The 218,973-nt window shown below is 40.2% G+C and overlaps 2 protein-coding genes and 1 pseudogene across 4 annotated transcripts; 2 read left to right on the top strand and 1 right to left on the bottom strand.

Moving 5' to 3' along the window:
* The first annotated feature begins 15,461 nt into the window (after positions 1-15,461).
* Positions 15,462-141,081, top strand: LHFPL2 (LHFPL tetraspan subfamily member 2). Of its 2 annotated transcripts, XM_037374218.1 has the most exons (4): positions 15,462-15,637; positions 78,431-78,483; positions 121,582-122,365; positions 137,323-141,081. In XM_037374218.1, exons 3-4 carry the CDS (start codon positions 121,936-121,938, stop codon positions 137,577-137,579), a joined length of 687 nt encoding a protein of 228 aa, XP_037230115.1. In that variant the 5' UTR covers positions 15,462-15,637; positions 78,431-78,483; positions 121,582-121,935; the 3' UTR covers positions 137,580-141,081. The 2 variants fall into 2 exon arrangements, with proteins under 2 accessions (XP_037230115.1, XP_037230116.1); XM_037374219.1 differs by lacking the exons at positions 15,462-15,637; positions 78,431-78,483 and adding an exon at positions 121,305-121,379 and having other exon boundaries at positions 137,323-137,945.
* LOC119140981 lies at positions 137,631-141,081 on the top strand (annotated as a pseudogene).
* Positions 141,082-144,324: 3,243 nt separating this feature from the next.
* Positions 144,325-194,945, bottom strand: SCAMP1 (secretory carrier membrane protein 1). Of its 2 annotated transcripts, XM_037373339.1 has the most exons (9): positions 194,739-194,941; positions 180,923-181,000; positions 166,071-166,169; positions 165,687-165,798; positions 161,925-162,053; positions 153,444-153,603; positions 151,632-151,733; positions 149,467-149,584; positions 144,325-147,659 (listed from the first exon to the last, which is right to left on the bottom strand). In XM_037373339.1, the coding sequence occupies exons 1-9, from the start codon at positions 194,793-194,795 to the stop codon at positions 147,495-147,497; spliced, it is 1,020 nt and encodes a 339-aa protein (XP_037229236.1). In that variant the 5' UTR covers positions 194,796-194,941; the 3' UTR covers positions 144,325-147,494. The 2 variants fall into 2 exon arrangements, with proteins under 2 accessions (XP_037229236.1, XP_037229237.1); XM_037373340.1 differs by lacking the exon at positions 180,923-181,000 and having other exon boundaries at positions 194,739-194,945.
* Between the last annotated feature and the right edge of the window lie 24,028 nt (positions 194,946-218,973).

Raw genomic sequence — 218,973 nt, 5'->3', positions numbered from 1 at the left:
GGATATTAGGAAAAATGTCTTCGCTGAAAGGTTGGTCAAGCATTGGAAGAGGCTGCCCAGGAAGGGGGTGGAATCATCATCCCTGGAGGTGGCTAAAAAACACATGGATGTGGTGCTTCAGGACATGGTTTAGTGATGGACTTGACAGTTCTGGGTTAGTGGTTGGTCTTGATGATCTCAAAGCTCTTTTCCAACCTAAATGGTTTTATGATTCTATGATAAACTGGAATCGTGTTCTCAGTTCAGGGGAAACTCTTTGATTCTTGTTCACTGATAAAGTTTTATTTGTTGTGGAATTGTAGGCTTATTTTGAACAGTAATCTGAAGATGTGTGCAGACAACTGTTGTTCTATGTCACTGTTGAAAGAAGAGAAACTTAATGTCAGTTAATAACTGAGTTTTTAAATCTATCCATATTACACTCAATTGTTTAATGTTGTTTTAGTTTTTTCATTGTGTGTTTACCTTTAAAATAAATGTTAGCTTCAGTTTCAAAACAGACCCACTAATAGTAGGAACTATTACTTACTTGAAATTTACTTCCTAGAGAAATTTATAATACCCACTTCCTCCTTCTTCTGCTCAAAAACCTGGAAATGAAAGAATTTTCTTCATAAAGGTCAAATGATAGCTATAAACCCTAGAAAGAAAAAATATGTTTAAGATAGCATTTTCTTTTGGTAGACCTGTATTAAAGCCCATACAGACAGACAGCCCAGTAAATCTGGTAGATTTCTGTAGTTCTAAAATGGGCCCATATTTAGCTTTACATTGCTGCTTAGAAATCAAGCTACAAAAAGCTGTAACAGCGGCTACTGTTCCTTCCCTTAGGGTCCAAACAAGGCAATACAATGTGTTCTGGTCAGCAGTAGGAATTCTGCTTAGTAACCTGAGACTCTTCATTCCTCTCCTCTCAAAGGCAGTAAACCAAAAAATTAAAAGCAGAACAGCTTTTCAAATTGTGTAGCATTTGCAAATCCTCACACATCTTTAATGACTTGTTGGCACGTACAAACTGAAAGCTTCATGACCTGGCCCTTCTCTTGTCAGTTCCTGCTCTTATCACATCATCTAGTTATGCACGTTTCACTGAGAACTCATGCTTTCATGTTTCTCTGATTTCAGCTTTATTGTTCCAAACTCTTGAGGAATTAATAAGAATCATAGAAGAGCCAAGACCTGCATGTCAGGTGGCTGATATAGCTGTACTGTAGCCAGCTGAGCTATGCCAGTTTATACCAATAAGTACTATGCAGTTACTAGAAAGATATTAGTCCCTTTTTCCTATTTTTTTATTTCTGGTCTCCAGGAGGCATGTGGCAGTGGCATGCTTCTGCATATTTATGTAGTGGTAACAACTGGATCTTTTCATGCTCAGAGTAACTCACAGAATCACAAAATCATAGAACAGTTTGGGTTGGAAGGGACCCTTAAATATCAGCAAGTTCCAGTCCCCCTGCCATGGGCAGGGACACCTTTCACTAGACCAGGTTGCTCAAAGCCCCATCCAGCCTGGCCCTGCACACTTCAAGGGATGGGGCATCCACAGCTTTTCTGGGCAACCTGTTCCAGTGTCTCACCGTTCTCAACTCAGCCCAACTCCAATCAGTCTGTAATTTCTTTCTAGCAGGCTCATTATTTCTCTGCTGACGGTACAGTGATGGTTAAGCCCAGCTATACAATTTAAAAACAGACAATTTTTTGTGAACACAGGATGTCTATCCAAGCACACTTCTGTCCTGACAGTGCTTAAGCCTGCTCATCCAATGACCACTGGCTGTATCAGTTGTGGAACATGGTTGTAACACACTGGATAGAGCAAGTATGTTGCCATACAATTTTACTTGCTGGTATCATTCCTATTTATTCATCTTTCTGTGATGCTACAAATGATGGATATGTATTTTCACAATGACCATTGCAAAGTCTGTGTACTACGAAAGGTATCCCTTTGCTTTGGCTGCTTGTTCTCATTTAGGTTTTGTGCAAGTTCATGCTGGTGTCAGCATGCCCTCTGACTTCATTGGAAGACCTCAGTGCTGTTTGAAAAACATCAGATTATTTGCAATTAAAGACTTACCAAGCATGACATGAGCTGCAAACTCAGTTGGAACTGTGTAAACTTCCATAAGAATTGTTCGTAGTAGGAACAAATGTAATAAGGAGAGCAGAATTAGGAAATGTCTGGTTGATGTTCTCCGTGCTTTCAAAATGTGTGCTGTACTTTATCTGCATATATTGAATTTATGTATCCTTAGTCACTTCTACAAGTAGTCTGTTAGAGATGCTTTTTGAAGAGATACTGATTTTTGGAACATTTCTTAAACCTGTGATATTTGATGGACTTGAATAGGAAGTTCTGAGAAGTCCACTACTGGAACTAGTATCAATTTCTTGGGAAATCATAGCAAGGTTTTGGTGAACTCTTACACCTTGATTTTGAGCACACCCGTGTAGCTGACACCTTTGGCATATGACATTTAGCTTGGATCCATATCCAAACAGTGACAGAAACTATTAGTGTAAGTTAGCAAAATAAAACCCTGTACATTTCTATATGTTTATTATAAGGAGGCCGCAACAGTAAATTCCAGCACAGTGACTTTAAGCTTATAGGAAATGATGTGGGTATTGTTCATTGTTACTCTTATCAATGGATGTTATACAGCTGAAATGTATGCATTGCCTACAAAGCAGAGCAGGATTTAAAAGACAATGCATTGGCAGTTACTACACCCTGATCTCAATATCTCCACCACCTTAGAGTTTCTGCACTGCCTGCTGAAATCAGCTGCTGGGAGGAAGGAACATTGGCAATAACATGGGGAAGTGCGGTCTTGGGCTCTGCACTCTGTTAATTAGGAGCCTGAGACTCACAGTTAACAGTGATTAATGTTCCTTTGTATTTTGCTAGTTTCTTCTTTGTGAGAAAAGATCACATAAAGCCGAAGTACTTTCAAATAACTATTGGTATTAGTGAAAGAATTTTTTTTAAAAAAGGTATTTCTAAATTTGTCACCAACAAATCAGATTGTGTCATTTAACTAAACCAGATGAACATAACTGTATAACTGTTGTAACTGCTTCTTTTTCCTACACTGTTGTTTTATTTTTTAAAACTTCAAAGTCTCCAAATTCCTCCTGATTGGTGCACTGATATTTTAACAATGTCTTTGTTGCGTACTGCCACCAGACAAGTGCTAATCCCCTTGAGGAATCTGGCAGGGCTGTGGGAATCTTCCAGCCATAATTGTATCTCTATCACAAATGTGATGATATTGGCAACTTCAGCCGAGTTGACAGAATGTGCTGTTGTTGAGGGTGGATTATATCAACTTTCTCTATTGACTCACAAGTCTAAGGGTCACTCATTTATGCATTCTTTACTGTCTTTGGTTGGGGGATTTATTGGTACTGTTCTGGAAGATGTTAGAAATGTAAATGCCTGCTGTATTTAAACAAGGAAGACTGTAATCAGAAAAACTAAAATGAAAAGCCAACAGGAAATCCTATTTATACAGTTAAAACAAGATTACTAGAGAAAAAAAATGCATGGTGCATTATAATCAGTGAAACTGAATTTTAACGGCATATTATTAGTGTCAAAAAGACATTTTCATTTATTAGTTTGAACATTAAGAGAAAAATAAAGCAATATAAAGATGCTGAATGTAGTTCCACTTAATGGACAACCATTTTACTCCAGGTCTTTGATCTACTTACAAGTTATTTTACCTTTGTTTTACCTTTAATATGTTTTTCTTCAAGCGTTTGTAAGTGGAGAATAATTCCATTGTGAACTAATTTTTCAGGCAAAGGACGTTGCAGATGATTCATTATATGCCTAAATGTCCAGCTTCCTCATATTTATTCAGTTTTTGCATCTTTGCCTCAAGCCGTGATTGTAATTTGTTCAAATTCTGGCACAGGCTATCCATTTCTCCGGTAATAAACAGGGTTTTCCCAAGTACAGGGAAAAAATCTTGATTGTTGTGATTTACTTTTAAATTCTTCTTTCTCTTTATTTACATAAGAAAAAGGGAAGATACCTGTCATTCAAATGATCTAAGAGTTACAAAACAGTTATGCACTGGATTTTATTTTCTATGACCAGACTGTGAATGAATAAATCCTGCTCACTCTTTGATTGTTGGTTGTGTTGTTGGCTGGTTGCTGTTTTTAAAAGAGGGAGTGTCTAATTTATTCTGATTATAATAGCACAGATGGAGGTTCAAGGGCATTATAGTTCTTTAATTAATTTGAAAGAAGGGAGAAAAAAGGACCCTTATTTGTTTTTACTGCATATACTCTATCTGGGCTCCCTGAAGTCCACTTGGCCTGCGATCCATTTTGGAAAGACCATGCTTTGTCTCCGAGTCAAGTGTTTCAATTGAAATCAGATAGATAATTGACAAGAATCTAACTTGTTAGAAATGGAGACTGTTCCAAAAATGTGAATCTGCAAGACTGGCCTACACACAGTGAGTAGAAGACATACATAAAAGCTTCTGCTGTACCCTTAGCTTAGGATTTTTTGTTAATTTTGCTGCTGTTACATCATTGGGAAATTGTGTCCACTGTGTCATACAAGGCTGATTTTCTTTCTTTGCTGTTCCAAAGCCAGAATATATATTCTGTATATTAATAATGGCTGTAATCTTAATCTTCACTGTGTAGTACTTGGTCTGAAACTGGTGCATGGAACCATTTTGGAATGACCTTGTGCCATCTCTTGTCTTCCTGGCAGCGGTCAGAATGGCCCTGCATACTAAGCGTGTCCCTGCTGCACTGTGAATTCCCAGACAAAACATGATGCTTCCCTTTATCAGAGCAAAGAAGTCTAGTTCTTTTTATTTTACTAAATTATACTTAGAAATTTCTTCTTTAGGAATGTCTCCAAGTGCTGTGTAATGATTCATAACCATATGTGACTCCCAGGAAAGATCATCAACTGTGTCAGTTTTGACATTAAGAGACAACTTTCGCTTACTTGTCATTCAGTGACTTTGCAAATGTGCCTACCACTTTCTTGTGTAACTGTCCCCCAACTACCAAATAAGAAAAGGCTGGAGAAAAACTCTTAAGGGCAATAGTACTAGCTGAGATTTGTTGTTTTGTTAAAACTCACCTAGCAAACCCCATGTATTTTAAAGGTTTCAGTGGGATAGTTAGCCAGGTTTATTACTGTGTGGTGGCCAGCATGGTATTACTTTGTGAACTACCTCTGATTTAGTGTATAATTATTGAATTTGGCTATGGTGCCAAGCCCTAAGGTGTAAGTAATAGCAAACTAAGATCATTATACAATGAAGCTGCATTTTCTGTAGTTTGGCTTTGCATGTCAGAGTTTTCTTAATTCACTACAGCTCTTTATGGATGTTTTGGTACTGCAGGAAAAGCATTGCAGTAATGACTGTGCAACCTGCTCTTGGTCAATATGTTCCTTATTTTTCTCTGTAATTAGTTTCTTCCTTTCTCTTTCCTCTTGAGTTTATTAGCCCTTTAACTATCATCATTAATAACATCTACTTTAAATCATTTTTGTTATTTTAATTCTCATTTCTTATTTATTTTTTCTTACTTTTCTCAATAATTACAGTGTCCTTGCAATATCAATACCATCTGCAGCTAAATGGAAAACTGGTTTTCCAAGCTCTTGTTTTGATTCCATCTTACCTGTTCAAATAATGAAAACACAAGTTCCTAGGACTAATCACTGTAGTGTTTCATTAATGTTATCTCCAGATAAGCACATTCCTTTGCATTTTAATGTAGATCATTCATCACTTCTTGAAAAGCTAATCTAATTCTTATAGAGGTGAAAAACGTAAAAATGCTATTTAACACACAAAATAGTTAAAGATGCAGCATGACTTGCCAACACTCACTTAGCATGTGAGAGAATCTTTGAGAAATAAAAGGCTGGTTTAGTACTTTTAAGTGTGTGATCCAAGACATCATGAATTAACTGTCTTTGACAAGGAAAGCTGTTCCAGAAACAAGTTTTATGCTGCAGTCAGAACTGACATAAGACAGGAATGAGATGATTTGATTATTTCACAGAGACAAGGCAATTGAGTCATCAGACAACAGAGTTACCATTGAACATACACAAATTCAAACAAATGGCTTAGAAGAGAAATTTGCATCCCTTGTAGTGAGGTGGTGCAGTAGTATTTACAGTGTAGGTAATTTTAAGGGCTGTGAAATTTTTTTTTCCTTGAGAGCCATCTTTTAAGACAAGGATTCAAATACTGAGTTTTTATAATGTGATGAGGAGAAACCAGAGTTGAAGATCCCAACAGATATCCCGTGCTAACGTACAGAGATATACACCTAAAGGGTGAATAAGCAGTAAGGTGAAAGGAAGTCTTATGAAAATGCCATCTTTATTTTAAAAGATAGCCAAGGGTAGTGAGAAATATGTATTTTAGCACAGGGCTGGATCACTAAAAGGTTTTAGTGGCCTGTGGTCCAGAATCCTCAACTTCTGCATGAGCAAAAGCTCCTATATAGTTCTCATCTTTTATAATTAGGCTGATTTTCACATCCTTTTAAAGTTGATATAGATATACCATATCAAACGAAGTGATGAATTCAGCTTCCAGTGAGTAATTGGAGAATGACAATGCTCTCACAGGGAAATGCCATAAATCCTAATACCAGGATCGTTCAGCAGAGTTTTCTCAATCATTAAACTTGTTTTTGAAGTTTGTTTTAGTCAGCATTCTGGTCAGCACAACACTTTAATGCTTAAAACCAGTAAGCTCTATTACATGGAATTTAAAACCAGAACACTCAATGAACATTTTGTGACTTAATAATAAATACAAGCTATTATTAAGTTGAAATATAAAGAGTATTGCTTTACAGAAATGCCATTTTTTAATGAAAAGGCACAATGTTTTTTAAGATGCTTCATACAACACTATGCTCTTAAGTGAAGACAAACACTTTAATGCGTTATAGGGAAAAAAAGAGTTTATTGCATTCACTTGGCTTTACATTCTTATCCAAAAAATAGATTCAATTACTTTGTCATTAACAGCTTCGAGTACCAGAACAACTGGAAGTGTGCCGACATAAATTTTTTTCTAGACTCCTGTTTGAGCTCTCCGAACAACTTCTGAGGTTATATGTTTTCTTCAAAACAATATAAAATTAGCAAGTTTGTTCGCTAGTTTTAAGCAAACGGTTGCTCACTCCTCCAAGTTTATTCAGTATATGCTCCTTGAAAGCGTCTAATGTTCAGGCCAAGTGTCTTAAATTTAGTGTTGTATACTGCACAATGCAATCTCATTTCAAACGCTTTTGATTTTTTTAAAGTATCAAGCATAAACCCCTTTGTACATCTTACATTATTTTTTTCTGTCAAAATTCAGAACACATGACTGTCTCAAAGAAGCTAATATTGGAATACTCCAGGTGGCCCAGTTACAAGGAAATTGCTACTTTGTAACTCATAGTACTTAATTGTAATTAGTGATTGACAGAGAAGAGCCTCCTGGTGTAAGTCGGTGCTGGAGTCAGTAACAGGCCATGTCAGAGACACAGGATTCAAGTTTAAAAGGCATTTTCCCAATTCGTTCACCAAGCTTTTTCCTGCAGCAAGATCCAGATTCTTCCAAGGCATATAGGCTGTATTTGATCCTCCACATTAAAAGATTGGCCCCAAATTAATGTCAGTATGTACAGTGCATATCTTTCATTCTTTGCAAGAGGCACATTTTCGTGCCCCCCAGGCTGCCTAGGGCATCTGAATCTCCCTAATCTGACATGTCAGATTAGTGCTCCAGTGAGGCCATAGACATGAACATGATGTAACCCCACAGTATGTGAAGGATGCATTAATACTATTGCAGACTTTTTTTTTGAAAGAGTTGCTCTAACCTGTAATGTTATTACTTTCAATTCCTATTTGATGGATGTTGCATGTATTTTACAACTAAAACTGCCTCAAGGTTATTTTCTAAATTATATATTAAGTGCTAACTGCCTTCTGGAAAAATGAAATACATTCTTTTAATGAAGATGGCTTGTACACTATGTCCTTCTAAGATTAAGTTTTTTGAATCTTGAGTCTACTGGAACAGTTTGTGGCAGGGTCCAAGCAGATGGAAAAAAAGTTACTCCTCAGGAGGCCCAAATTTAAACACAGAACAACTGTTTTGGGTTGGTTTTTTTTGTTGTTGTTTGTTTATTGTCAGAGATCTGGTTTAACCAAAATACACAGTGTTGGCAAAAGCACTAGACTGCATGCTTTCCAGTTTGACTTTACACACAATAAGCTTCGAAACAGAAGGTAAATGCTTCCGAAGGAGAAACAAGGATCAAGGTGAAAGTGTGATTCCAGACATATAGCTAACCATATACATGTAAATGAGAATTCCATCCTTCTTTTACACAGTCCGGAAATAAAAAGCTGATAGATTGAGCCTGTTACATAATTTCATTTTGGAAATGTGTGTGATCATTTCATATTATTCATATTCAGAAGCAGGGAGGGTTCCAATACAGTTGTAATAAGAGCAGGAACGGAAAATAAAGTAAAACTAGAGCCACATGAGACAAGAAAGGAAAAGGATTTCAAAAACATCCTGAAGTACTGCATTACAGATGGCTGACAAGTAAAGAAGGTGAGGATAGATGACTAATTCAGACTTCTGAGCTGGAAGGAATCATTCTATCTTCTGTAAAAACAATTTTATTAGAGTGCAAGGTGTGGAAATGCAATAGTCTACAGGACAAACAAAGCAAAAAAGGGGAATCCAACAAAAAACAATCTGCATCATCATTTTTTCCTCCTAGCAATGCCATGGTCAGTGTGTACACTGAGTATATCTGAGCATCCAGATAAGCATAAAATAAGCTAGGAATCCACTTCCATTCTTGAATGTGGGGAACATGTGGAAATAGCTCAGAACCAGCACAAACTGCCAGTGGGAACAGTCAGTGTGTGTAACTGCTCTGATTTACGCTGCTCTGGGTCTCACTGATACTCCACATAGAGCTTAAGGAGCCTTAATGTAGTCACGGTTGAGTTATTCCCTAGGCAGGATTGCTAATTGGGATGCCCATTTTAATTCTGAAAAATATTTCAAGCACTTATTTAGAACTGGGGTTATGGAACAAGAAGCCTGTTTCACTGAATTTCTGTGGATAGTTTGGGTGAATCTTCCCAATTCTGGAACATTATCTTCAAGTTTTAAATTGTTTTGAAAAACTTGCCAGTGTTACAATCTTTGAGATTTTCCTATCTCTGATGATGTTATTACTGATGAATGGAAAATACTAAATAATTTTGAGATCTATAATTTCTAGAAATAGCACTGGACTATTTCCTTTTATAATTTGTAACACAGCCAGTAGAACTGTAGGATATTTTGGACAAAGTCCTAGAAAATGCCTGATTTGTGATAAATAAGATAGTACTTGAAGAACATATTGCAGTTGCTTTTTTCAGCTGGATATATGAATTGGTAGAGTAATATAAAATATTATATGTATAGTATCCTGCTCAATATCATTAAATCATTTGATTGTATATGTTTTCTCTTAGTACTCCTTAGGACATGAAAAGAGATTTTAAGACATTAGAAGAGAAATAGATTAGCATAGCTGGTATTAATGTGGGAATTTCAATGAACTAATGTCATATTGAAAACCCGGCCTCTTTAATTATTTATACCTAATGGTTGTCTTGGTTTGTTCAGTAGAAGGGATACTGCTAATATAAATTCCCATTAATTACCGCCTCAAAGTGCACTTAAAAATATTCTCTGTCCAAGAATCCCAAATTATGGGAAAGGAAATAAAACAGCTGTTATTGCTGTTCTGTCAGGCAACGTTTATTTGGCTAGACGGCTTTTTTTCATACTACTTACAATAGCATGTGCTTCAAAAATACAGATTAGACACAGTGATAAGTCTGAATCCTTTCAGTGAGCCTGAGTGTCTGCATTCAATTACAGCCTTCTTAAAATACAGTGGTGGGTTCCTGCTTGTACCACACTGGTTGAGTCCCAAATTAGTTTAAGAATTACTTTCTGCAAAACACCGAGCTTCATTCAGAGCTGGAATGTGAGACGTCTGAATACTCAACCAGGGTCAATAGGTACCTCTTGACACCCACCAAAGGCCTTCATCTCTTCTCATGTTGCCTTCTTTTTAAAGGTCTCAGTCTATGAAATAGCATTTTAACTGATCTTATTTCTTCAATTTGTTTTTATTTCAATGAATGCATGCTGCTGCCTTGCATTGGTCTGCATGTTGGAAGAGTATTTTTTTCATCACTTTCTCATGGAAACTCTAAGCAGCTCTGTTCTTTCTCTGCTTTACTTGTTCCTAGTATCAAAATAATCTGCACACTATTAAACTATCTTTCCTGAGTCACCCTAGACTTCTTTCTCCAGGAGAGATGAAAATCCCAAGATATCTCTCTGGGTGTTTTGGAATTAAACGATCAGTTCAGATTCAGTATGGTTAAAGACAGCTCCTAGACTTTTCTTCCAAACCTTCCTCCTACTTTCTTTTTCTCTGCAGACATCCTCTCCATGCTTTCTGCCACTTGGCACTGATCTGTCCATAGGTCCCCACATGCAGGGAGTCTAGATGTTGTACATTGATTCTGTACATAACAACTTCGGGATGGTATGTTTTCTGTCTATCCATGGCTAAAAGTCTCACATAAACTTTATTTTGGGTTTGAACTATACAATTACTTTTCTCTGAACTAGAGAGATTCAATATGATAGTGCTGTTACCCACTCAGGATGCAGTAGTCATTATTGTTCAATTCTCAGCGTCCCGCTGCTTGTCTGCACCTAGCCATTGGGGTTTTGTCTGATTTGCTTAGAGTGTAACATGCTTCTGGCCAGGATGCCCTCATTTTATTTTGTATTTATAGTGCACTGTGAGTATGATCCAAGGCCTTCATTTTACTCTGTTTTTAGGACAGTGTGAGTATGAACCGATGCCCTCATTGTACTCTGTATTTATAGTACAGTGTGAGTATGATCCATGACCAAGGTTCCTACCAGCTATGGTAAAACACGTTCTAACAGATGGGTTTCCCCATTCTTCAGATGTGCTGGGGTTTTTTTTGTTTGTGTGGTTTTGTGGTTTTTTTAGGGTTTTTTTGTTTTGTTTTTTGTCCCTGTAGTCACTGGCTGTAGAGTAGAGGGATCAGATTCTTTTCTGTAACACCATATGCTGGTTGACAGTAGAGGAATGAACTACTGAAAAATTAAATGTCATAGCTAAGTACTTACAGGAACTGAAATTTCTGAAGCTGTAAACAAAAAAGCATTACATGAGAAAGATACATTTTCTTGGAGATCTAGCTCAGCTGATGTTTTACATCTTACTTTTCTTTGGAGTAGAAGAAAAACAAACTGCAGTAAAATAACACTCATGCCTTCACTCAGTTCCCTCCGACTCTTTCAGAGTTGAGTCCTCTCTTTTCTGTATGTACTACCATTTCTCCTCTCCTTCCACTTTCACTGGAGTTCTTAGGACATGTTCCAATTTTAGCATTATTTTTCCAACATTATTTTTCTGCAATAAAATTCTTCCCTATGTGTTTCTATAGTCAGAACATTCATTTAAATAGAATATTGAAATTTATGCCGATCTTCCACAGTGAGGTTTTGGAACAGCAACCATTTAAGAAAAAACCCCAGACACCCACCCCCCCCCAAAAAAAAAAAAAATGACAGGAAAGTAAATACAATCAGGGAACAAATCTAATATAAATATATCTGAAGATTATAAAGTTGAGATTGATTTGCTGTTTAGTCTAACTACTTCTAATTGCAATATGCATACATGATATTCCCTTTGTTCATTTTTAGCTCTCTGTAGGCACCATAGAGACATTTTTGTATCTTCTCCAATACTCTTAATAGTTTCCAGTGACCATACACAGACTAAGCGAGAGCTTCATTTTGAGCCAAATAGTGTCTGTTCTGCTTTCCAACCTATATGTTATTTCCTAGTTATTTGGATGTTGTAGCCTCTTTGGTTGTACTTTCTGCTATCCTGTTTTGTCTGCCCTGTCTATATTCTATTCTTATAACCTTCAGAGAATGTTTTCTGGGCCACATCCAAGGCTGTATTCGTTCAGGTGAAGTTCAGGAAATTTCAGGGTAAAATAATCCTTCATTCTAACAGTCTGTGGAGAATTTAAATCAATCAATCAAAATGATGTCAGGTATTACTATCTGGGCTTATAAGTAAACCAATGTTTAGGGAGGAAAAATGTCTAAACAAATGAATGCCTACAAAGTTAATACTTGGGAAGATCTATGAGCAAGGGGATAAACCATTATATCATGTTTTCCATCTCAAATACTACTTAATCCAAAGTGTGCTTGTTTGACGTCTGGGTTTCCTGTTTGGATAATGCCTATGTGCTACGTTCTGGTGATGCGTTATTTGTGCTGCTTGGTTTCAGATAATCAAAATAAAAATGTTTAGAGCTGCACATCAAAGCCAATATTGTAATTAGTTAGCATTAAAACCTCACTACTTTTATAGAAGGAAATACCAAGTTTCTCACGCCAGTTCCAAATAAATAAGCATTTTCAAATTAAGAAAATCATATGCTATGCTTATATCTGTCTGGGTCTCAACGCTTGGCCTTCAGGGACAGATCAGGGAATTTCAGAGTGCTGCTTCCTACATCCTAGTCAAAACTAGCTGCTCATGACTGTTCTTCTAACTTGCAGGCTGATTCAGCCCCACAACCTGATGCACTTGTGTGGATCTTGCCACACAAGTTTCTGCATCCAGGGTACCATGGTAAAAAGTATCTGTAACAATCTGTGCTGAGGATCAGACAGTACCTGATGGGTTCAGAGTATCCGATAGCCCAAATTAAAATGTTCTAAGCCATTTTGTTGCCCTTTGCATTCTATGCAATGCTGTGAGTCTGTAATCAGTTTCTTAAAAACTTTGTCATGGTGTTCTGTGGGTTATCTTTTTATTATTATCTGATGTCATCATTCCCTGTAGTCATTACTTTCTCCAAGGGCTAAGTCTGCACATAATTGCTCACTGATAGCAGGACTGTGTAACTGTTCCTGCATTATTGTTCCTGCTACATATTTTTAAATAGCAAACAATTTTCAGACAATGGAGGAGGAAGAAGAGGCTGCTGCTGCAACTGGATCCACTACCACAGCAACCATCACATCACACTTTATCCCATCTGTTAACTGCAGTGAGACTTATATGTGATTTGGATGCACATGGGTGTTTATGTTTAGAAGCAAATTTCATAAATGCATATAGCAGAGATGCATTAATAATTATTTCCTTTCATTATAGGTAAGCTTTATTAGTTCAATAGGCACTTTATCTTTTTAGGAGTTAATAGATGAATCAGTGAGAAAACTGGTCTTTGCTACAAGAATATTTGCAGTGCAGGTTTTATACTTTTTGGTTTCATGTTATCGATGGACTATCATGATTCCAACACATCCTTTTGAAACAGCATATGGCATTTATTTATCTGTTTCAAAAAAACACTGATCCAAAAGTAGTAGAGCTATCTATTATGGAGACTAGCTCAAAGGGTACTCAACAACTGGAATGCAGAAGGTCTCATAGCTTTTTGAAAATTAATATGTCTGTTACATTAATTTTGTATTATCAAGTAACATTGTGACTGCTCTATTTGTGTGAAGTCTCTGGGGTTAAAATGTTCTTTAAAGAGATGTTTATTTTTGGACAGGCCTATTGAGTTGTCTCCTATTGTATGTTAAAGTAGCTACTCTCAGAGGTCACAGAGAGTTCAGTTTTACAAAGACAGCCTTATTTTGTAGAAAATTAATTTTCTGAGACTTTAATGGGAGCAAACAAAAATGTCTCTAACAAAACTTTTTTAGACTATTTCATTTGATGACTTGTGCAGAAAGAAAGGAGGAAGGTAACGTAAGGATGCAAGTTTGGACAATAACCAAACATGAAAGCATATACTTTCAGTAAGCATAGATAGCCAAGTATGATTTTAATGTTTCTGACACAGGAACATAATTCTTGGGGTTTTTATGCTTGTTTCTTCCCCTGAAACCAACATAATTAGGAAAACATTAACTGACTTTTGATTTTCTGAGCAGCAGACACTAATTGAAAAGGCACAGATCCAGCAACTAGACCCAGTTAGGTGGGGCGTGCCCTTGTGCTGTTAAAGGCTTTGCAGTCCCAAGCAGTCAGCAGGACCAGCCTGCATTGATCCTGCTGCATCATCAGAGTGAAAGAGTAATTAAGCCCCAAACCATAACTTCAAGTAAATGCAGTGTTTGTGAAAGATACCATTCTGATAGCTGTGAAAAGAGAACTTACTTTTTCCCATGGGGAGGACAGCTTTAGCCGCAGCAAGTCAAGTTTTGCACTGGTGTAGCACTTCATTTATGTCTCTGAAATACCCAGAGTGATTTATTTAATTGACTCAGTGGCTGGTTTTATCTGTTGCAACAGCCAGTTCCAATCTAGCATGTGACGTGGACATTGAGAAAAGCTGTATGAAGTTAGACACCTGTCATCCACTTGCAACGATCCGTGTATTACATGAGGGCACAACAGCAGGGAATGGCAAAGGCGTGTGGAGACATGTCGCAGCCTAAACCATAATTTTATCTGCAGATGCTTTAAATGAGTATCACTGCTAGGAGACATGTGTGTGGTTAGCATTAGATATCTTAAGATACTTTAAAAATTATAAAGTTCTTGGAAAGCCTGGGTTGTCAAGAGTGCCGCTTTGAAACTGGAAGTGTTCAAGTGGGATCTTAAAGGAAGGCTAGCGGAGAATGATCTGTTCTGGGGGGAAAAGGTTTGAAAACAGAAGCTTTGCAGGCGGTTTTTAAGACGTTTTCCTGCAAAGTAAGTTAAGTATTAACCGCATTTTTTTTCAGAAGGTTTAGACTAAAGAATGATTAGAAGCGGGGGAGCTGGCGTTTTACCATTCCCGCTGCCCATCCCGTGTGCCCGGCACGACTGGGCGCGCTGGGGCTGACAGGCTGCGGCGCGCGGTGGCTGGAGCTGGCCTGGCACCGCCGGGGCCGCGCCGTGCCAGCCCTTGGCCAGGTCCCTGGGGGCGGCACCTGACGGACCGCGGGTTATCCGAGCGCCAGGATGGGGGTCAGCCTTAGTGCGGCTGTTCCCAGAGACTCTCCCCTTCGGCCAGCCCGCTGGGACAGCCGTGACGCTGCCCTGGCACACCAGCCGGCCCGCGGCCGAGGTGCCCCGCACGCGGGCCCCGAGCGGGCCGGACGGGGCCTCCTCCGCCTCGCTCGGCTCCGGCCCGGCCCCGCTGGGGCGCACCCCGCCGCCCCGCCACGGGCACGGCGCGGGCACCCCGTGGCGGCGGGCGGTGTGAGAGCGGGGGACGTCAGTGTGAGGGGGCCGGTCCTGGGAGGGCAGGGCGGGCGCGTCCCGTCCCTCCCCGCCCCTCGCTGCGGCTCCCTCCCTCCCTCCGGCTGGGGGCGGCGGGGTCGGCGCTCGCCGGGATCCCATTCCTCCTCCCTCGGTGCATGGTCGCGACGGGAGCGGGGGAGGGCGAGCCCGGCGGGCGCGAGCCGGAGGCGGCGGCGAGAGCGGAGCGCCAGGGCGGAGGAGCCGCCGCTGCTGGGCGGAGGTGAGGCGGCGGCCCCGCTGAAGTTGTGGGAGGGCGGGAGGGAGGACGGGGGCCGCCGGCCGCGTGTCCATTCATTGCCCGTGCGCCTCCGGGCCGGTTTGCGGCCGCAAGGCGGGCCGGGCAGCCGCCGCGGGGTGACGGGGCACGGCGCAGCGGTAGCGGTAGCGGCGGGAACGGGGCTGTGGCGCCGGGGAAGCGGCGGGGCCAGAGGGCGTGCGCTCGCCCCTTTCCCGCGGGGCGGCGGGGAGCCAGGGCGCGACCCAGCGGGCGGCGGGACGCCCGGAGCCGACGGCTGCCTCCCTCCCGCCTCCCCTCGCTTGAGCGCGGAGGTGCCGCCGAAAAACCAGCCCCGGCGGGACGCGGCTCCTACCGCCCGGCACCGGGCGGGGTTCGGCGGCGCGGGGAGGGGGGGGGGGCAGCACGGAGCGGTCGCGGTTGCCATCGGTGTGTGGGTTGTCGCAGGGAGGGCGGCGGGGGTTGCCGCGCTTCCTCCTGCTAGGTTTCTGGGGGAAGCGCCGTAAGGAGCGGGGCGGAGCGGGGGAGCCCGAGACGGTCGAAGCGGCGGGGACGCGGCCCGCCGCGGGGTACCCTGGCAGCTTCACGCAGGACGGGTAGCGCGATGGGGAGAGGGGGCACCCCCCGGCCGCGCTGCACCCCCCGGCCGCGGCACCTGCTGCCCCCCCCGTGGGGGGGGACTGGCCGGGACTGCTCCCGTCCTCAGCCAGCTGCCTGGGGAGCCAGGGTTCAAAGCTCGCTTTGGCGCCTTCCCACCTCCGACGTGTCCATCCTTCCCCTCGCCTTTTTGCGCTAAATTCTTGAGGGTGTGCGAGGGTATTTTGTTTCTTGGAGCCCTTCGGGGAAGGCAAGAAGTAGATGGCACATGTTACCGGTGAAGGTTTGTTGGTAGTTTGGGCGCCACTCCAAAGGAACTCTGTAACACGCTGCTGAGATTGGATCCCATAATTCAGAACTTGCGGGTGCATTGGAGCAACGTCAAGTAAAACAACATGGGCTGGCAGCGCTGTGTCTGGACAAGTGTGCACGTTGCCAGTACCTGGTGGCAGAGCGGCAGGGTTGCTCCATCATACTAAGTTTACACCAAGCCAGAAGTAAGCAGATGAGATGCTGCGAGTGTGTGCGTCCTGATGAGAGATGTGTAATTAGGAATGACTGAAAACAATTAAAAAGCTCTGGCCTCATCTAGAAGAAAATGTTGTATCTGTTAATTAAAAGGTTTGGTTTTCTTAGGGAAACATTCTGAGGCACCATTACAGGTCCCTTAATGAAAATGTCGCTTGGTCCCAGGCCTGCAGTGGGTTCTGGGTGCAGAATCTCACACCTGCAGGGAGCCCTGTTGTTTTCAGGGGGTTTGCTTTGGTCGCAGAAACATTACAGACCTATAGTTCATGGAGGCCTAAATACATGCAGTGCACAAAGAGTGATTTGTTAGACGGTGTCAGTGACGGTAAAATCAGTGTTCCAGTTTATTTTTCTGAATAAAATATGCTACAAAAATATAATCCCAATTAATCTCTTTCTTGAGTATTTTCCATATCACTTTCTTGAGTATTTTCTTCGTGTCTACCCATTGTTAGATGCAGTATATAGACAGGCTGTTGGTCTGCTCTGTTAGGGCAGTTGTTAATGAGAGGGTTTTATCTCAGACAGTTTCTTGGCAGCATTCATTGATTTTCATTGCATATGCTATTTGCAGCCACTCCAACTTTAATAACATTGCTGCTTCTCAGGTTTTCTCTGGGTCATGGAGTGGGTTTAATCAGTATGTAGAACATGGCCTACTTCACCTTTCTTTAGTTAATCACCTATTTTTATTAAGTATTCTGGGAAATGCTTGCGTGGTGATGTGCCTGCATGTTGGGCAAGTAACAGTAGTGTGTCAGTTTCTTTTAGGAGTATTATCAGTGGGACTGGACACAGCATTGCTGCATAAGAATGTTCTTGTCCTTTTTTTTTTTTTACCTATTTAATCAAAGCATATTCCTCCACATCTTCTAAGTCACTCTTGATTGTGCTGGGCTGGTAAGTTTGGATCAGGAATACCGCCAGCAAAGACTGAAAGGAAGCCAGTAATTGACATGATCTTTTTTTCGTGTTCTAGCTTGTAGCTGTGAAAATTGCTTGTGGTGTGCTGTAATACAGGAGGACAATGACATATTAAGTGCTATATGCTGTTGCGTCAGCAGAATCTGATTGGGCTGCAGGTGATTGTATAGCTGGCACCAGGCAAGAAGGCCAAAGTTTTGTTTTGCTTATGGTGTAGACATGAAAAGGAGGATTCTTTATTTTTCTGAGTGATGTGAAGAACACAATTATTCATCAAAATTTGTATTTCCAGAAGCTTCTCATTTGTTAGACATTCAGTAGCAGTTGGAGGGCTCCCCAGTAAGAGAAGTGGTGGTTGCGATGAGGGGTTGGTTGAACACAGGATGGCAGCTCCTGGCAGATGATGCCTGTTTATCCACTGTAGGCAACAGCCAGTTTCTAGGAGTTTCACCCCCAGTGTCTTAAAGCTAGCTTGTTGTAAGAGGAAAAAGGAGTCATCTCTTCAGGTAGGAATGGCCCCCACTGAAGCAGCTGGGCTTCCCCCTCACCATGCAACAGTCCCAGAGCCGTCTGATAAAGCTCCGAGGGGATTGAGGGTGGCTGCTCCGCTGTCCCGAGCTGTCCTTGCTTCCTACACACACGTGTGTGCGTTCGTGCACAGGCACAAGCATAGAGGGCTCCTCTTGTTGGCTGACCTGTTGTCGCACCATGCAGCCTGTGGGGAGGAGAGCAAAGATCAACCTCTGAACTGCTGGTGGCTTTTGGCAATGAGAGAAGCCTGTTTTGTCCCCATTCCTTCCTTTGTCATGAACAGGGGCTTTTTGTGTGTTCTTATTTGCTGCTTTCGTCTCTGTTTTCAGTGCCTCCCTTCCCCCACAACAGTACCCATTTCTCTGCTTTCTGGCTAGACGATAAATCATTCGTGGTGTCAAAGTTTTGCACTCATTTGGGAGCAAGGGCAGAGTTGGTGAGCGGCTGGAAGGCGTTACTGGCTCTCAGAGCACTTTCTTTGATGCAGACAATTGCTGATGTGATCATAGCTGATAAGTCTGTTAAAATGATGCCAAAGACTTTTGCTTAGATTATTTTGCCCTTCCGGTTTTCTAGCTTTCACAGAAATTAACAGGATTCTCCCAGGTCATGGTGCCTAAAATCTGCCCTGGAAATGTGGAAATAACAGGGTGTGTTCCTCCAAAATCATAGTCCTATGTACAGATGAACTGGGATTAAGCTGGATGTATGGCCTTTGTAAACTCAGATAACAAACTAGTGCTGTTATCACTTGTCTTTTTTAAATTGCTGAGGACATATGGTCAGATACTCTGAAAGCTGTGTAAACAAAAGTTCTATTATTTTATTTTTAAACGGTCTTCTAAGTACAGCAAATAGTTTCAGTTGTTTTCATATTGTATTACTGAATGTAGTTAATGCATTTTGGAAAATACTTTACTGCTAATCTGAGATCTTAAATTTTTTTAATTGCATTTGTTTCTTCCTGTGTTTAGACTTTAGGAGGTCAGACATAAACCATGGATAGGCATTTCAACACCAGTTAATCAGAGAACAATCCGTTTTCCTAGAAGATAATTTTGTGGAACGTAATTCCAAAGAAAACAAAATCTGCAATGAAAAAAATTGCCACAAAAGTTAGCAAATGACTGTAAATGTGCCCATTCTATGTGAGTGGATCCATAATATATCTGAAATTCTGAACTGAGTACATGTAGCAATTGGGCAAATGCCTTTTCTATCACTGAGCATACATAAATCATAGCAGAAGATATTTAGGGACTGTTCTGCTGTTCACACAATCAACAGGATCCAGTTTCTGATGCAGTATATGTAATAAAAGAATAATATGTTGCTGAAGATTAATTTCTGCAGTTTTCCTTGTTTTCTGGTCCTCGTCATCATGATAACTTTGTCAGCATGGTGCCGTACAGTCAAGTTAGATGTGAGGTTTTCAAAGGAGATCTAGAATATTTAAGACATAGCTGCATCAGCAGAGTGCTGGCAGCAGTTTGTTCCTTAAAACATTTCTAATTTATGTTGGTTTAAATGTTGTTGGTTGGAATTTTCTTTAAGAGTTTCGTTGGGGCCCATGGTGAAAGCATGAAAACTAAGTGATAAAACATAAAAATGAAATACCATGAAAAGAGAGGAAAAAATGGGAGAAAGTGTCATACTGTGTTGCAGGCACTGAAAGGACTATAACAAATGAATCCAGACACTCAAGGAGGCCGTACTTTAAGCTGATTCTCAGATCCTTTAATTTTCACCTTTATAGAGCTTCTAGTGCTCAGAAAGGATTAACAAAGCAATATTGCCAAAGCAGCTGTACAGCCTCCTTTGTCATTGGTGTCAATGCTACATTTCAGATGACTTTGTCTTAATACTGTCTTATCTTAAAAATTGGAGGTCTAGGTTCATGTTTTATACATGATATCTAACATTTTACTGGTGAAAATGCTGTGGGTTTGTATTAGCTTTAGAGTTCACTAATTGATCTTCATGTTTGCTAACACCTGACATTGCATACTTTGTATGCATTCTCATGCATCGTTTATGACAATTCACCAGGTCAGTTTGTTCCAGATGAATAACAGTAAGTTTTATAGGTAAGATCATATAATAGGCTGTAATAGTACAATTGATATTTATTGTAAAGTTTGAGTGTAGGTTGTTGATCTTTTCATCTTGCAGGATTCTTTTTGATGCCATGTAGGTTCTTCTGTTATGGTGCTTTAGAAAAAAATCTTGTAAGTTTACTGCTAATAGGAATGGTCAACATGATAATTGTAGCAATTATAACCTGGGCCTAGTCCGAGCTGAATGTTTAATTAGTTCATTAAAAGCCATATGGTCTTTAAACCAGCTTTGTTCAAGCAGTGCGATTCCTGAGGGTGGCTGTGACAGAACTTTTTTGGTTCAGCTGCCAGACATAATCCCTTAAACCTGTTTGGAAAGAATCACCTGTGATGTGGAAGGATAGATTCAGTCTCTGTATTTGATATCCTGTTGAGATTGCAGATAGGGTGCCAGCTGGTGCCATCTGTGTTTATAGCTTTTGCAATAGTATTCACCAGGACATTATCTGAAAGCCAAATCAGTTTACATAGGTCAGTGAATTGCAGCTTGCAAGGCTTATGTCTGCAATCATTGTAAACAGGTTTTTCAGAGTTTTGATTGAACTTTCATTTGTCAAAACCTGACCTTATCACTATAGTTGTGTGGTGGTGCTAATGCACTGGTTTTATATGCTGGCATATGCGTTTGAGAGAAGCTTTGTTTTAATGGTTTACATGCGCTTGGTTTGTCTCTTAGTGTATGCGTATTGCTTTGTTATGTCCTGTAAAAACAGGAATTTTGTGGAGGGAAAGCTGTAACAAAAATATTTTTGTATATGGGGTGGTGGTTTTTTATTTTTTTTTAGTGTATGTACAGTGCTGCACTGGAAATATAGTTACTGTTCCTACAGTAAAGTACCTGTAAGAGAAGGTGCTGAAGATAAGAGTAGTTTGACAGATGTCTGGAGTTTACTAATGTCCTGGTTTTGGCTGCGATACAGTTAATTTTCTTCCTAGTAGCTGGTGTAGTACTGTGTTTGGGATTTAATATGAGAATAATGTTGATAACACTGATGTTTTAGCTGTTGCTGAGCAGTGCTTATGCAGAGTCAAGGGCTTTTCAGCTTCTCCCACCATCCCACCAGTAGGCTGGGGGTGCACAAGAAGGTGTGAAGATACACAGCTGGGACAGCTGACCTCAACTGGCCAAAGGGATGTACCGTAACATATGACACTATGGTCAGCAATGGAAGGGGAGCTACAGCATTTTGTCTTCCCAAGTAACTTATGTGTGATGGAGCCCTGCTTTCCTGGGGATGACTGAACACCTGTCAGCCAGTGGGAGGTGATGAATCAATTTCTTGTTTTGCTTTGCTTGCGTGGGCGGCTTTTGCTTTACCTATTAAATTGTCGTCATCTCAACCCAGGAGTTTTCTCACATTTACTCTTCCAGTTCTCTCCCACATCCCACTGGGTGGGAGTGAGCGAGTGGCTGTGTGGGGCTGAGTTGCCAGCAAGGGCTGACCGTGACAACTAAAGCAAGATTTGTACAGAATTTCTCAAGAGAGTTATTTGTGTGCAAAGAATGGCAGCATCTTTCTGCAGAGCTATTTGGTACTGATGAATAGTATGTATTGAATTGTGCTTGTAATATAAACCGTGGAGAGTATCTCATGCAAATACTATAGCTCTTTCAGCCTTCTGTAGAACTTACTTATTTTACGAAACAAGGCAGTAAGCATATGTGATCATCATTAGAATTTTAGCAATCGTAACTCTGCTTCAGAACAGACACCTGATAAAACCTGATCATTATCTTGCTCAGGCAATTCTGAATAGTGTAATGTTTACATGAAGATTTCAAATATAAGTTATGGTCTAAATATGGTAACAATTTTTTTATAGCTTTTACATGTTGAGGTTAGTTGCACATATATTAATTTTAAATCTAGTCATGTTTGTGGATTCATTTCTGTGCTTTTAGAAGATTTTTTTTAAGTTATGAGTTCACCATTAAGTGGAGGGCCAAGTTGGGCATGATAATAAAATTACAGTTTTATGCTCAATAGAGTTTTATGCAGTGTTATGTCTCCTGTCTCTCTCTGCATTGTTTTTTCTCAGAACAGTGTTCCTCTGGTATGGTTTACCTTTCAAGAGTTAACAAAGATCTCATTTTTCTCTCTGTTTTAGGTTTTCTTTAAGTTACTAATAGACATAGTACATGACAGCTGGAGTGCAGGATTTTCCACAGACTGCCCAACTGATTGCTCTGCTGAGATGCTAGATAATTTAGCAGAGGTATCCAGTTTGCAGAAATGTGCATGAAGTTTGTGTTGTGCATACATGTTTATTCAGCCATTAGTCATGATCATGACTGCATAAAATCAGTGTAATTACCTTCAACCAATCTTTATATCTAAGTGACCCAGACTGCATTCCATGACAGCCCTGACAGCTTGAATTAGAGTTTGCCTTTCATCGTAGCCAAGTTCGGAGTACAGAAATATCCAGCCTTTCTTGAGCTTGCTCAGTGCAAGAATGGGACATGTTAACATGAAAGAGTGAAAGTCTAGTCTAAAATAGAGCCTCAGAAATGTTCTAATAGGCACTTGACCAGCCCATATCAGCAGTTTACCTAGTTTTTCTGTTGAACATTGCATGCATTGCACAGTAGATGTGCAGTCTGTTGCTTTCAAGTGCGTCAAGGCTGTTGCCCATGCACACTGTGCTCTGCCTAGTATGCCTCTGCTTCCAAGCCATGTTTAAAGAATGCCTGAGGGAGGTTAGAGAATATAAGTCCTTGCAGCTCCAGGCTGCTAGTATTCCTTTCTTTCCACAGGCTTCTTGGAGCTGGGCAGGGGAAGGGTCTGACTGAATAGTTTGTGTGAGCCGAATGTTTGTAACCTCACTTGTTTTTCCAAGGCAGCCCTGTAAAACACTTGCCCCGCCCTCCTTTCTTTTTTTTTGTTGTGAAATCTCACTGAAAAGAAGAGATTCTGCCTCAGGTTTCAAGGAAGACATCGTAAAAAGACAGGATTGGAAGAGGCCTAATGAAGTCATCTAGTCCATTCATCTGCCTCAGGTTAGGATCATCCGTGTCTGTCACCTGTGACTTGTTTTAAGGAACTCAACATATTGTCTCCCTTACATCATCATGTAGTGTGAAAGAAAGTCTTTTTTTCATGTTATCCAGTTCACACCTTTCTTGCTGCAGTTTAGCACCATAACTGCTCATCCTGCATTTCAGACAAAGCAAATAGTTGTTTTTTTTTCTTAAAACTTTTTTTTATTATGCTGCTTCTTAACTATCATAGCCTGCTATTTCTTTAAGCTTAATTCTTTGACCTCACATGTGCTGTTTTCTGTACACCAGTTATTTTTGTTGCTTTTCATTGGGTTAACCTCCATTAATTCACATCTATTTTGCTCTGTCCAAGTTAAGACGATATTACACTTGAGGTTTTAATGATGTTGAATAAAATGAAATGGGATCCTCTTCATACTTCCTGACACAATACGTTCCCTCTTGCAGTGCTGTGACTCTTTCATGGTCAGGCAGTGATCAGCCATATCCTCATTCAAGGACATGTGGTCTAAGACATTGTTCTCACCTGTTGTTTTATGGCTGGTTATTTCTGCTAACTGTAGCTTCTTGCAGGTGTTTTTAGTAAAGATGGCATTGGTTTTTTCAGGTCATTCCTTCAGTTTGTAATTCTGACTTGTTTTCGTTTCCTCCAATAAACATGCTGCCTTTTCGATTGCTGATGTTAATCTGGAACAGTTTACTTTTTCACACCATACAGATTCTGAATATACCAAAACAAATATTCTTCAGAAATCTTACCTAAAAAGGAAGAAATTTTTAACCAAGTCTCTTTTTTTCTGCTTGTAATGATACTTTCCAGGGAAGGAAATGTAGAAAAGTGGGAAAATTTTAGGACAAAATGTTTTCCTTGTAGTGCCAGTGATTTAAATTAGCCATGTGCATTGAAGAAAATGCACATCTGTGGAAAGAATTCTCCAGAGTCCCAATAGTCCTGTGGACTGGGGAAAGCAATTCATGCCGATTGTAATGCTCAGAGGGAAACCTCTTTTCTCGTCAAAACTTTCCCTTAATTTACAGGTGATGGAGGTAAATATTTTCACAAGAAACTCTTGGCCTCCATCCTTGTCTATTTTTGTAATATTAATACTAGTTCCTTGTATAATTAGAACCTGTTGAAAAATGCACTTTCAGGGGCAGTAGCTGTAGTTAAAACCATACAAGTTGTGTGTGAAAGAGGGAAATCGAAAGACCAAACTGGCAGAATTAAATGTCCAGAAGAATGTAGGTTAGAAAAAAAATTGAGGAATAAGTCAAAGAACAGGAAGTCTGCTACGAAAGAATCTGTAGGGCCAGTAGATTATTTGGAATAAAAAGAACATTCAGGGAAGATAAGGCCATAGTAGAAATTCTAAGTGCATATTTTACTTTTTCTGTTTGCTGCAAGGATGATCAGATGTTTAACACCTTCCATACAACTGGTAATGCAATGATAATTTTATAAAAACATGAACAGCATAGTGAGTGTGATAAGGATCAGTTGTCTCTCCCAGTATGAGAACTAATGAGCATGGAAATGAAACTGGTAGGTGCTGGGTTTGGAACTGCAAAAAGAGGAGTTTTGTTTCATGCATGTATTATTAAGTTGTGTAACTCTACAGGATGTGGTGGATACTGAAAACTTACACTGATTCAAAGGGAGACTGGACAACATGAATGGAAGAAAAAGACTTATTACATACATAAGCATGACCTCTGGCTTTGAGATTCCCTGAGCTGCAAATTATTGGAGACTGTAGAGTGTTTGGGGAAACTATGACTAAACACTTACACTATTCTTATCCTTTTCCCCAGACATCTGCTTTTGGCTGCTCTTGGAGATGGGGAGTACTGGCTAGAAGGTTTGACTTGGCATAATTTTAGATTTGTCTTTTTAAATTGTGAAAACTCTAGACACATTTTTCTGTGAGTTAGCAACTCAGGGTAGCATCTGCAAATCTTTTACTTTGTAGACTGAAAGCCTCCTATTCATCTTCCTTATAAATTGTAGATATATAAATTATATATAAGGCAGAAGAACATTTTTAATAAAACACAAAAATCACCATGAACATTTGTCTGTCTCCAGCCGGTTGGCGACAGCTATAAATTATGTTTCATTTCAGTCATGTTAAACTGCCAGATGAGATAATACATATTTAGGCAATCTGAGTAGCTATGCCTGTAAACGTAACTTGGTTTTTCTGATGTATTTTCTCTTGACATGTGTGTGAAATTGTATTTAATATGGAAGTTTTTTGTCTGCCCTTCTCCCTTCTACTATTGATATGTTTTAACTGGTGATATGAACACAAAATATGTGAGATTCCCTGCAGAGTTGGAGAAAATACTGAAAGCTCTTAGATTTCTGATGAACACAGAGCAGTATAGAGGGAGGATGCTGCTGTGTTACTTATTTTTCTACAGACACTTGTTTACTGGACTGATTTAGAGTGTTGATTCAGTGGTATGTCTTTAGGGCACTCACCAGCAGATCAAAAACCCATAACCACATGATGCAGCCTTCTCATGTCAACATACATTGTCAGCCCCAATGCTAATGTTAATGTTGTACTTCTAAGTTTTCTGCTCTGCCAGATATTGTTCCTCTCTCTGCAGCCTGACAGTGCCAGACCAGATATTGTTTGTCCTCCTTCAGCTGTTGTGAAGTTGGCATGATTGCAGCATCCTGCACTCCGGCAAACTTGACAGAAATGTGATTGTGTCCACACCTGCTCGGGGTGAATTTGTATTGCATGGTGGTCGTACCAGATGGTAATGTACCAGATGGTAATCTGGCATTAATGAAGACACAGCCATGTGTTGCACATGCATTCTTTACTTTCCTGTCATGTATTAATATATTTAACACACTTTCGCTGGGTTTTCCAAAGTGGCTGTGGAGGTTAAATTAACAATGCCTTTCACTCCAGACTGTGTCTGCAGGCTTCTTCATGTCTTGCCACCTATATGTTTCCTCTATTCTTGTAATACCAAATAAACAATTGCATCTTCCTTTTCTGTGTGGTCTGAGGCATGAGGGAAAGTAACTTTGCCTGGAGGTGGAAAGCCTGTGCAGTGATTATGCTGCTGTACAGTGCTTTTTTGTACCAGATATTATGCTGTTCTGTGTTACTGGTGGTTGAGTTCCCAAGTTACCCTGTGCTGCTGCAGCAGAGCCTGGGTTAAAGAGGCAAGGATCATGGAAGTATTGGGAGGTTTTTTCCTGAGCCTTTGCAGTCTGTTCCCGTGTCTGCTGCAGAAGCAGATTGATCATGCTGAAACTCCATACAGTTGACTTCACACATGGAAGTGGACTTCATTAAAAGTATGTGGCTTTGGGGGTAAGGAAAGAAAGGCAACACTTGAGTTTGTGTAGGTGAGACTATTGAAGTTTGTTGCAAATAACTGTAAGTGCTCCCTTGTTATTGTTGGGATGTTTGTATATAGTAGCTACTTTGATCTCTGATCTCTGCACACTGAGTGAATGTTAATTTATGTTACTACAGCAATGTTGTTTTGTGACTACCTTAAGAGTAAACTGTAGGAAAACCCAGAAGTATTCTTATGTTCAAATACCATCATCTGATACCTGCAAGTATTTGAGCTGATCCTGTATTTGGATGTAGCAAATACAATTCTGTTCTCTGAAAGTTTATTAAAGCTGTGCCAAATACAATTAATCATAGTCAACAGCATCACAGCTGGGTATTTCAGAATTGATAAAGGCAAGTAAGTTTTCTGTTTAGACAGGGAAGTTGTCCAGCCCTTCTCTTGGACTAAAACACCTCTCTTGTATGGATAGGGGAAGGTTTGGCCATGTTATAACTGATTATACTGAGAAGTATGTCAGGTAACATGAAGCTGCTGTTTAGATACGTAACTGTGCTTTTTGAGCTGAAGAATCGTGCGAGGTTCTTTGCCAGAGAATCGTGCGAGGTTCTTTGCCAGAGAATCAGGGAATACATCCAAGGGGCTCATACTTTAGATACAATATGTGAAAACAGTCCAAAGAAAATCTGTACTGTTTTTTCTCCATATAGCTTTTTGCTATGGAGTTACACAGCTAAAGAAAGAGAAGAATGGCCTTGTATCTAGGTGTCAATCAATCAATCAACTGATCATTGACCTCAGACATAGTACATATGATAGTAATTCTTTTTCTAAGTTTTTATGTAGCCAGACCATATCTCTTAATGAGAAAACTGTTAAACACTCTCTCTTTGGAGATTAATGATGTCCCTTCCAGAATCTAAATGATAATCCAAAGAAGTCTTTACTGCTGTCCCTTCCTCCTGCAACAGACGTATTTGTCAAGAGTTGTCAGACGGTATTTTATTATTCACTCAATATTATACAATTCCTGAAGATGTCAGAAATTCTCACATGCACAAAAAGTTCTACTGATGTCATAACAAATAATTTAAAAAACAATTAACAAGTCTTCCATTTGAAATTTTTGTTCTGAATTCTTACCTATGGTCTCACAGTTCTCTGCCAAGGAACAGTCTACATTTGCAGGCTTTGATGTTTGTTCCTTCAGTTTCCATTCATGCTTGCTCTTGTGACTAAGTAGAATATATTATATTATTTTTTTTTTTCCCAGTGAGGATGAAGAGTTCAGATTTGCATCTAACAAGCCAAATAATTTGGAAAACATGTATGCTTCTTTCCAATGTACTTTTCTCTACTGCAAAGACTGAACAAAGATGAAAACTGATCAAAGTCAATGTTGTCATTACTCACTTGTGTTTTTCTGTATCTGATAACGTGAAAGATTAGGCAGTGGTTAATGAAAATCCAGTGCATCAGATCTGTGTCTGTCCATCTGGGCTGAGGAATCATTCATCAGCTGAGGGGAGCAGTATATGTGTAGCCATATTTGCAAATGTGTAATATAGTCCACATTATCTCTAAAATCCTCAGGCATTATGGCCCGTGTCAGGAAGATGTTGGTCTGAAAAATGATTGATAGCCAGCTACAGTCCCTTTGTATGCTGAAGCAGTTTGCAGGCTAAGGGGAATAAAAATTACCTGTTACTTACTTTTTGTGGACTGATGTAGACCATTATGTGCTCCTCCTCAGTCAAATTCTCATAAAAATTTAAAACTTATTTCCCATTTCTTTTTTAAAAAGCAGTGTTTTGTTTTTAACTTCGGTTTCCCTTGGTTTCCTGAAAAGCCTCAGAAGCTTAAAACATCATTATGTATCTCCTTATTTAGAGAGGAAGCAGCTACAGCTTTTGGTTTTTTTTTAAAGGAACTCTAAATGATAAAAATAGCTAAAATTTTACATTACCTGCAATAGTAACAAATAAGCACTGGCTTCTTATTTACAGATGTGTGGAAGGGCGCAGGACATTGTCCTCCTAAAGAGGGGAGCAGGCAGAAGGTGTAAGTGGTGGTGCAAGGGTGCACACAAGGGCTCAGCAGACAGACTCCGGCATCTGGACTGCCCCTAGGAAAACACACAGATCTCTCTTCACAACAGCTTCTGTGAGGTTTCTTGCTTGGAGCATGGAGTTCTGTTGTCCTTGGATCCCCACTGATACCGTGATTTTGCTTGTTAGAAGCAAACAGTGTACCTCTTAATCTGTGTTTATCTCATTAGCAGGTGATGGAAAAATAGCCTGTCTGCTGGTATTGCAGTGAAACTGGTGTCCTGTTCAAAAATAATAAATACATCCACTTACTGGTTCTGTCTGCTGTTTGCAGTTGGCAGCTTCATAAAATCTCTTCACTGTGCGCTACCATTCTGTTTTTGCATATTAAATTATTTCATCCTGGATGATTTATATGTCCTAGTAGCTCTGGATTTAACTAGTTCAAATTAAAGTGTTTCTTTGTTTTAACATGTGCATGCTGTTACTCTATTAATGGTTGAGTAATGTAGCGATAGTGTTTGGTTTTGAACCAAGAATGGACTGAAAATTGTTGCTTAGTATTGTCCTTAGTGAGTAATGTTGGTCCATATTTTAAGCTTTGAATCTTAATTTTTCCACTCATACTTTTTTTTTGTGTGTGTGTCTTCATTTAACTGAGATAAAGATTTAAAGGGGAAAATAACTATATATGGCTATATGTGGCTGCAGGCAACCTAGAGTCTATGCAGCAGGAACGTGATCTTTTTTCTTTTTTTTTTTTTCTCTTTTTTTTTCTCTGACGTTTGCATGATCTCACAGTGGAATAAATGATTCAGTAGTTGATCCCTTCCCCTGGATTATGGCTCTGCTGAGAGCCAGGTTTTTGAATGGCTTCTCTTTAATCTATCTTGTTTTGAAGATAGGGCACACTTGGTTTTTTAAAAGGGCAGACATTCTTTAACTGTCAGCTAGTTGGATCAGAAGCAACCATTGAATGATAAAGTTCATATTCCATCTCCTGTAATTTCACATGATCAGGAACTAGTTGGTTTTCCGTTTCCTTCTGTGTGGATGTTTGCATGTTTGTAACTTGAAGGCTGGCACAAGATGATCTGTACCCACTTCTGTGGTTGCTGACTGTGGCTCAGAGAGCTCTGCAGTTCTGAAAGCTTTTGCATCTTGAAGTTTAAATAAATGAAGTGGTCAGCAGAAGATTTTTTCTGAAAATGAATTTGTTTCTTCTGTCATGTTGGAATTATTTAGGAGTGCAAGCCTCTGCAGAGGCCTCTAGCTATTCCTGCATCCTCAAATTCCGCTGGGATAGCCAGTGTTCAGTCTGGCAATGGTAATAGTTCTTGAGGTGCCAGTAACTATTTGGTGAATGTCTCTCTCTGCTCTTCTAGCCATATGTAAGTGATCTGAGCCTTGGGCGGGTTAGTTGCTTCATGATTACTATGTGTGACTTTCTGGGGAGTGTGTGGTCCAAGAGACCTCACAGATTTCCTGGATGTGGCCCACACTGTAATTGTGTCTATTATTTATTATATCCTTTCAAAAACAGAAGATAAACTAGTTTCCCTAATGATTAGATTATTTTCATGTGCTTGAATGAGTTTCTGCTCTGAGAGGGAAGGTATTTTGGTTTCCTTTCATTTCACTTACTTGTCTGTGCACTGTTTTTGCTCAGCTCAGCTGGAAGATTCACCACCTGTGCATCGGTTTGTTCCAGCACAAGGTAGATAGTTATTATGTGAACAGTTAATTTTTTAATCACATGCACTGTCTAGAAAATATAAAAACAAGTGGCTGTGTTGAAGTTTTTATTTTGCTTATAATATATTTATACAATATGATACTTACAATAATGTGATTGCTTGTTACATAGTTAACTTTTGAGATGTATTTTGAGTCTTATATACATAGAGGTCTTAATTTTGTTTGATTGGACATGCGAAAATAGTACTATTTGCCCATAATGGACGTGATTTCATAAATAATTTTTCAGAATTCCCAGTTCACTCTTGTGCAGAACTAATATATAATTTCTCAGGACAGTGATCTTTTAAGAAAATATTAGCAGAGACAGACATCATAATATCACCCCTCATTCAGCATCAAGCCTCCCAAATTAAATACCAGTAGGAAAACCACTATATTGGGTTTTATGTTGAAAAATGTTACTTAATACTATGCAGTTAAAACTAAAAAGCGAATGGTATGAGAAACCAAAAAACTTAATATTTAAAGAAATAGGAAAATATGTTAAGATCTGAGTTTTAGGTAGTTATGAAAAAAGATCAGTTCCAGTTATCTGCAGAAATACTCTGTGCACCAGGAAAGGAGGGGAAAGAAAAAGTGTTTCTTCCCTGTTCTATAGCACACTTCTCTGTCCTGGAGTACATCTACGTTTTGAATTGCAGGCAGTTTAAGGTACCTGCTATGAAAAGATGTTGATTGAATCAAAGGAATTAAGAAGAAGGTGTTAAAGGATCAAAGGGTTGGTGGGATGATTTATGAGGAAAACAAAACTACTCTTAATGGCTTTGTTAAAAGGGTGAAATGAGGTCAAAGAAACAAGGTGTTAATAGGATGAAATGAAAAAAATGTGGCTGTGTGTCAGTGTTACTTTGAGTATTGAAATTTTTCTCTGGAACTGTTTTCTGTCAAATACCATGAATTGCATTGGTCAGATACGATAAAATTAAATCGGATGCTCTGTTCAGAAAGCAATGCTGTAATAAGTAGTCTTGCATTGACCTAGGCTGTCTGTTCCCTAATCTCCAGTTTCTAAGAACGATTTGTGAGGTTGGTTTTGTTTTCAAGTGAACTTTAGCTTCATTAGTGCTGAAGTTCACTAGTTCTTGAACTTGCGTTAGAAGTTATGATGGAAATATTTGTTGAACATTGATCTTAATATAGAGAACCTGGAGTGTCACCACAATACTTGGATGTGTACTTAACCCTTTCACTGTCCATCTCTGGGAAACTGCCATTTCACGCATTTAAACTGGCATGTTTTCCATGGTTTCCCCTTGTATGATTTTCTTTTTTGTTTTCTGTAATAATGTGCTTGTGCCTGTTACTCCCATCTCTTCTCTTTCTTGAGGCCCATCAGTCATAAGCAGAGAGAGCACACTGAGCCAGATGAATTGCAGACTGTATCCGGTCCTCATCTCCCTCACCTGTGAAGACTCCACAGTCCCATGAGGCAGCAGGACTGTGTACTTGTCCTCTGTGGATGCCTAGTTATGTGAGTGGAGGACACATGCTGATCATGAAGCCAGAGATCATGCTGTACCTGTTACGTTAACTGGGATTTACATGTTTTGATTGATTGAGTGTATATACATACAGTTATTTATGACTGAATATCGAAAAGCTCTGTCTTGTAGTAACCAAAAGGGTGGATGCTCCATCTCATAGAATGTCCACCAGACATAGCCATGCGATTCTTTTTTCTTAGACCAAGCTCATTTGAAATCATTGTTATCTTAAAAGCATGGACAAATACTGGGGACTTGTATATTTTGGATATGGATGGTACAGCTGGTAGAAAAGTCCCCAATCTTTCACATGTCATGATGTGAAGATGTGGTTCATAAAACCTGTCATTGGAAACTTCAAATGTAATCAACAGTGAACTACATCAAACAAAACAAGCAAGTATGACCTCTGCTCTAAGTAATGGGGAAGTGTTAATGCAGGGGTTTTTGAAAAGGAGGAACAGCTGAGCTATTTCCATTCCCTTTCCAAACCCCCTTAACTAAATCCCCTCCTATAAATTAGTAAGTACTGCTTACAATGTTTTTTCTAGATAACTTGTGGACCAACCACATTACAGTCATACATTCTTCTGGTGTTTCCTGAAGAGGTGGGTTGTGGCACACAGCCAGGAAGTGTGGTGTATTAAATTAATTGTCTATGGTGGGTGCAAGTTTTGAAGTTATGAGGCACTTGCATACTTCACAATTTTAGACAGCTTTCTGTGATTCTGTCTGCTTTTATTTTTAGTTTGTGCATTTACAGTTGATATTTTAAAAAGCTGAGTGTTCAAAAAATGAACAAAGTAAGTTCCTAAAGGCAAAGTTAGCTTATTCCATTTTGCAGTTATTTTTTCATCTTGTTGACTGACTTGGCTTTTTAAATGCCTGAATAGTTTGAGTTGGTTGACTTTTGAAGAAGCAACCAAATCCTCAACTAACTGTCCATGTTCTGGCATGGCTACTATTGAGAAAAAGTGCTTCTAAGAAACCTCAGTATCCTTAAACATAAGTCAGGGATGTTGTTCTGTGAGTAGTAAAACATGTATGGTGTCAGATGGTCTTTCATTTATAGCTGAGCATTTTTTCTTAACATGATCATTTAAAACAATTTCTGTAGCTTTTTAACACTTGATTTGGTTTTATTCTAAAACAGGCTCCATTAATAGTATCTTTGTTTTCCTCCTATAAACAGATGAAGATGGAAAATTAGATTAGAAATTGGAGTTTCCTTTGGTTTGACAGGAAGAGGGCAGCAGAAATTTGAGCTGTTTGGGCTGGATGGTGTCAATTTCTACATAAAATTTCAAATATTGATTTTTGTATTGAAAACATGCCTGTAAAGGGGAACCTGTCTGTCTTGTTTCAGCTGAAACGAAGATACTTGCTTCAAGAGAGTGCATGTTCACTTTAGTACTTTGACTTTTTTTATCTCCTGTGCCTGGCAGTTCCTCAGAGCCTGTATTTATTACTGCTTTGTCAATTAATAAAGCCTATGTTGAGCATATGAGAGAGAAATGAGTGCAGGTAGTAGTGAGAGGGAAGCTATTTACTTAAGAGATCTATTGCTGTTATGAAGGAAGCACACACTGACCTATGTGCTCTGTACGCTAATGTATTTTCCGTGGTATAAATCATGTACTCTGAGCATATGGTCCCATTTTGTGGCACTTTGGTTAGCTTTTGACATCCAGATCTTGTTAAATCTCCCATACCTGGTGGAGAACTCTTGACATTTTAGTCTTTTCCATCCTGAAATACAGCTTTGCCTTCAGACACATGATCAGTGAGGAAGAATTTGGCATGATTACCAGTACTTGTGGGTACATCACAGTGTTGTTATGCTTTTTTTTCTTTTTTTTTATGGTTGGTGTGACTGATAGAAAAAAAAGGTTCTGACACTTTATATCAGCAGCTTTGAAGACCTGTACGGGGAGGTGGTCATGCAGTACCAAATGAACAGGGCATGAAAGCTTCCAAACATTTAATAGCCACTTCTATGCTGAAGCTGGGAGTCATGTTGCGTATGTTGTATAACCTTTTAACCTTAGGACGGCCAAGGGAAAAGTTAATGCTCATCTTTTGTCTGTTGTTTTAAACCAGTTTTGCAGAGCCTTTCAGCTTCAGAGGGTTGTGGAGTAAACGCTAGACACAGCTTGGGAAATACTTGCTTTTTCTCAGAGGCGGCTGGAATTGATCATACTGACCTCATTGAGATCAGGCTTTCTGAGTTCTTAGCGAATATGAATTTTCCTCTGTAAAAACTGGGCTGGAAAATACATTTTAAATCACTTACAGAAGGCTAATTACAGTTGTTTATTTGTCTGTTTATTTAATAAATACAGCATTGAAGATGCAAATTCCAATTCTTAAAACCTGGCAAGGCTACTTAACAGTTACATCATTAATTGTCTATGATATACTTGCAGGTGCTTTCAGGAGAGCTGTAGTGGTTAGTGTGATAGGACACCGTTTCCATTTGGGAGTTTAAAAAACAAAAAAAGCAACCACATTATGTTAAATAATGCTGTGAGCATTGTATCTACTTCTCCTTGTTCTCAGGACTGATTGCAGTTGCCTGGAGCTTCTCTTTTTAGGGCCATGATGCAGTGTTGAGTTTACATTGATCAGAGTTTGGGGTCTTCTGAAAGTTGTCTCAGGAGCTGACTGGCATTCCATTCTGTTATAAAACTGTTTACTAACTTTATAGGGAAATATCAGCATCAATTATAACAGGAACTGGTGCTGGAAGTTTTAATAACTAGGAATCTCTATAGACAGTCTTTAACTAAAGATTTGTATTTTAAGTTTATGCAAATCTGTTGATCTAAAATGAAAGAAAATTACTTATAAGTCTTGAAAGACAGACTATCCCTTTGGCAGTGATAGTGTTGCAGTGCTAGGAGAGATCAGACTTCAGTTTCTAGAGGTATTATGCAGAGTAAGAGGGAATGAACTGAAATGTATCGTTTCCACCCATCACGATTATACACGATATATATACTTAAGATCACACAGATGAGGAGAAATCAGTTCTACATGTGCAGAAATGCAAAATGTCAGCTGGTAAAAACCCCAATCCAGCATAACTGATGTAGTCACTGTTAAAGCTCTTTTTCAGCCGCAACTGCCCCATGAGGGTTTTCAGTTGTCATAAAATTCTGGAGGAACATCCAGGCACTTTCTTTAATTATTTGAGGGCATAGAATTGCCAGAGGGCCTCTGGGTCCCAAAGTCTGGTCTCCAGCTGTTGAATGCAGCTATACAGTGTATTTCTAGTTTTAAGAGATTCACAAGGTATCTCTGCCCATCACAACACATAACTCAGACTGCCGCCCAGTGCCACCTATTAAACTCTACACATCTGTTCATTTCTGGGACACACAGTATATCTGTATTAGGTTCCAAGTATACAGAAATAACAGTTCTTTTACACTAATTCTTTGTATTTTGTTTAATTTATTAGGGTGGGATAATAATCAGTGTTCTCAGAACTTAGTCTCCTCCTGTTCCATCTCACAGGTGTCTTAAATCTTTGGATGCTGAAGAGAAGCCAGCTACATATTTTGTTTAAAAGAAGCCAAGACTCTGCCCCGTGATTTGAATGTCCTGATTACTGTGTTCAGGGCTGCTGAGTTTATTCTGTGAGGGACAAATCGAACTGCAGCATTACAGTTAGTTACTATAAATGAGATTGCAAAATAGCAAGGATTTTATTAGATTTTCAGTAGTTTTTCAGTAGTTAGAAGAGACCCTGTAGCTCTTTTAGCAGCAGGGTTTATAACAAAACGGATTCCAGTCCAGTAACACCAGCTGTTAAACAGCATCCTTTAAAATCGCCAGGGCCAAAGAAAGTGCATCCAGAAAATTTGGAAAAACTGAGCATTGAGTTCTCTGCTCTGTTAATGCTATTTACATCCCCATCCTCGCCACCTGTCCCCCCAGTTGTGGTTTTGGTTTTTTTTTTTTACTTCTGGAGAAGTTTCAGCGACTACAATATGACATAAGTGTTTTGTCTTTAGTTTATTAGATTACATGTGATGAATTAATGTTGTACAACACAGGCTTGTGGGCCTGATTTGGATTTTCTTATGGGCTGCTGGGAAGGAGAGGTTAGGAAGACAGCTGGATGTACAGATGTGCGGGTGGACTGTGCTGTCAGCCCTGAACAGCTGTTGCTGCCTGAGGAGGTAAGAGCAGGTTGGTGGTGGGCAGTGGTACACCAGATAATGGTCACTAGCTCCCATCGCCAGCAGCTTCAGCCTGACCATCTGCATCAGGTTGTGGTAGGCAGCAGTATTCTGCTCCTCAAGCAGCATGTGTTACCTGAAAACCACATTCTGTCTCCTCCAGGGAGAGGTGCTGGGGGGGCTGGGAAATGCTGGAAGATCCAGGCTTTAGGGTAGGACATTGTGCTTTCTATGGTGGGATTGAATTAATGGGTGCTGGAGGAAGTTTATAAAACAACTGGTATGAGTTTGTGGAAAATTATCTGATAAAGTTAATTTCATAATTTTTTTACATGAAGTGACAAGTTCAGTTGATGGATAAAAGTGTAATAGGCTTAGGTCAAGTATTTAACCTTTCAACACCCATTCATGTTCACAAAGTAGAATAAAGCAAAATCAAAGGATCAGTTTTTACCTCACTAAATGACAAGTGCCTGATGTAACTGTAAATATGAAGTTGTCATTGTCTAGCTGGGTTTGCAGATAAGCTGCTGGCTCTTCTGATCTTTTTATTGGTAACATAAACCAAAAATCACATTACTCTTGCCACCGTCTGAAGAGTCACAAAACCAGAGCTTGCAAGGCCTGAAAGAACCCCTGGGCAATGGAGGTATTAGGACACTTCTGAGTTAGTTATTTCATCTGTAACATAAAAAGAGCATTCTGTAAAAATGTAAAAATCACCAGTAATGGGAAAATCATCCCTTTCCATGCTGATTACATATATCAATTAGTGGGATGATAAATAACAGAAGGAGACAGTGATGTAGATAGGTTGGTAGGCTGAGTTTGGTTAATGGCAGTTCTGAAGTCAGAGTCATCCTGATAAGGAGACACGAGTAACTGCCATGAGCATGTCCTGTGTGAAATGTGGCAACTCTGAACAGAGGGTCCCAGAAGATAATCAGCTCAACATGAGTTCTTAATGTAGAAGTATGCCGAAAAGGGCTAGTGTGATTCCAGATCATGTATTTGGTGTTAGTACAACCGCTACTGGAATACCCTGCTAATGTCCATGGATCAAAGATGGTGTTGACTGTGAGCAGAGAAGAGCCACAGAAATCTATGTTGCACTGAGAACTATGCCATATATATGTATATACACACACACACAAAAATGTATTTATTTGGTTTAGGGCGTCAGTGAGAAAGTTACAGGCAATTCTAGAATCAAAGATTACACTCTTTTCCCCCTGGAAAAATAAACTGTAATTCAACACCAGATTATTTCAGGGAGGTCATATGGCTCGAGTTACATAGCAGTCCTTCCTTTCTAGCTCCATAAAATATGAATCTGTTTCATAGAATCATGTAATAGTTTGGGTTGGAAGGGACCTTTAAAGGTCATCTAGTTAACCCCCCACTGCCATGGGCAGGGATGTCTTCAAGTAGTCCAACCCCCATGGCATGGGCAGCGACATCTTCAACTAGACCAGGTTGCTCAGAGCCCCATCCAACCTGACCTTGAATGTTTCCAGGGATGGGGCATCTGCCATCTCTCTGTGCAGCCTGTTTCAGTGCCCCACCACACTCATCATAAAAAAATTTCTTCCTTATATCTAGTCTGAATCTACCCTCTTTTAGTTTAAAACCATTACCCCTTGTCCTATTGCTACAGGCCCTACTAAAAAGTCTGTGCACATCTTTCTTATAAGACCCCCTGAAGTATTGAAAGGCCACAATAAGGTATTCCCAGGGTCTTCTGTTCTCCAGACTGAATAACCCCAACTCTCTCAGCCTTTGCTTATAGCAGAGGTTTCCACCCCTCTGATGATTTTTGTGGCCCCCCTGTGGTCCCCTTCCAACAGGTCCATGTCTTTCCTGTACTGAGGACTCCAGAGCTGGATGCAGTGCTCCAGGTAGGGTCTCACCAGAGCAGAGCAGAGGGACAGAATCTCCTCCCTTTGCCTGCTGGCCATGCTTCTTTTGATGCAGCCCAGGATTTGGTTGGTTTTTCTGCTTGCAAGTGCACTTTGCTGGCTCATGTCCAGTTTTCCATCCACCAGTACCCCCAAGTCCTTCTCGTCAGGGCTGCTTTCAATCTCTTCATCCCCCAGCCTGTATTGGCTGGGGGTTGCTCAGGTACAGGTGCAGGACCCATTTCACTTGCTGGTCAGATTAGCTGTGTTTATAGCTGTGTGTATTTGCATAGAGGCTATCTGACAAAACCATGGCTTTCACGTGTCAAGATTCTGGGCTAATGTCTGCACCATACAGTACTCATGAACATTAAAGGTCCCTTAAGATGTTTGCACTTTAAGAACTCTAGAAAAAGTCCTGGGGGAAAAAAGAAAGTTAGCAGTGACTGAAGTTGGCTGAGCTGCAGCACTGCTTTCATGTTAGCACATCTCTGTCAGTGCCTTCTAGCCCAGTGAGCTTGTTTTGGTATAGTCACTGCTGCAGCACAGTCACCTACACAGATGGATCCCACTAGTGCTTACCTTGCCAGCAACCTGTGGCTTAGAGTTTTTGCCCCTCACAAGCTTGAACACCTTTTTGGAGAATTCCCTTGAATGAAATGATACATTCTTGAAGACCTGACTGTAATTGAGAAAGTCTGCAAGTCCAATAATTTCTCTAAATATTCTTCAATAATAAATGGTGGTGGCTGAGGGGCTGCTTTATTTATATCCGCCATGTCTTATTTCCAGGCTGAAATACCATGTATATTCAATTTACTTTAAAAAAAAGGTGTTTTCCCAACATTAATACACAACTCATTCACACCAGAAGGAAAGATACTTTTTTTTTTTTGAGCTTTTGTCATTGTCATTCGATTGTATGTCTATTATAGGTGCTGGTTTTGGCATGATCTCATTAGCTGAGCACTTGCTGTGTCACCAAGACTTTTTAAGTCTTTTCTTTCCAGCATGACTTTGGCTGTTTCACAAAGAAACCAAACTATACCAAACAACCCAACCTAAAAAAGCAATTAAAATTCTTGTCTTTTTTGCCCTTTCCTGCCAAATTAGCTTTGGTTGAGATCCCTTATGGTAGAGTAAAATAAACCCAAACCTTGATCTGATCTAGTGCTTTGACGAAAATCCTGTGTATTGAGTTATGCAGTGAAATAAAGCCTTTGTAATATATGAATTTAAATATAAACTTCTAGATGCACATCTGGAAACTTAGCTTAAAAAATAGATAGTACAATGGTTTATTAGCTGATGTAACCGATTTCAGATGTTAAAAAAGCAAATGAAAAACACATCTGAGCAATGTAGACTTACCATTATTATGCAAAAACAATAGTTTGAAAATAGAGTAAAAATACAAAATAGAATCAAAATGCTAGAAACATCAGGCAAGGTCTGGTTTTAGTTCATCTTACAATTGTTCAGTCTGAGTGTGCAATGACTTCAACCTGGTAAGAAAAGGAGTGAATAATCACTTGTTTCTAGCAATTAACTGATCTGCCTGCAGGATGATGATTAAAATGAGTCATGCATGTGAAAAGAAACTGAATCGTCCTCTCCCTAGACTCATTTTTCTTCTGTAAATTTGTTTTCACAACGGCTTGCTTTAAAATTCTGCCAGAAATTGATATACCAGTATATTAACTCATAAAAATGCTGGGTACAACTTCAAAGCAACTCCATGTACAAATCCCATGTAAAGCTGAAAAATTCTGCACCTGATTCATGTTACCTCAGCTTAGAGCCTCCAATTGTGGAGTCAGTAGGGAGAATCAGAGATCTTTGAGGGAACAGTGAGGCTTCTAAAATCGGCCCATGGAAAGCATTACTGCTTCTGTCCTGCATACCTTTGGAACAGAGGTACCTAGCTGGTGGGTGCAAGGTTGTCTCTACCAATATGGGATCTTCTGAGGATGTATAGGTAATAGATCTGTATCCTGTGCTGTAGTCCCAAAGCGTGTTGGTTAAAGAAGTAGTGTGCTGTCACCTCCCTTTGCCTGCCAGCTGGGGTGCTTGCACTGAAAATGTGTGACCTTTATTCACATATGTGCAGGCTGGGGACCCATATGTGATCACCATCTCTGAGTGGTGTGTCCTCACCACCAGGCTAGAATTGTCCAAGGGAGAGGAGTTGGAGGATTTTTCTCTTAAAACTGAAGCTGGCCCACTCATGTTGAGAGTAGGAGAGTGAGGAGTAAAGGGGAAATCATTGAGGGAACATGATTCTGTGTCTCATTTTAGGTGGTGCCTGCAGCTGGGAGTGGGGGTGTTACTGTTTCTGGTCCCTATGCTTAGGAGCGTGGCTGGTTTTAGGTGACTTCTTAAATACATGAACAGTACAAAATGTCCATCCATCTCACGATTTACTCAGAATTTTGGGTTGTTATCTGTGACTGGTGATGAAAACAGGTGTTGGGCTTCCAGTACAATTCTGCATGTGAAGAGCGCCCATGTTTTGGCAGTGAAAGAAGCTCTCCAGCCCAACAAAGAAGTGGCTGCTGAGCTGTCAGTGCTGAGGGGCGGGCAGGCAGGCCCATGTCGTGTTGTTAGACTTGTGTTTCAGAACATAACTTCCTCCCAATTCTAATTTTAGGTGCCAGCATAAGCAACTTGATTTTAACTTTACACACACAATTACCAGCTGTATTTAAAAATTTCACTCACAGTATGACCAGAACAAGGCAATTATATGATACTTGCTAGTATATTTTCAAAGTATGTGATATATCCTTTGTTTATCATAGTGAGAAATTCCACATATTTAAGGCTTTATTATTTCCAAGTACCTGAAAAGCAATGGCTCCAGTAAAAATCAATGGAAGCCATACTGCTTGCTATCCCTGACTGCAAAAGAAATTTATCATAGATGAAAGGGAAATAATCTCGGTTTTCTTAAATATGCTAGGATTAAAGGTAAAATTCAGCTGTTCTTCAGCATATCTTTTGCTTTTGGTACCTGCTTAAGAATGCTGACTTGGAGCTGTGCTAATATGTGTTAGTTTTCCCAAAGAGATTGTCAGAAACAAATTTTTAAAATGTTTTGTTTTCTAAAGTTGGTAATCTTCTGAAGAAATGTAGGAAAAGACTACTCTCTTTCAGATGAGAAAATGAAATTTATCCTGCAATTGACTTAAAATGTTTTACCAGGTAAATTTGTAAGAGGTTTCTTTTGGGTTTTTTTTTTTTTTTGGTTGGTTGGTTGGTATGGTTTGTGTGGGTTTTTTTGTTAGGTAAGGTTGTAAAGACTTTAATGGAGAAAATGTATTTAAATTTTGGTTTCTCAGTTTAAGTTTCTGGGATCATAAAGAATGAGAAATAGCATTTAGACCACCAAATTCCTAGTTACAATTAAAGTAAACCTTAAAAAAAGTTACTTCATGTGTAAATGTTGCCATTTGCTAGGGGCTATTGTATGTATTTTCACATCAAAGGAAATGGGCTGCAAATTTTTTTTCAGGCTAACTGGTTTATACTTTCAGCAGACTGAAAATGTTAATGTTTAAACACATGGAATCAAGGGGTTAACTTATGTTTAAGTGATTATTCAAACAGGTTAAGTATTTTGCCAGTTAAGAAGCTAACCCTCCATAGTGGAATGGGGATTGTTAGAGCTTGGTCACTTATAAGCTACACTTGATGTAAAGGGCTAATGTTTATTGACTGAACTCTTGGGTTTAAGAGAATTATTTCTGAAATACAGTGGGATCTAATTTTATTTCATGTTATTGTGAGAGAAGAGTTGTGGGGTTTTTGTTTTGTTTTGGGCTTTTTTCCCCAAAAACATTGAAAATTCTTTTAAATCACTGATGCAGTTAACTGAAGGTCCATGGAACTTTGCTTGGTAGATATGCAAACGACAGATGCGCAGGCATATACATACATATGTATTAGAAATGCATTAGTTTGATTTTAAACCAGCTCTTTGGTGGATGGCTTTAAAATCTGAAATATTTCTGAGACTGTTTTGGATTTAGCCTGCATTTACTGAGAACTGAGCTTCAGTGTGTTTAGTGTGTAAGTAGTATTCTGGGCACATGAGGATTAATTAAAACTGTGGCCTGGTCAGGTGTTCTCTGTAACACCTGTAATAGGAGTTTGACCTGAAGAGGAGAGCTAGAAAGAAAAGGATCAGATTAATTTGGCATCTGATCAGTAAAAGGAGTGTTGGGTTTTTTTGGTATGTTTGTTCATTGTTTTTTTTGTAAGGAGGCTGGTTGTATCAAGGAAAAAAAATATGTTTTCCTGGGAATGTAAGTCTTGCAGTGGTTGGGTAGGAGCAAAGATGTGGCACCTTGCTAAAGGCATACAAAACAACCTTTTCTTGAGTGTTTTTTCCTTTTTATTTGGGTTATTGATCATCTCAACTGAAGAATGCTTTCTGACCCAGTGAATTAAAACATCCCACCATTTCCAGCAGGATCCAGTGCAGCCAGGTTTTAGGAAGGTTGATCTAGTCGACAGAGTGCTGTTGAGCTGCATCTTAAGGAGTTGTGGCCAGTGGCTTGCTCATGGCACGCACATTGCTGGGCTGAATGCTTACTGCTACTTACACTGCTTTTGTTAATGTGCCTGTTTTTCTGTGCAGTATGACTTCATACATTTCTGTTACTCCCAGAATTATAGGAATCTTTGTGTCTTTATCTCATCAGTTACAAGAACTATTGTATTCATTTTACCAACTTGAAGTAAATTTGTGATAACTAGATGCTGTTCTTGAAACCTTGGAAATTGTTTATAAAAGGCTGGTGCATGTTTTTTGTTGATTCGTTTTTTGTTGTTCTTTTTTTGTAAAATCTCTGCTCTTTTAATATACAACCTTGCCAATCCTCTTGTTTACAAAGAAGGATGCAAATTATATCTTATCTGAAAAAAAAAGATTTCTTTAGATTGTGACAGGAGGTTCCTGCAGTGTCACAATTTACTTTGTTATCACTTAATAGGATAAAGGTCTGTTCTCCGTAACAGCCAGCTCTTGATGTTTCTTATCAGGGAGAATTCAGCTTCAGAGGATATCCACCCTTGCAGTAATGAAGCTTGGGTATCAAGTTTACCCTGACATCATTTTGGCACACTTCTTTAAGTAGGAGTATTCAGATGGTATGAGGCAAATAGTTTTTTTTTTTTTGCTTTTTGAGTCATTTGAGTCATAATTGATGCTCAAAACGGTGGTAAATGGGCAGGTATTTTATTACATGTTGTCTTAGATTTAAAAATTGCGCAGCAGGAGTGCTTTATCACTTGGGGCATATTGCAAGTGATCAGGTGTGTGTTCAGATATGGTCAGATGAATTCATTTGTTAACTGATGGATAAGTTTAAGCTATTTAAATACTTTAATTATGCTTGTAATTCTAAACTACTATTTAAAATACATGTGGTATTCTAGGAGATCCTGGATGATTGCGTAGGGTAAGCAAAAGGTGCAGGTTTGTGGGGTTTTTGTGACATTAAGTATCCTAAAAAAAGTAGGTCAGTAAATCATTATCAGTTATTATTGTACACTTTAAATTTAGTTTTCTTGAACATAGATAAGAAGATCTGTGTTTGAGTGGCAGGTACTAGGTATAAAATATTTTCTGACTAAACTGTGAAATATACGCTTGTCTCTCAAATGGGATAATTTCATGCACACATTTGTGAACTACACCCATTTGTTGGTTACTTCAAAAAATACTGTGAATATGTCTGTATTAAAATATTTAGGGCACATAATGCTGGCGTGCCCTGGTTACTTAATTTACAGATGTTCTATTTTAAAGAAATTGTGTGCTACGACTTTAACCACATTTATGTTACTCAATAAGAAAACGATTTTGCTTATGTTAAACTGTTGTACCCTACGGTCAGTCAAGCAAGCAAGCTAATAACATTTTTAGGTCAGTCTTTCCTAAATTTGAAAGGGTTTCTGTCTATCTTCTGCCATGACTGTAGAAAACCTTAGCATGAGCAATTACAGGGGCTGAATAATTTGTTCACTACTGCAGTCCCAACAGAAAGCAGAGATGTCTAGAGTCATCAGGAACAAATAATTTGTGGGCCTGACTCCTGTTGAAAGATAACAAGAAAAATATTACAGATAGGGCAAATTAGAAATGTTTTAAAATCCCATACGTGGAACAGCCTTTTCTGGTGGTACTTGAAGAGGGCACTCTTGAGAGAGGCCCAGTGTCTAGATTCCCCAGAACTGAGTGAGGGGCATACCCTGACTCTGCTACTGACCAGCCCTGCTCTTCCCCTCTCCCCAGCTAACTCAAGAGAAAAAATATCCAGGCTTTTAAATGCAGTGTCTTGTTAGGAGGGTCTGTCACATGCTGGTGTAAGGGAGGGAAGGAGATGGGACTGACTGGCCAGGCACAGGGCAGTGGGAAGGGTGGGCAGGAAGGGAAAGGCCTCTGTTGTGTTCCTCTTCAGGTGGCAAGAAACCTTCAAACTAGTTCGGCTGTCTTGAAACCACAGCCTTGGGGTTACAGGCAGGCTTCTTTCTTCTGCCAGATGCTTTCGTTTTGGGTGCAGAAGGGGCTACTCATAATTTTGATCAAAGGAGGTCAGTGGATATGTTAGACTATAAGATGTATGAGAATTTTAGGAACAGATCTCAGCCTTGGCTGCCTGTAAAGGCCATGACATGACTGATATCATGAAACCGGCTTTGCTCTGCTTCAGATCAAAGCTTTGCAGTCTGCTCCCATCTTATTTCTACTTCCAGATAATTGGGGACAAGCACAGCAGGACGCTGTCTGTCTGACACGTCTAAATGAATTCTTAATGTGGGGATTCCTCTTCAAAGCATTCCCCCTTTACTCTCCCCAGTGGTTATGTTTTGCAGATGGAAGGAAGCCATTTTGTTTTCACAACTTCTGTTGTTACTGTTTGATTCTCCCCTGGGTATCTCTTTTTTCCAGGATTACAGTAGCAGTAATGTTAGTTTTGGATAGACTAAAGTAAGCTGGTCTGTTTCTGGAAATCAAAGTAGTGCTTTATGCAACAAGGGAGAGCTGTGGTGCTGTGTGGCCCCTGTACGTAGTACTCTGGATTGAGGAGTGACTGGGAGACGTGGCACTGGCCACGCTAAAATGAGTGTTTCCAGGTACAGGACTATGCCCTAGAAAAACATTAATGGAAGATGCAGCTGTTGGCAGCAAAGTGTAAGTGATATTGCAGAAACAAAGCCTAGCTCCTCCTGAGACCTATCAAATATTTGCTATGTTGCAGAGACATGCTCAGTGGTTTGAGTTACCTATCCGGTCACTGTGGATGTCTTTTCCATGTCCTCATCTCCTGTGGTGGTCAAGAGCATGTTCTGTTTGAAGGGATCTTCCTGATTTGGTTCAGGCATAGGGGCATTCGAGGGTGTGCTCTATTTACATGCCACTCACAGAGTTGTTACTCCAGGTTGGGGTTCTTCACCTGGTGTGCAAGAGCTGATCCACACACACCTAGTCAAGGTATTTGTTTATTGCATGTCTTTCTTCACATATCCTGCTGGTGGTTTCTTTTGGATTTTAGGATTATTCATACACCCCATCTGGCACTTCTTAGAGTGATGTCCAGGAGGGTCTGCATTTTTGGTCCTGCTGCATAACTTTTGATACTGTCTACTAAGGCTTCCCTAATGGGTTTCACTGTGCCTATTCTGCATGAGTTTTTCCATCATTTGATGATCAGGTGTCACCCACCGTCCTTCAGAATTCTTGGAATATTTTAGTATTTCAGCAAATTTATCTTTTCTGTATATTTTGGTAACTCCAACTAATTTTTTTTTCAGGTATCAGTGCTTTTAGTGTTGATCCTTTTATTGCCACACTTCTTGCTGCTGCGTTTGCTCATTGATTTCCCAAGATTGTCCCTTCTGATGAGCTTTGTAATGCATTACTTCTGCCTCTTTAGGTTCTAAGACAGCTTGTTTCCTTGTTGAAGCAAAGTCCTTTCGGGCTGATGTATTAGGAGGTAATGGGTTAACTTTAGTACCTTCAGTCTGAGCCACCACTGCATATCCTGCCCCTCCATTATATACCATCTGCAAAGAATTCCATGTTGGGCTGTCTAGTGGTCCATCTTGCAAATCTGGTCTGCTAACAAAAACTCACCCAATAGTACTTAAACAATCATGTTATAAAGGTTCCTGTTCTGGCAGAGACAATAGGGTAGCAGGGTTCAGGGAGGTTACTGTTGTAAGATTGGTGTCATCTTGTTCCCCAGCAACACTGCTTGGTATCTCAGTCATCAGCTAGGAGAGATCCAGTGATGTCTTTCTGTTCTAGAATGGCTCTTACTGCATGGTGCACGACAACAGTTATTGGTTGTCCTAAGTTAACTTCCAGTTAGCAATGCTGTGGCAGCTACAGCTTGTTAGCGGGCAGGCAGGCCAGACTTTGCTTACTTAATCTAACTGTTTAGAAAACTAAGTGACTGCCCTCTTCCAATCACCAGGCAGCTGAGTTAATGCTCCCAATGCCACCTGCTGTCTTTCATGTACATAGAGCTAAAAAGGCTTATTCATGTTAGGTAAGCCTAAAGCGGGAGCTTCCGTCAATTTTCTTTTTATTTCATACTGAAGCAAAGTAATATTGGGGTATTTTCCTTGCCGTGGCTCCAGTTCCTTTGCCAGTACATTACCAAACAGAGTGGGGCTGTTCTTGAAACCTTGTGGGAGCACAGTCCCAGCATAACTGCATTTTTCTTCCAGCGGTCGGGTTCTGCCATTCAAAGGCAAAGAGGGTTTGACTCTGCTCAGCAACAGGCATGCAGAAGAAATCGTCTTTCAAATCCAGAACTGTAAAATAAACATTTGTCTCTGGTATGGTATTTAAAAGTTTATATGTATTTAGCACCACAGGATGAACATGTACTGTGATCCAATTTATTTCCCTTAAATCTTGGACCAACCATGCTCATGAGTGTTGGGTTTCTTTATAGGCAGTACAGGAGTATCATAACTCAGATTTGCATTCTTGCAACAGTTCCTGTTCTAGGAAGATGCTAACCACTGCTTCCAACTCTTTCCTAGCTCCTGTTTTGATACTGTCTTTTCCATACTGTATTTGTCTCAGGTTTCAACACCGTTTCAATAGTTCTTTGCTCTTTCTAGTTTCTTGGATGCCCAAACCAAGGGAATTACCACATTCAATACCACATCCAGGGTATTGTCTTCAGGCTCCTTTAAAGTTTTATATGTCAGCAAGCAAATTTGTGCTCTTCATGCCACATCAGGTGGGATGTGGACCTGTACAGAATTACCAGAGAAAGTTGTTTGAGCATTCAGTCTGCATAATAAATCTTGTCCTAGTAGAGGAAGGGGGCATTCTGGCATACACAGAAATTAATGAGTTAATGTTTCCAATTGTGCATTCTATAGGTTTTAAGAAAGGCTGTGTTGTTTGTTTTCCATTTGCCCCTACAATTGGAATTGTCATTTCACTTAAAGGTCCCTTTACAGCTAGTGATTGCCAAATGACTCGCTGCACTATCTATCAAAAAATCAATAACCTCATTCCCCAACTTCACTGCAACCTGGGGATCAGATGGGGAAACTTTTATTTTCTCCTTTGGTCCCCAGACTCACTCTTTTCCTTGCAGGGTAGGACACTCACTCTTCCAATGTCTTCCTTTTTGTGCATATAAGCGCGCTGATTTGGTCACAAGGGTTTGTACCTAGTGGATTTCTTCTCAACCCTTTTCCTGTTCTTTCTTTTCCTCTACCTATTCCTCTGTTACCTGTAACAGTCTCAATTATAGTTGCTGCCAGTAGAGATGGTTGCGATTTCATCATATTCTGTTCTTTTTGCTCCTTTTTCTCCTTTTGGTTGTTATACACTTTGTAAGCTGTCGCTCTCAACTGCAAAATAGACATTCCTACTGCCTTGTCAACCTTCTGCAACTTCTCTTATATCTTATGATGATTTTTCAATTAATAACATGTTAAACATTTTCTGATCAGCTTCCTCATCTGGATTTAAATTTGTCCACTTTGGCTACCTCACAACTTCTCATGAAAAGCTGATGGACTTTCTTTAGGACCCTGTTTTCCAAAAGCTGCTACATTCCGCCACAGCTTTCCCAATAAGAGCTGACAGATTGTTTCCATTTCAGTAAATCAGAGGTAGCAAACGGCAAGTGGACAAAAAAAACCCAGTAAGCCCTCTACCCCCACTGCTTGTCTCAGAGCAGTCCTACTAGAAATGGGACTAAAGTTTTCATCACCTATCTGGATTTTTTGATTTGGTTTGTTTTTTTCTCTCCTTTTTTTTGTTTTGTTGTTGTTGAAGTGTCCTGCATTTGTACCCTGTAGGGGTGGGGCTGTGGGCAGCAGCAATTGTACATCCTCCAGTTCCTCCCTCCAACAACATACAGTCCCATTCCTATTGCGGTTGTCTCCGCATACAGTCTTTTTGTGGTACATATGGCCTCAACGCATCTCCCCCGGTTTACACTTTGTCTGAATATCTGGTTTTCTACACAAAGTCATAAAGTCATCAGTGTAAGACACTTAATTCCACTTACCAGCTGGTGACAAAACAACATCAATTGTAATACAGTATTAAATTGTGAAGACCCATTTTCTAGTCACCGTTCACCATCATCCAATTTGTAATTTGGCCACTAGTGGTTACAATAGTGTTGTAATTTTTCTGTAGTTAAGGGATCCCCTCCAAATTTTTTCCAGTGTTTCAGAATGCATCCCAGAAGAGTGCATGGAGAAACTTCTTTGGAACTAGCCATAGCCATGTTACACTTAATACCACTTAACCACAAAGTTTCATACACTTAGCTCTCATCCTCTGTCAGCAAAGACAAGGGACATACCCCTTTCCTTGTCACACGTCTACTTGTTTAAATTCATAACCCTTAATTCCACTGCTGCGAACATTCTGAGTGTGACTTATGCAGAGGAATAATAGCGGCTACCTACCAATTCTGTGATCCCATCTCTGCCCTCCCACCCTGTACAAAAATCCCTAATGGTGTTTCACCTTTTTTTTCCTTACTGCCTGCCAAGAGAGATGGGCCAGAGGAGCATCCTGATCAACAGGTTGGTGTGCGCTGGAGTCCTGCTCAGTCTGTGTTCCCCTTGTCAGGGATGGCAAGTCCCACCTGCATTACCAGAACTGTTACCCCAGATGGGTTCTTGGCTCTGTGTGCAAGAGCTGATCCACACACTGAGTCAAGGTATTTGTTTATTGCATGTCTGCGCAGAGATGGGTGCTAGGTAGCAAATCCACAAAGCTGGCACATCTCTTAACACATAGTAAAACACCTTAGACACTTTGAACAGTTGTTTACAATGGTGTTTAGTCACACTTAATTTTGGTTGGTTCTTAAGAGCCTTGTCTCCGTTTAAAGATACAGCTTTTTTTTCACTGTGCCTGTTTTGTGGGGAGGGGGCTTAGTTAGTAGGGGGCTGTCTTTGTTGGAGGATGGATCTTTCATTATGCTGATCAGGATAGTTCACACATAATTGAAGTAATTTTCTGTTTGGTCTCATGAGCTGTTTGGTACTCTTTGAGCTTCTCTTGTTACCTGTTAGCTTGATGTGTTTATGGTGCCTATCCCTTGTCCCAGTTATTCCTGACCTGCAGAATGATTCCTCTGTTCCAGGGGGAATCAGAATTTCCTGTTGCTTTGTGAACTGTCCACACACTTCATATGTTTACATGGAGGAAGGTGGACTGGCACTTGGGTGATGGTGCTGACAGGCAGAACTTGGGTGGAAGCATGTAGTGCATCATGAGTCCTGCCAATGAGTTTGTGATCAGTCTCTTTGCATCTGGGAACTGCTAACGATAATTCCATTCTGCCAGCCAGCATGTGAGCACACTGGGAACTGGTCGTGGAGGGGGTTTGCAGTTTTGTTTTGCTTTGTTTTGTTTTTTTAAGGCTATATTTGGATAAGATCTTTTTTACTCATAATTTCAGTGGTCACTTGTAGTGGGACAAAAGAGGACCCTGAGAGTGTCCCTGACACTGATTTATAGATTTCTGGCTGAAGAACTTGTTGCCGTTTGGTTTGTTTAAAAAAACACAGAGGCTTTGGAAATGCACCTCGGCAGAGGGAATTTCCTGGTGAATAGCAGGCTTCCATCTGGATTTGTGTGGATTTAAAAGGAGTGTTTGGATGATGTGGTACATTGCTGAGCTAGGCTCCAGAAAGACGTCAACAAATGTACTGGTTTATGTAAAGTCCAGCAGTTAAATGCCATGTTAAACAAGTGAAGCGCAACTGTAATGACTTTTTATGAGAGTTTTGGGCAAAAGTATCATGATATGCTGATGATATTAACACATGCAAGAAGAGTATTCTTTGTAAGGATCCCAGCATTAAATGGTTCCTTAAGGCACAAATTTTATTCCAGCCCTTCAGTTTATAGATTGTGACTTCATTTCTCCCAACACTATATTAAAATGTCTTGCTGTATCTTGAGGTCTACTGCATTTCCAGTGGGAGATTTTATTTGAATTTGAGAACTTTCCTAGGAAAAGTGTTTCTGAATCATGAAACCGTTCCTTGTAATGGCCATGACCATTCACTCTCTTGTATTAATTACAAAACTGTTCCTCCTTCCTTTTAATACCAGTATTGAGTCCTTTAGGAACTTTCTTCCCTGAACAGTTGTGCAACTCAAGTGATGATCTTGTTATCTGTTAAGTGCTAGTTCAGTATTGTGCACTTTTCTTTATTAATCTTGGTCCCTATTTAGTGCAGATGTCAGCATATCTAATTTCTGAGGGAGCACGAGCACATGAGGAGAAAAGCAGAGGGGAGAAAAGCAGATGAAGGAGAGGGATGCTTGTTTACAGCAAGCTGTATGTCCACACTGGAAGACTATTTTTCTGCTCTGCTTCACATTCTAATGGATCTGTGGACCTTGATATAAGGAAAAAAGGAAAACTGTAATGGTTACTTGAAACTTTATTTTCAGGATAACTTTAAATCAACCAAGTCAGCTTAGTTAATACTACTAAAAAGTGGAAATTGACCTTTTAGAGTTTGAATTTGTTACTAGGTAGAACATAGCCTGTTTTGCAGGATGAGAAATTAATTGAAGTTTGCTTAAAATAATCTACTATTTAGGAAAGCACCTTTTACTGGAGAATACAGGGGTTGTATAGTTTGATATGGCTTCACCAAAAGTGGTGATTTTAAGGAAAGTGACCAACCGTATTACCAGCTTTTCGCTTGTATCCAAATCTGTTCAAATTTCATTTTCCTTTGTGGGGGAACTCTTGTTCCATTTCCATTGTTTAACTCTTGTTCCATTGCATAAGGGCGAGGAATTTGATTCACTGTTACCTTTTGACTTTTCCAGCTGCACTCTTAACTCCTGCTCAATCTGTGCTATCTGTGGCTTCAGGCTATTCCAGGCTTCAACACAGATGAGAAAGCAAACAACCGCTGCCATCCAAAACCAAACTAAAACAAAGCCCCTCTAAAAGAGCTTTCCTTGCCTTTTTTTTTCCCTGCTGTGATATACATACTTTGTTTTGGAATTTGAGATATACTTTATTCAAGTTTTATATACTGTTCCTATCCAGCAAACGTTAAAGGACCAAGAGTTAATGCATGTTTAATTGTCTTTGATAGTTAGGTGGGACTGAACTACATCTTTGTGGGAGGTGAAATGAAAATGAGTTTGCTTTATAGTTTCAAAAATGGGAATGATTTTGGTAAGGAGTACTTTACATCCAGTGCCTGGAAAGTTTCCAGAAATATTTGAGAGGGACAGATACATTTTAGAATCAAAACCTTTGAATTCAAATGTATAAAGCATACTTTATATCAGTAATATACATATACTTGCATTCCATCTTTGTCTTTTCAGCATTTGTTCTTGCTCCTTCCCAAGCTACTTTATTTTCTTTCGTTTCCTGGACTGTCAATATGCTTTGGCTTTGTGGTCCTTAAAAAGAGTCAATGCAGATGACAGCATTCTTAAACAAAAGCTGGTGAGGTTTTTACAGAGTAATGTGTCAGCCATCTTGCACAGTTATGTCGTATTGGAGATTCTTTTGCTTAATTTGGGGTTTGCTTTGTTTGAAATCCCAACATTGATTTCGGAAGGTACTCAAAGGCATACATGCTTTCAGTGTGCCCTCAGTTACTAGCAGTCAAACTTGTTTTAGAAACTTACTCTTAATGAAGCAAACTACAGTAGGGCACAGGACACCGGCACTATCCTGTGGTTTAAAAGGAGCTGTTTGTTTACCTCTGGAAAATGTGGAAACTGTGAAAGAGCCTGTGTTGCAAATTTGCTGTAATCAAAACCCAGTGAGACTCATTACGAAGAAAAAACTCCAAACAAACGTATACTACTGAAACAAAAGTTTTACAGATGGACCTAGTGAGATTATTTTTAGATGTGTAAATTAGGTGGGTGTTATCAGTACTGTTTTCTTTTACTTGTCTGCAACCAATTCTTTAGCAATTTTTTGTGCTTAGCCACTTAAAGATTAGACTAGGGTTTTTTACATATAATTCATTTTCTGTTTAGAACTTTTGTTTTGAAGATCTACAGGTATGAAATAATTAAAAAATCGAAGTTGACCTCTTTTCAACAGTAGAGAAGCAATGCAACATGCCATCTGTTAAACAGATTTATGGAGAAGATCCTTGGAGGCTGCTGAGCATAGCTGTATTATGCGAATACAAGCACAGTCTTTGTCTAGCTTTATGGATCACCTACTTTTCAAATAGGCCCAAGAGTAGGAAAATTGCAGATTAAAGAATAGTGTGCTCTGTGCTTCTGTATCTTGAGTTCTTTTGCTTCTGAAATCTGATTCTCCCAAAGCTCTGGAAAATACAGTCAGTAAACAATGTATTTTGCTTGCTATGAACAAATGAGGAATTTGAAAATAGAGAAACAAGAAACAGCAGTTGATCCTGGAACATCTGCCTAGATTAGACAGCTAGCTGTCAGCTAAGGCAGATTTTCTGTCCGGCTGTGTAAGGATAGTGTGAGATGCTTGTGTCTATTTGTTCTCCTGCTGTGAAATGAGAGATGGACAAGACTATCCTGAGAGATCTGTGACTTTTGGCTGACTTACACTTTCAGAATCCATGCATAATAGAGCTTGCTGTAGTCAGTCAAGAGGGAATATAAACAAAAACAGGAAAAAAAAACCCCAACACAAATTAAACATATGGTGCCAGGCTGTATTGTGAAATCATCAAAAGTATATCCCTTTCTTCTTTTTGAAGACAGATAGGTTATTTTTCTGAATGAGTGCTGTCAGCTGTTGGTTTATTTTTGTAAGGATGTAACATATCCACTGCATATGCATGTATATAGTTTTCTTTGCCTTAGATAAAAAAAAGTTGTGTTGCTCTTGTGAAGTACATACATAGATAACCAGTACTGAAACTTGGGATCCTGAAAAAAATAATCTTGAAGGAGGCTGAATTTGTTGGGAGGGACGGGTGTGTAATTCAGAAATACATGTTTCCTGATTACATGAAATAATATATAATTAGAAACATGTTAATTGGTTTTCAAATTACGTGAGTTTGCTTTCCTTCATATGTAGCATAAACGTGTGTTAATTGAGGTAACAAATATATTTCATGTATTTGAAAAAAGTTCTTTTCTGGCAAAATTTTATTAAAAACATTAATCTCATTCAGCTTGGATAAATGCATTTTTGTCTTGAACTAAATGATCCTAGCATTAAAAAAAGAGAAGGAATTAGCACTGGGTTTGGAACATCTGTAGGAAAAGTACTACTGAATTCGTTGGGATCACTGTTTCAAAGTAAACTAGATGCTGATTCTTACTCTTCAGTTTGACGTTGTTTAATTCAAACACTGGCATTTTTTTCTATGATGTGTCCTCTGCAAGTTTGTGAATTGTTATGGGCTGATAAGGCAATCCATTAGTCAGGTATGCACCAGTGTAATTGTTTAAACCGGGAGCTATAAACTATCCTTCTAGACTGACGGATCTGTTTAAACAAAGTGTTTATTTGTCCTGTACAAATACATAATGAACAGCTGTATATTGTAGAATGGAAAATACGGGGTGGGCTGTAGGTGAAAGCAACATTTTTCTTCGTGAGGATGTTTTGTTGTCCTGTGAATAGTAGGTGCCTATTTTAAAATTATTAGAAAGACAGCTGTTAATTTAATTAAATATTTGGCTTGCCTTTCCTCATGCTGTGCTTTAGGCAGGTGTGTTAAAGCTCATCCCTGTGTTACCTTTAGTTCTGTACAGCATAGCTGAAGGAACTGGATGAGCCAGTGTGATGTGTATCTATTACATGGGCACATGGTGATGTATTAGTGGAAGCATGTTGCTCCCCACCAAAGGAACAGGGTCAGCCAGTCAGCATGTGTTCCTTTTTTCTTAAACTAGTAAGAGGCTGTCCAATCTAGCTCCTTCAACTGCCATATTTTGTGAAAAGTGATTTCTTTCTGCTAATACAGACTTTATAAATCAAGAATAATTTGTTCAATTCAGTGCAGTGTATTTGAAGTCCAGTGTAGGTATTATAACCTTGATCCTATTCAGTAGAATTTTGATCCAGATCCCAGTGGAAGGATTCCTGCTTATCTAAATTGATGTTTGCCAGTGTGGATCAAGAATCTTTGCCAGCTGTGTTTCTGAATGGCTCTAAGATGTTATGGTAAAGGCATAGTTGATTTCAGCCAAGTCCTTATTAAACGATAAGGTATAAATAGTTACTGCTGGCAAAAACCATTTCAAATTCTGAATTTAATTAATGAAACATGGAAATTTCTCATAAGTAAGGGATAAGAATTGTCCTGATCAGTCCTCCTTCATCTATGTATGTTACTGTGGTTCTTTCTAGCTCTTCAGAGTCTTTGGGAGGGAGAGCGGGAGGAGATTGTTTCAAGGTCTGAGGAAGGGCAAATGGAAAAGTATCCTCCCTACTTGTTTCTTTCTTTCTTTCTTTCTCTCTAGATACATATATTTAAAGGTTCTGGGGAAAATGAAGGGAATTGTAATCCAGTCAATAAAATCTAAGAGAGGAAAGGAATTATAAATTGGTCAATGAAACCTTAATACCCACACATTTTTTTTAATCAAGTTATTAAACAGTTGCTTTATAAGCACCTCTGGGATAGGAAAATTGGTAAGCAACCAGTATAGATTCATCAAGATCAAAAACTATGTCAGGTTGGTTTGTTTGTTTTGTTTGTGTTTTTTTTTAAATTTATTTCCTTGGTAGTGTAGATAGTGTGTAGTAGATAAAAGATGAGCAGTAGATGGATGAGGTATCTTCTCTTTGTTACTTTTTTCATGCTGTGACTGCATATGGTATTCTTGACTGTGTCTCACATCATTCATGGAAGGTGGCTGGGGAACTGCACATGAAATTGTTGTGAACACACAAGTGCTTAAGAAAAGGCTTCCAACTGTTGCTTATGGCCTATTGACAACTGAGAGGGCGCTTCACGTAGGTCCATTTTGTTCTGTATTTTTATTAGGCACTTGTCCACAGATACAGAGAATGTATTTGTGGACAGCAGCAATCTGGGATGTTGCATTAGCATGTCGAAAATCAAGGTAAGTTCAGAGTAATGATGGTAAGTAACTGAAGCTGTGGTCTGCAGAGGGTGCAAATCCACTGGTTGCTTAAAAGGAGTCTTAAAGGGTAACTGACAAAAGCAAGCCTATTACCAGTGGATCTAAATTCACTACATGCATCCTATGCCTCAACTGGAATATTTAAAGGGGTTCCCATGTGGGAAGAAGGTTGCTTGAAGAGCAGTTGTTTTAACAATTTGGAGAGAGTCCAAACACAATGAGTTGAAATTCCAGAAGGTGAGCACATCTTGCTGTTTTGCAATACTCATTGAAAGAGGAATAAAAAGCTATAGTCTAGCCAATGAAAACCTGGGGTTCATAGTTGAAGGGCAAATATGGTATGAGATGTATGAACAAGAAATGTTACATGTAAGTGGACGTAGCTGTTACTCTCTGCTTAGCACTGATTAGGTCTCAGGTAGAGGAGTGTATACAGCAGCTTGATGGAAATTTAATAGCCAAAAGAGAAGTAACATTTAAGACATGAATGGAACAGAAGTCCTGGACTAAATGACTTCTCACTTCTTATACTGAGCAGGATCTATGTACTGTGCTGGGGCATTCCTCAGAAACAGGGTCTACCTCTCCAGTCTTGATTTCCTCTGAATTAGAAAAGTTTTCTAAAACTAGACCAATATTTAACCTCATTGTGGAATACAGCCTCAGCTTTTAAATTTGGTTGTACCTAATTTGAGGGCTGGCTGTGGATCATGGCTTGTTTCCCAGTAGCGAATGAATTCATACATATGAGAGAGGTAAAATAATTTGTCTCATTTGTAATTCTTGTTTCTCACAATAATTATACATGACTGTCCAAATCTGTTGTGCCTTACATTATATCTGCTGTTTGCAGAAATGGTCATCACTGTTCTGTGTGAACTGGGAGAGGAGTAAGAGTCTTAACATTTGGGTACATCTTGGGTCTGTTGGTTTGTCTGCCTTCATCTGGTATTTGGCATGTCTTCTAGTATTTCATGAGAACAGAGGAGTAGCCATGTTCTGGTAAGGCCAAATGTCCATTTATCTCCATACTGTTTCCAAAGGCAGCTAGTAAAATTGCTTGGGGAGAAAAAAAGTAAGTAATGAATAAAATATATATATAATTTTTTCCCACAGTTAGGTTTCTTAATTAGTGGTTTGGGGACCTCCTTAGCTAAAGGTTGCATCCAAGCACTTGTGTTTCAAAGAACCAGCAGTGGGTCTGTCATTCAAGAATTTAGTTCTTTTTTTGAGTCTGTTCGTTCTTCATGTGTGTCCGGTGTCTTGCTGTGATGATTCTGTAACTCAGGTGTACATTGTGAAGAAAATTCCTCACTTTTTACAGATCGACCATTTAGTGAGCTGCCCACTATTTTTTGTTGCAAGAAATGGTTTTTTGTTGACTTTTCCACACATCACTCATTCTGCCAGCCTCTGTGCTTTTCTTCTTGGTGACTTTTCTTTGCTGAAGACTTCGAGTCACTTTGATCTTGAAAGGTCTGACAGTGCTTTGATAGAAGAGTCCGTATCACAACACTGTGAAGGCACTGCCATCCACTTGGTGGCCAGTGCACTGATTTTTTTTTTACTTTGCTACCAGTAAAACTGAGTTAAAATATGTTTAATTAGCCAAGGTTTGGAAGACTGGTTAATGCATATGTTCATATATTATGGATTAGACTATATGTATAAATTAAGGATGAACCGTATTGTAGTTCTGAAAATGTTAACTTCCACAGGTAGTGTATTCCTGAAGTTCCTCCCTTTGTGTGCTGTACATAGTTAGTAATGGTGGCTACTGTTACTTGATGAAAGATATTTCCACAGGCATTTTAGTTGCTAAAAGCACTTGCAATAGCTGTATTTTTATGGCTTCTCCTTTTATTTTTATATAAAAGCTTGAGAATGAAGAAGGTAATTTTTTAATAGCATCTATGAGAAACGTGCTGTTGAACAGCTGGTGAGGCTGAGAAACAAGATATTGTGTAAAATTTCAGTTAAATGAGAACCAAATTGCTTTAGAATTTAGAATAACAAACACTTAGTTTTCATTCCAAAGAAAATCATCCATTTACCTGATTGTGAACTGGATCTGAACTGCGACCCCATCTGTTGAGCCTGTATGCGGATTCTCTCCAAGTGCCTAGCTGTGCTTCTGTCTTTGGCCATCAGCCAACTGTTTGTACCTGTCTATGGTATATGAAATGCTCTGTTACTCCCCTTTTGGCTATGCTGCACTTTTATGGCCTTGCACAAAGGAGTAACTGTATTTGGCATACAGTAGTGGATAGGACAGTATAGATATAGTGTTGTGGCAGGTTTGGGATGTATAGTAGAGCTATGTAGAATAGAGGGTGCGGGAGCAGTGACTAGTGGGAAGGGCTGGGCATTGCAGTGCTGCTAAACATGAGCCTGCTGAGCATGAGGTGGTGGCTAGTGTGGGAAGTTCAGCAGAGGGGCTGGTGGGTTTGTCCATCTGTCCTTGCAACGAAAGTGTCTTGAGTCCTGTTCAGCTGTTAACTCCTTTATTAGGAGGAAACTGCATCACTCTGTGGTCTGTGGGGGTAAGGAGTGTGCATAGCTCATAGCCCTTTCAGCCCTCAAGTGTCTTTTATGCAGCCTTGTTACAAGGCGTTGTCCTCCCCTATCCGTTAGGTTTCTTGTGCTTCTTTCTAATTTTTTAGTTGTGTTGATTGAACTCAGCCATCAACAGAAAGGCAGACTTCTCAAAGCTAATAGGATACCTCTATTTAAAAATATTTTAAATACTTAAAATATTTTTAAAAATAGATGGAGGAGGCACTGTAAAACATCCTGTCAGAAGTCTTGATCAACTGTGAAGTACAAATCTGACAAAAATTAAGCTTCATTAGTAGCAGAGCTCATGGAACTACTTGCTTCAATTAATTTTCCATAGCTTAAGGAATTCTTTACTATATAAGGGTTTATTTCAGATGCAAGTTTTCCATTAGCAAACAAACACTATAAATTTTAATTAAAATAAATCAGGCTTTACTCCTCCAAAAGTTGATGATTTCACATTTTGTATTTCTTCATATTCTGTATTAGGAGCCTTAGCGGTGAAAAGGATTAGATGGATGATTCGTCTGTCCTTACTGCTTGCTAGGTTGCATGGAGAATACCAGTGTGTGCAGTTTGCAACTCTGTGCTAGGAGTTGCAAGTTTGTGCTAGACCATGTCATTGTCTACTGCGTGTTACTTGGAGCTGCATACACAGCAGAACTCATTGAGCTGGGGAAAGGAAAGACTGCTCAAAATAAAGACCAGGTTGGTAGGTGAAAGATGGGGCCAGTATGTCGCCTGCTATGAAATACCAATCTTAAAATTAAGGGAAAATGTTTTATGGGTGTTTCCAGTGCACATTTGTCAATACTGTTTCAAGGTACAGAAATCAAAAACAAACCACAGGTTTTGGCAGGTAGGCTAATGCTTTCTAGCCCAGTGATCATAAATGACTACTTAAAACATGTTTTTTAAAATAAATTCCTTTTACTATTACCTAATAACACACACTATGTTTAAGTTAGATTATTACAATCCCCTGGTTCTTCTCTATTTTAAATTGTAAAATGTCCCTTTTATTTAGAAACAGAGAATTTTGACTGGCAGGGTTTATAAGCCCAATAGATCAAATCTAGTGTAGTATTAAAACTTTATTTAAGTATTTCTAGTGTTTAAAAATTAAGTTATTCTATACTAGCCAGTAACAGCTTGAAGTTATTCCTACTGACACAAGCAGGGGCAGTTGAATGACACCAGTGTTTAGCACTTTGAAAACAATTTCTTAGCATATATAATTTATTTGTTGTTGCTTTTGTGTTTTTCTTCTTTTGTAGCCAAATGATTTCATATTCAAATATGAAAATCATTTTATATTGCTTTGCTATTGATACAAACAGTCAAAGAGCAGGGGTTTGGGTGAGGGGCTCTTTGTAGCTTTGTTTCTAGGCATTGGTCTGAAATACACAGCTAAAATGCTTTATAGGTTTTGTTTAGAGTAGGACTTTTAATGCAAAGATCATCACTGAGTCTTTTTGATGCAATTTTGCAAATCCTTGATTCTTGTTCTTCGAACTCAACATTGCATTTTGGTTGTGGAGTGTGGCTGTTAAAAATACATGTGATTGTCCTGCATACTGTGCTTTAAAGAGGCTCAGTAAACTTCTCATTTTTTTCTGAACATCGTGATGCTTTTGGAGAAGTCTGGTAATGAGAGAAGAGGAGACAGCGCAAGAATTAAGGCGCAAGAGATCATCTCAATGCAATGAATGTGAAGCAGAGAGCTTCCTTTGGACTATTTAAGTAAGGTTATACCCTGATATGCTCCTCATTGCCCATGGCTGAAGTTTATGATGCATGGTAGATGCCTTTAGGCAGAGAATGAGCAGCCAGCTTTTCATTAATTTGTAACAGAGAAACTGGTGGGAACATTGTTCCATGCCATGGAGAGCTTGTAGTGAATTCCTTTAGCATTAAGCAAACTAAAAATAATACTCTAGAAAATGTACACTTTAGCCAAACCCTTTGTTTCCTGAACATCCACTTGAACAGGGGTTAAAACTATGGTATTAAAGTAAAAGAGCAAGAGATACTGTTCCTCTTTTTGTTGTAATCTTGAAACTATTAAGCTGTTGAATGCATTTAAGTAAAGATTTTAAATTGGTCAGTAATGCTTATATAGGAAAGATTTGGGGGGATTTATCGATGTGCAATTTAAAGATTATATTAGTAAACTCATATGGTTTTGTAAGCTCTTTGTATCCTTGTATCTATTTTTACATCCCCTTCCTGCATGTTGATTCTGTGAGGGGACTAGAATGGCTGAGCTAGCCCCCCACCTGTCTGGGAATAGACAAGTTCCTGTATCCAGCAGCTCCCAGTGGACAGAGCTAAGGAAGAATTGCACACCAGATAAAACCAGTTTCCTTAGCTACAGTTTAGAGGCATAAAGTTTCAACAAATTTTAATTTCCACAGGAAGAGAACAAAGAAAAGAGCCATTGGTACAGCCTTTTAAAAAGTGGATCTTGGAGGAAGAGTCGCCAGCATGGAGGGAGAGAGCAACTGTTGAGGGAGCAGAGTTGTTGTAACTGAGAGGTGAAACACAGCTGAAGGAAGCTGGTTGAAAGGCAAAATGAAAGCTTCCAAAAAGCAAGCAGTGACTTGCAAGCAGGGCATTTTGGCTGCACGTGGGTTGCTTGATCCAGTCCCCAGGTACACTCAAGTATGGGGGGAACCAGAGGCAACAAGCTGTCTGTATAGGTTTTGATATTGCTGTGAAAAAATAGAATGTGTTTATATTAATTTTAAAGTAAATTTTTAAAAGGTAGGTCTGTGTATCTTTGCTTTGCTTCAGACAGCAAGAATGTTAAAATGCTGGACAAAGCTGCATTGGTGTGTTTCAGCTACTGCACCTCCTCAAATGGTCCACGGCAAGGATGTTCAAGGGAAGAAACCTGCCACATGCACCCCCACCTCCCTGAAGGTTCCACTCTTTTCTTGCTCAGGAGGGAGGCCTGGGCTGGAGCCCTTTCCTGCTAAACTTTTAATTTTCCACAAAGGGAGAAAAAAAAAAGAGGAATTACTGGAGCATTAAGATGCAGTTCTGCTCCTGATCAGGTACCTACATCATTAGAGCACTTGGCTGTGAAGGTGCATTTCTGTCCTTGCTGCAAGGTGGTTCACATTGTCCCACCTCTACTGGCCAGAGGGGCTGGAGCTGGCAGGTCACCAGCATGGGGCCACCCTCTTTGGTCCCACTGAAGCTGTGTCACTGCACAGCTAGGAATGCACCCCTCTTTCTGCAGTAGGGACATGGAGATTGGCCCTGACTTCATTATGTAGCTCGTGGCTTTCAAGGAGAAGAGTGTGGAGATCTCGTCTCTGTTCCAGAGACTGTTCTTATGGCCTTGAACAGTGAACAGTTGCAAATCTTTCTGTGGATCTTTACTTGATCTAAACATTTGTTTTTTCTATTTGTATTGGGGAGGGATAGGGGACAGGAAATAGCTGCAAGCTGACCTAGTATCACTAATTTAACCTGGTATGTGTGTCCCTGAAAGGGTATTCATTAGCTGCAGGTATTCTGTTTTTAAACCAGTTTTACTTTGTTAGCCTGGTTCCTTAGGGCACAGAGTACTTTTGAAATTGCTGTGGTGGCTGGTTGTGGTTGGTTTTGGTGGCTGCCGTATAGTTTCTGTGTTTGTGAATTCATAAAGAAAGAAAATGAAAATACTAGGTGTGAGGTTTAACTGAATAACCAATAAAATGAACTGTATGCACATCAGAACATCTCAGACAGATGGATTTTTGTGGTGTGGAGGTCTGTGAGTAGAGCTGCTGTCACTCACATGGATGAGGGTCTGGCAAATGTAACTCCTTAGCTTTTTTTTGGGTAATACTCAGAAATAACAAAGATGCATTTATCAGAAATTCAAACAGGAAACAAATGGAAATCCCATTAACATTGTGTTGAACCAGGAAAATACTCTCAATTTACAGATATCCTTTTGACTGAATACAGGAATGCATTTGTCTTGTAAAAGGGGGGAGAATTATTGAACTGAAAAGCTGGTTGGGGTAATGTAAACATGTTGCTTACCAAAACCACATAAACAAAGAAAGTGTCCCCTTCATGCTTTCCTTTAGTAATCAATACTTTGCTTTAAGTGGTAGTAATTTACACAACCTGTAAATACAATAAGTAAGGTAAATTATAAGGTATTTTTTTCTTCCTCTTTTGAGGAGTGTCTTTCATCTCTACTGCTCCTAGCCTCATTGGAAAGGAGAGCTGTATTACACTGTATTCAAAAGCACTAATATGAATTTCATGTTTTCTTATGTTTAGGCAATAGCCTTAAATATCGGTTGCTACTGTTTATTGTTTGTTAATGGTGGCTTTAAAGTCACACTTGATTGCTGCATAAACGTGGCATAGAAATTTGCCATGAAGGCTTTGTTGTTTGTTTGTATTTTTTTTTTCTTTTGTAGGAGTATTAAAATTATATTCTGGCCTCACAGTTGGCCTCACAGCTTTCCTTCACAAATCTCAAAGTTTTTTTGTTTTTCTGCTGAAAGCATTAAGCATAAGGAATTCTGTTTTATAATCTAGACAAAAGCGTTCTTTTTTTTTTAAATAGACATTCAGAAAAGAGGAATTAAAGAAAAGGATTCTTGCTTCCCTTTATGAGTAATTAAAGCGTCTTCAACCTCCACTGTTTTTCCTTCACATTTTAGTTTTTTTAATAATTTGTATAAATACTAACTTAGGACATTTCCATTTAGATAGTGTGTGCCACAAATTGAAAAATATTAGTCCAAAGTTAACTTTTAAAAGACGTTTAGACAGGGTTGTCCTTCCATACAGGCAGAAAAATGAGAGTCACATCCCTATCAGGCTAAGACAAGATTCCCAAAGAAATGGAAGTGTTTCATAAAGCTGAAAGTTTTAAAAAAATAACTATTGTCTGTGACGAGACTGTTGGTGTGGAGGCGAGTTGTTTGGCCACTGGCTCTTTAGTACTGCAGCTTAGATTTTACCTGGCTGAAATGCACTTTTGTATGCACCTAGCCAGTTCATTGCTATTAAGAAGCTTTTTGGCTCAGCCATGTAGTTTGATTGCCGTCCAGGTGTGAAGATCCAGAACAGATTCCAGGTTAAATGTGTTCTGTGCTTACAGAGGACACACTTTTCCTTCATCTTCAAACAGTGCCTGTTGGGCTTTTCTTTTTTTTTTTTTTAACTCTTAAGCATTTTCTTGTCGTGGCATTCAGTTCTTTGAATCTGATCAGGCATTAAATGAAACTGTAGCTCTCAATAACCAGGACTTTGCCTTTCAACCAGTAAGATCCTGGTGCTGGAATAAAGTCTTTGACCAAAAAAGGCAGACCCAGAATAGCAGGGTTCTTGAATGTTAATCATTTAATTGTTCAGTGGTAGGTAGTCAAGAAGATTAGATAAGTTAAAGCCTTAAATAAACTAAAAGATAATCACTGCAAAGAATTTTGACTGCAATGCTATGATAAACCTGAAAGTCATAGATACTTATTTTAATGAAGAACCTACTTTTTGTAGCCCAGCATTCAACTTTGGTTTTAAATAAAAGCAGATTTTCGAAAAGCTCCACAGAGCTTCTGATTTTGAGGACACAGAAAGAGAAGGTTTCTATTTGCCTTGTTCGATAGCAGCAGCTGCCTCTGAATTTCATTCTTGCTAGCTGATAATCATAGACAACACATTTTAACAAGCCAAATGTGATAGCACCTTTAATATTATTCAATAAAAATGTGAAATAATAAAAAAAAAAGTATGACTAAAGGCTATGTGGAACTGAGTCCCTGGCCTCAGAGGTTTCTGATTGGTGATCCATGCAGTCCTTAATATTGTCAAAAGGAATAATTAAGGCAACCAAACTGGCCAGAAAAATCTTCCCTGATCAGGCTTTTAAAACCACATATAAATATTTTCTAAGCTTGGCTGTAATGCGATCATGGAAAACACTGTATGATGTTTAGGAAGAAAATAATGTTAATAATTGGAGAAAATGAAGTAGCATTTAGTTAATTGATCTTTGATTCTAGTCATTAAAAAAATACGTGTTTCAGGAGCAAGATGCTTTTGATTGACTCTGTGGAAAACCATTTATGTTAGGCATAAAGGTTTGAGAGACAATCATGATATATGCTGTCATCCAGACCAGTTTGTCTTTCATTAAAAGCAAACTGTTTAGGCTGTATGAATAAAAGAAAAAGAAATCTCGTTATAGACATACAGGCCTTTAGAAGTATTTTTAAACTTGAGAACGTGCTTTACAAATAACTATACATGTACCGTGACATGTGACCTGATAAAAGTACATGACATGTAACCTTATAAAAGAATGTTAATTCACAGTAATATCGGAGAGGAATGTTACAAATGCCTGGAATATACACCAAGAAATTAGCAGTATTTAATACTAGTTTCTGTGAGGGTTTTTTTAGTTCAGTTAGATTTTGAGTTAATCATTAGGAATCTTTAATCAGTGTGCACTCTTCCTAAAACCACCCATGTGAAATATTTTTAACAAGAATATACAGTATTCAGAAGACAAAGAAAGGACAGGTACTGTTAATTGACTGAATTTTTAGGAGTAGCATTACCTCTAGATGACCTGCCATATGTGGAAACTGGAACACTGTACCTGGATGCACAGTCCTGAACGACCTTTGCTGGATGAACTGTGTTTTCAGAAAATGGGAGAAAGCTGAAGAGACTTTAGTGTTTATTCTAGTATATTGCTGTCCTTGCTGGGCATTTGGTGATTGTGAAATAATCTATCCAGCCTATGACTTGTGAAGATACATAATTTCTGTTACTGGTAGTGAAAACTCTCTTCCTGTTATGTGCAGGTCATATTTATGATGTCCAATGGCCTTAACACTTGATTATATGTAAACCAAGGGGTTTGTTGTATGATCAGTTATTTTCTGCTGTGCTCCTGGATTACTCTCTATAACCTGTTTCTTGCTTACATTAAGTATTTCTGATGAATCAAAGTCTTGACATTTATAAATCCTGGCTCTCTGAGATACGTTGACCTTGATTCAGAATTTGGAAAATGAAGACAGATTTTAGGATATTAACAGTGGGTGCCCTGGGAATTAAAAGGATGTTTAAGATTATGTAAGACTTTATATTACCTAAAAGTCTATATATAAGAATAGTAGTTCTCTCTGATGTCTGGTGGCTAAAAAAAGCCCTAGAGAAATAGAAGAAATGCCTATCTTTATAATTTTCTTGTTTTTTACTCTTCTATTACTTCTTTTAGTCTTTGAGAGCTATCTTTTTGTATCACTTTGAACAGTTACATAACTGGAAGAAAACCCACTATAAACTTCTGGTCTGTTTCAGAAAGGCAAAGATAAACTTGGAATAACAAGCCTTGCTGATGCACATTTTACTGGATGTATAATAAAAGTGGAAGTGTTGTTTAGTGTTTGAGAAATTCATCATTGTATGTGGTAGAATGGGGTTTCCTTCTGTGTTGAGCACCTGTCTTCTTGTTCAATTATGAAAAGGGGGATCAGTTCAGCTTTGCACATGAATGCTCCTTTGATCTGAATCCTCCTCTTGATTTTTTTTTTCCCGGTTGCCACAGGTATTGGTATAGTTAAGATTAGGTTATAAGCCACTGTTCTGCCTCCTGCAAAGTAAAAAACCAATCTCTTCTTTTTTCTTGGTTCCGATTTTATTTCATTGCCTTTATTTGGTACCTGGTGCTTGGTGTTCATCCCTCCTTATTTAATAGGAGGCATTAAATAGCTGGTGTGATATTTTAAGAAGGTATGAAGGGACTCTAATAGGGATTTCTTTTCTGTCTCAGTATGTTAAAATCAATTTGGTGGCTCATGTTATGGTGCTCTTCCTCCTTCCCCCACTGCTGGAAACATGAGTGGATTAATCTAGCTCCAAATTGCTTTGCTCTTTAAGTCAAAAAAGTCAGTGCAAGTCTGTGAATCGTTTTATGAAAATACTGGATTGAGTTTCAAGCTTCGACTCCCTGCTGATACATTAAATTCTTCATGGTATTGGCAGGGAAGCAGCAGGGGACCTTTCTTTAGCTGGATAAATAGAAGTGTCAACTCCAGATGCCTTGAGAGTAAGACTCCAGACAAGCTTTTAGTACAGTTACAGAAGGACAAAGTGGAAGAGACTTATGGGACTCCTATGTGTATTGAATTTCATTTAGCCTTTTGGTCACACTAACAGAAAAAAAACACTATAGGAGTCTTTAAAGCATGTATGTTCGTAGTCTTCAGTATAAATATGGGGGTGTTGTCTGGTGTTTTTTTAGTTTTTAATATGTATATATGTATATATACATTCTGACATCTGTTAGGAAATCGTATTGGCAGAGGGTACTCAAACTAAAAAAACTTAGGAGTACCTCTCTTCTAGCGCCCATTGCACATGAAAGAAACTTCGTGGGTCTTCCTTGGGACATTTCCCAACATTTGAAGTAAGCAGACTCATGTGGGACTGGTGACTTGGCAGCATGGACGCTCAGCTTCAGGGCTGTCCTGACATCAGCAGTGTTGGATGCACAGGAGGGAAATTTGTTTGTTCATGATACTCTTTAAGTTAAATAATAAAAGTGAAAATACATAATTATCGTATGCAGTGGGTTCTCTTTTTGCCTGACTTATGGAATCAGTTATCCTATACATTTTAAATGGAAGTCCTAATTAAGTAATGTCAGATAGCAATTTTGCTGAGCAGAATACTTTTAGAACCCGACAGTGTCCTTTGCTGTAGGCAGATTGTTATTCCTTATATGTGGAGGTTTTTACAGAAATTATAAGCACTCTGTTACTTGAATTTGGTTTCTCCTGCACCGTTTCTCTTTTTTCACTCTAGGAAGTCTCTGTTTCTCATTGATGTGCTTCATCTGCTTCATCCAGGGTGATGCAGTGTTTCAGCACTGGCCACGTATGGCACTGCCCAGGTTTGTCCTGGTTTCTAGTTGCCAGTAACAACGTGGTGGGCGGAGGGATGACACAGGGCTGAAAATAATGACACTTCTTTTACAAATAAAGTGGTTTGGTTTGCTGTGTGCCTTTTTTTTTGTTTGTTTTGTTGTGGGGTTTTTTTGTTGGGTTTTTTTGTTTGTTTGTTTTGTTTTTCTTTTTTCTTGTTGCTTTTCTGTTGTTGTCCATGTATCTAGACCTCATGATTGTGGAGAAAAGTTTGAAAACACCTCTTACAATGTGAAGTAATTGCATATCTCAGGCATCCCCAGTTTTAAGAAAACACCAAGTGCCTGGAAGATCAGAGTAACATTGTAGGAGTTGGCATCAGTATCTTGTTTCTTTTGACTGAGTCATCAGTTTGGTGTGACTGAACTGAAATTTGGCTGTTCTTTAACGCATCCTCATAGCTGACTAATTGTTACTTTAAGCTCAGAATTAAGTAAAATAAAATAATTCTTTAGAAAAAGTGTCTTTCATCTGCCCTGATCCCTTCCTGTGTTTGTTTCTCAATCACTGTAGGTAACGTCACTTTTGCAGTTGTTATATGTATAGGTCAAATGAAGGTCCAAGGTAATAGCATAAGGCCATAAATAAAATAGTTAATCAGTGAGTGTTTCATTTAAACACAGTAGCTGGTAACAGCCAGTGGCTTAAAGTACAGAGCAAATTTACAGTGATGCTTTCATAGTCTCCACTGCTTTGCATCCTGAGGACTTACTTGGTCAAAGGAGGCAGTTGTTCGTATTTAATGGCTGGCTGTGGATCCTTCCTTCATTAACTTGGTCCGTTATTTCTAGAGCATATGTGAAATTTAGCATCCACAGCAAACCGTGGCAGACTTCCTCAGCTTAACTCCATCTTGGATGTAAAAAGTGCTTTCCTGAACCTTACATTCCCCAGTATGCTTTGACACCATCAGCACTTTCACTTGCAAATACAGTGAAGAGTTGTTACCTATTTTTCCTTTCTGTGCTTATCAGCATTTTATAGACATCAAAAGAAAATACATCCTTATCACTTAAATTTGTGATCCATTCAAAAGATGCTGACTCTTATACTGTAATAGCCTGGAACCTTCTCGCACAACTGCAGAGCATATATTTTCTGTGTTGTAGTTCTGCAGGATTTTTTCACTTCTGCTTAGTTTTTAAAAGTTACCTGGCAGGCCATAAAATGGATTTTGGCCCTCTGAGTAAACTACTGGGACATGAAATGATGACCTTTAGGAAGAAAAGCTGGATTTTACTTTGTCTTTTTAGTTATAGTGGATGGCTTCTCAGGCATTTATGAATTGTTTCCATCTGACAGCATCTTATTTTTTTGTCTTACTTAGTAAAGAAACAAAAATATTCAGCAAAAAAAACCTTCTTAGAGTCATGGTGTTTTCCCCTTGCACTTTGGAATACTATTACACATGCTTGTGATTATGCACTCTGCAAACAATTGTCAGAAAAATTCATCTGCTTTCCAAGTCCCACAGAAGAACAGATGTGGAATTAAGTTTCAAACAATGTACTCTTAATGGCTTACATGTGGACATGAAACCAACTGGAGCTTAGTGGGAACTGATTGGATGCTTTGTTAGTTGAGCGTAGAGTGGAGAATTTGCATTTTTCTTAGGCTTCATTCTCTGAGCAGTCCTTTGAAAACTAATAAATGAACAAGAAAAGCGTCTGTTTCAGGTATTTAACTCTAGAGAGCCAAAACCTCAGGGGACCACCTGAATGGAGCTGGTATTATGTGTATGAATATGAAGAGAGATTGTGTATATACATGTAGTTTTCTTCCTTTATTTGACAAGTCTTTGCTGCTGTAAAGGATATTAGGGAGTAAAATACATGCGTGTCCTCTGTGTGCTTGGAAAAGCTATTATTTAAGCCAGCCAGCGCTGCCTGTAAGAGATTTCAAGTCATCAGTTGCTGGAATACCATAAGAAAGCAATTAGGTCAGAAAATTTACTCATGTTGTGTTCTAAACTCCAGCCTTCACTGGAAAAATGACTTGAAAAAATAGTCCATGCAACTACTTTGGAAAGGTAGTTTTGAGAGAGAGAAGGTTAGTCTTCAGGAACTCTGGAACTTAGAGAAAATTTACAGAAGTATGATTTTGAATCCATTGGGCAGTCACTGAGATTTAGGGAATTGTTGGATCCTTGTTCCTGGAATTACTTTCTTTGTAATTGATAAGAAAGCTTATGGAAACAGGGCTATTGATAATTGTTCCCAGTGTGATTGCCTTCTCTCATACTGTATAAATATTGAAACAGTGCCTACTAGTAGGAATCTGCATTTTCAGTTGCTGGTGAATGGAAACTGTTAAGATTTATAACTTCATAGAATTGTAGAATGGTTTGGGTCAGAAGGGACCTTAAAGATACCTAGTTCCAACACCCCCTGCCATGGGCAGGGACACCTTCCGTGAGACCAGGTTGCTCAAAGCCCCATCCAACCTGGCCTTGAAGTGTTCAAGTCCCTCACAACCCTCATAGTAAAGAATTTCTTCCCAATGTCTGATCTAATCTGCCTCTTTCAGTTTAAAGCTACTACCCCTTGTCATATCGATATAGTGCACAATAATAAGCTATAGTAGCTTATACATGTAAGATCATTTTCACTTATTTGATTCAGTGTAGCCTGAAAATAATTTGCTTTGTTGAACCTGCAGAAAAAAAGGGGGCAGGGAGGGAGAACCTAACAAATTTGTTGCTTCTTAAATTTTGACAAACTTGATTAAACAGACAGGGTTGTGTCTTGTTTCGGGGTTTATAGTGGTGCCTTGGAAGCTTTTAAAGGCCATTGGAGTTTTTAATTTTTTACTTTAAAATAAAAGTAAAAAATCATATTATATTGAAGGGTTAAGAGGGCTGTGAACTCAGGTGCAGATAGTTTTTCTCTGAAAGTAGTCGTTGCCCCCCGCCCCCAACTTGATGTGGGGTGTGAGAGTAGGAGTGATGCATGTTCTTGTCTTCCAAGGAGTAGTAATGGGAGTCCTTCATCGCACTGCGTTGTTGGCTGTTCCTTAGCTTCTCATCTTGCACATTCATCATTGTGTTTATTCTGGTAGCAAGTAAATGGCTAATGCAAATTAAAATGTTAATTGTTAATAAAATAGCAATGTTTTGAGAGGTGGAGAGGACAGAAGCTTTCAGAAATGTTTGTTATGTTTCAGAGAGGTGGTGTTCCTAGCTTGACTGCTGGAGAGATCTGTGAAGGTTATAGCAGAGTTTATGTATTCCTTAAATGCTTCATATGGATTTCCTGAAGATGTTTTGCTTGTGCTGTGTGAAGTGACCAATTTCTTCCTTCTCTCTGTTTTTGGGGAGATTTGCTTGACCTTAGTTTTTCATGTTTTGTTTCAAAATAACTTTCTTTCATGGATATTACTTTGTTTATGTGCTTTGCAAAAGAAAAAAAGAGATGATAATATTTTAAATAAACATCTTTATACCCCCATGTCTTGTTTTTTAGCCTTTGTCTAGAATGACATCAGTAGCTAAGTATTTCATGTTCTTTAAACACAACTTAGTGAATGTAGATGATGTAGGTATCTTGTGCCTGATCAAGACTTTTAATAAATGCCATTTTCTGAGCCTTTAATAGTCAAAAGCATGGGGTACAGTCAGTTGTTGTGTATGGAGCTGGTAAAGCTCAGGTGAGAAACAGCATCTTTGATGTTTAATAATTTCGGAGTATTTTAAATGGACTTACAGTATGTGTCTTAGAATGCACGTTCAAGGGAAACACATCTGATTAAGTTTTATATTCCATTATTTATAGTTAGAACTATACAAGTTGGAAGGGACTACTAAAGACAGTGGAGGCAATGGTCAGTTTTACCCTCAGCTGGGAAAGAGGGGTAAAAAAAAGTTGGGTGGCCGCCTTCTCTACCCCACCCCATCCTCCCACCATTCCAATTTAAACTGAATCCTTCATGGATTACTCTACAAGCCCATTATTTAAGCCTAAAGTTGACCTATGACACTCCAATTCAGCCTTGCAGGTACCTTTCTATAGGAAATGATAAAGGTAAGTACTAGCATGTCTTTGTAAAGAATTAATTTATAATAGTCTGGAAAGGGAAAAGAAAAGCAGAAACAGAGACCTCTTCTTGCCCTGTGTCAGGAGATCTTTTTTAGATGTGATTCTTCTCTTTTTGTGTACATCTCTATGTGGAGACAATTGTTCACAGTTTTCTTTTAGCTAGTAAAAAGAGTAGTAGAAATCTAGGGAAAATAAAATGTTGCCATAGGAGCACATAACTTGTCAAGAAGTTATATCTCAGTTTACTGAAAAATGTATTTTAAAGACTATTTTAAAGAATTTTTAGAGGAATGTAAAGAATAATCATAACTTTTCAGTGTGTGCTGTGACAGTCTTCAAAGAGGGTGTTATGGGCTTCAGGAAGAACTAAACCCAGATAATTTTATGTCTTGTATTACCAGGACATTTTCTGAAAAGAAGATCATCCCTTTAGCAGTGTTCTAGCAAATTGGCTCCAGAGAAAGCTTAAAATGACAAAAATTAAAAAGGCAAAGGAATGCTTCTCTGCGGTAAACAAAACCACAGTTAACATATTTCTTAGTTGCTGTTCAATTCCCACCATCCCCGGGGCTAGCTAATTCTTCCATCTGAAAACTGATTATAATTTTTAACTCTTAACAAGCAGTGGCTAGCTCGTTTCCCGTTTCTTGGGTTAGCTTCAAAGGAGTGCCTCTTTGTGGGCTTGTAAGCTCATGTTGGAAAAGCGGCCTGGATGGAGATGGCTCAGGACTCTTCAGAGGTCTGTAGAAAGTGCAGGATGTTCTCCAGAGCAGGCAAACTGGACAGATAAGACTTGAGTAAGGATTTTTCATTTCCATAACATGATTTTACTGAAACACTCAAGAAAGGCACATGGAATGTTGCTCAGGGTCTAATTTTTATCTAATTTTTATTTATGTTGGGTTTGGGTTTTGGTGGTTGTTTTTTAGAAGACTGAAAATCAGTCCTAGGACATGAGCTGGAGAAGAGCTAAGCAGTATTTTTAGCTTTGAATTAAGCTGCATGATAGGCCTATTGGTTGGATAATGTTCAGATAGACTATTTTCAGTAGAAAACTTTGCTTTCAGGTCAAATTGAATGGCCTAAGCTCTCGATTTTGTCACTTAGTAAAATCATTACATGAATCATTGAAGTGTTTCATGATTAAAAACCAGCATTTCACAGGTGGAAGGTCACAGGTAGTACCTGTGGGTAAGCAACTTTTTATGTGTATTTTTTTAATTGCATCTATGAATTTGAAAGCTGTGAGGAAGGCATGGAAATTAGTCCAATGTAGAATGTATGCTTAAGGTACCATTGAGGAGTTTGAAATTGTTAACAGCTTGTCTGTGTCTTAGAAGGTCAGTACCTGTTCAGTGTTTGGTTGCTTTGTTACATACCTTGTCTTAAATGTAAAGGAAGTTGAAAGTTAAAAAAAGTCTGCTTTTCTTGGGGTGTGGGGGGGAAGGTATGATGCTTAGGGCATTTTTTTTTTTTTTTTAGGCTGAGGTTCCTAATTTAGTCATGGTGCAAGAGTATTGGAAAACACAGGAAATTTATAAGGTAATTTTGACATTTTCATGATTGTTTCATTGATTTCACAGCTTGTGTCACTAGGATGATACTCTTCAGTATAATTTTGGCTGGAGAAGGTGTTGGATTGAAAACAAAACAAACCCTGCAGCTGCATGTTTAAAGAGTATGTGTACGTGTGAGTGTGTGTGATAACATGCCTTTTTTTCCAGACTATCAAGATGGGACAGCTCTGCAGCCTTCTGCAACAGGCTTGGACTGTCTACCAATTAAATAAAAAAGTGCATTAATTGCTTCTGCCTTAACAAAACTCCACACTTGCCATCTCCAGGCCTTCAGGAGAAGATAACTGAGCTCTCTCCCTTGGAGTCATTCTGTTTCACTTCTGCCAGCAGACAGCTTTATTTGTAAACTTAGCATTTTGCAGGACACAGTGTGTGGTAATCTGGGGGCAATAATTTGGATGCTAATAATACTCATTAGAAATTGTTATTTATTAAGCCAGCTGACATTTAGAAAGTATAGCTTGACTTGTGAAGTGATTCTAGCTCATTGCTGAGGAGCATGCTGCTGGTTAGAGCATTTAATTAGCAACCCAAGGTCAGGGCCCCCACCGGTACTAATGAGCCTCGGCTTCCCCTGGGTCCTGCTTGAGCTCCTGCCTGGGGGCCCAGAAGCCTGCTTCAGCTCAGCTTGGGGCCATCAGCCTGCGCTGGAGCTGTGTTAGCCATGTGCCTGTTCCAGTCCCAGCTGCTGTGGGGTTGACCTGGAACCTGCCTAAATGCCTGATGATTGCTGGGCTGTCCATGGGACCTGTTTCTCTCACCATCCACATGCAGGCGGCAGGTGCTGGCCCCACAGTGAAGCTGCTTTCTGAGTCACTTCTTGTCTGGACCCCCTCAATAATGGCCAAGCTGCAGCCACCTGGAGCGGCTTTAAGGCCAAAATGGAGGCAAGGAGCATTTTTAGTGACTCTGGATGTTCTTGCTGGAGATACTGCTGCGAAACTGCTGGGTTTGGCTGCCTTGGGCTGGGTGGTAGAGGTGATGGGTTGTATGGAACAAGACCAAAGCGCTGGCTGTGGCGTAACTCACTGTGCTGTCCTGGAAGGATGACTTTTTGCTCTGTCCCTGTGACACAGAAATGCAACTCAAGAAGCATGCTGTAAAGTGAACTTGTCAAGTGCTTTTGCACTGCCTTTAAAGTAAACAATTTATGTCCTTTCATCCTCATGGGTAACGCTGAAGATGAGAGCTCCCACTGATTTCTGTGAACATGGGATGGGGCTCCTGGCTGATGTGTTCTATATTACTAACTTCAGCTAAAGCTTTATGCTTAGGTAAAACAAACCCTAAAAGACAAAACTCATTTTAGAGAATAACTTCACTAAAAATAAATTTGTACATCTTTTGCTTCACTTGTTAAAGTAGTGTGGTAATTTGATTCACTTATCACTCGGGTGCTTAATGTATTAGGTAACAGGCTAAGAGGAATCTTTCATGCACATTGTGGGTCCTAATGCTTCTGTATTTATTCTGTTTAGTTTTGTGGGAATTGCTAGTATTATAAAAACATAGTATTTGGTTTAAACATTTTAATGATGTGTAAAACTATGCTGTACAGCTTTCTTGGTTAAGGTGGTGCAGTGGGAAAACAGGCATTAAGAGCAGGGATCAACAGTGAATTATAAGTACATCTGGCTTTTATTAGTTGCAAACTTCAGGGCAGGTGCATTTGGGTGAAATATTTTTTGTAGTGTAAAGTGAAATTTTTTTTGTTCTTATTGAAATAGATTGCAAATTATGTTGGTCTGTACAGTATACTCTTTTGAATTTGCTTTAAATTGCATACATATGTAGCATGATCTTCTAGACTGAACAAATTAGGTAGATAACACAAAAGGAAAAACTGGAATTCATTTTTTTCTTTTGTAGGTTTGTATGAAACTGAGAACAATCAGCCTGAGACGAAATGTTAAAAAATCTATACTGTATCTCAAGCTGTTAGTTTCCCGTGGTGTTTAGCATTGTAACTCTAAATATTTAGAGTTTTGTTTTGTTTTAACCTGCTAGCAGTGTATCCCTAAGAAAATACTTTCCCCTTCTTGTTTTGCTGTTGTTTCTGAAGGTAGCCTTAATGATGCCTATGAAATAGTAGGGCTTTTTTTTATTTTATACTGTTATGCATCGATAGCAAAAGACAAAAGACTCATTGAATATATTATTTCTATTCATAGTGACATAATTGGTCATACAAACCTTCCTGAAGTAAGTAAATATTTCTTTGATTCGGATGCTGGCTGTTATATAATACATGGAAGTATCGCACAGTAGTATAACTGAAGAAAAAGCTACTTGAAAGGGATGTTTTAAGATTCAGCGGATATGTCTGTATTCTTTTTTAATTTTATTTTTGCTGGGGAGGCTAAGTATACCTAATTCCTGTTGTGTGCAAAGCCAGGGTATGTGATACGGGGATGTTATCAAACTGTTCTCTTAACAGTGTCCAAACTATTTGTTTCTCCTGTCGACTGTAAATAAAAAAAATTAAATCAATGGGTCTACTTGGCATAGAGACTTTTTCTTTCTGAATTATATTAAAGCATTTCTCCCTTGCAAATGAGAAAGGAGCTAGAAATGAAGACTGTCATGTTTTCTTTTTTTTTGTTTGGTTTTTTTCTGTGGGGGTGGGCAGTGTCGGGGTAGTGTTTGTGTGATGCAGCCAAATTTACAGCTAGTTGAATAGGAACGAAGAAATGGATTTTCGGTATTTTTACCAACTGTTGAGGAAATCTGAGTTATTGCACAATCAGTATGGAAGAGCTCCTGAGAGAAGGAGTGAGAGCATACATGTGGTTTTCTCATTCTGATTTGTTTGGGAGGCTTTGGGTTTCATTTTGGCCATCTGCAGCATAAGGAAAGTGCACACAGCCTTTGCAGTGATGGGGCAGTAGAAGGCCTGTGGGGTTTCTTCTTGTTAGCTTTGTCACAATTGTGGTGGCAAAAAAGAGCCTTTCTTTTTAATGCAGTAATTGTTCTGCTCCGCCTTTGTGTTTGTTTTTTGGTTGGTGTGTTTTTTTTTTTTTTTTTTTTTGTCATTTCTTGTATGTGGGTAAGGAAGATCATTGCCATGCCTTTGGCAGGGGGACGGGATCTGTGAGAGAAGGCTCTTCTACAGCCTCCTCAATGGGCTGATCCTGTCTCACTGCCCCATACCACTTCTCTTTCTTAGGGAGCCCAGACTCCAGGCAAGGATATTTTCCTTAAAAGCACCGCTTAATTCTTACTGTCTGAGCAATCCATCATTTTCACGTACTTAAATTTGGTCACGCATTTTTGGGTGCTGGGATCTAAAAGAAAACAATTTGGCCTTTTTCGTTCATGAAACGTAGTCTCTGCTAACACTGTTGCATTTTCATTGCCATGTTAACTGCTTTTGAGACAGAAGAGGAAAGTTGGAGTAACCACAGCTACTTAGTAGAGTCGTTTGTTTTTGTTTTTTTCTGGAGGAATATTGTGTGTGCCAGGAATTTAGAGACCATTTTGGCATACCAGTGCTCCCAGTATGTTTTCCTCTGTCCTTGACAGCATGCTTTGTTAGGAGTTTTGTGTCGATTTTTCTGTTGTTAAACCGTTTTCACCAAGACCATTTATCTCTCTTTGTTATGAGTCTACTGACCTTCTGATGCACTTTGTTCTTTTATGTGAGGGGAGGTTCTTCATATATCCTGTCCTGAAGTATGTACAAAAATGTGGAATTTGCTATTATTGTGGGAAACCCTGTAGTTCAGCATCACTGAATCAACCTTACCTTACCTTTATTACCTTATTTTATTACTTCTTGGTACTGGGGATCCGACGCTGGATGTGATATTCCAGACATGTATTCTTTGAGTGCTGGCTAAAGGTGAATAATCACTTATTAGTGGGAGCTTAGCCTGTAGATATATCCCAGGATATTCTTGGCCTTCCTTGCTGCCAGAGCTAACTGCTAGCTCCTGTTTAGTCAACTAGCTAACTGTTTGCCCAGGCTCCCAGCTCCATTTCAGAGAGCTGTGCCCTGGGTGGTCAGTGCCCAGTCTGTCCAAGGGATTAGACCATCTCAGGTACTGGACTTCATCATTGTCCTTGTTGAATTCCATGAAATATATGTGTGGGATGGTGGAAGGCATTTGAAGGTATGTTTCATAAGCTTGTGGGGTGAACATGCTATGTTGTTTAGGTTTTTATTCCAGTCGTTTAGGAATTTTGGGAGTTATTCCCAAGTCATACCTGACTTTAAAATGTTGTTATAAATCCCAATAGAATATACAAATAATTTTAAATGTATTTTCAAATCTTTGAATAATTTGTTAGTAAAATAGAAAGAGAAAAAGATGCAATTTTGTGCATGCTTACTGATTTATGTGTTACTCATAGAATCATACAACAATAGAATGGTTTGGGTTGAAAAAGACCTTAAAGGTAATCTAGTTCCAACCCCTGTGCCATGGGCAGGGACACCCTCCACTAGACCATGTTTCTCAAAGCCCCATCTAGCCTGGTCTTGAACACTTACAGAGAGGGGACATCCACAACTTCTCTGGGGAGATTGTTCCTAATTTCTTCCTAATATCTAATCTAAATCTACCCTCTTTTAGTTTAAAACATTTAGTGCTATCACTAAATGCCCTTGTAAAGAGTCCCTCTCCAGCTTTCTTGTAGGCCCCTTTTAGATACTGGAAGGCTGCTATAAGGTCTCCTTGGAGCCTTCTCTTCTCCAGGCTGAACAACCCCAACTCTCTCAGCCTGTCTTCACAGGAGAGCTGCTCCAGCCCTCTGATCATCTTCATGGCCCTCCTCTGGACTCATCCCAACAGGTCCATGTCCTTCTTACGCTGGGGGCTCCAGGGGTGAACACAGTACTCCAGGTGGGGTCTCATGAGAGCAGAGTAGAGGGGGAGAATCACCTGCCTCAACCTGCTGGTCATGCTTGTTTTGATGCAGTGCAGGATAGTGTAGCTGGAGCACTTGTTGGTGAAGACAAAGGCAAAAAAGTCATTGCGTACCTTGGCCTTCTCCATAATCCTGGGTAACCAGTTCTCCTGTCTCCTTCTGGAGAGGGTCTGTGTTTTCCCTAGTCTTCCTTTTGATCACCAGTGTACATACAGAAGCTTTTCTTGATGCCCTTCACATCCCTGGCCAGACTTAATTCTGTCAGGGCTTTCTTTAGCTTTCCTGATCCCTGGCTGCTTGGACAATTTCCCTTTATTTCTCCCAGGCTACCTGTGCTTGCTTCCACCCACTGTAGACTTGCTTTTTGTGTTTGAGCTTGTCCATGAGCTCCTTGTTCATCCATGCAGACCTCCTGGCCTTTTTGCCTGACTTCCTCTTTGTTGGGATGCATTGCTCCTGAGCTTGGAGGAGGTGATCTTTGAAGGACCCCTCTTCTCTTCAGGTCTTTATCCCATGGTACTTTACCAGGCGGATCCCTGGAGAGGCCAAAGTCAGCTCTTCTGAAGTCTAGTGCTTGTGCTTGTTTTTCTTAACTCCTTAGTGGTTATAGCAATGTCTAGAATGCTGCATTTCTAGCAAAAGAGAAGTGTCCTGGTAGTGAAATGTTACCTTACAAGTGGAGTTGTACTGTTCCAGCCACCAATATTAGTCATAAATACTGTTTTAATGTTTTTGGCTCTGTACCTTACTTACATTTTATGTCAATTATTTCTCTAGGTATTGCCAGGCGTTTGAAGTGGTTGACCAAGACCTAAGGACTTGGAACAGCGGTGAGTAAATGAAATTGAGATGATATTATTTGGTATTTTCACATGCTGTCTGACTCTGAAGTTTGACTGCTGTTTGAGGGATGAAAGATGTGCAGGAAGTTATGCCTTTTGAGTATTTTCTTCTGAGCACCAAGTTCCTGTTCCAATGACTTTTAAGCACAGATTTTAAGAGGTGAAGAGTAGGTAGTCTCAGTGACTGCTTTTGAGAAGTAAAACCTCCTCCCCACCACCACCTTGACTTAGAAAATACTGAACTAGAAATACTTCCAGCAAAATGGTTCAACCTATACCTGTTGAAGCAGTAACATACACCATGACACATTGTATTAGATGAATGATGCCTGAATCCAGACTTCTCAGAATCACACAAGTGTATACATTAAGCAATTATAAAAATCAGATATTATTATAGAATATGTGGAAACCTAAGGTAAGTTAATAAATTACTGGGAGGTTAGTTTTTTTGTCTTTAAAGCCCCAATTTATGTTGGTGATTCTTAACTCCTCCTCTGCAAACTGTGGTGTCCTTTGTAAAAGTAAATAATTTTATTGATCACCTACACCCTTCTCATTGCTGATTCTTTGCATCCTATGTGCCAATTATGTACATGTTGTGACTCAAGAAGAATGCAGGAAGGAGCCAAGGAAGAGCTTTAAAAATTTCAAATACTTTTTAAAGGGAACTTTCGTTTAGTAAGGCATTTATAAATATATTATTTGCACTTCCCTGGCTGTGGGCATAGGCTGCCAAAGAGAGTGTTACAAATGCAGAGATAAACTCACCAACTGTTGTTTGTACTTAATAATAGTAGTAGAAATAATAATAATAATGATAATAAAAATGGTAATACTTCAAAAAAAGTGACTGCATATTATTGCCAAGAGGTTGTTATTTAGAATAATGGAGTATTTCTATTTCTCTGGTTTCCATAACAGAGACAATTTATGTGAAATATTTTGTATTTATGAGATCTTGTTTGTTTTCAGTGCTGTTGGCAGAATATTTTAAGTTTTTAGCCCCCATACATGTGGTTGCATGTGCTGTTGACTGTGGTGTCCAAGAACCAAACACAATAGTGTGAGAAACTCTTTTCTTGCTTTTGCCTTCTTTTTTGCTTCAATGACTTCTGAAAATTATGTTTGTATAGTTCTAAGAGTACCGTTTTGTTAAAACTTCTAAGGAATTTATCAGTTTAGAACATTTACCTGTATGTCATTTTATATTTACTATCTCCTTTCAGTTTCTGCTTGTATTTTACCAGGAAAAGCAAATAAATAAATTTTAAGTGAATTTGTTGGTTATTTTTGGATAGTTCCTTTTTGCCTACTGTTTCTCTACCCTGGTGCTCCCATCCTCCACCCTCTGACAATTCTCAGGACTAAGCTGTGTCGTCCTTCATGGTGTCATCAATGCATAAGTGGAATGAATTGATAGTTCCTGTGCACTTTGCATCCACCTTATTCCTCCTCCTTGATAAGAATGAAATTTGTTCTTTCCTGCTTCTGAAGTGTTTGCCGGGGCATTCAGGAGTCCTCAGAAATAAGTGATATGTTTTCTGGTACTTCTATTAGTTCATTTAGTACTCTAGAATGCATGTTACAGGTCCTTGCCCACTTTGAATGTGTTCAGTTGTCTAGGATGTTTATGGTCACAGTGGATACCAGAAAGACCCAAACAACATTCAGGTTCCCATAGAAAAATCCATGTTTTGCCCTTGCCCTTAAGTGTAGTCTTAATAGGAGCCACATTAAATTTCAGGATTGTGAAGAACTGTGCAAGAAGGAATTCGAACTATATTGAACCTCACCAACCACTCTTGTCCTTGCTGAGATACCTATATGATACATATATATATGGCTTATTTTACCGATGTGCCAGTGTGACACATTTATTCATGTTCTCTGTAAGTTAAGGGTTTGACAGGGCACTAGTTTGCCACTATTTTGCAACAGATGCGTTAACTCAAAGGTACCACTCCAGTGCACGTATTGATCCCACAAAAAGCTGAAACTAGTTTCTTTACTAGTGTACAATGGACAATTCTGGTCTGTGCATCTTCACTTGTAGGATCTGATAATACCATATGCTTGATGTTCAGAAATCACTTGTCTCAAACATTCTGAAAATAAAAGCTATCCTGTCAAGCTAAGCATACCTGTTGTTTAAGGGAAATTTAAAGAAAATGTACTCAGTGTTTTTTAAAGTAACCCTAAAACTTGCTTGTGACTGCTGCTTGTTGGTGACTCAGTGTGTTCAGAAGTAGCCTTATAAACAACTCGATAATTCATGTGATGCAAGAGCGCTGATACTTGGTATTTTATGATTAGTGTGATGACTGTTGTGGTGGGATGCTCTGATAGGCAGCCCTGATTCACTGGAGAATCAGAAAATACATGCTTCTTCTTGCTTATCTTCTAAAAAGAAGATAAGGGCTAATGAAATGCAGTTAAAATGATGTTTCTTTAGAAACTAAGGAAGTATTTAAGAGTTCTGTGGAACATGGAAAAAGCTGCAGCACTGGCTTTTGCTAAACTGGAACCTTGCTCATATTATGGATTATAGTGAAATGATACCATAGGAAACTTCAACAGCAGTTGCTAGTGGACAACTGAATTGTGTACTCCATGGTAATCCATCTAGCGTTGGTACATTGTAGACAAGTTTATATGGCTTTATTTAATAACAAATACAGGTATTCATTCTTTCAAGTTTGATGCTTTTTAAGAATTAAAGAGACTTCTTACTAACTTTAAACTGCTTCTTGGGTAGTGTAACAGATAATATGACCTATTTTATAGTGTCTTAGACGAGTTAAGACCCAGTAACGTGCCCCAGACCAGTTAAGAGGGGAGCTCTGTAATGCTTAGCAACAGAAGAACACCACTGGCATGTGCATTAGGAACATGAAATTAACTTAAACAATGACTTGAGCAACCATCAGCAGCTGTAGGTGGGAAGCCAGTGTAGAGGGTTAAGTGTAGTGGTGATGGTGAAATTGCACAGTTAATAAGATGAGCCCTCTGCAGATCTGATATGTTGAAAGAAATTATAACTTTCCCTTCATAATGGAATATATGAATAATATAGTTTTTCTCCAGATGTGTTGAAGAGCACAGAAAAGGCTTAGTTGTCTGAGTTTTCTTCACAGGCATTGTGTAAGTTGTCTTGGGGAAACATTTGAAAGTAGGCAAGCACTTAATTCCATAAACATCTTCACTTCAGTTGCAATAAAATAATTAATAAAATTGTAACTGGAAGTGAGAAATAAACACCTGAGATAAAATGTAAAGGGTAAAATTACCTTCTGATAAGCTTTTAAAGAAATCTTTGGTATTTTGCTTACTCTTTCCTCCTCTTTTCTCCCCAGGGTTTCAGTTTAATTGTAAGAGCATTCACGTACTCCCTGACTTGGATGTATGCTTCTGTTGTTGCAATACGAGTATGATACAGGCTTATAATTCCTTTTCTAATAAACATGAAAAATAGACTCCAAAATTATTAGGAAACAAATCACCAGTTGCTATATGTAAAACTAAAATACTGTTGATCAAGATTTGCCTGCTTCATGCAGAGTTGATAAGCTCCTTCCAGGACACCCACATCACAGCTGACGGTGATCCGCACTCTGGTGAGATACCTCAGCAAAGGTCAGATGCTGCACTAGATGTTGGTGTTGGACATCTCTGGAAGGCAGTAGGTGTTAGTCTGGTTGTGGAATGTTAGCCTGCGGACTCTGTCTCAGTCCCTGAAGATTTGGACGTTTGATCCCCTCTTTTAGCAGGTAAGTTTTACCAGCCACTTGCCACTGTGTTTGCCACAGGTTGATACATAGGTCCAGTTCTTGGACAGTGGGCTTTTGGCATCCCAGCTACTCTGGAGTCTGCCAGCTGATGTGATAAATGTGCTTCTGTGTCACATGACAAGAAATGATTTGACCAGCCAGTCTGGTTCCTCTTCAGGTAATAATACTTACTAGCTTTCCTGCATAGGGCTCCAGATAGCGCTGGAGGCAGAGGGTTGTGCTTCTGGCCTGGAAACAACTCTGAGAAAAAACCATGAAGGAAAGCAAGCAGAGTGTTTTTCTGGAGGTTTTTTCTCACTTCATGATAACTTGCAGAGAAGGGAAAGCTGCGGTTTTCTGAAGGTGTTCTAGCTGTCATCCATGTGCTGAACTTTGCCTCATGACAGTGCTTTGTGACTTCAGGAATTATGTTTTAGGTTTCATCATGATGAAGCCCTGCCGTATCTTAAGCCCAAAATAGAGAGTTTGGTAATAGTTCTGAGGTTACTGAAAGGTCCCATATTGTGTTAATCCCATATAGTTCACAGCAGAATACAAATGGGGACAAGGAGTTGGTCTTTGGGTTTTGTTTGGTTTGGGATGTATGGTTTTGTTTATATCAATACAGTCTTGCACTGTGTACATAACAGCACAGAGGCAGAGTGGATTTTTTACCTCTGGAGGCAAAAAACAGAGCAGTAGCCAGTGTTGCTGGTTTTACTTGTGTTTGTTAACAGCCAGAGTAACTAGGAAGTTACATATTTGTACTGCTTTTCCTCTATGAGCAACCTCTTTTCTGTGTCTCTGCTTTGCCTTTTTTTTCCTTCTTTTTCATATAATTTATCTTTGTTTACTTCTTTGGAGAACTTTAAGGTGATATTAAAGCACTAATCCAAAATTCCATTTAACTACTCCCATTTAATAGAAACAAAAATAGCAGTGGACATTTTTCTATACTTTACTTTTGTCCATTATCAGAGTGGGGAGAGAAAGGATGAGTTACTGAGTCAGGAGAATATTAAAGTTTGGTGCTCTTTCCTTGGGAAGACACTGGCAACCTTCAGATGCTATAAACCACATTGAACTGATAATTTGCTTATGGAGCAGCAAATACAATGGCTAATTTTATTTTTGTTATTTCTGGAACCTAGTGCAGTTCTTGACAGGAGTTGCCATGCCACAACCAGAGAGTAAATAGCAGTTGCAGCTAGAGGAAGCAGTGTGTGGCGTAGCAGATAGAGCTGCCTGTCCTTACTCTTGCATTTGATTTCTGCCTCTGTTACTAACCTGCTAAGTGATGGTAGGAAAGTTAATTAATTTTTTACTCTTTTTATCTGTTTGGATTGTAAGGCCTTTTGTGCAGATGTACCTCAGTTTATCTCACTGGGCTTTGGTGCCTGTGGAGTCCTTCAGTTGCTGTAGTATTACTGTTTCTACTTGCAGAGTTTCTCTCATGCTGTGACATTTAACTCCCAGGGACTCACTGCGTGAGGTGGAATCATGAAGATGCCTGAATATTCATTCTGCAAGAATAAGCTAGTAATAGTGTTCAGGGCATAGTTTAGCATTGCATCTGTTGCACAACTGCAGGCTGATGCCAAAAGTCGCAGTACTGCTTCAGCCTGTTCTTCCCCTCTCTCACATCAGCCCCCAGCTCCAAGGTGAGTTCGGGGTAAGCTGCTGATTCAATAAAAAACTGGAAGGAAAACTACATCAGATAACTACACTGGCCTGGCTTGTCCTGTGGCTGAGAAATTGCTAGATGTAACACAAGGGACGAAGAGGGGAAAAGCAGCTGGAAATAGGTGGGGAGAGTAGTGCTGTTTCTTTCAGCAACAGGTCATAAATACACCAGATGAGACATAGTATGAAAATCTAGGCTTATTAAGAGTTGCATTTTACAACCAGATCTTGAAGGTAGCAGAAGAATGACTTGCAATGGATGTGGACAGCCCAACTTCAGTTCTGCTGCTACATATTCTTCACTGGACATACTTTTTTCTAAAATAGCTTTATTATCGGTTTTTCTGAAGTAGCAATCATCTTTGTGATCCACAGTACAATTTCAAGGCATATTTCTGATGTCTAAATATAACTTCAATTCTATTTAATTTTAATCAAATTCCACTTAATCTTGCAAATTGAGCTGACAGAATTTGCTCTTGATGTGATAAATTCTGCAGATCCTGTATTCATAATTTCCCCTTTAAACTCTTGTCAAGAAACTTCATTCTTCCTTGAAAATGGCTTCTGTAATTTGAGTTGACTCTTTGAAGGGTGGTTTTCACCCACTGCCCTTTCTCTTGAAAAGGTGTACACTAGATTAGATTGGTTTCTTTGATCTTACTTTCTTTGTGACCCTCATGTAATAAGATCTTGTTCTGAAGGACTTGTCTTTTCTTACCTGCTTGTCCTAAGTGACCGTGAAATAAAGGTGAGTAGGATGGAGGAAAAGAGAAGTGAAATGTTAAAATTACTTTGGAAAATGTAGTGTCTAAGTTTAATTGAGGACCTTTTACACAGAGCCCACACATGCTTGTGAGGATGTGAGTATTTCCTGCCGATTGCATTCACAGGTGAGGTCACTGAGTAAATTCAGCTAAGCAAGAGGAGCAGTTCAGCAGCTCAACAAGCAAGCATGCCTCTCAGAACACTGCAGTCCCCTGGCTCTGAAGCTGTCTGTATGACTGACCTAACCAGTGATGTTGCTGAAATTTCACATCTGTTATTTCTTACTGCCCACTTTTCTGGCAACAGCCAGTCTTCATTTTTTCCATTATAGGCAGCTGCTGGAACTAAAAAGAGCTTGAGCTCATTTTCAGATGTGCTAAATAGACTATGTTTTACCTTTCTTTTCCCTGCTTCTTTCTACCACATACTACAGAACACTGACTTCAAAAATGTAGGGTCTGTTAGTTACGCGCTCTTTAGTTGTTTCTGAAGATAAGCAGGTACGTTAGCCTGTGCATGCAAATAATTTATTATAAATAGGGCCATCATGAAGTCTGGGAAAAGAGATACACTTACATAGAAGCTATCAGTGAAAGAGGAAGTCTATATACAGTGAGAAGGACTGATTGTCAGGAATCACTAATATTACTGAAACCTGCTTTCCTGCCCTGACTGGGATTAGGGCTACCTTACATAGAAAGTAGTGCAGTGCACAGAGCAGTGGTGGAGGCAAGTACTTTATGTTCAAGTAAAATTGAACTGCTTGAAAGAAATAGTTCCTTTTTCGTTTCTTGAGGCTGGCTTACCCTTTTTGTCTACATCTCACAGAGGATTCTTCTCTTACATCCTTCTGGCCCTCTCTATCTTACGCTATTGGAGCTGTTAGATTATTTTCCAAAGCTATTAAAAAGAGGGAGGTATTACAGCCTCTAAGCAAGCCTGCAGATAGCATGTTGGTGGCTGCTCAGACCCATGCGTCTAAATAATTTGTGCAATTGAGGCATAATAAAACAGTATTATTTTTTTTTTCTGTAATAATTTATGCAGATAGACCATGGAAAAAGCATTCAGTGAAAGTTTTGAACTGAGAACTGGGCTGCCTCGTCAGCAAATATTACTAGCTGAACTTTTTATGAATACTGGGGAACTGCCAAAATCCCTACCTCAGTGATTTTTAGAACAGCATGAGATCAATAGAGATGTGACTTAATCAAGGACATCTGATACATGTAGAGAGGATCCGTGACACTAAGAGTCCTTTGGTCTGATCATGCCACTGCAGTTCTGCATAGGGGCAGTACTTGCCTCAGTCTGGTAATCACAGCACCCTGCAAGTAATGCAGGACTTAGGACAAAGAATAAACAACAGCAAGAGAATATTATTGACTGTCAGTGCAGTGGAATAATGGCAGGAGTGGATGTGAGGAGGTGAGGTAACAGATCAGACCCAAAGGTGAATATTGTCTTATGCTATACATACCAGATAAAATGTTTCATGATGCCCATGAAAAACGTCTTTAAAATTAGTATCTTAGTGTTTGAAATACTAGAATGGTATTCTGGTGACAAACCGTTAATATTCCTATAATGCTGTAATGGAAGAAATTGCTATACCAAATGTAGGCTGATGATTTTCTTTCATTTTGCACTTTTTAGATCACTTTTAGCAAAATAGTTTTGTTTAGTTGGTAGACGGTTGTAATTGTCCTTTACTGGGTCATGTCATGTTTAAAGCCATTTCTTAGACAATTAATACAGGGACATAAATATTTTCTTAAAGATTCTTTTGGGGGTAAAATTTAACGCCATAGAGAATGAAAGTTTGTAGTCTCTAAAGATTTGTAGATTTTACTAAAATAGGAAAAAATCCTTCCCTGCAGATAATTATTTTTTTCATGTATTGGAAAAGTTGAGGCTGGGAAGAACAAAAAGAAATTCTATACTAGGGAGGTTGAAAACATCCCTTGAAATCCAACAAGTTTTCCAGATTGCGTTGAGCATATTTCTCTCTGGAAATTGGATACCATTCATATCCTTTCCTGAAACTGTTAAACCCATTAGGAGTATGATAATAAAGTACCCTTGCACACATGTATGTGAAGATGACATTATATTTAATGCAACTAAAGCACTTTCTAGGTCTGCCGCCCTGGCATTCTCGCAAGTCCATCCTCTGATGATTGGTTATCAAGCTGCTTTTCTTTGTTACTGAATTCTTTTGGGTGATTGTTTTCCTGGAGCTGGAAGGACTCCACCTCAGAGGTACTGCTAGCATACTAATGCTTTTGAAATGTAGAGGGGATGCAGCTTCATCTACATGTGCAATATTGAAGTGAATCAAAAGAGAATTGACCAAATGCCATAACTCTTGCTTGGAAAGTCCTTATCCCATTCATTTTTACTTCCTTCAACCAGCAGTCTGTGTATACAGTTCCTTATTAAATAAAATCAGTGAACAGTTAATAGCACACTAATTTGTGCTACATTTCAGCAAATGATTTAAAAAATCCATCGCTTTTGGTTTAGGGTGTTACTCAACAGTGAGATGAGAATTAGGATTAGCAATACAAAATCATGATTCTTAACATATTTTGTGACAGTCTGAAAAACTGCTGTGTTCTAGGTCTGAATGTAGCTCGTTTGCATTCATGTCTGTCCTTTATTCTGACACTCTCACAGTGGTTTGTGTTCACTGCTGTGCCGGTAGCAGCTCACATGTCACTCCTACTAATGAACCAATGCATGTGCTGGTGGGGAAGGTATTCATGGTGAATCAAGATCTTTGTTCCATCATGGCTGTTCTATGGAAGAGTTCACTCTAGGCAGAGCAGAAATTAAATAAGTAAATAAAAGCTCAGAGGAAATAGAGTTAACTTCTAAAAGCATTGAAGGTAGCAGAGATGATCAGCCTTATTAACCTGAAATGCCACGAAATGACATTTCATGAGATGACAGTCTGGCAAGGCTATAGTTTAAAAGCTATTTCTAAACCCAAAAAAGATACAAATAGGTCCTTATTACTGTTTTCAGATGTGCCTGGACACATAGCTCAGAATTTTGTACCTGCTGATAAGCCTATTGGGAGTATGGGGTGTTTGCAGGCATTTGAGTAACCTTAAAAGAAATGTTGTTATATTGGCACACTTTTAATAATTTTACCTGTTGGAGTATCGAATAGCTCTATGTACCGTGAGCAACCTTCTAATGCTGACTGAGTTTGATTCAGAATGATTACAAAGTGTAATTAAGATGTTTGAAGTGTTCTGCAGTCATCAGAAGAAAGGAATTATGTAACTGATGAATTCTTGGCTGACATTATGGGATGTAGTAATAGGTATCTGTAATTGTGATGGTCTAAGGAAGCATCCAGAAAGTAAAAAGAAAAAAAAAAAGAAAAAAGAAAAAGGGATTTCAGATTCATAGGCTTTCTTCAATGATAGTCTGGAAAAGGGGAAAGTTTCGGCATCCATTTACAAGCACCAAAGTCTTAACTTACCTGTGAGAAACATTTATGTTTTAAAAGTTGACTTTTTGGAATTTCACAAAGGTTGGTGAAAATTAGAGGAGCAGATTAAGAAAGGGATGAATAGCAGACAAAACAGTTTAAAAAAATAAAAAAAAAAAGCCAGTGGTGTGAGAATCCTTAAAGAAGCAAAGGTTGAAAGCTATTAATTCCCTGGCTCCCATAAGTTAAATAATACTTTTTGTTCCTTCCACACCCTAAGATGGGAGCTGGGGAACTTGCAGGTGGCCAGGTCTGAGGCACGTAATCTGTTGCAAGAGCTTCTGAGGACCTTCCAAGGGTCATGGTGGTGTCACCTCAGTACAGTTGTGCCCAGTTGCTGAAGTAGCATAATACTGGGGTTGGAAGCGTAGAAGAGAGCACAGAGCAAAAATGCTTTGAAAAGTGTTTCATTAAGTCCTCCTAAAACTAGACTGTAGAAAGGACAAGAAATTAGCTGTACAAGGCATTTATCTGGCACACTGGAAGAAAACTGCAGGGCTGGCTTGTTTTCTCAGGCTGTGAGATGTTTGGGCTTAGAGATCTACAAAAGTTACGACAAAGTGTTAGTTCCTCTCCTTATGCTGGATGCTGATGATACAGAAGACATTGCAGCTCCTGCTATGCAAAGCCTTATGCGCATTGCTCAGACGTAGGAGAATTCCTTCTGGAGGTAAGAATGTTCTCTAAGTACACAAAGAGATATCTGTAAGTGTCAACATCCATAAGCAACTGTGGAGATAGGACCAGGACTGATACTGAGCTGAGTATCACTGTTCCATTTTTACTACTTCTTTTACATATTTTTTTAAGTTACTTTTAATTTAAATCCACTGAAGTATTTTGCATAAATAAAGAGCTGAGTTTGCTCAGCTGTTGCAAAACTTCCAATTTTTTGAAAATATTTTGACTCTAAACAGGGATTTTGATTTCAGTTTTTTACCTTCTTAACACAAGCCAACTAAAAATTGCGAGCTTTGGAATGTGTTGTACAAAAATTCTATTTTCACTTTGAGCTAGTGATTCACTCCATATTTGCTGTGATTGTAGCTCTACAATTCCTGCAGGATTGGAGAGGCAAAGTTCTGAACCCTTGGCCCCTCCTTATGGCCACTGTTGTGACAGAGTAGCTGATGAGTGTTTTGAGCTCGGCCCAGTTGCTGAGGCCATGAGCTTCATTTAGGGGTTGTTCTCACAGCTTAATAATTGAATTTTGGTGAGATCCATTGAGTCAGAGGCAGCCTGTTTACTCTGCTAACAGCCCAGCTGTGGATATGTAAAATCCCTTTTTCCTGTTGTGCCTTGCGACAACAGATTTAATTGTTACAGGCTCATAGGAACCAATTAGATTAACAGATGTTAAAGGGAGCCAGTTTCGGGTCTTGGTGGAAAGCAGTAATTTCAGAAGACTTGTGTGAGCACTTGGTGACACCTAGGTGATGAGTGGTCTTGAGGATGTAGGTGCCATAAAAATTGCGTTACTTTTCTCCCCTTTTTCCAGAGGCCAGGTGGGGATGTTTGTAAGAATAGCAGCCAGAGCACAATCTTTCTTACTTTAGCGAATAAAAACATACTTTAGATGCTCATCCTTGGTTTTCTGTTTCACTTAGAGCATTCAGTTCAGTGGAACCCTTAATTTCGTGCTTGCTTGAGTCTGTGTTGTGGAGAGTTTGCACTGGGCTCTTTTTGTTTTTGTGTTAAATGACAAGTTAGTTAAAATGTGGAACATCATCAACATTTGATGTGACAGATCTTTTAGTTTGTCTGCTTAATCCATTGCTGAACTAGAATTGCTTCCTGCTGAGTGCAGCCTGAGAGAAAGCTTTAATACTTTCATTGTTGGAAATAAGGGCAATAGAAGTTTTTTTTCTTTTCTTGTTCCTCTGCTGGCTTAAACTGTTCTGGTCATTGCCGGAATAGCAGTATATGCTTCAGACAGTGGTTAGGATTTACAGAGGTCTATGTGAACATTTGAAAGGCGATTTGTTTGGAGCAGTTGCTTTTCACAAACTTGGTAACGATTTTGAGGATATTCAGGAGAGCTGAACTGTAAAATTCGTAAGTATGTTTGTATTGAAAGTGCTTGTATGCTTTCCCTCTCCACTTCTGATTTAGGTAATGTTGATTCTTACATGACTACTTGGCATCTTAAGTAGTATGTGAATAGTCTTGAAAACGTGCAATAGAGTGACAGTTTTTAACAACAGAGGACTGGCCAATGTTGTTTTCTTACTGATGCTACTAATAAAATTTGTTTGAAAAAGAAAAGGAAAAAAAAGTTAGGAAATTGTTTCATCTGTGTTCTGGCACTTTTTTGACTTGTACCAGCTTATTTGTGGATGGAATGCCATACCATATAATTAATAAATGTTTTTCTCTGAGTGGAAAAAGATGGCAGTTCTCTCTTTAGTGAAAGTGCACCAAGGAAGAAGAAATGTTGGAATGGAATTCATGTATGTGGATCCGACTGCACTGTCACCAAGAAATCATCATTAACAGATGAAAAGCACTTTTGTAACAATCTCTTGCATTTTGTGCATCAAAATCTGATACCCAGTCGTCTGGCATGTGACCAAGGGTGTCACCTGCATGCCTCATGTCTGGATGCATGTATGTAAAAAGGCAGATTCCTTTTCCCCTCCTCAGTGACAAAATTGTAAAACATAATTACGAGCACCACAGCTGAGGGTTTCAAATGTATGAGTCAAGGAAAACAGCAGCTATGACTCATGATGAAATCACAAGAGCTGGATATCGTCTGAACTCCCTTAGTGTCGATTGGTATTGGCTATAGTTGCACATTTCTTTACAGGAGCATGCTTGTAGATTCACCTAGAAGCATATTTTTGTGGTGTTATGCATGCTAATAAAAAGGAAATTAATAACACCGGGAACTGTGCAGGGATATTGTGACCATGGAACTTTGTTTTCTGTGCCAGGTGATAAAATTGTAAATATGTATTTAAGTAATTATACCCACCCTTCACTAAGGGACAACATAAGTTTGACTTCGTATTGGTTAAACATAAGATATTAATCAATGTGACACAGATCTTTACAGTTTGATTCATTGGAAGTGAATGTACTATAAAATACTGTGTATTTAATAAAGGGATCACTTTCCAAAATAGGTCCATAAAACTGGGCTTTCGCTAGTCATCTGATTGTTTCCATTCTTGTCCACAAGAAATGAGAGCTGGAATAGCAGACTCTTTAGATGAAGAGAAAATTAGTCCATTTCCACTTGAGTTTAATCTATAGATCAGTTCCATATTCTTAGCTGTGTGTGTGTGTGTTATTCCTAACTGGCAAAGGATGCAATGATGCAGCGTCTATTGTAAGGGTCCAGCAATTTGCAGCATGCCTAAATCAGCAAGAATTATATGAAGTTATGTCTTTTGTCAGATTTTCCAGCCAGGGTGGCCTAATCCATCCAGGTTTTTTAGGCATTTTTAAAGTGTTGGCTGTGTGCAAACTTGGAATAATCAAGCACAACTGTAGGAGTTGTTACATGATCCACCTGGGTTTAATGCTTGAAGTAAGAAACAGCTGTGGCTTTTTCAAGAGCTATTCCTATGACATGTGTGTGCATGCAGTTAAGTCTGAAGGAAGGAAGGTCTCTGGCGCTGGTACTCCTCTGTCCAGAGTCCACTGAAGGTAGGTGAAAAACTCCAGCTGGCATCAGTGAGCAGAGGCTACACCCTTAACAATGAAGTGTATGTTGAAACACACCTCATCCTAAAAGGCTCTTCTAGAACTTCACATAATTTGGCAAGTTATTTGAAAAAGCCTGCGAAAACGCTGTTACTAGAACACTTTTAAGTAGTTTTATTTCTTTCACCTCATTTTATTTGAAGCATTTTTTTTCCACCTTTGGAGTCTATAAATCACAGGGTTAGAAGAGGCCCAGAAAGAAATGTAACAAATACTAGCCTCAGATGTCTTAGAAGTCTGGGAGAAGAAGGCAGCAGAGATGGAAAGCAGCAGATAAAAACACTGGAACTTTGTCATTGCTATGATTATTTTTGGAACAAAAGCAATGTTCTTTCGAACATAAGGGTCTTTACATGGAAAAATCTGTTGATTTGTGAACTTCTCCAATTCTTCAACATTTTAATTTCTAAATAGTTTTCGGTAGTTTACAGCTTGCAACTTCATTTGGGTAAAATTTGTGACTTAAGAAGACAAAGAGCTAGTCAGACTCAAATCTATCTCTACAGGCTTCAACAGTCTGATGTTTCTGTGGAATGGTCTGGAACAAAGTCTGAGTAAAACATTTATCATTTGATTTGAAGTTATGATAACAGAATATATGTTTTTGCCATGGAAAGTTATTTAAATAGTGATGGAATGGAGTTTGTTTGCTGAAGCGTGATCAAGTGCATACTGTCATAAAGGATGTAATATTCTAATTAAATGACTGCACAAGTGTTTGTGATCTTTTATTCTGATCATCTTCTAATAAAGATCTAAATTGAGTTTTCCAGTTGCTAAAGCATTTTGCTGGCTTCTGCATGATGGCTTACAGTTGCGCAGTAAGGGATGATGGCAGCTATGCTGAGTAACATACTGCCTTTACAATTTTAACAACATAAGAGGCGTTGTCCCAGATAATTATTGTCATCTTTCTCAAATGGTAACAGTAGTACTAGGTAAACACTAGTGCTAGCTGTAGCTGGATAGAATTACCTGCTTGCTCCTTTTAAAAGGTGAATTGCATTGTGCCCCTTTGTTCCAAGAGGGAGCTCAGCTTTTGGTACAGAGTAATCCTCAGTAGGTCACTTGGCCTTTCTGAAGTACAAAAGGCTAAGGAGAGCTGTGGTTTTACAGCAGGAAAAAAGAAAAACTTGGGACTCTAAATCACAGAGACATTTTGGAAGTTGTGTGCAGCATATTGAATAGTACTGAATCAAGACCAAATTCCAGCCTTTCTTTGCTGAGTGGAAAGCCTTCCTGCAGTGGTATTCAGAGAAAAGCATTCAGTATTGCTTAATTTCTGCTTCTTTTCAGCCATAGTAGGAATATCCTTTGGAGTTTGCAGTGTTGTAGAGACTGTAAATTATGTAGGTTCTGTCAGTGCAGTGTTCTAGCACAGTGTTTTGTTTACCTGTAGCTGTCAACTTAAAATGTGGAGTTGCTTCATGCAGTTCTTTGTTGTACTGTTATAAGCTGATATGTACATGTTACAAAAAATAATTAGTACTCAGACATTAATTTTAGGTCTGAGGGACAGTATGTAATTCTTTCTCTAAAAAGAGGGTAGGTACTATTGTCACTTTAGTGAAAGTAACAACTTTTATTCTGTGGTGGTGCAGGTCTGGAGAGGGAACCCTGAATCTTTATCTGTAAGTTAAAAGAGGTTCTTACTGAAAGTGAGTGATGGGTTAGTTGTTTTTTCTCATCCCAGGATTAACAAGGAAACAGTTATTGGCAGTCTGTTGTCTCAGGTTTTAAGTCTTAATGCCATCCCACTTGTATTTTAAAAGACGACTTTTAGCTCAAAAAGGGAAGGAAAGTAGGTGCTGAAGTAGATGGGAGGCTGATGGTTCAGCTTCTGTAGCAACGGTTTGAATGTTGGTCAGTAGCAAGTACATGATGCTTCTTTGGAAAAGGATATTGGGCCAAGACTGTTTTCAAATGTGTTTTCATAGAGTCTTTTTCTAAATTGTGTGAAGTGTTCTCCAGAATACTTTGCAGTTGTTTCAACTTGCCATTTACCAGCAGACATTGCCTGGTATCAAGCTGATGAAGAATTTTTCATAAACTTCCTTAAAGCTTGAAGCTTTATAAAATCAGTATTTTTTTCATAGATGTGTGCTACAGACTTTGACAAGAATGGAATTACTGGGGCAAACGAGTCAAATTTCTTTGCTCTGAAACAACCAACAGGGAAGTAGCTGGTCCACAATTCAGCTAAAAACCCTGAGTTGTGCCCTAGTTCACTGGTGTTAGGTCAAGGTCTTGGAAGTCTTGTCTGTCTTTGAAGTGATTATTTTTAACTCCTGTGATGCTGGCACTTGGAGGAAAGCTTGAATGTTTTCTGTTTCCCATATAGACTATGGCGTTTATGTGTAGTACATGGGTGGTTTTTTGTTTTGTTTTGTCTTACATATTTTTGTGTTGGTTTTCTGTTTTGTGGTTGTTTTGTGGGGGTTTTTTAGGTTTTATTTTCAGTTTTATGAAGCAGAATTCAATAGTTTTTTGCAGGAGGGGAAAGTAGCTGTCTGCAGACAAAAATATATTGTAGGTTAATGCTAAAAATCGGTAGAAATACTTGCAAAAAAACCTTCCTGCTATGTTAGTTAGAAAACTGGGTCAACTGTGTGCTTCATTACTGTGATTTGATTTATATAGCCTAATTGCAGCTAGATTTCCAGGGCTTTAGAAATGTTCATTCCATTAGGAAAAGCAGTAGTTCTTTGTTTAAAGAAGAAGAAAAATTTCTGGTGGGAGGCAAGGAAGGCTGTAAATACTGCCTGCATGTAACCTGTTTTGTGTGTGTACATCTTCATAAAATTGTCACTGAAAAATGAGTGCTGCATGCATACTCATTGTTGCGGGTTGCTGGCTGGAAGCAGTCTGAGTCCTTGAATAAAATACAGCAGCCACTGAAGCTGGGTTCCTCAGTACAGTGTGGGGGTGGGGTGTGTGTTGGTTGGATGGTTTAAATTTTTTGTGTTAGTAAGAATAGGGTGCCTGCATTCATTCTTCAATAGAAACAGGAAGATACTTGATAAATTTGATAAAAGGACTTGGCAGCATTTCTTTTTATAATAAAACATTATTTGAAAGTTTGGATGTGTGAATTATGTATCTTAGTTTATCTTTCCTGTTCAAACAACTTCTTTGGAAAATAAAGTAGATGCATTTTGCTCAAGGGCAGTGTAGGACACAGTGGCCAGAAAAATGTTGGTCAAGTCTGTGTTGGGGTGAATTTTCATTAAATTTTAGTGTGTTTCTGTATCTCATTTTGTGCTGTCAGACCTTAATGGATAGTGCCCCCACTGAAGTGATGGGTATTAATGTCAGGCCAGGCCATAGTTCCCTGGTTTGACATGCTGATAGCATACGAACAGAGTGCTTGGCACTAGGAGGAGGCAGTGCAGCCCAGTGGCTTGACCACTACTGGTGAGCATCAAGGGCTGTCTCTGATATGTGAAAGTGGCAATATGGGGACTTCTGCGACACTTTTATTGGGTATGCTGTTCTTGTATGTGTTTGAGTTAGGGGAGCAAATCTGTGTTTTGTAGAATTCTTCTGTGGATATCAAAGGTTGCAGGGAAGAAGTTGTGAGGATAGAGAAATTTGCAGATCATCTCACTTTTTCCTGGTTGTTTGTATTAATTTTGGAGGAGACCTCTGGAAACGCTGGCTGCAAGAATGTTAAACTCAGCAGGCAGTTATTAGTAAACATACAGAGGGGAACATCTGCAGCAACTACAGGATGGTTTTCTGTGCCTCTCCTTGAGACCTAGCTTCTACGACAACTTAACTTACAAGCTGTCTGATAAAGCCTTTGATGTTGAAGAGAAGAGAAGCAGATGTAAGAGATGATCCTTCTGAGTTGTTAGTGGGTATTAAAAAGCAACAGAGATACACATGGTTTAGCAGCTGTTTCCAGTTAGCCATGACTTCTTGTGTAACTTGGTGGTGATGCTTTAATCCAGGGAGGGAAGACTATGGGTTACTCTTCCACTAACACAATGTAAATATTTGTGCAGAAGAAAAATGATTATGCAGAGCATTATTCTGTGAGATTGTATAGAATCACAATGATTATATTTCTTTAAAAAAATTGAAAATTTGTTTTTGTAAAGTTAGGTGTTTATATGTCGCATGTACATGAGCTATCTGCATAATCTTTTCCAGGCCATTAGTATCTATATTTCATTACTGCATCCACTTGCATGCTTTTTTTTCACTGTGCTTTCTGCCATCTTCAAATAAAGCATGTCACATTTTATCAATTTGTCTTGTTTTCCTTGCCAGTTTGTTAGCATTTTCCTTTGTTCTTCCAATGCCAGCCAAACTGGAGACATCTGCTTCTTTCATCCATAGCTAAATGTTACAGATCTCAGCAGTGAAGGGGAAGAACTACCAACAGGACAGGCTGAGTGACAGGGTAAACTTCTGCAGTTATTCCAGACTGAGAGCACTCATGTGATGAGTTTTGCAAAAGAGTGGGTCAGCCAGCAGCAGCAGCAAAGTTTTTGTTTGGAGGAAAAAGTACATGATTATGAAGAACTGGCACCTTTGCTTAGAGACTGCAAAACTTCACTGTTTTTCTAAAAGTTAATGCAGGATCTTTTTGGAAGAGGACATCTTGCAGTGGAAGCTTGTTTCTTCCTAAGGATATGTGACAGAAATGTGTTGAGAGGCAGATAGGCTGAGTATCTGAGACAAAGTGGTAAGAGCATCCACTAACTACTTTTTTGCTACCATTGTGGTTCAGTGGCCCATGTTATGATTATACTGGTAGACCATGGTCAAATACACCCCTACAGAAGTGTATGATGACTTGTATAGTCTGTTTTTTTAGTGCCTGTGAACTGGTCCTGCATTCTTCTGCTTTCTTTATCTGTTAAGAAGTTCTCATACTAGCTGTTGAAGGAGGCGATGTAAAAGTTTTGATGAACATGTCAAAGTTCTTCCTGTTCTCAGAACTCAGTTCTTGGCTTTAAATGCAATTTTCATCAACTTATGAAACAACATAAGGAAAATTTAAATTAACCTTGCATCCTTCCTTCTTAAAAGAGAAATATGACTTCAGGCACCAGCTTTTTGTGTAAGCAATTATCTTTAACTTGCCAAAAGATTGTCTAAAAAGATACAAAGAGATTTCCCTTGCTCTTACAGTAATGCCAGCAACATTCATAAATGAAGACTGTAGATTGCACTTTGTGGGGGAGAGGTGAGTGACAGGGGCGGGGGAGGTAAATAGAAGTATCCCTCTATTTCTGTTTCCCAAATATTAAAGATCTATAGAAAGAAGCTATTTAGACAGAAATTGAAAACTGTAATTAAAATACCAATGAAATGGAACGGGAAAATCAATTCAACCCACATCTAAGGATATCTCTCTCTTTTTTTTTTTTTTTTTTTTCCTTGAAGGACAGCTAACCAACCAAGTGGATTGATGTTGTGCAACAAAAGCCATTAAAAGATTATTTTCAGTTCACATTAAACGTAATGTGTCTTAATAGCTGGATACAACTTACTACACTAGAGAAGAAATTTTATTCAAACTTCTGTACATATTTTTCATATATCACTTTATTTGTGTGGGATTAGGGAGAATATATACTCTGTGTGGTCTAATGAAAAAGTGTGCAAGCAGTGCAGTAACTCTTGACTGAAAAGGGTACATTTTGAATATGATTTTCAGATCTGTTTCAAACATATTTGTCAGCACTAGCTGATGGCTGCAGCCAAAGAACAATGGCTGTTTTCAGTTTTGTGAATGGTGTTTTTCAGAATGAGGATGTTTGAAACATTGAAATTCAACTTGCAAAGATTCTTCAGCAAAAGGAGTTCTCTAAAAAGAGTTTTTTGTGTGTTTGGTGGTTTTGGTTTGATTTGTTTGTGGGTTTTTTGGTTTTTTTTATGTAGCTCACTAGAATCTTTAGTCTTGCAGAGGTTCATTGCTATAGACACAAACCCCAGGAATATTTATATGCTTATTAAGTAAGGAGAATTTAAAAAGCAGCATATTCTTATAGGCTGTTATGCGAATCATGTTGATTACAAAAAAGAAAGCAAGGAAAGCTGTTGTACTTCTTCTCCTTTTACTGCCAGAGGCCTCTGTTAAGGAGAATAAGGTGAATGGCTGTGAAAATATCCCAAATATACATTCATGTAGGATCTTACTGTCTTTGGACCTTCTAACCTGGGACTTTTGGCATCAGATGGCAGCTTAATCCACCTCAGAGCACTTCCCATGTTGTCATATACTATGCACAGTGATCACTTCTTGCCAGTTAGCTCTGCCTTTCACAAGCTTCTTTATTGCTTTCAAAGTTTTTTTGCAAATTTGATTCTTCAGCCTGTATTACACTGTGAAGGGCCCTGAAGGGCTGACTTCTGTCTTTTGCCTGGGTGACTGAAACAGGATTTGTTTTAGAGGACTTCTTAACGCATGGCTTAAGTAAGAGAATATTCCATCAATAATAGTGGGTTTTTTCCATTTCAGCAATCTTTTTTCAATCTCCTTGGCTAAATCAGTGCTAAAAGCTTTTACAAAATCTGCCTGGCAGTGTAATTTATGATTAGACCTGGGGGGTGAAGGCTAACTCAGCAATGTATTTCACACAAACCAGCACTTAGAGTTGTGAGTTGGAAAGGCAACTTCTCTGGCACAGAGGCAGTTTATGACATTTTAAAAGCCTAGAAAAACCGAGACAATAAAAAAAAAAATAGCAAAGGCTGGAATATGTCATGCTCTGGCTTGTAATTTTAATTGTTTGGGGCTTTTGTTGTTCAAAAGTTGCAGCCTTCCTTTTAGCTACATTTTTGGTTAATTTGACAATCTTTTATGATGCCTCTAAACCCAGTTTCCTGAAAAGAAATGCTTGCTTTTGGACTGTCTGAACTCTTCTAGAAACGGGAGCAACTTTTTCATCTCAGTGGCATGGTGCAATAAGGGGGTCAAACCCAAGTTTGCCTCAGGTTTTTCTCTTAGAGCTTGGAAATCTACAAAATGGCTGCTCCCTATAAAGTATTCTGGGAAGTAGGTTGAACAGGTTAAATCTAGTCTCTGCTGGAATTGCGAGTAAACTCTTACACATCTTTCAAGTCTATATTCAATATTGTTAGATTAGAGTTGAAACCTGTTTTGTCAGTAACGAGTACATTCAGGTCCTCCATGAAGAACAGGAATACAGCTGGTTGTCTGATGGTCCTGGGCAGTCTCAGGGAAAAAATAGACTATAAGGAATGTTCTGCTGAATCTCCATGTCCTTCCCTGTCAAACCTTCAGTTTCTTTGTTGGAATACATTGTTGGGCAGGTAATTTCATAGGTTTTCAATTTTTGAATCAATCTTCTGGGCATCTGGCTTAGAAAACAGTAGGGCTTCCAAACTATCCAGGAAATATTTCCATGTTAGCAAAATCTTGTCATGACAAAATGCATGTGCGAATGAGTAATTAGTGCTGAAAATAAACGGCAGTTGAGTTGAATAGGTCATTACATGAATTAGAAACATGTGACAAACACATCTGAACTGTGTATTTTAGCAAAATAGGCAGTGGAATCTCTACTTCAGACTCTTGGACTGAAATAATTTTGCTTGTCCCTTTGCTTCACCATCTAACACTTTCACTAGACTTCATTTATTTCTCAGCTTACATTAAAACCATGGGGTTTTACATTGAAAATAATTGGGAAACTGATTTCAGATATGTCCAGACCTCACAACAGATTAATTGGTAATAGCTTTGTTTCAAATAGATTTTTATTCTCTGTTTCACTGCTGACTCTGTAAATAAACTTGTACAGTTTGCAATTTAATCAAGTTTAATCTTTCGTCCAGCACCCGCAGACACTGCCAGTGATGCAAACGTTCGGGAATTCTAATTGTATATACAGTGTTACCTAGATCCTTTCATCTCCCTCAGAGAAATTCTTTCCTATCTGCTATCTGAAATCCGAATTACTTAAGTTAGTATCAGCTCTTCCTGAAGGGAAAAAGGTGATTTATTCTTTTAAAATATAAATTCGCTAACACTTTTATTATTTGCTGGAAGCTGAATCTTGTTGCTTTCTTCCCAGTGTGCACTTACCCTTTACAGGTACTTTGTTTTTCCATATGATGTGCACTTGCAACATTTATTAGATTTTTTTGATTATATATTTATTGCAGTTGGAACTTTTAGATGTAAGTGTTCACATAATTCTTTAAAACTCTGAGAGGGCACATTTTGCATTTAGGATTAGTATACTGAAGCCACATGACACAGAGTAAAGGTACTTTCAATTATGTATGTAACAATAAAAGCACTTCAGCACTTGACAGTCTAGAAAGAGGTGGAGGTTCTCAACAAGTATATTTTACCTTCCAAGAGCCCAGAGAAGCCTCCTGTCATTAATCCCATGTCAGGATTTATGATGTTCTGATTTCAAAAGTGCTCTGCACCTAGGAAGCATCCTGCAGTAAAACTCTAGTGGCTTGATAAGAACAACAGGCTGAAACAAAGTAGATTGCTGGAACTGGATGACTAAACCAACTGGAAGCTCATTTGAGAGCTTGCTTATAGCCTGTGCGTAGGGTTTTTTTAACATGCATGTGTAGCTGAAGTTTATAACTGTTGACCTCCCTTGAGGAAATGAGCTCTGAGACGGGACTTGGAGGATAGTCATGGTGGATGAGGTCAGGAAAAGAGTTCGGGCCAGAAAGGCCCTGAAAGCAGTGTAAGAAGAACATGATGCAAGAATCTTTCATTCTTGCTGCAGACCGCTCAGTGTGTGTGTGGGGGTTGTTGCTTTTCCTTTCTCCCGTAGTGTACAAGTCTGATCTGTCAGCTGGTGTGATGAATGATGCTAGTCTGTAGCTGGAGAGTGGTGTGGCAATCGCTTCCTGGCTTCAGGACACTTCATGCTGTAGGTCTGTGATTGAGACCCAGCTCTGTCCAGGAGGATCGTGGAGGGGGGAGAGGCCACAGTCAGGTCTATATGTTGGTGAAATAAGGACTGAACTTCAGGGAACCATTTGGGAAGCTAAGTTGTGCATGCCTTACTGTATGCTCCAGGATGGTCAGTGACTTCACATTTACACTTAGCATCCTTGCAGCAAGCCCATGGCATGGGGGAATCAGCCCTCCCCAGGTCTCTGAAACTTTGGGGGGGTGGGCGTGGGTCTCACCCAGCACTAGGGATCTCCAACAGCTGTTTTGGGGCTGGTGAGACCAGGAGGCTTCTGGTATGTGGCCAGCACCAGGGTCACTGGCTCTGGTCACAGCAGTCCTCCTGCTCAGTGTCAGAGCAAAATGAAGGCTGGGCTGTTTCATCCAAGGACAGAGGTGCTCCTTCTTTGGCCACCTTGCTGCAGTTCTTTTCAAATGCAAGTAGTACAACTGGGAGCTGGATCACTGACCCCTTTTTTGAGACAGGTTTTAATGTAATTTTTGCAACAGTTGTCAGGGTTTGGTGTTGTAGTGGGTTTGGCAGGCTTTCGTTTAGGAAAGAGTTGGTAGAAAACTCTTCAAAACTGTCTGCAGTGTAGGGTCTGAATACAAGTTCAATTGTAACATGAGTAAAGGAGGAAGAACTTTATGATGAAAAGAGAAAGATTATTTTTCTAGTTTTAATCTTGAGGTGGGCAGGGTGCCCACTGTGTACAATTGGACCCCTGTGACTGAACTACAGGAACAGAAGAGAGACTAAATAAAGCACTATTGTTTTTAAGTATCATAGATATGAGGTAAACAATAAAGCTGAGTTTGTGGGGAATATACTGCACTTTAGCCTGTGAGTCACTGAAACGTCGCTGGAGTGAAGTGATTTCAGCATGTGACTCCAGAGTTGTGACTGTGAATGAAGAAGTATCAATAGTTTTGTCATGTTTTCTGGAAGAAGCTTCTGTTTCTGGGGGCCCTAATTGGTGGGGAGCTTTAAGCAATTGTAAAACATTGCTTGTCTATAAACAGAGATAATGGATTTGCTTTAGATAGGCCAACAGTGTTCTTGCTTCTAAAGCTTTGCTATGTCACGCTGTGATTTTTGTAATAAATAATCCTTCAACTTGTGATGCTGAGGTCCATTATCTGAGAAGGGGGAGGTCTTGCTCTGCTCCCCACCTACTCTCTGTTGTGTGGTCCTGCCCGCTTCGTACTGCCAGGTAGAGTGCTTCTCATCTTCCCTGGGAGCCAGTTCAACTTGCTTGCTGAAAGGAAGCCTGTGTGGTTGTTTCCTGAATTTTCTTTCCTCCACTTTTCTCTTCTGGGTTAACTTTTGCTAGGTTGGTGGATTCAGTCACCCCATGGAGGGATCCAGTGGCCACCAGAGTGGTCAAGGGAAATGGAAGGAAAATGTATCTGAGGGTGGGAAGAAAAAGGTCAGGTTTAGCCTCTCAAGGAGTCCCTGCCTGGGTAGCTCAGCTATAGCATCTGAGTTCACTCTTCACAATAGTGCTTGCGGACATTTTAAAGTAGCGTTTCAGATGCAGAGAAGGGGAGTGTTAAGAATGCTGTCATGCAGAGTTTTAAAAGGTAGGAAATGTCAGATTTGATGTTGCTTGTATGAAATAGATTCTGTACACTTCCAGGTGCTTTTTGCATCTTACTGTTAACACCCAGTTGCTCTCCCTGAGTAAGCTTGTTGGGGTGCGCCCTGGACAGACCCTATCTGGTTTTTCATCAGTGAATCCTGTCTCCCTGATCCAGACTCTCCATGTTCTTGTAGCTCACTTCATTCCTTCAGCCCATCCTGTCTTCAGCCATGGTGTGATGGCGGTTGTTGTTGTTTGTGTGTGTTTGGTGGGTTGGTTTTTCGGGTTTAGTTTTTAAAGCTCTTTCACTGTTTCCTTCCAAAGCGGTGCCCAGCCTGGCCCTCTGCATAGCCTGGTCGCTGGCAGGAGAGAGAAAATCACGCCCTGTCTTCAGCTCTGATTCCAGCTCTGCTCTGTCATGGTACACAGCTGATTGAAATCACATGTTGTCCCCTGAGGATGATGACTCTGCTCTGCTGTTCTGATCAGGACTTCAGCTTGAGGGAAAGGTGTGCAAAGTAAGGGTGCAGTTTGTGAAGGTTTGAGTCACTAGCCAAACTTAGGAAAGGCTTCCAACTGCCAAATCAGGGTAGACGTGCACCCTTCAGTGTCACATCTGAAGATGTCACATCTGAACTGTTTGACTGAAAGTTGTGCAAAAAAAGTCAGCCTCAGGCAGGCATCTGGTGTGGAAAGTTGCAGCCCAAACTGCTATTTCAGTAAAGTTGTAAGCAATGAAAATGTGTTTTAAGAGTGAAGGTGTTGAACAGTCTCTCTAATAAGGCAGAACTTAACATTTTTGGTGGACAAAAGGAACCTGTGCTGGAGTTCGGTTTTAGGCTGAACTGCAACAACTTTTAATTCCAGAGGAAGCTCTTATCCATCTTTAAATTCTCCCACAGCTGTCAGCTGAATTTTTTTCTAATGCTTACATAGTTACTTTCTGCAGCCTTAGCTGTTCAAGCATAACTAAAACTTCAGGAAGAATATCCTTGGGTTGTGATGGCATATGAAAATTTTCTTGCGGGTTCCTGCAACATGCTGCTAATACCACCAGAAAGCCAAGCAGCAGATTGTGTTATGGGATTTAGTTTTATAATTTGTTCTGGACCGTTTTGAGTGTGTGTATCACCTGGGCTGGAAGTTACTGCAAAAACCCTTGGGTGTCTTGTGTCTGCATCCTGGAGGAGGTGCTCTAGAAACGTAATGACTGCCCTATACATCCTGTTTTGATTTGGTTGATTTATTGTCCTAGAGTTTATAGACCAGCCATGTGAAAGGCATGAATCTAAAGTTTGACTGATTGCACCACAAAAGAAAACTCTTTTCACATCACCCTGAAATTCTTACTGCACTTCTTCCCAGCCATGCAAGCTTAACCCAGCCACAGCTGTTTCATAGCTTTTGCTGAAACCTGAAACTAGGGGAAAGGTAGAGAAAGTCTGTATACAGATTTTTGAATGTTAAATCCACACAGGATTTTTTTCTGTTCAATTCTGTTTTCTGGTGACTCCATTCAGCCGTGCAGTTGTTTTTTACAAGTACCCTAATTAACTTCTGTCTCATATTTAAGGACAGAATTATTTCGTGGATAAAACATCCATCTATTAAGGGTTTATATACTGCTGTGAACCCTTTTTCTAGGATCCTGGTTGTATTACTTACCTCAGTTAATACCATATTATAGATCTACTCTTTCATATGAATTAAGGCTCCTTGCGTCTTCCCTCATGCGTCACATTTTTAAGATCTCTGGCCATTCTTGTTGCTGTTCTCTGGACTCTCTTGTCTCATCTACATCTTTTGCTAAAGCAAAAAGCTGGATGCGTTGAAAGTGCCTGGAATAATTGCCTTCTGTGTCCTGGTAAGAGTACAGACACATCCCTGAATTCTAATTCAGCTTCTACTTTTTTAGTTTTGCTTTTGTCGTCTTGTCATACTTCTGACTCCTACTCAGTTGCAACCCATTTTACAGTTGGATCCTTTTCTATAGTACTGCTAGCTGTTCTTCACTCTGTGTTTATAGACTTGATTTCTCTTTCTCGTTACTTACCATCATTGAATACTGTCTTCTTTTGATTTCAAGCTATTCTATGTTGTACTTTCAAGAAGTAACTAGTAGTGTTCTGTGTTACTGCTATGTCCAGATTCCTGGATGCTTCAGTTGTTTATTAAAAATAAAAACAAAACTTCATCATCTCCTGATGGAGAAGGGGAGAATGGGACAGTTTTAAAGTAACTTGGTCTGATCCTTTCCTTCCTTCCTGCCCCACTTTTTATTTTTTCTTACAAGAAACATTCCAGATCTGTTTGTCTGCAATTTTCTGGACATCTGAGCAAATATGTACGTTCTTAAGATAGAGCAAAAGCTTATCTCCTTCTTATGTACCATTTCTGGCTGAGAAAGCAGCAGAGCTGTTCTAAAATGCATCAGTATCCTGTTACTGCATTTGTCCTTTTCCTCATTTAATCTCATCAGTGTCGGTTGATTTGTAGTCCTTGATACATACCAAGGCTTCAAATTGATGAAGTTTATGATAAATAAGTGCTATAAGTAGGTCCAGTTACTGACTTCTATTCCAATTAGATGCCTGTTGAATTCCTGTACTGCAGATCGTGTCTGCCATAGAGAGAGGTTGTAAGGGTTACCTTTGATTTAGTCAGTTTAAGCTTACTGCATTTTTTTCATTATCTCTTCAGATGTCTGCTTTTTTGAAATGCAGTCTTGGAAAGCCCCTAATTGTACCTTGTTAACTGCTTGGTGGACTTAGTGTAAACCACTGTCTCAGCTCACAGTATTGCAACACAGCACAACAATTTTTTGGCATAGGTAGTCTTCCAGTGTTACAGCACATATATGGGCAATATGAATATAATGTAAGCATCAGTTTTAATTGTGAAGAGGGAAAAACAAGCACCCCTGTTTTTTTGGAGGGGGCTGATGTTCAGCTTTCGCAGGTTCAAAACTAAGTTCAGGATGTGACAGACATGCAGGGATACATTCACCCTCTACTAAGTTTCTCCATTACCTGTTTTGAGGAGCTGTTTCCCAGTGATTTCATGATACATGTTTATTCTCCTGAACTTTTGAAAGGTCACTTATCATTTCAAGGGTTTCTTAGGTGATTAGTAATCAAGAGTCTCACTTCCTGAATACTAGCTGATCTAAGTGAAACATAGTAACTGAGTCAGTTTGTTGTTTTGTTTCTAAGATTACAATTGTAGATGCATGTTAATGCTCAAAAGAAGCTTGTATTCCTGCGATCAAATAGCAAGGCAAGCCTCTTGGAAACGATGAGTTCATAAACTGTTGGCAATGAAGTAAGAATTTTTTAATGATACTGAGCATTTCTAAGTTTATCCTATGAAATCTTTCTGCTCAGGAAAAAAAAATCTCTGCATTTACCATTTCAAAAGTTTTGCTGTAGTTGAGAAGTCTGATATATCTACAGTCTTAATGTTGTGTATTAGTTTCTTCTGGGAACCAAATTCAAACAACGTCACTAACCAAAGGGATTTGTGTCTTAGTATTCTGGTGGGTACATGAAAGCATTTTACCAACTGAAAGATCAGTGTCATAGTCTGTATTTGTTTGTGCTTTAAGCCACAATTTTATTTTAACTAGGAGCTAAATAATATTGTGCATGACAAGTTACTGCAGAATGTATCTAGCAAATCTTTTCAAAATAAAGCAAAACACACACCACTATCGTGCCTCCCCAGTGGGCATTGCCTGGATTTTGTTGGAATCAAATGGGTTTCAGTTTCTTGCTTTCATGGCTGGGGGGGAAAAAGTTGGGTGGGTTGTGTTCTTTATTTTCTCTCTGTCTGGTTTTTACAGCGGGTCTGTCTGATAGCATGCATAACATGTTAATCAGTATTGGACTAACAATGTCCCTGAGATACTGTGGTAGAACATAACTTTGAATTAATTTAGGTATATGTGTAGTATTGTCACACTAAAAAATCTGCTGTATGCTGATGCTTAATTTTATTGAGATAAATATTTATATTTTTAAAAGATAGCTCATTTATATGCTGTCTTACTTAATCAACTGTGTTTATAGTACATTTTTAAAATCAGCGTAAGTGCTTTTAAGAAAGGTGCAGTAATGGAAGTGCTGCAGTGTCCTCTTTTTTTCACTATTGATGTAGATGTGGCTTATGTCTGCCAAGGCAGGGAGGGAAAAAAGGTTAAAAATTTTTTTCCTGTGTTAATTGTTTCCATGCTTCATTTGTCTTACAAAGGCTTTGCTTGTTCTTCAGTGATTAACTACCATGTAAGTACAGTACCAACAAACCTAAACAAATGCTTTTTTTCATCTGCTGTCTCAGAAAGCAGAAGAGAAAATGGACAAGTCATCCTTGTTTTTCTCAGTAGGGTGCTGCTAAACATTTATTTTTGAACTGCTTCAAAACCAAGCTTAGAGTAATTCCTCCCTTCTAAGCAATTCATATTTGCCCATCATGGTCATAAGCATATGACTTTGCAGTGTGATGTAAAACTTATATGAATCCTGACAGCTATGTTGAACTCTTGAATGTTTTGCTCCCTCAGTTAAAAGAGTTTCAGTGGTAGTGTACCCTTAAGAAACTGGGTCGTTTGGGGTCTGATAAAGGGATGTGTCTGGTTTTATCCCTACTCAAGTTGTCTTCACCAGCATTCTTCTGTGCATGTCCTCTTGGTGTTTTCAGGAGATAAAACATAGTTTCAGTTGCATGGAGGGATAACTGCCTTCTTGTCCCAAGACCCTTCTTGATCTTTTCCTCCCGATTAAGCATTGGGTTTTTGTCTGTCATTCTAAATGAACACACTGTGGAACAGTTAGACTTATTTACATAATCTCATGCTCTTCCTGGATTTAAAGGAATTGCTTACAAGAGTTCATAGGTGTCCTGTTTCTTGGTCTTACTTGAGCCTGGGTTGATTACACCCCTTCACTGCATTCTTCAACATAGAAAGGTTACTGCTGTGTTTCATAAATTCCAGTCTTCTGTATTAGACTTCTCTTTACAAATCCCCCCAGAGTTTTCACAAGTTATGCCATCACTGACCATTATTTTGCATATGTTCCAATTATCTGCCATTGTTCTACAGCTTCTTATAAAATTTGGTTATCAGCTTTCTTAAGTCATCGTTTAACATTTGTATTGTAAGACTTCTGGTTATGCCAGTTTTTGTACAGGTGAGTGGTATAAAGCATCTGCAGCTCGGAGGCACATGAAGCGAGGACACCTTGGTCAAATGTGCCCCGGGTCACGTAGACCTTATTTTTCTCCCATTTTGTCATGAAGCTGTGGTGCTGCTGAGCTGCACTGCTGGGTTTCCTTAGAAAATGTCTCAGGCTTTCAGAGGTGGCCATCAGCAACCAGGCTTTTGGAGCATGAATGAGTACATCAGTCTCCACACAGGTGCAACTGAATGTCCATAATTTCTGTTGTTCCCTTTCATATTTTACCACACTCTCATTGTCTTTGAGTACAGTAGTAGTGCATTGACCTTCTCTTACGTGTACAGTTTTCCTGCACAGGTTATTGTAACGGCATATGTTTGCATTCCCATAGTGTGCTTTGTTCCACCACACTCTTCCTCTCACCAGCTGATTCCTATTTCTTTATTTTTCTTAACCATATTTGCATAAAGACATGGATGTTTTACTGTTACTTTCCTTCCTCACTAACTCGCAGCTGCTCCAGATTTATTTTTAGTATTTCACCTTATCTCTTCCTTGCATTTGCTTGTGGTTTAAGTACTTTCTGCTTATTGTTTCTTTTTATAGCTTCCTGTAAAAAAAAAAAAAAAAAAAAAGCAATCCTTAAACATAAATATGAGTTTTCAAACAAGGGAGAGGATTGTTTTACTAGGTGTAACTGTGACCAGCATGTTAGTTTTACATTTCAGACACACACCTAATCTAAGCTAACCTGTCATGTTTGTTTGGGGTTTTTTTCTACAAACCCACCAACTTGCCAAGTACCTTTTTATACAATCTTATTGTAACAGCTCATAAAGAAACCAAAATCTAGTACATACAAGTTTTTCCACATTGGAGGAAAGGAGCTATATGCATTCTTGTTCTTCTTGCAGCGTATTTCATTGCCGTTTTAAATACTTTTAAGACGTCATGCATACAAGACACTGTCTGTGGAATAACAAAGAGAATCACAGCTACTCCTGTGCTGTAAGCAGTATTTCTCTCCAGCATATGGCAGTTGAGTGCGATGTTGCTGTGAAGCTACGATGCTGCATAATTCCTGCAGTTTCTTATTTCAGCCTGCAGTTGGAAGACAAGATACTGGGTATGTCCTAGGTAAACAGACTCTTCTAAAACTTTTCAAAATGCTTTAGAATGTTGCTGAACATTTTATGTTAACCCCTTAAGTACTGATGTTCTTCATAACTATGTATTTTGAAAAAGCATTCGGGAGTTCAGTACAGCTGCTAGGACTCATAGAAGTCTTACATCACACTGCAGAGTCATGCCCTTATGATCATGATGAACAAATACAGAAATTGCTTAGAAGGCAGGAATTACCCTAAGCTTCATTTTGAAACCATTCAAAAATAACTGTTTAGCAGCACCCTACTGAGAAAAACAGGGATGACTTGCTCAATATCTTCTGCCTTTTATATTCCCTTCCCTGAATAGGATAGCAGATTTTGGTTGTAGTGGAAAAGGAACAAAGTAGTTCTTTCCTTTCTTGGGAATAACATGTGCAGTAAACAAACTTGTGTGTTCTTGTAGTCAGTGGCACAGTCTTTAAACACAGACAAACACAATTGCCATTCATCTCCTACAGCAATCTGTATTAGGTCTCTTCCAGTCCAGGGATAATAAACCTGTCTATTTTGGTAAAGTTTAAGTTGTGTTTTCTAGTGCTCTATCTAGAGCTGCTCAGACAACATCTTAAAATATTGCTACCAAAAGACTCAATACCAGTGCAGGCATCACCAGCAGTGCAGATGCCACCAGTAACAAAGCCAGTGGCAACAGTTTCGCTGTGAAAGCCTGGTACATGGCAAGTATTTCCAAATAAAAAGGTGGGCAGTCGAGGTGGATCTTGGCCCTACAAGGACAGAACCAGTAAGGGCACAGGGCACCAACTGCAGCTAGGAGAGCACAGCTGCCAAGAGGCTGCTGCAGCACTGCCGACAGCTCTGACCTAGCTGTGCATGTGTACCAACCAGCCTCTGGGTGCATCCCCAGGAGCATCTGCGTTAAGTCTCTCATCTCTGTCTTGCAACAAACCCCTCTTTCTAGGAGAGCTACAGAAGAATCTAGATTTTGCAACAGCAGTTACATCATCTCAGTTCACTTGGTATTTTCACAGTTTCAATTCAGATGAAATCATTATCCAAATGAGTCTGACCAGTTAAATCTTTTGGCATCTTTTGGCTGTACTACAAATGGACCAGGGTCCAGCAAAAAGCTTTGAGAGCTTCTACTATTTTACTCTTGTGCAATCTTGACAACTCAGAGAATACACAGATGAAAATGATTCCAGGAGCAAGGGCTGAAATGGTTGGTTCAACCTGTTTGTGTTTTGTTTTTTAACTTTGAAAGCTCTGTTTTACCCTAGTGCAGAAAGTGTAATGTACACCAACCGGTGTATTTTTGGAATTTATCCTATACAAAACACCAAACTGATCTGTCCACTCTTACTGTAGACAATGAATTAAAGTTTAAAAGAAAAACAACACCCTGAAAGAAATAACTCCTTACTTTTTTGAAGATGGCATTCACTGAACACAGATTAATTAATGTTATGTCCAATTCATGTAGAATTGTATTCCTTGTCATACAGATATGCAAGGGGAGCCTGATGTGCCATTTTGTCACAGTAGGTGCCAAGCTGATGATACCTGCGTGTGTTGCAGACACTACTCATCCAACAGTGCGTGGAGGCTGGCAGGGGTCTGGATGTGCATTGAAGCTGCTTTGTTTCCATTTTGATTTATTCAGTGGATTGTTGAATTTGTAACATTTTTTTTCTTAATGCTTTAAGATGATAGTTTTTGAAGTTCAGCTTTTTATGTAGGTATTTTTACTGGTTAACTAAATAAAATAAGATCTCTGGTGTCCCCTAATCTTTTTCCTGCTATAATGAAAAATAGATAAATCTCCTGATTCAGTCTTTAGGCAGGAAGAATGGAAAGTTGTTTTGCAAGGAGACAATGTTTCCAAGTTTTTGTACTATATATATATATATATATATATATATATATATATATACACACAAGATAAAACTTGTAACTGTGTCAAATAGCAAGATTTTAGGCATTATCAGAGATCTGAAGCTTAGTAATGAGCAGCAATCATTGGAAGGCATTTCAGTACATTAAGCAGTGCTTCATTAAAAACAAAACAAAACAAAACCCTGCTGGCAAAGGAAACCAGCTGCAGATATTATAGCATTGGCCTTTTGCTCTCAACATGCATGTGTTTAAGTAGTCTATTTTAATTTTTTCTTTATTTCTCTCCCTTGATGCTTTGGGCTAATCTCATAACTTTTTTACTCAACAGCAAGAGAACATAGAGCTAAGCATCCTGAAAAAGACAAAAACTGAGAAAATATTGTTTTGCTCATTACATTCCATTTTAGGCTCAAATGGTTTTGATGATTGGATTGCTTTATCTGAACTATTAATTCTACAGTCTTAACATAAACAAATAGGCAAGGATTGGTAGAAGAGCATGTTCTACCCACCTGAGACAGAGATAAATGTGCAGCTACGTGAACTTGGAAGTTTATTCAGAACACAACTGAGATATGTGTTTGAGGAGAATACTGTGAACTGGAATATATGCAAATGTTGGCACTGTGCACAGCTTAAGCTGTGATACTGAATGGTCTTTGTGGATTCATGAGATAAGTTTCTGAGTAAAATTCTGATAAATGTTTAAATGTCTGGTCTGTATTACCATATTTTCTTTCCATTTTATAAATGCTGTTAATGATTTATTCATATCTGCTTAATTTTGTCCCTGATTAAATGAGCTGATTTTCTAGAGGGTATTTATTAGGAAGTGGAAGATAAAATTTATAATTTGCAACCATGTCTTTTAAAGAACCAACTCATGCTAAGGATTGCCATTCTCAATTTACAAAATGCAGTGCACTGTATAGATTGGATTTGAAACAGCAAGTTGCATGATGAACAGTTAATGAAAGTGTTTCTTGTGCTGTGTATGTACACTGTACTTTTAATTTTGCACTGAAGCTCTGTATTTATATAGAGCTTGAAATGCAGCAAGAAAATCTAGTGCACAATCTTATCTTTAAGGATCATTTTCAGAATCCAATTGAATGTTTGAAACTTACAAAGCAGACAGATTTTCTTCAAGCTGGTAGTATGCAGGGATTTTTTCTTAATAGTACATGACTTTTCAGGCATTGGGAGATCTGCAGCTCTGCAGGTTTATTTATTTGCATTTTCGAGTGGGGAAGACATAATCAAGAGCTTTGCACTACAACCACATGCCAAATTTATGGTAGTTTTTAGATTGCATTTGCTTTCAAAAGGATTAATGTCAGTGAAAGCTTTAAAAAGAAAACTCACCAACCCAATACATAAAAAGGCTGGCTGTCCTGAAGTAAGTCTGTTACCTGTAACCTTGAGGGACCTGTTGAATATCTGCCATTGCCCTGTAGCTTTGTTCTCTTCGATAAGATATGCATGTGGGCAGAATCATGCCCTATAGGGGATGTTGTGACTGAAGTTACGTTCTTCTCTGAAGCAGGTTGATAAGGGTAGTTGTAGAGGTAAATTTGTTTCTTTGCAGATGAATTTGTATTTCCTGATAATGATGGACAAGCTGTTGTGGCATGTTGCTATGGAAGTTATCTATTTCAACAGTGTAGTAGGAAAAACAGTACAGTTTAATAACAAAACTGTTTCTCTGTGACCAAGAAAATCAAAAGTTACTGTTGGAGATAGGATGATTTCATTTAGTATCATTTTTCCATGGTCATACTTGATGGAGAAGGAGGAGTAACTTTGCAGGCAGTGTGTCAGGGCTGGTGATAAACAGTGATAGAGGAATAGCTGAGGTTTGTGTTTGAAGGATGACAAGAGAAGTGGATGACACAGTGCATGACACTGAGGGGTGTATCAAACACCCGAAGTTTTAGGATTGGCATTGGCAGCATTCATGTTCAGTTCCCAGTATTGCTATAGACTTTGTTTTATGACTCAGGAACATCTCCGGAAAACTGGGATGATTAATAATGCCTTCTTCCTTTAATTTTTCCTATGTATAGCAGGAAGGTGTAGCACTACCTTACCTATATGCGTGTATCCACACATGTTCAGTTTTAGTTTGCACCATTAAGTGCTGCTGTGACACAAACCACAGGACATCAGTGACAGAGAGGTGATAGAGCATTTTCAGAGGAAGTGAATCTGAGAAAGGTAAAGATTGTTTTTCCCTCTAGCTCTTGTCAGCTTTTAAAATTTTTTATGAGTTATTCATTTTCACAGTCGTATACATTTTAAAGACAGAAGAGGACTGTTACTAATACCCAGTCTAGCAAGTCAAAATGCATAAAACAAGCTAGAATTTTGTACATGGCTCAGCTTGTAGAAGTATGTCCAGTCTTGGCTTTAGAATTAAATCCAGTTGCTAAAATAAATCATTGGGTTTTTGTTTCTTGCTCTAAAATGGGGTTTGCAGAATTTGAATTACTAGTTCAGATCTTTCTGAGCTGTTTGCAGTGAGCTTCCATTTTAAAGTCTAGAGATCCCAACTGCACACAACATTCCTGTCATTATTAATTAATGAAATATGCAGTATCAGAAACATCTCGTTTCAGTTCTGTCTTGGCCATGGTTAAAAGTTTAGCCATTAATAACAGTTAAAGCTCACATTCAGTAGATGTTCACAAAGATACTGTATGTCTCTTTTTCTCTGAGTACTTTGCATTTTTCCAGACTAGATGAAAGGATTTGCAGGCACTTTTTTCAAGTTTGCTGTTGTGTGTGGTGCCCAGATATTTCAGATGTCTACTTGCCTTTCCAGTACGGAAATATGGCAGCTCTGATCCATCATGACCCTTTTCAGTTACCTGAGTCACTACTGGTTCTCCTCGTCTCCAGTAGAATGAAAAGTCAGTGTGTGCTCAATGAAGGTGTTCCTGTCACGTACACACATTTGTATGCTTTAGTGTGCTGAGCTGCTCATCTGTATTGATTATTTTTGAAGGACATTTCACTTCCAGTTTGAAACACGAGGAACATAAATGGGTACATACAATTTGAAACATGATAGGTTCTCCATCTTACCTGTCATTGGTATCATAGCCAGGTAGTTTGCTTGAGCTGTATGGCCCAGATCCAAAGTGCATCCTGTTCTGCCAAAAGCCCATCCTTTCCGAGAACATTACACATCATGAGCCTGGGGAACAGTCAATGCCTGTGGAGGTGACTTGCTAACTGGTAGCTTTCTGGAAGGACTGGGAAGATTTTTTACTAGCATATGCAGTGAGTAGCAGTGCAAACACCTCTGGGTCCTTCCTGCTTGCGAAGGGCAGTCCTCAGGTCTACAGCCTTGGGTCTGGTCTCAGCAGAGGAATGACGCACCCAGGGCCATTCAGACAGGCTGGAGATCTATAACCTTTGTGATTGCTGTGCTAACTAATGCAGCCACAAATGTGAACGCACGTGGTTTCCCTTCAAGAGTTAACTGAAGCAGTTTCCTTCATAGAAAGAACCAAGGCTGTTTGCAGTGGTGTCTGCTTTGCCTAAAGGCAAATGAGGGGCCCAATATGGTGTCCCCTGTTGGCCTAACTTCAACAGGCACCTCCAGTAAGTGCCTTTTTCTGAAGGTTGTTTGTCCAAAACAGCTTCTCTTCCCTTCTCTTCCCTTTGATTTGAGAGACTGTTCCTTCCGAAACAGTCCTCACATCTTTGATCTGCTGTTTGCGAGGCTTTTCCTGTCTCAGTATTGTCTTTTTAGTAAGCAGTTCTCCAGAGTTTGCTGAGAAGTGGCATAACTGAGTCATTCTTTCCTTTCCTGCCTGTTTTTCTCACCAGCCTCATATTAAACAATAGCCAATACATTAGTATAATAAATATCTTAATACAATATTCATAAATTATTAACAGTAGTTCCAAATCTGTCATGATGAACTCATGGGACTGAATTGCTTTTTACAACAAGCACGGATTCCAAGTTTTTTGGGGCTGACACTCTAGCTAGCTCATACACCCACTATTAACTATTTAGACAGCCAAACCCTAGCTTCCTTTTAAAGTAAAAATCCTTAGTATAAAAATACCAAGGATTTGTTTGCTACCAAATATTAGTAGTACTTTCCTTCTGACGTCCCATTTTCCTCCTGACCACCCTTTCTCCCCCACCAAAGTCCCGTAGAAGCCATAGTTAAGAGTTGTAAGAAGTAATCACAGTACAATGAATTATTTGGGTCCATTTAATGGGATGTTGTAGGTGACCAAGAAAGGGGGCTTCAGATGAGACTCTTGAAGACTGAGACTTCAGTGAGCTAGTGGGGAATCAAGTAGGAAAGGAAATTCTCAATTCCACTCCCAGCTGGTAAATTCCTGAGCAGTTAGGCTATCACTAATTGTAGCCAAGATTGCTCCCTTAGTGATGATTTTTTATGTGATGTGTAATTTTCTCTTGAGATAGCAACAATAGAAATGCTACACATTAGCCTTCCTGAGCCTCATAGGTTTTAATAAATTTTGGAATTGCAAAAGATCTTGAGTAAGTTTTCAAAACACAACGTAATGACTGTAGATTTAAGGAATTTTCTAAGTCAATAAATAGGGAGCAATGGAACAAATCTCCTGCCTCAGAATTTGTGGTTCAGGGGAGATGCTGGAAATCTGAGTTAGCTTGATGTGCTCTTAGTGGGGGGGCAATAAGCAAAGTTTTGTCTGGATGAAGGAAGAGGGAAATGAATCCTGTGTTTAAACCTCCCCTGCAGCTGGTCTAAAAATTTGGAAAGTCTCAGTCTTCTAGTGATATTTCAGTGATGTATTGGCCCCATTAAAGTCAGTGGGAGTTTTGCCACAGCTTTTAATGAGGTCAGAAAGAGAATAGTACATTTCAACTGCTTTTTTTTTAAAAAAAAAAAAGTTGGAAATAAGTTTTATATTCATTTCTTTTACAGTGATATATTCTAGGAACAAATCCACCTGTAATTAGATGACATTTTCCGTAGCAGGATAGGAAGAAGCCCACTTGCAAGATGGGATGGAACAACCATCTCAAGTGCAGCCATAGGAGAGCAACAGTCACTGACAGCATTTTTTTTCCCTTGTTTGTTTGTTTATTTTTTACCTGTTGGCTTACATAGAATTTGGGCATGCGAGTGATAGTTTAAGATTTTACATCTACAGGTTCTGCCTTTGATAGAGGAAAAAGCTGAAGTAAATAGGGCATAATTCAGATGAAAGGCAAGGATACTCCAGTGAGTTTTAACTGTTCTGCTTTTAGTTATTTTTCACATCTTATATTGTGCCAACAAGAACAAGATATGATGCGTTGTAAGTCTACATTCCTTCTATTACCAGCGAAATGCATCTGTCTATGAATAGAGTATGGCCTGTTTTCAACAGCCTGTCACAATAATGCACTCATTAATATGCCTGTGCAGGTTTATCACAGTTAAATATTTATGAGATATGCAAATGTTTACTCCTTTAATTCACAAGTGATGACTAATCAAAGGTTTGCTTTTTGTTCTTCAAGTAAAAATCTCTGCTCTGGAGTGTTGTTTCAGTAGGCAATAATTTGGTGAAAATCCGAAGGGGGGGGGGGGGAGGGAATTCTTTGCTTGTTCTCTGCTGTTTGTCTGAAGCTATGCAACCAGTTCACTTCTAAAGCACTTTCTCCTGGTTTGTTATTTGACCCTGAATATTTTTTATGACTTTGAAATGTGTTGCATTTAAAAAACAAAACAGAGAGACACTGAAGTAGCCAAGTGTCCTTCCCAGTTCTTGGTCAAGGTGCTTCCTGTGGTGAGTATGCAGTGCTTACCAGGAACCAGTGCCAGCAGAGTTCCTCGTGGTCTGCAGAGAAAGCATACTCCAAACCTTTTAGGACAACTTGTCTTTCCTTAAGTAGTAATTGTTGTACCTGTTCATTTGTGACAGGAGAATGTGACAAACATACCTTTTCCTACATTTGTGAGTCACCTACAAGTGTGTGTGGACAGAAATGCAGAGGTGCATGTTCAGCAAGGTGAATTGGTGTTCATGATGGTGTCTACTGAGAAATGCTGCTCAGCGTGTGGTCTGCTGCTTTGAAGACTGCATGGAAGTTGGCAGGAGCCTGCCTTCTCCTCCTGAGCAGCAGCTCCTGGGGGGACCAAGCGGGAGGGGGAGATTTTTTACTCCATTTATCATCATGCGGAAAATGAATAATCTCCGATGCTCATCTCACATTGTTGAAGTGCTGTCCCTCCTGCCTATGTGGTTTGGTGGCTGCCTCACTGCCAGGCAGGGTGAGCTCACAGTAGACTAGCTTTCTTATCCAGTAACACGTAAGGATGGAAGTGCATAAAGTGGAAGCTCATGTTGACCTGGGTGGGGGTCAGTTGAGGTAATTGAGTCCTGGTGTGTAAGCCTCTTTCTGTTTGTTTTAAATAATTAGTCTGCAAACATCAACATAAATAGGAGCCACTTACACTCTCACAGTTCAGAGCATTTTCATAGTGTTTATAACTGCTAATGAACAATGTTTCAGAGAAAGCAGAACCCTGGCTTCCAAGATATGCACATTTTGGGTTATGAGATGCTCGAGCTTGTGTATTGTAGACAAGGTTTAGAAACTCCTCTGTGTAGCTGTGCTTTGGACTGTAGCAAGCTTTAGAAGAAAATGTCTAATTGTGTCTGGATTTATTTTATAAATTGGGACTGTTTCAGCAGTCTGTGTGGCCTGTTTGTTTAAGCCAAGCTAAAAGCCACTTATCTGAAAATGATGTATTCTCACTCTCGAGCTGACAGAACCAGGCTGGGAAGGACAAAAGCTGACTGTAGGGTTTAGTCTGAGTCCCTGTCTTCAGTCAGACCTTAAAGGAAGCATGAAGGATGGCCATAACGTTGTTCTGAAGATACTTGCAAGTCTCTCCTACGTCGCTTGTGATTGACTTGAATTTGAACTTTGCAGCTGTTCCTTTCTGTCAGCCTGGTATGCAAAAGCAAAACCTTGCAGTTCAACACCTCTAAAATCAAAGCCTTAATTCAGATATTATAATTTGGATCAGCTTATGACTTTCTGGGTTTGGCAGTGTAAGCAAAATGGAGGGAAGCGTGTTTCTTCATCTAGTTTAGAAAAATAGATGTTATTTATGTACTTAGTATATAGCAATGTTGTGTAGCAAAAGGCAGTAATTGAATAGGCTTAGCTGGTGATGTGAAAGTATAACTTGAGGTAAAGTATCTGACTGTCAAAAATACATCTAAAGAGGAAGAAAGTTTTAGTGATATTTTAAGATGGTTGGTTAGCTTAAAATGCATTTAGGAACTGAATTTTATTCTCTCTGAATGCTGTGAGGATCCGATGTTCTTACTGATACCTTTTCACAGTGTCAGACTCCACTTAATCTGGAACCTGACCGTGACCGTGTGCAGGGAGCAGAGTAAATGAGGCTGAAGGTGTAGTTTGGATCTGTCCCAAGAGCTGTGCTGCCCAGCTGAGGAACGGTGGGTTTTGTGGTGGGGTGGGATGGTGCTGCTGAGACCCTTGTGCTGGGGAGCTGCTGTAGTGTGTGGCTCACGTGGGCGCTTGCCATGCGGGGATGTTTCCTCCAGGGGCACCCGCTCCCCCAGTACAAATGGTCTCCTTCCACACCTGTACAATTGAACGCAATAGTAAAAATAGGGGGAGGCCCAAATGCTTAAGGGGCGAGCCTACTTTCTCTCATCTGCTTCCTCAGCAAGAATTGTTTTGAATGAGTTAATACCAAAGGGCTTAAAGATCTGTTGTATATTTTGAATGTGTGCTGTCAAAGCAAATATTTTTACAGTCAGTCAGAAGTGGATAGTGGCATGCTGTGAAGAACATACAGTTTCTGTCATGGAAAAAACTTGTCAAAGAATGAGAAACTGAGAGAAGGACTAAACAGCCACTTTTCAGCCTCACAAGGACCTACCTTGAGTTTCTCTTGAGCAAAAATGGAAGAAAAGGGATGAGCAGTGTGCTGGAGAGAAGCTTCATGAAGCAGTTATTTAGCACGGGCTGTAGCTGGAAACACTTTGATGTATGGCATAAACATGTTGTTGGAGCCGAGTGAGAATTGGTTAGGATCATTTAGAAACTCGGGGTGGGGTGTCTTGGAAGGAAAAGGTTAACTACACAAGTGTGACTGAGCTGTGACTTATGTCCAGTACTTTTATAAGCAATCTTTCCTTCCTAAGTCTCACAAAGAAGAAATGCCCCTGGCCCTTCCTGGGCTGTGCGCCATCCTACTGCATATATTTTCTGTCCATCTGCTCACAAAAAGGAGTTGTAGGAGACTGGCCCCTGCCCCTTGTCTGGTCTTGCCATCCTACTTCCTATGTTTCTGTTTGTCTGCTCACAAAAAGGAGTTGTAGGTGAGTGATGCTCCCTTTTGAGGGTATCCCTAGTGCAAGAATAAATTTATGCAGAAGTTCTCCCATGGGTAAGGGGACATTGCACTGGAGATAGATTTTTGTACCAGAATGAAGTACTCGTTACCTGGGGAAAGCCAAATTGTGAAAGTTTCATTGGAAAGCAAAGTATATTCTGTTGAGCTGTAGTTACTGATGATATTCACTAACTTTTAGGTGCTGTGAATTTTCCCTGTGTTGCAAAAAAAGGAAGTATATGTTCCAGTGAAGTCCTCAGATTTGACACAATCTCCGTATCATCTTTAGACAGGCTATTTCACTTGTGCAGTGACTTTTCTGGAGGTGCTGTGTTCTAAAACGTTACTGCAGTTCATTCTTTCACTTGCATTTCAAATGGAAAAGAACGCCGTGGTTTGGTCTTTTCTTCTGATTCTAATATAGCGTCCCATGTTTGGTATCAGTGCCGCGTTTTTGTGGCTGCCAGTATTCATCTGGAGTTTCCACCTACTTAAGTAAACATGAACTTTGTTCCCGTCTGTGTTCAATAAACGGTATTTTATGTTCAGCAGGTACAGAGTAAGCAGTAACTACTGTAATGGGTGTTCAGCTCTTGTCTCTTGCACCTCAGTTAAAATCCTGGAATTACAAAGATGAGGAGTTCACACAGGTGTGGTGCTTGCACAGAAATAAAGATTCTAGAGCGTTTTGGAACTTCTCTTAAAAAATAAAGACATTTTCTATTAAATTATCTTTAATTGTGCAGATGTCATCAGAAGAATGTAGGTTTGTAGTGGACATCTTCTACATTCCAGTTGTTATTTAAAGTGGAAATACTGAGAAAATCAACTTTTTTTTGGCAGGCTGACAGTTCAGCTCTCTGTTATTACAAAGGGTGTATTCGAGTCATCAATGTGTCAGGTTGCTTGAAAACTTCATACTTTCTCCCAAAAAATGGAAAACAAGCTGAACTGTTACCTCAGTATGGCTAAAAGCACAACTAATATATATTTTGCCTTTTTTTAAGGCAATGCTGAAACATTGAACTAGGGGAGACACAATTCAGTTGTTGGGACAGCAGCTTAAGCCTGTGTATCTGCTAGCGCCAGAGGAGCCTGCAGATCTAGACAAGGAAGAGAAATGTGGATAAGATCGTGTAGATGATTCACTGTGACTAGTACAGAGGGGAGTAGAAATTGCTGGATGAAATTCTGAATGTGTTGGAAGTTGTGGGTATGTGTTTCACTTTGCATTCAGTGGGACTAGGATTCTGCCACTGGACTCAAAACTCCTAAGAAATTAAATACCAACCACATGACAAAGCTGAAAAAGAATTGGGGATGTCTGTTTTTCTGGCATCTGCCGACCAGTTGGTGTTTGGCAGCAGTGGGGTGCAGATCTGGTTCTCGACTCTCTTGCCCTCCAGTTCAATGTCATTATTTTGTTTTTTTGTGGGGAAAACTTGGAAGTGCTACGTTCTCATCACAGAGCGGGTAACATGAGGGCATTTCCTGCTCCCACCCTTGCCCTCAGGCGACACAGCTCCAGAGGCGTGTGCAATGACCCGTTCGTTATTTTGAGACCAATATTTGGATCCGAGTTGGAAGCAGTGATCTCTGGATTGCCTCTTGTACTCAGATAAGTGTAACTCTGGGAATGTCATCAGCTACTGTTGAAAGGCAACATAAAGGCTCGGGGAAGGCCCTGGGGAACATTTTGCTGCAGTCCCAGCATGCACAGGACTGTGGAAGCGGGGAATTGAGAGGAGTTGGGAAGCTCGAGGCTGACCAGCAACCGCTCTCGCCAGGGCTCTTGGCCGCTTGGCAGTGGCTGGGGCGTTTCTCCACAGAATGCTGCTTACAGTGCCATAAGTCACCAGGAGCTGCTGGTGTTGGGATCAGTTCAAGACGAGGTGTGTGATGTACCTGCAGGCAGATTGCTTTTCTGGTACAAAGCAGAATATGGAACCCAGGGAAACACCACTCCAAAGGGATGTCACCACGTCACGGGGCAGGCCATCCCCAGCTGCAGTCCTGTGTGCCTGCTCTGTGCCGGGGTTGGTGCAGGTGCAGTCAGCAGGAGCACAGAAGGTGGGAGCGAGGTTCCTTCGTTGCCCGTTGCACCTGGGTGCCAGTGGCACACGCAGCTGTGCCCGGCTTCCATCCCAGAGGCACTCCCTGCAGCCTCCCCAAGCTGAAAGCAGGAACTACATGTCTGTGAAACTCCTTGAACATGTATGAACGTTTTTCTGGGTAACTGCCAGCAACCTTGGTAATTTCAACCAGAGGAAGACGATGGGGGTGTGGTGGTAGGAGTGGGTGGGACTGAGGGCTGTTATTGAGACCTTGGTTTGCTAAGTGCTTGACAAACACCCACAATGGCATGGGGCAGAGCAGATACTGTAAGTATGGCTGGGCAGCCAGAGATTAATCACTCCCGTGGGACAAACCCAGGAGGTTTTCAGCAGGCTCTGTCTGATGGGCCCTTGTTAGAGCTTTGGCATGTTGATGTGGATCTGTGCCAGATCGGGGCTCGTTGTGGGGATGGAAATGAAGATTTTTTTCTCACTGCTGGTGTGTTGTCTCTTTTTTTTTTTCTTGTAGGTGTGTGATGTCAAACAGTGGGCAGTCCTTGTGGCCTCCCCCCCCAGCCTGCAGCGTCATGTGCCAGTATGAATATTAAGAAAGAGAAGAGCACTCCAGAGCTCAGCATCCCAGACAGAAAAAAGGAGGAACTAAACGGAGAGAACAAATGACTGCACTGCTTGCAAAACTTGGGGCTGTTCACTTTTTCTCTAGACAAATTTCATCTTGGCCTTTGTGAGAGAACTGAAAGAGCAAGTAGAGCAGCCACAGTGATTTTCTTTGTCTTTTTTTTTTTCTTTATTTAATTTTTTCCCCCTTGTGCCTGGATTTTAAGACTGTTGGCTGCACTGATCGCAAGCACTGGACATCAATATGTGTCATGTTATTGTAACGTGTCGGTCAATGCTGTGGACTCTCCTGAGTATTGTGGTGGCTTTTGCAGAGCTCATCGCTTTCATGAGTGCAGACTGGCTGATTGGCAAAGCAAAGACTTCAGGCTCCGAGGATGTGGACAACAGAACAGGGGGGTCGCAGGAGCCTTATCATCCGACGCTGGGCATCTATGGGCGCTGCACCAGAATCTCCCACATGCAGCTTTCTAGACGAGACACGCTTTGTGGTCCTTACGCCGAAAACTTCAGTGAGATTGCCAGTGGGTTCTGGCAGGCAACCGCTATTTTCCTGGCCGTGGGAATCGTGATTCTCTGTGCTGTGGCATTCGTGTCTGTCTTTACTATGTGTGTGCAGAGTATTATGAAGAAAAGCATTTTTAATGTCTGTGGGCTGCTACAAGGGATTGCAGGTACGTGTATTTTGAGAGCAACTAAAGATTTTAATTCTGAGATCATTCAGCTGAAGTACAGTGATTCTGCCCTGTCGACAGACAGTCTGCATTAGGCAGACTCAAAGCGTTTCTATATGCTGGTGTTTATTTAAACACAACTGAAATTTATAGCATGTACTACATTGACATTGGCAGGAGAATAGTAGCCTGTGTGCCAAAATGAACTGACCAGTGTTGCTTTTGTTTGCTGTTCAGTTTTTTCCCTCTGCTTGGATTTTTTTCAGTAACAAAAACTTCTCTCCTTTGTTACCAGCAGAGAACAAAGTTTATAGTCATGTTAAGGCAGTCTATCTCCCTCTCGCTGCTTTAGTACTTTTTCTGTGGACCGAAGGCAGTTCTCTCAGTGTCTCAGAGGCTTTATGACTGTGGTGAGAGCAAATAACACCCCAGGGACAAGAACAGCCTGCAGTTGCACACCCAGTTCTTCAGCGTTTTCATGCTAAGCAGCCTCCTTTAAGGCTGTGAGCCTGACAAGCGATGCCTTACAAGCAACCATTCCTTTAGCTAGCTTATTGTTCAGCTGCAGTTACACAGCCCAGTGAGCTTATCTTTTCATTGTCCCAAGTATCAGCTGTGCTTTGCTTGAAAAAAAGAATTGGTTCTAGAGATCTGGTGTTTCTGCTTAAAGCCATGGATTTTACAGAGATTAAATGAGTTAGCAAACTGACACTGGACAGCTGTAGTTACAGAAGTATTTGGCTTTCTGTACTCGCCGGCGAGCTGTGGGGAGAGCCTGTCCCATACACAGGTTTTCATCTTTTGTGCTGTGTGCCTGTGGTGTCCTGGAGGAGGATAGTGGTCTTCTGCCCTACCTCTGGCAGCCCTCAGAGATCTGTGAAGAGGGAGGAAATGAGCAGGGTCACCTCCTCTTTTCCTTTTGGTGGTGCTCTTAAGCAGATGTTTCCAATTCATAACATGGTTTCATTGCTATAAAATTAGGAGATTTAACTTGTTTGCTCAAAATGTGAATCCAGCTTCTCCCCTCCTCACCTCTACTGAGGCAGCCAAACACACCTGTGGTGGCCGTACCTAGGCAGGAAGTGTAATGACAGGTGTTCAAACTTTTGTGAAGCTGGTTGGTTTCATTTGCGTAGTTGAGACCTAAAATAAGCTTATTCTCAACATAACATGGAGAAGTAGGCAAAACCTGAATTTGCTGCCTGCTGCAGCCCTCCAGGACATGCAGCCTGGGTCATGGACCCCGGTGATGCTGACTCCTGAAGCACTAGCACAGTGGCTGTCATCATCATCCCCCTTCACGCATCTTTGGTATAGAAGTGTACTGCTTATTTCATGTCACCCACAATGTAAGGTTTGTGCTTCTGGGGCAAAATTAGATCCCTAAATTGGCTCAAGATGCTTCTGTTCATGTGATAGCGTACAGTTAGCAGATGAATGTTCTGTCGATAAAAATTACAGGTTTTGCTGTAGTCACTCCTGGTTTACAGAATTTACCAGAACCAGTGCAACAAGGAAGCAGTTCTGCAGTGTAGACTAAGCCAGTGGACAGCTTTAGCTCCTTGCTTTCTTACCCTGTAGTTTGGAAATAATTCATGAAACCTGTTTTTCAGGAGATGACATTACTTCTTTTCTCTTGGAGGGGTATTTGTATGAGAGAGATTGGTTAGCAGCGTAAGTAGATAATTGGCATGTCAGACTTCGGTCTGTTGGAAGAGTAACTTTACTTACCATCCCGATACCATCTCAAAATATCTAATCTAAGGTCAAGATTAGCAGGAAGTAGGTTCTTGTATCTTAGAATACTGTTCTGGAGACCATGTATTTGTGAGAAAATATATGCAAAGTCAGTTTTATGTTTTATTATCAAACCAGCTGTACTTGTATGGGACTTGTGGCCTCCAGAATTGAACAACACAGTCGACAAAGCACTTCTTAACGTATTACGGCATAGATCAGTCCTTTTTGAGTTGTACTAAGGATAGAAGTACTTCCCTTCATGTATTTCAGATAAATGACACAGCATGAAACAGGGTAATAGGAAGGTCACTTTACTGAAATTGTTGCTATGAGAAGTACGCCTGCCAGTATCTGCAGCCAGGCGTCTTGTGGCTAGCAACTAGTTTTCTCAAGATTAGTTTTATTGGGTCTGCTGCTACTTTTGTGCCAGTAGCATTACATTATCTGCTTGCTTAGTTGAAATTATTTTTCTTATGACTTATCACAGCTGTTAATTTCAACTTTCTCAGTTACCAAGTTTTGGAAAATGCTTAAACAAGTTGTTCAATAAGAACAGTTGTCAGCATGGTTAATCCGTATGGGGATTATGGTAGCTAAACTAAATCCCTGACCAGAGAGCAAGACGCAACCCTGCCTTAATTGTTTTAAGCGTAAGATCATTCTTTCAAATGGGAACAATTCTGTTTTCAATAAGCATGGGAGAAGAATTCACAAAATCACTTTGTTTATCAACCTGTATCAATCCAGTATTTGCAAGTATGTCAAACATCTCGTTTTCTAAGATGAGATGTGCCCATGATACAGTCATCCACAGTAACTCAGGATCTTGCAGACTTAATCTCATTTGAAATCTCTGTATCTTTGTGGTGGAGATTTAATATAATTAAAAACATACAACAAGTTAATTTGTTCCTGGAATTCATCATGAAAAAACAGTAACAGACACCGGATATATCTTTTCGGTCTAGCAGCATTGGTTGTGATCTGGATGATGCCTGTGGTGAAATTACAGAACAGAAAGGAGCATCATTATGGCCCTTGGACAAACGTGCAAATTCTTATTTAGGTCAACAGGAAGGAGCCATACACATATCTGGTCCATAGAGGGTGGGTTTGGTTGTTTGGGTTTTTGTGTGGTGGAAAATCAGAAATACAAAGGCAGAAAGAATATGTTTAAACTACTGTAATTCCTTTGTTATAGAGCAAGACCTTCCTACCACTTACTTTGAGTCTTCAGTACCTTTTGGAGATGTTTGAGGATTGTTTCATCTGGAAAAGCATCTTTTCTTTGCAATACTGTGCAAAGAATAGAGCTGTGTACCGGAGTAGTTGATTACTACCTAGCAGCAAGAATACCAGGCAGACTTTCATTTGAATGTATTTTTGGGGAAAGTATTCTATTTTTACACTGTGTGAATTGCTTGAAATGCAGAGGCTAGAAGAGGCAGCATGTTATTGTACGGTAGCTGATACGAACCAATTCAAAGTGAATTTTCACAGTAATCATGTTGTTAGAGGAGGTAAACAACTGGTGGTCCCCTATTGGCATATGTGTTTCCAGGCCTTGTTTGAGCTTGGAAACTTTGCTTTGGTGCTAATATAATCTAAACATCATCTGGCCTCAAAGGAGAGTTGGGGGGGAGCTTAGGACAGAGCCTAAACCAGGTTTGGCTCCCATCCCTGACACAGTTTCTTTTATGGAGTTCATCATCACCAACTTTTCTTGGCATTTCTTTTTTAACCCTTAAGGGCATGGCTGGGCAGAGCCACCCGATACGGTGGCAGGGTGGACACAGGCCCTTCCCCGCAGCCGGCATGTCTGGCTGGCAGGTGAGCGACAATCTGCCAGCTACATCCTGACTGCTGGAAGCTAAATTAGCGGCACGTACCTTAAACCCTCAGCAGGCCCCTGTGTTTCCTTGTGGGGAGCTTACGCCATCGTGTGCCTGGGAAGGCTCTGGGGACAGTGGAGCGAAAAGGGTGCTCGTGTGCCAGGAGGGTGGTAGGGTTCAGTTTCTGTTACTCCTGCTTTGCTGTGCTGAGTTGAGGCTGCACTGCCAGCAGGTTTAACGAGAGGGGGTAAAGTAGCTCCTCTCTAAAGTCTTCCCAGAGTGCTGGTGGCTTTATCTGGGAGGCCTCTCATGGGTCACCCTCTTCGCACCACTTTGTTTGCAGTCTGCTGTCTCCTAGCTCAAACACAGCTTGATTAAACAGGTTTCTGACAGAAGCATGAAAAAAAACCCCAAACATGTAGAAATCAGGTTGCATCAGTCAGGAGACCAGCTGCACACCAAGCAGTGTCTCTGGTGTGATCAGGTGAATGCCTGGCTGCATTTTGCTGTGTGGCTTAGCAGGCTGGGCTGCTGGCAGTTAACGACTTTTAACATATATATGGCCAGTCAGACAGAGCAGAGGTTTGTGTCTTCAAAGGCCACTGCATGTGGGCTGGGAGCATTAGGTTCTCCAGGCCACTTTGTTGGAGTCTGTCTGCTTGGTCCCAGATGCTGCAAGTTTAGGCTTTCCTCCTGCAATCCATCAGTTTCTCCTCCAGCATTGCTGGGGGGTGACTCAGCTTCTTCCTTTCCAGGCTCTGGGAGGCTGGTTTTTCCCTGTGGTGCTTTTCCTGGTCAGTCACAGGCAGTGAAGTCTCTTCCACAACACTTTCTGTTTTCAGGTATATCACAAGCTGTCCTGCATTCATTCCTCTGTCCTTTCCATGACTTTTTTCTCTTTTATTACTGTTCATGATTCAATAGTTAAGTGCCAGGAGTGCAGCTTTACACTCCAATGCAAAGAAACTTCACCATTTTCTAAAGTGAAGGGGTTAAACCCACTGTGAAGCCAGGTGTGTCTGTAACAGTCTGTCTTTGCTGCTGGAAGAGTATGTTTTGTATCTCGTGCACTACGAAATAGTTCAGCATATTATACTCATTGGTCATAATTTCTGCTTGGGAGGCGGGGTGATTAGGAAGATGGCCTGAGCAGAGCGTGATGGGAATAATCTGAAGGGGAAGAGGATCTGGAGCTGCTTTTGGGGGTGTATGAAGTAGGATCTGGCTGTGCAAGATGGGCTTGTGATGCATGGGGCCATGGGGCTGCTGCTGGAAGGTAAGGAGGCTGTTGGGAGTTGTGGAGGAGGAAACTGAGGAGGAAGCTGGAGATAGGCCAGGACTTTGCTCAGAGAGGGGATAAAATGCAGAAGGAGAAGCATGCTGCTGTGGAGGGGCATGCGGCTGCAGACACACAGAGCATGACACAAAAGGTTATGATAGTTGTAGTATTCAGTTGTAGGCAGCAGCATGCTATAAGAAAGCATTATTTTGTATGCAAAAGGGCCAGGCTGGTGAGCAAGGAAGAAAGTACCTTGTGAACTCATGTTGTTTCCTGCAGGCAACAGAAGCTATTGCTCAGGAGGGGAACCCAGGCAGGGAGTGCTGAGCGAGAGTGGTTTTGCCCTCGAAGGCAAGGAAGCTTCTTGTTTGTCATTCTAAAACGCAGAGCATGCATTTTTCAAAAAGCATATTTCCTCTTGGATTGAGCTCAGAGTTTTTCTTTCCTGATGCCAGAATTCTGAATTCTTGGGGTGGGAAGAAAGAAGAAAGGCGGGGCGGGGAGGGGGGTGGGGGCAGGGGGAGGATTTCTAATGGAAATCCTGACAGTCTGAACTGCTTTTGCTGTCTGCGGTATAGTGCTTCCTGTAACCTATATGGCCAAATGCCAACATGACATCTAATACACAGTTGGCTGCTGAAAGTTCAAGCGGAGGGAACTGCTGTGTTGGAGTATGCCAGGGAAGGAAAATTGAGTTCAAGTGCTAAATTGCTGTAGAGCCTGAGGGAGAGTATTAGTAACTTTAAAGTAGTAAAGTGAAAATTTCAGTGTTTTGTTAGATTGGTGTCAGCTCATCTCCTGCGCTACCAAGATGGGCATGTGGGAACCCATAGACACCCAGCAAATTGTAAATGGAATAGAAAAATAAAAAGTTGGTTTTCAGTGATCAAGTTTGACAGCTGATTTTCTCAGCAAGCATAAACATCTTCCAACAAACGGTGCTCAGTGTGATATTCTCATGCTACCTGCTGAGAAATACTTTACTGTGGCACATGCATGCTGAAGTCTCTTGCCTCCACCAGTGTAGGTGAGATGCCAAGAACTTCTTTATATCCCTGCTCTGGCGATGCAGGGTGAGAGAGTGCTGGCTGCCCCCAGAGGGGCCTGAGGGATAGCGGGAGGGTAGCATCTTCCTTTCCATCAGATTTTTGCTTCCAGGCCTCAGACCGAAAACCGATGCATCTGTTTGTATATAGGATGCAAACAGTAGAAGAATATTTAAACTCAACAGATTCTATGTTTTCACTCAAATGCAAGAAAAAAGGTGAAAGCGGCCCTTACAAGATGGGGAGCTAACCTCTGCTTAGCTTCTGTCTTTGGTGTGCCTGGTGTGGTGGTGAAGGAAGTTGATGGGTTTGAGTCTTGCTTCTGTCCCCAGTGCAGATGACCTGCACACTGCTGGTGTACAACCCATGAAGCCACCCGAAGTTCTCCCCTTCCTGCATCCCCCCTTTGCCTTCTCACTGATCTCCTCTGCAGCTCCTCCCCGCCCACATCCCCGAGGTCGTCTTTGTGCTGCAGGATTAGTATTGAAGAGGTGTAATGCCATGAAAAAGATGGCCTTGTAGCCCTTATACCTCTTTGCTTAAGCCAAGGCAGGTTGTTGCTTTGGCTTTCCTTACAGAGCTGTGGTCAGGAGGCTGCGGTTTTCATTCCCATTCTGCTGATTCAGCATAAGCAATTGATGGTTTGGAGGGCACAGCACTCACTAGTTGTATGGCAGTGATCAAGGTTATGGTGCATGGTGTGGAATGTACTGTCTTCTCTGCTTCTTTCATGGATGGAATAGTTGACACAGCCTGGTACTTCTTTCCCTGACTCAGGAACCTGCTCAATTTAACCATCCACAAAGTTTCTCATTTAGCAGCTTGGAGCCTTTTATTGAGGTGTCATAGAGCTTCATTGGCTTTTAAGGTAAAATGTGGGAGATGACTAGCCCTTGCAGCTGCGCCTGAGCAGTGGCCCTATGATTGGAGAGGTCTTAGGTTATCTCTGCATTGCTGAAAACTTGTAAACATTTGGCTTTTCCACTTTAAGGTGCTCTATCTTGACTTAATTGCTGGTTAGCGTCTGCTGCATGGAAGCCCCTATAGTGTGGTGACATGACTCCACGTGACTGAGAGGCAGCGAAGAGGCAGTGGTATCATTTCAGGGCTTGGGAGTGACCTTACTTGGAGTCTTGACATCTCCTTGCTTCCCATCTAATGGGGACTCTCACCACATACATACAAATTATTAAAAGCTAATAGCAAATTTGCCCTCCCCACTCCTAAAACCAGGAGTCTGTAGGCTCACACTTTGTTACGGAGAAGTCCAAGCAGTTAGATCACACAAATACCAAAAAAACAAAACCCTGAATCATGATGTCATTCTGCCAAAGCAACCCACATCAAGCTAATAAACTGATCTTATTTTTGGCTTTTTCTGTGCATAGCAAAATATGCTTAATAGTTGAGTCTCTGGCCAGTAGTCCCCTGCACTGTATTCCTGTCCCTGTTCCCACACTCCAGCATCAGTAATGACATCAGAAGTTCATATATGTTTGCATAGGTTTGGTTATGAATAAGCACCTTTGATTTGCGTAATAAGTGGGCAAAGACGCATGAGCAAATGGTATAGTTAATTTACTGTTGAAAAGAGTAGGGATCTTACCCTTGTCCTCAGCGTGGGGAAGGCAGTGGTTAAGGAACTGCTTTTTCTTCTGGTAACTGCTTACCCTTATATTACACCAAGACAATTTGAAAGGGAAAAAAGTATATACCTGTGCAGGTTTTGAGCCATTAAATGGTTGTGGTTTAAACTGTTCATTCTCCTGCCTCAGCTTCTGGTGTGCCAGGTACGCTGAAATCTCTATGTGGCTGCAGTCTCTGCAGTGTTGGCAGGTATGGAGGTACATACCAGCAGCCATTCCCACCCTCAGTGGCCGTGCTTCCTATTTATCCCAGATCTCCTTTGCTTATGCGAGCCTGCATTGAATGTGGTGGTGTCCTGATTTTGGCTATGATAGAGTTAATTTTCTTTTCACTAGCTGGTACAATGTTGTGTTTGCTATCTAGTATGAGAATAATGCTGATAACACGCTGATGTTTTCAGTTGCTGCTAAGTAGTGTTTATACTAAATGAAGGACTTTTCAGCTTCTCATGCCCTGCCAGTGAGAGGCCTGGAGGGGCACAAGAAACTGGGAGGGGACACAGCCAGGACAGCTGACCCAAATTAGCCAAAGGGATATTCCAAAACACGGGGTGTCATGCTCAGTGTATAAACTGGGGGGAGCTGGCCAGGGCTGGCTGATCACTGCTTGGGGACTGCCTGGGCATCAGCCAGTGGGTGGTGAGCAATTGTATTGTGCATCACTTTAGTTTTTTCCTTGCATGCCTTTGGATTTTATTCATCTCCCCCTTCTCCCTCCTTTTTGTTACAGTTATTATTGTTGTTCTTATTATCATATCCTGCTCCACTTGGATGTGCACAAGCCTGTGGGGCTGGATGGGACTCACCCAAGGGTATTGAGGGAGCTGATGGAGGTTAGCCAACAAGGGCGGGAAGGAGGATCTGGAGAATCACAGCCCTGTCAGCCTGACCTCAGTGCTGGGGAAAGTTATGGAGCAGATCACCCTGAGTGCCGTTGCATAGCATGTACAGAATGTCTAGAGGATCAGGCCCAGCCAGCATGGGTTTATGAAAGTCAGGTCCTCTTTGGCCAACCTGATTTCCTTCTACAACAACATGACCCACCCAGTGGATGAGGGAAAGGCTGCGGATGTTGTCTGCCTGGACATTAGTAAAGCCTTTGACACCAGCTCCCACAGCATTCTCCTGGGGAAACTGGCTGCTCATGGCCTGGATGGATGTACTCTGCTCTGGGTTACAAGCTGGCTGGATGGCCGTGCCCAAAGAGTGATGGGGAATGCAGTTACATCCAGCTGGCAGCCGGTCACCAGTGGTGTTCCCCAGGGCTCAGTACTGGGGCCAGCTCTGTTCAGTATCTTTATCGGCGCTCTGGACGAGGGGATCGAGTGCACCCTCAGCAAGTTTGCAGATGACACCAAGCTGGGCAGCAGCGCTGATCTGCGGGAGGGCAGGAGGCTCTGCAGAGGGGTCTGGACATGCCGGACCGATGGGCCGAGGCCAGCTGGATGAGGTTCAAGAAGGCTCCGTGCCGGGTCCTGCACCTGGGTCACACCAGCCCCACACAGCGCTACAGGGCTACAGAGCCTGGGGCAGAGCGGCTGGAAAGGGCCTGGTGGGAAAGGGCCTGGTGGGAAAGGGCCTGGGGGTGCTGGTCGGCAGCCGGCTGGGCATGAGCCAGCAGTGTGCCCAGGTGGCCAAGGAGGCCAGCAGCACCCTGGCTTGTGTCAGGAGCAGTGTGGCCAGCAGGGCAAGGGAAGGGACTGTCCCCCTGCACTGGGCACTGGTGAGGCTGCACCTCGAACCCTGTGTTCAGGTTTGGGCCCCTCACTGCAGGAGGGACGTAGAGGGGCTGCAGCGTGTCCAGGGAAGGGCCACGGGGCTGGGGAAGGGTCTAGGGAAGTCTTCTGAGGACTGGCTGAGGGAACTGGGGCTGTTCAGCCTGGAGAGGAAAAGGCTCAGGGGGGACCTTACTGCTCTCTGCAGCTGCCTGAGAGGAGGATGGAGGCAGGTGGGGGTGGGTCTCTTCTCCCAGACGACGAGTGACAGGATGAGAGGAAACAGCCTCAAGTTGTGCCAAGTTAGGTTCAGATTAGGTATTAGGAAGAAAGATACTATTTCCCTTCATGGAAGGGGTGGTCAACCATTGGAAGAGGCTGCCCAGGAAGGTGGTTGAATCACTGTCCCTGGAGGAGTTTAAAAAATGTGTAGATGTGGTGCTGCGGGATATGGTTTAGTGGTGGACTTGGCAATCCTGGGTTAATGGTTGGACTTGATGATCTTAAAGGTCTTTTCCAACCTAAATGGTTCTATGATTCTATGATCATTATTATAATTAATATTATTTTACTTTATTTTAAATTGTTACATTATTCTTGAATTCACCCACACACACAAGTTTTACCTTTTTCCCGATTCTCCTCCCCATCACTGCGGGGATGGGGCAGGGAGCAAGTGAGCAGTTGTGTGGTACTTTGTTGCTGGCCTGAGTTAAACCTTGACAGGTGTCCAGGTAGGCATTGATCTTAATGTTACAGATTTTTCTTCCGTTTGTGGTGCAGCATTTCCCAGTGGGCCAGAAGCCGTCTCCAAGACACTAGGGCTTGTAGGATCTCTCCTTTCTTTTTCGCTAAAGACCTAGCCTCTGGTCAGCTGCTTGCGTTTGGTGGGTCTGGCAGTCGTCCAGGGGGATGGAGAGCAGCAGCAGAGGCAGGTCTGAGGCTCTGTGGTTTGAGTACTGTAAACAGCACTCCCTTCAACGTCTCAGCACAACCCTCACCCCTTTCCTACAGCCAGCGTGGAGTGCTTGAGACCACCACGTCAGCTGGCTTGAGCCGGCCTCATTAGCTCTCATCTGATTAAAATGGGATTACTGAATGATTTCACAGGGCTGAAGGTCTCATCTGATTCAAATGGGATTAGTGAATCATTTCACAGGGCTGAAGGTGTCTGTTACACAGCGGCTGAGTAGGAGGCCATCACTTTGGTTGTCTGTCAGTGGATGAAGCAGTCAAAAGGATGCGAATGGTGACCTGGTAGTATTCCTGCTGGGTAGGGCTCTATCAGGGAAGGTCTGCGTATGTGAAAGCCTCCTTGGGTTAAGCTAGCATAGTACATTTCTACAAATACTTCACATGTGAAATTGTTCAGGTAGCATATTAACACTTTGGAAATATAAGCAATAAAGACAGGGTTATTTTGCCTGGCTGCTGCAGTGCCTTTGGGCTGCGCCTTAATCCTCTGTGGTTGCACAGATGAGAATGGTTGATCGGGATCACTGCCACTGAGGAAAGCACCCTCCTGCACTGCCTGCATGGTGTTGGGCAAGGCTAATCCCTCCCTGCCTTCACCCTTAACTTCCTCTCTTGAAGTGGTGTTGCTCAGTTGTGCTGCCTCATGGAGCCTGTTGCAGTGCCACCTCATTGATCACAGCTGCTTAATTTCCTGTTTCTTCAGCAGCATTTAAAAGCTTTTTTACTATTTCCTAGGAAATGAGAAGATAGTTTCAGGCTCTGCAATGGAAATTGGCTTTGTTAGTATATTCTGTTGTTAATATGGCACAAGAGCAACTGCACAGGAGACTGGCAAAACTAAGTAGCGTGCCTTCGCTTGGCTAAACAAGCATCTGCCTAACCCCTGTCAAAGGATAGAATGAAAAAAGATTTTACTCAGGTCTGACCCCAGCACATAACGTGACATACAAATGCCTGCAGTGATAGACCAGTCTGTTGGTTTTCCATTATGTTAGCCTGTGCTACTGCAGTGTTTAAAAACCAGGAGGAGCAATTCCTTGCTGCAGTTCCAGGCCCTTAGAACGGGTAAAGTTCTTGATGCACAAATACAAGAAGGCTTCTCCTGTAGATAAAGTGTTATTGAGCTGTTTTCAGAACATTGTGGCACAACAGTGTAGTCTGCTGTATTTATATTGATATTTCACAATATGCTGTAATGTTTTGCTTTGGTGTTTTAGGAGAAAGGAGTTGCTTTTACATCATTTGAATATGGAAGGGCCAATGTTTACTAGGTTGTTCTTAACACTTTCTGCAAGTGGGTAATCAGAGACTGACAATAAAACTTTATGTGGGCAAATTGCCTTCAGTGAAAGAAGGGGAAGATGTCCTCTGGAGACAGGCTTGTACCAAAGAGTTTTAGATGAGGTCACTGGATAAAAAAGTCATTTTAATAGTTTTCTGTTGTCATTCCTAGGCATCTGGTGGCATTGTGTAGCTTTCTTTCAGACCTCTGTTTTAAGGAATCCTTAAGAAATCCTTAATTTCCTCTTAGGAAAGGTAACTGGGAGCTGGCACCAACTAACAAAAAGGAAAAAATAATTATGAAAAATTATCATACTGATTTAAAGAAGTGGGGTAGAGCTAATTAAGAAGTAGGAACAAGAGTTATGCGTACAGAAGAAGCTGCCGTCCCAGCAGAGCAGCTGTGCTCAGAGACAGGGTTAAACGTGGGACAGAGCAAGCCTGAGCTCTGCAAGCCTGTAGACAAGTGCAGTGGGAAACAGTTTGTAATGTTTGCAAAATGAATTTGTTCCTTCCAGCAGGAGGAACAGACAGCAATAATTCCACAGGTAGATTGTCTGTGAATTAACACTATGATTTACTGTACGTCAGCATGAAGTGAAAGTATTTGTGGCAGAAAACTTTTCTTCAGTCAGAGCACTCAATTTTTGTTCTTCATTCTTTCTCTGGAGGATTGGCTTCTCTTCAGAGACACTGAGACAAGAGCAAAAACTGATCTGTTAAGAAAAAGAGATCTGTCATTAGTATTTATTGTCCTCCTGCCAGACACATCTCAAAGCAAACTGTCAACAGGAGATAATTGTTGTTTATCAGATTATGATGACATAAAATTATACAACACACAACTGAACTTTGTACTTTAAAGTTTTCAAGTCCATAGTGAAGACTTTTCTCCACATTTTTTTTTCATCTGTGAGAAGATAGCTGTAGTTTATCAAAATATGACCTGTAATAAATACTTCTCCAGAAATTGTTGGTACTTTTTTGAAAAAGTTCTGATTCAGCAAGGTCCTGGTGACTACACTTGACAGCAGTGCTGCAGCTTTTTGGGGGGTCTGAGTTTTGGGTAACAGCTTTTCAGCTTGGGGCATGCATACCATGAACCAGTAGTTTTCAGGAGTTGTTCAGTGCTCTAGTTTTGGTAAAAAGAGGTGGATGTAGCTTCTCAGTCCTGCTTGTGATTCAGCCCTAAGCCAGGTTTGCTGTTAATCACAACCAGGACTGAGTTTGTGAGTGATGGACTGGTAAACTTGAAGAACTTCCTTGTTGGCGGCAGCTACACTGGCATTTCAGATCTGGCTTCTTAATCTGATGATGGTGATTTTTAACTACCAAAGGGCTTGTGATGACTACAGAGAATGGCAACTGTCCCATACCTGTGTACAGTCAGAAAAATACGTAGTGCAGTCATGCCAGTTATGCAGAACAGGAAATTAGTGATGAATAGGGGAGAAGGAACTGCTGGTGTTTAGTCTGAAACGGCTGCAGGGCTCAGCAGGATGAAAACGCGACTTATCCAGGTCTGTCCAAGATAAAGCAATACTTAATGTAGTTTGGCCAATCAGACAGGAAACACTGCATAAAATTTGTCACTGGTTCTTAAATGTAAGCAATGATGAAATCCCTTCACAGAGAATAGATACCACTCACTAATGGATTTTGCCGCCCCAAAGAATAATGACATTTAGTTCATTCATGCCCATGGTGTTGTGTCATCGTTAGAAAAACGCTGGAGGAAGGACTTTCTTTTGTGAGATGTCTGGCGTCCATGGACATTAATTTTAGACAGTTGGATGATGGTTTTTGTCTTTTGTGTATATTAACTCCTTACTAGTTAGGACCCAGCTTTTCTTCCTCAGCGAAGGAGTTTTCTTGCATCTGGCTGAGTATCTTTGAACAAACAATTGAGGAAACCGAATCTACTGCAGAATAGACTAGACTAACCAAACTGAAGAAGGTGCAAACAAGTCTTTATAGCTGTTCTTGGTAATCTCTTGGTATAGGGAAGAAATGAGGACTGGGTTGGGGGTTTTTTTTTCTGTTTTATCACTTGGTAGAAAAGTTTGGCTTGGATGAAATTACTGGACAAACCAGAAGAATACATAAAAAGCACAACTTTCAGGCCACTCTAGAAGGTCAAGCACCTTTACCAGTTATTTGCATCCAAGTATAAGGTTGAATAAAGGGCTTTACAGTGTAGAACAAATAAATCAGTAATATGTATGTGATCTGGAAGTCTGTATTCATTTTCTGGATAAACTGGTTGTGTTTAAGCAAAAACTATTTTTCATACTTCTTCCTGTTCTTCTGAGTAAAATTTTGAAGGAAAGAGAAAGCAAATTGTGATACCTACGAGCTGTCCTTTCTACGTGTTTAGCTCCTTTCTACAATACCTTGTAGGCGGAAGATCTGTATTTAACTAACTGATTTTTTTAGCAGGGCCTGTAATAGAGCAAAATGCCACTAGCGTATTAGGCATTTTGACTGAATCCCTCATCTTTGTGCAGACATCATGTGCGCAGGGACTCTGATGTGGCTTTTTTATTTCCATAATGAAGCACTTCACTACTTTGATGTCCTCATGGGAGAGGTCCTCAGAGGAGAGAAAACCATGAATGTGAGAGACAGTCAAAGGCCAAAACATTTAGTCTGCGCTTCTTACTTCCAGCCTGAGGCCCAGCATGGTGTTCGGGCAGTTTAGCAAGATGGGGAGTAGAGGCTTTTGCTCCAGCTTCACTAGAAATGCGCTTTCTTTCCACAGCAGTTGATGGTCTGTTCAGAGGATCCCAGTGTTACCTATGCACTGGTGGTGGGTACTTAGATCCGTTTGTTTGGGGCTGATTCATTACAAAAGCAGCTTATGGAACAGGCAGTATCAGTTTTCTACTATGTCCTAATCTGGCCAAATCAGCATATGCAGTGTGAGCGGTTGGTTTTCTCCCCCGCAGGCAAGAAAAATCAATGTAGAGGTAAAAAGGCGAAAATGTTTACAATGAATGACTAAATAAAGCCAAATGAGGGCTAGCTAAACACAGGCCCAAGAATGGATGCCAACATTCCGAAGTATTTTAAAAGTGCAAGTATACACAATAATTAGAGATTCTTCAACATTTTGCAAGCTCTGTATACCTAGCAATAACGTGTGAAAACAACAGGTGTAGAACGAATACAGAGATTAAAATTAGGAACTAGGCCATTAACATACGCAATAAGCCTTTATCAAGGAAAAGCACAGAATAGCTCCAAGTTTAGATAAAACACTGCATGGTATATATACCAGGGAACAAATCAGTAAAGGAAGGTTGGAAGGGTGAGGAAGAGCCTTCTCCTAATCCTGGTGCTTGGGGCCGAATAGTGACCACGATAACAGTTACTACCATGCGTTGCACTTGGTGTTAAACTGATAATTTGTTAAATTTCTTTCTTTCTGTTTTTGTTTCTAGGCCTCTTCCTTATTTTAGGCTTGATACTTTACCCTGCGGGTTGGGGATGCCAGAAAGCAATAAGCTATTGTGGTCCTTACGCTTCTGCTTACAAACTGGGAGACTGCTCCTTGGGCTGGGCTTTCTACACAGCTATTGGTGGCACTATTCTGACGTTCATCTGTGCAGTCTTCTCGGCGCAAGCTGAAATAGCCACATCCAGTGACAAAGTGCAAGAAGAAATAGAAGAAGGAAAAAATCTTATCTGCCTCCTTTAACTCCAGTGGGGAAAAATACCAGCACTTGGATCTTAATCTGCTTTCCATTGACTGGACAAGCAGATCGGCTTCCCTGTTTCTACTATTTGTGTGACTGAGCCCCATGCATTCCAGCCCTGAACTACTGAAATGGTCTTTCTTCCTTGCTGGGCAATGAGGATCCGAGAAAGGATCCCAAGAAAGCAGAATGTAAATAACTGGGGATTTTTTTAGTTTCATTCTATGATCAGGACACAGTGGAATATATTAGTCTGGCTGGGGAGGTAATGAATCATGTATATAGCAGGAATGTTGTTACAGCTGACAAATTCTGATTGATTGGATTGCCTTACCCACCTTGGTCACTTTGAAGAATTTGGATTTAAAATAATGAAAGCCAGCACATATTTTTTTTTTCTTTGATACAAAAAGAGAAGCCTATTTTAATTAGGCTTTGTTTCCAAGGGCTCCCCTCACCTGTGAATATTTCACCACCACCTGGTTTGGTACCATACTTTTCATTGAGGTGCTTTTTGATATTGAACTTCCTTCAAGTACAGTGCCTTCTTGAATGTTAAGTGTATGTTGGAGAGAGAAAAGCTGACATGACACAGTTTACACCAATCTTTAAGCAAAAGTTGAGTCCCTGCCAGGTTTCTTTGTCTTGAAACTTACAGTTCAAGGTGTGTACCACTTGGTACTTAGGAGGAAAATTATTTTGTTTCCATTGACTAGACAGAGAAGCTGTTGCTACACTGGCTTTCACCTGATTTGGATAAAATTGTTTGGAATACCCATTGTTAGAAATATTTCTACAGCCTTTATTAAAACTCCTGAAATCTCAAGCAGATGACGGCTCTCCACACAGCTGTGGAGATACTCGCAAGATAATGCCAACAGCCTGGCCAGGGCTGTAGCCTCTCCTACAAACGTAGATTGCACGTTGGACTTCCAACAGTATTATTCCTTCTCTTGCCAGTGGAAACCTCATTCCTGTACTACAGATCAGTCTGTCTCATGACCCAGAGCCACATGAGTCCTTAAGAAATTTACATTTTTCAGGAAGTCTTGCCAATTCTACATGGCTGGGAAGATCTCTTTCCCCCTTTTTTTTTTTTTTTTGAACCACGTGTAGTATGGATCCTTTTCCAACTAAATCAGCAGAAATAAAACAGGCCTCACCACAAATGACATTCCTTTCTCAAAGGCAGTTGGTTTTATTACTTGTGTTGCATCACTTTCTAGAACTACTTCTGAAAACACAAGGTATTTCAAAGGAAAGATGCAACTGTGCTATAGCAGCACTGGGGATAATTAATCTCAGAAGTAGTTCTAATGAAATACTGAGCGAACTTTGGACTCTTGTTACTTCTTGGTAATCTAACATCATCCAGTGACGATGTTGCAGTCCATCACTTCACTGTATGATATGATGATAGTTATGCCTGGTCGGTCCCTTAAAGTGTGCCATTAGTTATTTATAGGCATTTAAAAAATCATGGTTACTGTACAGGTAGGTAGCTGATTTCAGTATGCTGCTCAAGGCATGCGCAATACAGGAGCTGTGCAGCAGTCACGGAGCAGGGGCCGGACCGGAGCCGGAGCCGCCCCGCTGTGCCGGCGGCTGGCGGAGGGAGCAGCCGGGCCGGGCAGCGCGCAGCGGCCGTCCCGCACCGCAGGCAGCCGGCGTGGTCCGCACCTGCAGATGCTGAAAGGGGATTTGTTTTACTCTTAATTTAGCCTCTCCTTGCATTCACCCGCGCCTGCACCCCACATCCACCGTATTCTAGTTTAAAACGGGTAATTCAGTTTTAAATATTTAATTGCAAAGAAAAGGAAAAAAAAAAAAAGAAAAAAAAAAAAAAAGCTGCGGTCTGGAGCCGCTCCCGCCCGCCGCCTCGCCGAGCGGCGTTTTCACAGCCGAGCGCGATCGGCGCCGCTGCTGGGGCGCCCGCTTCGTCCCCTGCCGGAGCACGGCGCCCCCTACTGGCGCCCCCTGCCGGAGCACGGCGCCCCCTACTGGCGCCCCCTGCCGGAGCGGAGGCCGCAGGTGCTGCGCAGTGAGGCTGGCGGCAGCGAGGGGAGCGGGCACACCGGTTAAAGCCGAGTTACGAGCAAGATTAGCAGTTTCAGCTTCTCGTAGGTGGCCCGCAGTCCAGCGTCCGCGTGGCCACCGCCAGCAAATCTTGGTGCTGTATCAGGGTGACAGATGCTGCTTTGGACCCAGCACCTGTCGGTCAGCGTGCGGTCACTTCCAAAAGGTATAAAGGGCATATACTGCTTTGGCTTAGGGGTAAACAGTGACCAGCCTTCATGTACATTACTAGCTGACTTCTGCTGTGACCTGCAGAGCGCTTAAAAATTTGTAATAGTGCGTTTTTTAAGTACAAAGGAGGCATTTTCAATGGCATGTTTTGCTTTTGTTTGCATTTGTAACCCAGAAGAACCAGCTCTTCAGCTTGTTGCTGGTATGCTGCATCAACTTGCTCTGCCACAGCGTAATCGACTAACTTGCAAGAATAGCCATGTTCAGCACGTAACACAGATGGAAGACAGGCTGGGAAAAATACATTTTAAAAAAAAATCAGAATTTCTTTTCTCAGGGTTCTGTTTTTCTAGCAAGTGGTAAGATGGTATATATTGCAGTTGTTTTTTTTTTTCTTCCTGGATGTTTTATAGGTGCAGGGTGCACTCATTAAATTTGACAGCTGTTTAAAGGTGTTCCTGAGGTTCACCTCTGCAGTAGCTTTCAAAGATATTTTAGGGGGCAAAAAAAATCAGCTTAAAGCTAATTTAATTAATTGGGGGAGGGGGGGGCTGCAGAGAGTAACTGCTTCTTAATGTACATGCACTGCATAGAATCTAGAAGAATTTGCTGTGGATTCTTTAAAACCTGTGTGCTGATTAGCTCAGTGTAACGTTTTTGTGGTATTGAAGAATTCTTCAAACATCTGTGGTTTGATTGACTTGGTAAACTTGTATTCTGTAAAGTGCCATAGACCTTTTTTTTTTTTTATTTGTAGCATATTTAAAAAAAATTATATATATATATATACACAGACTTGTGTGAGATGTGCAATACCAGGAATGGGTTTTGTTGTGGGTGGTGGTGGTTTCTTTCCTTAGTTTTTGCTTTTAAACAAGATATTTGAAAACAGAATTCCCAGAGGAAAAAAGTGGCTGGAGTTTTCATGGTGTGGACAAACTAAGGCATAGAGTAACACAACAGAATCACTGATTTTGAAGATTAATACAATAGTAGTAACAGCAGCTTAAAGATTTAACGAAAAATCTCTTATAGATTGATTTGAAATACTCAGATTATATAATACAGACAGTTCAAATGTGAAGCTCTGTCCACCTCTGGCAATATACAATCTAAAAACTGAAAAGGCTCAACAAAGTTTCTTAATGTGCTTTGTTTATAATGTGGCACTGCAAAAAACATTGCTACTGAGCTATTTCTCAGTTGTCTGTATCACCTTTGTATCTATTTTACTCAATAAAGTTCTCTGGATTCTGATTCTTTCTTTCAGCCAAATCATTTCCATTTTGCATTGTTATCCCACATCCTAGTGGTAAATGAAGAGGAGTTCAATTCTTCCATGAAAGAAGTGGGCACTGCTGCCTGCCTCAAGCACAGAGCCCAACAAAAGCAGAGCATGGCAGCAATGTATACACCACAGCCCCTTTGTATAGGGAGAGCGGCAGTGGCAATCCAGCTAGAGTACATTTTGAGCCATGGTTTATTTGTGGTACTATTTTTTCTGTTCTCGAGTCACCACTATGTACATTTGTTAGCATGAATGATGTACCTAATGTGTTAATCTAAATTTCAATTAAAATGTGAGTTTTCAAATGAGAGTCTGACTACCTTAATTCAAACATACTGGACAAGTTGAGCCACGGCAAGGTAGCTGAACTGTAGCTTTTACAGGACTTGCAATCCCAGTCCACTGTTGGTGTTTCAGATTTCCATGTGACTTTAACAGTTGCCACTTACTGATCGAAAGTATGTCGTCTAAAATTGTGGTTACGTTTTACACAACACAGTTGTATTAAACAAACTTTCTAATGGAATGCATATCTGACAAATGTTTTTCAGTTTGCAATTAAAGCACTGCAGTTCCTTTCTCATGAAAAGGGGTGGCGAATGTTCTAAGACAAATACTGCCTAATCACACAAGCTTTTAACATGGTGTTTGCCACAATGTCTCTTACCTTTCACCTGTTAACTTGACAAACACTAGAGAGGTTACATGTTACTCTAAGCAAATTTATGGCAGAAGGAGTAAGGCTTTCAGCAGTTTAAAGAAAAAACAGGATCTCGCTTTTGTAGTTGCTATGGTCTGTTTCTATCAAGTAAGTTTACATACAATTACTTGCATTTAGTTTAATGACACTTCCAACAGTTTCTGCACTTCCAAGAAGTTGGTTCTCATTTAAACTTGGAACATTCAGCAACCTGCAGTCCAGAAGTTAGATGCCACTCAATGCACCGACGCATTAGTCATCTTTGTGGATTTCAAAGCAGGTATACATACAGCAGTTACTCTACAAACACAAAACACTGCCAAAAGAAATTACAAAGTACTGATTTATATAGCTAAAAATGTTAGCTCCCTTTTTCAGTAAGTTTAATGGGAACACAGAGTTCAATTCTCTTAATTGTGTGACTTCTGTGTTCTAATAACTTTCTTTCCAATCTCCAGCTAGTTTTAGAATGGTGATGCAATGAGAAAGTGAAGCTATATTACTAATACCAGAGGACAGGAATATAAAGATGTTGTCTTGCTCCTGTGATTCACTGAAAGCTTGTTTTCAAATAGGTGCCTTTTGTTTGATCAGTGGTATCCTTGTGTCAGTGAAATCACAGGAGTGCAGGAATCTGTGTCCCTAACCAGCTTAAGGTATCACTTAGGTGCAATGGGATCAGCAACTTGGTCCAGTTGAGAAGGGTAAAGAAAAAATAACTCCAAATGTAATCACATTATTCTGACCACTTCCAGTTCCTCTTTTACCTTAAGACAAAAAGGACTGTCCCACTGCCCAATCTGGTACATCCACTTTTTTTCTCTAAAACATCAAAAATACCTGCATAGCAAAGACAACAGCCCTGCACTGCAAAACATCAACGCGTGCTTTGGCATGTGTGCAATGGCTAGAGCTCAAACAATGTATGACTGTTTAATTAGGCTACAAACATTGTAAAATCTGCTTGCAGCACTGTCAGCTGAAACAGTGGCAGAGCAGCTGATGCCTGTGCAGCATCAGTGATCAGAGGCAGCTGTTCTTCAGAATGGCTTGGGCTCCAGCCAGTATATCGTGCCCAGCTCCAGCTGTACACATTTGCAAAGCAGAAAAGCAGAGTGGTCACAAGTAACTGGAGTCTGAAACGGGCTGTTTCCCAGGCCTGCTTTAGCCCTGTTCCAAGCAACATCCAACTTTTATCACCCAAAATGCATCTCTAGAATTTCCCACCTCACCAGGTAATAGCTTCCCTTCCTGAATCATGGGTACAAAGAAGTAAAATCCTGGTCTTCTCAACCCTTTGTACAGCAGCTCCTCTGTGCTGAAGTGTTCTCCACCCCTGAATGATCTAACAGCAATAGGTGGTAACGCTCACTGAAGCAGGGCAGATGATACTGAGAAAGATGTATTGAGAGATGGTAAAACAAATTAATTAAAAGCACTGTTGTTTAATCACTACCCACTCATCCAATAAAAAGCACATTATGCTTCCATTAAACAGCTGGACAAATAACTTTTTTTTTTCCCCTGAACAAAATGTGTAATTCACAAGTCATATTTCCCATCAACTCCCCCCCCCCCCCCCCCAGTAGTGTGTGACACAGTACGTAGTGTTTTGCTGCCAGGGTATGAAATCTGCACCACTGCTTTTCTGAGTCTCCCTGATTTTTCTACTGATGAGAATAAAAGCTACTTGCAGGCATAAAATTAATGTGGAGGGGGAAAAAAGTACCAACTAATTCTTACACATTTTAATGTAACTGAGTGAAATCTAACACACGTTTTAATTATGTGACCCACTATGCCTTAATACTGATTCATAACCAGATACTCCAGGTGTATGCCTTTTCCTTGACAGAAGTATCTTTCCAGAAGTATCACTGAGTATTTTTAATCACAGTTCTCCTCCTTGTGCTGTTTTCTCTGTGTGTGCATGCCTTCCAAACCTCCTGCTTACAACTTCTTCAGGAAAACTAGCCTCGGCAAACCTGAGGAATTACCTCTCAGCAACAGCCCTTAAACTGTGTAATTCTAATCATAAAATATGACTGGATCATGCTGCACAACTGTGCTCACGATTTACAAGAAAGTACAAAACCTGTTCTTATAGTCTGCTGCCACTGCCATCCTAGATCTGTAAATTAAAAAGAAACAGATCAAGTTGATGCAGAATTTCACTACTAAATAATGCATACATCTGCAAGTTCCTTCAAAACCTCACATCTGCCATCTCCCAAAATAATCCCAACTGTACCTCAGAGCACTGTTCTCTGCATTGTGCATTTGCAAACGTTAGTTATGTCACAGTGGTCTAGATGAAGTAATTTTGCCCTTCCAAGAAAAAACAGTAATAAATTCAGGACTAGACAGCAGGTATTACAGATGACATTGTATGAAAAAAAATCAAGAGGCTGTGATAATGACCAAAAGAAAAAGAGAAAGCACGACACAGCAGAATATAGAGATGTCAATTCCTAGGCAGAAATTAGGAAAATAAACACTACCGAAACAATGCTGTTTTCAGCAACTTCACTTTACTTTCAATAGCATTTTAGGATTCTCTTAATACCAGTAGAATTTCATTCAGTAATGACAGAACACGTTTAGATTTTAACCCTCGTGAGTTCACAGCACAATAAAGTGGGCTGCAAGTGTTTAAGAATTTTCTTTGATAACAGTTGAGTGGACTAATTCTCAAAACCCTGATGTATTATTTTGATACTGGACATTTCGCTTCCCCATTTCAGCTGAATTACAGCATTTATATACACAATTATAAAAAACAAGTGATACTTTTACATATATTGTCCACCCTGCATGTCATCTTCACTGCTAGAAGAAAAAACCTTTATTGGTCAAAACTATACAGAGCAAACACCCAGGAAAAAAGTCTTTTTTTTATTCTATGACACTGTGTTAATACAATAAATATACAAAACTTCTGAACTACTCAGACATGCAACAGAGGGACAGAAGTGCATTTGTACAGAACCATGACATTCACCAGGATGGCAGAGCATTGTTAGTAATTTACAAAATATACAAACATCCCCCAAATAAATTACAGATCAATGACTACTGACATTCCAGTGTTTGAACTTCATACTTTGTACTCAGTTTGCCACAATACTAGAAAATGACAACTTAGGTGGGTGCCATTGTCTAATTAATAAGAGACTGTAAAATCTAGGTTTTATTAGGTACAAAATATTTTAACAAGTATCAGCCTTCTGCCGTCAAAGCTAAACTCAAACTTCTTCCTTTTGAGCTGCAAAGTGTCAGAGATTTCTGGTTTAAACAGTTCACATGTAGCTGAAGCCTGAATTTCACTTGGGAGGTTTAGATCTGTACATTCAACCCATGACATTACAAACAAACGCTCCCTATACACAGAACATTAAATATGGTTTCTCAAAGAGCCTTTAAACATTCAGGGAAGAAATGTCTACCTGCCAAATTCAGGTTGTATTCCTCATGTTTTTTTTCCATAATACATTCTAGTAATGTATGTTATAACGCAATCTTCAAATTAAGTTAAATTGCAAGGATGATATCCCTGCAATTCCTATCCAAGAGATACCAAGAGAATTGCTTAAATTTAGATCTAAAAGTATTCCATAGTAGAGTTCCTAGATACAACCCTAACATTAAGTTTAAAAGATTATGAAAAAACAATATTGATACACAGCTGCTACAAGGATGATGCCTGATCTCAACAGAAAATGATGGCTTTTATCTGGAAAGATTTTAATAACATTTCACACAAATTTAAGTTCAATGCTAGCATGTCCACTAATATGAAATTTTAGAGCCCCTATTACACAGAATATTTAAATTGCTTTTAACTTCATGATGCAGAGAACATTTAGAAGCAAGTATATCCATTCATATGAACTTCAGCATAGGTGAAACTATGACATTTATCCAAATTCAAGGCGGATTTAAAGAAATCAGTGAAAGAAGGGAGACTAATAGGGACTTTATGCTAACAATACAGTAACTGATCCACAGATTAAGCTAAGGGGTTTATTTTCTGTAATGCTCTCAGTGTAGTGAAAATGCATCTATGAAAGTCAGTCCACATGGACAGCCAGAACATGGAGGGGCCTCCCAATTTTATGCTATCTTACTAAAGGTGATTCACCTTAAAAGCTGAATTCATTTCAGCCACAGTGTATACTTACACAGGCTGTGGGATGTGGTCATCCTGCTTTCATTTTCTATAACAGAGTTTGAAAAAACAACCCAAGTATTGTGCATAAGAGTCATGAGGCAATTCAAGGAGGAGAGAAACATGACGTTATACTAAGACCTGATTATATTGTAGAATATTATGATGGTATGTACCATTGTGGATTGTTCAGTTCCGCAGCATCAATTTAACCTCTTAGGCCTCCAGTTCAATGAGTTAAATTTTAACTTTGTTGAAGATTTCTCAGTTTTCCAACTCAAAACAGTTTAAAAGCTTTTTCCACCCAGCTTAAATCACATTACAAAGATGGCTGAGTTAATCTTAAAATGAATTCAAGTATCTGTTAAATGCCATTGCTTAAAAAGCTTCAGTTTGGACAATATTCCTGTTAGAAAATTAAATACTGTATACTTAGGGTTTTGGACAAGCAGTAAACAAGAGTGACTGACCACACTAGAGATTTATTACCACTGTTAAAACACAAATCTACACTTAAAAAAAAAAAAAAACCAAACCCAAACCCAAACCCCACAAAGTCTCAAATACAACAAAAATACCACTGCACGTAGAAGAGGGATGGTGGTCAAGAAACTAGTGTTCTAGAAATCCATCTTGGTTTCTTTTCCAGCAAAGTAATTAACCCAAAACATGGATAATGAAATTAAAAAATGCAAATATATAATCATTTAGCTCTGTGATTGAAATTATCAGTTACCTTCCTTAAACTGTGTACTGCATTACACATTCTATTCACAGAGAATGTCTATGCACCATAGTAATTTCTCACAGGTAGAGAACACTCCATGAAAATAAATACAAACAAACACTATAAAGTGGTGCAGGTAAATTCTGGACCAAAACACTATTTAAACAAGATCAGATAACTCAACAGTATTCATGCAAACTTACAGGTTTATATCAAAAGACTTATCCTAAAAAAAAAAACAAAACCCAAAAAAACCAAGAAAAGAATTTATAGTATCTACCCTACTTGTATTTGTCCTCCAGCGGCTGCTCAAATTGCAAAAGCAGTAGCCAAACCTAACTTTCTACATCTCTGTCTACCCCACTTCTTGTAGCAGAAATAGGGAAAACAGTTCTTACGAAGAAAAACAGTTGATCCGAGGTGCTTTTCTGAAGTTAAAAAAAGTACTGGAGTGAACCACTAAAAAAACTTTGAAATTTTTAACACACTTCTTTGATCGTTACAAACCACAATTCGTTCTCAGGCCAGTTGTTGAAATTACTTATCCTTCATAAAATATGGAAGGCTTTATATTCTAGAATGCAACATCTTAAAGAAGGGCAAAGAACAGTTACCTTTTTAAAATTAATTTATAATAAAATAAACCAAACATTTCCCATTTTACCCATGCACAGCTGCAGGAGACATAAACATGCTGTGTGAATTTTGATCTAGGCTTTTAGGAAATACAGTAAGTGACTGGAAAACAGAGTACAATTGAAGAGAACCGTGATGACTTCTTGCTTCCCTACATTCTGTTACCCTTGAACGCGTTTTGAGCTGCGCTGGTTGCTGCTGTTGATGCGGCGCTGGCTGCAGCAGTTTGTACAGTTTTGTTGGACATCACTCCTGTTGCAAATTCCTGCTGTGCTTTCTCAAAACTAGCACCAGTTGTGCGGTAGAGACCATGCACCTGGAGATGTGAAAAAGCAGTGAAAACACGGTGCTGAGCCTTCCATTTCTTGGTAGAGTAATAGCAAAGTCTCAAACACAAAGCAGAGCTGTGCAGTGGGGAAACACGGTTTGCTCATGTGTTTTGGAGGATCCATAGACCTTTTTCCTCAAGTCGTACAACTTTTGATTGCCCTGCTGCATGCACAGTTTGACTGTAGGAATACCTGTAACTTTTTGCAAGTTTAGAGGGGTCTCATAGATCTTTACTAAAGTGGTATCTACTGCCTGAAATAACATATTCAAATACACGAACAGGCTGCATCCTTAGCATAATACAGGGCTCACAGCCTGAAAAATGTCTTCTGTCTCAGTGTGTACACAACTTACTGTACTCATTAAAAGAGTAACTGTGCATGTTAAAAAACCCCAGCAGGAAACAAACCCCCAAAAAGTAGTTTTGAATCCACTGTGTCACTAACATCTTGGTGAACTTTTTTCTGCATCAATTTTCAGAAACGTTTTAATTTCTCTCATTAACATGGTTACAAGAACAAGATAAGCTATGACTGAATATTAAAATGTATAAAAGACCCTAATAATGCAGATACGTATCTGCTAAACTACTGTGATGACCAATAGCTCTGCATAATAAGCAGAGGTGTTAAACAGTATGACTTACACTCTGAACAATACGGCATATAATCTCTATTACAACAAAAAACCAAATCCTGAGTAACTTCAGTTACCCAAGTATTGAAATGAGAATGCTATTTCTGACTTATGTTCAATGAAGTCACAATAAAGTTGTAAAATAATACTGCAAAGACATTTTCATTCAAGTGTAGCAGGAAAAGTAATGCTGTAACTTTTTTCTTTGGTATAAATGTGACTATTTCTCATCCACAAAGATACACCAGGACACATCTGAGTATGCAGGTTTCTGCAAAGAATCCAGATGCATACAGTAGGAAGAGTGTAAAAAAAAAATGCTCCACCATACATTTTTCTTGCTCATTTCTTCCTCCTGTACCTGAGTATTTATGCAGAAAACAAATATAGAGAAGGGACATCTCCAGGCAATGCTTAAAATTTCTAGCTTACTGTAAATAGTTCAGAAGAGTTTGGGTATATGAAAATCTTTAAGTGTAACTGTAATGGAGGTGCACATCATCATAATCAGAATTCTCAGTGACATTCTACTTACACATCAAAAACTTACTAGCACATTAATACCTAAACTTAGGTCTTCTGGAATGAAAGGAACATTCCTTTCATAAAAAGGAACCAAAGGGAAAAAGCATCTTTCTTTGAGCTTTTCTGCTATGCAATCACCGATTGGCAGCAATATGTTAAAATAAAAGAAGCAGAGAAATAAAAATCCTTTTCTGGGGTGCCAGGCATCTCCCTCTTCTATTAATTTTAATGGTAATTTTGGTAGGAGCTGAATCTTAGCAATCATTTGAATCACACTTCACTCAGCCTGAGGTATCACCGCACATTTGAAAATTACAACCTGGCATCTGCAGGTACAATCATAAAGTCCAGTGCAGGCACCTACCCTTACACTGTGGGCTTATCTCTCGATTTCGCTTATTCAGAGATATCCTTCCCTATTTTAGGCTGCAGAAAATACATGCATTGTACAAACAGCATATCATAACTCCACAACAGTATAAACAAAAAAGTACAGTTGTTAATAGGTAAGGTACACCCCCAAGAATATATTTTCATCCCCATTACTTTGTGAGACAGTACCCCTCTCAAGTAGGAAAGCAAAATCCAGATCAAACATAGTAAGCAGAAGAGGAGAATAATATGTAGCTTACCTTTTTAAACATAACTAATGAGATAACAGCAGATGCTGTGAAAAGTGCAGCTATGATTATCATCATAATGCCAACAGGAATACTCTTATTAAGACCAGTAAGAGATGAAATCCACCCACTGAAGCAAAAAGAAAAGACAAATTTTACTAGCACAGCCCATGAACCATTAAACCACAGGTATCCGTATCAAGGGAAGCTTTATAGCATCCTGGTTCTGATCAACTTTGAATATTTTTTAAGAAAAAGTTATGGGAATTTTACGTAAGCATATTCCAATTCTAGAACAGGCTTTTAGAACTGAGTTTCCATTTTTTGCAATGCATGCATTGAAACTATATGAAGAATACCAGTAAAGATCATTATCCTTGAGCAGAATTGTGAAGAAATTCAAGAGTTGCTTATCAGCTTTTTGGGCTTTTTTTGTCATACTATTATTTCAGACTGATTTAAGATGACATGATTTCATGGAACAGAAGAAGTCCCTAAAAAGATAGCTTCTAACTTCTTTAAATAAACAAAAAAACCCTGTGAGACAGACACACAGACACAGAGATATTCAGACACACACAGAGGCACAGACATGCACAGAGGCACAAACACACACAGAGACACACACAGAGACACACACGCACACACAAAGAGCACTCCTGTGTGGGAAAACTCATTTCACTGTATCCACAGTGATGCTTTCTCTGTTGAGGTTTATGTAATTTTTGGAAGTAGAGAGCATCAGATTAACCAATAGAAAAGTTTGCTAGATCAGCATCTACTTCAAACATTTCCCCATTCTTCAAAATTTAAACACCAGCAGAAAAATATAGTACCGAACTTGAAACCCAAAAACTCAGGTTGCCTTAAGAAAATAAAGCATAAAGACAGGAAAGGTTCTTCCACAGAAAAAAAAAGCAAAAATTTTCTGTAAACCTAAGCAAACTTAAAACTTTCCTCTATCTGTTTCATACTGCTTTGATATCCCCTACATCCTCTGGACTCTACCACAAAACTCCAAAATCCAAACTGTAATTAGCAATTTCTGATGATCTGGCTAGTTCTCATACCCCTTCCCCAAGCATTCTTAAAAGCACACTCCACATACTTGAGAGTTGGCCCTAAAATACCGTTTTTATTTTGTTAATGTCAATCAACGTATCTATGAAAAAGCAAAAGAGCAGACTCAAGAACAAAAAAAAAAATAAAACATCATCTTTCCTTTCACTACAGTTCCAAAGCAGTGTTGTTTTGCCTGCCTGACATACGTTTGGAGGTTAGCAGCAAAAAGCACTGATACAGAGAAGTGTCATTACCCAGCTACAGTACTGCCAGTCATAGCTCTCCTTGCTACCAGCTGGCTCCTACAACCATGCTTTTGGTTAATTCAAGTTTGTTGGGTTTTTTTCCAAGGATGGTGACTGTTCCCAATAACTTTTTCTTGTAAAATCTAAGTGTTAGACCTCAAAGACGCACAAAAAGATAATATACATAAAAACTTCATGTAAAAGCACATATACTTACAAGTATATACACTTTCTTCAAAAAGAAAAATCAACTATTACAGAATAAGGAGCCAACTCAGAAAAAACAGTTTTTCAAATAATATCAAAGATATACCAGCCGAATATAACCACAAATATATTCACCCGAATGCTTTGTTGACTCATTCTTCAAATTTTAGCCACAAATTTCCTTAGCCTTTTTAAAAAAGGAAAATTTCTTTCCTTTTTAGCCACAAATTAATATTATAATATTAATAATTATATATATTAATATAAATAGAAATAACATAATGTGCAATCAGTATATTACTGTCTAAATTATTTTAATTTTCTCTAAGTTTTCCTTACATCTTTATTTTAAATACAGAGCAAGTATCATCTCCCCACACCACCAAGATAAAGGAGTTATTGTATAAAAGTATAGTTTAAAGTGATTTACACTGAAAGATAGAATTTTGACCAGCCTAGTAACGGAAGTACTTCACAATCTTGGGATACATTTCACCCACTTTTCCTAGTCAAAAGCCCTCCAAAAATGATTTTCCCGAGTGCTAAATGTAACAGTTCCAGTGAACACAAGATTTATTTTTTTTTTTTAGTATTTTTGTTATATTGTAAAAATTTGTTATATTGTCTTACAGACAGTACAATACTACAGCAAACAATACTCACCAGTTTCCCCATCTTTGAAATCCTGCAGCCTGAAGTACATGTACAGCAAACTGACAGATATATACAAAGAAGAACACAAAGAATCTGAATGAACTGTCACTCCTGAAAGAGGCGGGGGGAAAAGATTAAAGCAGCCAGGAAGTTAATGACTTTCTGCAAATACTAAAGTACCAATCTAAAAAAATTTTCTGCATTAACTAGAGGAAAAGCGCTTTCATTTATTGACAGTAACCTGAAGCATCAAGAATTCTGTGGGTTTTTTGTTTACAAGAGAAATATATTATTTATATTTCTTTAATACAGTATCTTTGCCAGCTGCACCTCTAACAGAGGTGAGAATATTCCTTTGTGTTCTGTTCAACACACAACAAGGCCTCTTAGACTAAATAGAAATTTTGCTACAATGCATAAAGAACTGAGTTCTGCTCCACTTTAAGACTGAAGTTCACAGTACTGGCAGGACGGGAAGAAAATATCTTACTTGTAAAAGGATATAAAATGTAATATGGAATTACTGAAACATAGTACAGACCAGAATACTGAAGCAGCTGTTGTTTAAAAGCAAAATATACAAAACAGGTTTGCTGTTTAAATTACCAAAATGCCAGCCTGACAGGACTGAAAATAAAAAAAAAAAACCAAAAAAACCCCCAAACAACAACAAAAAACAACCACAACCAAACCCACAAAACCCAAATATCAATGTATAGGCAAAATCTCAAAGACTTCAACTCATTACTATCAAAACCTAATGATCATATGATATGCTTGCTACCTAAGTTCTAAAGAAAGTAGAAATCAGTTAAGTCACAAAATCAGATTTTGCTGTTAACAGCTCTTCCTGAAGAACAGTTTGTTCATTTCTATTTATTCAACCAGTTCAGTTCAGTAACTATTTCATTTTCAACTGAGAAACTGACTGAAAGTTGTTTTCCATTTCCAAACAATCGATATTCACTAAGGAAAGCTATGGATTTCCTAGATAGCAAATGCAAGTTACACTATATGATTCCTCAAAAGGTATGTAGGTATAGCAATACTTCCTTGGTTAGCAAAAAATCATCTCATTTATTCTAAAGGTGATGCTTAACTGCAATTTCTGTCCTTCAGTCTTTCTTTACAAGAATTAGTGCATTTTAACTAAGACTATCCTGGATCACTTCAATGTAAAATAAGCTTTCCAAGAAATACCGTAAGAGGATTTAGAATCTCTACATGCTGATCTTCACTAAATTCAATTTTGCATGCAAACCAACCATCCTATGCTTAAACACAAAGCTACCACACCTCAACACTCGTGAAGTCTGCAGAGATTGCTAAAAGCTACGAAAAATACTAGATTTGATACTATACACCTGCTTGACTTATTCTTAAGAATTCTTACCTTCAATTACAGACACTGTAGGTCACTTAACAGTATAAGATTTTTAAGTGTAGAATTTTATGAAGTTAATTCAGGAAGCCAAAAATTTAAGACACTCTTAACTATTAATCTACTCAAATTCTTGGTGTGAAGGGATAGAGATTTGAGAATTTTCTTTAAAATTGTTATCAGCCCACTACAAAGTTAAGTATTTCCTACAAATATTTTGTTAACGGTAGAAGCAATAAATACTTTAAAGGACATACCATGATATTCCTAACCATTGCCATCTATGTTTCAAATACAACAACTGAATTAATGACAAACATACTACTTGTTTCTAATGAAAGCCTATTAAAGGATTATCATAATGATAATCAAGCAAATTCTGGTTTGTTAATGCATCTTGACAAATTTTTAAACATTCCAAGTCAAGCTGAAGTTCTTACCTGAAAGCTCCATAAAGTGGTCTGTACCAGCAGACAAAAGAACAAGGGGTGAAAAGCAAGAACCAGAGAATACTCAATCCAAAGTCAACCCCTCGCGTAGCATCAACGTAAAACCAGGCCAAACATCCAAAGATATTAAGAAACAGTGTCACTGTATGGACTGTAGAAGCAAAAGCAAAATAGTCTTAATTAAGTTATGTTTATACAATAAACTATTACAACTGTTGAAGTAATACCCAAACTGAGCATTTTTAAACGAAACATAAGCATGCTGACAATAAATCAATACCCTCAGTAATACACTGAGACTTATAACATTTTCCAACTTTCAGGTAAGCCCTGTATTCACAAGTGAAAACCACTGAACATGAAAATTCAAGTACTATCAGGTACAGGGTGAAGGAAAAAATCCTGTCATAAAAATAAAACATTTTCAAACTGCAGATGATGAAGAAAGAAGTTTCTACAGCTTCAAGAATACATACTTCTTCTATAGTAATAACTGGACACAGATACTTAACAGACTAGTAAATATTTCTGAGAGACATATTTTTTGAGACAAATTTGGCACTGCATACATTCTAATTTGAAAACAAACATTTCCAAAAAAATCTTTCAATTAAAAGCTTCTTGTCTTCGACGTAACAAAGCAAAATAGCTCCACTTAGTAAAAATGCCTCTCAGTAGACAAAACCTGCAAGATGTTCTAGATGCTTTAATACATTTTGCATACTCAAGCATTTCTTAGAACATGAGTCTTAAACACCTGCTCTTTTGGTGTTCCATTCTTAGCTCAATACTAGCATTTTCTCATTGGCAGACCTCGTTACAGTTTAACTACTGAATTTCTACCAAAAATAAATGCATTGGCATTATGTCCTCCAGTTTATTTCAAATATATTTAGTTCTTAGAACAGAAAAAGATACAGCAGAATTAAGAAACATTACAACTACTACCTTCATGCTATCTGGCACTTAATTCAGTCCTGCCAGACTTAAAAGATGAACATTAATTTCTGTCTTTACTCAGCAATAACCAGTGATTCAGGAGTGATTTTGCTGTCTCAGAGGACAGTTTCTGTCCCTGTGGACCACAGTGAAGTAGGGTATTTATAATTGATAGTACACAAGCTCTTCCTTGCAGCAATGATTTATTATTGAAGTTCGGAGAAACATTTTGGTCATTCTACTGGAAGGTAAGATTAACAGAAGAACTGGCAAGATAACAAAGAATCTGAAAAAAACACTCCTCAAACTCTTGCTGCCCTCTTAACTAGTACTTAAATAAACCCTAAATCAACATAGTGGGAAAAAAATCATAAAGCAAAATGCCTACATCATTGCATGAAAGGCTGAAAGGCTGATGAAACTCAAAACATTTCCCTCAGACAAAATATATCTTCCTGTAAGAGTCACCAGAAACAGAGGACTTTGTATTTCTAAATAAAAAGCATTTAATGCATCTATATATATCTTAGCACTGTTCCAAGAGGTCAGCAAAGCAACCAACTTCCGAATTTGTGTGTGTGTGCCTTATAAACTGTAACAAAGGATATACTAATCCGAATTCCTGCCTCCCTTCGATAAATATGTGAAAGTTTACTAAGGGGTATTCTTTCTTTTTCTAGTCAATACTGGAAAACAGGGAGACACCCCAGATTACTCAAAACGTCTGCATTATGGTGGAGTTTGAACTTTCCAAAATTACTACTTTTTTGTGTAATTGCAATTACGGTAACAGGACAAGTTTTAAAAAACACCATCAGTGCAGAAGAGGGCTGAAATGTCACACCCACTACTGACACTTAATAGCACAATACAAGCAACAAGATGGGTCTACTTCACTACTGTCATGGAGAATTCGAGCTGTAAAAACCACATATTAGCAAGCTATGCATGGAGACACAGGACTTCACTGACAATTCTCCCCCTCTTCTCTCTGCCTGCTGCAAGTTACAGCAGGTGCTGCGAGATGCATTTGTTCTTTGAGCCAACACTTTCACTAAGTGACCCAGATAAGCTTTGCTGTTATATGAACGGACAGGTGTCAGGGTGATGGTTTTAAGTACCTTCCGCCTACTGCACTCTTCAAATTAAACTATGATACAAATTATCGTAAGACAATGATCACTGGGGGCTGAAATGACCTAAGGTTTTGGCAGAAGTCTGCAACATGCAACATCTGTATGGCAACAATTTCACAGGTATATCAATACAGCACTTGGTGTGAAGTGATCTAAGAAAGCTTTCTCCTAGTTTAGCTGTGGGAGTAGCTGAGATTAAAAGGGGGGGGGCATTCATGCTAGAATATGAGTCAACAATGGGAAATTACATTAATTTAATAAATATTCAGACTCAACTTCATTTTTATTAATGTAAACTTCCTTATGCAGAAGAATTCTACTTACATATATGTTCCTTGTCTTAATTAACCACACTTTCATCCCTTACTGTTTCAAAGTGAATTGCAGACCACAAATTGCACTGATGCTACCTGGCATCTACATTATTGAGATTATTATTTTGCAGTCCCATTTGGGACTGTATGAAAACAAACTTTTGTAGTAAATTTCATTTCAGTAACCTTCTACTGATGCTCTTCTCCAGAAACCAAGGTACTCACTAGGTCACATGACAAAAGAATGCCAGGAATTCTTGCCAGCAATCAGCTGGACTGTCACCCTGTAACAGACTGCCTCAAGGGGAATGGGATGCCTACAAAATGGAGAGTTTTAAAGCACAAGGCAACTGACAACTGAGGACAAAGCTGGTGAAGTTTGATCACACACAACCTTGGAGCACAGAGTGGCTTCAAGTGTAATTTAGGCTTTTGTTTCTTGTCCGTTCTGCTCTTTCTGGAGAGGGACCATATAAGACATGTGCAAACATGCCTTAAAAACAACAGAAATATTTTCCATAGGAAAAAATATATTCTAAAACAAGCTTAGATCAGAACCTTAACATAAGCACATGCTATCAAGAATGTGAACGTGTTTTTTTGTCTACACAGTCCATTAGGGCTTCAGCTAAAACTTTGTACACTGTTGAACACAGTCCACTGTAAAATTTTTGATGGTACACACTTAAAAACACCATAAAATGGTAAGCAGCAAACCTTTAAGAGAGCAACCAATCAGACCTCTAGAAAAAACAACCAACAAGGAAAGGCTGAATAAACTATGCTAATTTAGCCAAAAGGAGATGACTAATGGGGATAAATGTGTTCTCCATAACAACAGTGGACAGAACAGGGAAGAATAAAAACACAGGAAGGGAGAATTAAATTATATACTTGGAAACATCTTCTAATGAAAAAAAGACAGCAACACAGTAGAACAAGCTTGGAGGACATTTATGAAGTGTCCATCCTTGGCAGTTCTCAGGAACAAGCAGAACAAACATCAATACAGACTGATAGATGTACTACTGATTTTATCCTCAGACAGAAGGATGGATGAGATGAAACTCTCCTAACAGAAAAAAATACCACAGAAGTTGGCACTTTCGAATATTATTCTTCTACCAGAATCTACAGTTCAAATCACTGGTCGTTGGAAACCTTTAAAACTCATGTTCATAGAAAACTGAAACATTCACAACCTGTATTACAGGCCACCTGATCAGGAAGAGGATGTTGATGACGTCTTCTACAGATGGCTGGAGGCAGTCTCATGATCACAGGCCCTGGTTCTCATAGAGGACATCAACTACCCTGGTATCTGCTGGAAAGACAACACAGCTAGGCACACACAGTTCAGGAGGTTCCTACAAATCACTGACGGTAACTTTGTGACCCAGGTGGTGGAGGAGCCAACGAGGCCAAGTGTGCTGCTGGACCTTGTACTACCAAACAAAGAAGGACTGGTTGGAGATGTGAAGGCTGGGGGCAGCCTTGGATGCAGTGACCACAAGATGGTGGAGTTCAGGGTCCTGCACGGAGGATGCAGGGCAACAAGTACGACTGCAACCCTGGACTTCAGGACAGCTAACTCCGGCCTCTCCAAGGACCTACTTGGAGGATGCCCTTGGGTTAGGCCTGTAGAAGTAGGGGGGTCCATGGCTATTACTCCAGCATCACTTACTCCAAGCTCAAGACACGTACAACCCCATGGGTAGGAAACTGCGCAAAGGGGACAGGAGGCCTGCATGGAAGAGCAAGGAGCTTCTGGCAAAACTCAAACAGAAGAAGGTCGTTTACAGCATGTGGAAAAAGGCACAGGCCACATAGGAATGCTGTCGGAACATGCACGGAGGCAACGAGGAAGGCTAAGGTCCATTTGGAACTAAATCGGGCAAGGGAAGGCAAGGACACAAGAAGGGCTTCTTCAAGTACATCTGCAGGAAAAGGACGACTAGGGAAAACGTGTGCCCGCTGCTGAATGAGGTGGGTTCCCTGGGGACAAAGGACACACAGAAGGCAGAGTTACTGCATGTTGACTTTGCTTCAGGCTTCACTGCCAAGGCCGGCCCTCCACTTTCCCAGACCCTGGAGGCAAGAGAGGAGGTCTGGAAAACAGAAGACTCTCCCTTGCTCAATGCTAGAGATCACTTAAGCAAACCTGACACCCACAGATCCATGGGCCCGCATGGGATGCACCCCTGAGCACTGAGGGAGCTGGCAGCTGTAAATGCCAAGCCCCTCTCCATCATCTTTGAAAGGTCACGGAGAGCTGCTGGAGGACTGGGGGAAAGCCAATGCCACTCCAGTCTTCAAGAAGGGCAAGACGGAGGACCCAGGAAACTACAGGCCAGTCAGCCTCACCCCCATCCCTGGAAAGGTGATGCTCATCCTGGAGGTCATCTCAAAGCATGTGGAGGAAAAGAAGGTCATCAGGAAGAGTCAACATGGATTCACCACAGAGAAATCACATCTGACCAATCTAATGGCTTCCCATCATGGAATGACTGGCTGGCCAGACGAAGGGCAAGCGTGAACGCTGTCCACCTTGACCTCAGCAAGGCTTCTGACACTGTCTCCCGTAACATCCTCATAGGTAACCCCAGGCAGTGTGGGTTACATGAGCGGGCAGCGAGGTGGATTGAGAACTGGATGGATGGCAGAGCCCAGGGCGTTGTGACCAGCAGCACAGAGTCTGGCTGGAGGCCTGTAGCCAGCGGTGTGGCCCAGGGGTCAGTACTGGGACCAGTCCCTGTTCAACTTGCTCATCAATGACCCAGATGAAGGGACAAGTTTGCTGATGATACAGAACTGGTGGCAGTGGCTGATACCCTAGAAGGCTGCACTGCCATTCAGCGAGGCCCAGACAGGCTACAGAGTTGGGCAGAGAGGACCCTAATGAAGTTCAACAAAGGTCCTGCACCAAGAGAAGAACAACCCCACACACCACTAGCACAGGCCGGGGGTTGACCCACTGGAAGGCAGCTCTGCAGAGAAGGATCTGGGAGTGCTGCCCATGAGCCAGCAGTGTGCCCTGGTGGCCAAGAAGGCCAGTAAGATCCTGGGGTACACCAGGAGGACCGTGGCCAGCAGGTCGAGGGAGTTTATACTCCCCCTCTGTACTTTGCCAAGGTGAGGCCACATCTGGGGTGCTGTGTCCAGTTCTGGGCTCCCCAGTTCAAGAGAGATGGGGAGCTACTGGAGAGGGTCCAGCAGAGGGCTACAAAGATGCTGAGGGGGCTGGAGCACCTCCCCTTATGAGGAAAGGCTGGGGGACCTGGGCCTGTTTAGCCTGGAGAAGAGAAGACATAAAGGGGATCTTATCAATGTCTACAAATATCCTAAGGGCGAGTGTCAAGAGGCTGGGGCCAGGCTCTTTTCAGTAGCGCCCAGCAACAGGACAAGGGGCAACGGGCACAACCTGCAACACAGGAAGTTCCACCTGAACATGAGGAAGAACTTCTTTACTTTGACAGTGACAAAGCCCTGTAATGGCCTGCCCAGGGAGGTTGTGGAGTCTCCTTCTCTGGAGACATTGAAAATCTGCCTGAATGTGATCTACTTTAGGTGAACCTGCTTTAGCAGAGGTTTGGACTAGATTATCTCCAGAAGTCCCTTCCAACCCTGACCATTCCATGATTCTGTGATATATAAAGCCACAAACCAAAATGCCACAAAAGCTTTCCATGAGTTTAAGCAGCACTTTGTTTTGTAACTTCAAATATGAAATACTCTTTGAAAACGAGTACTGTTCATTTTGTACCTGCTATGAGACTGTGGGGAAAGCAGCTAGAAAACACAGGCTTCTGAGCCAAAAAATTCTTGGTGTTAAGATACAGGTCAAGAGACATGGGCCATTTCAATAGTAACAGCACAGAACGATCTAAAAAGTAGTGCTCTGTGCTGAAGAGCCAGGAAGACTCCCATTCTATCTGCAAGCCACTAAAACAGCAACATTCACTAAACCAAGACAAAAGAGGAAAGCTACACTGGCAGCTGACATAAGACACTGCTAATTGATTGCTGTAGTTCACAAAATCATGGGAGCACTAAGTCTGTCAAAAAAAAGGGTTCTCCAAAGGAAAACAAGAAAATCTGCACCACATCAAGGAATCAGAAAACTGACTTCTGATACAAATAAAGAGAAAAATGGATGAATTCATGGAATACAAACAGATTTGTTTTCTCATGAGATAAAGAGCATATAGATCTGAAACCAGTAAAACAGTTTCCTCAGATACATGAAGACCAAGAATAGGGAAATAAAATTGCTACTAACATTGGAAATACACAGAAAACTGAAACAGAAAAGGTTGTTCCTAGGACTGCTAAAAAGGAAGAGGAAAACTAACCTACTTTACAAAGTGCTGAGCACATAGTACTGTATTTATCCAAATGTGATTATGGATCCCCAAGGCCTTAAAACACCTAGCAAGCTCTGGAAGAGGAAATAAAATGTAGGCTAGAGCAGCAAGTAGAAGCAGACTGGTTTGCTATGGTAGTAAGTGCTCCGCTGAGGAAGCAGAGCCATTCCTAATGAAAAATGAGCCAAACCAAAATACAATCCTGGGAAAGAAGAGTCACAAGTACTGATTCAACAGCCAGCCCTAAGGCACAGAGTTCTGGACTCAAATCTTTATTTTTAGACTGAAACAGATTTTGTATTTCTTTTCCTTTATTATGCATTCTCTTTCTTCCTTCCCAAGTAAACCCTAAGTCAGAGAGTACTAGAGCTAAAGAAGGAAAAGAACAAGAGGGCTCAGTTAAAACCTCCGTCTACCTAGAAGAAAATGTCATGTTAGTACAAAAGCACAACTCCTATATATTTTGAAATACTGTAACGTTGCTGCTTCCTTTATTTCTCACCATAAGAAGGAAAAAGAAAAACAGTATCAATATTCCAGCTCTCACTGCCCAAATTTACCTTGTGTTTGAAACATACAGCACTTTCAGAACTCAGCCCTGCAAATGACCAGAATTAGTAACTATCCTAGAATTCTGGAGTATGCAATCTCAGATTTCATAGAAATCTTAAATGTGTCAAATATATGAGAGTGACTTGTCACACATTCTACAGTGGATTTAGTTGCTTACTTGAAGGGTAATGACCCAGCAATGAATACAGAAAGCTGTGGATTATGATGAAGTTGAATTCACTTGATTCAATGCTGACTGCTCGTTTTGTGTTTCCGCTACATGGTTCAATCACAGTAATAAAATTACCAGATTTAACAGGTAAAATTACAGAGCTGGTAACTAAATCTGAAGCCCTGAAAAAAAATGTAGAAAAATTCTGAAATTCACATTCCCTTAGTATGCTAAAAATACATTAAAGGCATAAAAGCACTAAGTCTTTGGAACTTTCTCAGTCTCAGAGTAATTAGTAGGCTCTCGTAACACTGGACAAAACAGAAGAAACAAATGTTGTGGCACTTGTACATTTGGTTCATCCAGTAGTTCTCCAGTCAAAACACAGCACTGCAATGAAGGTAAAATCAACCCCACAAAGATGGTGTAGAGCACTCTTGGTGTACACAAAGGACAGTTTTAACATGGACTGATTCTTCAGTTAATTTACTTTATGCTATTTTTTAAAACAGACTAAAATTATATTAAGTCTCCACTATAGAATAAAAATGTTATGAAACTATATAAAACTTTAGTTTTATAGTATAGTATAGTAAATCAAATTGATATTTTACTTCTTAACTCACAAGCCTATTAATGCAAATCATGAATTATATTTCTTAATGTATACGCTGATTTTAAAACCAGTAAAATTATTTCAAATTTAATAAATGGTCAAAGCTCATTTTACAGTAACACAGATACTTAAACCAGAACACAGCAATATACTAGAACCACACTGCCTTAGGATAATCCTCCTCCTTTTTATCTGTGTAAGTTTCCATGAAATAGAGCAAGACTTTTAAAATCGAAGCTAACAAAAAGATTTCACTTCAACTTATGACTTCCGGATTTTAAACAATTTCTCATTGCAGATGTTACCAAAGCCAAAGCAGCAGGTATGTACTATCAAGTTTGAATAGGTATTTTGTTTTTTCTTTTAAAAAAACACTTACACATCCACAAATAGTACATAATCTTTACTGTCTTCTGGAATTCTACAGGAATGTCTACAGAAAAGTCCTGGTAGAAACAAGGACCTACTGGAAAATTCTCAGGAAGAGGTGGCCAGTTATTTTTTCTACCTGCAAAACAGAAAAAAAAGAAGAGCTTCATAATACAGTTTTGATCTCTGTATACTAGAAAGAGATACACATTTTGACTTAATTCAAATTGTTTTACATGAGTTTCACAAGCATATGGATAACTTAGGCTACCAAAACCCCCAGAGTTTTATTGGCAATCCTCACACAATACTGAAAATAAACTTCAGAAATAAAATACAATGAAGTGCAGACGGATCAAGGAAAGCACAATATTTTATCTATGTAGAAGACTAAGCAGGTACCTGACAGCTCCTATAAAGTAATAAGAAAAGATAATTCTTCACAAAGCAAACAAATATGGTCAGATAAACAATTTCTCAGAGTTCCTTGACTTTTAAATGCACGTTTCCCTGAAGTCCCACCGTACTCACACACTTTGTTGAACACAAAGACTGGGGACTGAAAAGCATTCTTTTATTCTCAGAATCCTGGTATTTTTAACAGTAGGCTGTCTCTAACTCTTTGAACTAGTTGCCAATATAATTTACAGTCAAAGCTCTACCTAAAAGTGCACAAACCTCAAGAAATGCAGCTACTGAAATTATCTAAGCTACTTTTTTTGTTACAAGAAGTTGTGTGAGGGAGTGAGGACACCACAAAGGACACAGTATCAGAGATTTGGATTTCCTGTGTGCTGATTTGCTAGAGGATACATTCCAGGAAACACAAGTTGTATCACGCACAGACTCAGAGATTCAACTGAGATAATAACTGCAACAAACCCTTACCATAGCATTTCAAATTCTGGATGCAAGAGATACATTAATCACTATGTTCCAAAAGTGGAGCTGAACGACAAACCTAAAGGCAGCTTTATATGAAAATCTGACACAAAGTTTTGCTTGCTTCTTCCATCTTCAACCGTATATTTACTAGGAGTTCATCTGGTAAGAACAGAAAACTTGCAAAGCTTACATACTTGCATTATTTCTTATTTGTTCCCCCACTCAGACAAGATGAAGCTGTCAGTTCTGCTCAAAAAGGTCCAAAGCACTTGGTAGTTTTCTGTCTCTTCTACCCAAATTTTTACCAGCCTTTCAGAGCAGGGGATTGGCAGACGGAGCATAGAGAAGGTAATTAAGTAATGTTCCCACCAATATTAAAGACTACTTTGGGATTTCTTATATGAAAAATATCTGATAATAATTCAGATCTTCATTCTGCAGTATATAGTTATTTCTCTCATTCTGCAGTATATGGTTATTTCTCTCAGGACTGATAGTTTCAAGACAGAGTTGTGGAAAAATTCAGGTATCTTACAATAATTCAAGTTCATATTTAAGAACTGTATTTCATGTGCTTACCCACTGCTATAGTACAGGTTTCAGAATTTTCAACCAAGAACTAAAAGACAGCTTGGTGAGACAGTTTGACATCAAAAACCAAGTGGTCTTTCTCTAAATACACTTTGGTACTCATATTCCAAGATTGTATCTTGACAAGCAAAGACCTAGCTCAGAGTTACTTAATTCAACCCAAGTTACCACACCAAGGCCTATTAATGTAACTTCAATGGCATGCCTACACTATGAATGCAGACACCCCCAAACTAGCTCCATGCAAGCACAGAAAGGGATTTTCAGGCATGCCCAACTGAACTAGCTGAAACAGGAAGCAGCGCAATTTAATTAGCTCAAATGCAATGCTGCACAGGACCTGAGCAGAAAAGACCAAAAGCTTCAATCTAAGCTGACCTACAAGCTTGGAAGCTCTTTGCACTGTAGTCAATTAAGTATGATGACAGTGTCCTAGATGTGCAGCCAGAATCTTAAACTGAATCCAAATAGCTACAGCATTTGCTAAAGACCCTGTCCTGCAATCAAGACAACTCCACAGTGTTTCCAAAGGAGTTCAAATGAGTGTGTAAAAGAAAAAAAAATCGAAAGGAAAAGTACATTTTTCTCCTCAGTCAGTCACAATACATAATTCCTGATTTGCAGCATCTTTTACAGAGTCATCCAGTAAAAAAACAGTATCTTCTTAAGAGCTCTCTCTTCTCTGTTAAGCCTTCCTAAAGAATCTTTAGATTCTTCATGGATTCTTCAAGCATTTAATTGTAAACAACTGCAACCTAGTAACAAACAGCCATTCTAAAAATATCCTGAAACATGCATGGGGTATCAGAGTTCTGTTCCCCAAGATACAGATGAACAGATGAACAAAACTGCCCCTAAAGCCTGGCAAAGTAATCAATCAAGACCATCAATGTAAGTTTGTTAAATTAGATGGAGGGCAATACATGGAGAAGGAAATTAAAAAATAACCAAAAAGAAATCATTATCTGGAAGAAGAGGGACAGAGATTTAATAGAGAGATTGAAAAGAAAAAATACTGAAAAAATAGAAATGGTTTAATGAAGGGACAATATCACCATGATTCTTTCCCTTAGAAGAAGAACACCAATTCCCCATTCCCAGATCCTAGCAAATGACTGGCATAGGACTGCTCCCGACAGCTTCCTGAGGAGTAGAAGTGGAGAGGGAGCTGTTGATCTCTTCTCCCAGGTATCCAGTGACAGGACGCGTAGGAATGGTTCAAAGCTGCATCAGGGGAGGTTTAGACTGGAAATAAGGAAACATTTCTTTACCGAGAGGGTGGTCAAACACCAGAACAGGCTTCATAGAGAAGTGGTCAATGCTCTGAGGCTGTCAGTATGCAAGAGGCATTTGGACTTAATAATATGCTTTAACTTTCGGTCAGCCATGAAGTGGTCAGGCAGTTCGACTAGATGGTCATTTTAGGTCTGTTCCAAATGAAAATATTCTGTTCTACTCTATTGTATAAAATTCTCTGAGAATTTGAATTACTAAGCAAGTATGCAATCTGGAATGGTACCACTGTATATTCAAAAGAAACCAGCACATATGGAAATAAAATTCTAGACACACACTGAAAGTGAAAAGAGCACAGAAAGTCAGCCTTGCACAAAGTGTTTTGTGGTTTTTAAATTTTTTTTCCTAACTTTGGTCTGAAGTTGTTGCTTTTGAAAAGGAATATTCCCACAGATCTACTTAAAGAAAAGTATCTCTAGTTAAGGGAATGTCAATCTTCTCATCTGTGAAACTGCCACACAAAAACTGATGGTTCTGCACAGCACACTTACAGTTTGTGGCCAAATGAGATACTTGATCTTGACTATAGGTTCCAAAGTGTCATATGAAAAATTAATAAAAGATTAATAATAGATCTTTCTGCTGTTTGCATAGAATGTTATGTCTGTAACATGGCAAAAGACATGAAAATGTTTAAAAAAATGAAAGTTCTCTTACAACTATAAATACTGACAAGATAAATCAAAGAGATGTTACTTACGAAGTTACTTTTACTTCTCAAAATGCTCTATTTCTATTCAGTAGCATTACTTAGATATTAACCAAGAATAAAAATAGCTGATAACAAGGAGTAACCTGTAACAGAGGCCAAACTAAAAATCTGCACAGGACAGGACAGGTTTTACTCACTGTATGCACTGTCTGAAGGGAGATAAAATTTCCTGCAGAGATTACAAAACCCCCTCTTTGATCAGCTTCACCATGTCACTGTAAAACTAGAACAGTTTCTAACAACAAGTGAAATTTCTGCAATTTAAAGAAGTATTTCTTTCATGCATACCCCCCTGCTGATTTAGACTCTGCATTTCTCTTTCTCTGCGATCTAGTTCGGCTGCTTTTCTTTCCAGTTCTTCTTGACGCTTTAGCAGTTCTGCCTGGGCCAAGGCATGCTCCTGAACAAAGTAAGAATCATTAGATATTGATAAAAAATATGAACACAAAATAAATATTCCAAGACTGTTTTCTATAATTAAGCATCTCTAGTTATGGATGAAGTTTGACCTAATATTGCATGAATTCATGTATTAACCACTTACTTAAAGGCAATATTAATTTTCATAAATCATCAGGAAAGCAATGCTTATTTATAAAATACATTATTCCAGAAGTATATTTAAATAACTATAATTAAAAGGAACCTAGTACCTGAAAGTTACAGACAAACCTTTGCAATTTGTGTGTAAGCAGCTGGTTCTTCTGTTGGTTTCATTATTGCTGGCTGGGTACTGGGTACATTAGGCATTTTCACATTTCCTGGAGGAGGCTAAGAAAACAAAGAGACAATTATAGGGAAACAGTTTCCTATTCCAATAAGCATCTTTTCATTAACTCTGTAACAACCAATCTAGTTATTTTAAAGGAAGTGTTACTAATAAACTGAAAATCTGATATGCTGCCTGCAATATAACTGTAGGAAACTTATAACCTGTAGGAAACAGAAGTTAGCTATATTCTGTGGTGCAGTGTTATGCTTATTTGGTTTTACACTGTACTACTTGCCATAAACATACGTGGAATTTTAGAATTATTCAGACATAATACAAGTAAGAATAGTTACTAAGAGAACCGCAGGATTTACCAGTGAACCATTCATATTCTGAAACACAATGCTATTTATTAGTAATGTCTTCCAGAGCCTTCTATTTAACAAAGGCTTATATCACCTGGCTAACTAGAGAAGCTATGCACCATATTAAATTTTCCAATTCAAGATCCATAATCTACTGCTTAAATGTTCCACCAGTATGTATCACAGTATCTAGTTTCAAATACCACTGGCAATTCGTTCACTTGGTCACTACCTATAAAACAGAAATTACAAGAAGCTTTTAGTAGCTCGGGTTTTTCTTTTTTCTTTCTTCCTTCTTGTTTTAAATCCTCTCCATATTCCCACCAATTGTCATCATCTCTGACTTCCTGTACAGCTCTCTATCATTGTGTAAGATAGAGATATGCTATCAAGCCAAGGACAAAACTACTGCCTGGACTGAAATTGTCAACTGAACTTTACCAAAGTGTGTAAGTATAGCACTACTATGATGTTATTTTATTGTTAAATACACCTGGGGGAGAAACTACAATTCTTTCTTTGTATAAAGCATGCAACATGAAAGATTCCCCTGTTCCATAATGTTGTAAGACAAAGAACCACTTGTTCCTAGTAAGACTGAAATCAAGAACAAAAAAAATGGTGAGAAGTGTGATGTTTTCAATATAAAAGCACCTTAAAACAAAGCAAGAACCAACTACATACAACTAACTTGGCAAATTATGACTTTGCACAGATTGTCTGCACCTTTTCTAACCATCTTTTCAAATGCATAAATGGAATACACTAAGAAGGAAACATTACGCCCAAGTAAACTCCACCTCTGTGTGTGATACTGCAGCATATCTCAGCAACATCAGCTGATTCCAGCATTTCAGAATTACTTTTCCTCCTTATACATCAGCTCCTAACAGAGTACCGAGATATCAGAGAGGTCTCATTTCTCAGAAATGTTTGGCCATTTAAGATTTTCATCCTAAGAAAGATTATTCAGTGCTGTAGGACGAAGACAACCAAAGGCAGCCGAGCACCTGCACATGCAACCCCACATAGCGCGAGTGGCCCAAGCAGGCAAACAGTGCACAGTGTGGCTGTTGGCACAGGAGCAGCACAGTGGGGGCACCGTCCCCTTGATGTCCCAGAGAGCTGAGCTCCAGCAGCTGTCATCACCCCCCCAGAAGAAACCTAGCCACTCATGGCTTCTGCTTGGCCAAAGGCCAGTGCCAGGAGGTGTGTGGTGACCCAGCCGGAGCTCCCATGTCAGCACACAGCTGCCCACGTCACGGGCCACTCGGCTGCCTGCGCCGGTCACTGCTGCTGGAGGGCAGCAGGGGTGACACCAGTGTGAGGGGTGACTGGGTGGCCGAGCTGCTCAGCCTGGTGGCAGAGCTGAAAGGGGAAGCAGAAAGGTTCAGGAGTATTAGGGACTGTGAGAGGGAGGCAGACCGGTGGAGACGCTCTACCATCGCTGAGACAAATGCACCGCAGGGACACGTCACCACTGGAAGCGGGAGGGTCCCCTGCCTGCTCGCCTCCAGGCAGAAGGAAGGGCCCCGAGTGATCGGGAGGAATGGAAACAGGTCCCTGCTGGGGACAGCAGGCGAGTCACTGCTGGCCTGCTCCACCTTCCCAGGTGCCCCTGTACAGCAGGTGTGCGGCTCTGGAGCCTGAGGGTCAGGAAAGTGTCGACATGGGCAAAAACTCGTCCGGGTTGGAGGAGCTGCCAACCCCACGCATGGTGACCAGCTCTGCTAGGAAGAACTGAAAGGTGGTTGTCATCGGCGACTCCACTCTGAGAGGAACAGAGGGGCCGTATGCCGGCCGGACCCAGCCCCTGGGCAGCCTGCTGGCCTCCCTGGGGCTGGGTAAGGGACGTCACCAGGACACCCCCTGCCCGGTACAGCCCTCTGATCACTGCCCACTGCTGGGCTTCCAAGGGGCAGCGATGAACTCCAACGCCAAGAAGTCTGAGGGCGACGGAGAGAGACCTCGGGGCTGAGGGAGGGATCGGGAGCACAGGTGGTGCTTCCTTCTGTCCTGCCGGCCGCAGGGAGCGAGGGGCTGTGTCACCGCAAGGTCCCACAGATCAGCACTGGCTCTGGGCCTGGTGTCAATGGCCAGATCTCAGGGGGGCTGACGTGGGTCAGTTCACACGGCAGCAGGCCTGCTGGCCACAGCTGGGGTTCACCTGCCTCAGAGGGGGAAAAGGATCCCTGGTCAGGAGTTAGCAGGGCTCGTCGAGACAGCTTTAAACCCGACTCAAAGCGGGAAGGGAATAAACCCGAGCTCATCAGAGATGAGCCTGCGGGTGGGATGCCAGGCCTGGAGGTGAGATCGATGGCACAGCCGAAGTGCATCTATGCCAGTGCCCGAAGCACGGGCAACAAACAGGAGGAGCTGGAAGCCATCGTGCAGCAGGAAGACCATGACATAGTCACCATCACGGAAACATGGGGGGAAACTCGCATGACTGGAGTGCTGCAAGGGATGGCTATAATCCAGGGGTCCTCAAACTATGGCCCGTGGGCCGGATACGGCCTAGCAGGGTCCTCAATCCAGCCCCTGGTATTTACAGACACCCCCCGCCCCCCCCCCAGGAGTTATGGGGGGGGGGGAACCAAGCAGCCGCAGATGACTGCCTGCCACTGCATCCGTGTGCCGGCCCCCTGGCTAAAAAGTTTGAGGACCCCTGCTATAAACTCTTCAGAAGGGACAAGCGAAGGAGAGGCAGTGGGGTAGCTCTGTATGTCAGGGAGTGTTTCCACTGCCTGGAGCTGAATGATGGGACAGTAGGGTTGAGTGTTTGTGGGTGAGGACCAGGCAGAGGGCCAACAAGGTGGACATCGTGGTGGGAGTCTGTTACAGACCACCCAACCAGGACGAAGAGGCAGATGAAACGTTCTACAAGCAACTGGGAGAAGTCTCAAGGTCACTAGCCCCTGTCCTCGTGGGGGACTTAAACCTACCACTGTCTGCTGGAAATACAGCACAGCAGATAGGAAACAGTCCAGGAGGCTCCTGAGTGTGCGGCAGATGCCTGCCTGACAGCTGTCAGTGAGCCAGCCAGGGGAGATGTCCCGCTGGGCCTGCTGTTTGCACACAGGGAAGCGCTGGTGGGGGATGTGGTGGTCACAGGACATCTTGGGCTTAGCGAGCATGGATAGAGTTTTCAGTTCTCAGAGAAGTCAGGATGGGTGGTCAGCAGAATGGCTACACTGGACTTCCAGAGGGCCCAGCTTTGCCTCTTTGAGAGCCTGGTTGACAGAGTCCCTTGGAGGATCGTTCTGAAGGGCCAAGGGGTCCAGGAAGGCTGGGCGTTCTTCAGGAAGGAACTCTTAAAGGTGCAGGAGCAGGCTGTTCCCGTGTGCTGAAAGATGAGCTGGTGGGGGAGAAGACCAGCCTGGCTGAACAGAGCTTTGGCTGGAACTCGGCGGGGCTTTAGCACCTCTGGAAGAAGCAACAGGCAACTGCAGGACTGTAAGGATGTCGTGAGGTTATGTAGGGCGAAGATTAGAGACATGAAAGCCCAGCTAGAACTCAGGCTGTCCACTGCTGTAAAAGATAGCAAAAAACATTTTTACAGATACATCAGAAACAAAAGGAGGGCCCAGGATAATCTCCACCCTTTATTGGATGTTGGGGGTAACACTGCCACAAAGGATGGGGAAAAGGCTGAGGTGCTTCATGCTGCCTTTGCCTCAGTCTTTAACAGCAAGACCAGCTGCCCTCAGGGTACCCAGCCCCCTGAGCTGGAAGACAGCGGTGAGGAGGAGCAGAACGAAGTCCCCACAGTCCAGGAGGAAAGTTAGTGACCTGATGCTCCACTTACACATCCACAAGTCTATGGGGCCAGATGGGACCCACCCCAGGGTACTGAGGGAGCTGGCAGAGGAGCTCGCCAAGCCGCTCTCCATCATTTACCAACAGTCCTGGCAAACTTGAGAGGTCCCGGAAGAGTCTGGCCCCAGCCAGTGTGATACCCATCTACAAGAAGGGCAGGAAGATCTGGGAAACTACAGCCCTGTCAGCCTGGCCTCAGTGCCAGGGAAGGTTACGGAGCAGATAAGCCTGAGTGCCATCATGTGGCATGTGCAGGACAGCCAGGGGATCAGGCCCAGCCAGCACAGGTTTATGAAAGTCAGGTCCTCTTTGGCCAACCTGATTTCCTTCTACAACAACATGACCCACCCAGTGGATGAGGCAAAGGCTGCGGATGTTGTCTGCCTGGACATTAGTAAAGCCTTTGACACCAGCTCCCACAGCATTCTCCTGGGGAAACTGGCTGCTCTGGCCTGGATGGATGTGCTCTGCTCTGGGTTACAAGCTGGCTGGATGGCCGTGCCCAAAGAGTGATGGGGAATGCAGTTACATCCAGCTGGCAGCCGGTCACCAGTGGTGTTCCCCAGGGCTCAGTACTGGGGCCAGCTCTGTTCAGTATCTTTATCGGCGCTCTGGACGAGGGGATCGAGTGCACCCTCAGCAAGCTTGCAGATGACACCAAGCTGGGCAGCAGCATTGATCTGCGGGAGGGCAGGAGGCTCTGCAGAGGGGTCTGGACATGCCGGACCGATGGGCCGAGGCCAGCTGGATGAGGTTCAAGAAGGCTCCGTGCCGGGTCCTGCACCTGGGTCACACCAGCCCCACACAGCGCTACAGGCTGGGGCAGAGCGGCTGGAAAGGGCCTGGTGGGAAAGGGCCTGGGGGTGCTGGTCGGCAGCCGGCTGGGCATGAGCCAGCAGTGTGCCCAGGTGGCCAAGGAGGCCAGCAGCACCCTGGCTTGTGTCAGAAGCAGTGTGGCCAGCAGGGCAAGGGAAAGGACTGTCCCCCTGCACTCGGCACTGGTGAGGCTGCACCTCGAACCCTGTGTTCAGGTTTGGGCCCCTCACTGCAGGAGGGACGTAGAGGGGCTGCAGCGTGTCCAGGGAAGGGCAACAGGGCTGGGGAAGGGTCTAGAGCCTAAGTCTCACAAGGAGTAGCTAAGGGTACCAGGGTGTTTAATCTGCAGAAAAGGAGGGTCAGGGGACACCTTATCACTGTAACTACATGAAAGGTGGTTGTAGCAAGGTGGTGTTGATGTCTTCGCTCAAGTAACAAGCAACAGGACAAGAGGAAAAAGGCTCAAGTTGCAGCAGGGGAGGTTTAGATTGGATATTAAGGAAAAAATCTTCACTGAAAGTATGTCAAGCATTGGAACAGGCTGCCCAGGGAAGTGGTTGGGTCACCATCCCTGGTGTTGAAATGGTGCTTAGGGGCATGGTTTAGCAGCAGACTTGGCAGTGCTAAGTAAAGGGTTGAACTTGATGATCCTAAGGGTCTCTTCAACCTACATGATTCTATGATTCTGTGAAGCCAGTTAAAGATAATTAATATTGCTGTTCCTTACATTGGGGTTTTTTGTGATAAAAAAGGAAAAAGCCTTATATGAGAACTCCTACAAAAACTAGACAACCATCAAGAGTCTTACAATCTTCTGCTTCAAACATAAGATACAAAACTGTTGGGGTCTGCAGCGGGTCTGCAGACAAGTCAGTTGAGTTCAAAGACTTAGTCGTGTACCTTTAAGACAGCCACAAATTGTCAGGTATATAAATCGGGTGTGAAGAACCAGAACTTAGAACTGCAGCATACAGGCACCTACAGCAACAGCAAATAGCAAGCAAGAAGAAGGACACAAAAACCTGTCAGGGTCTGACACCTGCACTGTCTAAGATATATAAATAGTTTGTATAAACAGTAAGGGCCATTTTGTCCGAACCCTGCCACGCAGACATAGTGTTTTTTCAGTCCACCATGACTTGTATCACCACATTTGGTGACCCCGACGTACCGATGTGATCCCAGTAAAGGGTATCAAAAAGAGACCCTGAGACTGTGCCGATGTGACCCCGGTAAGGGGTGTCAGGAGCGACCCTGAAACTGTGACCAAGCGGGTTGCTGGGGAGGCAGAGCCTGGTGAAGCGGAGTAGCGCAGCGAGCGGCTGCGAGATCCCGGGAGAACGTGACACCGGTAAGGTGAGCCACCAGGGACAGCATGGGGAGTAAGCCATCTAAAGATACCATAGCGCTATCAATGTGGAAGTTAGTATTAGAGAAGCGTGGAAATACTTTACATGGGCTCCGGTTAAAAAATACATTATTGTGGGCCAAAACACGTAGAATGGAAGTGTCCCCTGTGACTGCTCTTAGTGTGTCGACCTGGGACAATTTAGGATCAACACTGTCAGAAGCTCTAGAGAAAGGGGAGAAAGAGGCATCAGGGCTTTTGCTTACATGGGGACTGGTTAGACATGTTGCAGGGGGCTTCAAAAATCCGCAAGACACAAATGGGGGCTTGCCAAGTCAGCAAAATGCGAATCAGGGTGTATCATTCAAACCTCCCCTGTATCCCCCTTCAGAATACAGACAAGAGGATGACGGGGTGGGAGAGGGGAAGAGTCTGTGTCCCTTACCAGATGTCACTCCCCAATGCCCCGAATCCCCTAAATCTCTCCAACTGCATCGACTTATACTCAATACCGATTCCGATTCTGACAAGCAGAAACCTCGGCAGACCGATCCCAGCCCCCCTGACTCCCCTCAGCATTTGTGCCAGCCCACACTCCTTCCTCCCTCGGCTCCGGCCCTGCCCGCACAGGATGGAAATGGCGAAAACCTGGATTGGGGTCCCGCTACGACATTATCAGTCACAGGCAATGAAGAAGTTGAAGTGGTAAAAATCCAATTTCCAATGGTACGGTAATGTCACACGACCCTCGGTGATTTTGACAGGCTGTAAGAGATGGGGCATTAAGAGACGGGAACTGAGATTTAGTAGAACAGATAGGCGGACCGCTCCTTGATCTTCCTACTCCTTCCACCGATGCACCGCATGCATATGCTATTGTAAGGGGAGATGCGGCTGCTGGTAATCCTCACGTTCACACACCATTTGCTTGGAAAGTAGTACAGGACTTCCCAGAAACTGTTTCACAGTACAGGGTGACTGTGTTCTGTCACGCAGAAAAGCTGTTTATAATCTAGTGTATTACAGCGGTTGAAATGTATTTTGCTATCAAAAAAAGAAAAGGGGGGGGGGGAGAGAATGGGGGAATGAAGGGAATGACCCCAGAGACATGATTAGAGAAAGCATGTTATGTTTTGAACTTTCTGAAAATCTCTGTCAACCATGTGGTGCCTCCGATCATACGACATTTTGTGTCAATTGGCGACAAGCAGCAAAAGCACAAAGGTGTCCTAGTACGTGTGAAAGACCCCCGTACCGAGCATTGGTCGGGACCGCATGAATTGTTAACTTGGGGGAGAGGTTATGCTTGTGTTTCTACAGATGAAGGCCCACGATGGATGCCTGCTCACTGTGTACGGCCTCAGCTTAGCGTGCCGGATCGTCGGAGTGCTGCTGCCGCCAGTCAACCCAACAACTGATGTGTGGCCTCCTTACTGAACCAGTCTGTGTTTGGTGTGCCCTTCCTCGAAACTGACTTGCAGACATTGTTGCAAAAAAGTGAATGTATGCAGGGAATGAAGAATCTTACTGAAAGCCTTGATATTTGGGATAATTGATTACCTCTGTATATTGTTAAGCCAAAAGAAGTCAATAATGTTTGCACTTTGAATGTCTATAGTTGTCTTTATGTAGATGCTAATGTAGTAGGAGGCTATGAAGGGACCATGGCACCAACATAAATCAATACGTGACCATGCTGATAAGCATAATGCTCTTAAATGCCATATAACTTTGGATGAAGCATGTAATGATGTAGTTGATTTATGGAACTGATGGGAATGTATTGCAGCGGTTCTTCTCTTATCTGGAGTAACAGCAGGGAAAGCATTGAAGAGTTAAATCACCTTGCTTGTTAGGCAGTTAAGAATGTGAGTCAAATTTGCCATTATTACATACAAAACAGAACAACTATTGGCTTTTTGTTGTTGGCTCAAGAACATGGCTGTGAGGATTTTGATGGTATGTGCTGCATGGTTTTTAGGTGCCCCATTGCAGCAACATGTTACCAAAATCTGAGAAAATATCAGCCTTTTTGGCATCCATTCACTCAATTGGCATTATTGCTTGTTTGCTATTGCCTTGGTTGCCCTCATGTTTGCAAGGGCCCCACAGAACATGACAAACCTGGTACTAGCTGTTCAAAAACAAAAAGGGGGAATTGTTGGGGTCTGCAGCAGGTCTGCAGACAAGTCAGTTGAGTTCAAAGACTTAGTCGTGTACCTTTAAGACAGCCACAAATTGTCAGGTATGTAAACAGGATGAGAAGAACCAGAACTTAGAACCGCAGCACACGGGCACCTACAGCAACAGCAAATAGCAAGCCAGAAGAAGGACACAAAAACCTGTCAGGGTCTGACACCTGCACTGTCTAAGATATATAAATAGTTTGTATAAACAATAAAGGCCATTTTGTCCGAACCCTGCCACGTAGACATAGTGTTTTTTCAGTCCACCTCGACTTGCGTCACAGCATTTGGTGACCCTGATGTGATCCACACAAAACCTACAATGGAGTATCAAAAAGCTACTGAACAAACTTTCCTATATATTATGAACTGCAGACCAGGCCGATGCTACAAAAGAAAAAAAAAAAAAAGCGTGATTATTGTAGCTCTGTGACTAAAGTAGTAATAACCTTGAAAGCATAACTGATAAGCAGCTGCTTGTTAGACTGACGACTGTTTACAATCTCCAGCAAGCATTCCAGAAGCACTCCAGCAGCCCTCCCATAATACTGTAAAAAGTAATAGTAATATTACCTGTACTAGCGTATAAAGATGGACTGTCAGACTAGAAAATATTTTAACAATGAATTCAAAACACTTATCCTTGAAATGACACTTTGTCCAAACAGTTTGCAGTGCTGGTAATGACTGGAACATGCATACATGCTTATGAATAAAGGAACCAAGCAGAAAGCTCACTCGAGCTACATGATCAAAGGTGTTAGCCAACAGCATATATGATATATGACATTAATATAAGGTACTAATTATGTACCTTATGTAAAAGATACTTCTGATTGAGATTTCTAAATTGTTTAGGTTCCATTTTATGCTAGCTGGCCATCTATATGGTGTTACACTTGCTGTCTACTGTGCACGTAATGATGATTGTGTAAAAGAACCAGTGTCTAGGTAAGGGCCTGTGCCTTCTGGAAGAAGTGAGACTCCATCAGTGATTTGTAGCAGGGCCTGTGCATCCTGGAATCCTAAGAATGTCAGAAGGGGCTGGGGGACAAAAGCTGTTAAGGTGTGTTACAAAGACTACCACTTCCAGCAGATTCTGAGACCTGGGGACTCTACTTTCCGACTGCTGGAGCCTAGTCTAGTGTACCCTGAGGCCCTCTGAGGGCTCTCTGACCAGGCTGATGGGATACAGCTTTCCTGTTTCCAGGTTCAGCTACTAGCAAGCTGAGTGCATATCCCACAGATGCACACAAATAGATGCATCCCTTCATATACCAGGATATATACTAGCTATATAAGCTGCCACAGGCAGGGCACTGCCTTTGACAACATCCCCACATAACACTGTCAGAACTACACACAATGCAGGTACACAGTCATATTCCGTTCCTCCTCTCCAGCTGATCAGCACTAAGTTCACTACAGAAAGCACATGCCTCACTCCAGATTTCCAAGCACACCACCAGTTGCAGATTCCTCAGATACGAGCAGTGAACCCCCAGCCTGTTCTGATCTACATGCCTGGATCTGGGGTTCTCTTACCTGGTACATAGGGTTCCTCCTGTTTGTCATTCAGCCCAGTGTGACATTCACTAAAGATTCATGCACTCATACATTCACGTCACAAGCAACCTCCACACTCGTGGCTTCCTCAAACACCAGCACAGACTCTCAGCTGGCCATATACCCCAGCCCAGACCCCAGAATCCCTTACAAACTTTTGGCATGACAAGGGTGACCTTGTCATGAAAGGAAATTTAAGTTAGTGAGGCAGGACTTTCCCCTCATGAAGCTGTGCTGGCTCTGACCAATGACTGCATTGTCTCTCAAGTGTTTTTCAGTAATTCTCAGAATAACCTTCTCCATAATTTCACCAGGCACTGAAGCAAGACTGACAAGTCTGTAATTACCAGGGTCTTCCTTCTTATCCTTCTTGAAAATTGGGACATATGCCAGCTTCCAGTCAACTGCCATCTTTCCAGACTCTGCTGGAAAGACAACACAGCTAGGCACACACAGTTCAGGAGGTTCCTACAAATCACTGACGGTAACTTTGTGACCCAGGTGGTGGAGGAGCCAACGAGGCCAAGTGTGCTGCTGGACCTTGTACTACCAAACAAAGAAGGACTGGTTGGAGATGTGAAGGCTGGGGGCAGCCTTGGATGCAGTGACCACAAGATGGTGGAGTTCAGGGTCCTGCACGGAGGATGCAGGGCAACAAGTACGACTGCAACCCTGGACTTCAGGACAGCTAACTCCGGCCTCTCCAAGGACCTACTTGGAGGATGCCCTTGGGTTAGGCCTGTAGAAGTAGGGGGGTCCATGGCTATTACTCCAGCATCACTTACTCCAAGCTCAAGACACGTACAACCCCATGGGTAGGAAACTGCGCAAAGGGGACAGGAGGCCTGCATGGAAGAGCAAGGAGCTTCTGGCAAAACTCAAACAGAAGAAGGTCGTTTACAGCATGTGGAAAAAGGCACAGGCCACATAGGAATGCTGTCGGAACATGCACGGAGGCAACGAGGAAGGCTAAGGTCCATTTGGAACTAAATCGGGCAAGGGAAGGCAAGGACACAAGAAGGGCTTCTTCAAGTACATCTGCAGGAAAAGGACGACTAGGGAAAACGTGTGCCCGCTGCTGAATGAGGTGGGTTCCCTGGGGACAAAGGACACACAGAAGGCAGAGTTACTGCATGTTGACTTTGCTTCAGGCTTCACTGCCAAGGCCGGCCCTCCACTTTCCCAGACCCTGGAGGCAAGAGAGGAGGTCTGGAAAACAGAAGACTCTCCCTTGCTCAATGCTAGAGATCACTTAAGCAAACCTGACACCCACAGATCCATGGGCCCGCATGGGATGCACCCCTGAGCACTGAGGGAGCTGGCAGCTGTAAATGCCAAGCCCCTCTCCATCATCTTTGAAAGGTCACGGAGAGCTGCTGGAGGACTGGGGGAAAGCCAATGCCACTCCAGTCTTCAAGAAGGGCAAGACGGAGGACCCAGGAAACTACAGGCCAGTCAGCCTCACCCCCATCCCTGGAAAGGTGATGCTCATCCTGGAGGTCATCTCAAAGCATGTGGAGGAAAAGAAGGTCATCAGGAAGAGTCAACATGGATTCACCACAGAGAAATCACATCTGACCAATCTAATGGCTTCCCATCATGGAATGACTGGCTGGCCAGACGAAGGGCAAGCGTGAACGCTGTCCACCTTGACCTCAGCAAGGCTTCTGACACTGTCTCCCGTAACATCCTCATAGGTAACCCCAGGCAGTGTGGGTTACATGAGCGGGCAGCGAGGTGGATTGAGAACTGGATGGATGGCAGAGCCCAGGGCGTTGTGACCAGCAGCACAGAGTCTGGCTGGAGGCCTGTAGCCAGCGGTGTGGCCCAGGGGTCAGTACTGGGACCAGTCCCTGTTCAACTTGCTCATCAATGACCCAGATGAAGGGACAAGTTTGCTGATGATACAGAACTGGTGGCAGTGGCTGATACCCTAGAAGGCTGCACTGCCATTCAGCGAGGCCCAGACAGGCTACAGAGTTGGGCAGAGAGGACCCTAATGAAGTTCAACAAAGGTCCTGCACCAAGAGAAGAACAACCCCACACACCACTAGCACAGGCCGGGGGTTGACCCACTGGAAGGCAGCTCTGCAGAGAAGGATCTGGGAGTGCTGCCCATGAGCCAGCAGTGTGCCCTGGTGGCCAAGAAGGCCAGTAAGATCCTGGGGTACACCAGGAGGACCGTGGCCAGCAGGTCGAGGGAGTTTATACTCCCCCTCTGTACTTTGCCAAGGTGAGGCCACATCTGGGGTGCTGTGTCCAGTTCTGGGCTCCCCAGTTCAAGAGAGATGGGGAGCTACTGGAGAGGGTCCAGCAGAGGGCTACAAAGATGCTGAGGGGGCTGGAGCACCTCCCCTTATGAGGAAAGGCTGGGGGACCTGGGCCTGTTTAGCCTGGAGAAGAGAAGACATAAAGGGGATCTTATCAATGTCTACAAATATCCTAAGGGCGAGTGTCAAGAGGCTGGGGCCAGGCTCTTTTCAGTAGCGCCCAGCAACAGGACAAGGGGAAAAGGGCACAACCTGCAACACAGGAAGTTCCACCTGAACATGAGGAAGAACTTCTTTACTTTTGGGGGAGACAGAGCACTGGAGCAGGCTACCCAGAAAGACTGGGGATTATTTTTCTCTGGAGTTATTCAAAATCTGCCTGGACATGATGCTGTACAACCTACTTTAGGTGAACCTGCTTTAGCAGAGGTTTGGACTAGATTATCTCCAGAAGTCCCTTTCCAACCCTGATCATTCCATGATTCTGTGATTATTTTAAGTCTTACAGAGCACCAATTCTCAAACTAAAGAGCACAGAATCTCCAGGATGTATTCTGCTACCACCGAAGAAGCTTGTATGCTTTCCGCTCTACTAGCGCTATTACAGTTTTCAAATGTTAGAAGTGGTATTATCTGCACAAAACTGTTCAAGATAACTCGGGTTCCCAATAAAGGAACAGCAGCAAATCAAACCCCCCAGAAAGTATTCAGATGTTTTTGCTCTGGGCAGTACACAAAATGCAGAGTAACTTCTATCCCTACCCTGGCAGACATTGTAATCCTTCAAATCTAAAATTCACAGATTCTGCTTCTACGTCTGTTCATCCAGTCTTTAAAGACATTCACTTCTACTGCCTCTTATCTTATCCATCACATATTTATTTGTACATGCACAGTGTGTCCTTCTCTTGCACACAAAGCTGGTAAGAAAAGAGAGGTGAGCACATGGAATTGTGAGCATATCATCAGGTAACTAAGCACATTCCTGCAAATGCATATAATTACAGAATACTTACACATCTAGCATCCACAAGTCACAGACAGAGGAAGAGGAGTATCATCTAAAGGTTGATTATTACAGCACTCTTAATCGAATATACACTTTATGCTTTCAGTCTTGCTTTCTGCAAGAAAACCTGTGAAAGTTCTTTTCCGCTGCAGAGTACTGCTCATCCAACAGACAGTTTTTATGAATTTGGTAACATCACATAGATTACTAACTGAATCACAATACATGAATATAGCACATATTCAGTAGATCTGAACACTGACTTTAAGATTTCCTCCATCCTCCTGATTTTTCTATATGAGTGACATCTGTAATGAGCAATTAAAATTTTTCATACATGCACAGCTGACTGTTCAAAGCCAGATAGCCGTAGCTATATACTTCAATTTTCCTTTTCCTACAGAGCTGCATATTAAAATAAGTACAAAAGTAATAAAAAGTCAGAGTAGCTCTAGATTATATTTTCTTTTTAAACAACACTTAATGTCTTCAGAACGTATCATCCATACAGATCAATTTTGAAACTCTACAAGCTTCAGAAAGATAAATCAAACATAATTAGTGATATTGTGAGTTAGGAGAAAAAAAATGTTGAGACTTACTTAATATTATTGCTAGTTGTAAATACTCTGCATTAAACAGAATATTCGGCATACACGGAAACAAGCTCCTTCCAGTCTAGCATTTTAGCACTGTATGAAACCTTGCTGTCGCATTGCAAACACTCAAATACTAACACTGGCTATCAACACTACCAGATTTGCCACAAGAAATAAGAGTACATTTTAAAAATACAGTATTTGAATGCTTGTAAATTATACTTACGAACAGCAATCATCCATACATTTTGCTAATCTTGCACAAGATCTTCACTATCAAAAGTAACCAGTGAAAAATGCTATTACAGTTTGAATTTACCAACCCATTCCTTGTATTTCCCCCCTATACAAATTAGAGGCAAAGAACAACAGTGTTTCTTGGACATAAATGATTCCTTTTTACTACAGCAAACTACTCATAGCCTGTGGACTGTTACTTAAATGCAATGTTTTTCCTTATTCTGAGCAACGTTTTCATTAAGTGAAATGGAAATCGAAAGTAAGACACTGGGAAACATGCCACACTCAAGCAAAGCAAGCTGAACTCAGAAAAACATGAAGACAGACTATCAAAAGTCTTACTGAACAGGTGAAATACTGAAATCTGTTTTGGCTGCCTTTCGGAGAGCCACACTTCTTTAACAGGTGAAAGCTCACTTAAGTCAGCCTACCCAATGAACCCTCCAAACACTTTACAAGACTATCATTACACAGCTTCCATTATGTCTGCTTAGCCTGTCACATGTTTTACATCAGCCTCGAACTCTGAAAACTGTACCTCACAAATCTTACCTAAAAAAATTAACAGCATAATTAAGAAAAAAATGTGCTTACTGTTCTTGAATCAGAGAAAGGATTGTACTCATCTAGCCCTGGAGGAACATTTCTTGTCACTTGTGTAACAGAAGGATCCTAGAAAAGAAAATAGTTTTGTAAGTCTATGCACAATTAAAAAAGCAACAAGTCAACACTCATATAATTGTCTCATATAAAACTCAGCTTTTGTTTCAACCTTGTAATAGGTTTTTGTTTTCACTACAAAAGCCTGTAAACATCCGCCTCTCTCTGGTCTCCAAAATGACATCATTCCATTCTGAGCGTCTTATAAACCTAGATTAACAGAGCCTAAAAGAAACTCCATCTGTCACCCATTTGATTTATAAGGAAAAAAGCTCTCAATAGAGAAGGGAAGAAAACTGCACCCTGCTATGTTGACCACTGGACTCCACAATTCTACACACAAAAAGCACAACAGAAGAAAAGAGCTTTACATAACTCTTGGTTGTCCCTAACCACAAGTACCTTCAACAATCCCAGGAACAGGAAAAGCATTTCAGAAAAACAAAACTGAGGAAACAGTGTCCCAAAATGCCAAAAGTACCTCTGGTTCAGCTTCTACCTGAACTGATAGAATTAGGAAATAAGTATAATTTTTTTCCTCCAATGAACTACTCAGTGAGAAAGACTGCTTGAGGTTTAGCTTGAGAAAGCATTTTCACAAATGAAACACTTCTCCGTGCTAGAGAAGGCAGGCTTGGTTCTGCAGAAAAGTACATGTGCCCACTACCATAGACCATACCAACTTTGGATAAAGAAAAATTGTAGTTATTTCATGTGATGCTTGGTTCCATTACATCGTTTCTGTGCCTCAATTTAAGGTTTTTGCATCTTCAGAACATAAAAATGCATGAAAGGAAGGTTTTCTTGAAAATCAATAAATCAATTTATTTAATATGGTTAGTTACATTTCTATTTATGTAAATGCATAAAACAAGCGTAGAGTATTTTACAGGTACATTAAATATACAAAATAGCTGTAAATATACTATTTCCTTATTTTCAACTGATATGTATAGATGTACATATTATATTTCAACAGTCTAGCTCAACAATAGAAAACAAACTGGAGTTGATGAAGACTGGGAAGAAGACAAGTATTTACATTTCTATACTTCTACATTCATATTTCCTTTAAAGAAAGCTACATTTAAAACTCTACATGAAACATTTGTCTACTTTTTAAAAACTATACTAAGTGATTTAAGCTACACTTCAGTAAATACACAAGCTATTAAGCTACTGAAGAATAAAATTCAGATTCTTAGAATCAGCATCTATTACAGCACTAGCTTAGTCCTGACAGCAGTCTACAGATGCAGGAACAATATTTGCTTAATGGCTGCAGGCAACTTACTTACACCTAGGGAAAAAAAAACCAACAATAAACAGGGCAGAATATCTATCAACTCGAAAATCCTGTAGGGTACAGCAAATGAAAACAAGTCTGTTTTTTTCACTAGCTATAGTCAGAAATCTATTAATATCAGGCAATTTTAAAGTTTTTACTACAAAAATTTTAAGACAAGATAATAATTGCTTCAAAAATTAAAAAGTTATATGTTGCATATTTTAATCAAATTCACGTGCATAACCATACATAAAAACTACCCTTTTGGTCACATAAAATGCTACCACTTTTGGCTAAAGAATGCATTTAGCTACAAACCAGTATTTTAACAGTGACTGAACTAGAATTAGCCTTTCTTTAAAGGTATACAAAACAATGTTACACGCAATTAAAAATTAACTGTCCTACTTTTGACTTACACCATGACTAGTGATTTCAACGAACCCACTCTGGTGACAGTCTCCCCCACAAGTCTGCCATATTTTTTTTAGTCACCATGCTAGACCTAAATGCACTGTTCAAACTAAAATCTCATCAGGCCTTGCATAAACTGATAGACTTAATTGTAACAGGTTCTTTCATTAAATGACTGCACAAAACACTGTGCAGATGAGCAACAAAGGAAAATGTGCAGGGGGAGAACATGTTGTCAAAATTCAACTATGAATAATTAGAAACTGAATAAAAAGATAATTAAAAAATGGGAAGAAATCTGACATTTGAATTACGCATTAGTTGACTAGGATGGTCAGTAAAAGATGAAAAAAGATTAACTTAAACCAAAGTTAATACAAATAAGATAATTTCATAATTCAATATACAGGACGGTAGAAAGTTGTATACAGCTGAAAACTTTTAACTTACTGTGGTGGGTCAACCCTAGCCAGCAGCTAAGCCCCTGCTTAGTTGCTTCCTCACTGCCCTCCCCAATGGGATACGGTGGGATGGGGGAAAGAATCAGTAAAGCAAATGCAAGTAAACTTCTGGGTGTTGAGAAAACATAAAAAGAGCTTAATAAGCCAGAAGGAATGGTAGAAAGGAAAAAAAAAAAGGGCAACAAAAACCCACAAGTGATTCAAAGGCAATCACTCACCACCTCCCACAGCAGACAGATACCTTAGAACATCCCCACCAGCACTAGCAGCACCACCAATGTTATTGTGAGCCATGATGCTACATGATATGGAATATCTCTTTGATCAGTTGGGACCATCTGTCCTGTCTATGTCCCCTACCAACCTCTTGCCCATGCCCAGCCTACACCCAGAGGGAAACAGAGGAAGCCTTGATACTGTGGAAGCACTATTCAGTAACAGCTGAAACACTGGTGCCATACTAGCACTGTTTTGATCACAAATCTGAACCACAGCACCATAGGGACCTGCAATGACAAAAAATTAACTGCATCCTAGCCAGACCCAGTACACTAATTCCAGCTTTTACATGTTAGTATGGATTAGCAGTGAATAAAATACTCTATTCTTTGTTCGTGTTTTCAGTATGGTAGCCCTTCCAGAAATGCTCACAATATCATTCCTTCTTTCACACATAAAAATGCTTTGAGTCGAGACACCTACAAAACTAGTGATAGCCAAACACCAGACTGGTGAAACAGTATGTCTGCATTATCAGAACTCAAATACACTTAGTACGCCAAGTTAAATTAGCTGCTTCAAAAGTACATTTCAAACAGTAAACTTCTGTGTTTGATGGGTGCACTATTAACCAAATAACTCCACCTGACTGTGCCCAGAAAGGACAATAAATGCAATTATTTGAATAACTAAAATATCAGATTCATGAGACAGCCACTGAACACCAGCAGATTCCCAAAACACAGGGAAAAGTGGTCTAATCAAATTCAGAAGAGCCATCTACATTTAGAAATACAATACGCAAACAATAACAAATATCTGATGAAAGAAAGCCTTTTTTCTCTGAGGGTTTCAGAGATGATGAGGGGAAGTTTCTCAAATCTCTTCACACAGCTATTGTGACGTTCTAACACTGTCAAACAGGAGACATATGCTGAGCTAAACAAGCTTACGATGGCAAAAGTCTTAGTACTAGAAACAAGTTGTATGCTTAAATACACACAGTGAGTAAAGCAAGAAGCCCTCTACCAGAAGTCCACACTCATTTTGAATTAACAATTGCTACGCCTCTGACAAATACTGACATTGTTTGCTAAAGTAGGAGCAGCTCTGAAAAAATCCTGAATGACTCGGAGGACATTCAATATCAGCTCTACTTAAGAAAAGTTGAATTACTTACTAAATAAGAGTTATAGTTGTATTGAAATACACAAATTCAACCCTGCCAGGGCAAGTAGCATCCATTTTTTGCTTTCAGAAAACCTCAACTGCACAGCCTGGACTTCATTAGAAGTTCATGGCCTGATCTCTTCCACAAGCAGAAAGAGTCAAGAAGTTAACCCAGAGATCACAGGAAGAGTAACCTCATAGCTGAGGGAAGCAAGTACTATCCTGGAGATTCATCTCTCTCCTATACTCATTCACTGTGGTCTTCTCTAATGCTAGAGCTGTCTTTGCATTTGAAAAAAACAGGCTCTTCATAGTCTGGATGCCCAGGTGTAGGCTGCTAAACTTCAAACTGTTCAGAATACCTACGGTGCATTGAACAACACCAACAGTTCAACACACTACTTACAGAATTTCTGAGGAGATTAGACCCGACATCCCAAGGAACACAAGCAATTACTTTGAATCATTTACATTACTCACCGCATCTCTTTTCAAAAATAAAGTAAATGCCAACTCTATTTAAATATAGTGATAAAAACTGTAAAGTACTCGCACTCACTGCTGCAGAATAATAAAACACTGAATTTAGAAATTAATTGGGATCTGAACAATGAACATGAACAATAAATGTTGTGCAGGACCACATACTCAAAGTGGCATTTAAATGAATGTTATCAAATTTCTATGCTACATGATACTTATATTCTAGGGCTTAAGAACAGTGAAAACTTTAATGTTCTACATAAATAAGTAAACCTAAAGTAGCATAACTTATTTTTCTGTATTTTATATTCCACCCAGACAAGAAAGTTAAAATGTATTATTTTTTATTTATTTTGGGGTTTTAGTATTAAGAAACTGAAAAAAGCAATAAAACCAAGTTCCAGTAGGTGATAATATACAGACATCAACACAAAGCAGCTGCACAGCCGGAACCATCAACTATCCAGAGAGCTCAGCTTGCAGCATGATCTAAATGCTTGAAAATTTGGTTACCCTCTGCAAATACAGAAGACTGGGAATTTCTGGGATGGGGTTTAAATATCTGATGTTAGGCAATGAATGCAGCAACTATAAAATGCCCAGTCCAATCTCAGACTGAGAAAGCTATGCCCTGGTAGACCAGTACTTCTGCCCTGATTGGACCACCCTTGTACCAACTCCTCACCACAAGGTGATTTTCCTCAGCCACCCAGCCAGTCAGTCCCAGATGCTGCTCCAACTTGTCCAACTCCTGTTCCCTTCTGTCCAATTCACACTTCCTTCTCCAGCCTCATCCCACCCAAAATCCTGTCAGTTCAGCCCCCTGAGTTTCTGATCTTTGTATTTAACAACTAGTGGTACTAAACATGGAATAGAATTTATGAACAGGCCAATTTTCATAGCCAGCTACTGTAGCTATTGCTGCATTTAAGTCACATGCAGTCGTTTCAGATGAGATTTTCAAGACTTGAATTAGTTCAGGAGATTGGAGTTTTAAGAAACCAGCACAACTTAGTTAACTGGTTTCCATCTAATCTTCCATTTCACCTGCTTCTCGTATTCTCTCTCCTACATCAATTTCAAAAGCAAAGACAAGCATCACACTGGTTGCATCACTAGAAGTCAGGTACCAGAAGCATCCCAGTATTTACATCAAGAATAGAGAACTCTCTCTCTCAAAAAAAAAAAAAAAAAAAAAAACCAAACAAATAAAAACAAATAAAACCAAGCCAGAAAACACAACATATTTATATCTCACATTGGCAAAGGCACCTGTGCCAGGTTAAGAAAATTATGCTCACATCCCTCTGCTATAGATAGAATTAACTGAATATCCAGTTACCACAGAGGATGTACAAACAACTAATTACAAGTGAGAACATTTAAAATGGAGCAGAATAATCCATTCTATGCAAGTTATTACAGCTTTTTGAAAAACAAATTACGGGGAAGAGAGACTTCTGTTGTCTAGGAGACCAAAACTAGTCATCAGCTACCATATTTCATTAATACTGAAGAGATTAGCAAATAAAAGACTGAAGAAGCAGATACATCTCTTATGATTCTTTGTATTACTGTTCACTGGGAATGGGTCCAGCATTGTTCCACCATGCTTTGACAGCACAAATAAGCCACTAATATTCTGAAAAACACAATCAGCTAAGTTTACATTGTTAGCTGTGATTCTGATTTAAGTGAAGAGAAAGTAGTGAACTAGGAATCATCCCCTCCAAACTGTCCTTCAGGTTGTCAAAAAAAAAGTTTTCACTTTAGAGGTATACCCATTCTACTGAAAAGGCCAAAGCATTTATCCTATGCACAAGTAACTTTAACATGGAATGAAAGAGGGGAAAAAATAAGACTAAAAAAAATAACTAATAATACACGTTTGTGTTGCCTTTTTTTTTTTTTCCCTAAGTGGAACTAAATAACTGACATCAGTGCTTTGTCGAACATTTCATTCACTGGAGTATTTTTCAGTTTGCTCCCAAGGTCTAGCAGGGAAGTAAAACCAACATCTTATTGCAGAGGTCAAGAAACAGGGTTTATAAACACTCATTCTGAACACCGATTTGGATAGAGATTGTAATGGTTTTACAACACATCAGCAAATAAAAACAAGAATTTCAAATAAAAATCACATAACCTATGTAGAAAAAAAAAATAATTGTTGGAAAGAAGAATAGGGGAAAATGTATAAGATACTTGTACAAGGAAAAGAACAGGAGGAACAAAGGTAACCACTAAGGAAATAGGATAGTAACAAATTTGTAACACTGATTTGTCAATTAGGTCAAGTGAGCAAGCCAACTAAACATCTTCCAAGACTTGGGTACCAGAAGTATTGTACATCAAAAGAAAGCAATAATCATGTTGTTTGGAAAAAGCATAAAACTGAAATGCTGCACTTAGAAGTAACAGCATTTTTTTTATTATTTCTTTTTTATATTTATATGAAATTCATAGGACAGCACCTAATATATGATTAAACTGACAGAAGTACACATAATTAGAAGTTAGTCCTAGGGGAAAAAAAAAGAAAAAAGACTACAGAGAAATAAAATACTATGAACATAAAAATGAATTTAAAAAGAAGAGGATTAGTTATTTTTATTGAATGAAATCGAAAAAAGAAAATATGGAAAACACCTTATGAGTTACATAGTTCCTTAAATAGAGCCAAGGGAAGAATAAGCTACTGAAGATGACTGCAGAAATAATCTTTTTTTTTTAACCTTAGTTACTACATTAAGCTCAGGGGCTAAGAATGATCTCAGAGTAGTTGCACCCCAACATGAGAAAACAGTTCTCCTTGTCATAAAAATTATCAGAAGATGAAGTATCTTTACATTATCAATTATTCACTGTATCAATCCTACTACCTCCCTCACCAGTCACTGACTACCCTTCAGCTCTGCCACCATACAATTTTAATTTTACTTCAAGATCCCCACAAATGAGTTTATCCAGCCTAACTGCTTTACCAGTCACTGACATCAACCAGCCTTCACTTTGCCAACTTCTTTGCTATTTACTGCTCCATAAACACTTTTATCTAGCTATGCATTTGCCCTGTTGCTTTTTGTGCTTGGAAGGAAGTTCCCACGAAGCAAGAGAGGCACAACCCCAATCTTAACCTCCAAACTATTCAAAATGCTCAGCAAAGATGTTACTCCTTCCAGAAACTCTGACTGTATATAGCACTGAGTCCAGACTGGTGAATCCATCCCAGGGAAATCATGAGACTAGATCCACAAATCTAGCAAAGTCAATCTTGACCAACTAGGATTTCTTACCCATATCACTCCTACTGAAAGGCTTTTATTTTTGCTACATGAAAAGTACAAGCTCTTTTCATTTCAAGGTAAGCTCTCCATCAATTATCACAATTTATTCCCTATATTAGCCTTTTCTAAATATGAGTAACACTAATTGTACTTTCCAGTAAGAATTCATCCTGAGGTTTGGTGGGTTGGGTTTTTTATGCCCACAGTTGTACTTTCTGTTGAGTACTTCCTAAGATCATACCATTGCCTCAGAGGATTAAACAAAAACACAACAAAAAATTCCTGAAACTATGCTGGTCTGAGTTTTTCGATTTCTGAATCAAAGAGAAAACTATCCATCCCATTTCTCATTTATGAGTTCTGGAGAGTAATCAAAGTTATTGCTGTTTCAGTTGAAACTCTCCTTATGATATACTTTGCTTCCCGTACATCCTCATGAGCAATTTTTGGGGAGAAACTGCTGACAAAACTTAGCTTTTGAGAACAAAACTGGGAGGGGAAAAAAGAAATTATCTGGCCAGCAATAGATATCAAAGCTTTCTTTTCTCCTGTGTTAACTGTTGGGTTTCAGCTTTTAAATTAAGATCTGATGCTGGGAAAAGACAGCCTGCACATGAAGGATGTGTTTTTCAGTCCCATAACACTCTACATTCAGCCAGATTAAGCTTCTGAAACTGCAATTTGCATATGTTCAGCAAACATATGGTATATATCAAACAGCTACATTCCCCAAAGACTTCCTCCCTGTTCATGCCACAGTAAGCTACACATGGAAAAGCAAAGTTTCAAGAAGCTACTAATGTTTTGATGCAGTTTCAAACATTGCTGGGACTTCATGCTTTACTTCTTTATTCATTATTCCATGCCCAAGACTGAGTAAGGGTACAGAAACTTCACAAACAGCAATTAAATTCAGATTTCATGTTTCACTATCCTAATAGTACATTAGCAGTACAGTTTACATTTAACAGAATAAAGAAGCCTTAATGTATTGTACCTACTATAAATACATCTTAACCTATGATTAAAAATCACTTACTACAAGAAAGAGCTGTCCTTTAAAGGTTACACATTAACACCTGGAGGAATTAATGACTTAGAGGCAAAATAAATTCTATTTCTGTACTTCTAACAAAATAATATTAATAATAACAAAAAAATCAGAGTAACCAATACAACAGTTCTTTCACAATTTCACATTTAACATCTCATTCACTGATCAGCCATTTCTCACCCCCTTCATACAATGATATTCAAAACATCTTCACTCTAGCACTGCCAGAACAACTATTAAATAGGATAGTGCAAAAGTAGCCAGCTGGCATTTCTCATACTCGGGTCTCAAGTGGTGTCCATTATACACCACATTATCTCATGGAAGCAGAGCTATGAAGGGTTCCAAGCTACTGAGCAAACACCTCACCTCTGAGACCAAGAAGAACTTCAGAGGCTCACAAGACCAAATTTGTCCTAAAGCTTGCACCAGTCCCATCCTGCAATGGAGTACTAGATGCCTAACAAATACCATATCCATCACATCGTTATTCTCTAATCTTTCTCCTTCCTCAGCTCTTGAACGTGTATTATGTTCCTCTTTGTAATGTTAAATCTCAATATATAGTGCAGTAATAATACTAGTGCAATATGTGCTAACACTTTATGGAAAATCTGAAAAATAAACGAAGCTGTAACCCTTACCAAACACCCATTAAAACACTTCACAGTATTAACAGATTACAGTGCAGTTACAGCACTGATGACATGTACTCTTAAATTAAAACTAACCACCATGTAGGTCAGCTAAAGGTGACTTCCAATACCATGATGCTCAGCATTAAATTATACAAGATTTAGGGGAATTCATAAACTTTGAAAACATGAAGGGAAACCAGGCAATAAAGTTAGAAAAATATTTTTATTTTATGTCCTTTATGATTTTAAAGACAGACAACTTAATTGGGTATATTTCAGTCAATAAAAGAATTCAAACTCAGTTACACACATAGACACAAACCAAAACTTTTTAATTCTAAAGCACAAACACTACAGAAACACTTTAAGTAATTAGGGTCCTGGTCCTTCAAAATAACTAAGACTTCTCTCTCTTCCTGTAAGTTTCTATCACTTCAGTTTCACTCGAGCAATCAAGGTATGAACTGTAGAGATTCTGCTGCCATACAAGGTAGCAGCCATCTGCAGCTTCAGCATCAAACCTTCAGCTTCTACTTCCTGTCAAACCAGATAATTTTGCGCTCGTGTGAGTCAGATTAAGTGTAATATCCAATTTATAACTGGAATTACCTCTGTAGTAGATTTAACTAAGATCCAAACAGCTGCTCGCTCTCTCCCCACCCCACAGTGGGATGTGGGAGAGAACTGGAAGGGTAAAAGTGAGAAAACTCCTGGGTTGAGATTAAAGAGTTTAATAGGTACAGCAAAAGCCACACATGCAACTAAAGCAAAACAAGGAATTCACTCACTACTTCCCACTGGCAGGCAGGTGTTCAGACACCTCCAGGAAAGCCGGGTTCCATCACTTGTAGTGGTTACTTGGAAGACAAATGCCGCAACTCCAAACATTCCTCTCCTTCCCACCACCCCACCCCACTCCTTCTCCCAGCTTTTATTGCTGAGCATGTTCTGTGGTGCAGAATACACCTTTGGTCAGTCGGGGTCAGCTGTGGCCCTTCCCAGCTTATTGTGCACCCTCAGTCTACTCACCAGTGGGATGATGGGAGAGGCAGGAAAGGCCTTGACTCTGTGTAAACCCCTATCAGCAATAACAAAAACATCCCTAAATTATCAACACTGTTTCCAGCACAAATCCAAAACACAGCCCCATACTAACTACTATGCAGAAAATTTCACTGTACCCCAGCCCAAACCAGCACAAAGCTCTAACATATGCTTAGCGCTAGTGACTCAAGTAATCCTGTGACCTTCATGGGGGCAATTCAGGTGCCTAACACCATTTTTAGATACCTTAGAGCACCTTAAACAGAATGGTAGCCATGACAGAACTACAAAAGATCCATGTCTTTTTGGAGTAACAACTTGATGCTAACCAGAATTTGGGTACCTAATCCCACCCAAAGAAACGACTCACATAACTAACATTACATTCATTTGAGAGTTTCCATGATTTCTGTCCTTACACACTAAAACTGAACATGACACAGGCTGTTCTGTTTAAGTCTTCACCCGTATCATACAGTGGTTTGGCTTTCACATATATATATTTTATTTTCACTCCTACCATAATATCTGTAGTAGTTGCTAATAAATAATTATCTCATATGTTTGGAGGACTGCAACATCCAGCCCTCAAACAATGTAATGTCTGTCAGCCAAGCCACAAAGGCCTGTGAAATTCATAGCTTTACTTAAAAAAAAAAATAATAATTTCTTCTCTTCGTAGTATCATTCACTTACAAAAGAAAAAAAAATCCACCACAGAACCAACACATTTTTATTGTAAATGAACTGCTGAATTGTTTCTGAGTAAATGAAACTTACTGGATTTTGAGAGACTGCTGTTTCATAACCTTTTATCTGTATCACTTCCCAAGACAGAAGACTACAGCTTTCATTATTAGTCTACTTTCATTTATGATACTTGAGGTCATGCCAAATGTGTCTTTCTACACAATGCTGCTATATCAAATTATAGCAGGATTATCACATTTGTATGGTATATGGATGCATTTTCTTCTGTACAACTTTAATACAATCAAAAGCTTTTCAACATTAGAATTTTACTTATCTGTTTCATTACCTCTTGTCTCTTAAATCGAATAATCTCTTTTTTGTTGGTACAGCATCCAAAGGACAGCTACTTTCAGAGGAATACTATGACTTCAAAAGCATACCAATCTTTGGGTTCAATTCAAGTTTGTTTATTAAAAAAAAAAAGTAGATGTTAAGTAGGCACTGCCTCAAAATCAGCAACATTTTAAGATCAAGCCAAGTAAGCTAATACCTGAAACAAAAAATTCTGTTTTTACAAACTAAATTTCATTACTTCCAGTAGATACCAAAACAGAAACACAATTTTAGGTTTCCAAAAGAATTAACTACCCAAAATATAACAAACTAGATGTTTCTGCTTTACCTTTATCTTCCCAGAGAGCACATTTATTTGGTTCAATATCAAGCAAGAACCTCTGCTAAAATATTTTTATTAAAAGACTAAAAACAGTCACAGAAAACCTCACAAGTAGATCACAGACAGCGGGTAAAATGAAAATATTTAAGAAAGAGCAGGATCTATATTTAGACCTTGGCAACAACTCTTCCACATAATGCCTGCTCCCCCCCTTCTCTGCCATACTATTTTGTGGTTTGACATTTGGACAGGCACTGCCTTCAAAAGTAAGGAAAATAACTAATCACATCATACATAACATTACCAAGCAAAGACAAATAAAAATAAGTTCATTTGAATGAGATGTTCAGACAACATGGCTTAGGTTTGTCAGTGTCCACTTGGAAATACTGGTTCGATCTGTAAAATACTTTAAAACACACAGTCAGACAAAATTGAAATGCAGACATGCATTAATACCCACTAATTTCAAAGCTGTTATGCCAACAAAGTGGCAGTCAAGGTTTGGCTTATACATGGAGGCCTTTCGCCCCCTCAAGTTAAAACATGTGGATAAGTAAAGGTATGCAAGATTACCTTTTGTCAGCAGTGGAACATGAAGGAAGTTAGAAAGGACTGAAGGAAGTGAAAAAAGCCTCTGAAAAAGGAAAAGTATACAGCTTTCCTAAACCAACTTCTGCAAATAAAAAACCTAGAACTGTGTTTAACAGCGAGCTTCAAGTTACAGAGAAGTTGTTATAGAGTCCTTTTATCGTGATGAGCTGCAGATGAGAAGTAGAACGTGGATTCTCCCTCACAGCTACAAGAAGTCTTTCCCCTGAAGAGAAACTGGAATCAACTACTGCACTTTAAGCAATCTCTACAAACCAGAAGTATGGCTGAGGTAGGTCCCTAGCTCAGGTCTCAGAAACACTATGTAGGACAAGTTTCCTGGGCTGATGAACAATGCAGGGGCAAGCATACTGCTTCCAATACCCCTAACTGTGCTGGGTATCTCTACACATTAAATTTTACTAATGTTATTTTCATAATTATTAGAAAAAGTCAGGGAAAGCATCACATATCTTTGTTGCTGAAGTCACATTCTAGAACAATGACACCTTTTCAGCACTTGGTGCCAAAAGGTATTTAAAAGAACAGCGCTCAGTGCCACTGGTACCAGTCCAAATTATTGTTGGCGGCAACCTCAAGGCCAGGGCTGCTGTTCCTCTGGGAAGTCGTAACACTCTGTAAAACATCAAGTAAAAACAGAGTGCCTAGCCTAAGGAATACTACTGACTGAATTTTACGACCATAAAAACTAAACTAATGACTCAGACTCCAATGAATAAATGTCAGTAATGCTATGCTTCCACCAGCTACCTGCACATAATTATGCTTGAAATGCGACAGCTCAATTTTTAAAATGCCTAATTATTCCAGCTGACATTGTAAACTCACTGCCGTATACTATGTGCGTGCTTTAAAGGGTCATCATGAAATAAAATGCAACCCAAAAAAAAAGCTCAGTTAAGATTATTAAAGTAAGTAGCTCAATAAATTAGTTGAACTAGATTCAAATAACAAAGGAAGAAAAGGACGGGAAGCATGCAAGGAGGTCAGCTTATTTTGACAGCTAAGCCAGAACAGTGGATGAACAAACAATTCTCAGCTGTATGACAAATCAATAGTGCAAAACTTAAATGCAAAATGCCGCATTTTGAGATGCAGGGTAGAACTTATGCCGAGACATCAGCATCCTGCATGCTTCAGAAATAACATAAATAAACATCCAAGCTTGACAGAGGCTGGGAGGAAACCAGAGAGGAAAAAGAAGGTAAATTCCCTAAGCTTAACTATCTGGGTCAGTCAAACGGAAGAAAAAGAAGACTGTAGTAGTATTATACACGCACAAAGTTACCGCCAAAATAAATAAACGTTTTTCTCTTCAAAATAACTCACCTGAAACTCGATTTGCGTTATTTTAGCAACAGAAGGACACATGAAAACCCGAACTTTTGAAACGGCCGTGCCCGTTCCTAGGGCTTCCGGTAACACTGCTTGTCCTACCAGCCTGCTGGAGCCGCCACGACCCCGCAGCCTCCCGGCGGGCTGCCCCCCGGCACTGCTGCCGGCCCCCGGAACACTGCGCTGCCCCACGGCGCCGGCCCTTCCCCACCTGCCGCAGCAGGCAGCGGCCCCGCGCACGCCGCGGGAGAAGGGCCGGGGTCCCTCCCTCCCTCCCCCGGGGCGCTCACGGCTCGGCGCAGCCCGCTCTCCCTCCGCCGCGACACCGAGCAAGTCTCACGGTCGCCCACCGCCCCCTCCCCGCCCCAAGCCTCACCTTGAAGGGGTTGCTGAGGTCCGGGTCGGCGAAGGGGTTGCTGTCGAAGTCCGACATGGTGGGGACAGGCGAGCGCTGCGATCACCGGGTGGCGGCTCTTCCCCTGCGGCGCCCCCGACACTCGCCGGCTCCTCAGCTCCCCGCCCCCCGGCCCGCCGCTGTCGCCGGCCGCTACGGCCCAGGCCCAGGCCCGAGCCCGCCCCCTCCGCCACCGACCAGCCACGGAGCGCTGACCTCCCAAAATGGCCGCCCCGGAAGTGAGGTTACGGGGCGGGACGGGCCTGGAAGGTAGGGGGAGCGCCCATTCCCCGGGGCAGGCTGGAGGCAGCGCGGGGGCGGGGGCAGGGCTTGGGAGAGCCCATTCCTGGGGCGGGGAGGGAGGCGGACCCGCCGTAGTGAGGGCGGTTGGGCATGCGCTGCCCTCGCCGCTCCGTCTGGGCGGACGGGGGCGATGGGGGGCTCTGTCCCGCCTCCCTCGCTTGCCAGCACCAGCCAGGAGCCGTGGGGGAAGGAGGCCCGGGGCTTCCCGCCTGGGGGGGCGGGCCCAGCGCAAGGCGTGCGGACGTTGCCAACGGCTATGGCCGGAGCGGGGCTCTGAGGCGCTGGCTGGGCCGCAGTGGGCGCTACTTGGTAGCCACGCCTCGGGGCTACTCGGGGCGGACGGTGCCCGAAGGGAAGAGCTGCGCGGCCCCTCCGTCCCTGCCCGCCTCAGAGCGCGTCGGGGCGGCCCGCCTCATCTGGGGAGTGATAGTGGGCGTGCGAAGGTAGCAAGGAGGCCTTCAGGTTTGAGGCTTCTTTAGTAAAACACAGACTGACTCTCCTGCTGGCTTCTCCTGTTGGCATAATAAATAGCCTGCAAAACACATGGCTATCCCGATGTCTGGTGTGCAGGTTCAAGCAAGGTAGCCTTGGCCCGTAGCCTTGACTCATGGTCACAAAATCCTGCTTCCATGCGTGGGGATATTAAAAAGGCTTCTTGGAAGTGTTCAACCATTTACTACTGTCTAAAAGAGTTCAAATACCTCCCGACACTGCAGTTTGAAGGACCCGGTCTGAATGATGACAATAAATGGGAGCAGCTGTTTGAAGCACTGAAGAACCTTTGGTTCAGAGATGCGGTTGAAATCTGAAAGCCCATATCTACATTGATGCAACCCTTTTGAAACCAGAGAATCCTGAATTTCTTTACATTCTTCCTAAAGACATTATTTAAATTGTCATGTAAATGCAGAAAAGGAGACATTTGGGGCATGTCAGATGAAATTGCTATGAGAATAAAACTGGTCTTTTAACTTTTCAGTGTTCAAATGTGATTTCTTCCCATGTAATGAACATAGACTAACTGTGGGGCGCACTGCCTACAATTTTTTGACCATTGACTCAGAGTGGTAACATTCCTATGTATTTTAGTAGCTGAATGTGTGTCATTACTCTGATCTTGACACTGGGAGTTATTACAAGGGTGGTGTTCTGTCAACAAGCCAGGAAAAATCCTACATGTACATGAGAATCGATTTTGCATGGATCAGTAAAGAACACAATAATTGCTTCAGGGTTGCTCTAAATTTATGCAGAAGTTTCTCAATTATTTGTGAAGGACTGTTAGAAACGAGATGGTATGCAAATTCTACAAATTATAAAAGCGTAGTTTCTAAACAACAAAACATTTCCAACTTTTTTGTTCCTGTGAAGTGTTAAATGCTTCATACTTAATGCAAAGGCAGCTGTTGTACAATCAACAAAAGTACATTACAATATTAGTCACAGTCATTCATATAGCTCACTTACAGTGACAGCAAATTAAATCATGTTGTTTTCCAATATTCACCCATGTCTCAATAGATCATAGCTCAATGGTACGTGATGATAGTTCAAAAGCTGTGTGCATTGGCAGCTGTGTATTTGCTCCTCTTTCAGCTGAACATGAATGAATGTATGCATGCATGAATGAATGAACATTTGCCTGGAAAGACTATCTTTTCCTGTGTGGTTGCTTGTGCTTCAAATCACGGACATTGTGACATTTCTCTGATCATAATTTGTGCACAGTTAAAGGGGAATAATCTGTCATCTCATATAAGTTTCAAGGCAATAATGAAAATACATTACGACATTTTTGGATAGGATAATAAGAATTTTACAGTTAAATGATAGAACTCCATAGTGCATCTTTGCTTGCTACTAACCAACTGACTGCAAGCTAATAGAAGGTGAGAATTAATTTATGCTTCCAACTAAATGAGCAGTTTGTACTGTATATAAACAATATGGGCAATATAAATGGTCATCATTTGATGCTGAAGGTTGACATTGTCGGTTGTTTTCCTCATCTTCCAAAGGAGTTTCAGAATTAGAAGAGAGACATGATTAACCAAGGATGCCCCCCATGCCCCCCCCGCCCCCCACCAACATGTCCTCTGTACACCATGCTTTCCAAATAGTATAATTTAATTTTTTTGTAGGAATTACCTACTTGCAATTAATTGTTTCTAATTGTAGTACAAGATGTAGCTCATAAATACATCTATGTGATTTTTAGTAAGTTCACTGAAAAATACATTCTAGTACAGAATAGCTGACATTATTCAGATAAAATTATCTCTCTCAACTAAAAATTCCCCAGCCTCCTCAAATTGGTTTTTTTTCAGCGGTTTTCAATAATTCTGAAATTGCCTTCCTATCAAAGGAAATTATCTTAATCTGAGTTAGCCATTTTCTTAGAAGAGTTTAAACTTCAACAAACAGTAGATTTGAACTACTTTCATGAGAAGTTTGTGTTTGAGAGGTCTTGCGTAAAGAATTGGCTTGATATTAGTCCTTCAAGTCCTCCCTCTCTTGGACTTGGTATTATTCCTCAAGTTTTCTCAATTTTCTATCACTTGTGGAATTTACAGCATTTATGCCAACTTCAGATGGTGGCAAGGAGTGCTAAGATCAGTTGAGAGGAAAATGCATTCTTTTTTTTTAATGCAAAATGTTTGAATGCTGAGTAGACAACCAAGTGGTCTGTCTTGGTCAGCTCTCTGTCACAGTAAAAGTAGGTCACAGTTTTACAGAGGATGGACCTTCAAAAAATGAAACCAAGCTGTGACAAATAAGCCCTAAACACTAAGAAGTGTTTCCTTTCATAAAATGGAGCGGTCTGTGTAAGCAGCATCAAATGCAAGCATAATTAATTTTTAGAAGAAAGCAGGGATGGAGAATGTCAGCGTGCCACATGAACACAGAACTAAGGCTCTACTACAGAAGTTGGACAAAATGATTGGCACAGAAGACTCAATGACTGCTAGAAACTCATGCAGTAGAAACAACAGAACTTTATGGTAGTATAAGTGCCATGGTTTAACCCAGGCCGGCAGCTAAGCACCCCACAACCCCTTGCTCACTCCCCTTCACCCAGACAGATGGGAAGGAGAATCAGAAAGGAATGTAAAACTCAGGTTTGAGATAAGAACAATTTAATGGGTAAAGCAAAAGCCACACATGCAGGCAAGGCAAAGCAAGGAATTCACTCACCACTTCCCATGGGCAGGCAGATGTTCAGCTGTAGAGGAATGTAGCTGGGTTAATTAGCATTGATAATATACAGCTGTGAGTTGGCTTCAGGGGCGGTGGGTTGGCTGATGTAGATAAGGTGCAGCTGTGGCTGCTTCTTTTAAGTGGTTGAGAGCCAAAGAAGAGAGGGCAGCTGAGGAAGAGAGAGAAGGAAGAAGCAAGAGAAAAGAGAGTGTGTGCCCTGGGTGAGGAGAGACTAGGGGAGGGCAGCAGAGGGACTGGCATGAAGAGTAAGTATGTTGTGGTAAAAGACCTTGTTGCAGCTGGCTAGTTTGGAGAGTGCTGCAATATTTGGCCATCCCCAGGGCAGCTGGGCTCCATCACATGTACCAGTTACTCAGGAAGACAAATGCCATAATGCCAAATGTCCCCCCCTTCCTTCTTCTTCCCCCAGTTTATATACATGACATCATATGGTATGGAATATCTCTATGGCTAGCTTGGGTCACCTGTCCTGGCTGTGTCCCCTCCCAATTTCCAGTGCCCCTCCAGCCCTCTGGCTGGCAGGGCCCAAGGAACTGAAAAGTCTTTGATTTAGTATAAACATCACCCAGTAACAACTAAAACCATCAGTGTGCTGTCAACATTGTTCTCACATCGGAGCCAAAACACAGCACTGTACTAACTACTGAGAAGAAAATTAACTCTATCCCAGCTGAAACCAGGACAAAGTTATAGCTTCAAATTAGGTCATGTGTAGATACTAATTTTAAAGTCTTGCTGAACATTTAGAAGACATCTAGTCTGTAAGGTAAAACTTTACCTGAGGAGTTATTCCATAACAGCTTCTGGAAAATTTAAAATGCCAAGAACCTTTTTGTAGATCTTACAGCAGAGACATTTACTAGCAAATTGTTGAAGAAGTTTTAACTTAGGACTGAGGGAAAAGAAGTGTGATAAACAGGCTTTTCAATATAATACTTGAAGGATATGAGCTGCAGTATTCCCCAAAATCTTTTGCCTCAGTTTAAAAGAAAAATGTGTGGAGAAGAGAGGAGAAAGGGCAGAAATGACAAATTCAGAACTCCAAAAATCTGCTACATACAGACTTCCCATTTAACCTCTCTTTCACTTTCTTACAATCAATGAACCCCTGATTCCACAAAATAAATTCAGTTTTAGTGTGATGACTGCTGAATCAAAATCTCCATGTTTCCATCATGCAAAGTGTTGAGCTAGTATAAATGTGTTTTGATAGTCTGAAGAGGTAGCTTTAGTCTTTTTCTGGGAGTGTGGCAGCTTTGCCGGTTCTATTGTCAGAAGGTACACTTGCACCCTTTCCTGAGTAGGACCAGCTCAGCCAGTGCACGGTGGTGGTGCATGACCAAGCCAGACCTCTGGGGTCACCTAACAAGTGCAACAGTGAACACTGACAGACTGGTGGTCATCTTGCCCTTTTCATGAGAACACTGCTGAGCTGACTGCTGACTGCTCTCTGAGGCCCAACACTTAGATTTTCCCATTGCATTCCAGAACTGTAGCAGAATGTTTGGAACTCTCTGTGGACAGCTTACCCCTTTGGAGGTAGGAGAAGGATTCCCAGGACAGTAGCTGAATTGCAGCAGGGAATGGGTAACCGATACATAGCCAGGTTGTGGCCATTTTGCCAAAGGTCAGTCTAGTACTGCCAGTGATCTCGTGCCCTGCATGCCCATGCTCTACCCCACTGTCTTGCTGTGTGACTAACCCACGCTGACGTAAGGACGTGTGCATCCAGCCATTGTTCTTCATGCCCCTCAGGAGAATCAGAACTGAACGTTAGTTCACAGCAGAGGACAAACATCTCATATTTGCTGCTTGGAGTAACTGATTTCACTGAAGTCCAGGTGGTCTAAGGGCATGCTGTGTAATAATAAAACTGGGTCATTCTTGGCTTGAGCAAAGATTTACTTTTGCTGACCTAGAATGATATTGCTTAATGTAATGTCTTTCAAAACAAAGGTTATATATGAGGTATAAAAGCTGTCTCCACTGGTACCATTAGTTTCTGCCACTTTTCATATTTCCCTTAGTCCTATTCTGCTCTATCTGTTCTGGCACTCCACAAAGAGTAGATCATCAGCAAACCATCCTTCCCTCTGCTTCTTTTCCCTATGGACCAGTTGCTGGTCATTGCTCAAGGAGTAGAGCCCTTCACCCATGGCAGGGGATGCCTGTATTTCAGGAACATGCTGGCAGAGCATAGCTATCAACAGCAAGGTGTCTTCCATGTTTCTGCCAGAGTGGATTTGTCTGCTTGTTTCCATCCCACAGGCAGCAAAGGTAAGCATTAGCACAGAGCCCAGTAATCAGCACTGGCCAAGACAGCACATGTAATTGTGTAAGAAGAGTTATTCCTGCTGAAAGAAGACTTGTGTGTCCATCTGGCAGGGGACAGAACAGCAGCAATTTTCCCCCTCTTGTCTAATGAGTTGTGACGCCTGTGGATGAAGCCACAGACTGCCATAAAAGCTGCCTTTGAGAGGATGGCTAACCTACTGTGGAAGCCAGTGCATGGGAGCAATGGATAATAAGCTACAGTCGTGAAGGAAGATACAGCAAAGCAAACACATGCTATTTGGGCAGGGGAAGAGCATTCCAGGCAGCTGTGGAGTGAAGCCAAGTGGCACTAGCAGTCTGTGCTGCTTGCATATGTTCCTGTACCAACTGAAGAGTGGGAGAGAGAGCAGAAGCTAAGGCAGGTGATAAAAGAGCTAGTTCAGGCAGTGAGCAGACCTCAGTCTCACCAGTCTCCTCTTCCCAATGTGTTATCTCTTGCAGTATTATACCACAGATGCTTGGCTTCAGTGTTACCGAAATCTCGGAATGAAGAACTTACCGACACCAATGTGATGTAGATAAGCAGGCACTTCTTTATTGACGGCCGGGTGCGTGAGTGAGTCCTCTCACGATCAACGCACGCCAGGTCTCAAAATCAGACACCATATATAGAACTTAATCATACATATTCATTAAGTATTCATGCATAACCATGATATTTCCCGTAAATCATTAACATATTCTCCTCCTATATCCGATTCTGCGCAGTAAAGCTTAGAAAGGTCTAGAAATGGGTCTGGGGTACGATTTGGATAGGTGGTACATGAGTCGGTGGTCGCAATCTCCCCCTGCCGGAATTACCTTTTACTAAAGTTCACGATTTCTTGGCAGGCATCTACAAGCTGTTCCAGTCGACTCTCCCCAGTTCCCATTAATCTCATATTCTGACATTTCAATACACCTCTGCATACAGAAGACTGGTTAAATACAAAGAAACCTTTCAACCCTAAAGTTATTACCTATGTTTTAACAATAGTTCCAGCCCCTTCTTCTAGCCTTGGTACAGGACGTACAGAAGATCTCATAACAACTTTTACTGTGTAGCTATAAGTTTCTTATAATTTTTTTTTCTTATTCTTCTATATTTTAGTTTTATTAAATGATTTTATAAAATCAATTAATCAATCAAATAAAGTCAATCAATCTTAACTTATTAACAAATCAATAACATCAGCAGCCCTTTTCCTACACCTACCCAACCTCTTCTCATGTCTGCACCCCTCAAGAAGAGGTACACTGGTGGACTTCAGTGGGAATTGTCTAGACGGTAGCAGGACTTGTGCTATCATCCTTTCCAGACTAATGATTCTGGCAAATAACCTTTCAGTGTCTCATCCTTTCCCATTTAAAACTGTACATAAACAGTGGAATCTAAATAGTTGTCTGCATTTTCTGTTTTGCATTGCTTTTAATCACTCATATTTTCTTCATTGAGTGATTATTAAGTTGTCATTTTTAAGCAATTAGATTCCAATTAGAAAGCAATTGAATTGCATTGCTGGGATCTGGAAAACAATTCAGGGAGGAATCTGTATACATATAAGTATTAAGTGATTCAGAACAGGGGTCCTCAAATGTCAGGAGATCTGTTCTGCAAAAAGTAAGACAAGGAAAAAAGGTTGAGAACAAAAAGATGTAGAGAATGACAGTTTCTTGGTTTCATTTCAACAATACACAGTTTTGCAGAACAAATGTGGGATTTTGCATAAAACAGCTCAGAGTGCATCCTTCACAGTTTGCCTCTCCCAATCCTGATGCACAGGTGCAAGTAGTTACTAATCTTCACACAAAGCCCAACAATATATTGAGAATGTTTAGGCTTGGGGCAACCTAGTCTGCTGTCATTCCATCTCTACATGTACCTACTCTCCCTGTATGTGACCATTAGTGGACAAGAAGGCTTATGCCTGGCACAGAGGGTCTGAATACAGCTGCATCAGGACACATGCAGGTGTCATCAGGCAAGAATCCATACATCTGCTACTGCGGTTGCCACTCAGTCAAAACCAAAAATTATGTATTGCTTTTGCAGTGTTGAATAGTGTCCTGGCAGTGAAGTAGCACTTTAAGGACACTTGTTTCTAGCCAGCAGCACAGGGGAAGTCTAATATTACAAACAGAAGGCCAGTTGTTCCAAAGAGGCCAGTCCACAGGGAGCCCCACAGGGAAAAAGGACGGACAAGTGAATTGCTGCACACAGAGCAGTCAGAGCATCAGGCTTCTTGCCATCCAAAAACTTCTACCATTAGCTCTTGGTAAGTGAACAGTGGTGGGAAAGTGCCCATGTGTCTGAACTGACTCAAACCTGTACTCCAAGGTAATATGACAATCCAGAACTGCAAACATGGAACTACAGCTTGAGACAATGAGGGAAATTTAAGTCAGTCATCTGCAGTCTGAAGATACATCTCTGATATAAAAAAGGTAATTCCAAGATTAGATCTAAGGATCAGCTGGTGAAATTGGTCTTGCAGATTACCACATTGCTGGGGAGATGTGGTGTGGTAGAAATACTCTGAAGGCTGCCATAGCAGACATGAAGTGAAGCTGACAGAAGGATCCATATCTGTATGATTTAAACATTAAATAGGAAAGATACAGAGTTGAAGGAAAATAAGGCAGATTTTGGTTTAATTTGGATAAACATGATTCTTATGTGTTGATGTCTGCTTTTTATATAAAGAAGAAAAAGGTGTGATTCCCAGAAATGCAGAAGGTGCAGAGATGACAGTAAACCATAAGTTAGGTAATCAGATATCCCAGTTTGGGTAGGACTGTTTTTTTTTAATGACATACAGATTTTTTCCTGTTTTTCTTTGCTCAAAATATAGTCCTGAGAATTTTTCTAGGGCAGTGGCAGAACCAGGAACAGTGGCCTATCACATGTAGTAGGCACATGACCTAAAGCAGAGGGTATATATTCAATATATGGCATCCCATTACAAAATAATCCATAGGAACAATAGCTTTCACGATGCTCTGCAAACCTTCCTTTTGTGGACAAAACCAACAAAAACCAGATGGTTGTCTATAGGTGATGGCATATATAATGTGGAGTTTGTATTCTCCTTTACAAGCGTTTATGTTCTTATGGGAGTTGCATATGGGGTTTAGGAAAGCACATCCATTTAAGGGCTGACTTTTGAAAAATCTTTTGCATCTTACTTCCATACTTAAAAAGGTCTGTAGGAAAGGGGAGGGAACTGAGCAAGCAGCGGGCATGGACACAGAAAAGAGCTGTGGAAGTTTCTCATAACTACTCATGCACGCAGCTGTAGAGACAGCACAGTTTGAAATGAGAGACTTATATTGCACAAGGCTTCATATTAAAAAAATACTCTGAATTTTTTAAATAAATTACTCTTTCCTTTGAATCTGCCCTTTGACATTCATAACAGGTTATTAATCAGATCCTTAAAAGGAAAAACATCTTGGCAGAACTAAAAAAAAGCACCCACTCATTCTTTTGAGAGGCTTATTTTCAGAAGGGGCAAATTATGCATATGAAAAATAACAGATTTCAGCATGCAGATTAGACTTCCTCTGAAAAAGATGAAACATAAATGAAATGTTTGTTAAACATGTGCCTCTTCAGATTTAAAGCCAATTAGAAAAGATGAATATTTTATCTTAAAAATGCAGTAATTTCTCTCTCTTTTCTAATAACAGTAGCTCAATGCATGCTTTCAATAGGGTAAGTACTGTCACTTTAAAGCACCACAGATCTCTGGAGGGAAGGATTTCAACATTGATTCCATTTTGTACTGATTCCTTATTAGGACAGATATGTTTTAAAAATGGGGTGGGTGGGGGGTGTTGAGAATAAAAGAAATCAGGCATATCACTAAATCTAACTGTGGGAAAGAAATACAAGGGAACCAGATTAGTCTATTTTTTTGTGGCCCTGATCTGTTGTTTACAGAAGTGTTGTAATTACAACGTTTAAAATGTTAACAGTTACCAAAAGTCAGTTCATTCAATGGTTGAACCAAGCCTCACTGGAAACATAGCAAAAGTGGTAGAAAAAACATATATATTGCTGCCTTTGAAAAACATTCTGGGACTCTGAAACATTACATAAAAGGGAAGCAAAATTATTAGCTCAGAAGTTTAAAGTTATTCAAGCCCATATAAGCTAAGAAAGCCTGCAATTCATAAGAAAGAAATTTCTTATTAGGGTCACATCCCTTGTCCCCCATGTAAAAAAGTGCTTTTTCAATAGTTCCAAAAGTAGCTCTTCAAATTAGATTACAGAATTGGCCAAGAATGTCCATTAATCTCCATTCTGACCCATTGCCTTTCTTGACCATGTAGCCATTCATGTGCACGATAACACAAAAATTACATCACAAGATACTTTTATATACTGATAAACTTTTAAGATCAACAGCAAGACAAGGGAAGGGACTGTCCCCCTGCACTGGGCACTGGTGAGGCTGCACCTCAAACCCTGTGTTCAGGTTTGGGCCCCTCACTGCAGGAGGGACGTAGAGGGGCTGCAGCGTGTCCAGGGAAGGGCAACGGGGCTGGGGAAGGGTCTGGAGCACAAGGCTTGTGAGGAGCAGCTGAGGGAACTGGGGTGGTTCAGCCTGGAGAGGAGGAGGCTCAGGGGGGACCTTACTGCTCTCTACAGCTGCCTGAGAGGAGGATGGAGGCAGGTGGGGGTGGGTCTCTTCTCCCAAACGACAAGTGACAGGATGAGAGGAAACAGCCTCAAGTTACACTGGGGGGTGGGGGGGTGGGGGTGGGGTTGGATTGGATGTTAGGAAAAACGTCTTCACTGAAAGGGTGGTCAAGCACTGGAACAGGCTGCCCAGGGAGGTGGTGGAATCACTGTCCGTGGAGATATTTAAAAAAATGCATAGATGTGGTGCTTAGGGGCATGATTTAGTAATGGACTTGTGAGTCTTGGCTTAATGGTTGGACTTGATGATCTTAGAGGCCTTTTCCAGTCTAAATGATTCTATGATTCTTTGATTATCTAAAAAAAAAATAGGTACAGAAATCCAGGACTTCATAAAAATACTTGGCTTTATAGACAATGATGCCAACTCTGAACAGCTAATGGTAAGCATGCTAAACTTAAATCAGTATTCCCTTTGAAATACCTGAGTACAAGGGTGCAGCAAGCTCTGCGCAGTACTTGAAAATGCAATTGGAGATCTGAAGTGTTGGGGAGAAAACATGCAGGTCCTTGGTGAACAAGATTGGCCATTCACAAAGTTAATGTTTTTGTTTTGCCAAGGATATTCTTAGTTCAGTCTTTCCATAAGCATTGCAGATGAAGCAGAGAATACTTTTAACATTTATGTGGAACAAAGAGTGATAGATAGAGTATAGACTTAGTGCAGATCTATTAAAATGCATTGCCAAACCATTGCAAATATTGTATGGCATCATTATTACTGTGTGGTAGAGCTGTAGTGCATGCAGAGTGCTCTTCCCCAGCCAAATACGGTGTGCTCATCAAAAGAAAAAAAATGAGAGGTATTCACCATTAGAATCCTGTGAATCAATACAAATCAAGCTTTTCCCCTTAGAAAATTTGATCTGTCCTTTAGAAAACTAATTTATGAATCTGAAACAGAACCCCAAAATAAATGTAAGCCTCTCTAGCCACGGACAGTGCTGGAGTGCAGCTCATAACCAGGTATTACAAAGTGCTAGATACTACTCTTTGATGTGTCTCAGGGGCATTTTTAGCAGAATTTAAGAATTTATTTTTCATCCACTAGTGTCTATCAGTATCCTAGACTATTAATGTCTACAGACTAGCAGCATGGTTTAAGTGCTCTAAGTGGCCAGCAAAAGATGGGATAGTCAACTACTATTTTAGTTCTCAAAGCACATTTCCCTTGAAAACTCCACCCTCTCTTCCATGTTTTTATATTACCATTTGATAGGTGTGTCTGGTTTGATAAACAGCATGACACTTTCACTAAGTTCAATAAAGTCAAGTCATCAGAAGTTACATGATCTGATGGTGTGAAGAAGCTCACTTTGAAACATGGTACCACCCTGTTAAACAAACTTAATGATTACATTACTGCATAGTGCTTGCTAAACATTGATGAGCTTGTTACTTTAATGATGGGTGTTCTATCTTTGACACTTGAGAGGGGGCACCTATTACTATTTCTTTGGGTCATCCTTTTTCCACCCCAGCCAGGGCCCTACATGCTGCCAGAGCACCAGGATCCCCTCTGGAGAGGAACAACTAGCTGTCCCTGTTCCCAGCCCCACCAACAAAACTTGGGGGCAGGTCAGCAGTTGATCAGCCCAGCAACCCCATTGCCTAGCCCAGGCTGCCAGCACTATTCTGACTGGCCTGGCATCTTTGCTTCCAGCAAAAACTCTTGGTGTCGTGGTATCAGTGCAGCTAGATCTTGCTGTGTTGTTTGAGCCCTGTCTAAAATGGTTAAAATATGTCCCAAAGAAGGAGCAAAAGGACCCAGAAGAGATTATCTCAGTTCAGTAGTATGTTTTGAGCTATCTTGGGCTCAGGGAGGTTTGAGGAAAGGAAGCCTGATAGCAGACAATCCTGACACCTATCTTTTCACATTGTTTAATAATTTTGATCTCTATTTACTGGATTTCCTTGGTTCTGTCAAGCAGGTCTGTGTTGGGTTTTTTTTCTTAAAAAGACTTCATTTTTTCTGGTTTTTGTGGTATAATAACTCTGTAGAGATCCAAGAAAGAAGATAGATATTATTAGCCATCAGTCAGAAAGTACTGTTAGGAAAAATTGTGGAATGAAGACATAAATATGTAAGCAACAGACTCCACTGGGGTTCATCAAATGCCTGAAAGTAAATACTGGTCACAAAATAGCAGGTGAGAGTTGAGTTCCTAGCACCTTGACTCCTAGGAAGAAGTATGGTTATATGCTGGACATCAACAGTATAGATGAAACTCATTACATAAACAAGAGTTTGTGAAAGTAATGGCTTGCTTTCACTGAGAAGAATGGCCTTTGCATATGTTATGTTAAAGAAGAACTAGCTAATAGCCTGTTTCACACATGGAGTACTTCTGTGAGTTTTTTGTTAATAAGCAAATGTTCCTTCAATTTTTGTCCAAGTGGTTATTCCAACATGTCTGTCAAATACTGCTTATCCTTAGAAATCTGCCTTCAACAGTTTTCTCAGTATTTATGCCTCATCTTCCTTCCAATTCCATCCACAGAAATAAATAGCAAAGGGAAGAATTAAATTTTTTACTACTGTTGGTGGATGTACAACTCCATTCCTTTAGAAACAGACTTCCGTTCACACCATACAAATGTGCTGTCCTACAGGATGATTAATATGTTTGGTAATGGCACTGTAGGGTCTGGACTGTTCACTGTTTTACTGCTATGAGATGCGACAGCAAAAATAGTAATAAAAGGGCTCCATATTTGTTGCTTTTCTGATTTCTAAACTTAGACCAGCTTTCCAAGAATGGGGGATTTGGCTATGTTTTTAGCTTCTAGAAAATGTATAGAGAATATATTCTTAGGCTCAAAGAAATTTCTATTTTTGGTACAGACTACAAATGCAACTCAAAATTGCTTAGTTTTTTCATGCTGTATGAATCAGAAGAAAATTCATATTTACAGCCAGTGAAAATTTGAATAATATAGAAGCCAAATGTGATACAGAACACAAAAAGAAAAATTTTGAATCAAGAATACTGTTTTTGTAAGATTTCTATTGAAAAGCGTAGTTGCATCGTGAAACATTTCTTCTACAATTTGCAATATTTATAGTAACAGAATAAAGAAGCTCTATACTTTCTACTTCATGCCCATGTCCTTGCTGTGAGATGCATTTAACATTTGAGAAATAGTTAGCAACTAAACAATACCATTCCTATTTTTGTGAAAGGGCATCTATTGGAGCATTGTAAAGATGCTGAGAAAATGGCATTAACAAAATAACATATTTGGTATTTAATTCAGAGGAACATTTATGGGGAAAGTACAACAGAAGAGTAAGTACTCCATCCACATAGTAACTGAGAAATGTTAAAAAGTGATGCAGTTTCACCTAGATATCCCATTCAAAAGATAAGTTTGGTCAGTGGTTTTGCCAAGCATTTTCAATGAAACATGAAGTGAAGTAAAAATGTTAGCAATATGCAGTCATAGTGGCCTCCTTTCTTCCCACCCTAAGAGCTAAAAACCCTCAGCAAGGCTTTCATCATCTTCTATCTCATTTACTGTAACAACCTTTACCAAACTAATTCATTTTTCACTGCTCATATCTTCCCAGAATGCTGTTGCAAAATTCATTTCCATGTCAGGTTTGCAGCCCTACATGAGCTCTCCCTTCTCCATCACATCCTGTGTAAAGTAGGGCCAGTGTAACATTACATTTCACACTGTTATCTGGGACAACAGTACTATCTAATTATATAAAGATTAAAATGTTCCATGAAACAGATAGTACTGAGCTTGTGCTGTTTGGCAAATTTTGAAATAAGAGTTGTGATCTGCATTAGCTCATTCTCATCTTTTGCTCTTGGTTCATATTTGCAATCCACACTTCATAAATTTACAGACTTTGAATTTTGTCTTTTAAAAGCATAGCCTTGAGATAATACACTACAAAACAATTTCCATTGCCTTTGCACGTTTCAGATTTCTGTATGAAATTTCATAAGGTAAATAGCTTTATCACTGTGCTTTCTAAGAAGTTTTTTTTGTAGAGGTCTGCTTTTAAAAATTCCTATTACTGATAGTTATATTTAAATACATCTATTCAAAATATGTTATCTAAGGTTGTATGCCATGAATAAATTATTCCCCTTGTTTCGAGGCTTAGGCAATTTTAATTTGAGTCTGAGTGAAAACATATCTCTCCTCTTCATCTTTCTATGTATATTTAAATGTGTATATGTATTTATATATTATATTTATATTGGCTACTTCCATATTGCCCAAAGTGCCATGTACTGCCACTTGTGCTTTTAAATTCCAGAGGCTCTTTCCTGCTTGCCATAATTTTTATACTGAAAGTTTTGGGATGAGCTACATTGCAGGATTGAGGTCAGAAAGTTCTGTTCCATCAGTGTTTCTGAAGTGTTTCCCCCAGGAATTCTGTGGCAGCACTGCCCTGGTTTGTCCTGCTGCTGCATTGTTTCAGTTGTCTATTTTGTGTATTAACTTACAATTTAATCTTTATCAGCTGTTTAACTATTTTTATAGAGTTCTTTAAGATGTTTCTGTAGGTTAAGAGAGATTCAGGAAAAAAAGATACTGAAGTCAAACTATTCATTTAAAGCCCTGAAATTCACCAGGTTATCTCACTGTAAATGTAAATTTAATGTAAATAAATAAAAAAAAATTTAAAAATTGTAAATTTTTGCATTTACATCAGAGTAAGTAATTGCCATTCTGTATTTCACTGAAACATGTCCTCCTTCTTTCAAACCATTGGTGCCAAAATATCTAAGCTTATTATCTATACACTTGAGAAGTAATCTGTCATCCTTTACTGTTTCAAGCCACAATGCCGTATCTGTGGGTTACAGTATTTTAATTCATATCCTCATTGCTGGAAAAAAAGCTTTTATTTCCTATAATCCTTCCCAGCTTTATTACGTATATTGTATGAAGAACATAAAGTCATAAGCATATAATGAAATCTTCATTTCCAAACAACTGAAGAGTCATTATTTTAAGGTTCTTTCTGAAATTTCATCTCCCCAAAACAGCTTCCTTCTATATTCTGAATAGAAGAGGATATCCTCAAATACTTTTCCTTTTTCTTAGTTAAAGTAGTAGGCCTGTCAGTAGTTCTAGAACTCTGTATCTTATGTAAATATTTTATCTTGCATACAAGCCTTCTTTCTTTTCTAAAGTTAGTTTACTTTTAGTAAACTTTAGTTATAATATTTTTTTATCTGAATTCCAGGATTTTTATGAAAGTGTTTATTTGAAAGTATTCCTTAAAGAAAAAAGGCTTGCAAATTGCTGTCTTTAAGAAGTCTTCCATCTGATTTGTGTATCAAAGCTGTGTTTGTCTGATGGAAGAAGCCTAATAAGTGTGTTGTTGCATTTCAAGACTGGATTGCATATATTTGCCCGCAATGAAATCTACATACGTAACCACCTGACTGAGGGTGTTTGTTAGTTATGAGATTACCCTATTTCTTTTGTGTTATTGGATCCTCTATTCCCTCTCTTTTATTACATATCAAAACAGGCATTTCCAGACTCTGAAGTATGTTGGCTTCCAGGCTTCTAGTCTCTGCTGGGATATACTTAAAAAATGCCTTTGAACTCCGTTAATCTTGAGTCAGGGGTTTAAGGCTTGGGATATGTGGAGACGTCAGGGATGGTCTAGCTTATTTTGCACATACTGAAATGTTTGAGTGTTGAACATGTTTGAATGCTGGGCAGAAAAACTGTGGTATTTTGAGTGAAATTGCAAGTAAAATACAGATATACTCTAAAGACAGCCTATTAGTTTCTTAATAGTATTACTAAAATTATTAGGCAGAAAATGTCAGCGTTTCACATGTAAGTTTTTGGGTTATCCTTCATCTGAAAATATCTCATGTAAGAGATAAAAAAGCCACTTCAAGGTCCTTTGCTCTCCATGTAGCTCTGTGGTTTGCATTGCATAAAGGCATGTTGCTTTTCTAGCCATTTATTGCTTTAAGGGAAATTTTTTACTTGCAGAGTATACAAAGTATTTACTTTATAGCAGGACCTTTTTAAGACATACAGCCACATTAGTTTGCTATTATGTGTGCAACAAGCAAGTTGGGAATTAAGTGAGATCTGTTTGTCTAATATTAGCCAAGAAAGCAGTATAACATGCTAGGTTTGGCATATTTGGAACATAAATAATAAAACAAATTTTAAAGCTATTAGCATTAAAAAAGTAAGTCTCTTAGATGAATCTCATAGTTTTACTAAAGGGTCATCTAGCTTCTTAGAGGGAGCTGGCAAAAGGACATATGAATTCTGCCCTAAACATTTCCTAAAGAATTGCCATTATTCAATGTGTGTGCATCAATACCCCTTAAAAATACCATGTTCCTCCATGTTTCAAGGAATAAGTGTAGAGATGAGAGACCATATTAGTGCCCTAAATGAGGGAAAACTTGCCACATTACCTAAATTACATTATTAGGGACCAGAAAAATTTATAAAGGGAGAATGCTTCCAATTACAGAGAAAGCTTTCAAGTTCATCCTTCATTAAACAGCTTGCGATCTGTTGTTACTCTCAAAGCCAAAGGAAAGCAGGCTGCATGAGTTCTTCTGGTTCTCCAGTTAAGATAATGTGGTATCCATCTTTTGATTACATCAAGATCCTATGCATTTTAATCCGAACACTTCTAACGGAACTACAGAGAAAACACACAGCCTTCCCTGTTTGCTAGTATCTTCCTGGTGTCACCCTCTTACTAGTCTTCTTCAACCCTTGCAGGAGCTACCATCCACATAAAGGGTATTTTTGTGCAACAGAAAAGGGGTGCCCTGAACACCACGACTACTTTTCACCACAGAAGCATAACCCAGCATCTGACACTGGCCAAAGCATGCATTACACCACAGCTTCGTTTCTACCTATTTCTGTATTTAGAGGATGCTTGTTATGAGGACATCTTCTGAGTGATACAAGCTTAGAGTAGAATGAGCAGTCAGGAAACTTAGGAGGCCATGTATGGAAGCTCGTGCATCCTGTTAGTATTCTGGAATCCATATGTCTCTCATTACACCCATTAATTTAGCAAGCAATATACCCTAAATGGTTATATTCTTGCTGGTATTGTTACTTATCCTGTAGAATTCAGATTTTCAAGACTTGAATGCCACAAAAGGATTGTACTTTCCCCCATTTTTTTAAAGAATATTAGACTTTAGGGTAAATATTCTGGATTATCCAAATAGATCCTAAAGCCAAGACAGGAGAAACTGTTGAAGAGTGGCACGTGGCACAGCTTACAGGTAAAAGCGGTAAGAATGTGTGGCTGAAACGGAATTATTATTTTGGAATTCTAGTCATGAAGACATAAGTAATTTATAGTTCTGTGTGTGACCTGTGCATTTCCCTTCTGATTTCAAATACAACTGTATGTCATGTACTCAGTTCTGTATATACTAACATGTAATATGTGTAATGTACAATGTATAATGTATAAAATATAGCAAATTATTATCATACTAAAGCATTACTATTATACACTACTATACAACATTGTTATTATTCTGTATACAACATTAAAAACATATAATAAAAATACATGTTATGTTATTAGTATTTAACATATAATGTGTAATATAGAATATCAATATAGGAATCCCTTGCATGAAGTTTAAACGGAAAAACAGCTGGTCTGAGACATAAATAAGTAATAATTTAAATCCTATATGATATTTATTTATGTATCGTGCCAGTTTTCAGTTTCCAATGTATAATCATTTTTCCATTCAAAACAGTAAGAACTGTTTGGTTAATGCCTGATACAGGCTAGAAAGAGCTTTGGAAACGGTTTTAAGATACATTTACACAACACAATACAGCAAGAGAAACATCTGCCCACTGTTTCCTAAATGCCTATTTTCATTCCTTCTTCTAAGCTGAATCCAGGTATCACATTTGGAAATATTAAACCTGTTAGACACTAAACTGGGAAGAGAACCCAAAACAACGCAGAAACCTTGATACTCCTCATTCATGTAATTCATTAAGTGCAGTATATGTAATTGCTTGTATCAGCCAATCTTGTTGTCACAACCATTGTACTGCTCAACAGAAATAACATGCTACCACATTAATACATCAGATGTGGCACAACTGAAAGGTAGCACTTTCATACACTTTGCTGGTCTGTAAGAGTATCCAGTAAGTACTGCCTGATAAAGCAAGTACATAAGAAAGGAATTATATTGCAGGTACAGATAAATGTATATACTGAATATCTGTGAATTTGAAAGGCCTTTCTACTCAGCTGACAAAACTTTGGTGTGCCACACTTGAAATACAGTGCCTAAATTCACCTCCTCCTGGAATGTTCCTCTGCAAGTTTACTGGGATTTATTTGTAAAATGAAGGCATATTATTACTTTCTAGAAGACATAAAGATGAAATGGACAAATCATTAGCAATCACCATGAAAAATTAAGCTAGAACTCATGACTTTTACTATTGTACTTCCATTCTGTAATGATGAGAAAGTTACAATATTTGTAGGTACTGACAGTAAAAAATCTGAGTAACTATAACTATATATATATATATATAAACAGTAAAAAATCTGAAGAACTATACAACAAAGATGACCTTATGAAGATGTGAACTGGTGCATGTAGAAAAAGGCTCATGCATGTAGAAAATCAGCCTGACTTCTCACCAGGTTGATTCTCACAAGTAAGCTCTGGTTCCCACAAGGCTTACATTGGAAAATTGTCCCATTTTCAGAATATTTTAAAATGTTGACAGAATATTGTAAAGTGTTGGCAAAAAGAGGTCGAACCAATGCTGGTTTATAAGAAACCCATTTTCTAAGCCTGATGAGCAGGGCAATATTAATTGGAAAAGCCTTCTGGCTAGCTGTTTTTCAAGTGTCACAGCAAACACATTTCAAAACATCGAACTGAGGAAGTTACTAACACTGTGCTAATTTGAATGGGGAGTTATCAATAAATAAATAACAATAAATAAATAAATAAATTTTAAAAAACAGTCAAATAAAGTTTTCAAAGATGCCATAAAATACTGGGAAGAGATAATTACTGAGACTTTCTCCGCTGTATCAAGTGATGCCTTTTGTGAGTGAAACCATACGTTGCCTGTACTTAAGTTATTCTTTCTGAAGCAGGAATTATTATATGGAGTACTTCATGATCTGAGTTATAAAGCCTTTTTCCTACTTGCCAGCAAGGAAGAAAGGCACTCAATAATAATAAGCCATTTCGTGTAGACATGGACAGATGAGAGTAATTGATTAAAGGACATATTTTCTGAGGAACATGTGTAACTTTTGAAGAGTAAACATCTATTTCAGCTCTTATATAGCCCATTCCACAGCATCTGGCATGCTTTAGAGCTCAGACCTACATACTGGGGAGCGGGGGTGCCTACAGGGGTGGCTTCTGTGAGAAGATGCCAGAAGCTTCCCCTATGTCCTCTGGTCAAGGTTGAGCCCACCAGTGACAGTGGTTGCACCTCCAGGATAACGCATTTAAGAAGAGGGGAAAATGACCTGCACAACTGCAGCTACAGAGAGGAGTGAGACTGTGTGAGAGCAACAACCCTGCAGACCCCCAGGGCAGTGCAGAAGGAGGGCAGGAGGTGCTCCAGGCACCAGGGCAGAGGTTCCTCTGCAGCCTGTGGTGAAGACCATGGTGAGGCAGGCTGTGCCCTGCAGTGGAGCAGATATCCACCTGCAGCTAGTGAAGGACTCAACACTAGAGCAGGTGGATGCCTGAAGGAGGCTGTGACCCTATGAGAAGCCTGTGCTGGAGCAGGCTCCTGGCAGGACCTGTGGCCCAGTGGGGATCCAGGCCGGAGCAGTCTGTGCCTGAAGGACTGCATTCCATGGAAGGGACCCATGCTGGAGAAGTTCATGGAGGACTGTCTCCCGTGGGAGCGACCCCACGCTGGGGCAGGGCAGAGCGTGAGGAGCCTCCCCTGAGGGGGCAGGAGCAGCAGCGTGTGAGGGACTGACCGCAGCCCCCACACCCCGACCCCTGTGCCGCACAGGAGGAGAGGCAGAGAACATCAGGACCCAAGCTGAGCCCAAGAAGAGGGGTGGGGGGAAGGTGTTTTAAGATCTGGTTTTGTTTCTTGTTACCCTACTCTGATTTGATTAGTAATAAATTAAACTAACTTCCCCAAGCTGAGCCTGTTTTGCCCGTGACGGTAATTGGTGAGTGATCTCAACCCACGAGCCTTTTGTGTTCTCTCCCCTGTCCAGGTGAGGAGGGGAGTGATAGAGTGGCTTGGTGGGCACCTGGCATGCATCCAGGGTCAACCCACCACAAAACAAAACTCTCTCTGTCTTCAGTGACCAGCAGGGATAATTAAACTTGACTTTTCAACATTATCCTTTAATACTGCACTATAGTTGTGCAACAATAAGCTATACATTCAGCAACATTTCCTCCCAACCTTGTGAAAAAAGAAATGAAGCTACAACTTCTGAAATTGATTGATCAAAGGAAGTAAATATCAATAAGTGAAAATGAAAATAATCCAAGCATAAGAGATTAAAGCTGAATGACACAGTTTATGCTTAACCGAAACATCCTTTATTTGTATGACTACTCAAGTAAGACAGGAGAACTACTGAAATGATGAAAAAGTAAACGAAGGAACAGAAGTTAGGCCTGTAGTCTGAACCTCTAGCTGTCTAGCAGAAAAAGAGAAATCACAATGAAGATCACTTTTACATATTTTAAGAAAGGCAGTTTAGGCCACTAAATACATTAAAGTCAAATGTAAACCCACAATGTGACACAGGAATAAATAAACATCTTTTATTGTTTATCCATTCTTTGCAGGTGGAGAAAACAAGGCTTTGCAATGTCAAATCTTAATCAATTAAATGAAAATACATGTAATATCAGTAGTCATATTTTAAATATTACTAAGTATTGATAATACTTAGCATTACTAAATATATATTTTTTAAGAGACTAAACACACTAAGAAATTGAAAAAGCTAATGTTTTACATTAATAATAAACTTTGAATTAAACTGTTTTTCAAACTCTAACATTAAAAGAAAATGTGTAAATGCAAAACACGGTTAAAGCAACTTGTTTAAACATCACTGGTCTTTTTTGTTGAATACAAGTTATTACACGCTGTGATGTACCTTGAGAACCAAGGAAGCAAAGCAGATGAATGCATTAATGTAAACAACAATTGCCTGGGTTGAATTAAATTACAAGAACAAAATAAATATACAAATTTTATTATGTATTGAAATAAAAAATATATTAAATGTAAATAATTTCCATTTTCCCATTCCATCTACTCTAAACATGGAAGACTGTAAAAAGAATCTTAAGATTGTTAGGAAAACAAACTTAATATCCATTTTGAAGTCTGAGGAGTCTATTTTTGGGTTGTATCCTCATTTATGTTAGTGCAGAATAATTTCTGACAATAACATAATTTTTCAGATCTATTGATCTCTTGATATAATGGATGGACATAAAAAATAGAAAAGAGTTTCAATTTTGTATTACCATCTAAATATCACAGAAATTGGGTGCATGTTGTGTTTAGCTCCTACTGGAATCATTAAATTGCATTATTGGTATTTTTGGAGGTACTAAAAATATGAAAACAAAAAGAAATGCACAAGAGTGCTTTAGAGGAATTGTCTTTCCCCTGCATTTCTTCAGTCCATGTTTTAAGGCTTTGAGCATTTTTTGGGTTAAGTATTGTTTTGATACAAGTTTAGTGATCAAGATCTGTATTACTGTGATCTATTACTTATATTAACATTTAAACCTTCTCTCTGCTCCAGAACAAAAGTTTGCCTTAAAACCAATCATATTTAAGTAATAGCAAGGGAGAGTTACTAATATGTATTCTAATTTTATATCTTACAGGTAATGCTTTTATTCCATTGTAAAGCTTTGCCATTGCAACCATGACAGACTGAAAATTTAAAGTTGATACTTGCACATGCCCATTTTTCATCTAACAGTTGAGGTTATTTTAGTTCATGTTAAATCCTAATTTCTGTTGCTTCATGTATCATCCTGTTTTCATATTGCTTCTTCAACTAAATAACTCTAAATTAAAAAAAAAAGTTCTACATTACTTTATATGACTTATGTACTTTGAACAACAAAAATACAAATCACGTGGCTGCAGACACAAAGTGAGAAATGAAGCAATGAACAATACAGCATCCAGTAGTAATTGCAATAAATGGCTAAACTGAAAATTACTAAAATAAGTATCTCATCATTCATTTTGTCTTGCTTGTCTTGTTTAGATGGAGACGTCTCACAGCTTTGCTGTAATTTAGCTTTAATAACATCTCTGTTGAGTAGATGCCTGTTGAACAGACAAGCATTACTTAAATAATGACACCAGTAGTGAATTAACTTTCTCCTGTGCAATTAAGTAGCTGTCCATCACATTCATCATCTTACTAAATCGTCTTTCAGTGTCTTCATTATTACGTATTAGCCACCCACATTAATTGCTCAGGCAGAACATACAGTGATCCTTTCCAGGACTAGGGCTAAGTCCTCTACATGCAATAGCTGATGATACTGGAGAGGAGGGAGAGGACAGTGATAACTATTCAAAAATCTGAGGATAGGTAACTTTTAGTGTTATGAAGGACAAAGTTATTTATTTGTCTGGTACAATAATAAAATGCTAGGTTATTATAATGGTGATTTGTATGTTCAACTGCTTTACTCACTGTGCATATAGGTCTACAAGCTCTATACTCAGCTGCAGATTGAAGTTAGATTTGGATTAAGTTTATTGTGCAGTTTTTGTTTTGGGATGGAGAACAGGGAGAGTAGGACATGATGTATCATGGTTTCTTCAAATTCCCCTATGTCACTAACTATGTGCTTTCTAAAACCTGAAAATCACAGAATCACAGTTGTTAGAGGTCAGGTATAATCATGAGTTCATTGACATAGATCTCCCATGTAACATGGCCTGTAAAGCTTTATTTGGTTAATCCAGGTTTGGGCAGAACAAGTGAGGTCTGATGAAGGAAATAGAAGTCCTTCATCTGAATGTGCTTTTCTGTTCCAATGACTAGAAAGTGTTCCTTAACTTGCATTTTCCCCTTATGAGATGCAAGCATATCCTAATTAAGTCATCTTTTGTTCTTCTTTGGATAAGCCAGTTAAATTGGTCTGATAAAGTTACAAGTTTCTATAGGGCTTTCTTTTTTTTCAAGCTATGAAAAAGGTTTTTTTCAGTTTATTTCATACCCCTCCTTATTAATATTTTTTTTATAATGATAGCAGAGCTGAACACGATGGTCCTGTAAAAACTACTATTTCTTTTAACTACTTTCTTGGAACACAGCCTAGGGCTCCACAGAAACTACTATTATCATGCTAGTTATATAACAAAATATTTGCCTTCCCTGTTTCTGTTTTCCTTTGGACATGGGACTAGAATGCTTTCCAGTAAATTTACCTGCCTTTCTTCCTCTTGTTTTCAAGGTCCCTGAAGCCTACAATGACTTGCATATTCCAACAAATTTTCAGACGGATAGTCAAATACCTATCATGAGCAGAAATTTGCCTTACAGCTCCAAAACCTTGTCCAGTTTTTCATTTCTGCCTGGATGGGATTAATTTGACTAAATGAACCTGTCTTTTACAAAGTATCCCTCCGCATCTGATCTACCTATCAAAGATA

Source organism: Falco rusticolus, chromosome Z (assembly GCF_015220075.1).
Source record: "Falco rusticolus isolate bFalRus1 chromosome Z, bFalRus1.pri, whole genome shotgun sequence".
Classification (NCBI taxonomy): Eukaryota; Metazoa; Chordata; class Aves; order Falconiformes; family Falconidae; genus Falco; species Falco rusticolus.
This window is presented reverse-complemented; position numbering and strand designations above follow the sequence as displayed.

Bases quoted from the DNA above. Each gene is read 5' to 3' on its own strand.
- LHFPL2 (XM_037374218.1), top strand. From the start codon at position 121,936: ATGTGTCATGTTATTGTAACGTGTCGGTCAATGCTGTGGACTCTCCTG. The intron at 122,366-137,322 runs GTACGTGTATTT...TTTTGTTTCTAG, and splicing joins GCTGCTACAAGGGATTGCAG to GCCTCTTCCTTATTTTAGGC.
- SCAMP1 (XM_037373339.1), bottom strand. From the start codon at position 194,795: ATGTCGGACTTCGACAGCAACCCCTTCGCCGACCCGGACCTCAGCAAC. The intron at 165,799-166,070 runs GTTTGTCTGTAA...TACTTTGTTCAG, and splicing joins CTTACACACAAATTGCAAAG to GAGCATGCCTTGGCCCAGGC. The intron at 149,585-151,631 runs GTGAGTATTGTT...TTTTTGCTTCAG, and splicing joins TTTCAAAGATGGGGAAACTG to TGGGTGGATTTCATCTCTTA.